Raw genomic sequence first — 246262 nt, forward strand, 5'->3', positions numbered from 1 at the left:
TCTACTGATGGGAGAGATTACACTCATTCCACTAGTTTTTAAAATCCTGTTCACATGCTCTGTGTTAGTTCCTGTTCTCACTTACATTATAGCAGCTATAAACAGTCGTTCCCTCACCTGTCTCTGTGAGACTGTGAAGCATAAACTCCTCTGTCTTGAAGATGCTGGAAAATTTAAAGTTACAGCTTTACCTATGACTGTTACAAAGAGCTGACACTGGAGACTCCTTCCATAAATGTTAAATAAAGTTTCCTTATAGAAAACTTCACCATATCAACAATTATACATGTTTTAAAATCAGTTTATGTAGCACGTCAACCGTACAAGTCTCTGTTACTGTAGAAATAATAACGATTAGAACAAGCACATTTAAAAAATCAATAATGGGGTGGTGTGATTATGCAGTAGTAGTAGTGATTTGCTGCTGCACTAATGTCAAAGCTACTGTTACAGAAATTTAATCATCTTCTGATCAATCAGAATCACAAATTCAGTAGCAATGTGATATAAACATTTATACAGAAGGTGTTTTTTTGTGCTTTCCCCTCAGTGGAGCCCCCTATCATTGCAGAGCCACGTCCCCCGTGTCTGGGCTGCCCTGAGAAGATCGATGTGGAAAGTGAGGACATTGAGGAGTCTCTGAGTTACTCCATCTCCAAAGCCAACATACAGAACAAGCACACGCATCATTTCCTCCTCAAATCTGTTGCCTTGGCCACGAGACAGGCAAGTCTCTTTGAGCACACACCAGAGATAATTAGTGTGCTTGAATACACTATGTATGTATGCATCTGAATATACATCATTCAGTAGTAGTATCATTGCAGTGGTAGTAGTAATAAGTAAATAGTAAAATTAAACAATAGTAATCAGAAGAAGAAGACGAAGAAAATTTTTTAATTAAATTTAAATTGAATTTAGTATGAATAATTTTAAAATAAAACTATATGACTATGACTACTAAAAACAAATTGTATATTAACTATATATGACTAATATTAACATTATTATTATTATTATTATACAGTGATTAATATTAAATTAGAGTTTAATATTAATCATTTATGAATAAAAGTATTGAAAAGTATTAATGTTATGAATATAATTAATACTTATTTATTATTTTATAAAAAAAATCCCATAATGATGTAAATACGTGACCATTTTGAACTTTGAGAAGATAATTGCTTTTTAAAACAAAACCAGAAACAAACAAAAAAGACAGCTTTTATTATAAAAACTAAGGTGATTATAATGTGAGGTGAATATTAGGGCTGTGTGTAGGTGTAGCCATAGCATTAATTACAGTCACACACAAGTCAGTGGAAATTCACTACAAAGATGGAATTGTAATCATGTGTGTGTGTGTGTGTGTGTGTTTCCATGCATACAGGTGATAGCCGGATTCAGATATCGGCTCCAGTTTGACATGCAGAAAAGTAACTGCTCTAAAGAAGACTTTAAGGACATTACTGAGGAGTGCCACCTAGACCCTGCAGAGCCGGTGAGACTCAGAACAAGAACCTTCTCTGTGTTAGCACTACCTGTTCAAGAAACACTTCACATCCTGTCTCAAATCATTTCGAAGTGTTTTACACTGTTGTAATTATGAATCACGTTTTATAAATCTTCCTAATACTGTACATTTGTGAATCATTAGCTTCACTGTTAAAGCATAGAATCACAGCATGAGGGTTTTGGCTGAACAGTGTAACCTGTTGACGGGGTGAGAGAGAGAGAGAGAGAGAGAGAGAGAGAGAGAGAGAGCTGAAGGGGTGGTTTCAGCCAATGACTGTATGTATGGGTGGACGTCATAATAGGGGTTTAAAAATGAAGCCAAATTTCTGCAGCCGTCTAGTGGCTGGACTACAATTTTAACCCCGCCCATTCCCATTTAAGTGAATGGAAAACAAGCCAAACTTATAATTTAAGTTACATCTCCACAAATTATTTTTGTGATTTTCAGTTGACCTTGATACCTCCCCCAATATTCTTTCTTAGGATAAATGCCTTTTATAGGAAGTATCTGATGATAAATAAAAGGGCGTGGTTGATGAGGTGATTGATAGTTTTGGGTTGGGCTAGAAATGAATGTGCACACAATTTTCAACATGGACCTGAACCTCTAACTGAGATTACAGCCCAGCAAACTTAACATCTTTAAAAGAAGATTTACATACATTTACAGTGTTGACAGCTTTGAGAGTTGTACTGCACAGCCATGTCTTGTTCTTCAGTTAATGTTGTAACAGACCCTCCGTGGGGAGTTCTTTGCAGTTTTTCTGGTATGTTTAAACTAACTCATTGTATTGATATTAAAACAAGCAAACTAATGGGAGTGAGTGAAGTGATGGCATAAACCAAGGCAGCTAACACTAAATAAATTTCACTTATTGATCTTATTGACTGTATGACCTTAGCAAACACTTGAAGTAGCTGGTTAAGGTTAGCCAGTCACTCCTTTTTAAATGAACTCCACCAACTGAACGAGCGGAGCAAAACAGAGCACTCTTCTTCCTTGAGATGATTAACTTACTGCAGGTGTCAGAGCTAGATGAAAATCATAGAGAGCAGCAATTCGTCCTCAAAAATAGGTTGTATTGAGTGTAAACGTTGACTGCTGTTTACCAGTATATTTTCAACTAGTACCTTACATTAGCTGCGTATGCTTATAGTACTTTAACATGATAGATTAGCCGATGTCAGCTAAAATGAATATACTCACGCAAATTATATGACTACAGTTTAGCATGTTACATATTAATTAATAATGCTGTACCTACCATTTTGAGATAGTGTTCAATGCACCATCTTAAGTTGCACTTTAGGTAATATCTCACAGCCTGCGTGTTCCCGACGTGAATACGTAGAGTGTCCATCACCAATATGAGCAGATGAGAGGTGGACACACTGTCCGACTGGCCGTAACTACTGCGCGTGCTCTGGCAAACTGAGTCATGATGGTGATCAAAATTTGAGCAAAATTAGGCAAAATGTTGTTCATTCATACAGTCATTGGTTTCAACTACAAACTGTAATAGTAATCTATAAATTCAAAGTAAAAAGTGGGGTATAGTATACTGAAAGTGTGAGAACGCACATAAAATATTCATGCTACAAATCACAAAACTGACTATGGACTTGCTGATTACCCTCCACCAAAAATTTCTCTATATTTCTGATAACTGGAGTGAAGTGAAGTGAACACACTTAAACACAACAGCACATAGAAAACTTTATAAACTTTTATAAACCTTTTTATTTTATAAAGGTTTTCTTTTATAAATCTTTTGTTTTTAAATTATCCCAGTAATTTCCAGTGAATAATAATAATAATAATAATAATAATAATAATACACTTTTCATACATTAAAATGTAACTCAAACTGCTTTCCAAAAAAAAGACAAAAACAAAATAGCATAAGGGAAGAAGCAGAAAATAGGGGAATTAACAATGGAATAGAAATTATAAATATAAATAATAATTCTAAATTTTAAACAAAATTACCATAAATGTCGAATGATACAACAAATAGCAAACTAGAGAAAAGCCAAAGTTAAAAGACAATCTGACATATGAGAAGGTACCCATTTACCCTGAATGTCTGCATCATCACACACTCGCGTCAAAGACAATGTCTGGCACAATAGCATCATTTGTACACGAACAATTTTTTATAAGATAAGTAAGCAAAATATCATGGATTTACTCTCTGCTTGCTAGTAATTTGGACTTTTTAAATAAGACATTTTTTATTTTATTGCTATTTTCATTATATATAACTGTTTTAACATTTAGGCATTCATCAACTGCAACTCGACTGTGGATGTGGCCCCGTGGAGACATGAGCTCCCTGACACTAGCGTGAAATGTGAACCGGGACCTTTACGAACGGTGAGATGATAAGAGCTGTTTTTATGGTCTAATTTTATTAGCGTTTGTGGGTTTTTCCACAAACTGCTTACACATTACACATTTTTATTTTGCACAGATGTACATTCCTCAATAACCAAACCACCTTGGAGTTCACTTTCATTATAAACTTAAAACACTTCACGCAGGCCTGAGCACAAATCTCAGTTAACTCAATTAACTCTCAGGCCAAACTGTGGGTGAGAAAAAAAAGAAACATAAAATTCATTTAGAAATCACTGACTAGGACAAAAATTAAAGGTCGATTGTTATCTCCAGCTACACTTCTGTATTCTCTACAGGAGATAGATAGATAGGTAGAGAGATAGATAGATAGATAGATAGATAGATAGATAGATAGATAGGTAGATAGGTAGATGATAGATAGATAGATAGATAGATAGATAGATAGATAGATAGATAGATAGATAGATAAAAGTATATACATTCAAAAAATGATAGAAATCATATTTATTTAGGTACATAATAATAGTGACAAACAAATAAATCTTTAGCTCCATCTACACTTCAGCATTCTATATTCTCTTCAGGAGATTAAAGAGGTACTAGCTGCGTTTATACTCAAATGTTTTACAATTTTTAAAATGAATTTCTGAAAATTTGACAAAAACATTGCTTTAAGAGCGACAACATTACTGTGGGTGCTACACATAACCAGCACCTTATTAAAATTAATGCTAATTCATCTTTATATGACAACCTCATTTTCTGTTTCTCAAAATGTTGGTTTCAGAGCTTTGTAACACGTAGACGTCCTCCTGGCTGGAGCCCACTGAGGAACATTCACGACTTTCAGGTCAAACCTAAAAAAAAGGAATCATCTGAAGAATCTCACGAAGGCAAAACATCGAGTGGCACTCCTCCAAATAGGCAAAACCCTCAGCCCTCTCAGCCCATAGCTGTGGTGCTCACACCTAGTAATGGCACTTCCTTTAACTGTCCCAGCAAACCATGGAAAGTTTTTGTTGTGCAAATTGTTGGTTCTCGTCCTGCTCCTCCTCCTCCTCGTCCTGATCATAATGACCCAGTGCAGCACGGTTAACTGATAGTGATCTAAAAGATATCAGTTTAGAGTGATCAACGTCCACAGGATCTACATTCAAATCCCTCTTTAATCAAATTTTGAACATAGTATTGCTGACATTTCTATACACAATATTGAATTATTATACTTACATATAAATAAAGAGGAAAATACACAACTTTAATGAACTTGTTTATTTTTAAATGATCAAAACAACAGACTTTAGGATTGTTAGAGAGCCTATGATATCCTATGAGTCGTTATTGCATCAGGGGTGTTGAAAATCTTTTTTTTTTTTTCTGTGAGTCATTCTGACCATCCTGTAATAACTCATAGTCAGAGCTGTCAGGTTTGAAGTTTTTAGACTCATACATCATAAGCTGGCACTTTTCATTGAGTTGGATCATTTGGCTCATTTCACCAATAAGAGTCAACTCTTTCCGCTCCCAAACGACTGATTGCCATTTTTTCTAAACCAGACAAAGTTTATGATATTTCGAATAGTGTGTAGCCAAAGAGGAGCAACTACACATGAAATTGTTTAAGGGAAACTTAAATAACCTTACTTTGAGAAAAAAAATATATTAACAATAAATACGCATCGACAAATACAGTAAGCATCCCTGCATTATAGTTACTGTCCTGCTTCCATGCTTCATGAAGATTTATATATAATTTTTTTAATGGCTCATACACGTGAATCAGCTCATAATGTTCACCTGAAAGATCCAGTTCAAAGAGCCAATTAGTTTGCAAATGGCACATCACTACTTCACTTCAGCATTCTATAAACTTCAGCATTCTATACAGTTCAGTATTCTACACACTTCAGTATTCTATAAACTTCAGTATTCTATAAACTTCAGCATTCTATACAGTTCAGCATTCTATACACTTCAGTGTTCTATAAACTTCAGCATTCTATAAACTTCAGTATTCTATACAGTTCAGTATTCTACACACTTCAGTATTCTATAAACTTCAGTATTCTGTAAACTTCAGTATTCTATAAACTTCAGCATTCTATAAATTTCAGTATTCTATACACTTCAGTATTCTATACATTTCAGCATTCTATAAACTTCAGTATTCTGTAAACTTCAGTATTCTATAAACTTCAGCATTCTATAAATTTCAGTATTCTATACACTTCAGTATTCTATACATTTCAGTATTCTATAAACTTCAGTATTCTGTAAACTTCAGTATTCTATAAACTTCAGCATTCTATAAATTTCAGTATTCTATACACTTCAGTATTCTATACATTTCAGTATTCTATAAACTTCAGTATTCTGTAAACTTCAGTATTCTATAAACTTCAGCATTCTATAAATTTCAGTATTCTACACACTTCAGTATTCTATACATTTCAGTATTCTATACACTTCAGTATTCTGTAAACTTCAGCATTCTATAAACTTCAGTATTCTATAAATTTCAGCATTCTATAAACTTCAGTATTCTATAAACTTCAGTATTCTGTAAACTTCAGTATTCTATAAACTTCAGTATTCTGTAAACTTCAGTATTCTATAAACTTCAGTATTCTATAAACTTCAATATTCTATACAGTTAAGTATTCTGTAAACTTCAGTATTCTATAAACTTCAGCATTCTATAAACTTCAGTATTATGAACACTTCAGTATTGCGTACACTTCATTATTCTATACACTTCAGTACTGCGTACACTTCATTATTCTGTACACATCAGTATTCTGCACATTTTAATATTCTGCAACACTTCAGTATTCCCAACACTTCAGTATTCCCAACACTTCAGTATTCTGTACACTTCAGAGTCCAAGGCACTTCATTATGCTGTACACTTTAGTATTCCAAACACTTCTCACTCTGTCAGTGGAACAAATTCTCCACAAACTCTGAAAAAGTTCCTCTTTCTTTCTCCCACTCTGAGCCTCAGCTCATACACTGACAACTCTCATCATGATCTCTTGAGGAAGAACATGTAGAGAAACCTTAGCCAGCAGTCTCAGAGGCCAGACTGGTACTGTCCTTGACTGAATCTAATGGAGGCTGAGAAAGTACACCAGACCTGCCACTCTCACTCACATCGCTGAGACTGTCTGAGTCTCATAGATAGTACAGACACGATGCTAAATCTTCATCTGATTAATGATTTCATCTGATTTCATGTGATTTAATAATAATAACACAAGGACCTCTCATGAATTAATATTATCAGTGCATAAAAAGCAAAGGGTAATTTATTTTATTATAGAACTATTAATTTTTTTCAGGAACTTTATTTCAATTATTCTTTAAGGTTACTAATTTAATTATTAATTGAATTAATTGCATTAGTTTTATATGTTAGGCCCAACTTACTTACAATTTACAATCTAATTACAAGTTAGCCAAAACTACTGACCTAACTTAATTTTTAGGATTTAAATTATATTTTTTAGCTCCTTAGAATTTTTATTAGTAATAAAATATTGACATTGGGTGCAATAGAAAAAACATGACCTTAATCTGTGATATATGTGAAGTTGCTGAGTTTCCTGTTTATTATGCTGACATCTGTGTGAAGAGACGCTTTGTTTTTGACCCTCAAGCACGTGCTGTGTACCGCCGACATCTGTACACTAGGAAATATATATATATATGACCTGACCACAACACTCATATGTGCTTGTTGAACATCCTTTATTCCAGTTTTGCTGTAATAATAAGCTCCACTCTTCTGGGAAGGCTTTCCACTAGATTTTGGAGTGTGGCTGTGGGGATTTGTGCTCATTCAGCTACAAGAGCATTAGTGAGATCAGGCACTGATGTTGGGTGAGGAGGTCTGGCATTCAGTCGGTGTTCCAGTTCATCCCAAAGGTGTTCAATGGGGTTGAAGTCAGGGCTCTGTGCAGGACACTCAAGTTCTTCCACTCAATGTTCTACAATGCTATTGTTTTTCACTCTATATAGTAAGTATACAGTATAAAGCCTTTTGGTACTGGTTGAAAGTACAAAAAAACTATTCTACATGAAAAATGTCATCATTACTGTTAACATTACTGTGGTTAATTGACAAAAGTATCTAAAACAACAACAATAAAATGATTTCTTCTGGCTGAAGAAGGCACAGTTTTCACAGGTATGGGTACAGCATCTAGGACTAGAGCTTGAACTGGTTTGCACAGCACTCACTACCCCAGTCTGATGTTGCACAGCAAATATTGCACAAACAAGTGCACATATCTGCATCTTATTCAAAATACACTTGTACTGTTTTTGCCACTGATCTTTGTATCCCTTATATTCTTTATATATTTTTACATTTTTCCTTTCCTACCTGTGTAGAAGTAAATTCTGGTTTATGTAAATTCTATTTTTGTCTCGGACAGTCAAAAAAAGCATTTCACTGCACGTTGTACTGTGTATGGTTGTGCATAAAATTTGAATTTGAATTTATTGCAGTGTCGTTTGGGTTTTTAGACAGTGTTAAACACTTTACTACACACTGTAGGTGTTCAGTTAGAGACTAAAGCTCATCTTTTTCAGTGAACAATGTGTGTTAATCATCTGCTAGACTTTATCAGGGTTTCTGAACACAGCACCAAGGTTAACTGGAGACTTTTGCTTAGTGGACTGTTTCTCAAAACAGCAGTGATATGTACACTGATGTACACTGATGTACACAAGCCACTTGTACTTGCACCTCACACGCTACCACATCTGTGTCACTGCTATAATAAGAATAAACCACCACCTAAACCATGACTTCTCAGTGGTGGCCTGTGGTGCTCCCTTTCCTTTTTTCAGTGCGGCGTAGTGCTGACGTACAGCTTGGGGTGCCAGTGTGGTACAGGAGATTGTGTTCCCACCTCAGAGATCCAGGATCCCCAGTTTGATCCTGAACACGAGTTACTGTCTGTGTGGTTTTTCACATGCTCTCTCATGTCATTGCGGGTTTCCTCCAGGTTCTCCGGCTTCCTACTACTGTCCAAAGACATGCTGATAAATGGACTGGCTACACCAAACCACACCTGTGTGTGAATTTGTGTGCATGGTGCCCTGACATGGACTGGCATCCTATCCAGTGTTTATACCAGCTTCATACCCAGTGTTCCTTGGATAGGCTGCCACAGCCACCCTGCCCCCCTGACCAGGATAAAGTGTTTATTCAAGATGAATGAATCAGGGATGCACTCCACTGCCCATGCTAGCCTATCACTGACCAGGATAAAGCGATTACTAGAGATGAACAAATGAATGAATATAAAAATACATCAGTAATGACCACTATATTGTGTGTTATGGTATATTCTGACAGGACTGCCTACTGTTACACAGCTAAGGATGAAGCTAGTTCACCAGCTAACAGGCTGGACAGCTAGCTAACTGGGATTTATGGTATATGCAGAGGCCATTTTATTAGTTCCGTGAGTCAATAAAAGTTCATTGAACAGTTGATTACTCTGCACAGATCATTTCAATGACCTAAAACAACATACTAATCACTTTTCCTTCTTAGTTAATACCGTCCCTTTGGTTGAGGTTGAGAGACAGTTAAACGCTCCCAGCGCGACGTCATGACGTCACGACGCAGTGTCGTCTCACACGCCCTCTTTTTTTAAGCGTTAAGCGTGTTGTGTGTATTTGAGAGAGCGGAGACTCACACATCAGCACCTGTAGCTATAGGTTATATTTATTTCCGTGATTTTTAAACAATTGTATATATATATTTATTTGTTTAGTGGATTTACAGCAAGTTTTCATTAAAATAAAGCCAGCTTAAAAAAAAAAAAAAAAAAAAAAAAAACAATGAGGACTGAAAGCGGATCAGCAGCAGCAGCCGGATTACCACACAGCCTCGGATTATTTAGGATTTTTTACTGCTTTTATTTCATCTTAAATTATTAGCAGGTCATAGATTTTGTTCCAGACTGAGATGTGGATGACTAATGAAGCGGCGGGGCGGCGGTATAACGGGAAATAGCGCATCCGCCATTTATTTGGGGCATTAAACAAGCTCGCGCGGTATATGAGCTTCACCGACCTTTTATTTCAACTTCACTCTGTTTACTGCTGTCCATCCTCTAATTATCTGCTATATTTGCTATTTAATCGTAATTTCAACACCGTTGAAACGCCCTAAAGCATCCAGTAGACTGTTATAAACTATTATAACCTGCATGTCTGTGGCACTGGAATCTCTGACCTCTATTTGTAGCCCAATTAGCTTATATACATTATAATAATAATTAAAAAAAAAAAGGTGTGTGATTATATAATATAATATTACATAGGTAACTTCTTTTAAATGCAAGGGCATACAGATCTAGGAGGCTTACTCTGAAGTTAAATAGCTTAAAGTCTCAATTTCTGGCTTAATAAGAAAAGTTTACATTAACAACCAACACCACATTTAACCTGTAAGAAGTCTACACAGAGATCCAGGTGTGTTAGGAAGCATGGCAGGTGTGTCAGCGGAGGAGCCCATGCCGGGATACTTGCAGCTCTTCTCCACAGCCTGCAGCGTTATGCTGGACGCCTATAGAGACTGTAAAGACTGTGGCGTCAAAATGTCCATACAGACCCTGCTGGACCATGCACACATCACACCTACAGAAATCCTGCTCTTCTTCCTCTGCGTGGTGATGTGGACCAGTCTGAGATGGGCACTGACCTATCACCTGTTTGTGGTACGTTACTGCATGGTCAGGTTTGCTCAGTATGTCTAATGTCCAACGTACAATTATTAATAAAACCTGATCGTGAACTGATAAGTTGTTGTTAGATTAAAGAGATTGCCATTCTGCAGGACCAGATGTGCGCAGACCTATAATGCTGCAATGCTCATTTTACTCTTCCTTATTTTGGATATGTGGCTATAGATATAGACTCTTCTGGCAAGTTATACAATATATCCCAATCTTAAACTTGCATTACTACTACTTATTATTATTGCGGTCATTTCAAACTATCACCTTTACCCAGGTGTTCAGTTCAAGTCAGCTTTACATGGTATAAAACAGTAAATGAAGTCATAAAATCAACAGCTAAGTGAATATGATTACAGTAAAAGAAAGTAAAGATAAAATTTAATGACACATGCAAATAAATAAATAAAGATTACCACTTTTTTTTAATTAATCAAGAAATAATTCTTGTTTCTGGAAGTATGAAATTTAAACACACTCCTTATCAGAACTGGAAAATTCTGATAATTTAGAAGATTTTATGAAAAATATGGCTATACTGATGGCCTAAGTAAGATTCCACCAAATGTTTTATGTTTTCCATTTTCATAGTATAGTTAATGGCCTTTAAAAATGACAATGCAAATGCCAGAAGTCCTGGAAAGGATGTGAAGCATGATGGTGATTCTCTTGGCTTCTTGGTTGCTTCTCTGACTAATCCCTTCTTTACACAGTCACTGATCTTTGGTGGACGGTCTTCTGTAGGCAGTCACTATATGGATGTGCCATATTCTTTCCATTTTTTATATAATGGATTAAATGGCGCTGTGCAAGATGTTCAAAAATTGGGAGTTTTTTTGTTCAGTGTTATAAACTATTGTGTATAGATCCATGTCATCGTAATTGTGTTGTTTTTGGCAGCATCGCTTGTGTTGTTCTCATGGAACACAATTTTTGTCTATTATTAAAATAATCTGGCAGGCAGAACTATCTCTTGCACTGCTCCATCTTGGGAAACATTTGCTGTTTCTTTTGTGATTATATTGTAAACTGTGATCAATGGTTAGGCAGTTATCCTGCTTAATTAGTCTCAGGACATGCATGATGATATGCATAAGTGCACATGCAGCAGAACTTCCTGAATATAGAGCACTGCTTCGTAAACTTTGTAGACCTGCAGACAGAGAGGATCATGGGAGGATGTGGCAGTATCTCAGCCTTTCTCATCCAACCATGACATGCATCTGTGTCATTCATTTGCGGTTTTGCTAGCTCTTTGTTTTCATTAGGATTAAAAAAATCCAAACGCGTATGTTCACTTTCTCAATAAATATTTGAAACGGTTCAGTAATGCTAGCTGGATGTCTAGCACTGCATCTTTATTAAACAGCATCCGAGCTGAAGAGAGTGAGTGATATATGAGATTGTGTTGCAGATAGTGTGTGTGTGTGTGTGTGTGTGGTAGTTCAAGGCTCCTCGGTTTAATGAGTTATCTGAGCACTTTGACCAGTGTCTCAGCGGCTACAGTGATATTTATCACGGCTCATAAAGATCAACAGTTATTGCATTGTCTTTTGTTGTAAGCATCATCTTAGGGAGATATTGCGTACAATATGAACCATTTTACAGGCATCTACATTGCTATGATTGTATAGATTTGTGTGTGTACTGTATACATGCTATAATGTTGCATTAGTAACAGAAATATTTTAACCACTTTGTCCAGTAGTTTGTCAATGTTGACTGTAGTTGAGATGATACTGCGTTAAAAAGCAGCTGCTGATGTGTGTTTGCTTGGTTATTACATTTTTTTATTGTCATTGAACTCTAATGATGTTACACCTGTCTTCTGTTTAAATACAACCAAAGTGCTCTGAACAAAGTGAAATCGGTAATTTAAAAATTCTACTGATATTCTATGTGCAAAAAATATTCTAAAGTAATAGCAATGTTTTAAAAATAATAATAATGTTTAATTTATTTAGCACCTTTCTCATACCCTAGGCTTCTTTACAATTACAAAAAAAAAAAAAAAAAACATCAGACAAACAGATGGATGAAAAATGGACAAGCGGACAAAAACGGAAAAAAAATAAAGTATAAAACAACTTAGGCCGACAAAGAAAAGATGAACAAAAATAACACAGACAAACAAAAAAATAGCAGGTGGCCAAAAAAAAACCACCATGATAAACAAAAAAAAAATCAGATTTACAAAAACAGACACTGAACACAGAAAACCTACTGCAAGTGTTGTGAGCAAGAAATCAAATTCATCTACTGTCATGTGCAGCAGATCTCTGAATCCAGTTTATCATCTATCTTTTTGTGTGGGAGGGTGAGGGACAAAATGTAAACGCTTCTATAAGAAATAGTGGAAAATGTCACATTATATACAGTATAGCTCTCATGTTTTTTTTCTTTTTTTTTGAGAAAGTGGGATTTGGGGGTTGGGCACGCTCGTCTGCGTTATTGTAGTATGTGCATCTCATCTACGAGCACTCGTATAGTGTGCACACTGTTACGTCCACCAAACACAAGTTACGTAGTGTGGGTAGGGCTGCGATTCTGAGGTTTTGAAAGTTGTGCAGTGTTCCTTCAGCCTAAGCACCCTCCTTCCAACTGGAACACATGAGTAGTGACTGTAATTTGGAGAGTCCATGTATTGAAAATTGCAGGTTATTGTATATAATCAATTCTTGGCACATGTCGCTATCTTGCTCTGAGTTTATCTGGGTTTATCCAGTGCTCAGAAAGCTGAAATCAGTTTAGGTGACTCAGGTGTTAAAGGTTTGTATATATTGCCACAACAAATCCACCAAGGTCGATGGCCTTTGGATCACTGCTGTTTTATCATAGATATGTGTCATGAGTCTTGGTATACAAAGGGCAACTAGGGAAAGTGCAAATGTAGTAATCTGGTGGCTCCTAAATGCTCATGCAAACATGAAGCATTCAAGATCATGGGTAAAAAGGTTTTCTGTGTTATGATGGAAACTTGGATTGAATTCGAATGAAGTATTTATATTCTCAGGACGGTTTCATGGAGCCAAGTTGTTTTTAAATAACACACTGAGCTACATAATTTCAGCAATAATGGCACGAGACATTCTCATGTCTGATTGGTCAGAAGGTGTTGAATAGTTTTCTGTAACAACAGCTCTGACAATAGTGCAGCTGAAAATCACAGATTTATATTAATGCGTCCGTTCTAATACGTTATCATTTGTACAGTGCACGCGACACATTAATGGATTTAAAAAAACATGATCAATATATTGTTTATATGGTGAAGTTTTATGTAAGAAGAAATGTGTTTACTTAACATTTATGGAAGGAGTCTCCAATGTTAGTGCTGGGTAACAGTCAGTGGTAAAGCTGTAAATTTTTTTTGTAAGTTAATTAAATTATTAGTTAAATTAATAAAAGCTACCTGTACCTATAAATGGATAAAAAGTACATGCCATTGTTTAATAAATAAAAATTGTAATTGTTGGCGAATTTCTCTGGTGTAAGAGAAATGAAATACTTTGGGACATGATGTTATTGGAAAATAATCATCTTTGGGGTGGTAACACTAACTCCACTTCATCACACCACCCATTTATTGATTATTTTCCCATAACAGCACAACATTTATAGTGCCTAGATATTCAACAGATGGCCAAACATCACTGCTTGGTTTGACTGATAGCCCTTTGCGTTGCCGTCTATTTTTTTGGAACACAACATGGAATTTGCATTGAATTTGTTAGAGTAAAAACTATTTTTTACATTGATTGTTGATCCGTCTGCTGTCTTGTTTCTCCTCTGAGTTTCAGGGAAATTATTTCCAAAGCAGACCCCACTGGGCAAATGTTTACTTCCCTCTTTTAGTGTATTAAAAAAGGGTGCCATTGAGTTTACCAAACACAAACATAAAACAAAACACGAGATGACTTGTAGTAACCTGCGCCATTTAGTGTGAAAGTCCAGCTGTGTGTTTGTATTGATCCGTTGTCATCAGATAGGTGGACTGGTACACTGATACACTGTGATGTGATTTATTGATTATATTTATTGATGTATCTTGTTTTTATACTAATTGTTTATACTAATTGTTGCACTAATTGTAACACTTATTTGAAGGCAAAATATTGAAAACCTTTTATGTTTTTGGCACTTTATTCCTTGTTTGCGGAATTGCATATACAGAAATTGGAAATGGGAGAGGACACGTAGTAACCTTTTACATTTAGTGTGATTGTCGACCCAAGCCCACATTGCTGTGTGTGTACATTCCTGTATCAGTCGTCATTAGTAGGTTGTGGTTTAGTCGTACCTGTGCCTCCTTCAGCAAAATGCAAAATTTTGTCCATTTGCATATTTTTTTCCATCATGGTCACAAGTAAGAACATCGCAATTGTGTGTGATGGCGGGGACACACACAAAGGATCCGATACTCAACATCAATATCAGGGCCAATGCCTGCCTGAAACTCTGGTTTGGTATCAGATTTGACATTTTTTCAAATCCAGATTCAGTATTTTATTCTGTGACAGTGTGTAATGTTGAATGCCATGACACAGGTTTTTGCATGTGGCTACAGCACGCAGAGTGTCGTAAAGCACCCCCACGGTCGTTCCTGTCATGTGTCACAAAACACAGCAATCTTAGCTTTAAAATCAACAGCATTTTAGCAGTTGACTTTGCCCTTGAAACTTGTGGTTCGGTTACATTTTGATTGGTGCTTGAGGAATTCATACAGAATTGGCTTTGGTCTCTTGGGCATGTTACATTCTAGGCAGGTATGTTCTAAAGTGTATTATTGTTTCCAAATTTCATGTTAAAACCTGGCTCTCAAAAGGCCCAAGTTCGAATGCTGACAATGCCACATTATCTTTGGCTGAGAGGATAATTGTCTGGCTTTCATTGCTCCCATCAATCAGAGCAACACTAGCTAATTAGTTAATACTATAGCAAGCATGAGCAGCTCGAAAAGATTCAGTGGCTAGTTTCATGTGTCTTGGAGGAAGCATGGGTTATCCTTTGTCTTCCCAGTTCATAGCTGTGGTTCGAAGGAAGTGGCCAATACTACGATGAAATTAGGAGAAATTTGATTTAAAAAAAAAAAGACAGACAATTACTAAAGGCATGTCCTGAAAAAGGGTTCAGTTGGTGTGTTTACCTCACTCTCTCTTAGAGTCATAGTGGCAGCCATTGCTAAACTGCCATTTTAGCTGAGCTACATGGAAGCAGAGACCACAAACACGAACAGTCAGCCCACTAAATGTTCGGCACATCCTGCCATTACAGTGTTTGATCCTGATTCTTTGAGGCTCATAGAGACATGTGGAATTTTGTAGAGACTGTACTATTTCTTGTGCAGATGTGCTACTCGTACAGTAATCATTTTACCTGAGTTTACAGCAATATTTGGGTTGCTTCTTCTGTCTTACCTTTCACAACTGGTCACAGTGTATTATCAGATGGCTACCTCATCATTGGCTTTTTCAAAATATAAAAACTGAAATGCATTTTTCTTTTGACTTAGCAAGCCACCTTTCCTCAGAGCCACTCTCTCTTTCATCTTCAGTGAAATATATTAGTGGCAAGGTAAGATTTTATGGAAATGGATAGAGGGATAGATTGATCTCTTTATTCATCCTAGAGGGAAATTCACACTGAAACTTCATTCTCAAAAATATCTTTCTAAAGCACTTTTGTGACTGGACTAGTTTTACATAGGGAGGTTGGGTAATGTAGTTTTTACCAATCTCTGGGATTTTAGTGCTGTCCAAATCTGTCATGTCAGTAATTTTTAAGGACCAAATATGTGTCCATCAGTAGAAATAGAATCAGTAGAATAGATCAATAGAGAGAGGTTTTGCACTTTTTCTTCAGGATAAAGACACCCCAGGAAGCTCTTTTCAATTGTATAGTTTAAAATTTGGAACAATACAGTATAAATGATGTTTAAAACACCATGTCTGTGAAGCAATTCTTCTGTTTTTAGGTAAGTTATTGAGTTCTTAGCACAGGTTATAGTCATGTGACCAACTAACGATCAAGCGCATGGCCAGGCTCCCTACCTCTTATAATAAAGATGTATCTCTATGAGGTGTGTGTAGTGTGAAGATTTATAGTGTGATGAGCATGTGTATATCATGGAGACACACCCACCTCTGTGAGTTATACAGAGATCCTGTGTAACTCAGTCATAATTACAACAGACACATGTCTGGAAATCCAATCTAGAAACGATTAGGGGATTTGATCTTTTTGTTTCCTTTTGTTTTTGTTATATATAATATATATTATATTAAAAAAGAAACTTTTGTCCAAAAATTTGGTGATAAATATGTCCTTAATTTTCACCACCAGCTTGTGTGTTTTCAAATGATTGATGTAATACAGTGATATAGTGAAACCGTGATATTCTACATTAACACTCTTAGTGCCCACATGGGAGTAATTATAGATGGTAAGTGACTGAACAAATAAATGAAAGGGAAGGTACACTTCTCTCCTCTATAATTAGTTTTGGCTTTAATTCACATTACCTGGAGTATAAACCTGGAGCCATTGTGCTGTTCACTAAACCATCAGCTCATGTTGCACTGTCTCTGTATTATTAATGACAAACAATGAAACAAAGAAGGCTTTGCCAGATTGCCTCCACTTGCTAACAGGTGTAATGATTGATTCAAATACAAGCTCCAAGTGGTCACTCAGCAGATGTGTTTGAGTCTCTTCTTTGTGATGATGGTGTGCTGCTGGTGAAGATCAGTTTTTGAAACCCAATGCTATGCTTCCCTTTAAACATTTAACCAGTGCAACTTATGACCAGTTTCTCTAAGGTCATACAAGGGATTAGCTCCAGGTTTTGTTGGTGTTTTCTGGAGAGTGTTGGTCTTTTCTGGAGAAAGTTGGTGTAGTTTGGAGACCATTGTTTGCTGGAGATGGTGGTGTTGGTTGGAGCGAGCCTCAGTGTTGGGTGCAGTACATTCATGTTGGCTGGAGAGTGTTGGTGTTGTTTGGAGAACATTGTGGAATTAGAGGGAGAGTGCAACTGTTGCAGAGTGTTGGTGTTGGTTGGAGAGCATCATTGTTTAATGGAGTGTGTTGATGTTTGTTGGAGAACATTTTGGTGTTAGATGGAGAGTGTAGGTTTTGTGTGAAGAGCCTTGGTGTTTACTGGAGAATGTTGGTGTTGGATGGAGAGTGTTGGTGTTTGATGCAAAGCAACAGTGCTGGTGGAAGTGTCTCAGTTTGTTAGAGGGAATTGGTGTTTGATGAAGAGTGTTGGTGTTGGATTGACAGCATCAACATTTGGAGAGCATTGGTGTTTGCTGGGCATTGTTTTTATTGAAGGATTTGATGTTTAATGGATATTTTTCTGTTGGAGAACAGTGACTGTTTCAGGGAAAGCATTGGTATTTGACGAGTATTGTTTTTGATGGAGAGTGTTGTTGTTTGGTTTTGGTATTTGATGGATACTGTTTGTGTAAATCAGATTTACTTTAATGTCAGGATTTATGCATTTTATCTTACTGTGGTCCTTTGATATTTGGGTAGGACTGGGAAGTGTTAGATCTTTATCAGTTCTGGGTTTTTCTCTTTTTCCTGCTATTTAAACTAAAAGGGCAACAAATCATCAGAGGCTCATTTATTCACAGGAAACATTTCAAGCAAACAGATTGCTGTTGAGATTTTGCAGTGACCTATTCTTTTGGCTCAGCCCTTTAAAAGGACAAATGTGTGTATACTGCGAGTTTGATTAAGATGACTTCGATCACATTAAGCTGCATTACGTAACATTTTTAGCATGCTGATCTGTTAGGGTCTGCATGCACCAAGGTTGAGAGAAAACTCATATTGAGGTTGCCTTGGCTGCTGTGGAAACTGTATGTACCTCAGAGGAAATGTCATTTTGGCAGAGAGGAAGTAGAGCAACTACTTTTAGATTTCTGTACACCAGCAGTCATGCTGCATATCTCAACTCAACATACTTCCGGAGATTACGTCTGTGAGAGTTGCATGAAGACGAAACCACCTGTCCTCAGCGGTTTTGTTTTGACTTTCATGTATGAGTTTTTCAGTACTGCAGAAGGAGATATTAAAATTTCATGACAATTTCCATGACTGCAGGAAGAGGATTGCCCACTGCAAAGTGCTGAACTACGGTGATACCGGAGATACATAAACATAAAGTACATAAAATGATAGAACCCTAGGAGGAGGAAGAACTGCTTAGGAAAAGAGAAATAAGATGCATGGTACTATTAAATTAATTCGCAAGTTGAGTTTAGCATGCTAGTGAAACCAGTCTGATGCTTAGAATGAGTCAGTTTAAGTACGCCTCTTTTGTATCGACCAATCACAGGCTTGTTTGCATAACATGTTTGTCCACAGAGTTTTCCCAGCTTCCAAGTGTACGACATGGTGAGCACAAGTCTCTGCATGAGGTCCATGACTGATCTGTGAGGTCTGTGATTGTCATGTTGTTCATGAAAGCCAGTCCTAGACTTTGGACTTACTTGAGGTGTTTCTACCAACTATGGTGTCAGTGCAAAGGCCAATGCCTGAACTTGACATTCGCCATACTTTCCCACTGCAAAAGAGTCACCAAAGTGTCTTTTGTTTAGCTTTTATGATCTGCTGAACTGGTAAGTTTTGCACAGAATACGGGTTGCATTGACTAGTCAACTATTACATTCACTAGTTGTCACTGTGGGGATTTGGCAAAAACAGTGAGGCAGATGGTAAAGCAGGCGGCAAAATGTACTTGATTATTCTGAAAATATTTCAGCTGCTCTCAGCTGCACAAATAAAACAGCATAAAACCAGTGAAAAACTATTTTTGCTTCAACTATGGAAAAGATGACTAGTCTGCTACTTTTTTGAATAACTGGACAACTCAATTCAATTCATTTTTATTTGTATAGCGCTTTTTTACAAAGGTCATTGTCTCAAAGCAGCTTTACACAAACAAAAGTAAAGTGAAGTGTGTGTGTGTGTGACGTCTCTGATGAGCAAGCTGGGCGACGGTGGCAAGGAAAAACTCCCTGAGATGGTGATAGGAAGAAACCTTGAGAGGAACCAGGCTCAACAGAGAACCCATCCTCATATGGGTTTACACTGTAGTGTGCGTGTGTGTGAGTACAATGTGTGTTGGTGTAGTCCATGGAAAACAGCTGAAGCGTTTTCGTGGCAGTATGAAGCATTGCCGGTGGACAGGTCCAGAGTGAAGGGGGGGAGGTCTGGATTACCAGCAGCTCAGGAGTGATGCTCATCTGGTCCAGAGCGTAGGGGGGGTCTGGATCACCGACAACTAGTAAACTTTAGTTAACATCTAGCACAGAATGAGGTCTATAGATGACATCAGACTTTACTATAAATAACCTAGTAGTATAGAACTCTCAGATAGACTGTCTATGCTCAGCAACTGCGATAATAGCGATTAGGCGAGTGTGTATTTATAAGATGGAGCTGGAGTGTAAGGTGAAGAGGAGGAGTATGGGGACTGACTGATGACAGCTGGTCTCTATAAATACTCCCAGCATCATAGGATGCAGGTGGTTCCCCTCAGGATCAGCATTTAGCCCTCTCGCCTATCACACAACAAGAGCCAGCTATTTGAGCCAATTGGAGACACTGCCACTTCAAAGTGGACCATCTCTCAGAGTTATGATTATTTCACTCCTAAATTACAAGAGTGGTGTCATACAATGTCTTGGTGTGGTTTTGTGGTGTCCCGTTTTCCTCTCTGGCCTCTGTTCACCCACACACGACACTAATTGAACAAGGGAAAATGAAATAAAGATAACTTGTAAATAGTTATCATTCATGTGCCTGATTACAATAGCCCTATGTCTGCATGTGTCACTGGGCAGAACAGATAGACTATCACAGAGAGATAAGAACAAAATCTAGCGTTACTTGTAGTGGCACGCACACACACACTTTAACGAAACAACATGTATAACCTTAAAGCTTTCCTATGCAACCTTAAACAAGAAACACATCCATGACTTTTCCATCCTTAATGTGCCCATATGCTACTTCTGAGGTCTGACATTGCAAACAGACCTTACTCATAGCCTGTCAACAAATGTGATGAATATAATTTAACTGCCACTAACTTCTTCAAAGAAAACTATCTAAAAAAAAAATTATTTTTTTCAATACAGTGATGAAAACCTCTTTGTCTCTCCGTGTTTGAATACCATCATCAAAAAAATCTAAAAAGTGGATATGCAAAGATGTACAAATAGCAAATCAGGATTAGAAAATTGGATCCTACAAGATTATGAAACATGCTAAAATTTTAGACAGCACTCATCACACTGTATTAGATCTCACCCTAATTCTATAATGGACTGTGTGATAACACGTGTTCTCCATGTCAGATTATACGATGAAGATCCTCTAACCATCCTGTAACCATCCTCCCAGTGGAGGATTTTAGACGAGCGTTGTAGCAGCACTCACAATCTGAAATTGGGACCAAAAATTTCTCACACTGACACAATTCAAGACCAAAGAATTCTTTTCAGACAGATGACACCATCTCTGGAATTTAACCTCATTTGAAGATTTTTGTTGCTGTTGTTGACTCTTGATCCTCTTTTGATAAACATTAAAACAATTTGGAGATTATTAATTTGACCCAAACAAAGATTTTTTACAGACAGTAACATCTCAAATTGAATATGTTTGTAAAACTGAAAGGAACAAAATTACCATCACAACCTCTAATTGTAAAACACAAAACATCTGCTCTAAATGGCGTACTCCTCTGCATCTTTTCACACTTGGCCAGCAGAAACAATGTCACACTTTTTCAGCAGTTTTTAGCACTTGAAATATGTGACGTGAAACAAGTCTTCTACCTTCCTGTTTTTTTTCCTCCCAGTTCCTTTTCAAAGCAGAAGCACATGAAGATTTACTGAGCACCTCTTACTCCAACGTCCTTTCTGTAATGTGCTGTTAGTAAGTAGTGTCCATGTACAGGAACCTGAGACCAGTTTGCAGTGTCTATGTGACCTTTAACACCTATTAGTCTGTTTGCAGAGTACGAATCAGAATGAGATCAAGTCTTTTGGTTCATTTGCTACTTGATTACTACTCCTTTAATAATTAAAAGTTTGCAGCTCGTAAATATCTTTCCTTCATTGGTCTTAAATATGGAAACAGAAAGGTACAAACCTTTACCAAGTGCAAATAGAAATAAAAAAAATCACAGACACACAGAGTCACTGCTAAATAAATGATTGCAGTTCTATAAATAACTATTTTAAAACATCTTGTGTGTCACATACAGCATTTATTTTCTGTTTGTTGATTTCCACGGCACTATAGCTCTGTTTAGCAGCCCACATCTACAGGAAAAAACACTGCATACCCAACACACGGGGCATGTTTGATTCACTTCCTGCAGGCGAGTTGATTCAGAGTCAGGTTGCTTTCTCAAGAGAGTTCACTCCATAGCAGACCAAGACCGACTTGCTCAGAGGTTCTTGGACCCGAGTGCAGTCGCTGTGTTCTCACCTGTTTAATGACCCATGCCGATGGGGAGAACACACCTAGGTTCCAGACTAAACACTGTGAAAGCGCCCTAATCAGTCCCTCCAGGATTCCGAGATTTTGCTTTTGCCAAGGGCCAAGACGCATCATGTGACGTTATCACAACGTGCATTCAGCCTCTTCGATTCACGTGCGTCAAATGTGAGTACAGCTAAAAGGTCTCATTTTCCAACAAACATGACTGCAAAAGACCCTTCAAAATAATTTCCCTTCAAAAATTGTTAGAAAGGTCTGTTCTCAAGATCCCAAGTCTGTGATTGGTGACAAATACTGTAGGTTTGAACACATTTTCTAATAGCTAATTGCTATTCTATTGAGCAATCTATTTTGTACTTAATACTGTTATATATATATATGTTATATATATATGCCGTCTAGCATGAAATGCTAAGAATCTGCATATTGTCTGTTGTAGCCGTTTGCCCGGTGGTGTCGTCTCCATTCCAAAGATGTGGCGAAGATGCCAGAAAGTGCTTGGAAGCTGGTCTTCTACACGATGTCGTGGTCCTACAGCACCTACCTGCTCTTCTTCTGCAACTACAGCTTCTTTCACAACCCTTCCTCTGTCTTTTACAGTAAGTTAATTCATTTTCTATAACAGCAGCTATAACAGAAAATCACAGGTTTATATATAATGAATGCGCTCATTGTAAAACATTATCGTTTCTATAGTAACAGCTCAGTCACAGGAATCTGTACAGCGGATGTTTCACATGAACAGGTGGTATCACTAACTCTGCTTCATCACACCACCCAGTTGTTGATTATTTTCCTACAAGTGCACCACACAGAGTGTTTTATGCCATATGTGTATACATACACCCAGACAACATCTGCCCTGATAGCATAAGTGAATACAAGAAAAAAATGAGTTCCAGTCACTCTGCAGCAATCAGAGTTAAGTGTGTGAGCATTTACGTGAGCGTTGTGTGTCGTGGTGGGAAAAACTGATTTAGTCTTGATGTTAAAAGCACTCTACTCCTGCTGTTGGCTCGAGAGCTGGAGGAGGATCTGATCGATAAGCATTAGCAGACTTGACGTGTGTAAATACACTAACAGCTTTTTAGACATCCTCAGTGGTCATTCTCATGTGAGGCACTCTCATCTTCCTCACATAACTTTACACAGTCATTAATGATGATAATCTGTGGAGAATTGTCTTTGAAAGCTGAGGTGATTTTGCGTCAGATTCTTCATCTTTAGTCTCTTGTTAGCTGTAGGGCTGAAGTGCAATTGTGGACACCGAAGAAAAGTAAATGTTTCAATGAAAACTAAAATGAAAAATGTTTATTATCAACTTTTTTCCATAACAAATTGATAATATATTAAAAATTCACAAGCTATGACTGAATTCAAAGACGAATAAAAACAAATGACTGTCATTTGAAGTACTGTAGTTGTATGTGTCAGGAACTAAAGTAAGAACCATCATTTTTAAATTTCAATCTCTCATGCCTTCTTGAGAGATACTTTATTTTGAGGAAAAAAACAGATTAAAATATTTAGGTTTTAATTGGCTAAAATTGCTGTTGTCAAATACACATAAAACTAACAGTAAGGATGCATTGATACCATTTTTTCAGACCGAGTACATGGTTTTCTAGTACTCATTAATACCAGTAGTGATACAGAAATGATGAATCTACTTGGTGTTAATCAATCAGGGATGTCATGAAACATATTATTCAGCTCTGTTTATGCTGATTGCTGCTAAGGATGAACTTTGCTAAGTTTTATATTTGACATCTGTAGACCCCCTTGTGTGGGGTGTGGAGGAAGACTTGGAAGGCAGGCAGAATTTTAGTAGAGCACCGGGCTCGCGCACTTTCAAAACACTCCAAAAACAGGACAGCAACAGAAAACGGGTCCGTGCCGAACTTGCAGCTTTCGCTCGGTCAGGTTCAAGTTCTCTGCGGGGTGTGTGGGTATGTGTGTGCATGTCTCGCAAGCTCCGCCAGCTATATTGTATATATCCAGCTATAAACGTTGTTTTACTGTTTTTATAATCGGTAATCTATTAATGCATGAATAATTGATCAATAGACTGGACGAGCGGAATGCAGGTGCCCGTGGACATCGCCATCGCCTACTTGATCCAGGGGAGCTTCTACGGCCACTCCATCTACGCCACGATTTACATGGATGCATGGAGGAAAGACTCCGCCGTCATGCTGTTGCATCACTTCATCACTCTGGCTCTGATTGCATTCTCCTACGCCTTCAGGTCAGGGGAGAACTTAACTTGGAGGAGATAGAGACCACAATTCAATGGTCTATGTCTTTTTTTCACCAATTTCTAAAGTCTAATTAACATAAAAGCAATCAAATCTATAAATAATTTACTGTTGTTGTGTGTGAAGAGCAGAGCTTATCAGCCTTTGGTAGAAAAAAAACACCTTGTTTCATGATTTAATATGATTTAAAAAATAGTTATACTGTGTTTAATTTTGCTTATACTACTAAATTTGTGTATATGAATTTATTTTATCCCACAGCTCTGTTGAATTCTAGATTCTGATTGGTCAGAAGGTGTTGATTAATTTTCTATTACAGCAGCTCTAAAATGATCATTTTTATAGTAACTGCTCAGTCACAGGGACTTGAACAGCAGATGCTCCACGTAAACGATTCAAAAATGTGTAATCTTTGATATAGTAACATTTTCTGTAAGTAGATGTTAATTTAGCATATACATTTACAGGGTCAGCGCTTTGTAACAGTCAGAGTTAAAGCTGTAACTTTAATTTTTCCGACATCTTCAGGACAGAGGGGTTTATACTTTGAGGTTTCTCAGTAACATGCGAACTGCATTTGCTGCTTATTAACTGTGTATAGCTGCTGTAACATAAATGAGAACAGGAACTAACTTGCTTCACAGATGTTCCATATCATTCAATGTAATTGGAAATAGATAAATACAATGTACAGAAATAGAAATTGTAATCGTTGGCAAATTGGTGTGACTTCCTCACCAGGGCAGGGAGGGGGAGCAGTGACGTTCTCAGCTGAGCAAGAGGGCAGAGCGACGTCCTTAGGGGGGCAGGGTGGGGGGTGAAGGGAGGGCAACAGAGAGACCCCCGCTCTGGGCTCGTGCCCTCTCCTCATCCCATCTATCCCACTTAGCCAAGGTGTTATTCCAGTTGGCGAGCCCTTTATCCAGCTGCAGTTGGTACTGGTCGAGGAGAAGGGCCATCTCCTGCCATAGCGCTGCCTGTTCTGCTTCATCCATATTTGGTTGGAGCATTCTGTCATGTGGGGGCCAAGGAGAGTCCAGGGAGGTGGATGCAAATGCAGAACTTCTTTAATGAAAGAAAACAACTGAGAAACAAACAAGGACTGGGAAAGAAAAACTAAAACAAGGGCTAGGCTAATTCTAGGCAAGGCAAGGCAAGGAAAGCTTGAAACTAGAAAACAAAAGCTATACACAGTGCAAACCGTAGCCGTAATCTACCATGCAAGCAGACACAGACATCAGCATAATGCTCCAACAAACAAAGAGGGAAAAGAGTGAGTGACTAATAGGGAAATGCAAAACAGGTGTGCAAAATCAGGAAGGAAATGGAGCAGACAACAAAAGAAGAGATTCAAAAAAGTGAATGAGGGTGTGGTATTGTCCATGGTGGCTGTCACAGTGGTATAAGAGGAAACAGTATGTTGGTAACGGTAACTCCACTTCGTTACACCATTTTAGTGTTGTCTTATTGTTTGTTGTTCCTTTACAGGATTTCCTTTTTTTTTTAACATTTTAGACTTGTGTTATTAATTTGAGATATTTTTGTTCCATTGATAAACCATGGAGGTTGCAAACTTTTGCACTCAGCTGTCTCTCAGACTCTGTACTGCTACACTATAATTTTAGGTTTACTGACATTGGTGTGTTTTGTATCTTCTTTTTCTTCTTAAAGGTATCACAATATCGGGCTCCTCGTGCTGTTCCTCCATGACATTAACGATATTCTGCTGGAGTTCACAAAAATCAACGTTTACTTCAAGGTCCGCGGAGGAAAAAGCTACATGATCAACGATGTCCTGTCCAGCGTGGGCTTTGTGGGCTTTGGCATCACATGGTGAGGACTGCACAAGAAATACACACTCCCTATCTCCCTGTAAAAACAAAGTATAACAGAGGGGTTTAACTAAACATCTGTGAGATATTGATTAGTGTGTCAAAAGTCACAGAATCTAAAATCAGGACATCTGCTCACAGCTTTCAAATACACGACTGCAGGGGAAGTGCAAGGCCAGGGGTGTCCAAACTACAACTATTTGCAGCCCATGACCATTTTTAAATATGGCCATGAGTTATTAAAAAAATAAAATTGTCCCACTATTCACTTTATTCTCACTCTTGCTTGTGATATGAGACTCAGTCAGCAGATGTGGAAAAGAGAACCAAAAACATGATCTGTGTTTAACATATAACTATTGAAAACTATATGAAATGAGCAAAAGACATAGCAACAACACTTCAAAAGATACAACATATGGAAAACTGGGTTACATTTTAATTCCACAATGTTGAAGATAAAACCTGATGCACTTAAATGATTGTACTTTGACCATCTGTCTTTGATTTCTCATGAACAGATGTATTATAAAAATGCTTCACTAACACAGATGTGATACTCTCATAGTAAAATACTGCGTGATGTGGTGGTGTGATGAAGCGAAGTTACCGTTACCACCCTGAAGTTGATTATTTTTCAACAACAGCTGGTCCCTTGGTGTTTTATTCCTCTTATACCACAGCAATTTGCCAACCATGAGAGTACAGTTTACTTAGGAACAATACCTCATACTTTTTCGGTTTATAGTTTATTGTTGTGAGATTTCCACGAAACAAGTTAGTTCCTGTTCTCACTTACTGTATGTTATAGCAGCTTGTCATGTTGCCAAGAAACCACAAAGCATAAACTCCTCTGTCCGAAGATGTTGGAAAGTTGCATTTTTACCTCTGACTGACACTGGAGACTCCTTCCATAAATGTTATATAAATACAGAAATTACAAAAAATGTCACCATGTCAACAAGCACATTAATATAAACCTGTGATTTGCAGCAGCACTATTGTCAGAGGAAATTAATCTATACTTTCTGACCAATCAGAATCCAGAATTCAACAACACTGTGGTGTAAAAGTGCATAAAATACATGACTCTGTAAGATTAGCTTAATGTAATCTCAAACTGAAGACAAATTAATACGTAAGGAGTTTAATTGCGAAAATTTCATTTCATTGGAGAATCCTGCGTACATCATGCTTGTTGCTCTTGTTAAGCATTGCTTTAGTTCTGCTCTCATCTTCTTTCAGACTTTTGTTTTCTTCAGTTTGTTCTCATTTTCTCTTTTCTACGCCCTGCTGAGTTGCTGGTTCTTCATGTAACCCTGTTCTTGTCTCCTCTACAGGTTCTGCTTCCGGCTGTACTGGTTCCCCCTCAAAGTGCTGTACGCCTCCTACATCACCAGCCTGCAGTCCGTCCCCAACATCCCTTTCTACTTTTTCTTCAACACTCTGCTGTTTGCACTGCTGCTTATGAACATCTACTGGTTCCTGGTAAGCCACTGCGGCTCTGAAATAACGCTGGACAAACATTTGCTTCTAAAAATTTTCTAGCTTGTGTTACTTAGCAATACCCTTAAAGTCGCAGGTCATCTGAGAGCAATTTATCGTTAATGCAAAACAAAATTTTACAATGCAAAATAATGAAAAACAAGCTTTCTGAACACACACACCCACACGTGCGTACACACACACACACACGCACACAATCACTCCAATGCATTCTCACGTTTAACCTTCTCTTCACCAACAAATCATAATCACTTTATCATCACACTCAGTGCAGACATATTCGTGATTTGCAAATCTAACACACTAAACTAGCCAGTGTTTATTTTAACCACTGGTTTGAATTTAGTCTGGAATTTGACACAAATAGATTTAACTTCAGTGACTTCAAGTATGCTAGTTTTAGCTAGCTAGTATTATATTACCCTAACAAGACAAACACTACAAAAAGCAGTTTTTCCATGCAGATAAAACTTTTTATCACTAAATAATGTCACTGTAATAGAAATCGTGGTTTTTACCAAACAGTAACGTTCTCCAACTACGAAGTGTTAGCATACACACACACACAGATCAGAGGAGACAGGTCGGGTGTTTAACTAGCAGTATGCGTGACCACAGTGGACCTCAGCATGACGTTCAGTGAGCTTCCACAAACAATATGGCGTAATTGTCTGGTGACATGCACATGTGAGCTGGCCGAACTCCATGGACAGAGACACTACGCCTCCAAGCCTGTGATTGGACATTACAGAGTAGGTGTTCCCAAGCCGATTCTTTCCAAGGTATCTGACTTTGAGGATCGGCAGTCTTTTACCTGTAGCTGTGAAAACTGTCAAAAAATTTGCAGTACTGGAGCAATTGTACACAACGGACAATACGAAACCAAAGAGAATATGCGATCTTTAGAAACTCTCACAGACGTCATCTCAGAATTAATTTTTTCTCACCTCACCTCATATAGTGTATAACATGTGACAGGTCTTAATTTTCAGCTCGCTTTTATTTTAGTAAAATGTCATTACTCAATATTATACACAGCATTTTGTCATATTTTGAGCATTAGGCTGAATTTATTATTTAGTTATCATGTAGTCTCGGTCATGGAAAAAGGTTGATAATGAACATTTTTCAACGTAACCATTTTTCATTTTCGTCAACAACTTCAACACTGCATTTCCAAATAACTGATGAGTTCATTCTTCTTCGTCACTCGAGAAGTCTGTAGATGGCGCAGGCCTACATGCAACTGTTTCCTTCCTTATGTGCATTTTTATCATCAGCGATGTAGTGACTGCAAACTCATACACATATTTTGCATGTGTAGTATGGAGCGTGATTGTGGAACTGTAATAGGCTGAAAAACTCTGAGAAACTCCATTTTGATGAGTGAAAGGAAAAGATGGAAATTAATAGGAAAGTTTATAATTACATATACATGACCTTATACCATTGAATGTAAAATAAAAAAAATAGCCTTAAAGATAAACAAAACATGGAGATGTATACTTCAAGGATAACTATTTTACAAAAACGTTAAATCATTTTTCATTTTACAATTGCATTGATCAGGTTTAAACTTTTACCAGAAAAAGTTGTGTACATTTGATTTTCTTTTTTCCTTCCTGAACATTTCCTTTAAGGTCACATGACAATCATTAAGATCCAAAGGCTTGAATTTGTGTAAAGTGAGGAATTTCTCAGAACTGATAAAACTCCTGAGAAAGAGTGATGCTGTTTTCAAGATTAAAAAAACAATCCCAGTCACCATGACTGATTACTCAGAGACGATTTACTGACCTGAATGAGTGAAAATCTTTATATGCACATTATAGATAAAGCTTTTTTTATAGACTTCTTCATTACTGATGCCTGGATGCACACATTATTCAAATGATTCAGTCACTTTGATTCAAACAGCGGGACCGAGCTGTGCCTCGACACTCACTGTGTTCTTTAATGAAATGTTCCTGTGGTGAGGAGAGAGATGAGACAGATCATTCACCAAACTCACCCCCACTTGCGTGTGCTGTGCAGTTCATTGTGCAGATGGTGGTGAAGGTTCTGACCGGGCAGTTGAAAGGGATCAATGACGTACGTGAGTATGAAGAAAACGAGGTCCAGGAATCAATCAAGGCTGAGAGGCATGACTCAGGAAATCAGCGCTCCGGAGAAGGGTGAGTGGGGAAAACAGTGATTTCTCAGTAATTTTGTTTCAGGAGATGTGTGGGTGAGTTAGGGTTAAGGTTAGGGTTTGGGTTTGTTTGTGTATGTTTTTGCTCTGTTCTCAGAATGCCTGAACACATGATTAGCTCTTTATTACCTGAATCAAGTGTACACGAGTATACTGGAATAGCACACAAATATGGAATATAAGGGAACATCCTGCAGGTCTTTTCCACTAACAGTATGCTAGTGCATAATGTGGAACCTTTCCATGCTTGTTTGGGGGTTTGGGGCAGTGTCATAACTCGGGTTATTTTCAAGGCCGTGCCTCCTTTACTGGGACTGATAACAACAGGGGCCACGCCTTGTTCACTAGGAGTGATAGACACAGAAGCCACACCCCCTTTACTGGGACTGACACATAGAGACCACACCTCCTTCAGGGGACAGACAGACACAGAGGCCATGCCTCTTCAATGGAGCAGTCAAACACAGAAACCATGCCCCCTTCAAAGGGACTGACATCAACAGGGGCCATGCCTCCTTCACTGGAACTGATAGACACAGAAGCCACACCTCCTTTACTGGGACTGACAGAGGCCATGCCTCCTTCACTGGAACTGACACACATAGAGGCCACATCTCCTTCACAGGGTCTGATAGAGCCTCATAGAGTCTAATGATATGGTCACACAGGGTCTGCCTGAGTCTGACATGGTGTCATAAATTCTGATGGAGTCTAATATGATCTGACTGTGTCTGACCTGCAGAACACACAGATAGGAACAAACTGCTGACTTGCACGTAGCTGGCGTGGGGCCCAGCCTTATCTCTCTCACTTTCAATCGAAATGATACACCAAAGACATTCACCTCATCCTCAACTCTCTCTCTCTCTCTCTCTCTCTCTCTCTCTCTCTCTCTAGGAATCACATGCAGAATGGAATCAGCAAGAAGCACCAATAACAGCCTCAGTACTATCCCCTGCTGGCCCTCTACAGCAATTGCAAGGAACAAAAAAGGGCAGTTTGACTCTGGCACTCCGTTTGTACTACAGGAACAAAAAAAATCCCTGCTAGTTTTAGACTGTAATCTGTTTTTTTGTCCTTATTTTAATAAAACTGTGAATATTATTTAGGGGATTTGTGTTTAAATCTCGCAAAAACGGGTAGAAGTGAAGGAAAAGTTTTATCGTTGTGTATGTGTAAGTTGTTAATACCAACATGGGGCTGTTTAGTTTAAGCTGAGTCACCCTGTAATTATTTAATTTAATTATTTGTTCAGCTCTGTTTTTCTTTAAGTGTACAAAAATGAGATTCAAACAGTATTTCCTCTTACTCAAAGTTGCTAACGTAAAACTTAATGGACGCCAGTTATCACTGTACAAAGTCAACCAGATCACTTAATGTACAACTCTGATGCGCCACTCAGGAGCCTTTTGACTGTTTTTGATTCAGATTCATGCTCTTGCATTAAATCAGCTGCCTTTATAGCAATTTCCACTGATTTGTAATCCTGAGAACTTTCCCATGGCCCTTCTTCTTGGAAAGCCTGTAGGTTTGAAATTGAGTCCTTACACAAGTATTCCTCAATGCATTGCTATGAATTCAATACCTCATTTGCTTTTATAGAAGGGACCTTTCATCATGACGTGTTTATACGCTGTAATAGATCTCAACCAGAAAACAGTCTACACAAGACGAGTGTTTACTAGATACACCATAAAAGCCTTATGGTTTTTTTTTTTTTTCATATATAGCCTCGCTTATAATAAATAAATGTGTTTTCAAAACCTAACCCGATCTCTGAAGAGCCCAAGTCTGTCCACATTAGTGGTTTTTGTTTAGCTAGTTTTTACTCTCATTCCCGCCAGCTCCTGCAGTTATTTTTATTTGCACATGCATGTTGTTGAACACAGTAAATACGTCATAGAGGGCCAGGCGAGGACCCAGTACAGTATCATGGGTTTTTCTGACAGACAGACAGACAGACAGACAGAGAGAGAGGGAGGGAGGGAGAGAGAGAGAGAGAGAGAGAGAGACCCCAGTACACTCTAATGTTAATGAACATAGCTTTTATTGTCCAGTCAGCTTTCCGCAGGATTCCATGTCTTGTTTTGTTCCTGCTGTAAAGGGGTGCACACTTCCTGCCTCAGGTGTGTACACTGACTGCATTTCTTCCAGGACAGTAGTTCACCACTGATTTTGCCATTTTTTCCTTAAAGTTTTTTGACAGTTATTGCTTTCTGAACAATTAAGAGAATTAAACTCTGGGCTCCCAACACTGGACATGTTGCCTGAGTGTGTGTGTGTGAAGTGACAGTGATTTATTACACAGACTCCATGACATGCAGATTATAATTACAGCAAACCCAAGACCTCCTAAAACAACCACACAGGTTCAAAAGGAATGTATTTCTGCACAGGTTCTCTATTTTCCAGTGTTTAAAGGTGATAAATGTGCCAAAGGACAACCTGATGTACACCAAGTTTAGTAGATCCCTTTACACCACTTCGCTGTTGAATTCTGGATTCTGATTGGTCAGATGGTATTGATTAATTTTCTATAACAGCAGCTCTGACAGTAGCGCAGGTTGATATTAATGCACTCATTCTAATGTTATCAGAAGATGTTTATTGAGCATGTATAGAAGGAGTCTCTAGACTCTTATACCATTGCTGTGGTATGAGAGGAATAAAACATTTCAGGACATGCTGCTATAGGAAAATATTCAACTTTGGGGTGGTAACAGTAACTCCACTTCACATGCAGTGTGTTAATCATGATATAGCCCTTATCAGTGGCAGTGTGTGACCACAACACTGCTGTTAGCTGGGTGGGGATTTTTCTTTGGGAGATTGTTTCTCAATCCAGCAGTGTGTGATTGTAAACCTATAAAAATGTCACACACTGAAACCTCTGTGCATTGTTTTGTAATACAGTACATGTTCAACATTGCGCTGTACCAGATAACAGAAAATTGTACTGGTTTTATTGTTGGTTAGCAAAATACCTGAATGGAGAAAGAGGAGGACTTTGATAAATTATTGGAAAGGTTTCCTTGGACCACATATTTTGGGAAATAAACTTGAAAATTTTCAGTCTAATAATGAATACAGGCTATTTTTTAAAACTTGAATCTGTTTTAGCGAAAAACAGCATCACAGACATATTTCAACAAAACACTTTATTCCTTGACCTGTCTTCAATCTTTCTTTATTTTACTTTTGCTGCAAGAGTCAAAGTTTTCATACACAGGCTCACAAACAGCTGACAAAACCTTAGATCTCAGCGAAACGAAGGAAACCGTGTAAAATCAGTGCAAGGTGAAGCTTCATAATTTGCTTCCATAAATAACAGCAGAAAGACCTGAAGCAGGGAAAAAAGTGTCTCGCTCTCGCTGAAGGATGTGAACAAGTGACTCTGGCTCTGGTGCGGAGTGGAAAGAGGGAGAAGAAGGAAGAGGTATATTGTGTTCATTTCGTTCAGCAGACTGTTATGGCTGTCCAAAGTGGTGGATGTATGAAATCTGATGGAAAGCTAAAGGGATGAAGTTATTAATAAGGAAATCAATACTCGGGTTCTTTAATATCACATAACTTAATATTTTTACTCTGGAGGATGGATGGATGATTTTGCTGAGTGACAGGTTTCCCTGAGTTAACAAGGGCAGAGCCTAGGTTAAATCCAACCAGCCATTTGCAAAAGCTTATTCACATGACATCATGTTTACATCATGTTACCTTAGATAGCTTGCTAGCTTAACTGAACTCGCTAAGCTATTTATAACCGTCATTTTTTCCACCACACCAATTGCTAGAGGGCATGTCTTGTCTTTAGTTTACTCACAGTTGCCATGGTTTCACTGGTAGCAGCAGGTTAATGGGATTTCTACTCAAGCTAGCTATAGAACAAATATAAAACCACCTATTTGACTACAAATCAGTTGTTTTTCTGAATAAAAATGTGGTGTAAAATGCTTGTATGTATTAGTGTTGTGTGTACTACTGTCTACTAGTGAAAGAATAAACCTAAAACATTTGACTTTTAATGATTCCTGACAGCTATTTTCCATTTTTGTAAAATGTGTAAAAGTTTGATGGACCGAAAACATTAAACAGGTAGCAGCAGAGCGAGACTCATGAGCTGTGAGTTGGAACAAATGTGGGGGGAAGAAAAAAGAAAAAGACAAAAAAAAAAAAAAAAAAAAAAACACATGGAAAATGTTTCACAGTTGTGGCGGAAAAAGAAACACATAACCCTCCTTACTCCTATTGGTAGGCGCCAAATTGCTTTACTTCTCATTTGCATAAAATAAAAGAACTTTGTTCAGCTTTGCCATGTCGCCTGTCCCGCCCATTTCACCTCCTTAACGGTTACTTTGATTTTAACTGGAAATCAGCAATTCTCATTCAAAATGAATGACTTCCGTTCGCTTAGGCATGTCATGTTGCCGCAAGTGTGAGTTCAGGGTTAGCACCGATTTGTGCCAAAGAAGTAAAATGAAAACTAAGAGGTGATCACATGACCAAGTTTGCTGTTTCCCTGATCAAATTTAACCTAGGTGTCCCTCGGTCCATAAGGGCGGAGCTTCACTCGGCAAAATCAGGACGTGTGAGGATGACTACGTCCATCAATCTGTATTAACTAATGCTAAAGAAAGTCTGGACTAAAATGAGGCGTCACATCTGAACAGTTTCCAAACTGACTAGCTTTCTCCATCTAGCTAACACTTTAAGCTGCGATTTGGCCCATTTTGGCTTTAGCTGCCTGAGAAGACGACTCACTGTTGCTTGGCAGAGATCTCACTAGCTTCAGACTGAGGCAGAGGGGAGTGAGGCAGTGTTGGACAGAAAGGAAGACCGTAAAAAAGCTGTCCCTGGACTGAGGAGGACAAGCAGGCAAACGCACACACAAAAACATGACAAGGAAAATGATGTTCCATTACCTTAAAAAAAAAAAAAAAGAGAGAGAGAGAGAAGAGAAGAGAAGAAACATGTCAGAGAGGGGGGAAAAAAAAAACAAACAAAAAAAAACAAATACACTCTTGGCTCCATGGTGGGACTGCAGGAGTCCCTCATATTGCAGGGATGAAGAGAGCTGGAGCGGGGTTAATGCTGCTTGACTCGTGGTGCCGTGACCCGGCGAAGAACACTGTACAAAATGCCAAAATGCTGCAAGCACAAAGCACAAGAAGATTAGTACAGCACTTTAGGTGTTCCAAACTACACTATCTGTTCAAACAATATCTCTTCATAAACATCATTTTCATTTTCATTTTCACACAGACATCGTGTTACCCATAATGCACTGCAAGAGAAATGCAGTTCATAATTGTACCATAAATCAAAACATAAATCAAAGTAAACCATTTTATTTTTATCCATAGTCTTATTCTCTGACAGTCTGTACATGTCTCTGGACACAAGCTTCAGAATCTTTAAAAGTTGCAATCTGATTGGTTCTCAATATTTCGGTGTATGTGCACATACACGCACCGGGCTCAAAAAAGGAAGAACTTAAGAGCTTTGAGAAAAGTCTTTCAGTCAACAGCTCAAACTTCTATCATGTAATTACTGTAAATCAAGTCTGATTGTTGATTAATTTTCTATAACAGCAGGTCTGACAGTAGTGCAGCTGCATGGGTTTATACATCATTAATGAGCTCATTCTAATACATTATCATTGCTATAGTAACAGGTAATTTACAGGGACATGAATGGTGGACGCTAAAAAGACCTTTATTAAACATTTATGGAAGGAGTCTCCAGTGTCAGCACTTTGTAACAGTCAGAGGTAAAGCTGTAACTATGTTTTCTGACACCTTTGGACAAAGGAGTTTATGCTTTGCCATTTCTCAGTAACATGACAAGCTGCATTTCTTTGTCTTATTAACTTAAAGAGAGAAAAAAGAGAGACTGGTGAGGGAGCAGTTTGTTTTATGGACATTCCACAACCTTAAATGTAACTATAAACGGATAAAAAAAAAAGTATATGATGATGTTTTATAAATTAAAAATTGTTGTTAAATTGCTGTGGTAAGAGGTAAGAGGAATAAAACACTTCAGGATATGACATTATAGGAAAATAATCAATTTCGTGTCAGGTCACACCACACCATCCAGTCACTGACGTGTTTTATTTTTTTTCCCCCTCACCTGGACAGCCAAGTACACGATGCCGAGATATGCAGCAATGCACAGCGCCAGCAGGAGGTCAAAGATGGCTGGTTTTACTCTGAAAGAATTTTGGAAAGAAGGTGGTGTGATGTTAATTACAACCATACATACACTTCAGTCAGAAGGCTGCCATCAAGGTAGACAATGTTTATTACTCCTGAGGTGAAAGCAGCATCACATGTATCCTCTGTGTATCTGACTAAACTGTCACTTTGAGGAGTACATTTACAATTTTATGTGAATTATCTGTCTTGTAACTAACACAAATCTCTGTTTTACAACTACAGAAGTACTACGGCAAATCATAAGCTAGCATAACCCTACACTCACACTAGCAAGCAACAAAGCAACAGACAAGCATTCATTTTCTATGCACCTTCCTGACATTTGAATTCTATGCATATTAGATATGATGCTGTAAAGAGACAAATCCAAACAATTGTCTTGAATGATTCCTCAGACCAATTCTATGGCGCGTGTGGGCCGAAGTTTCTTCAGTTCCCTGCACACAACTTTTGTTCCTACATGCAGTTAGTTCCCATTTACTGTCTAATGTGCAAAAATAGAAGAAAAACATATAACATCCTTTAACTCTCATTAAATGTGTATAGAGAGTGAGCTTGCTTTGCTAATCAAATCTGAGAATACAGTTTGTACAAAGCAGAGCACCTAACATAAATCAAACTGATTTCACACTGATTAGTGCGTTATTTAGTTACCTCACTGGCTTTAGAAGTGACATATACTGTATATTTTTACGTTATTAAATTAACATAATAAACAATATTTTATATATTAATAAATTTATTTATTTATGGATTACATGTTTCTCATCAGAACTTAAGGACATAAAACACTGGACAGGTCACACCCAAGAGACAAATTACGAGTGTCTTGTGTGAATGCAGAATACAACCTAGTTAGTTAGCTACCTAGCTATGTTATTCAACGGAAAGTGTTCTAGTTATGTTTAGCACCAGAAAAAATGGCTACCGCTAGAATATATTCATCAAGTATTAAAAAAAAAAAAAAAAAAAAAAAAAAAAAAAACAAATTTCACATGTATTGAGAGAAACTTTATGATGTATGATGACACTAAAAATCTCAAAACCTGATGCGTTTTTAGTTTAAATGCCATCGAGACCTTCTACAGATGTGTCTTTGGTGTTGGATATTCACCTGTATGCATTCATCGTCTGTTTCAGCTGATCGTAGAAGACAAACTCAGGATCCCTAGGTGACAATGTTTGAGAAAATAAAATGTAGAACATTTGTGTGAACCAATGAGAGTTATACACACACACAGACACACACACGACTGTGTGGCATCATGTCGAGCTGCTCATGTTAAAAGTACCTCTTGTCAGCTTTGACAAAATGCCTCTTGACGTCTTTGAGGTAGCGGCCGAGATAATACTCCAGGGTGCTGACCACGCTGCTGTCTTTATCCACCAGCTGGGCGGCTCGAGGCTGAGTGCTCAACCAGTCGACCAGAGAGAGCAGCTGATCCTCCTGCACCTGCTAATTACAGCATGTTGATGTGATGTGGTGAACCACAATGCATGTTTCCCAGCTGAATCACCAGTAAACGAATCTTCATCCGCCTACTGCATTAGTGTAAATACATAGCGGCTGCTGGGAAATGAAACCTAGCTCTCCAAATTACCATGGGCTATCACTGGAATTTCTTCAGGATAAACAAACCTCAGCTACAAAATCTGACATACAAAGAAAAACTTTAATCCACAAGTACAAAGACTTTGTAGAAAACTGGTATAAGAGCAAGGACTGATGGAAATAAGCAGTTCCAGATGGATGTTTTGTTCTTGTTGGTGTCTTGTCAAGATCATTACTTTGAGGTGGGTGGGGCTAGCAGCACTTGTTCTTGATGATTGTTTACACAGTGAGACATCTCACACACAAAAAAAAACAAAAAAATACTACGTCTGAAATCTTGGCATTCTTACAGACTCAGATCTTACCGAGTTTTATACCACACGACTGGAACCAACGCCCTGAAAATGTCAGATGTGCTCTAACTTGAACTATTTTTAAAACTGGGTTAAAACGTCTGTTTTTTTTGTGCCTTGCATTGAGCACGTGGCATCACTAATGATGCCACGTTTTCTTTTCCGATACTGAAACCTTCGAGTATGAGCTGATATCCATCTGATAATCACTTCTTTAAAAACTAGTAAGCCTTAAAATATTAAAAAATACAAAAAAAATTATACACAAGTACAAACATGACTTAATTTGTGTACCAGTTTATCTTTTCTGCCTCTCCTTAATTTCATCACAATAAGAATTTTTATTATTCTTCTTGTGATTGTCGACTAAATATAAAATAAGTAACTAGAACTAAACCTAGAGTAAAACCTAGAACCAGAAAGCTCTTCTGGCTGGTTCTTGCTTTTATTGCTGTGTGGTGAAACAACTACATCAAATTGCAAACCAGACTCTCTTTGCTAGAGGAGATAGGAGAGGAGCCATGAGTCATGCACTTACCATCTGCTCTGTGAAGATCTCCAGATCTCCATTAGTGCCCTGTGGGATTCACATGATGCTGTTAGTCCAGTGTTCACTTTACTTTACCTTCATCCACACAGTCTGATATAAATCGCCGATAAATACACTGACTTCAGCCTACTACGTTAATGTGCATTACAACACAGCTCTGTTGAATTCTGGATTCTGATTGGTCAGATGTTGATTACATTTCTAGAACAGCAGCTCTGACAGTAGTGCAGGTGCAAATCAAAGGTGGTTTATATTATTTTGCTCATTCTAGAATGACATTTCTATAGTAACAGCTCATTTACAGGGATGGTAGACGCTCCATATAAACAGATTTAAAAATCATTGATATGGTGAAGTTTTCTGTAAGGAAACGTTTATAATATTTATGGAAGGAGTCTCCAGTGTCAACACTTTGTAACAGTCAGAGGTAAAGCTGTAACTTTTCTGGCATCTTCTGTGTTTTATTCCTTACTTGATACTAGAGGTCTGGGATCTGATCAGAATACGCAAACAATACACAAAATACTCACCCAGACGTTGTTTATTTATAAAAAAAATTACTGCAGTGTGATTTATATTGTAGTTTGAACAATTAGACGTTATGTGGATTCCATGTATGCAGTGTACAGTATATTGTCATATACTGTCATCTTCTTTAAAGTATATTTTGAGACATCAAATAACCAGCCTTCAGTATTTCTAATGACACGTGAACTTCTCAGTCACATACCTGCTGTAATTTGTTAAGAAAATATAGTCAAGAAATCTTTAAACACTTTCCTCACCTTGTCAGTCAGGTTGTAAATGACTCGTGCTAGAGCCTCTGCGATCAGTTTAGTGTTTCTACTGAGCTTCTTCAGGTCCACATGAGTCCTAGACACACACAAACACCCCACATTAGCTCATTACACAGGGAAACAGATGGATCAACGGGATGACAGACAGACTTCACTGACCGCATGTCCATGATGGAGTTGCGCATGGAGCTGCGGTGACTCTCCAGGTGCGAGAGCGTGAAGGCAGGGAGGCGACGGATCCCGAAGCGCTCGTGCTCCCACGCCAGGGTGTCATCAGCCAGGTTGATCTTCTTATGCACCATGGAGAATTTCAGCTCCGGGTACTGCTGAGATACAACCTGACAAGAGAAAGCATAGACAGTGATCAGCTGTGATCTCAATGTAGAGGATGATAATTGGACATTGTTTTAGATTAAAATCAAATGTACACAATGTTCCCCTTGCATATGGTCTTTAGTTTTGCATAGAGATACGAGACTAATGTAGCTTGACTCTGCATGACACACTGTTAGTTATAAAAATGAACAAAAAGACATCACAGAGCTAAAAATAAGTGTCCCAACACTGTCAACACAAAATTCCTAGCAGGCAGAGACAACGAACAGAATTTCACCATAAAAATCATAGCATATGTCAGTGGACAAGACAGCTTTTTAAAAAATAAATAAATAAATAAATTTAAAAAAAAAAAAAAAAAAAAAAAATGTCCACCAAGCTTTTTTTTTTTTTTTTTTTTTTTTCTCTCAATGACCAAAAGAGACCACAGTTCTAGTATTCTATCAGTTCAGAAGGTTTGTGAAGGTGAAGGTAACCGCTCCCACAAGTGCGCCTCTTTTGTGTCCTTTTGCCCTCTACACGATGTTTACACCTTTCTGCGTTTTGAGTAGGAGCTCCAGAATTCAACACCAGAGCACGCTAGTATGAGTTACTCAAAATACACCAAACGAGCAGTCTTCTTATTCTTTTCAGTAAAACAAGAGATTAACATATGATTCTGGAATTACTGTGTGCAGTACACCTGAAATGGTAGAAATGTTTGTTTTCCTGTCTTTTTTTCCTAGCTATCAGTTCTGGCGATTAAATCATTTATCGCTTTTCAAGTCTAGTTCAATCTAAACTAAAAAGAACTTTCAATGATGAATCATCAATGTAACTGCCGTGTAACCCAATAACAGGCCTTGTTGGTATCTTAAAACAAATACACAACTCAATAAATAAATAAATAAATAAATAAATAAATAAATTTCTATAAGACTATATGACAATATTAACATATGAATAGAAGAGGACATGGCATCACATTATGCAAAAATGCAAATGACAAAGATGAAATTGCAGGTTAATTTATGTAGGATTTATTAATTTATTTATTTTAGCACTTCAGCTGTGTGTGTGTGTGTGTGTGTGTGTGTGTGTGTGTGTGCGCGCTTTACCGTTTGCAGTTCTCGGAGCAGTGCATGCTGAGGCGTGCCTTCTTTGGGAGGTTTAGACACATGCAGGTAAAGACTGTCCCCGTTCCCAAGTGTGTCCAAACACAAGACAAACGCCACGTTATCCTGCAGGAGACTGGACTCTAACAGAGATATTTTATAAAAAAAAAAAAAAAAAAAAAAAAAGGCACATTCCACAACATTAAACATAACTATAAACAGATAAGAAGTACTGTGTGTCATTCTTTAATAAATAAAAATATTACATAATCATTGCCAAATTGCTGTGGTATAAAAGCAATAAAAAATTTGTGCCATGCTGTTACACTCTGTCATTGACTATTTTCCTATAACAGAACGACACAGTGTTTTATTCCTTAAATGTAGTACATGTGTACTCACCTGTGTGGTCCAAATTATCCTCTAGCCACCGTTTAGTGCCCTGATAGTTAAACTTCCCTCCTCCAGACAGGAAAAACAGCAGGTTATACCTACAGGAACAAGAAAGCCTGCTTACACATGAGAATGTGAAGGAATATTTCAGATTGTCTTTCATTTCCTAAAGACATGACATTGATTGAGTGGATTTTTCTACCCAGCGTGAGTCCGTTTGTGAGAGTAGAGTCTGGAGAAGAGTCGCGCCAGCTCCAGGAGCACAGCCACGCCACTGCCGTTGGAGTCAGCACCGTACGCCAACCACTAACATCACACACACACACAGTCACACATAACGATCAGAAAAATAAGCATTATGTATATTACATACAGTACTGAGTGGAAAACTCCACCATGAAAACCATCAAATATGTTTAGACTGAAATATATGCAATGTGTTTAGGTACAAAAATTGGGCTTGCCCTTTTTTAATAAATCAAATGTGTCATTTAAAAATATCAACGAAATAAGAAAGTATTTAAATGGAAAGCTGACTGGGCTGCTGACAATCAGCATCTTGTTATTATGCAGTTTTAATTTCACAGTTAAACTCCACTGGTTATTGTCTTATTCAGTCTAAATCTGTTTTATGAAACAAGCAGCTCATTAATGTTGCCAAAGCATTTTTTTTAAAGTAATCTATCACATTACTGAGAATATCACCATAAGATAACAAAACATAACTCCTCACCGGAGCCACTCCAAAAGAGTCGTAGTGAGCCACAAGGACGATTGTGGGCAGATCTTCTCCTCCTGCTCCTGCTAACTTACCCTGAAAACCATGAACAACAGCAAGACAAGCATTGTAATGATGGCATATGATTATCCACCGATTACTGAACAGATAAACAAACCAGGCTGACCCCATATTAAGTTGAAAAATGATATTAGAGATATTAGTCCTACTAAAGGCTCTAGGATTGAGCAAGGCCTAATTTCACCACCAATATGGAAGATCAACCTTCTGGTCCCATATACAGCTAAAGAAGACAGCTCACCTCAAGGCTGGTGATGGCCCAATCACTCACAGCTTTACTCTGAGCTCCACTCGTGACCATCTGGAATCCGTTTGCAGTGGCGGAGTGCAGCAGCACTGGAGAAAATAAATAAATAAATAAAATGATTAAAATTCGTACCAGAAACAAAGACCAAACTGTGGAACTTCCGGCTTAGCGAGAGAGAGAGAGAGAGAGAGAGAGAGAGAGAGAGAGAGTGTGTGTGTGTGTGTGTGTAACTGAGAAAAATGCATGGAGGAAAAAGAAGACAATGAAGAAAAAAGAAAAGAAAAGAAAGACAAAGAAGAGGAAGAGAAAAAAAGAAGAAAAGGCATGAAAAAGGAGAAGAACAGGAAGATGAAGCAAAGGAAAGGGAAAATGAGGGAAAAAAAGAAGAGGGAGAAAAGCAGAGGAAGGCAAAGATGAGGAAGAAAAAGAAGAAGAAGAGGAAGACAAAGATGAGGAACAGATAGACAAAGAAGAGAAAGATAAAGAAGAGGAAGAGAAAAAAAGAAGAGAAGTGAAAGAGGAATAGAAAAAAGTGAAAGAAGAAGAGGCAAGGAGAAGAAGAAGAAGAGAAAGAAGAGGAAGGAGAAGAATTAGAACGAGTGCATTAATATAAACCTGTTATGTGCAGTTGCACTACTCTCAGAGCTGCTACAGAAAATTAATCAACACTTTCTGACCAATCAGAGTCTAGAATTTAACAGCGCTGCAAGCTGGATGACGTGACGTACCTTCGGCCGCGGAGGAGGAGCCCTGTGAGGCGGAGGAGACCTGCGTCTGGGTGTAAATCGACAGCAGCTCATCATCCTCCAGAGCAAAGTAAACGGGAACGATGGTCTCTGTGGCCATCAGCTCCGGCTCCAGCTCCATGAACTGCTACAGTAAAAACACACACACACACACACACACACACAACATAAATGTAAATGAGTAATGTTACTCGTTAAGTCTCTGAACACAGATGAGGTGGGGTGGATTCTGAGCTCTTACTTGCACAATGTCCTGGGGCATTGTGGACATGTTCTTGGGGAGGATGATGACGACAGCCCCAGCAGATTGCCGGAGAGCCTTCTGGTATTTCTCGTAGGAGAAATCAGCCAGTCGCATCATCACACAGCGACGGCTTAGCACCTCTGCCTCCACCGTACGGGCTTCAGTGTTCAAAATCGCATTCCTCGATCCTGCAAACACATGTCAGGCCAGTGAGAAAATCCCAACTAATAACAACTACTACATTATGATTACATAGTCACCTGCAAAATTATTGGCCCCCTTAACAAACACGCGCCAAAAAAAAAATTTCACAACGCTGCGTCTCTTCCTGCAAAGTCGAACCAGGTTAAAGACATTTCTAGAGTGTCTTGGACCTTCTTCAGAACATGCAGAACATTTTAAACTGCTTTTCACTTCAGACCACAGGGTTTCAACAGGGTTCAAATCCAGAGACACTGTGCCACAAACACCGCACCCATTTCAGACGCGTGTATGGAGTCTTTATCTTTTCAATGATCCTTTACGATCAAGGGTTAACCTTCTGGCAGAGGCAACCAGGTTTCCAGTTAAAATATTCTGGGACTTTGCTAAATTCATGATGCCATTAATCTTTCCTAAAGCCCCCATTTCTCCACATTTTTACCAAATACGCATAATGCTCTCAACAACCATCTGTTTTTGTGTGTTTATATGGAACATGTTAGAAAATGAGTGGAATATACAAAACATCTGATGTTTTGTAAACGGACTGCAATTTATTTACATGTATTTTAATGGTATTAATGGGTGTCAGTTAGTTCAATAATTTTCATAAACAAAAAGTTGAATATAATTATTTTTGTATGGTCAGTTGAAGGGTGCCAATATTTATGTATCGCACTGTACTGTATCTCTCTATGGTTGTATAGGACAGTGTATGTATTTAACGTTACAAGGACAACATTAGATCAATGCCTTTTCCGTTTTTTAGCCAGTTGTGGGCTTATTTTTAATATTTTAATTAAATATTGTCTCAATGCTAGTCAGCTACCAGCAGCTAACAGCTACTAGCTAGCATAGCTAGCATTTAAAATAACAAGCTGGCGGACTTGTGTGTAGTGTATTTGCGAGTGGACGACCCCCACACACAGTGACCAAACCTATCACACCTGCGTTCCTTATCATTTTTAAATAAAGTAAACTAAAATGAAAGTGTTAAGCAGTGCTAGGAGGAGGTGTGTACCGTAGTTCTGTCCCTGTAGGTCATACTGCTGCATGCGGTACACCGTGAATTCATGCGCCGCTTCAGCTGGGAGCGGAGACACCAGGATCAACACTGCCGGCAAAAACACGATAATCGTCAGCGGAAAGGACGATTTCAGCATGTTATCAAACACCTCACTCGCCTCCTCGAACATGATGGAAAAAATTCCTGAAACCCGCTTTAGGAGAAACCAGGAACAATGAATGAAATCTGTAACAAAGTGACAGCTCTGTGCTCCAGCGCTATACGGTCTGCCTGAAGGACCCGGGATTTTTATTCCGGCAATTTCTCCGGACACCTAAACTGCGCTCCAGTACTGTCTTCCAATAGTGTTTACACAACCTCGTGCTGTTACAGGAAAATAATCCCACAGTGGGGTGGTATGATGAAGCACAACTCTAAGTTTTTTCTTCTTCTTCTTATATCACAGGTATTTAACAACGATTCGTACTTTTAACCGTTTATAGTTACATTTAATGCTGTGGAACTTCCAAACAAGTTAGTTCCTGTTCTCACTTAAGTTATAGCAGCTATAAACAGTCGTCCCCTCACTGGCTTCTCTTTTTCTCTGTCTAAGACAAAAAGCTAACTAAGCTTGTCATGTTAGAACCCACAAAGCATAAACTCCTCTGTCCTGAAGATGACCGGAAAACTTAAAGTTACAGCTTCTGACTGTTACAAAGTGCTGACACTGGAGACTCCTTCCATAAATGTTCAATGAAAGTCACCATATCAACACTTACACACATATTTAAATTTGTTTATGTGAAGCATCTGCCCTGCAATGAGCTGTTACTACAGAAATGAGAACACATCAGAATGAGAGCATTAATATACCACTGTGATTTGCCTTGTAGCAGGAACTACTGTGTAACTACAGTTATAGACATTTAATCAACACCCATGCCATTCGACTACCTGCTGATAGGGGTGCAGTGAGAATTAGCCCTCACTTCATCTTTACCTAAATAGAGAGCAGTTTGTCCAGCTCTCTCAGCACCAGAATCACTACACACATCACAAATATTTCAGTATAAACATTTACTCTGTTTCAGGGTGAAGTTTCCTTTAAAATGGGGCCAGGAATCAACTAAGAGGAAATAATAAGGGGGAAAAAAGTCCAAATGGGGGCTTGAACTCTGCTGGAACACAGGTTTGGCCATCAAATATGAGCTTTTCTTTAGGTTCTACCAGCTTTCACCACCAGAGGGAAGTAAGTGATTATAAATAGCTCACTATGTCTTACTCATCATGTCTATACAGTCTTATTCTTCACTACTGAGTCACCAGTGAGATGAGAAATAGTCATAAACATAGTCATTTGTTTATATGTACTAGCAGTATGGTGTAACAGATCTTCACAAGTGTTAATATAACTCCTACACTGTGAAATAAATAGTCGCATTAGTGAATAAATGCTATTAGATGTGTGCTCTTAACAATGGCTTTATTCTCTTCCTCCGTCAGAGAGGTAATGGACAGATAAATAGATTAATATATCTATAAATATATTGACGAGAAAGAAAGAAGCCAATCAAGTGTATACATTAACCAAGCAAAAAGCACTTAGTGAAATATATCATTGTGTATGCAGTGGGCATGGTCATGTACTGCTAATGGACTAAAGTTCCATCATATCTGAAATTTATGTGACAGCAAATTGTATGTCAGGAATTTGGAAATTATTACAATTATTATATATATTACAATGTTTAAGATTTTAAAAGTGTAGTTTTACAAAAAAAAAATTACACAGTCGAGTCGGTCACAAATGGCATTTTCTTCTTAATTTTGCATTGAACCTACAAAGAAAATGTGTTAGAATGTAATCACACACTCACCTAAAACAATATTTGGGTCATTAACATCATTTTACATGTTACAAAATAAAATAGCACATTTATATATATATATATATATATATAGGTGGTTTGATGAAGCAGAGTTACTGTTACCACCCTGAAGTGCTTTGTTCTTCTTATACCACAGCAATTTGCCAATTATCTCAGTTAGTTTTTATTCATTTACTGTTACTTTGAATGTTGTGGAATGTCCATGAAACAAGTTAGTTCCCGTTCTCACTTACATTATAACAGCTATAAACAGTATCTGCCTCACTGATTCTTGAAGTTAACAAGGCATAAAATGTAGCTTGTGATGTTACCAAGAAACTGCGAAGTCATAAACTCCTCTGTCCTGAAGATGTCTGAAAACTTAAAGTTACAGCTTTACCTCTGTCTGTTACAAAACACTGACACTGGAGACTCCTTCCACAAATGGAAGGAAACATATTTGTCCTTACAGAAAAACTTCACCAAATCAACAATTACCCCCATTTTTTAAATCCGTTTATGTGGAGCATCTGCCGTACAAGTCCCTGTGAATGAGCTGTTACTACAGAAACAATAAAGTATTACTTCTGTCAGAGCTGCTGTTACAGAAAATTAATACACATCCGGACCAGTCAGAGCTGAGAATTCACAGCTCTGTGGTATAAACATAAATAGCTTATACAGTATATGGTCTATGGAAGATTTGATATAGCTAAATTGTTAGCTATAAGTTTCCTAATGCACAGTGCAAAATTAAAACAGGAAACTGAGTAGAGTGTCTTTTTGGCCAAGTATTCCTTTAAAACTTTAGTTATGAATCTTTTAAAAACACTTTATTAGAAAGTTTATTTAATCAGTTTTGTATGCTTCCTGTTTTACTTCCTGGTTTTCTCCTGCCACGCCCCATTTGTTGCTAGCACCTGTTTCCTGTTTCCTAAATCTTGTTAGCCTCATTACCATCACGTTAACGTGTGTATGCAGACAATTTAGTTAGTATGTGTTCTTTGGGAAGTCTCATGTGTTTCATGGTTCCTTGTTTTTCTAATTTCTTGGTTATTTTTAGATTGTTTTGGCATCTGGTTTTAGCTAAGATGACTGTATACAACAGGGCCTTTATTGTGGATTATGAAAACTGCAATGGTTTAATTGCCATACTTCTCTAACATTCATCCATTCATATAGCATTTTACACACTGTACTATCACACCTTATCCAAGTATGATTTAACCAAATTTTAAGGTTTTAAAACTAGACACTCCTCCATATACGCACTAAATTCACGCTCCACTTCTTGTCTCGATTGTTGTTTCAGATGACATCAAACCTGGGTCGGTTGACGGAGCCATGTGCACAGAGTGTGTCCTGCTTCCTGACTACTCTTTCACATCTATTTCCTCTGTGCACAGAACAACATGCTGTCCATTAGCACAGGAGATCAGTTTCATCACATCAGGTTTAGAAATCTCCAGAATGTCAGCATAAGAGGGCTCGCTGATGGCCTCCTGACTTCCCTGTCTTACAGAGATGAATAGGAGTGCAGGAACATTACCTAAGTGAGTTTTTTTTAGCCACTACTTTCGAGAAAGTGTTTCAAAATTGAAAGTAGAATGAGGAAAAAATGCTTTAAGTACAAACTAAGAAAAAAAGTTTAAACAGGTGGATAGCATTATTTAAAACTACACATCATTCTTAGTGATATAGTAAATGTACAGGTCAACAATATCTTTAGTAGGAAAATAATCAACAAGTTACTGTTACCACTCAAAAGCTGATTATTTTCCAATAACAGCACAGCCAAAACTGTTTTATTCCTCTTATACAACAGCAAGATGCCAGTGAAAGTTTTATTAATTAAGGAACAGCACATCATACTTTTTATCCATTTATAGTTACATTTAATGTTGTGGAACATCTCTGAAACAAGTTAGTTCCTGTTCTCACTTAAGTTATAGCAGCTATAAACAGTCGTCCCCTCACCAGCCTCTCTTTTTGCTCCCTCTTGAAGTTAATAAGATGCAGCTTGTCAAGTTACAGAGAAACCGCAAAGTGTAAACTCCTCTGTCCCGAAGATTTCGGAAAACTTAAAATTACAGCTTTAGCTCTGACTCCTTCCATAAATGTTAAATAAATGTCTCCTTAGCTGTTACTACAGATGTTTTATAATGTATTAGAACAAGCATATTCATTATAAATAAAACTGTGATTTGCAGATGCACTATTGTCAGAGCTGCTCTTATAGAAAATTACTCAACACCTTCTGACCAATTGTAAATTCAACAGCGCTGGTAAAATACAAAAATGTTATGTAATTTTTTTTTCTTACTTCTCTGTTGTGTCATAAAGTTGTTTACAGAAAAGTTTTCAAATATATTATTCAGAAATTAAATGTCAACTTAAAAAATGTCAGCTTAATAACTATTAAAAATATTACTTAAGTAGAATGTATAAGTAGCAAATGTCTGTACACTATATTCATATTTTCACAAACTGTTAATGTCTGTTCTTATGATTTTTAATGTTTTTATCATTTGTAAGTTTTGACACATTTGTTATGTGTAAGCTATTTTTATTTATTTTATATATATTTTTATTTGATTTCCACCTAGACTACAAACAATCATCAACCTCTGACTGATGATTTGTACTTGATGCAAATGTACTCTATCTTTTTATTTATTTATTTATTTATTAAATTTCTTGCTTTTTTTTCTTATATAGGGCATCACAGCAGCTCCTTTACTCCTCTTAAAACACGGTCTGCAAAGCGGGGTGTGTGTGTGTGCATGTGTGTGTGATGCATGTGGACGGATTGGCTGCCTGCCAAAATGATCTCCAGCAGTAGCCCTGTGTTTCCCGGAGAGGTTCTGGATTTACTGCGGCCCTGGACTGGAAAAGGGTTTACGGAAAGAGAATGAATGATTCATCTGCTTCTGGGCAAACAGCTGCTGTTTACGTATCACATGTTAAGACACAGAGCTCATCTTTTATCCATAAACATTATCCTTGGAGTTAATTTGCTATTATTATTGGATTTGTTTACAATTTTTATCTACACAGAGAACTGGATTGAGATGGATGTGGGGTGATTCTCATGTCATAAAGTCAGAACAGTTAACTTGTAGACGCCGAGTGATACGCTTCTTGGTGCTCCAATTCCAAGTCGTAATCCCAGCCAACAATTTTAGGTAACCAAATTTTTTTTTCAGTTTAAAGAATGTTTGTAAATGTTCATACAATGTGTGATTTGGAGCATTTTGTGAGCAACCATTTAATAACATTTTACTGTATTAATTTTTTTACCATCACTATAATTTATGTCTGAACCATAATTAGTTTTTTTTTATTATTATTCTATATTGTTGTTTTATTGCACAACAAATACTCTACAGTCTTGCACAACAAATACCCTACACAAATCTATACAGTTATATTCATGACAACTTTCTAATGTTGTCAAGGTTTTTTCTTTTTTTAACATTGTTGTTGAATTTGTCATTGTACTGTCATAGTATTGATTGATTTTCTATAACAGCAGGTCTGGCAGTAGTGTAGCTACAAATCACGTTTATATTAATGTACTCGTTCTTGTATGTTACCGTTTCTATAATAACAGCTCATTCCCAGATACATGTATGGCAGATGCGCCACATAAACAGATTACAGAAATTGTGTGTAATTGGTGATTTGGTGAAGTTTTCTGTGAGGAGACTTTTACTTAACGCTTATGGAAGGAGTCTTCAGTGTCAGTGCTTTGGAACAGTCAGAGGTAAAGCTATAACTTTAAGTTTTCCAAAATCGTCAGGACACAGAAGTTTATGCTTTGCCGTTTCTCTGTAACATGACAAGCTGAATTTTTTTGTCTTGCTATAATGTAAGTGTTAACAGGAACTAACATGTTCTGTAGACAGTAAAACAGCTATAAATGGATAAAAAGTATAAGGTGCTGTTATTTAATGAATAATAAATTGCAATGGTTGGGAAATTAATTTGTTATAAGATTAATAAAACACTTTGGGATGTGCTGTTTTTGGAAAATAATCAACTTCAGAGTAGAAACAGTAACTCCATTTCATCCCACCACCTCGTGGTTGATTATTTTCCTATAGCAGCATGCTAAGGAGCTCACACTAATCACAAAGCAGCCATCAAACATTACAATCTCAGAAGTCACAATAAAAGCAATATTTTACTGTAGAGGTAAATGAGTCAGCTTCAACCTGTTCAAATAAACATGCACCACTGTTTAAATTGAGTGCATCGACATTTAACTTTTGTATTCGCTTCCAGGATCATTCGTGTACTTCCAGGTTTTGTGTGTCAGGAGTGACGGAACATTGGCACCATAAAAACCCAAACTTGTTCTCACGCACAGAGAGCACAGGGCGAGCGATTGACTCAGACGACGATAAACACAAACAAATTGCAGCGGGTCAGAAATATGCAGCGTGGGCCTGGCAGACAGTGAGCTCGGTGAAAAGGCAAAGGAGTGAAAGTAATTAAACTCCCACAGCGAAGTGTGTGACTGACTGGTGAAAAGAAAGAGCCCATTCACATCAGCAGGCCAGGAGTAGGAAGTATGCTCTGGGTGACTGGCTCATTAACGTGAATCTCCCTCAAGGGCCGCTTAAGGTCAGCGTTAGGCTCCTGCTCATTACGCTCTCTGTATCCACAGCCAAGACCTGTTATTTCAAAATCAGTACAATTTTGTCGAATTGGAGTTCTCAAATAATATGATGAGGTTGCCTCATTTCACAAAGCACACTCTTGTATTCTTGTTGAAATTTGGGTTAGCGGTTGATGCTAAGTGTAATGACAGTGTAATTGTAATGATACAAAGTCTTTTCTTAGTCATTTCTGAGGTAAATGTTGAAATTCCTGACTGTTTTCTCATGTTTTTACCGTCATTATGCCTTTATCGACTTAACAACAATATGCTAAACAGTTAAATTAGACTCAGTCTTTAGCTATTATACGCGTAGCTCCTACGTTTGCTGTTGCTTAGCAACCACATTCTCACAACTTTAATCACTTGAATGGTGAGTGTATCGTGTGTTGTCGAAAGAAGTTCCATTTGAACTCCCCATAAGTCTGTTTTTATTATTAAAAGCATTAGAGATGGAGCGAGGCATTAGTCATTAGGAGACAATTAAAGCTGCCTGTAGCACAGAGCTTTCAAATTCTGGCTTCTGATCAGTCAGAAGGTGTTGATTAATTTTCTATAGCAGCAGCTCTGACAGTAGTACAGGTTTATATTAATGCGCTCATTCTAATAGGTTATCATTTCTAGCGTAACAGTTCATTCACAGGGACTTGTACAGCAGATGCACCTGATTAGCAGATTAACAAAAACCATGTGCAATCACTGGTATAAGTTTTCTGTCAGGAGACATTTGTTTTTATATATTTATTTTAAAGAGAGAAAAAAGTGAGGCTGATGAGGGAACAACACAACATTAAATGTATAATTTTACTATACTTATAGTATAAGCTAGTATACACTTATAGAATAAAAATACTTATCTTACATATAATGTACTATGAAAGGATAAAACGTACAATGAGTCATTCTTTAATAAATAAGAAATAGTAATTCTGTGGTATTTTTGCATTAATCTTTTATAAGTGATTGAAGAAATGTGATTGAATGATAGCACTGTGATTCTCGAAGAAATGTGCAACACAAGTCTGTGAATGCCCCTTAATGAAAAACAACTCTCTAATTTCCCCCATTGTCTGGTTTTGCTCTGCCGTGTTGTAAAATCTCCAGTGAACAGCGAAGAAGATAATCGGCTGCAGCCTTCCATGCTCTGGAGATTTGCCTGAGTCTCGGAAAGAGTTTACATCAGGTCAGACTGCTCCACTGTGGCCGCTTAACTCCTGCCTTACAGCCTTGATTTGTCCCAAAAAACGAATTGTCAGATTTTACACTCAGGCTTGTGACGGCTTCCGTAGCTTTAGTTAACTGTATATAACTTAAATGGCCACTGGCGTAAAATATTCTTGGATGGTAATAAGCTAGTTATTAAGGCCCGATGAGCTGCAGTGAGTGTGTTAGGACAGGATTAAAATGTTACTTGGTGGACCAAGAGGGAGTTTAACACTCAGCAGAGACACTTTTCTCATCGATGCTGCTTCCATCAAGAAAGCTGAATCATAAACACTGGAATGGCTTTTATTTTATTTTTTTTACTACATTTATTTCTGCTGAATCAATCATACACCCATCTGCACGTTCTTATCATTCAGTATCACGAATACAATTTAATTTAATTTCTTTTAATATTTAAAATCAGGAACTTGCCATGCCACAAAATCATTTTTCCTCATTTTGATGTTTGATGTGAACATTAAATGAAGTTCTTGATCAATATCTGCATGATTTATAGATTGAACTTCTAAATGTCAGAACTTTTTATTTTTTTAACTGAAATCATTGCTAAGACCATTGAAACCCTACAATTGCCTCATAGCCTGAGGAACATCCTCTCTGAGCTACTATAAGTCATCGAATCCAGAGATTTATTTAGTGCACCACTGGGACACTCTCTCCTCATTAACCCTGCAGCAACATCAGGCTTAATCCTCCCATGTAGATCCAAAACACTATCCGCTAGACTGGGCCCGATGTAGGTCTGACAAACTGAGGAAGTATTTATGCAGGAATGATGCCAGCATCAGGGATCTAGACTTTAACCTGTTACCCTGAAATCTGTGTGAACTGGAAATGAAGCAACCATACAGCTACTGACAGAGAAGCAGCCCACATCGACTCAACTCCTTCTTTCCATGTGTGTTTCCATTGAGATTTGGATAATAACATAAGTGAGAACAGGAACTAGCTTGATTCGCAGGTGCTCAATAACATTAAACATAACTATAAATAGATAAAAAGTATGCCATTGTTTAATAGTTTAAAGTAATAATCACTGACAAATAATCAACTTTGGTGTGGTAATAGTAACTCTGCTTCTTCATACCACTCTCTCGTTGCTTATTTTGCTGTAAAAACACAACACTGATTCCTTAATTCCTGTTTTCAGGGAAAACAGCATTTTCGTTACATTCTTTGGAGAATCAGTCAGTCAGAGATATATGTTTATATACAACTTTCTGCAGATGGTATGATCTATTTGTTCCCAGTTTTATCCTCCGTTGCTGCCTATGATAAATGACCTGAGCCAATAACATGGTGTCTCGGAAAGTGGTGATGAATTGCCTTACATCAAGCCCCACTGATGTGCTGGCAGGCTGGAGGTGAACTCAAACTCAGAGGCAGCAGTCAGACTCACGGCCAAAAGCAACAAAGTGCATTAACACAGCTTGCTTCGGGGAGTTCCTGAGCATCCCCAGCCTGGATCTCCATGGGCTAGGGTGATTTAGGATAATTCTGAGTGAACTGGGGTTTATTAAAGTAAAACCACCCACTCCTGTGACTTTTTCATCCCGATCCACCCCTCTACTCTGAGATACATCTGTTTGCCCATTTGTCTTCAAATATAGTGTTTTTCATTAAATCTTCCTTTTCTGCCCTCTCCAGGGTTGCCAAGTCTCAGCAATATTTCCTTCTAAATTTCCGACTAATAATAAAACCACACAGAAGACCTGAAAGTAGCACAGAAAGTCCAGCCATTGGGAAAGGGAGACACATTTTTCTTCTTTTTCTCAGTCATTGCACTAGAAATTTTGTCACTATGATGTGCATGCCTTTTTGATTCATAGTATCTGCAATACACCTTTTTATCATTGTCTGATATAGCAGTTAACCACTCCATAATCCCAATTTCCATTGCACAAACTTTGCGATATATATCCAGAAGTGAAAAGAAATGGTTTTGTACACCATAGATGCTGTCTGCACTTCACTTTCTCTTTGTCTGCCATAGCCTGTGTTTGCAGAAATTGATTAGATTTAATTCCAATTATTTGCTTTAAAACAAGATTTTGGTATTTTTAAACTAGTCCAAAAAAACGCCAACCACGGACTCGCTTTCTCCGTCAGCAACACTGTTCTAAAACTAGCCCAATTTGGTGAAAAAAAAAAAAACATGACCCTGGCAACTTTGGAGCTCTCTAGCTTTCCCTGGTCTGATGACCTGCCTTCAGCTAAATAATTTACATATTGCATGTGGTTGGATAAACTGCAACCAAGGATCTGCTGCAGTATTTTTCAAGTGCTCTGTGAAACACGATTCTGGGTCTGGATCTGGGCCGCAGTCCACCAGCTGATGACTTGTGATTTAGGATGTTCTACAGTTCCATGAACTACTACTGATAATTTTGTGTGATCTGGGGTTTCATAGACTTGAGCCTAATTTGAAGTTTTGCCGGCTTGCGATCTGTAGGGTGACCTTATGTCTGATTTGGGGTAATGAAGAGTGATCTGAGGGTCTACAGATTAGGGGGATCTGGAGTGATTTTGGGTGATTTGGGGTAAACTGGGGCTTCTCTGTAGTAGGGTTATCTGAGGTGCTATGGATTAGAAAGCTTGTGGGTGATCTGAAGAGTTCTGGGATTCCTGGTGTGATTTAGAATGCTCAGAGTTTTTTCAAGCCTGCAGTGATCAGAGCTGATTTGGGCTGATCTGTTTCATCCGGTTTGATTTGGGGTGATCTGGAGGTTTTGAACCCTGGGGTGATCCGGGCTGATTTGGTCTTGGACTTCGTTCATTTGGGATGGGTGGTGTTACGAAGCCGTCTGTGCTCTGTGTCAGTCAGTCTTTGATGTGGTGAGGAAGAGTGGCAACCAGATGTGAAACTCCATCTGAGGTCCAAAGCCAAGTGCTCAAGATGTGAAAATATAGAATGTTTATGAATATTCTACTATACCTTCCAATATTAAATTACATTTTACCACAGTGCTGTTGAATTCTCTATTTGGATTTGTCAGAAGATTTTGATTAATTTTCTATAACAGCAGCTCTGGCAGCAGTTCAATTGTAAATCGCATGTTTATATTAATGCACTCGTTCTAATACATCGTCGTTTCTTTAGCTCTTCACTGAGACTTGTACAGTTTGTAATCATTGATATAGTGAGGTTTTCTGTAAAGAGACATTTATTCAACATTTATTCAACATTTATGGAAGTACATTGTAACAGTCAGTAAGTTTTCTGACACGTTAAAGTCTTCGGTTTTTTAGTCTAGGTTTTTTTAAAAGTAACCAGTCAAATATATTACAGCCAACTTATAGCAAATACATGAGGGTTCAGACTTCAGGCATTTAGGAGATTTTAATGAAATGAGACACAAAAACATTTGGACAGTATTACTTTGTTTGCTTCATCATTTTCTTCCAGTATTTCCTTCTGTACAAGGCAGCAATGACCATCAGGGCCAAAACATAACTCATCAAAAATATTTTCACTTACATCAGATCCTGCCTCTGAATCATGACACAGGCTGTTATCCTGTTAAAGTTGTGAATTAGAGGATAAAAGGCTCTTTTTGGGCTGCTAAACTGGGTCTGTGAACAGAGCAAGCCTGACTGGTGCTGGGTGTGGGCAGAAAACCTGGGCATCAGCCACATAGCACACAGGCCTCCAGTGGGCACGGCATGGTGTGTGTGCGTGTGCGTGTAGCTATGAATGTGTGTTTGGATGGTAGGCATTTTGCCGAGCAGCGCAACAGGCATGGCATCCCAAAACCACAGTCCACACTGAAAGAGACTGGCACCTGGGATGGAAAAATGATCATCGATTGGCACTCAGGAAACAAGCCCACTATGAGAATTTATAAAACCTCTACACTTTTCTGATGAGGAACAGACAAGATCCCATTCATTAAAAAAAATAATCACTCTGGTTAATTTCTCTGAGCTTTGCAGTTCAGTTGATATTATTATTAAATAATTTATATTAATTAGCTAGGGACACATTTTCATAATATAATATAAACGTTCTGCATAGATACAAAAGCATGTCTTGGTAAAATGTACTGTATTATGATTGCTAATGCAGCCTCTGCTTAGTTCGACATATTTTTTCTGCCTTTACATAAAAGGGAACATTATACAGCTTACATGTCATCACCATTTCCCAGATTGTAGTTTACTGGGGTCTAAAGTTTGCTTCTTTCTTTAGCTAGTTCTAATAAACTTTCTAATCTGGGTCACCAAATGTATTTAGAATTAGTACTAAATGAAAAAGTGCCTTGTGAACAGTGATTGAACTGAAATATACTCAATATTTCAAGAGCTAGTTTCTGTTTCCACTAGGATGCAAAATAGAGCAATAAACTCACAGTCATAGACCCAGCTACTGAAAATATGTGCTAACCATTAGCAAGCTAACCATCTTTTCCTAATATATCTTCCCAAAATAACTAATTTAGCAGCTGATGAATATTTATGCATCACAACTTTTAAGTTTGTAAATAATTTTGAAATCTATATTGATCCCCCCCCTCCCCCCAACACACACACACACACACACACACACACACACACACACACACACACACTTCGATATTATGGGCTGTTTTGTGTAGATTCATGATATAAAATACAGTTAAGTCCATTTCAGTTCCAGACTTTAACACCACAAAATGTGGAAAAGTTCAAGGGGGTGTATATTTATGCAATGCGCTGGTCCAGCATACTTGACGTTAGACTAAGGCACATTATAAGTGCATTATAATCTACCTCAAAATTATTCTCAAGTCTGTATAAAGAGGTCAGGGCTTCTCAACCATTTTGGCCACTGACTCCATTTTATGGGGCCAAAATTCTCACTCTCATCGCATCTAATGAGAGGACTGGGCTTGTGCATCACACTGCAACGTGTCAAAGATTAGGACATGTTATTGCTATATTTGGTGTAAAATGGGTTTTACACAGTTGAAAGCATACATCTCATCTCTGTTGTTACATCTAACCTAGATCACTGCTTTGGTTTTGCTACACACAAGCGCACTGACATCCTGCAACCTATAAATAAGTGCTAACAAATGTTTGGGCTCATCAGATTAGTCAGGTCCACACATGTCATTTTGCATACAGTTTTCATGCATGTAAAGCCCATTTTACACCAGAAGCATAGCAAATATCATGCGGAAATATCTATAAATATTATAAACACATATTAGCACTGTATATGGTCACATATAGTGGGTTAATCTATTGTACTTTTTAGTGTTTCTAGCTAGAAATTTTATTACTATTAAATATATGTAAACTGTCCTGTGACCCCCATCTGCATGTCAGGCGTTGATATCAATGTCAAGGTTTATACCTTATGGACAAAAAAATGGACAAAAGGACATCTCCAAGCTAACAAAAAGGTCACATCTCAAAGCTGAATGACTTTCTTCCTTTTATTTATTATAACAAATTATATAATAAATTATTAATTAATAATAAATTAAAGAATAAATGGTGTTCCTCAACCAAATGAGGCAAATGTGTGATAATTTAACATTTCGCATGCAGCTTGAGTAATGCTAAGCTGGTAGCTATGAATGTCTATTGATTGTTAGCTACTTTCGCAAAACCTAAAAAGGCCTGCTTCAGATACCGTTTATGTGAAGTGTATTATGCACATTTCATTAAAACATGAGCATGCAGAAAGTGCGTAAATAGTTTGTAGGCCTACTAATGGAGTGTGTATATGTGTGTGTGTGTGGGGGGGGTGTGTGTGCTATTTTTCTCTGGTTAATGTGATTGTCGTGAGTAAGAGGAGGCATCTGGAGCAGGAAGATGCTAAAGAAGGATGAACACACACATGATTTTGTACATATTGTGTTTTTGATTAGTTTAAGTCAAGTTATATTACCATGCTGTAACAGCTTGTGAAGAAAAGCACCACACCCAAGAGAGAGAGAGAGAGAGAGAGAGAGAGAGAGAGAGAGAGAGAGAGAGAGAGAGAACAAAACAAAAAGAGAAGGAATAAAAGTTATAGAGAGACAGACAGGGAGAAACAATAAAAGAGAGCATGAGACAGGGAGATGGAATAAGAGAGAAAGAAGGAATAAAAGAGTTAGAGATCAGAAATCACAGTGAGACAAAGAGAGCCAGACTGAGAGAGAGAGAGAGAGAGAGAGAGAGAGAGTGGTAGTCCCAACAGACCTGGAACAGACTCTGCCTCTCTCAGTCTCTCTCACCCTCTCTCTCCCTCTCTGTCTCTCATACTCTCTCTCACTTTCCCTCTCTCTCTCTGCTTCTCTCCCTCTGCCTCTCTCCCTCTCCCTCTCTCTCAGTCTCTCTCAGTCTCAGCCTCTCTCCCAGTCTCTCTCTCCCCCTCTCTCCCTCTCTCTCAGTCTCTCTCACACACACTCTCCCTCTCTCTCTCTCTATCTCTCTCTGCCTCGCGCGCACAGTAGGGTGGTGGTGGGTGGACACGCGTGTTGTTTTTGCTGCGCGTGAACTTCACCTTCAAACTTTTACGACACGCTGACTTCACTGCTGCTTTTTGTTTGTTTTTGTTGACGGAAGAAATGAAAAAAAAAAACATCTAAAAGAAACGGAACGGCTCGAGGAACTCATCGTTGCTGCCGTTATCATTTATCAGGAAGCGCGCGCGCTGCTGTTTGGTCGCCAAATATCCTAATATCAACTCTACGGTAATCTCTCTCTCTCTCTCTCTCTCTCTCTCTCTCTCTCTCTGTAAGCCATAAAGAAAGCTTTTAATTGTTTTATTTTGTGGAGCAGAAAATCATTTGTATGTAATTGTTAACCTGAAGCAGTTGGTCTTGAACTCTCTCATATTGTACAGTGTATGTAGAATGTATAGAAAATGGTGGATGAGGATGTGGTGCTTTATTACTCAGTAGGCTGGAGAGAGGTCCTATTTATCCCTGATCTTTAGCCACAAAGGAATACTTCTGGGGAAAAAATACCAATCTACCCAAGTTCCCTCCTACCCCAAACATAGGCTGGGGAAGCCAAGCCATGCCTGGTGCCTGATGTTTGCTTTTCTAGTTTTGCACTAGACCTATGAGGACAACATCGCTATCAAGTAAATCATTCATTCATCCTCATTAACCACTTTATCTTAGCTCGTCTAAAATATTCTACCTGCATCCGCACAGCCAGCATGGTGGCACACCAGGTAGCGTTGCTGCTTCACAGCTCTGGAATCCCCTGTTCGATCCTGACATTGGGTTACTGTCCGTGTGGACTTTCGCATGTTCTCCCAGTGTGCATGTGGGTCTCCTCCGGGTTCTCCGGTTTCCTCCCATCTCCCAAAAACATGTAGGTAGGTGTATTGGCTATGCTGAATTGCCCCTAGGTGTGAATGTGTGTGCATGGCGCCTGATGGACTGGCGTCCCATTTGAGTCAGTTCTCTCACCTTGCACCCAGTGTTCCTGGGATAAGCTCCGGATCCACCGCAACCCTGACCAGGATAAAGTGCTTACTGAAGATGAGTGAATGACATATTTCATGTTTCATAGTGCTTTTCTCCTTTAAGTTAAGGTTGTAAATATATCTACTTTGGCATCTTCTCAACAGGGAAGTATTTATTCATTTAAGTATTAAAAGTAATAAAGGGAGTAAAAGTAAGCTGCATTCAGAATATAAAGTTTAAAATAAACCTTTGACGACGGAAACCATCCTTACTCAGACATGATGAAAAAGTAGGTCAGTATAAAGTTGTTCAGAAGCTCCAACTTAAAATAGTGATGTGAAGGACATACTTGTGAAACTTTAATTCTGATAGCACATGAAGTCAGCACGAATCAGAGAGTGCTAGCTATAGAGATGGGTAACATCCAAAATGTGTAAAAGTGTTAGCTAGTTAGCTTTGTTTGGGGATAAACATATACTTGGCTAGATAATACTGTTATAAAATGCTCTACTATGAGCGTTTATAATGAGCTAATATCATTCGAAATAAATTTGCTCAGTGCGATAAAGCTATAGGTTTTATTTTTCAAATAAGCAGGATGGACTAGCAGGATGGCTTGCAAGCTAGCTGGGATATACAGAATAAGCACCAATGAGGCATTATTAATATCGGTAGTAAGCTATTTTTAAAAAATCCACCAAATTTTAACATCTTCATAAAGATTTCTCATGTATTCAAGTCTGCTGTATCTTATCTGAGCATGCTAGATAACTAGTAAGATTCGTGTTAGCTGTGTTTGGATCTTTAGCTCTAATTAATGCATCTCTAATTAATAGATTTATTAGAACAGTGTTCCTTTATGCTGTATTTGTGGTCTGACTGAACAAGACCAACTTGCTGAGTCTTGTTTGCTTCTAATGTTCTTATAAAGTTGGGTGGTGTTTGCTTAGAATGTAGCTTATGTTGAATTGAATGTAGAATCTCAAAAAATATAATTCACATGTAAATTTTCCCTCCCTTTTTCGGAGAGTATAATCTAACACACACAAGCAGCACTCATAAAGAAGCACTCTTTAACAGGCCAGACCGGCACATTTTACTTTTACGACCAGGCAGTAAACAAGTCGACACCAAAGCTTCGCTGTGTGCGATTAATTCAAGCTCACACATGCACAGAAAGAGAGCATGCCGGCCCTGAGCAATCCGTTTACAGCGTGTGCACACTCAGACAAGGCACCAAGGGTTCGTTACATTCTTTTAGCAAGTTTCGTTCATTCAGTATATTATTTGATTTGATCATGTCTTCCAAAGCAGTATGTCAGACACTATTTGGCAAGTGTGGACATGATGACAGTGAACATGAAGGGACTATAAGGTTATATATCTATATTACGATTACACACCCTGTGAATGAGCTGTTACTATAGAAATGATCACGCATTAGAACAAGCCCATTAATTATCTATAAACTTCTGATTTGAAGCTGCATTTTTTTGTCTTATTAACTTCATTAGAGAGAAAAAACAGACACTGGTGAGGGAACGATTGTTTATAGCTGCTATAACGTAAGTGAGAACAGGAACTAACTTGTTTTCATGGCATTAAATGTAACTAAAAAGGATAAAACATACAGCATGTTCTTTAGTTAATAAAAGATTGCTGGTGTATAAGAGGAATAAAACACTTCAGGATGTGCTGTTAAGAGTGTATTGTGTCGGGACAGATCTAAATCTTGTCATAGTGAATTGTCCTCTGCTTTAAATGTAACGTTCATACATCACTTGAAGCTCGTGTATTAGCTGAGCATCATCTCAGCAGGAGGAATCCACACCCCTTCCAGCTCACTCTGATAGCCACTCAGGACAGAGACCGTAACGTTTTAATGCTGTGCTGAAGGGACATGTGTAGGAGTGAGAGCTGACATTTCAAACACAGATCACTTTGCCTACGCTGATCTCATGTCTAAAGACATGAGACTGGAGTATTATCCCCAGCTCGTCTCTCGTGACCTTTTACTGCATGATGGTCCAGTGGAGCTCAGCTCCTCAGAGCAAGTCGCTGTTTCTTTGCCTAGTGCTCTGGTCTTCCCCTAACACACTTACTCACTCTTCTTTTTATTTGTTTATTTAACCAGAACATGTTGTCTTTAACAGTAAGTGATAATGACTGCATAGTGGCTACACACAACGCATTGCTCCACTCACAAAGTAGCTTAAATTCTTCTATACTTATGCATGTTGTAAATATACATTCGATGCCTATTGGATGCTGTCAGACTGTATTTAGGTTTTGTATTTATTTATTGTATTAGGTCAGAAATTATTTAGCTTGTATTGTGCACACTGTCTTACCATTTCTGTCAGTGCTCTCTTAAATTCTAGTATAGTGTGAAAAATGCCGGCTGGCAGGGGTGAAACTTAGGGAAATTTTTTTAATTTGAGTTTCCTTCCCCAAAAATTAATGCCTGAAATTAAATAAAAATAAATATTAATAAATAAATTAATTCAGTTAATAATAATAACAATAATAATAATAATAATAATGACAATAAAAGCTAAAACTGAATTAATTTATTTATTAATATTTATTTTATTTAATATCAGTTAAAGTATAGAGTATATAAATAGAATTTCTCTAAACTTAAGATAACAAATAATAGGAAAAAGAGAACATTATTAAAAACATGGCAAAAAAGGACTAAAGATATATCAGAAAATAAAATATGTAATATATAAATAAACATATTTTAGAAAACTTAAATAGAGAATTAATACAAACATGACTAAAATAAATAAAGCCAATACTGAAACTAAAGTTTAGAATAAATAAATAAATAAATAAAAATCTCTAAATTTAATAGACACGTAGAAAAGGTTTAAACTGAAACTGAAAATACATATAAAATGCTTAAAACGGCCCATCAAAATTTAAAATGTATTTTTTTAAAGAAAAAATATTTATAAATGACTAATCTTTCAGTATCAAAGAGATGTCGTAATAAGAATTCATAAAAAGCTTTCATAAGTATAATAATTCATTATTCAAAAAAAATTAGAACTTTCATTTGGATAACTATAATAATTTGAGAATCCGCTTGTGGAGATGTGGTCTACGCTTTTCACGTGACAGGATATGTACCATGTGTGGTGTGTGTAGAAAACCTGAGAGATGGAAAATGTGCTGTAATAAGTCATGTTGACGTGGAGTTATCAGAGAGAATCAGACAGTTGAGCAGACAGCACGTCATAATCGAGCCATTATGGAGACCAGTGCGAGGGTGGTGCAGGAATGTTCCAGTGGAGGATGGTAACAATAACACAGAACATTGTTCACTTGTCATTGGATTGAAATGTTGCATATTCCTGTTCTCTCTTCTTTTACAGTATTTTTGTAATCATTCAGACCTGTCGTGTGTAGTGATGTACCGGCTGAGGAACGGACATTACACACAGATTTACACTTCAGAGGAGTGAGAATGGTGGAGAAACGTTTAGCATCATCAGGCTCTAAAATAAGAATCTGGGAACATATTTGTTTGGTAGCTGTTCACACTGCAAACGGTCCGAGTCTTTTTCAAACAGGACAAAAACTCAGTGATTGTGGAGTGAACATGTGTGTCTACTAGAGCTGGGCGACTGACCATATAATATCAATTTCATGATCAATTATGCCATAATACACTTTTCTGATATATTGTGATATGTTTTATTAAATGTTTAAAATGAGTTTTTTTCATAATTTCCAACTGACTGGAAGCAGCTTATTTTTTTACATTGTAAAATGTTTTTGTTAAATATTTTTTATTTATTTTTTAATAAATAAATTTTTTTGTACATTTATTAAAAATTTGCTTATTAATATACTGTATATACTGTTTATCTTTGAGAATCATGATATGATATTTTTGTCATATCACCCAGCCCTAGTGTCTACATCTGCTGTTTAATCCCCACCCATTTTTTATTTTTTTTTTCATTTACTTCATATGCGTTAAGAAAATAAGAAAATTCATATTGAGGCACGCATAATTGCATTCCAGCTTTAGGTCCATCAAGTTCATGCATGTCATTTTTCTGAGATGATTTATGGTTCATGGATATCACAGAAGCTAAATGCTGCTCCGTTTAAATTTTTTTCCAAAAAGTCATTTTTTGTGTAGTTTTAGTAGTTTCTATCATTTATTTATTTTTTTTTAAGAAATATTTAAATTTATTCATTTGATTTTTATATACTGTCTTTTCATTTTTAAATGTTAGGCATTTTAAAGGGCAGATTGGAAGTTGGAGTGCTGTCGCTGTGTCTAATCTTTAAAGAGGAAGCTTAAATTAAGCATATTTGGGTATTATGATACTTCACCTCATCTTAGCATTTGTTTACTTAAATTTGTATTCAGATAAAGCATATTTAAGCAATATCAAGAGCAAGAGTGCTGTATTCTGCTGTACTTATATTCAGCACGACAGCAAGGTTGTGACTGTGATATTGCTTTTATAGATCATTTTTATAAACAAGAAATTAATATCGAGTAACTGACATTTCAGACACAATATGGCCAAATATTTTGTTTATTTCGCTCCGTCAATAGAAATACAGCTGGATATAGCGTTGCGTGTTGCCATGCCAACACGCAGACAGACTGACAGCCCATAATAAGTGTAGTAACGGTTTCAGTATAACAGACTATTGCTAGAATTGGATTTTTTTGTAGTGAACACAGACAAGTGGAGTGATACAAACACTGAAATATAAATAAATATCAGCAATCTTGGAACGCAGCTTGTCCATACAAATTAGTGGACCAGAACTAACTGTTGCGTAATATTGTTTCTGTAATGTGCAGAAGCAATGTGCTGGTTTATTAAAATAGATAAAAATGAACTTTACTGTCCTCTTATTTAACTGCCTACTATCACGCAGCAGTGAACGTCTTGCTCTAATACATTATCGTTTCTATAGCAACAGCTCATTCACATGGACTTGTATGCTGGTTGTAAATGGATTACGATGTAAAACCATTGATATGGTGATGTTTTTTATAAGGAGATGTTTATTTACCATTTATAGAAGGAGTCTCCAGTGTCAGCGCTTTGTAACAGTTAGAGGTAAAGCTGCAACTTTAAGTTCTCTGACATTTTCAGGACAGAGGAGTTTACACTTTTTCGCAGTTTCTCAGTACCATTACAAGCTGCGTTTTTATGTCTCATTAACTTAAAAAAAAGAGAGGCTGGTGGATGATAAGGGGGTGTCTATTTATAGCTGCTATAATGTATTCGAGAACAGGAACTAACTTGCTATATGGACATACGTTAAATGCATCCACAACATTAAATGTAACTATAAACTGATAAAAAGTATGATGGCATTTCGTAATTAAAAAAAATGTAATAATTAGGATATAGCTGTGGTATAAGAGGAATACATCTCTTCAAGACATGCTGTTTTAGGAAAATAATCAACTCCGGGATGGTAACAGTAACTCCACTTCATCACACCACCCTGTTGTTGATAATTTTCCTATAACAGCACAACACAGTGTGTATGGTTCCTTTGTGTAGTTATAGATTTTCATTTGTTAACAATATAAAACCCATGAATCCAGCCATACTGTATGGCCAAGAGCAGCTTTGGGTGAACATTTCTTGGATTTAGTGGAACTCTTCTTTCTCTCCCCACAGGGCAAATTGAGGCTCTGAGGAGCGTGTGGTGTGCAGCTGGTGGAAGCACTGTGATGGCGGCTATGCTGTGGTGGAGAGGGTTCCTGGCACCGTGATTTGGTGGACAAACAGAAGTAAAAAAATCACATTGCCAGGGATTTCCACTCCTGCACGGCTCGCGTGATGTTCAACATCTGCTATAACTGCACACAGGCGAACTTTCCAGCTGAGATCATTTCACCTTATAGCTGTAGAAGGAAGACTGAAAAAAAAAAAAACATGAAAGGAGTCAGTGGGTTCATGTTGCTGTATATACAACTTTGACATAACTTGGACAAATTGCTGACATTAGCTAATCGTGAGGGTTGCCTTTGATGCTGTGCAAGTTTTTGCATGTTGTGGCGGTGCCTCTAAATGAAAAGGTGTTCTGTCATTGTATTTGCAATCTCTGTGGAACCCAGATCATTTAAGCACAGTTTCTTCAGTATGTTTTCCAAACTCAGTAACACAAGCAGTGAATCACGTCTTTGGAAATATCTCATATAAGGGGAACTCCTTTTCTCTTGTGCTAACATGCTAGTCTAGCAAATCACCTTGACTTTTAATGATCAGCTAGAGTTAATTTCTTAAGGTTTTTGTGATTCGTACGACTATCAACTGCTTTTTCGCCTCATGTGCCGTCTCATCACTTGCTCGCGGCGCAGAGCTTAGCTAATTGGTGAGCATTGATCCATTAAATATACTGTTCACAGTGGCTAAGTTCAGCGTCTGCAGTGAGAAAGCTAACAGGAAGTTGCAAAGCTCTCCTGGATTTCAACCAGTCACTGTGGTGATGCGTAAAAGAGCCTAACGGATGGGATAATGAATGAAAGGACTGATTTGATCTGCCAGGTAGGCATAGAAGTGTTTGCTCTAAATGTCAAACCAGTTACGGCTTGGCGGTTTTCAGTTAACGCTCCCTCGAAAGCCATTTTGGCTCTAAATAATAGAGTTGATTTACATCTCAATCCTGCCCTCATATCTGGAGTAGGCATCAGGTCAGACTACTGTTAGAGTGGAGATTAATGTCAAATTGGGAAGTTCACATTTCACATTTCAGCTACTCAAACATGTCCAACACACTTTATTTCTCAGTTGTACAATTCATGTGTAGCTGTTATTGTATGTAATAATGATATCTCTTCTCTTGTTGGGATTAAAGAAACAGAAATGAAATTTAAACAGTTTCCCTCTGATAAAAAAAAAAAAAAAACAGTCGATCATCCAAGATATGCTTGGAGTCTGTTCCAAACATTTTGCTTCTTTAGTTTTGCACTGGAGCTTCGAGGCTGTTAATATAGATATGTATGAATTTATTCGTGAATCATTTGCAGGAGTGTTTCCTCCAGAAATATGGTGTTCGTGAAAATCCAGTTAGTTGGAAAAACTTTTCTTTTCTGAGTTTGTGTAAATTTACATATAAGGAAACTCACTAATGTGAACCTCGATTGTTTAGTTTTAAATCTTATAATTGTCGATGACTTACTGCAATTTTATATATAGATTATTCTGTCAAGTTTAAATCACTTATTTATTTCAATTACACACCAATTTAATGAACATTTTGAAACTCAGTCAAAATGTTCATATTCATATTCATATTCATGACTTGAAAGAAAGCAAAAATAAGATAAATAAAACTAGATGTTCAATTAGGACAAAAGTAATGGCGCTCTATAAAAGGCAGAAGAAGTAGTGTGTGTCTACGAGAGCTGACATGCTGCAGTGGCAGAGCTGCATTACTGGAAGAGTTAGCACACGCCATGCTTTAGTCATCATTTTGCCATTTTCAGATCTCTGTGAGCTTTGCCTTTTATGCAAATTTGTGGGCGTCGGTAAATGCTGTGAATGCAATTAGCAGTTCATGGTTGATTCACGTTTATCAGCAAGTGCACGCGAGTGCAAATAAAATCAGCTAAAATTTTGTAAGTCTAGCAGGAAGTTTTACTTTGGATTGGCCTATGAAAACATTCACTCACAATGAGTTACATTATCTGGTGGACTGCAGTCCGGATGCAGATGCAGTAAAGTCATTCAGCAGGCCAAACAGTACTGGAGAAAAAAAAGTACTATAGCAACGTATGAAAAAAAAGTGTCCGTAGTTCAGCAACTCCTCTGTTGTGGTTTATCCAATCATGTGCATTTATGTAAATTATTTAGCTGAAGGCAGCTCATCAGACCAGTTTGTTATCTGATTCAAGTTCAGAATTGAAGTGTCTTATCTGTTCAGTGTATGGCTTCAGTCAAAAGTGCTAATGTGAAACTCCACTACAAAACAAAATTTAACTACTTTGAATTACTTATAGCCATAAACTAATCACGAATCATTAAAAGATCTTTATCTCTAGTCACTTGTCCGGATCTTAGTAATTAATACATGTTGTGGAACTGGACCTTTATAAATTGTGTACATTTCAGTATACGTTTCATTTCAGTGCAGTCATCATTGAGGGGTTCATGAAGATGAGGAAACTACATATAATGTTTAAAAAGAGTGAGAAATGCAGGGCAAAATGAGGTAGATTGCTCAGAGGGCCAAGGCCTCCGGTGCCTGCTGAGCTGGTATCAGTGTGTCCACAAAGAGCTGGCTCAGCTCAGCAGGAACAGGAGTCCTGCCGCATCCACCATCCACTCCTCTCTCTCTTCTCATACTGTCTGGGAATACAGAATTATATGGCTTTGATGAAATATGAACTCCATTGGATATGCAAGGTTGGGGTAAATTTGCTGCATCTCTAATAAGTGCTGTATCTGTTTATATTCATTATTCCACCACAACCGAGGCCACTGAATCAGTCAGTCATCAGTCACATCTGGCTCTTGAAATGTGTGACTTTTTACCTCTTAACCTATTTCTGCCTGCTTTTCTTGTACCTACAGAAAAAAAACACCCTGTGGTGTTCCTGGGCGTTACGGACAGTCAGGGTGAATTATGGCCAGCTCCTTATTTTAGGGCCTCTTTGTCACCTCCATTTACGAGTGAATAATGGTCGTCATATATCTCAGGTGCACCATAGATCTCGCCTCGTTACACCGTTTTTGCACGCAGGAGTCTAACTTTAGCTTTCATCCTTTTCATGTCTGGAAGGTGCAGTTGCTATAAGAGCAGGGTGAGATTTACAGCTGCCTGTGAAAGAAGAGCCTCGAGGTGTCAATCGGCTATCGGCTTTCACGATGAAAACTCCATCACTCGTGATTCTGTGTGATAAACATTCAGTCCTCTTGAACACTGCATGGCTTCTAATATTGGAGTTCTCTTTTACACGAAATGCTTTGAGGCTAATGTGCAAGGCTAATAAAGCCAACAAATAATGGAAGTCTATCCTGTGCAAAAAATCGTTTCTGTTCTTCAGACTGTGCTTGAGTTCTTGATTCTGATCAGAAGGACAGCAGTAAAGTTGCAAATCAAGGGGTTATATTAATGAACTCATTCTAATAAGTTAACATTTCTATAGTAACAGAGGCATTTATTCAACATTTATGGAAGGAGTCTCCAGTGTCAGCACTTTGTAAAAATCAAAGGTAAAGAGATAACTTTAAGTTTTCTGACATCTTCAAGACAGAGGAGTTTACACATTGCATTTTCTTGGTAACATGACAAGCTAAATTTTTTTGTCTTATTAACTTCAAGAGAGAAAAAGAGAGAATGAGAAAAGAGGCTGGTGAAGGAAAGACTGTTTATAGTTGCTATAACGTATGTGAGAACAGAAACTACTTGTTTAACTAATATTAAAATGTAACAGATAAAAATTATGACGTGTTATTCTTTAAGAAATAAAAAAAATTGTAATTGTTGGTAAATTGCTCTGGTATAAGGGGAATAGAACACTTTGCAATAAGCTGTTATAGGAAAATAATCAACTTCAGGATGGTAACTCCACTTCATCACACCACAATAATCGTTGTTGTAGTTTGTATTTTGCTATAACAACACCTTCCTCATCAAATTCCATTACACTGCTTGTCCAATCAAGACAGCTGCCTTTATAACGTTATAGTATTCAGCTGCACAGTGAAGTTTGGTTTATGTGTATAGACATAAACACACACTAACCTCATCAGGAAGTCTGTGTGACATCAATGAGGTCCAGGGTGTGGTTTCATCCAAGACTTACATTACGTGTTAGCATTACATTACATTAGCTTTGTAGCTCTCATGCAAAACTCAGAATTAAATGTTAGAAAAAATGTCATGGCTGCTTGGGGAAAAGGGGAAGTGTAAATTTCATTTTTAACACATTTGATTTCCCAATCATCTTGAAAACAGTCTCTTGTAAACATTAGTGTAATGGAGGATGATTATGGCTAATCGGTTTAAGTGTTCTATAAATTATAGAACATCTGCTCTCCACACAGAGCACAAGCGAGAGAGCATCTTTCTATCTGGGTCGTATTACCAAGCGTGTTACAAAGCAATTACAAAAATTAGCCTCTTTTATTATTTAACATTCTTTAATGAAGTTTCATGATCTAAACAGCCACACAGAGTGATCCAGAGTGTGTACAGAGGGTGTTCCTCGGTGTGTGGGGCGACAGGGTTTCCTGAGATGAAAGCAACAGCCTCTTATTTCAATTTCATAGCCACATCTTAGCCCTTTTATCCTCACCTCAGACACTGACAGCTGGATTTTTTTTATGTTGTTTGATATTCATTTAGTTGTTTCCGTTCTGTGTGTGTGTGTGTGTGTGGGTGGGTGTGATGGGGTTTATAATTGGATTGAGTTGTGCAAGACCAGCTGTGTGAGAAAGCAAAAAAGCAGCATGAAAAAAAAAAAAAGCCACTGCATTGAGGATGCACAGATCATCCCAGGGTGCAGCCTGAATAAACTACTCACAGGCCACTTTATTAGGAACACCTGTACACATGCTCATTCATGAGATTATGCAGTCAGCTAATGATGTGGCAGCAGCACAAAGCATAAAATCATGCAGATACACGTCAAGAGTTTCAGTTAATGTTCACATCAAACAAGAGTTTACACAGAATGGTACAAAAAACAAAAAAGCTCAGTGGTGGGAAATGCCTTGTTGATGTGAAAGGTCAGAAGAGAATGGTCAGACTTGTTCGAGCTAACAGGAAAGCTACTATAACTCAATATACTCTGGATATTGGATACCATGGATACTCTTTATATCCATGGTGAGGAGAATAGAATCTCAGAACGCACAACACATCGCACCTTAGGGCGACTTAGCTACAACAGCAGAAGGCCACATCAGGTTCCACTCCTTTCAGCCAAGAACAAGAATCTGAGGCTATAGTGGGCACAGACTCACCCAAACAGCTGAAAACAGGAAAAACACCACCTGTGGGTTCTGAGAAACTTTTCTACTAGCCACGGTTGTAAAGAGTGGTTATTTCAGTTACCACAGCCTTCCTGTCAGCTCAAAGCAAAGTGACCATTTCCATGTGACCTCTCCCATAAACAATGCGTTTCCATCTGCAGAAGTACCACTTGACTTTTATTACTTGTTAGCTACAGTAATATATTCTCAGCCTCTTAAACTAAAGCAGCAAATGTCAGACAACAAACATGTCTTGGATGCTATGAGGAAAACTGTCATTTTTTTTTTGTTGTTGAAGCATTCCTTTAATGCACCACAAAATTATTAATATGTTCAGTAAAAGAATTTCACGTGTGCAGTAAATATGGACAATGTCTGATGACTGAATAAAAGTATAAATTGGATATTATGACTCCCGTGGAATCTCTCTCTCTCTCTCTCTCTCTCTCCTTCTCTCTCTCTCTCTCTCTGTCTCTCTCTCTCTCTGTTTTCTTTCCAGAATGTATTTTGCAATAAAAGATTCTCGACCATTAAGCACAGCTACTCATAATTTTCCTCCTCAAATTTTGGTGACATTTTGGTGACATACATTGTAATTGACCTAATATTATCCCACAGTGCTGTTGAAATCTAGATTCTGATTGGTCAGAAAGGTTTTCGTTAATGTTCTATAAGAGCAGCTCTGACAGTAGTGCAGCAGAGTTATATTAATGTGCTTGTTCTATTACATTATCATTTCTTTAGTGACATCTCGTTCACAGGGACTTGTATGGTGGATGCTCAACTAAAACATATTTTTTTAAACATATTTTAAAATAGCTTTCTGTGAGGAGTCTCCAGTGTTAGCCCTTTGTAACAAGTTTCAAGTTTGTTTGCAAAATGTCAGTGACAATTGTACATTGAAATCGTGAGGCTCAGATACAGCCTGCAATATATATATATATATATATATATATATATATATATATTATATATAATATATATATACTATATATACTATATATATATATATACTATAGATTATTTACAAAGACTATATATACAAAATCTGCAGAATATATGGATATGTATGGTATGGGTGCCTAGATAGTATAGATAGTATGTAAGTAAAGTGCAGATCTTAACTGTAAACACTGGAATAAGTTTACAGTATGTGAACAAGTGTGCAAAATATAATAAATGAAATAGTAGCTGTGTGCAGTTGTAGTCTCTGAGCAGTCCTCTACAGACAGAGGAGAGTATGGAAAGCAGATGAAACAGCAGTACAAAGTGGCATTTTAAATTTTTTAAAAATTACAATTAATTGAGATGCAGTAGTATGTTTACTATGTAATAAATATGTACAATATATCAATATATATATATATATACACAAAGACAGAGGCAGAGGTAAAGCTGCAACTTTACGTTTTCAGAGGAGAACACAGAGTTTATGCTTTCTGATTTCTCGGTAACATGACAAGCTGCTTTTTTGTCTTATTAACTTCAAGAGAGAGAAAAAAGAGAGACTACTGAGGGAGCAACTGTTGATAGCTGCTATAATGTAAGTGAGAACAGGAACTAACTTGTTTCACGGACTATAAACAGATAAAAAGTATGACGTGGCATTTTTTAGTAAATAAAAATTGTAACCCATGGGAAATTGCTTAGGGATAAAACACTTGTATGTGCTGTTATGTGAAAATACTTCAGTGTGGTTACTGTAACTCCACACCACTGATTATTTTCCCATAACAGCACACCCCAAAGTGTGTTTAATTATGATTATATTAATGCACTCTTCTGTATGAGTCTCATTCCAGTGAAACTGAAGACAAGTTCCTCCTGTGCCCTTTAACTTTAATGTATGCAAATCAGAAGGACATGTTGCGACTTCATCTCTTTTACAGATGTGAAGTCACTATTAGGCAAGTCAGCATGCTGTGGCATCACACAGGAAAGTCAGCTTTAGGGCAGGAACTGAAGGTTCAGTATAACACACATTACGAAACACACCTTACTGAACGGTAATTTGGAAGCATGCTGTAACCAGAACTTTTGCATCACAGCGTCAGAGTTTGAGTAAGAATGTGATCCAGACCAAATCCTGATAATTCGATAATTTGAATTTGTTTGGTTTGGGCTTTGTCAAAGTGACTGAATCATCAGGGTTTGGTCTTGAGCATGCCATAAAATCATTAGATAAAGGATTGGATTAAAAAAAATGCAAGGGTGGAATTTCGTCATTGAATTAAACATCTCTTAATCTTATTCAATGAAATATAATTCTCAGCTGCACCCTGTAACTGACGCACAGAAACACACCCAGCAGGTGGAGACTTAGCAGTAGCGTGGCTTCATGTGTACTCAGGTGCTGGAATGTGTTCAGAGGTTTACACACACACACACACACACACACACTCACACACCTGTCTGCTGAACACCCAGAGGCCAGGCGCCTTGCCATAATTATCAGAGAAGCTCAAGTAACCTTTGCACGCTACAAACATGAAATTTTCACATCTTTGCTAGAGGAGAGAAAAGATGATGGGTATGTTTTACTGCAGTGAGTTAACCTTTGACATTTCAGCTGCAGTGCTGTTATTGATTAAATAATAATACACCACGAATCTAGAAGATGTTGATTAATTCCCTATAACAGCATGACTCTGACAGTAGTCCTGGCTGTATTTCAAAACACAGGTTTATTTATAATTAATGCACTCATTCTTGTATAGTAGACTCTCCACATAATCTTTGATATGGTGAAGTCTTCTGTAAGGACACATTTATTTAGCATTTATGGAAGGAGTCTCCAGTGTCAGCGCTTTGTAACAGTCAGAGTTAAACTTCGCAGTTTCTCAGTAACACCGCAAGCTGCATTTTTCTTTTTTTTTTTGGCTTACTAACTTCAAATGAGAGAAAAAAAGAGAGGCTGGTGAGGGAACGACTGTTTATTTAGAAATAACTTAAGTGAGAACAGGAACAGTAACTATAAATGGATAAAAAGTATGACATATCATTCTTTAATAACTAAAAACATTTAATCATTGGTAAATTGTTGTCATACAATAGGAGTAAAACACTTCAGGATGCTGTGTTAAAGGAAAGTTATCAACTTTGTGGTGTTAACAGTATCTCCACTTATAGTAATTCACGCTATAGATGTTATTACTTGCTAATACTCCAGTGTGCTATGAACACTAATCACAGGCTAACCTGTAATAATGACAGTAATATGCAATAATAACAATAGTATGGTAATGTATATAACCATGATGAGGTCATCAGTCATCTTAAAATGAACAGCATGGCAAAAGTAAGTGCACCCAGACAGACATAAATTCAGACTGGCAGAGCTGTGGTTGTTTTTTGCATTCATCCATCATTCATCGCTGATGTGCTGAGCATCAACCTGTTGGAAATAAAAATAAAACACAGTGTTATTTCAGGTTATGGTGCATTTACGCAGATTGATGGCTGCTGACGCCAAGCTCAAACACCTGCCCCTCTTGCTGTTCTGTTCACTAATGATCCTTCAAACTGCTCCTGACATTTGATACATAATCTGGAAACTTGGCAGGCACACGGTTACAAATCTTGCACACTGTTCTCCCATTTGTAAATGTTATGTCTGCTACAGACTGCAGGTCAAATGAGCCTCATGTGGAAACATGCTCCTGAATTCAGATCAAATATTCAACCATCTCACACCGAGTGAAGAAATATGAGGAGAATTAAAGGCAGCGGTCCCCAAACTAGGGTTTCATGACCCCATGTGGATTTGTTTGTTTCACAAATGGGGTCGTGAGAGAATCTCACAATCTCTTCTTTAGTTTTATTCATTTAATGTAGAAATTAATATTATTATTATCACTCTAACTATGAGGATAGATTTCGTGTGCTACTGTTCTGTGTTCAAACAAGCAACATTTAAATTAAGAGTGTGCTATATTAGTCTTTTGAGCTCTCCTGAAACACTGCACAAATTTCTCCATCCATCTAAGTCCTTTAATTCCTCCACTAATAAGATCAAGTGACTCTGACTCAGAGTTATCGAATCCGAATCCTAAATTATTCAATCTGGAATTAAACTAACGTAAAAGAAAATTCGTAATGTTCATTATAAAGGAATGCTCATTATATGGGAATAGTATTATAGTATACTATATTATAGTATAATACCTTATTGCCCTCGACACCTTCTGACCAATCATAATCCAGAATTCCACAGCACTTACTGCTTTAACAGCTTCCTAAATGGTAAGATCACAAGTGAACACTTTATAGAAGATTTCTCAGTGTTTAAAAATGTACTGTTGAAGATAAAATATTTTCCAAAAGAACATTTTAAAAAATGACAGCAAGTGACTCATATCTACTCATGTAGGAGCAACAGTAATACACTTCCTAACCTTTATGCACAGGTTTTCACATACATACATGAAACTTTATGAAATATCTATGCAATGCTTATGAATGTGTCATGAAGGTCTAATGTACGTAGTCTTCAAATACAGTGCTACTGATTGGTTTATAAGGCAATACTATACTGAAGTATTAATTATAAAGTCGCAGTATGGTGCTGATATGAGCCAAAAAAAAAAAAATGGTGGATTGGATATCAGAGAAAACATACTGCATCAGATACCAGCTCAAATGGCAAAGACTGGAATAGTAAGCACCTATCATTTAATATAATAATATATAATATATAATAATATATTATATAATATAATAATATAATAAGCACCTCTAATGTAATATAATGTAATATATAATGTAATAATATATTATATAATAATATAATAAGCACCTATAACAGGAAGTGTCTACAAGTCGCCCTCTTGTGGCCAATTGGTGTAAGTGACATCATCTCCCCAGAGTTGCGATTAAAAACGGACAACTTTAATTATCACTAAATATTTCTCTTTATTTCAGATATAGAGCTCTTATATTACATTACAGCAGAAAAGTGCAAACATTTCATAATAATAAGGTACATGTACAAAAATATTCAGCATTCAGTTACATAATTTTCTCCTGCAAAGTTTCTGTATGCATTCAAAGCCTTTTGGTGAGTATAAGTCATAAAACATACATTTCATTTATATGAGTTTAAGATATGAAACATAATTTGCATTTTTTTAAAGGTTTTTGTATGGTTTCCATTTCTTTTTTTTTAAAACCCTTTTTTAACTGCAAAATATGAAAAAAATGTTATATTTTATTAATTTTTTTAAAAATTTTAAATATTTTTTTAAATAATGATAATTTCTTATTAAATGCTTTTGTACATTTAATAATAATAATAATAATAATAATAATAATAATAATAATAATAGTACAAAAGTATTTTTTTAGATTTTTATTACTTTTTTGTTTTGCTTTCTTTTTTTTATTAATTAAAAATATATTACTCAAAGTACTTTCACAATTCAAGAAATAACAAAATAAAAAAAAAATGCACAAAAGTTGTCTGCTAACACACATGTGCTTGTTCCTGAGAGACCAAAAATTCACAGATTAAATGTAAAATGATGATTTAAAAAACATTCTCATAGTTTCAAGAAAAATGTGTGTGTGTGTGTGTGTGAGCGTGTACGTGTACGTGTACGTGTGTGTGTGTGTGTGTGTGTGTGGGTGTGTGGGTTCAGGTGTAGGTGTGTGACTCCCTTGTGGTTTATGTGTGAAACTTGTGGTTTAAATGCTTGACGCAGACAGGCAGGAGGTAGTGGAGCTCAGCCTGGTCTTCTTGCCACTCCTTTCCTGGCTCTGTGGGCTCGTGCTCAGGTTCCGCACCTTGTTGAAGCTGTTGCGCAGGCTGCTGTGGCGGCTCACTGATGTGCTGGACGTCTCCTTGGACGAGAAGTTCTCCGGGTGGCAGATGCAGCACAGGAGGCTGCTGATGGCCTTGCGCAGTTCCTGGCTGCCCAGTGAGTAGATGAGCGGGTTGACGGCTGAGTTGAGGACGGCTAGCGCGATGACCCACTGTGGGCTGAAGAGGGCGTTGCAGAGACGCGAGTAACAGTAATAATCTACCAAAAGCAGGATGAATAATGGGCCCCAGCACAGCATGAACGCGCCCACGATGGAGATCACAGCCTTGAGGAGTCGGATGGACCGCTTTCTGCTCTTCACTGAGCTCGTCACCGTGTTCCTGCGGACGTGCCAGTAGATGGCGAAATATAGGCCGCCGATGGTCAGGAGGATGATGAAGAAAATGACCAGCGCAAACAGGATGTAGGTCTTGGAGTACAGCGGCAGGAGAGTCGAGCAGCCTCTTAGGTCACACACACAGTTCCATCCAAACAGTGGCAGGAAGCCGATGATGAGCGCCATGACCCAGCACAACACCACCATGATATAGATCCGATATGTCTTCCTGTTCCTGTTCTCAGACTCCGTCTTCAACATGGTGGCATAGCGCTCCACGGCGATCAGCAGCAAACTGAACACGGAGGCGGCCAACGCCACAAACAGGAGTCCTTCACGCAGGAGCCAGAGGAGTGGGCTGAGCTGCAGAGTGCGCCCTCCCGACATGCAGATGTTCACCACATAGGCTGCACCTGTGAGCAGATCGCTGAGCGCAATGTTGGCAATGCAGATGTTCAGCCAGCGGTGGCACATGCGCACGCGGAACAGAACAGCCAGCAGCACCAGCAGGTTCTCCAAAATGATCAGGACGCTGATGCAGAGGAGGACCGCTGAACCTGTGCTGATGCTGCTCTTGTTTGATGCTCTGTTCTGCAGTCTCCCGGTGTAGTTATAATGCTGCAGGATGATGCTGCCGTTGCTCCGGCTGTACAAGTCTGGGCAGGACGCTGAGGAGCTGAGCGTGTGCATGAATTCCATGATTGAAAATGGGTTTGGTTTTAAGAGGTTTGGTTCGAATCTCACTGAGAAGACTCTTTTGTCTTTCGTCAGGCAATCAAACTCCCTCTCCTGCTGGTTCTGCAGCTCTTACAGCCTCCTGATAGGGGAGAATTATTAGTTTAATTGGTACATAAATACCTATGGTGTAAATCTGGAGTTATTTTGACGAAAAAAATTTTGATGAATTACACACACAGTCAGAAAGAAAGTTGCCTTTACATTCACAAATTGGTCCTAAAAGTTCCAATAATGTTTCTTATGTAAGAAGAAAATCATTCAGTGTTGTGCTGTTATAGGAAAATAATCAACAACAGGCCGGTGTGATGAAATAACTGTTACCACCGTGAAGTTGATTATTTTCCTAGAACAGCATGTCTGAAAGTGTTTTAAATATATTTGCATGGATTTAGAAAAGACATTTATTTTTGGAAAAGATGAAAGACGTGTCCTTGATAACTTAAAATCCTGTTTTTTTGTAAGTATTCATTTTTTGCTCACCAACCAGTGAGTGCAGTGACACAACACTGGCATGCTTTCACAGAGCATTTAAATATCTGTGCTTTCACTACTACGCTTGTGGTTATAGGTGGGGTTTCCTTTACTGGCCGTTTAAAAAGCCTTGCGTGTGTTTTGCAGAGCGTAGCACTGTCAGCATTTAAATGCCTTGGCTAATTCTGAAAAAATAACAATCTTGCAGAAATATGACGCATTAAATATACTATACAGTGCATTTAATACTAATTATGATACAGTGGGGTTCAAGAAATAAAATGCAATAAAAATAAAATAGATCCCATCAGAATCTTATAAAAAAATCATATTTCAATAAATTCACTGAGTTTATTCGTTAGACTTGTGTTAAACTTAATAACTTAAGTCACACATTGTCTTTTATCTGCTTTGTATCGTGCATTAAAAACAAAAAAGCACAAGTCATATGCAAATAAAAGGATGAAAGAAGGTTACTCAGAAAAAAATTCACAATAATTGAAACAATTTCCTATTTTTTTAAATAGCATTATTAACATTAATATTACTGTACTTTTTTTTTACATTTATTTTAGTTCCAGCACTTTTTTTTATTGCTATTCTCAATGCAATATGCCTTACCTCATGTAAGTGATGCTGAAGTATGTGCAGCCATCCATCCTCTGAGAGCTCATCCTCTACGCACAGCTATAACGAGGAAGGAAGCTTACTGTCGCACATTTTGACACACCCAGTGGAGAAAGGGCTCATGAACTAAACGTGTTTTTCACACATTGTTTTTAAAATAGGCTTTCAGAGTTGTGACATCTTCCAGGCAAAAATGCACATCTCACGTATCACACTCATTGTGTGGACACTGTGTGTGTCATCATGCCGTGCTATTCCATGGCACAACGTTAATAAATCAATAAATGTATAATAAAAAATATATAATGCAAATATATAGAATGATTTATTTATTATATTACTTATTTATAGAAGTCTAAAAACCGAAGAGGACTGTTCATCACAATCCATTTACCAATACAAATCCCAAACATTTCATTCGAATCCATTCTTTTTGTACAAATAACATAAAAAAACAATTGCAACCAATTTATCGAGATTTTCTTTTTGATTGCTAGCCATTTTTTTCCAGCAGAAGTTTGTGCAATCACAGCTCACACATGTTGTTGCAATAAAGCACAAAAAAAATCGTCAAATAGTGCCCTACATTATGCCACTGATCTTACAACAGCTGAATCTTGGCCAAAAAAAAAGGTTACCCAACAATTCGCAGAAGCGACTCAGCAAACAGGAACTCCTGATGGTCTGTGTGGTGGCCTCCTCCCTTATTTTCTCACTTCACCTCATCCAGCTGTGAGCAAAAAAAAAATTCTACTAAAACTTGTCAGACTCATACAGGCCTCTGTGAGTGTCTAATTTTACACATCATCTACATTTTCACTGTCAACTTCACAAGTTCACTGCTCCAGAGAAGAGAAGAGAAGAGATGAGATGAGATGAGATGAGAGAACATGAGAGAAGAGATGAGATGAGATGAGATGAGATGAGAGAACATGAGAGAAGAGAAGAGAAGAAAAGAAAAGCAAAGAGAAGAGGAGAAGAGATGGGATGAGAAGAGAAGAGAAGAGAAGAGAAGAGAAGAAAAGCAAAGCAAAGAGATGAGAAGAGAAGAGAAGAAAAGAAAAGAAAAGCAAAGAGAAGAGAAGAGAAGAGAAGAGATGGGATTACAAGAGAAGAGAAGCAAGGAGAAGAGATGGGATGAGAAAAGAAGAGAAGAGAAGAGAAGAGAAGAGAAGAGAAGAGAAGAGAAGAGATGAGAGAAGAGAAGAGAAGAGAGCATCACTTGTGAAAATCAAACAGATTTATTATAGTTTAATGACCTATATTTCATACTGAATGAATCCTATAAACCTAAACTGAATGTTAGATATATGTTCCCCATTCCTGTTTTTTTTTTTTAGTAAAATAAAATGTTATTTTTTTACTTGATACCATAAACCATCTCTCAAGCTGAAAAAACAGGACGACTTCTGAGCATACCACATCCTTCTGAGTTACACCCTTAACAGTCACCTTCACTCTGGGTAACAATCAAACTAAATGTGAGAGGAAAACACATCAGGGTGTGAAACGCCCTGTTACCTCAGCACTCACAACAACGTCAGAGTAATCCGACCTTGTGTTTACATGATTCTTAACGGGAAATTTCCCTATAAGCTTTTGATCTTTTTTTTGCATCTTTTATCATGTTGTGGGTTGTTTTACTGACTATTACTAGTAAAATTTAAAATTATGAAATCACATAAAAGCTTTACTCAGCAGGATTAAATCCCGCCTGGCTGAACAGTTTAGGGTTAAAGCTCTGCTAGTGCTGGGATTTGAACACTCAACCTTGCAGTCACAAGTGCACAACAACATACACCTTGTAGCCAGGTCTGGTATGTTTTGCTACAGCTAAGAACCACCTACTTTCACAGAAATTTCACATTTTCCTGCAGCACGTCAACAAACACGCAAGATTATTTCATCATCACTGAGTTTCATACAAAACACTTTAAAAAATATTTTGGAGATTTCTGCCTCTAGACCAAATGTAAACAAGCAACACATTCTTGCACAATATTTGCATTTGTACAATAATATTCTTGATTTTTGGTTCTAATCATTAATATTTTTTTTCCTGACATTTTCACCTACACATTAGGCCAGAGGTTTGCAAACCAGGGGTGGCTTGATTTACAAATGGGGAGAGAGAAACTCACAATCTACTCTTTTGTTTTATGCATTTATTTTACAAATGAAAATTATGAATATGGGAATACTAAATTAAGAGTGTGCATGCTGTTTTTTGACTTTTTTTTTACTATCCTGACGCATTGCACTAGCACTCTGACTCTTCCTCTGACTCAGTGGAAGAAGTCAAAAAACAAAAATATGACGAAACCTTCATTGAATATGTATTCACAAGTGCTAAATTATAAATCTGCATTAAAAAAAAGTAGGGTACTCAAGGCTTGCAGAAAATTCATAATGTAGTCATTTCCACCACTGTAACAAAATTTAAAAACTCACAGACTCATTGGCTGCACTCCACAGGCTTTGAGACCCACTGAGGCCTGTGAATTCCTCACAGCATTATTCACACCGTGTCAGCTAACATAGCTCTCATGTTTGCCCTTTCGCAGATTCGCCACTTAGCGATGAGAATTCCAGCTCTTTTCAGTGAGTCAGATCATCTGGCTCAGCTCGACAAGAAGAGTCGACTCTATTAGCTCCCAGATGACTCATCGCTATTATTTTCTCTAAACAGGAAAATGTTTGAGATACTTTGATCAGTGATTAGCCACAGAAGAACCACCATGGCTGAAATTGTTCCAAGAAATCTTACGCTGTTATAATTAACAAAAAAAGTTGCATTTTATAAAATCTATTTTTGATTCATGTTCAATAAACACTTTATTTGTCACATATACATTACAGCACAGAAAAATATTCCAGCTTGTAAGGAAGCTGGGGTCAGAGCGCAGGGTCAGCCACGATATGGCACCTCTGAAAGCTTTGCTCAAGGGCCCAAAAGTGGCAGCTTGGCAATGCTGGGGCTTGCAAGTCCAAACTTCTGATCAGTAACCCAGAGCTTTAACCCAACAGCCTGGTCAGGGTGGCACTGTATCCGGAGCTTATACCATGAACACTGGGTGTGAGGCAGGAATACATTTCAGGTGGGACACCAGTCCATCGCGGGGCACCACACACACACACCTAGGTGCAATTTAGCACAGCCAATCCAACCACTGGCACATTCTTAACAGTGGGAGGAAACCAGAGAACCCAGAGGAAACCTAGCTCAAGCAGACATGAGAGAATATGCTAACCCTGTACAGACAGTAACCCGAGCTCAGACATGAACCAGGGACCCTTGAACTGTGATGTGGTGATGCTACCCACTGTACCACTTTAAAAAAAAATCTCTTTTAAAGCAGCAATGCGCTACCAATATGCATTGACAAATACAGTACGCATTATTTTCATTTATCCAAATGATTGTTTTCCTCATCCATTTCTTCAAACAGATACTGAAGAAAGCTTTCCATGGAAGTATTTTTGGTTAAATTATATTGCAAGTGGAACTGCGGTACTTCTACAAAAAAGAAAACAAAAGTTTTTCATACATGCGAGTTGGCTCACAACGTTCATCTGTAAGAGCTGTTTGCGAATAAGACTCGTTTGCAAATGACAAAGCACTAATACAGACCAACAAATATGATATGCAATTAATTTCCCCATTCTGGATTTTAATTAAAGACAAGTTCTTCATCTTGTTAGTTTCTGTTAAGGATTAGAGTGCCTAGTGTGCTAAGCTAGCACATTGTTATGCTAATCTAAACAGACAGTTCTTTTTAACTTACTATATTTTATTCATTTGTATATTAGTCTGGCTAAATTGATTTGGCATTTACTCACTGTATGTATTAGGTGTTTATATTTTTCCACACGTTTGGCATTAGATAGCAAACTCTCTTTCTGCTAGTCATGTGTCGTTTGCAAACAAGTCACCTCTTCGAACCGACTTTCATATACAAGTCTTTTTTTAACATCTGAGAATGAAGAGTTCAGTGATGAGAATGTTCAAAGTGTGAGAAATTCCAAGAGTAATGATTTAAAAAAAGGGAAAAAAGAAAAAGAAAAAAAGATTTAAAAAAAAGGGAAAAACCCTAATACATGTGCACCTAAATGAGTTGAGACAAAAAGCTGGCTACTTTGCACTAACGCTATGTTCACAAGCTTTTCAGGAACCAAAACTCACATCCAAGACATCACATTTAACTTTGGTTACCACCCTGTTGTGACTAACAAGGGGTTTTCGTATGCAAACTACACTAAGAGTGGGACTAGAAATCCTAGCTCCCCCTGAGAAAAGCTTATAAAACACGTGTTCCAGGGCAGATGTCAGAATCTAAACTCCTGACTCATACAGGGATTTCACCCTGACTTCATGCTTCGCACATTTTAAACATCTACACACACACTATTGCTGATGTCAACACACTCCTGCAATACTACTAGAGTTTTTGGTGTGAGATTTTGGTCCTTTGTCTCTTTTTGCTTCATCTGTCTACTTTATTATTCTTAGGTGATCAAAGCTAATGATTGTGTATTTGTTTGTGTGTTTGTTTGTTTGTTTAATAGAGATATGTCTTTCTTTCTCTTTTTTAATCAGGAGTGTTTGATATAAGATTAAAATGCAAATTAACATGGTTTGAGGTGTCAAGTGATAAGAAAGGCCTAAAAACGGCGAGGTGTGCTGTTATAGGAAAATAATAAAACATGCAGTGCTGTGCTGCTCCAAAGTTTTCCATTTTTCAATGACATGTAATATGTATATTTGAGATTCACGTCCAGTTTTATGTTTATTTCCTGTTACAACCACGCCTCCTCCATCAACGTGCGAGACCCCACGCTGGCGTTCCAGCCACCCCCCTTTTTCCTCTCGGAAAGCTGAGTTTAGATGTGGTCTTCTTAAGGTTCAACATGTTGTGCATCCTGAGATGCTTTTCTGCTCACCACAATTGTACAGAGCAGTTATTTGAGTTCCCATAGCTTTCCTGTCAGCTCAAAGCAGTCTGGCCGTTCTCCTCTGACCTCTCTCATCAACAAGGCATTTCAGCCTGCAGAACTGCCACTCAGTGGATGATTTTTGTTTTTCGCAGCATTCTGTGTAAATTCAAGAGACTGTTGTGTCCCAGGAGATCAGCGGTTTCTGAAATACTCACACCAATCCATCTGGCACCAACAACCATGCCACGGTCAAAGTCACTGAGATAACACTTTTTCTTCATTCTGATGTTTGATGTGAACATTAACTGAAGCTCTCGACCTGTAACTGTGTGATTTTATGCTTTGTGCTGCTGCCACATGATTGGCTTAGTAGATAACTGTATGAATGTGCAGGTGTACAGGTGTTCCTAGTAAAGTGGGTGGTGAGTGTGCATTTCAGCATACAGTTTGATGTGATGCCTATTGGTAGTCCTAAGCTTGCATTACTAGCAACGAGCGCCACCCTGTGTATGTGGGTGTGTGTGTGTGTGTGTGTGTGTGAGGACAGCTCAGCCTTTTAAACATGGAGGATGTAGTTACATAAACCCACACACAGATGTCAGGGTAGATTCATCGTCCAGTTTCTATCACAGGTCTTCAGTCTGACTCAAATGACTAATGAGTGTATCTGTGTAACAAGTGTCAGGTTTTCTTATTCAGATCTGAATTCATTGCTACAGTCCTGAATGGCTTTTAATGGATACCTGAAATTAACAAGGGAGTATCATCTGAAACATAGATTCACAGAGAATCGAGACAGCATTGTGCTCTTTGGAAAGCAAATGTACAGAGTGTATTTTCTCTAATAAGTTATTAGTTTATCATTGTTACTGGTGGTCTTGTGGCTGCACACTCAGAAATAACAGTACCTAACTGTACTTCATCTTGTCTCGAGGGTGCATCTTTTGTGTGTTTCTTTCACTTGGAAACTTGAATGTAGTGTAAGGTGAGGTACCTTTAAAGATTTACTCTAAAAGCTAATTAAAAGCACACCACATGCACATTCCCAGGTAAAACTGCATATTAAAGGTACGAAAGACATCCCCTTAATGGAACCACCCCAGCTACAAGAAAAAGTACAGTTTACCTTTTAAAGGTACATTTATATCAGGCATGTTATAGCTGGAATGATCATGGGGAGTGCATTTTTGCATTTCTGCCATATATTTTGTCCCTTGGGGCAGGACATATCACATTTCTGAGCATAAAATAGGAGACAGTGAATGGGAGACCACAGTTACAAAAGCTCTCTGTTATTTGAAATTATATCAGGAAACAGATAGGTGACAATGTAACATCCTGGGTAATATAACTGATAAAAATCCATAATAAACATCCATATACTGTATATACGTATATTTATACACGCACACACACACACTACATATATATATATATATATATATATATATATATATATATATATATATATATATATATATATATATATATATATATTTATATATATATGTATATATATTGTATGGCCTCTATATTTCTGCACTCAAAGTCTTCTGTAGAGGTTGTTGGTGATGTCACTGACTGTTGTTTTTGTCTTTTTTCTTCCCAGCTCTCACATTTTTTCTGTCATCAACTGCTGTTGTTTTCCAACCTGTTCAGTGTCTGGTTGTTACTACACCAGTGGTTTCTTTCTTTTTCACGACATACCAAATTGTTGTACTGGCTATGCTTAATGCTTGTGCAATGGCTCTGATTGATTTTTACCTCTTTTCTCAGCTTCAAAATGGCTTGCTTTTCTCTCATAGACAGCTCTCTGCTCTCAGAGCTATTAATTGTTTAAACAATCAATCTAACACGGCACACCTGGGCAGATATAATGGGACGATAAATTAGATAACTGTAAGTCGCTCTGGATAAGGGCGTCTGCCAAATGTAAATGTAAATACTTTTGACCACTTGAAAAATGGGTGGATTCAAACAAAAGATGCCATATTCTAAGTTGTTGAACACATCTAAATGTATATATCAGAAAATGAAAGCTGAAATTATGATCTATCTTCTCATATTCATCCTTTGATCTCAAACCCAAGTGTATTCAGTGTATAGCAAAAACAAAAGAATTGGCCATGCTGTTCCAATACTTTCAGAGGGGACTATATATGGAAAATATATGGAAAAAAAAATTTATAAAATAAATTTAATAAAATCCATAAAATAAAATAAAATTTATAAAATCCAAAATAAAAACAGTAAAGAAAATGTAATTTATACATTGTTTTCCACAAAAAGATAGTACATTCTGGAAAACACAATTTAAAATTCCAAAATAAAGACAGTATATAAAAATTTGTCTTTTATACACTGTTTTTCCCAGAATATGTTTCTTTAAAAGGTAAAAATAGTCTGGGAAATACAGTTCATAAAATCCAAAATAGCAACAAATATTTTAATTAAATTATTCTAAAAATATGTTATAATAAATAAAAAATTACATGTCATATGTATATTTGAGATTCACGTCCAGTTTTCCGTTAATTTCCTGTTACGTCCACGCCTCCTCCATCCTCGCGGGGGCGCGCACGCAGCGCGCGAGACCCGACGGTGGCGTTCCAGCCAACCCCCTTTCCTCCTCAGAAAGCGCGAGACTGGAACGCGCTCATCATCTGGGGCTTGAGAACCCGGAGGAAGTGCGCGCGACACATCAGCGCGAGCCGAGTTTAAAAGTGATTTTAACGGCTGCTTACTTTATTTCTTAACTCGGATGTGTGAGGAAACAGTTAGCCGTGTGCGACTGGAACGAGAAAAAGTAACGACTCGTTAAAATTTTCTGCTGTTTTGTGAATGCAGGGTAGATTTTTTTTCGGGATAAGACATGGAAGACCAAGGTGAGGAACGCTAGCTAAGTTGGTTAGCTGGTCCGCTAACATTTAACGATATACATATATGTTTTAGGTTATTGGTTTGGCATTAAAGCTGAAAAACACTTCAACTGGAATTAAGTCTCTTTGCTGCTAGGACTGTATATATATCTTAATACATATTTCTGGGGATATATTTGATCATTCATGTGTCGCTTTAAAAAGTAGGTAACCACACAAGGTAAGTTAAATGTGTTTTTTTTCTTTTTTTTTTTTAAACCATATTGTGATTTTGTTGAACTTTGTAACCTTTAGCTATGTAGCTGATGTTAACTAAAAGTTAGCAGTGTTTGCATGAAGTGTTGAAAAGTCGAGCCTTTGTATGCTCCATTGTAACATGTAGCATAGCTGTTAGCTAGGCGGCTAACTATTAGCTATCATTTGTTATAGAAATGACTTAACGTTATGTCATTGGTGAGGAAATGGCAGCTCACTGTCACAAACCGAGCCAACTGAAACTGGACTGTAAACTTTACTCAGTGAAACAACAAAAGCCTTTTTTTTTTTTTTTTTTGAAACATCTCACACTGACAGTGTGTGCCATTTTTTATTTGTCTGCTAACGGCCTTTTTTCTTTTTAGCAACTTCATTTTTAGGACAGAAAAGAGTAAAGTTAGTGTGCTTTAATGTTCAGGAATAGTTTTCACTTTTAACCTTTTGTTATATGTCTTTTTCCTTTTGTAAAGATGGGACGATATGATAAATAATATCGCGATGCAAATCATTAGTCTAAATCAAATAAAAAGGTTGGTATAAAAATAAATGTAACCATTCTGACAGGATTGTTAGGGAAGCTACTTTGAGATGTAATGTGTCAAACTATTTGTGAATTAAAATAACTGAACTAAAGCCAAGCTGCCCTTTTGTTAAGTAATTAGAAGGGATGGAAACCTCAGGCTTCTGAAGTACTGTATAGCATTTTTAATCATGCAGTTAAATGTAGGATTTTTTTCTGCTATTGTTGTGGATTTTGGCATTCGGATTACTGTGGCATTAGGATTAAACATACAGGACTCAATTTGTTGGGGCTTTGCTAATTGGGGAAATAATCTTGCGGAATCTTAACTTGTGCCGAATATTTATATTGTCGGTACACTTTTTATTCCGTGTAGAAAAATCCAATAAAGAAATTAAAAAATAAAAAACCGGGCTCTGCAAAAACTGCAAATTTAGTTAATCATGCATCCTCTCCTCTCGTCTCTTTTCGTCTCGTCTTGTCTTGTCTCGTCTCCTCTTGTCTCGTCTCCTCTTCTCTCCTCTCCACCTTTATGCTAGGCCTCAAATCTTGCGTGCTACATTTATGAGTAATAAGTGAGCCATGGAAAAACCAAATCATCAAAAAGAAGGAAAAAAAGGAAACCAGAAGAAATGCAGACATGTCAGATGCCATTAGGGTTTTATATTTTCCTTTCACATCCACAATTAGTTTATGCTTCTACCAGCGAGAGCCCTTTAAAAAAGACTAAACTTGAGTTTAGTTCAGTGACAAATAAACTTCAGCAAATTAGCATAGAATGGAAATGATATTGTGTCATGTTAATATGTTTGGGCACATTGTTTTCATTTTTAAATTTTTTTTTTTTAAAGCTGCAATCCACACGTTACTGCATGAAACATGTCCTAGTACCGTATTATGATATAAGCTAACACTTCACGATCTCGGTATTATAAGGTTCAGTCTAGCGTATTGTTAAAGAGTTAAACACATAAATCCCATTGCTGTGGGATATTTTATTCTCACATGGTGTTGTTTTTCATTTTCAATATATACTTTTAGATTAAAAAAAAAGCCCTGTCTCCAAACTCACATAGTCTCAGTCAGAGTCAGCTTGGCACTCTAAGGCTCTGTCTGCTAGCCAATCATCGTCCTGGGTGAATATGCAATATAGAAGGCCATGGCCAGTCAGTAATCCCGTTCTGTGTGCATGTTGATAGAAGAGAGCGGACTCAAAGCCTCAATATTTTTAGCTATAGATGTTTTACATATGTTTTATAAGATTAATGAAAGTCTATATAATTTAGGATAGATCTGCTTTATTACTGGTTGTATGATGTCTAAACATTCTGACATGTTAAAAGTCTTCTTTGCAGTGGAAAGTTAACAGCAGGAAATATTTCCAACCTTAGTTAGCAATGTACTTTCTAAATTGATCTTTGCAGGCTCCCAGAGGTTTTTAAGATACATCCTCTTTTGCTTACTTACAGTTTATTACATATTTATTGAGATTCAGGGATTGTATAATAAGAAGCAGTTACTTAGGGCCTTGTAAATTAAACGGATTCTTTCAAGAATGCTTTCACATGAAAAAGGTGGGCTGCGACCCCTCGACTTTCTCAAACGTACACAAGACAAGCATAGTCACCCGTTGTTTGCTAGTATGAGTGCATGTTCATGTTAGCTATGTCACTATTTCGGATTTCCTTATCACACCACGCCGCCCACTCTTCATGTGAACCTTTGCTGACCTCTCCGTGGCATATTAGTGAAGCATAATCAATCATATTAGTTCCCATACAGCCAGGCTTGTATTCATCTTCTCAGAGCTGACTTATGACATCAGAAGTCATGACCTTTCCATACCAGTAGAATTACGAGATTGAACAGTGACGTGTTTACACATTTCCTAGTTTTGACTGGCTACCTTTTATATGGTAGTTTTGGAGATACTTAACTCCCTGGAGCACTATTTGGCATATTTTTTTAAAAATGAGATTTCAGACCCAGCCCAAGTAAGGGCAACACTGGAGCTGATCCCCATGACCCGAGCTGGAAATGATGATGGATTTTCATGAGACAGTGACAGGAAATTGCTAATTCACTGTAACACACTTAAAGCCACAGCCTACGTGGTAAACTCTACACTGACTGGAATATATGAACGTCTTGAGCTGTGTATGAACATAATGCTCAGTGGACTCTACGCAAAAGCCTTTTGTTGAGAAAGGGAAGTGGGAGTACTGGTTGATTAGTGTGATGAATTGGAATAAAAATGTCTTCATTGACTTGATGACTTCATACAAGATATATTAAAAATATGTTTATGTATGCCAAGAAAGTTGTTGCTTGCGGCCAATCACTGTATAATCCACACGTTTCATGAGTTTTGAAAAGACACACATTTGTTTCTGGTTGCTACTTTTGTGGCACAAAAACATAAGGTGATATTTGACTTGTGAATTTACCACGGGCTTGTGAGCTAATAGGAATAAAGTGGGCTGGATTGTGGTTTTTTTTGTTTGGTAGAAAATGGAGGAGCTGTTTATTAAGTAGCAATCAAACCATACTTTTCTCTTGTTATTTTCTTTCTGGAAAAAAATGAACTGTCTCATCCACTGACACACTAGGAATTTCCGTGGTTAAATTACGTTTTGTTTTTTTTTCCCCTCTGCCTGCTACGATTTTCTTGTTGGCATCTCTGATGATGCATATCAAAACTGAAGATATTAGTTTGCTCCTAAAAAGAAGTAGGCCACAGATCCCAAGAGATGTTGCAGACCTTGTAAAATGTGCAGAATGTCTATTTAGAACCTAAAGCACAGTGTGAGGTGTGTGTGCATGTGTGTGTGGTGAAGAGAAGCCTTTAATCCAGCCTTTAATGCCGCGATGCAGTTTGACACGGATGTTGAAGGGTGTGTCCTTTATAGGGAGAAGAAAACGCCGCTTTCAGTCGTGTACCAAATAACCAATAGAGTCATGTGCATTACAGGTGATGCACTCATGGTTTAGTGGAAACGTATATAAACTATGTTAAGTGAAAACTCGAGTGTTCAAAGTGAACTCACCCAGGATGGCATTCTCTAGGTCTGATGGCATCTCTGTTCCTCCAGAGCCAAGTTTTAAAAATAACCATAATTACAGTGTATATAAGAGAAAAGTGGGTCTGGTCGGTTGGGAATGGTCCTATATTCTCTCTCTCTCTGTGCTGTTTCCACTTTGTCGTACACTTTTTGTCATACTTTGTTTTCCACTTTTTTCAACAAGTCTGGGCTGTGGAATATCTTAGTCATGAAGTTTTCAAGGTTGAGCCAATTCCTCAATTTATAGCGAAACAGATTTGGTTGATTTTGTGTGAAATAAACTTCCGCAACACCACTTGTTTCATTTGAGAGTTTCAAGTGCAACACTGAGATCGAAATGAAGTGCATATGTGCATAATGCTGTATACACATGCTTTTGTTGACTTGCATTTTTTCTGGGCTCAATGCGATACGTTTGGTGAAGTGTGAATGCTGCTTTCAAGCCCCAGAGCAGTCCAGAGCACCGATCTCTGGTCCTCTTGAAAATGGTGATCAGGGGTTCACTTCTACTAAACACTGGTGCATATCAGATGTGGAAGCTATCCGCACTAGGTGCCCAACGCCGAGTAACGTGATTGGTGCAACTTGTCATGCTACTTCCTGTTTCTACTTCCTTGATGGTGGGGAAAGGGCTGATGTAGTCAGGGCTGTAATTAGCTCACTTTTGTAGTGAAAGTGCTTGCACTCAGAGGATCATGAAAAACGGCTAAAAATAATGTTGTTCAAGAACAGCTCCTCATTTGCCAGTATTCCTGCACATTTAAAAAGCGCTCTGCTCTTCACCACTTGATTGTCGGTACCAATGTAAAACATAGTAGGACCCCCGTATCCACAGGGGATAGGTTACAAGCTCCTCAGTGGATGCCTGAAACCGCGGATAGTAGCAAACACTGTATGTAAAACGGCTGAGTAGCGTATACAGCGTGGATACGCTGGACAAAGGGATGATTAACATCCTGGGTGGGACTGCATGAGATTTCATCACGTTACTCAGAGCGGCGCACAATTTAAATTATGAATGTTTGCTGAATTTCTGGAATTTTCTGTTTAATTTTTTCAAACTGTGGTTGAGTGAAACCACAGTGACTGAAACAGCCGAAATGGGGCTTTTGCTGTAATTTAAAAAAATGATGACCCTGGTGTCCACCATTTTGTAAATATTCATTCACAGAAGTGATTTATGGAATTGTGCATTGTTGATTCACAGTTTGGAAGCAAACTGTGTAATGTGTAAGAAAACATGCGATTATGAGTGCAGACCTGTGTATTCAGACCAAGTGTGAAAACATGCTAGATTGAGTGCATCAGTTCATTTTGATCATGCCTTTGGTCAAAGCTAGTCATTCCTGCCTACAACTTTATTATGACCTAGCAGATTTCACATCATACATTTCCAGGCTGTAAGGCAGAAATCTTTTTTTAGACTACCCAAGTGAGTCTGATTGAAATTCTTGCAGTGAGAAATGTCTCCTGTAGGCCAAACTCCAAGAGGTTCTCTCTCTTTCCCCCTCACTATGCAACACAATTTCTGCCAAGAGTGAAAATCCCAGCAATCTGCTTTTCCTTTTATTTATTTATGACGCATTGGAAGCTGTTCTCAGACCACTGTCTCATTTTCAGAGACCCATACCAGATCCAATTAACAAGCAAATACTATTAGTACAGACAAGATTAAATAAAAAGGTCTTTAATCGAGAGCACTTATGTCTGAATACATTGGGTACATTTGCCTAATTGACACCAGAATTAAATGAACTAAATTTCTAAGTTTTATCCAAGTGGCAAAAGACTGGTTCCCTGGAATGTTTGCTGTATTCATTTACACCACAGCTCTGTTAAATTCTCAAATCTGATTGGTCAGATGTTGTTTAAGTTTCTATAAAAGCAGCTCTGACAGTAGTCCAGCTGCAAATCACAGGTTTATATTAACGTGCTCATTCTAATACGCGATCGTTTATATAGTAACAGCTCATTCACATGGCGGATGCCCCATATATTGATTAAACCATATATAATCATTGATATGGTGATGTTTTCTGTAAGGAGATGTTTGTTTAACGTTTATGGAAGGAGTCTCCAGTGTCAGCGGTTTTAACAGTCGGAGGTAAAGCCGTAACTAAGTTTTCAAACATCTTTAGTTTACGCTTTTTGCAGTTTCTCGGTAACATGACAAGCTGCATTTTTATGAGAGAGAGAAAACAGGCATCATTTTACCAGCAGTGTTTTATTCTTTACTTTGTTAGTAGAGAAGATAACCATAAGTGCAGATTGTCTAGGAACGCTAAAGAAAGGCATGCAGTGGTGACCAAGTGGCTAGAGAAGGCCAGCTCAGCTTCCTGTGTAATTCATTGTGCGAGCGGTGATAAAACACTGGATCTAAAGGTTTTAGGGTTGATGGATCATTGCTACGTTGTGCCTGATGACTGACCCCTACACCATGATTCATCACAAACAACTTTTGTCAGCCTTCCAGTCAGACAAACGGTCGTGTGTTTAGGCCTTGGAAAACATTCTGTCACTCTTTAGTTGATTATTGGTGGTGAGTGGTTCAGTAGCAGTGAGTGGCACTCATGTCCGTGTCCTCACTGTAAACTCAGACGCTGAGCTCATACAGGAAGCAGGGTGTGTGTGTGTGTGTGAGAGAGAGAGAGATAGAGTGAGTGATTTTGTAGACAATGGTTTAAGTGCTACAGACATTGTTAAATGCTTCATCTTCAATACATCTGAGCTCATTCACTCTAACTCTGTTGTTAGCTTTGTTCACATGTGTTGCTGTGCTATTTCAGTAAATAACTTTGTATTTTAAAAGCTCTTTCTTTCAAGCTCTTGCTGTATTTGTCCTATAGTTGGTAATGTCTGTGTCTTCACAGCGATAGTCATCAGACGTTTGAATCCCAGAACAATCATTGCTGACCCCTTAAGTGTGGACCCTTAACCCTCAACATTTTATTTCTATGCTTCACTCTTCTACCTTTAGCTAGAAGAGGCTGGCAAATCAATAAATAAATGTTCACTGCAGGAGAGATAGAGATAAGAACATGACCTTAGCTTTAAGCTTTTTTAAAAATTCTAAAAGTTAACTTCTGTTTCATTCCGGCTTTATCATCATGTCCACTTTTCTAATCTGAGTATTAGATTGAGAAAATATTTTAGCATTGATGCTTTTTAATTACTTCTGGGATCGTAGACCCAAGGCTATACAAGGCATACTTCAAGGCCGAATATCTACTGTATGAGAATTCGTCACCCACTTGCTAACAGGGAGTAACAAAAGAAATTGGGTGAGTGATTATGGGATAATGACTGGTAAGAAAAGTTCAGCTTGTTTCAACTTTATGCAAATTACAAGAGGCAGCCAAGTGGTAGACAACTTTTTCCACTGTCCGTAAACAAATGTGTCTGTTTGCAGCATGTTTTGAGTTCAGAGTTTCGACTCTGTATCTATAGATGAGAACACTTTTTTCAGTAGCACATCTGTGTGGGAATGTGCGTCATTGGATGCTACTGTAAATAGACAAAAAAAAAAGGAATATTTTAATTTCATAAGTTTATTACAATAGCCAGAAGATAATTTATATGAAATCCACAATTTCATGATTCATTTACATCCCGCCTTCTAGACAGACACGCCCCTATAGCAGCAAGGCGTTGGAGAAGGGAGCGGAGGGAAGTTCACGCTGCGACTAGTGGACATTTAGCCTAACTATAAACTAAAGTTTGAGGATAATTCTATACGAGCACATATGACATCTAAAGTAGTTTCTGATGTAGCGCATCGTATTTGCGCACTCAGCAAAAAGTTATCGGTGAATGTTTCAGCTATCAGATGTGGTGTGCTCTCCTTGAATCACATGTAAAAGATATCCTAGTTTGGCTAGTGTCTTCATTTTCTCTCCACGTGTTTAACCATGAAATGACTAATGTAATAAGCGGGAGAGTTATATGATGAGTTTTTGTGCTGCTTTTGATGGAGCATTGACCTCGTACATGTTTCAGATTTTTTCATGGGGGTGTTTTAACTTCACACAAATGGTCTGTCTTTGGCGTATGTCTTCATTCACTTTAAAAATATCAGTCTGATATATTGGCAGGTGATTGATACATGACAGACACTCCAGATGTCAAGGGTTTGTATGATATTAGTACTGCAAAGGATAATATCACACCAAAGAGGTTTTGAGTTCAGTTTCCAGGATTACCAGAGCCTGAGCTCTTAAGCAAGATCCTTAACTTTAAACTGCTTAACCTGCCACTTAGATTAGATTCTGTCTCACTTGTACACTACTTTGAATAAAAGTACCTCCCAAAAAAGAAGAAACAGAAAAGATGTAACTCATCGGCATCTCATCTGTGGATCTTCCACAGTATAAAGTGTTTTGCAAACTTTATACTGTGCTTTTTCTTGATATTGTGACTAGAAAGGGAGTGAGAATGAGAAGCTGTGATCTTGACCTGTAGTACTCTATGACAGAAATATGTTGTCTCGCAGGCATTGCACAGTTTTGGTTCTCAGAATGCAGAAATTAAGGAAGAGGGAGACTTTTAGCCTAGATTTTTTTTAAAATCTTCATAAGACCTGCTGTGTCCATTTCTGCTTTATAGTCCTGTCTGAAAACAAACAGTACATATCTAATCATACGAAAAGTAATAAAGAAATAAACAAAATGGCAGACTCTCCCAGGCAGAACATTTTCCAGTTTGTCTTTCAGCATCTGCCTTTATGTTGTAGGCGCCCCTGAGGCTGAGTTCAGAACGGCAAAGTTAAGTCAGAAAGGCGAGGCCACTCCGTGACGTGAGATTCCATTTGGATATGCCAACTAATCCCAGAGCTCTGCATTTTCAGGCAGAGGCAGCAGAATCAACAGCAACAGTTCATCATGCTCTGATTAATGACTGGAGCTGTAATGTTCTCGGTTTAAAATAGCAAAGAAAGTATCCTGAAACTTGGGAGACTTAATGGAGCGATGTTAACCCACTTGGATAAAGTAGGACAAAGTTTCCTGCACACTCTCTGCAACGTGACTGCATGGTCAGAAGTTAATTATGGTCCTCTTTATTTCATCCTTCGTCGCATCCAAGTGAATTATAGCATCTCACTATACTTAATACTTTCAAGATGTGTTTAGGGCACCGCAGTACACACTCCTGCATGATGCAGTGGCATGTGTTCCAGCTTATGTGACCTAGTTACAGCACTTTAAAGAGCCCCTGAAATAAAAAATGGTGGTTTAGAGCTTTTTGTTTCTGTCCCTTAGTGTTCTAGACTCCAACAATTTACTATACGATAGTACATCCAGAAAAAATACAAAAATAGTTTTGGAGATATTATAGTTTGTCACTTCTGGGAGCAGGATTACAATGTTTGATGGCTTATGCTGTACTAGTTTTGTGTTTGTCCAATTAAATGCTCTCTAGTACGTGTATATGTCCTGCCCCTGGGTGCATGTCTTGCTCTACTATAGCTGCTTGTTAGCAGTAAACACATTTATCGGTCTGTTTTTAGCTCTGCGTCTTTCTGCACAATATTCCCTTTTCCAACTGTTAGAGTTTGTGTGAGTTGGGATTTATGTCTAGGATATTGTCCTGGTTAAAGTGGACAGATCTGGGTGAAGGCGGCAGTGAGAAATCTTCTACGGCTGTTCTCTATATTTATCCAGTTCACTAAGCTAGCTTATTGTGGCCACCTGACCATCAAACCCGTATGTGCCCATTCCCAAACCATTGGCATAACACAGAGCTGGTCCGTGTTAAACCATTTCATGTGGACTTTAAAGATTTGAGCATGTCTTAAAGTTGATCGCAGTATTAAAAAGTTAATTTAAAAATGGACTTAAATCTGCATGCATTGTTTGTCTAGCTAAAGGCGATAAGGAATTGGCAAAGTTTTAGTATGGCCCTTAAAAGTAATTTGTCAATAGGTGAAATTTCACTCCCACCTCTCTCTGATATTCAGTAAACTTGTACTAACTGGATGTGTAGTGATAATTTAGAGTTGGATATATATTCTGCGGTTACAGATTTCTACTTTTTTAGAACATGTCTGCAGTCAAGGTCCAACTTTCCTTGTAAAGTTTCCTTGACATGCTTGTTGCTCGTTGCTCACACTGTGTCACATTGTGAATATTAATGAGAACTGGATGCGAGTGACCTCGTCGATTTTTATGCTGGAGGATTTGGGATGTGGAAACTAGCCAAGGGGTTCTGGTTCTGTAGCCAAGGCACAAACCAAAAGCATATATATTTATTTGTCAGACATGAAGATTTTTTTTTCTTCTGAAGAGTGTTTGGTTGTGATTGGAGCAGTTTGCATGCAGCTGACTGTAATATTCAGGCTGGATTGACTCAAAACGTACACGCAGCTTGTAGTGATTTAATGAAACCCAAAACGCCAGTGAGATCTGACCAAAGGCAATGAGGTTAGTGTTCCAATAGCATGGTCAACTTAGAGCTGAAACAGTGAAGAGGAAGCAAACATTGACCAGAGATTGGAATTAAGCATTTATGTTATATCACTGTTTCATTAATTAATAGTACAGTTATAAATACAAAAGTATTTACAGTTAGCTGTGTGGTGAATAATTATCTTTCTCTAATGTACCCAACATTTCAGGAATAATTATGTTACCTTTACACTTTTATATCTTTGCTTTTTTTGAGTCGACCAGCAACAAATGCTGTTTGTGTGCATCCTGTAATCAGAGGTCTGGTTACTTTCTCTAATGGAGTAAAACTTTTTAGGTAGCTAAAGCCGAACCACATGTGTCCCAGCAGGAGACCTCGGCACAGCACGTCTCCAGCCCGATGTTTTAAACGACCAGCAGTGTTTTATTGAGCTCAGCCAAGACTGGTGTCAAATTCTCACAAGAGAGTGGTTTGCGTGACGTGATACTCAATCATCCCAGTAGCGCCATCCAGACCTCTTTCTCTGGTTTTGTTTGCTTTCTCTTTGTCTGAGAAAATCAGTTGCCACAGGAAAAAAAAGCGCAGCTGAACAAAACAGTTTTCAGAAGTTTTCAGAATGCAGTTCAAATACTGCAACATATATGAAAATAAAAACCTTTTCCACTGGAAAGAAGACATACATACTGCTATAGTTTTTTTTTTTTTGTTGTTGTTTTTTCCGTGCACTGTTTTCCTTCTCTTTTCTGACCCTTCCATCTGCTAAAAGACTTACTGGCTTTAAATTGAGGTGATCTTTAAACAAAAGCTTTATTTCCACCCACGCATTCCTACATGGAGACAGCCTTTTCATTCAGAACAACTCTGCATCTGGCCTCCATAACGACTCCATGGCTGAATTACCTCGGGACGTGTTTTTTTTTTTTTTTTTTTTTCCCCTTCTCGTTCCTTCTTTCTTGTTCTGTTCTTCCAGGACGGCGCGCCAGGAGCGCACGGCCAACTACACACAGATCCAGCCTCTGAGGGAGGGCTGAGTGATGCTTGTGTTATCTCTGGCTGTATGGCAAAAGAAGAGCTGGTAGAAAAGCTGTTAAAATCACTGAGTGTTCTTCTCTCCAGCCTACGGACAGGAAAGAGACAAAATATGCAATGGCTGACTTTAGAAGAGACAGGGAGATAGCGAGACAGACAGACAGACAGTGAGAGAGACACACAGAGACATAGGAGAGAGAGAGGCAGTAAGGCAGGGATAGAGACAGATGGAGAGAGACACGGACAGACAGATAGAGAGATAGCAAGAAAGAAAGACAGACGGAGATAGCAAGAGAGGTAGGCTGAAAGAGCGACAGAGACGCAGTGAGAGCGACAGAGACGCAGTGAGAGCGACAGAGACGCAGTGAGAGCGACAGAGACGCAGTGAGAGCGACAGAGACGCAGTGAGAGCGACAGAGACGCAGTGAGAGCGACTGCAAGAGAGAGAGTCAGAGAGCGAGAAAGAGAGACCGGGAAAGCGGTGGCGTGAGAGAGAGCAAAAGCAAGAGACGGAAGCCAACAGCAAGACAGATATGTCTCTCAACAAGTGACAAGACAAGTGAATGAGAGAAAGAGAGACAGACAGACAGACACAAACAGGTAGAGAGAGCAGGTAGAGAGAGAGACAGGCCTGAGTCGCTAGTTTGCTAATAATGGTTTTGGTGGTTCAGTGCTGACTCTGTACTTGAGATTATAGCTTCTGTGAATTCTCTCTCATCTTCCACTTACTGTCAGTAGAAACCCACACTTAATCCTGTGACCGAAGATCACATGACACAGCTGGAGTAAACATCAGTGTTGAGATGTTGTGATTATCTCAAGCACTTCCTCGGTTTGTAGTTAGATTATGATGCTTTCGCACTGGTTTGGTTTGGTTTCACACTGCACCTAATCTTTAATGTCTTTATCTAAATTGTTGCAGATGACATGTGATAAAGGTCAGTTCTGTCCTTCAAGCTCATGTCCAGATGCCTTCCACAGCTTTAGAAATGTATTTTCATGTTGTGGTTGTCAGTGAAGAGGAAAGAGTTAAGCAGGCAGAGCTAAAGCAGACCAGCTTGCAACTGAGCAAAAGGTTTTTTTTTTTTTTTTTTTTTTTGTGGTAGCTTTTTTCTTTGTGCTTTAGTTTTACTGATTTGGGGAGTCAAGCAGAAAAGTTAAGGATATGCTTTGTTTTTAAAATACCACTTTCGTTTAATAAATGCAACTGGTACAGATTTATAAGAATAAAGTTGTGTTTTGAACTTGTAAGGGAGGAAACTGCGGGGGGAAAAGGTTTATAAGTACCATCATTAAAAAAAAAAAGGTATGGAGGAGCTTTGTACAAAACTCCGCATTATGTATGCAGTGAGGGAGCTTTTCAGTTTCGTGCATGTAGTGAGGAGGTTCATCTGTCCAATCGGTGGAATTTCAAATGCAGAATAATTTCTCAGCGTTGCTTTTGATTAGCCATGCAGCTATTACTATTGCTGCTGTTGCTACTAAGGGTAATGGCAAAATGCGCTAGTCTAAATCAGTGGTGAAGAGGGCAACGAGTTTTCGCATTTTCCTCTGCAGCAGGCTGAATTTTCACTGTTGATGGCCGCCACAAAATTTCATATTGAAGAATATCACTGATAGAGGATGTTTCTACCATCGTGTATTTTATTGGCTTTTTTTGTACCAAAAATGAGTTGTGGTTTGAGTATGCTTAAAACTTTAAGCCCTGGATCAGAATGTCATTTCCTGAAACTATCAGGCCTTTACCACTATAACCAGCATGAAAGCACCATTCATATTCTCAAGGCTTTCCAGAGTAAGTTCATTTGGCTCAGTATGTGTGTGTGCGCCAAGATTTAGCGTTTGCTCTGCTTTCTCTCCCCAGAAAGTGCACACGTTCTCAAGTTTACAGCTGAAACCAAAGAACAGCGCTTTGTTTAATTTCAGTCGACATGGAAATGGAACTCTGTCACAATTGAATCCAGTAACTGATTGATCTCGTAACTTTTATTTATACTCCTCAGAGCCTCTCAGTGCATTTACTTAAATAGTGCAATATTTATAAAATGACTGAAATTTCTTAGCCAGTTTATTGCAGAAGCTAGTTATTTTTCTGACAGCTAATTAACTGCAAGTTTTTGCTTTAGCTGTGACGAAACAACCATGAATCATCTACAGCCCTTGCGGATGAAAGTGTTAAAATTCAAGATGAGATTAAGATGAGAGCAGTTACTTATACCGCCTTTCAAGTTTTCTGTAACATCTGTTTAATGTTTATGGAGGGAGTCTCCAGTGTCAGAGGTGAAGCTATAACTTCTAACACTGGAGAGTCTTCAGGACAGAGGAGCTTACGCTTTGTGTGTGTGAGTTTTGTTTTGTTTTGTTTCGTTTGACATCAAAGTCTGCTTTATTGTCAATTCTGCCACATGTTCAGCACATACAGAGAATTGAAATTATGTTATTCTCAGACCCTAGGTGCATACAGATAACACACACACGCAAAAAAAATCAAGGGATGTCATCAAGGAGGGAAATAATGAAACATTATAATGCAACATGAAATATAACTGTAAATGGATAAAGATTATTTGTAGTTTTTGGCAAATATTGTAGTATTCAAAATACCATACTATGTGTTTGTATGTTGTGATATTTAGTATAACTGATTAATTAGCACATACACTATGTGGACACCTGACCATCATACCCGTATGTGCTTGTTGAACATCCCATTCCAGATGTAGTCTCTATTGCTGTTATAAAAGCCTCCACTAGGCTCGACAGGCTTTCCACTAGATTTTGGAGCATGGCTGAGGGGATTTGTGCTCATTCAGCCACAAGAGCATTCATGGTGACTGACAGGCACTGATGTCAGATGAGGCCCAACACAACAGAACGTGCTGTTATACAAAAATAATATGACCCACACAACACCCTTTTTAACAGTTTATATTTAGATTTACTGTTGTGGAATGGCTGCAAGACAAGTTATTTCCTGTTCTCACATACGTTATAGCATCTATAAACAGTCATTCTCTCACCAGCCTCTCTTTTTTTTCTCTCTTGAAGTCAAAAAACAAAAAAGAAAACTGCAACGTGTGAACAGCTCTGTCCTGAAGATGAACTTGGTTACAACTTTAACTCTGACAGTTACAAAGCGCTGACACTGGAGACTCCTTTAAACATCTCCTCACAAAAAAAAAAATCCGACCATGTCAAAGATTACGCATTTTTAAATCCATTTATGTGGCGTATCCTCCGGTACAAGTCCGTGTGAATGAGCTGTTACTATAGAAACAATAATGAACGTAATGGAACTGTCATCAGAGCCATGCAGTTATATAAAATTAATGAACACCTTCTGTCCAATCAGATTAGAGAATTAAACCACTGCGATCGAAGGTAGAATATTGACCACACTGTTTTGCTGGCATGTTTGTTAGTAAATGTATATATTTTGATGTATTTAGTGCATCATAGAAATGTCTTTATGTATCTTTACATATTTATTGCTCTTTTTTTTTTTTTTTTTTTTTTGGTCATGTTGCTCATCAAGCGCGATCTTTCAATTTTTTTTCCTCTGCAGTGAGTTGATGTTAGGTTAGATGCACACTCTCTTTTTTTTTCTGATCTGCCATACACGCTAACTTTGCATTCAGTTCTCTAGATGCAGACTGAAGCTCGGCTTGTTTGTATGAGGTGAAACTGGACTCTTTGGAAGCCTCTTTTGTTCAGAGCAGCAGTTGAACACGGAGTGCCAGTCAGTTATATATTTTAGTTATTTTGTTTTTCATGGTGCGCTTAATGAGGTGCATCAAAAGCGAGGATAAACAAGTGTTCTGCAGAGACATCTGCAAAGTGAGCATGTTGTAATGTGCTTGACGGGGAAGTGGGTTTTTTCGAAAGAAGGTCCTGGTTAAATTGCTTGGGGTAACATTACCACAGCTATTTGTATGTAATTAGTTTCATAGAATAGCATACAGTGTCACAGAGATGTTTAACATTTATGGAAGGAGTCTTCAGTGTCAGTGATTGTAAAAGTCAGCGCTTTAAGTTTTCTGACATCTTTAGTACAGTATTTTTGCAGTTTCTCAGTAACATGAGAAGCTGTTTTTTTTGTTTTTTTTAAGAGAGAGATAAAAGATAGGATAGGATGATAGAACTGCTATAACATAAGTGACACTTGTTTTCACATCATTAAATGTAACTATAAATGTATGGCATGTTATTCTTAAATAACAATTATAATTGTTGGCAAATTGAGGAGTAAAACAATCTATAGGAAAATAATCAACTTCCAGGTGGTAACAGTAATCCTGTTTTGCGTCAAGCCTTATCACACCACCCGTTGTTTTATATTCCTTAATGAACACAGTGCAATAACAGTGGCATCATAAGTTTATGGCGTTCCACAGTGTGTGCGATGTTGCCAGTTAAAATCAAATCCTGTGTGCGATATTGCTTAGCTTCACATCTGCTGCAATACAGATTATACGATTAATGTCTTCTTATGATAATCTTCCAATGCCGTGTTGGTCCAGTTGGTGAATTTTAATACAGACGTCTTGGCAGCATTCAGATTCCAAAATTTTGGAACCCGTCTGTCGGCCTTCTTTATTTGCTTAGGTGCCAAATTGTCTGCTAGTGAGCACCTAATCCTTATAAACTTTTTAATCGATTTTACTTCAAGACACTAAATACGTCTTTTCTGGGTATGTGGAAAATTATGATTTATTTTTGACCAAACTTTCATCTTAAAACAAATCCAAAAATTGTCTCATAAACCATGCTAAAAATATTTGTGATGTAAAAATTTAATCGACACTTTCGGCTGTGCTCTTAGATATATAGATCCGACGATAACTAGCATTGTACTTAAAGTTTTTAATGGTTTTTTATGCTATTTTCTTGTTAGCGATTAATGATATTGCTATATCATCAGTCATGCTTTTCTAACAGCAAGCGGATTTCGTATCTGCACATTTCTCCTGCACTCTTTTGTTTCTACTTGTCAGCTCTGTTATGTAGAAAGGGATACGGTTGCTATGCCGATGTTGACCCTAATGACGTAACAGCTTTGTGGCTTTGCCTTGTGTATTTATAGATATGCAGCGTGTCACTGGTGTGGATGAGAAGGCTGATTCACAGCAGCATCTTTCCTGCAGCTGTATGACTAGTTTCCTGTTTGCTCTGCACCCATATTATGAAAATGTGTGAGGGGGAAAATGCAGCACATCCATAATTAGGGCTTGTGTAGGGTGCACATATAGCGCCGACAGAAGTCTTGCGTGTCATCGTACATCTTTTGATCAGATCAGTGTGAGAAAATGGAGAGTGTAAACAAGGCCTGGTAATAAATCTAGGTCTGTCACTGGTTTTGCTAGCTGTGTGAAAACATAAAGGAGATAGTAAATAAAATATATAAAAAGATTACAGGGTGGAAAAATTAAAAAGTGCATTATAGAATGCTTTCACACCATATTTCCTACATAATTGTTCTAATTTTAGCTCTTATTTAAGATGGCCACTTAGCATGCAGGAATGATTTTTAAAAGCATTGATGGAAAATTTTTTTTGTGCTTCAAGGTGTAGTAATGCTCGATGCTGTTATTCGCATTGCTCGTTCCAATTCCCACTCCCTGCTGCACTACACATAATGCCCTGAGGCGCTATCTGGCCTAAGGTAAAACGTTTTTTTGCTAGGCGGATTAATTAGCATGCAAAGCCAACAAACACTCCTTTCAGAATCAAGAACACACAGGTATGTGTAAACATTGACGAAAACAAATACCAGTGCAAATCCATAGTGTAATCTCTCCTGCTGGCACACCACAGTAACCTCATGGTTAAACATATTGAGAGAAAATAAACACGCCAGCCAGATTCCAATAATATCTTTTACGTGTGACAACAGAACAGTGTAGCTCATAGCTGAAATGTTTAACAGTCAGGTTGTGAACACAGTATGCGGCATTAGAAACTTTGATGGAAGAGAATATTAATCGTAAACTTCTGTTTCACTCAGTCTGTATTAATGCACTGAATTAGCCAACTATGTTATTGTATTATGTTAGCTACCATTTAAGCCTCAATTAGATCTCTGAGCAGCCAAAACATAGGAATGGGCAGCACACTGGCACTTTCACTTGCTAAAGGATTTCACGTTTGTCCACCGCTGAAACGTATTTAAAAAAGTTTTCTTTCTCACCATAGTCTTCTAGCTGACCAGCCCTTGTAGCATGTATACCTCACCTGTCTGAAAAGTGTTTGAGTCGAAACTTTTTGGTAATTTATAAATCAGTATCAACACTATAAATTCTCTGTGTGATGGTCACATTCTATTAGCAGCATTTCAAATATACTGCGGCCATCTAATATTATTTTAGTGTTTTGGGGACTGTTTGGAGACCATTGCAGTTTTATAGTCTGCTAGGAATGAAGAACATAGAACATAAGAACATAGAACCTTAAAATTTGGCATTGTTTTTAAGAATTGTAGGGACATGTTGTCTTTAGTGCTCAGTAGAATTTTTTTTTTTTTGGTCTTTATTTACTTGAACAGAATTTTGATGTACACATTATGGGATATTATGCCTAGTCGCTAGGTGAGGTTGTTCCTTTGTTTGCCTGAAATATGAAATTTGTTAACTTGTAGAAGCATGTATAGTGCAAAAAAAGCCTTGGGGGATCCTAAATGTCAGGGCTGTCCTCCCATTCATAATTTCCAAATATGACAAAATAGCAGCTGCCTTCTAGTTATGAAAGGTTAGCAGTGTTAATATTTCTAAAACTTACAGAACAACAGATTTTGGTGTCGTGCTTTGACAAGTTTGTGATTGTCCAGACATGTAGCTATGACGGGGGCAAACTAAATTTCCATCATGTAAAGATTGCTGCTGTGCTGCTGTGTTTTCCAAACTCATGCATGTTCAAGCATGTTGAAGTTTCAGCTAAATAATGCACTGATTCCTTATTAAGATGTATTTTCTTTTGTTCAGGTGCTAGATGGTGAGTGGGAAGGCTGTGCGTAATGCTGAAACGACTCAACCAGAGTCAGAATGAGTGTCACAGATGGCGAGGGCACAGCTAGCCAAGATGGCCGGGCCTATGTTCTTCAAATTTACCCCCGCCTCTCCTTGGAGACGGCACCATGCTGCATGGTCAGAGTGCGCAAGGAGGCAACGGCGGCCACTGTCATTCAGGATGCAGCCGTCACCCTGGGCCTGGATGCCGCCAAGCGCTATGTATTGGCTGAGGTGAAGGAGAGCGGAGGGGAGGAGTGGGTCCTGGAGGCCACGGATCTGCCAGTGCACAGGGTCTTGCTGTGGCCCAGGAAAGCTCAGGAGGAGCACGCGCAGAGCGAGGGGTTCTACTTCATACTGCAGGAACGCAATCACGATGGCACCATCTGCTATGCTCATCTTCCTACTGTCGGTAGAGAGCAGGACGCTCAGCACCTGGTCGCCCGAGGCTTCCTGCCTCCCCGTCACGGGGACTTCAACGACCTGTGCAACCTTCCCATCCTCAATGAGGACACTATCCTGGCCAACCTGCGCAGCCGTTTCCAGATGAAGAAGATCTACACTTATGCTGGAAGCATCCTTGTTGCCATCAACCCTTTCAAGTTCCTTCCCATCTACAATCCCAAGTATGTCAAGATGTATGAGAACCATCAGCTGGGCAAATTGGAGCCTCACATTTTCGCCATTGCAGACGTCTCATACTACACTATGCTGCGCAAGAGGATCAACCAGTGCATTGTTATATCTGGGGAGAGCGGCTCAGGCAAAACACAAAGCACTAACTTCCTGATCCACTGCCTGACTGCTCTGAGTCAAAAAGGATACGCCAGTGGGGTGGAGAGGACCATCCTGGGAGCGGGGCCTGTCCTGGAGGTAGGATTGAGTCTATTTTGAAATGATTCCAACCTGTAAATCTGTCCAAATCTGTTTTTTTGCTCGGTTCTAGATCCAAACACCTGCTAAGACAGCCTCTAGGTATATTGTGAACAGGTACAGACAAAAATCTGTGCTCAGAGACCCTGAATATTAAATTTGGCATCCCTTATTTATTATTTATTTATGTACATTAGTATCATTGTCCAAGACCAAACTTTTAATAGTGAGTGCTCTGGATTATGTAGCAAAAATTCATTAGCTAGCCCACAAGGCAGGTAAAATGCTACATTTAACTTAACTCAAAAAAGTTTTAACATTTTCGAAGTCCATGTATTCAGGCTACAAAATGGGAAACACCGCTGCCTCCACGTTCGTCTTTTTTTTTTAAAATTATTTATTTATTTATTTATTTATTTCTGTGATTATTGATTAATGTAAAGCAAATACTTGTATATACAGCATAAATCAATTAAAAAAAAAAAAAGAAGTGCTACTACTTTTGTTTACTGTTGATGTTTTGAGCAGCCATATTTGATTTGACTTGACATCATTATGCTAAACTCGTGATATAATAACATATAGTTAGCTAGTTATTTGTGTTTATACAGATTATTGACTTCTTACAATGTTTCTCACATCTTGTTTGCACCTCCACAAGAAGTCAGCAAGTTGTGTTCTGCTCTCACATTACACGTAAAAGATATTATTTGAGTTGATAAACAGTAGATTTTTTTTCCACTAGGTAAGTATCAATAAAAAACCAGTAGCTCAGACATATCTGTTTTTTGTTGCCAAGTTGTCCACCCTGAGAGATATTTGGAATCTTGTACTGCATTATTATTTCTAATTCTTGAAATAGAAATGATCTCAACTTTTCACATGCTGCTGGTTTGTCTGGATGTGGATCTGGATCTGTTTTGGCCCTGCAAGGCTGCACTTGCCTTTTGTCTGCCTCCGTATATTGATTTGGAAAAAAAGGATTGAATTTGATACTCGGCAACGGCAGGCAGCAGGCGCTGTATATTTAGCATTGTTAAGTGCAAATTATAGTCCGTCAGAGCCTTAATCTAATTGTAAAGACAGGGTGAATTACAACTTTATTAGATTGTGCGTCTGTTGCTGCATGTGTAACGGCTTTGCTTTGTATCGCTGTGATTAGTGATTGTCGAATGATCATCCATTCAGCTCAAAACACGTCATATCCATAACCGTCATGACCTTGCACTCTGTTCTTGTTGTGTTTGTTAGACATGAGAGTTTTCCATATGGTACTCACTCGTATGGCTGCTTTTCCATGCAGCCCAGACTGGGTATGAAAACGCACGGTGCAGTTTGCCCTGCTGAATTTGCTTTACCTTTTGGAAGTAAATAAGACTCATGTACAACACTTTTTTAGATGTCAAAATATTTTTTGAGCTACACTGATGCTTGCATCTATCATCTTCTGTATAATCAAGCACCAATGTATTAAAGTTCCATGTAATGCCAGTTTATTGTAAATTGCAGCATGTTTGATGCCACATAAATCTCTGTAACTGAGTTTTTAAACTTTTCACATGAGTTTAACACTTTTAAAATTTATTTCATTGAGGTTGAGCCAATCTCTCTTTCAGCTTGTGACAGCAATGTAAGAGATTACATTGTTAATCTCTAAAATCGTTCTCAAAAATATAGCTATATGAAGGAAGAACTTTTAGGGGATTTGAACTTTTTTACTTTTGATTGTTGTTCTGTATACATGGATGTGCAGAGAGACTTTGTAATAAAATATTCCTTTCATTTTCAGTGTGTTTAAATGATAGATACAGTGAAACTATGGTGTTTTTGAATACAGTGAAACTATGGTGTTTTTTTTTAATTTCTAACCCTAGACTGGAGAATCTGGGTACAAATTGGTCAAAAGCTATCAACAGTTTGAAAGTTGCAATTCAAAGTAGGAACGGCTGCTCGATTCGCTTCAGCTCGAGTTTCTCTTTTCGCTCTTTCGCAATATACCACAGAGCATAGTTCCTTTTTAGAATATCCATGTGAAAGAAGACGCTGATTGTGAGATCCCCTTTGAAGCATCACTCTGTTTGTGGTTTAAGCAGAACTAGACGCCCTTTTCCCTTCTGTCAGCACGGTCATCGTCTCTTTACAGGCTCTGCTTTGGCTTGCTACTTCCTCCTTGCTTGTGGTTGCAGGAAAGGCCCACGAAACCGTTCAGTAGAAACAGAACCAGCTTGCATATTTAAATGCACAGGCAGCTCCAGTCCAAAATGAAATCATGTTTTTGGCTGCTCTGAATGTGAAATGGCACAAAGCCGTGAGAGATTTCCACATTAAGAAAAGTCTTCCACATCATGAAATGGCTGCCGCTGTAATATGCTGTGTATTTCAGACATTTACAAAGTGACTCAATTACAGAGTTACATCATATTTTTTGATTCCTCCTGAATTGTAGTAAACTTTATGCACTCCAGGCCTTTGCACATTTTATCCATTGCACATCTCTGAACACTGAAATCTAATTACAGCTAAGGAATATTGCTTCATGTCTGTGCTTAATCACATTTAAAAAGGTCTGCTTGCATGTGCTCTGCATATAAGCAGTGTGTGTTTTGACTCATGATAGGCTAGAAGAGTTGAATTTGGAACTAAAAGGCCTAATCTTCAGGACACAATGGAAATATTTGGGAACATGAGGGGACGTGATGTCAGTCTCTGTTTGCAGCGTTAATAAACAAACTATTTAGAAAACTTTTTTTTTCCTGCTTCAGCACAGAATCAGGTTGCAGACATAGCAGTTACAAAACAAGGCTGTACATGCAGTGACCTGCAGGAACGAGCCGGTTTAGAGACTTTTTTTTAAAAAAAAAAAAAAAGCATTTTTTTTGATAAGCATTCAGCTAGGCATCACAGTTTTCATGATATCTGTTAATAGTCTATAAATTAGCATTAGACAAGTACTACACCATGGAGTGACAGTGAGAGGGTTCAGTTATTCAGCTGCATGCACTACTGACGGACACAACAGCAGGGTTGAATTCTGGACTCTGATTGGTCAGAAGATGTTGATTAATGTTCTATAACAAAAGTTCTGACAGCAGTGCAGCTGCAAATCACATGTTTATATGAATGCACTGGTTTCTAGAAACAGATTTATATTATTAGACAGAAGTTATTTAAACATTCATTGCTACGATGAGGTTTTCTGGAAGATGTTTATTTAACATTTATAGAAGGAGTCTCCAGCATCAGCGCTTTGTAACAGTCTGAGGTAAAGCTGTAACTTTAAGTTTTCTGACATCTTCAGGACAGAGGAGTTTAAGCTTTTTCATGGTTTTTCAGTAGTATTCAGTAGTTTTTTTATCTTATTAACTTAGAGAGAGAAAAACGAGAGTCTAGTGAGGGAACAACTGTTTATAGCTGCTATGACGCAAGTAAGAACAGGAACTAACTTGTTTCATTAAATGTAACTATAAATGGATAATAAGTATGATGTTTTGTTTCTTAAGAAATAATAAAATGTAATGGCGGTCAAGTCGCTGTGGTTTAAGAGGAATAAAACACCTCGTGATGTGCTGTTATAGGAAAATAATCAACTTAAAGGTGGTATCAGGAACTCCACTTCATCACACCACCACATATTTAAGCATTATATAAACTATGGTTTATTCCATTTCTAAGAGTATAGAACCACAGTCAGCTGTTGTCAAAGCACTGAAATCTGCAATGGCGCTAAAGGAGCACTAAAGTCAGTTTATATAAAGAATATTTGAATCTTTCTGTAACCCATCTCTTCCTCTCTGTCCTTAATGACCTTCTGTTGTAGCGCACTAATCGAGCTAATGACTGCCAAGTCCACAGCCAATCAGAGCTGTGTGGCCATCTGGCTGGGCCTCAAAGCAAACCTTTGTTAAAGGTCAAATCTTGGCAGTTTATTTAAACGAGACATATCAGAGCGCAATCGGATTATCTTTCAAATTTTCTTGTTATTGGTGGAAACTGAACATCTCGAATCTTAGGACTGCGAGCAATCAGTAATAAGTTGATTTTGGCTTAAGGAACTATTTCATTTTAAATCCCTCTTTCTGCATCCATACAGTTATTATGAAGTCTTATTCATTTGTACAGTATTTATAGCTGTGAGATGAAAATCAGTCTTCATTAGGTCGCTGGTCTGATTGTTGCTGCTGCAGGTTTTAGGAATCTTTCCAGGTAAAAAAAAAAGAGCCACCCACAGATCCCAAAGCAGTGTACAGACAAGTTAGACAGGTTCCTATGTATTCAGTATGTATCTGTTAAAAGTCTGCTTTTAGCATGGTCTCTACATGCATTACACAACTGTCTAGAGCAGAATAACTTCCAGTCATTTCAACATAGCAGTAGCTTTTTTCCTTTCTGTCAGAGCACATAAATATACTTTTGTTACATTTTACATGCAACAGTTTTTCATGACAATTATATAAAAATATATAACCGATTTTTGTGACCTGCTTCTGCAGTGCCTCTCAAATAAATGGATCATAGTGAGCTTATAAATTGTAGAGTAGTGCTTTTTATTTTTCACCACAGCCCGACGTTTAATGCAGACAGAAACTTCCTACAGTTCGGGGTCTGATCCGACAGGAAGCAGAACTCTTTTGTGCAACAGGAAGTGGTAGCTGCTATTCATCTCTCCTTAATGGCTCAAAGACGCATTGTTCCTCAGGAAGTCCCCAGAATTGGACTTTTTTTATTTGTGTGTGGTGTTTTTGTTTTTTTTTTTTCTCCCTCCAAGCCATTGTAATATCTATGGGTTTCCACTATATTTGGTCGTGTGTAAGGCACGACCCTTATTATGTGGCCACGTGTGAGAATATGCAAAACACAGATGTCACTGTAGGCTTTTCCTTGTATTTGTAGGCAAATTCAGCACACAAAGATGAAGCAGCTGTGGGTCATGCAGACATTTTTCCATTTCCGGCAATCCAGAAAGGAGGAAAAAAGAAAATCTTCAACTAGTCATCTAGTTTTTGCTTGATAGTATGATGGGTGCTTCCCAGATTTATGTCCCAGTCAAGCTGTTTTTTTTTTTTCCTCTAAATTGAAGGAGAGAAAGAAAAGAGAGGCTGGTGAGGGAACAACTGTTTGTAGCTGTTATAATGTAAATCAGAGCAGAAACTAACTTGTTTCACAGACTTTACACAGTATTACATGGATAAAAAGTATGATGTGCTGTTCTATAATTAATTTTAAAAATTGTAATCGTTGGCAAGTTGCTCGGGTTTAGAAGGAATAAAACACTTGTGGCTTTGCTGTTAAAGGAAACTGATCAATTTTGGAGTTGTAACAGTAACTCCACTTCATCACACCACCCCTTTGTTGAAATATTTTTTTATAACAGCATGATAGAGTGTTTTATTCCTTACTTGTTTGATCGACCCGGCATAGGGCATCCAAGAAAACATGAAGTAGAATCTTGATAAGTAGATATGTAGAGCTGTTTTTAATTCAGCTACAATTAGCAGTTGATTTGCCAGTATTTTTTGAGCCAAAAAAATATTAATGGGGGAAAAAAAGCTGAAAACGGTATGAAAGGCTATGTCTATAGATACGTTAGCATGTTCGTCTCTGAGCAGCGCTTCTCGCTTTGTCTTTCACCTTAATCATTCTGTAACCACAATGTCTGCTCATCTGTTTCTTTGAGCATAGGTGATGAACCTTTTCTGTGAAAACATAAAAAGAAAAACAACCCTTTTCCTTTTGTCTGAGTGTGTATCGTTTTGGCTGCGTCATGTACATGCAAAAGAATATGAAGGTGTCATGAGAGAGTTTCACATGCTAAACTGCTCTTTACTAAATGCCAGACTTGTATAATATTTATTTTTGGATACTGAAACTGTACTCTATTCTAAGCCTGTTTGCACTATCTAGTTGACTAAGCTTACAGCCCTGTTAGTAGTACCAGTTTAATTAGCGCCTGTAGGCAGTAAGACTAATTGACTGTGTTCATCACTGAAGCATTGACCTCAGAGCTAATGTTGGGGAATTTCTAGAAGAGAAAGAAGTCACACAGGCTGCTTCAGATTGGCGGAGACGAGATTGCGATTGTGACCGAACTTCAAGGCTGAATATAAAAGGAGCTATAGTTAACGATCATGTGAATTCCTCATAGTGTTATTTGCCGGCAAGACAGCTCTCCTCTTATTGCTTCTATTTGATAATAGGATCTTTGTTACTGCGTGTCACATTGTATTTGTGGATAGCTGAAGTGGCTTTCCAAGTGGGGACATGAAGTCTGTTTGTAGTTTTGGATTATACCCCAAACTGGCCTTTCTTTAGGCCTCAGCAGTCAGTTGTTCCACTTTTATATAGAGCCAGTAATAAGTTTAACTTGTTGCATGTTTCCAAAGCAACAGGCTGTTTAAGAGAGATAACCACAGAAGTAAGGCAAGCAAGTACAGGGGGGAAAAAAGACACAGGCATGCATGTTTGGATGTAAAGGTTAAATTTTCATTTAACATTTCCAGGTTCTGGTTAATTAAGGAGAACTATAGCTAGTAAAGTTCCAAGACAGAATCAAAGACCTATTATTTATTCTGCACTACTGAAATCAAGCTTTTTTTACTCTTTGTATTTATTTTTTGCCTCCTCATTTCTGTGGGTGTTGGGAAATGAAGACGAGGCATTCCCTTTCAGGTAACTGTAGCCATTTCCTCATACCCCTTTGTCTTACAGACAATCACATCCACTGTGCTAGGACATGTTAGAATCTGAATAAATTCTCTCTGCTGCATTCAGAAGTCTGACGGGACCTATTTATGTGTCAGACTGCTGGCAAAATTTACACAAAATGTAAATGAGGAATTGAATTCCAGCATTCACAAGCTTAGAATCATAAACTCATGTAGATAAACTTTAGTCAACACTTTACATAGCTGCAAATGGATATACATATCTTTTGGAAATATAGGATTATAAGCTGTTTTGCTGGCATGAGCCCCCCGCCCCCCCTTTTGGTCACCTGACAAATTCCATCCCATCATACAACAGTTACAGACCAGTCAGGGTAAAGGCTAAAACATGCTTCCCTCAAGACATGTGATACCAACCAAGTGCATCTTTCGAACTGACGCTCATGCAGGGTAACATACTTGGAGGAAAGCACTATTCACCTTCTTCTGCGTACATGAACTCACAGACTCATGTGATAGGCTAGTGTCACTGTGATTGACAGGGGGAGAGAGAGAGAGAGAGCGAGCATATGCCCCTCCCTCCCAGAGAGCATGCCAGTTTTGCTCCCTTGGCTCCTGGCCACGGAAGGCTGTAGCATCACTGGGATTCAAACTCCTGATCTCCTGACAATGGGCCGGGACAACCAGGGAAGCTGTCCTAGGCCCAGGCCAGTTGAGAGGCCCAGGAGGGTTTAGTAGTCCGCTGACGAGCAGCACTTCAAAAAAAAAATGCAGTTGTTTGGTTTCACCAAGTGATCGGAGCAGCGAATTAGTTTTGTACCAAATCTTTAAAATTGTTGACATTAAGGAATAAATAAAATAACATAATTAGTGTTAAATAATTTATATTTGCTATAAAATTGTAATCAAACTCATCAAATTTTTCACATTTTCAAAGTGGGGAAGTGCAGCATGAAGCTCACATTCACAAGCTTGACATCAGTGAGACGGTTTATAATAAAAAAAAAAAAAAAAAATCAGTATTCAGAAGTTTACTATACATATTACAGCTGTTGCTCATGTGCATTTAAAGCCTGAACCTGTACACATTTGAGACGTAGAATATCTTTTATTTGCTCCAAGAAACAGGTTGAGTGCATGGAATTTTAATCAGTGTATATATGGCCTCTCCTCAAAATGGCTGCCTGAAAAACAACCACATTCCCATTCTGGCCAGTGTTTGGAACACTAGCAGCCCTATTTGGGATGCACCCGGATCACTTTGTCCTTTTTGCTTTTAGTTTCCTGTGCTCGGTAAACACTGAGCACTATTCATGCCTTTAACCCCGCTGGCTGAGGCTGGCATTAACCAGGGGAGTTCTGGAGAGCTGAATGCCTCGTTAATCACACCCTGACTCGATGTCACTGCCTGTCTCTCTCTCACACACACACACACACACACACACACACACACACACACACAAATAGGGCTCCGTGAGCCCCTCCGGCATATTCTGTCTCTACCTCCAGCCTCACATAGCCAAGGAAGTGGATGCAAGCTTGGCCTCTGCATCCCCCGTGTCAACAAAACACAATTTAAAATTATACCAGAAACTAAATTGCCAACATGTGGCAATCGGTCTAATTCTAGTTCCAATTCTGTTGTTTATCTTATTTTGATCACTGGGTCTGAATTTACTTTGAGGCCTTTTGTAAAACTCTGGCTGGTGCATAAGCATGAACCTCAATAGCAGTCGGCTTTTAAACAGTGGCCTAGCATGCCTGTATGCCATCATGCCAAACAGTTCTTTAAGTTTAGTCTTTTGAATTCATCAAATTTTATTACCTTTTTTAAAATTAGGTTTTATTGCTGACGTGTTGTTTATTCATTAATAACACACTAATGCAAAAGTTAATTTAGCAGAAAAATGCAGAAAAATAATAAACCAGATAAAATCTTGTGTGAAGCTCCATATCTGCTCTTTCTTACTAGCATGGATGCTTATCTTTGCGGTTTATTTTTAAGGTCGCAATTTTCTTCACTCTGTAGCTTTGACTAGCTTTCAATGTTAATGTTGTGTTCAAGGTTACATTTCAAATTTTTTCTGACAGATCTATTCTGTCAGGTGTGTTATGTGTTTGTGGAAATCTTGAATGTTATTGGTCAGATGGTCAGAAAGTGTTGTTTAATTTTCTGTGACAGCAGCTCTGACAGTAGTGGAGTTGCAAATCACAAATTCGTTCCAAGACGTTACGGTTTCTATAGTAACAGCTCATTCACAGTGACCTGAACAGAGTACCCTCCACCTAAACAGATCTAAAAAAAAAAAAAAAAGTGTGTGATCGCTGGTATGGTTGAAGTTTTGTGTATGGAGAAATGTGTTTATTTAACATTTACGGAAGGAGTGTCTGGTGTAACTTTCTGACATCTTCAGGACATCATCTGTTTTTTTTTTTTTCTTTTTTTTTTTTTTCTCCTTCTTCTTTCTGGTCTAATTAACTTTGAGAGAAAAATGCACAATGTTTTTTCTTTACCTGTGTGCTAAATTTGTCATATTTTTATGCAACTGATTCAGTGCCTAACATCTTGTATGTGGACACACCACACAATATTTGCACTAAATCTGCTGTTAGGTTCTGCATAACTTAGTAATGGAAATTTGCAAATAATCACTTCAGGTACTGAGGGGATGTTTGTATCAGATATCACCTGATACTGAGGACTGTGTTCTTAAAAAAAAAAAAAAAAAAAAAAAAAAAAATTCTGACAGAAATGAGAACAGGCTTATTTTCTTAGAAGTATGAACCACTCCTTTTTCTCACACACCCTTTCATCTGTTTGTTTAGGCATTCGGCAACGCAAAGACAGCCCACAACAACAACTCCAGCCGCTTTGGGAAGTTCATACAAGTCAACTACCTGGAGAGCGGAGTGGTCCGGGGGTGAGTTTGTCGCATCTGTTTTGCGTATTGTGTTCAGATGTGTGAAGTCATTAGCAGCACATCCACTCGTGTTAATTAAGCAGTCTGTCTAATTCTTCAGCATTGGTGTATTCGAGCCAGATGTGTTCGATCAAGGTCAGAACTAAACTCTACAGGGTGACCCACGACGCATAAAGCAGAGCAGCATGGGAACGAGGGCTTTGAAGAGCTTTTGTGGTTATTATGCACGTCAGAGCAAAATCATGTGTCATTTCCTCTCTCAACCATCAGAGATTGTGCATGACTAGAAATAAGGAACTGTTCTAGACTCGGGCAATGGTGATGGTTCCGCTTAGGTTAAACCACCCATGCTGTGTTTTCTTGCTGATAATGTTCGTATGATAACAGCAGTGTTCTGATCATGACAATATCAGGACAATAACAGCATCTTCTACTCAAGAATGTGAGAGTTTCTAAATCACCAGCTCCTTTAGAGTTTAAACCTGAGTCGACTCTTAGAAAGATCCTGTTACACACAGAATGGGTGATTAGGTTCGTGTGCAGTAGTAGGTTTCATTAATCTCTTAATATCTTTATAACTGTTATAACCACAGTTAATAGTTAATGGTGTAAGATGCATTGTAATAGCTGCACTGTTTCTAATTTTCAAACAATTTATGTCATTAATAAGACATTATACACAGTGATATAATTATTCATGGAGAGGCATTACACCAGTAACAGCTTTTGTTTTAATTAATAGCATATACAGTGTCTTATTTCTTACAATATATAGATATAGAGCACTAAATTTACAACAGTTGTAAAGTGTTGATTTTTTTCCATCCATTTGTTAATTTAAACAATTGTGTGACTAGGTTTCTTTTAATGTAGGATATTGCTGCTTTTATATCCTGCCGGAAATATCGTATTTATGAGGTGTGTGCACTGGAATGCCAACACAATGTCACAAATTAGGCAAAATATACTTTGTCATTGATAGAGAAATAAAACAAAACAAAAACATTTTCTCATGCTGTCCATTTTTTTTCTTCATGCGGTCCCTTTTTTTGTGACCAAAACCACTCAGTTGCACACCATGTCGTAATCACAATTCATACATAGGAACTTCCAGGGAGGATTTGACGATAGCATAACACAATTGACCAGTACGTTTAAAAGTTCAGCTATGTTCATGTTTGGGAATGCTGGTGTCTTCCTATGATTCGCATGAAAAATCAATAAATGAACAGCTGTAGCTTGGTTAACCATCACATGGCACAAGGCTGCCTCTAATGATAACTTAGTCGATTTATAAGATACCAACAAGCAATTTTTTAGAGGTGAACTCACAAAACCATGTTGATGTATAACCATTACATTGGAAGCGTTTGCCAAAGTCAACAGAACTGCTCATTCTTTACAGTTGTTAGTGGTTTCTTTTTGGGTCTGCATAACAGCTTTCTTTTTTGGGCTTTCTGCTACTGCGCTCTCGTTTTTTCCATTGCAACAGCGACGGTGATAATTAAACACACTTGCATGGAGTTAGACAGAGATTAGATCCAGTGTAGCCTCGCAGCAAGCTGCTTTTATTGCAAAAGGAAAAACGGGTCACACTGGTGCATCGGGTGCTTTTGTCTCATTTCTGAGTCTTTGTCAAAAAGTCTCAGTTGGACAATACGCGCAGCTGGCGCTGTGTGCGGCACACGTGCTCAGCGCGAAACAAAAGCAGGGCTGTACCAGAGCGAGTACGGCAACCAAGGAGGCTCAATAAACCCCATAACAAAGCTGGCAGCTTGAGGATGCTTTCACGCACTTCATTGTTCTTTGGCTGAATGCAGCCCCATGCAGTCATCCCCACTCCATTGATGAGCACTCAGTAAGTCTGTTGCTTTTGTAATAGCCTGAGACAATGTTTTTTTTTTTTTTTTTTTTTTTTTTTCCTCTTTCCCTCGCTACATTATGCTGTTTGGTGGTCACTTATTGATCCCTTCTGAGGCTTGTGGATCTCTAAATACGAATTACAACCATGTCAAATGTTTTCTTGTTTTTTCTTATATGGGAACAAACCGTGAACAGAGAAGCGGAGTTCAGTGGTCATCTGTGCACTTAAATAATCAGTGTAGCTCTTTATTTCAGTTCTCTGTGTTAGAATAGTGCTGCTCTGGACCACATGGTCACATCACTTCAACTTGAGAGTCTTTGTTTGGTTTGCAGTATTGTTCAGGCCATCTGCCTCCACTGTGCCATTGACCAAAGCCTCTCACACCCTTGACTTCTATTGACAATTGATAGCCAGCAGGCCTGATTCATAATCAATCACCACATGCAGCGAAGAAGACAAGGAAAATGTAAATCAGTGGTTCTCTGCTTTTGTAGGGCGGTGGTCGAGAAGTACCTGCTGGAGAAATCCCGCTTGGTGTCCAGAGAAAAGAATGAAAGGTAAAAAAAAAAAAAAAAAAATGCCTGTATTCATACCATTAATCTTTTATATAATTTAGCTTCAGAGGCATGTGTTTTTTTTTTGGGTTTTTTTTGGTTTTTTATTTTTAAAAATACCCAGTATCATTCTAGGTATTTTCCCTGGACTCGTTTTTTTTTTTTTTTTTTTTTTTAAAGCAGCCATCTGTATCAGTGATGAGCTAATTATAGAATGCGAGATCTAGGGGAGATTGGAGATTGGAGAGTGTGGTAAAACAACTCCTGATGGGTGTAATATAAACACAGCTGGTTAAATTGGAGCATGAATGTGCTTATCTCGCTCTCTTAACTGCGATTTTGTCTCACACATAGAAACTACCATGTGTTTTATTACCTGCTGGTGGGGGCGTCTGTGGAGGAACGCAAGGAGTACAAGCTCCTACAGCCGGAGAACTACAACTACCTCAAGCAGGTGAGCGCAAGTTAAAATGGGCTTTATAGTCTTTATTAGTGTAAAGTGATGCACTATGCAGTGATGCTGTACTTCTAATGCTGTGTATTAGAGAATCATTTGTAAGTGCATTAGGGTTGTCTGAGATGAGGAACGGGTCTCAGGAGATCTTTACCACCCGTTAGCTAGATCACAGCAATGCAAACATCCAGCACTGTCGTGTTATACTGACTGTTTAAAATAAAAATAAGCAATATTATCAATATTCATGCTGTAGAAACAATGGTGGTAACTGTGGTAACTCTTGTGCTGCAGTACGCGCTCTGTATCATCGGTGAAAATCCAAGCTTTGTTAAAGTTCTAACTGTCACAGAGTGTAGAAGTGAAAAGATGATTGGATTAACAACCATCATGTGACCATATACAGTGATAATACATGTCTATGATATTTACAAATAGTTGCACATTATATTTACTAAACCAGTGCAAACATTTTTGTTTGTTTTGAGAAATCTTGAGCTCTACGGGATGAGTTCTAGCTGGTTCTCTCATACCAGTGTGGGATTTCAGGGCTAATGCGTGCTTCCTGTAAAGGCAGTGTCCACATCCTGGCTGTTTGTGTTTGTCTTTTTAATGATCAGCTAGCATAAACAAGAGAAAGTGCAAGGCCATCCCTCTGAACCAGAGAGCTGGCTAAGCATCACTGTGTCCTCATCAGAATTCAAATTTATAATCTCCTGTTACCTTTTTACTTGATTGGCCAGTGTAGTTTTCCTAATCCTACTCTTAAAGAAAGTCAGTATGGATTTTTACAAATAAAATAAAATACACGCTAGACCACAGTTAGCGAACTTCTTGTAATTTTATTTTCTTATTTCCAATAGCAAAACTTTACCATAGAGGATGCAGACGACCTTCGGCATGACTTTGAGCGCCTGCAGCAGGCCATGGAGATGGTGGGCTTCCTGCCTGCCACCAAGAAACAGTGAGTATAATAATCTTGTAATAGACACTTCATCATTTCAACTATCCCTGACTGCAGAACCAAAAGTCCAGGGGTGAAGTTGGTTCTGATCCAGCTCCTCATGCCTGGGCCGAATCTAACGAAAATTCCAGAGGGTGGAGACTTTTGGTTCTGTAGCTAAGACCATCAGGGTCATCTGGGATAAAGACAACACAAAAAGAAATCTGCAGGATGACATTCTGAGGCATGCACTTAATTTATATTATGTCTCTGAACGATGGAATAATTTGTGCTGCCCAGTAAGTGTAAAAGTGTCCCGAAGTGTAATCCAGCCTGGTTGGAAAATGAGACATCATTCAGTGATGATCATGCCCAGTGCACTCCTTCAAAACAAATGTAGTGAATTTATTTTAAAACCGCTGTATGAACCCTGTAACAAGTACAGATAGTCATGTCCCAGTGTTCAGTTACATTGTGAAGTTTTTAAGAGTACAGGAAGTCCCACTGTGTCCTAAACCACAGGCTTAGTGACGTCCCTGTAGACCTGGATATGGTTTGAATTGGAGCTTGTTAGCTGCATTAACTGTGTAGGTCCAGTGCCAAACTAGAGAAGGCCATTCTGGACATCAAGTATGTCTTGGCATTTGGGCTGAGTGGAAAACTTCCTTTAAGTTTATTTGCTCTAAGCTTTCCATCAAAAGTAAACAATTGACTGTGGAGCTGAGCAGCACTGAGTCACTGCATTTAGTAGCTCATACAGCTTGTTGCTCACACCCTGCACATGTTGATTCATAGTTTATGTTGGCTAAAGAGGAAGTATATAGAAGTATATATCTAAGCCAGTGTGAATTATGTAAGGAAAAAAACACTCAGCGTTGTGCTGTTATAGGAAAATAATCAACAACAGGGTGATGTGAGGAAGCAGAGCTTTTGTTCCTAATGTAACCGCACGTCTTGAAGTGATCTATTCCTCTTATACCACAGCAATTTGCCAACGATTAGAATTGTTTGTTTTTTTTATTTATTCAAGAATGAAATGTGCTTTTTTTTTTTTATCTCTTTATAAATACATTTAGGTGGTTCCTGTTCTCACTTGCATTATTAGCAGCTACAAATTCTCTTTATCTTGAAGTTAATAAGACAAAAATGCAGCTTGTCATTTTACAGAGAACCAGCGAAGTATAAACTCCTCTGTCTTGATGTCAGAAACTGTAGTTACAGCTTTACTTGTGACTGTTACAAAGCACGGACACTGGAGACTCCTTCCAAAAATGTTAAACATCTCTTACCAATAACTTAACCATATCAACTGCTACACGGTTGTTTTTTTTTTTTGTTTTTTTTTTAGTTTAGTTTAGTTTAATTTTTTAGTGTACATAGAGCATCCACCGTACAAGTACCTGTGAATGAGCTATTATTGTAATAACACCAATGTATAATAAACAGAGCACTAAACCTGTGATTTCCAGTTGCACTTCTGACAGAGCTGCTGTTATAGAAATTTAATCAACAACTTCTGACCAGTTATGTAATTTTTTTTTATTGAATCTTTCAGGATATTCTCTGTGCTGTCAGCGATTTTGTACCTGGGCAACGTCACCTACAGCAAGAAAGCCACAGGCAGGGACGAGGGACTGGACGTGGGACCACCTGAGGTGCTCGCTAACCTCTCAGAACTTCTCAAGGTAACTGAGTGATTGCAGTGACGCAATTTTAAAATGAAGTTTAAATTTGAATAGGATTAAGCAGAAGTATGTAATCATGATCACAGTGTTACTTCTTATAACAATGTTGTCCAAACAAAGTATTGTGTTATGTCCACAAAGAAACAACCTTTTTTGTTTAAATGTTTAATTTCTTGTTTTTTTTTTTGTCTTGATGCACTCCAATAGTTTATATCCAACTAAATAAATTTGAGGAAGTACTGAATAGGAGTATTTGTACGTGTATGTGTTTTGCAGGTCAAAGAAGAGCTGCTAGTCGAGGCGCTCACAAAGAGGAAAACGGTTACAGTCAATGATAAGCTGATCCTTCCCTATAGCCACAGTGAGGTACAGCAGGCCATGTCTTCAATATCACGCACTATTCATGTTTGCAAAGCCACTTGAGTGATAGACTTCATTTCCTCCCTGCTTTCTGACCCCCCACAAAAATTCAAAGCCAGATTAGCCACCTTGAGTGAGATATTCAGAGTGAACTGCATGACTGAAAACTTTCACAGATTAATAGCTAACAGTTTGTTTTTTCTCCTCCTCAGGCGATCACAGCACGGGACTCCATGGCTAAGTCTCTGTACAGTGCCCTGTTTGACTGGATTGTCCTGCGCATCAATCATGCGCTGCTCAATAAGAAGGACATGGAGGAGTCTGTTCCGGTGAGGAGATATTACACTGTTCTCCATCAGACTTTTTCACATTATTGTTTCATGCCTTTACCTTTTTTCAGTTTCTTAAGTTAATTAAATGACTCACTATAACTAGGGCTATCACAGTAACTGTAATGACGTAAAAGCTTGGTGTGTTTTCTGGTCATTCAAAAAAGTAAATGAGATATTGTAGATACAACAGTATTGTTTGAGCTGTAAAACTGCAGCGTTTGTTAAAGTTGAAACTGTATGCTTTGAAAACTATTATATACATTTAATTTAACATGTGGCAAATAAAATATTAAAAAAAAAAAACAAAAAAAAAACAATAGATACACTTGCATACCTGCTCATTCCTGCAATTATCCAGTTGCCCAAACGTGGCAGTGGTGCCATGCATAAAGGCATGCAGATACAGGTCAAGAGCTTCTGTTAATGTTCATGTCAAATACATTAAAATGGTCAGAGAGCATATATAGATCCTTATACTGGCCTTTATTCCTAGCCTAAAGATATTTTTCAGCAGTGTTTAGATTTGGAGCCAGTTTAAGAATGTGTGTGTGTGTGTGTGTGTGTGTGTGTGTGTGTGTGTGTCAAAGCATAAACACAATTTTAGTCCAAATTTAATTTTTTCTTCTGTTTTTTTTGTCTACATGTATATGTAGCTTTGTAACCCTCACACAACACAAACAGATGGTTAAAAACCTAATCAGGGATCTTTAAGACCAAGAATATCTAGCTAAAGTTATTTGGAATATAAATGCGAATACTTCACCGTTGATGGACTGATTAGGAGTATTCAATTCCATTCGGTTCAATTTTATTTATATAGCGCTTTTAACAGTGGACATTATTACAGAGCAGCTTTGCAGAATATGAAAATTTTGGATATAAATTTTTAATTTATAATTTTATTTAGTAGTTAGTACTACTAGAAATTTGTATCCCAGTAGACGTGATTTGCCCCACGGTTGGAAAGTTGGAAAAATGACTGAAAAAAAATGGTTCAACTAAAAATAAAAGTAGTACTATTACTAATAATAATAATACTGAGATAGAAGGGTAATTTTGAGTGTTATTGTAATTAAAATATCAAATCAGCACTAATAATTATTCAGAATTTCTCAGTGTACATTGATATTTCTTGCAGTCAGAGGACTTCAGTATGCTGGCGAATTCTTGCTCATACATTTGAACCTATTCACTTATATCTATTTTCCGCTCGCAGTGTTTGTCCATAGGCGTTCTGGACATATTTGGCTTTGAAGACTTTGAGACCAACAGCTTTGAGCAGTTCTGCATCAACTACGCTAATGAACAGCTGCAGTATTACTTTAACCAGCACATCTTCACGCTGGAGCAGGTCAGACCACACGTTGTCCATTAACACCAACACTTGGGTGTGGTTTTGGTTTTCTGCATTGCTTGTAGTTGAGCTCTGTTCCTTGTATGACAAGTCTGGTATATTCGTATTTGTGTGGCGTTTTGCATGTGCAGGAGGAGTATCAGGCTGAGGGTATCACGTGGCACAACATTGACTACACTGATAATGTGGGCTGCATTCACCTCATCAGCAAGAAGCCTACCGGTCTCCTCTATTTACTGGATGAGGAGAGCAAGTAAGACTGGAACATTAAACCACCGTCTCTGTCTTGCTTGTTCAGGGGTGAACAAATACGAATAGATAAAAAAATAATAGCCTGGACACGAAATCTTGTCCCAGGTGCCTGGGCTACTAGTTTGTTCATCCCTGTTATTAACATGCACTCTGTGCTATAAACTGTACATACAAGCCATGTTGCATGCTTCTTACTTTAGAAGCAAATATTTTTTCTATGCATTTCTCATTTGTATGTCTATTTTTTGTCTCTGCAGTTTTCCCCATGCCACAGATATAACCTTGCTGGCCAAATTTAAGCAACAGCATGAGAGAAACCACTACTTTGTGGCCACGCCTGTGATGGAGCCAGCCTTCGTCATCCGCCATTTTGCTGGGAAGGTCAAGTACCAGATCAAGGTAACATCCACAACTATATAGCCTTCAAAATGTCTGGCACTTGTATGCCATTCAGTGTTTCTGTAATTGTGAACATCTTTCCTTCTTAGACAATATATATATATATATATATATATATATATATATATATATATATATATATATATATATATATATATATATTAGTGATTCAATACCATAGAATTTAGTTGTTTTGATGGAACATGCGTGCATACAGTATAACAAATGTAATAATAATAATAATAATGTTGGTAATAAAAAAAAGTTCCACTACAGAGCTGTTGAATTCTGGATTCTGATTGGTCTGAAGGTGTTCATTATTTTTCTATAACAGCAGTTCTGACAGTAGTGCAGCGGCAAATCACAGGTTTATATTAATGAGCTCATTCTAATAGGTTATCTGTTATCTTTTCTATAGTAACAGCTCATTCACAGGAACTTGTACAGTAGATGCACCATATAAACGGATTAAATATGTATGTAATCGCTGATATGATGAAGTTTTCTATAAGGAGATACTGGTGTACCATTTATGGAAGGAGTTTACACTTTGCGGATTCTCTGTAACATGACAAGCTGCTTTTTTTTTTTTTTTTTTTTTCTTGTTAACTTCAAGAGAGAGAAAAAAAGAGAGGCTGGTAAGGGAACGATAAGTGGTAACTTTTCAGCTGACATCCCACAACATTCAGTGTAACTATGAATGGATAAAAATTATGACATGCCATTCATTATAAATAAATTAATAATTGTAATTGTTGGCAAAATTTCTTGGTATAAGAGGAATAAAATACTTTGAGTCATGCTGTTATAGAGAAGTAATCAACTTCAGGTGGTAACAGTAACTTATTATTTTCTTTCAACACCAGGCCCCTATGTATTTTATTTCTTGGATAAAGTAGTCAATATTTTCCAGCTGTTGTGCTCATCTACTTGTTGCACCAACTCGTACGTTTGAATCTTGGCAGGATTTCCGGGAGAAGAACACAGACCACATGCGGCCGGACATCGTGGCCCTGTTGCGCAGCAGCGATCGGGCCTACGTGCGCCAGCTGATCGGGATGGACCCAGTGGCCATGTTCCGCTGGGGCATCCTCCGTGCTGCCATCCGTGCCCTTGCTGCCTTCAACGAAGCCGGACGCCGATGGGCTGCCAAAACGTCTGGTACGTCCTGTAGAGTTTAGCTTTTTAAGATCAGAAGCAGATTAGTGCGAAAAATCTGAGGTTTATTTTTAGCCTGCACGTGAAAGAGTGTGGTGTGTGACGCACGTCTGGATTTGAGGCGATTAAACGCACAGACTGAGAACAAAATAAACAGAAGGAGGTATTGTTTGAGTCAGGAATTCAGCAAGTCTTGAATTTGTTTCAACAGAAATCAAATGTTTCTGTGCATGTGGTATAAATTTGTGTGTGTCTGCGTGTGTTTCCATGCAGGTGTGGTTAGACCCGTTTCAAGAGTTCCACTGGGAGAGCTGCAGAGGTCCAACACGCCCATCGAGAGGATGTATCGGTAAGGCTTAGACTAAGATTATCTGTGGCTATAGGGGAGAGAAAGAGAAAGCAGGAAGTGCAGTGAGGAACTTGATCTCTTCCTGTCCTTTGCCTTTGTGTGTGGTGGTCATGTGACTTGTCTCACCTCCCGGAGGCGCACTACAGGCAGGTTCTCACAAGTCTACCCGTTCGTACCACACGTTTTTTTCCCCCACTCACACATACTTTACATTTTAATTTGCGATGGCAAACCGATGATGTTAAGATTCTATGTATTGTTTATTGCCTTCAACATACCTTTGTGCTTTTCCTGGTGTTTCCCCATCTATGACTCTTTTTTTTTTTTTCTTCATTCTGTGGGTGAGAAGAAAAAGTTGTTCACAGATCAGCCTCTCTGAGTCCATTCTGTGATAAGTGATTGCCTGTGTGCTGTTTCTCCTTTACAGCCGAGCCTCTATGCTCGATTTCTCCTTTGATCTCTCAGAGGAGCGCCCCCTAGAGGCTTTTGAGGACATCTTTGCTAGTTATGAGAGTAAAAAGTAAGTGGAGGAGAGAGCACAGCTGGGGGTCTGGCAGGAGGAGCTGGTTGCAGTGGGCAGGGCTGGGACATGGAGGTTATGAGCTCATGCTGTAGAAAGTGAGCTATTTGTGTTAATCTCACTCAGGATTTCAGTGAAGCTTAATCTATCTTTACTACAGATGCACCAAATATATTCTGTCGAATGAATAATAATGCTAAATACTTTGCCCGAATAAGGTTTGCTCTTTTCGTTGTTATTGATGATGTGTACAGACCGCTAGAGCTCAGGGCCAGAGAAATTCTCCACCATGTCAGAGCACAAGCCTCTGAGTGCACAGCTACATATAAGAGTAAAACGCATTCATGTGTAAACTTAAAGCTGCTGTGTGGTTTTGTATCTATAAGAGATCACAATGCTGCTGTTAATTGGAATGACAGTGAACAAGTGCAGGCATTTTAAGAATAAGTTTTTTTTTTTTGACAAAACTACAAGTTTTCTGCTTGCTTTGGTGACAAAATAGGCAGAAGAGCATAGGAACACAGTGGTCATGCTGTTGTAGGAAAATGAGCAATGACAGAGTGGTATAACGAAGCAGAGGTACTGTTACCACCCCAAAGTTGATTATTTTTCTACAGCATGCCTTTGAGTGTCTTATTCCTTTTATACCTCTTAAACAACCTGTTCTCACTTATGTTACAGCAGCTATAAAGAGTCATTCCCTCACCCGCCTCTCTTTTTTTCCTCTCTTTCTTGAAGTTAATGCATGCTCTGTTAATGAGCATGCCAGTATCCCGATGTAGTTTGTCGATTAGTAAACTGAATTCATGATGTATATCGCAATGCACGTTTTTAGTCTTAGTCTTAATTCAGATGTGAGATAGGAATGAGTTAAAAGCTCTGAATTATAAGACAGGTCTCTTTTATTTCATTAGTCAAGCCAATATTAGTGAATAAAAATCAGGCTAGTGATTTATCAACGTGATGTCCCATAGCCTCTTCTGCCAGCACATCCTGTTTGACCTCCTGAGCTGTGTGGTAGGTTTTATAAGTGCATGGACCACACGGAGGCAATCAATCAGCACCAGTTAACACCAGTATCATGAGAGTTGCACCTGCATGGACTTCCTCACGTCACTGTTTTTCCTCTGCACTCACAATGGCATGGTTTTGTAACAGCACTACCATGCTCCTGTTTAAGAGCCCTGGGTTTGGCATTGTGGTTGCAGATGAGAATCACAGGCAAGCAGGACACGATGGCGAGCCCTCATGGCACCGTCGTGGTTATGATTAGAGTTCAAGCTGCCTGTGGTACTCCATCTGCTACCATGCTGTGTGTTTGTGTGAGAGAGTGTGTGAGATGTAATATGTAGACTGTGTGCCCTTTGGTGTCTTTGGTGGAGGAACCTTTCCTTTCCAGAGGTGCATAATTAACTGTTGGGTTTCTGTCCTTTTTACCACATCCTACCTCATTCCGTCTACATCTTCCCCTCTCTAAATGTGAATCAGCGATATGCACGCCCAAATTATCAGCTCCATTAAGGACTTGCAGTTGGATGGCGAAGACCCACGTAAGCTGCTTCAGTCCTGGGGTCGCCTGCGCTTCCCACGCCACCTTCTTCAGTGAGTCGTTCCAGAGAGAAACCGTAACTGTTGACCCCTGACCCCCAGCCTGCTGTCCCCAGCGTCATACCTTGTAGCAAATGACATTCTTTTCTTGGCTAAGCGTAGAGTTGACTTCACTTGTAAAAGTCAGATTTATAGTGAACGCTCCTGAACTCGTGCTGCTTTAATAGACCTTCCTAACATGTTCAGCACTAATTTGTGCCTGGCTGCTCCAGGTAAAAGAATGCAGTGTTTACGAGCCTTGAGCTAAGCTTCATTAGGCTCTCCTGAACTGTTTTTGCCTGCTGTGCTTGTTTATGTTCTAACTTACAAATACATCCCCCTCCCTCTTTTAGAAATGTGACATAAATGCTAGGCTCAGTTGCTGACCTGCTGCATGATCTAGCTAAATCTAGCTAAACCTATTATTGTCTAAAGCAGGGGTTCTTGAACTTTTTTTTTTTTTTTTTTTTTTAACTCATATAACTGTAAAATAAATTCCATGGACACCTCTCAGAACAGAGTTATTTCATTAGTGTAATTTAAATGTGTACAGTATTATTTTGGCTTTTTATTGGAACCATTAAGCTTTATGTCCATGAACATTTGACCCACATGTTGGTGGGTGAGTTTTGAGCAGGTTTTGGTTAATTTCTCAGTGGTTATCAAACATACACAGATACAGTGAGGGGAAATAAGTTTTTGGACACTTCTGTTTTTGTTATTTAATATACTTCCAGTGCATATATCCACTTCAAATTTACATGCATAAAGTCTTTTGATTTTCTACTTATAAATATGAACAAAAAAGTATTTATTCATAAGCATAAAAATACGTTTAAAAATTGAAATTGATATAGAAAAAGGGATTCTGACGCCACAAATTAATATTAGTACTTTGTTACAAAGCCATTGTTGGCAATTACAAGGAGTATTTACCTTTTTTTTGCAGCATTGTGGTTCAGTGTTGGCCCTTTCCTCTTGACAAATCATTTTAAATTCTCCAAGGCTATGAGAGTCCCTCTGATGGACTCAGTTTCAAAATCCTCCATAATTTTTTAATGGGATTCAAGTCAAGTGATTATTCAAGGCCATGCAAGACCTCACTGAATTTCCCCTCACTGTAGTGAATAACTTCACTCTGTATTCTAGTGTCATTTTATTATTTATGTCAAAAAGTTTTAAGTAACTCAGATAGCAACCAAACTGTGGCCCAAAAATACACATTAATAGTGAGTTGTTAAACCCCTAATAGTTGAAATAGTGGAGTCACAGCAACACGAATCCTCATTCATTACAGGCAAGCATTTTTTTAAAAATGAGGCAGCAAAATATTACCACATTTGTCTTCAAGAGAAAGGAGATGAGCCGACATTTTCTCTTCTCATTCCTTTATCATTCTCCTCTTCTCTTTCACTCTGCATTAAATGCCTCCTTTAATCCCCCTCACCAGTGCATGACTCACAATAACAACGTACTAACCCCCTCAGCCCCGTCCCACCACACGCTCAACTTCGCTATTCCTCCTTTACAGGAAGAACAAGAACACCAAGCACAAGCAGCTGATTCCGAAGGTAAACTCGCATCGCTCCTCGTCTTTTTTACATTCATACAGTTCTGTTTCTGTTGAGGGTGAATCGATTTGTGTGAAAGTTTTGGCGGCATTGTTGTTGTTGTGTCCATTGCTCTGCGTCTGACCATGCGCATGTTGTACAGAATATGCTGGACTCACGCTCACTGAAGTTCATAGTTGGCCTTCATGACCGCACCACCAAGTCTCTGCTTCACCTGCACAAGAAGAAGCGGCCCCCGAGTATCAGTGCTCAGTTCCAGGTACAGCTCCTCCCATCTGACATGCACCAGCATACAGCAACAAATACAACAGCATACATGGTAACGGTGTATATGTGTGGCGGTCTGCCAAAGTCCATTGGCTCATACCCAAATTCAATAATGTCTTCCACGCTCCTGTGCCATCTTAAAAACAGAGAAGAGCATGCACTTACTCTGTACGGAAATTTTAAATTGCACCAACAAAGCAGAAGTGAGTGAAAGCGATTATTTCCCCACGATGTTACAGTGAACAGAGATCATCGAAATTGGAATGAAATCTTTAAATGCAAATTTCTCTTCTTTTTCACTGTTGGGAGTCTTTAAAATGTTTAAAATATTTCAGTTTTCCAAACTATAAAGTCAAAAATGTCATAATTCGACCATGTGAAAGATTTTGTCAGGTCACCACATATAGAAGCTAGCAAGACAAAACAAGCTAGCCTCTACATTCTTGAATCTCTTCCATTTATTATTAACAGTTCTGACAAAAAAACGATGCTGTGTGTATGAATTTAAGCTGAACTTTAGGTCAATCTTTATGTGTTTTATGTAACAATGCTGAAAAAAGGATGCCCAACTGAGGGACCAAAAACAGAATTGAGCAATAAGGCTTATGTTTTCTCCGGTAGACTTCTCTCAGTAAGCTGCTGGAAACTCTGGCGAAGGCCGAACCCTTCTTCATCCGCTGTCTGCGCTCAAATGCTGAAAAGGTGCTGCATCCTTCATTCTTAGACACACTCTCACACGAAGCTTATTGTGGAGATAGGTAGATACCTAGATAAACACTCTAAGCTGTACTTATTTGGAAATGCTGGCTTGTTCTGCTGATTGAGCTCTCAGTGTGCATATCTGGTAATACTAATAGAAGCTAATATTAATACTTTTAAATTTATTTTGTAAAACTGGCATTATATTACTACAACCCTGACTCCAGTGAGGCAACATAAGTGCACTTTCACACCGAGTCAGAATGATACTTCTAGGATGCTGTTTGGTTTGGTTCAATTTCACACTGCGCATGATTAAGTAAAGTAAAAAAGCAAATGGCACATGCAGGGCTGAAGACATCCTTATAAAACTCTTTTATTTATTGGTCACAAATACAGAGATGGAAAAACATGAACAAACCTCTGCTGAGTGTGAGCAGAAATTCTGTAAATTCTGTCTGTAAATAAATGATTCAGTTAATTATATAAATAACATTCTTGTGTCGCAGCCAGCATTTATTTTCTCTTTATGTTTATTCAAATCTCCAAAACACATGGCATTTCTGCAGCACTACAGCTCTGCCCTTTAGCTCAGTTTAGCAGCTCATATCTACAAACCCAAATTGCATGGCATGTAGAGTCAAATCGAGATGGTGTGCCAGCAAACAGGAAGTGTCAGGAAACTCCTCCTGTTGATGCCAAGTCAGCTCAAAAGCAATAAATGTACCAGGAAAACATACACCAGACATAACTATAAGTAATAACTAGTGATTTTTAAAAATTATAACTTTGCCATGCTAAATATGTGTCTCATCCTGGTTTTTGCCTGAAAGAAATTCTAATAATGTATTAACGGTTGTGTGAGCAGAAGGAGATGTGTTTTGATGAGGCACTGATCCTGCAGCAGCTACGTTATACAGGCATGCTGGAGACAGTGCGCATCAGGAGGTCAGGATACGGCGCCAAATACACCTTCCAGGTAGACTGTAACATACTCCATGCCATTTTAATGCTTTTTAATATGATGTAATTTTTTTTTGTAAACATTGATATTTGCATTTACAGAAACTTGTGTGAGTGTATATAGACTGTATTATACAGCATATACTTCTAGTAAACAAAGTGTTCCTGCCACAGGAGTTCATTGAGCAGTTTCGTGTGTTGCTGCCAAAAGATGCATCTTCTCCAAAAGAAATCTTGACTCTGCTGAAGAATATTGACCTCGACCCCAAGACGTACCAAATCGGCAAAACTAAGGTTAGCTTCCTGTCTGTCCTCTATCATCAGGCTGTTCAGAAACGAGACAAAGCGTGCGAGACAAAGTTCACCAGGAAACCTTTGACTCAAGACTTTCTGTTCATTAATAATACTGGATCATAAGGTTTGAAAAAGATCCCACTTTATGGCAAAAAAGTAATATTGTCCCAATAACCACTTTGCTTACACTGTGTGGTCCTGCACTGTAGAACTGGGCGATATGAAGATATAATATCAATAATGTAATATTATGTCACTAAAGTTTTGAGATATCATGAATATTGTGTTTATTACCTTTGGTTTTTTTTTTTAAGGGTTTTTTAAATAATTTCAAACTGATTGGAAGCAGCTGATCAGATGTTTCAGATGTTTTTATTTATTTATTTTTTACTTGATCTTTAAAATTGTTTTTAGTATCAAACAGGTTTTTTATTGCAGCACTACTGAATTACTGGGAATTCGTGAGCAAACGTATATACTGCGATGCATATCATGTATCATAGCTGTGATCATTTTGTTACATTACCAACCCTTACTGCACTTTTTTGTGAGCTTCTGCTTCTCTGATTTTCTAGGTGTATCTCAAAGAGTTGGAAAGGCAAAAACTTCTGGACACTCTCCACAAAGATGTCATGCGCAAAATCGTTTTCCTGCAGCGCTGGTTCCGAGCTAAAATGCAGAGGAGGGAGTTCCTTCAGATGAGACAGGCAGCCATCTTTCTTCAGGTAAATTCACCTCAGCAATGCATATACTGTATATTGCAACATGAAAAGTGTGTATCTGTGTTTAAGTGTGTGTATTTGGGTGTAGCGCTCATGGCGTGACTACCGCGAGAGACAATGTCGAGCAGCAGCTCTGATTCAGGCAGCATGGCGAGGATTCAAACAGAGAGCCGAATACCAGAGCCGGCGAGCCTCTGTAACCAAAATCCAGGCTCTGGTCCGAGGACAGTCCGCTCGAAGAAGGTGATATGATAGATAAAGTTTACATTGTAAGCACTTAGGGATAGTTATGTCCTTTTTAGTTTACCTGAGTGTGTTTTCTTAGGTACAATTCTCTTAAGGAAGAGAAGAGGAAGAGAGAAGAGGAAGAAGCTCGACGGAGGAAGGAGGAGGAGGAAGAGGCAGCCAGGCAAGCCCAGGAGGCAGCAGAGGTGGCCCGAAAAGCACAAGAGGCCGAGAAGGCAGCCAGACAAGAGAGAGAGGCAGCTGAGGCTGCCAGGAGGGCACAAGAGGAAGCAAAGAGACAAAGAGATGCCGAAGAGGCAGCTAGAAGAGAGAAGGAGGCAGAGGAGGTGGCAACAAAGCTCTCCGAACAGAAAGCAAAGAAGGAAGCGCCAGATAAGCAACTTAATAATCAGGCAGTCATAGACATGAGAAGACAGAATGATGGCAGTGATTTGATGCAGAACTCTAAGGAAAAGGAAAGCCAGCAGACTGAGGCTGGTCCTCAGCATGAAGCAGAGCTCCCAGCTATTCAAGTAACACATGAGCACGATAAGAGTTTGGTTGTTTTAGAGAAGCGCATTGAAGACATGGGAGCTGTCCAAGAAGCTAACAAAAACTCTAATATTGCATTACCAGGAAAAAGTAGTCAGAATACAGCCATTGCTGACCCTACAACTACTGTTACTGCCCTCCCTAAAACTTCCCCCAGTGTTTCTGCAGAAGAAGATGTAAAAAGCCCTCAAACTGGCAGCCACACGACCAACACCATTCATGCTGATCCAGGCCAGTCCAGAGCTCCACCAATGGGGAAACTTCCTGCCTCCCGGAGTCAGGAAAAGAGGGAGCTGAGGAGGCAGCGTGGTTTAGAACACAGCCAGAGGGAGAGCGTGCGTGCAGCTGCAGCAGGCAAAGATCAGAGCTGCAAAGAACTCGACCACTACACCTTCATATCCCAGAAGCGCGAGAAGCCTAAGAAAGAGGCTGAAGATGAAGAAGAGAAGGTAAAGAAAGGAGCTGTGACCAGTCCAATCAGGCCCTCGACTTTACCCCTGGAGGTGCCAGCGTCTGACGAGCCCAAACAGACTCCAAGGACCAAGGACGTGCCAAGTCATGGAAAGAGCAACACCCAGCCTGAGATCACGTTGAAAGAGCCCGGACGCCAGGAGGATAAGAGGACTCACATGTTAAAGTATGGCTTATTACACAGTGCACTGTTTTTCTATGCTTCGTCTTAAAGGAACAGTTCAACCAAAAGTAAAATGTGTGGTGTGTAGTGTAGTGATTTACCTTATGTTCATGCTAACAAAGCGACATACATCCATGACACGGCACCACAATTTAAGCAACATTGAATTGAGAGTTTCTCAATTCTATGCAAGTTAGGTATGATGCTTGTAAAGTGACAAATCTTAACTTAAATCTTAGCTCAAATGATTATGCTGAGGAACTAGAGGATATAATCATTCATTACCTGTTAGCTACTTTAGCCTCACAGCAAAACGCAAACTTAGAAATGGAATTTTTTATTTTTCGTCTGTGTTTTGCAGGACCTCCCGGTCATTAGATGATGTGTCAGAGTTTAAGACCTCGGAAGTCTCAACAGTTTTGCAGGTAGAGTGCTCACAAGTGCTTCCTTTTTTTTCCCATCTGAGAAACATCACCTGCTCAGATTAAACCAAGCTTTCTGGCTCACTCAGGGCAACGTGCGTTGTCGGAAGTGTCCCAGACGCAGACATCGACTAGACTTTGTACGTAACTGCTTGAACGTTAAAAGTGCAGAAATGGAGGATGTGGAGTTCTGGACGTTCTCTCACACAATCCCTGTACAGGTCACGTATCTTTACTCCGAGTCATTCGGAAGCTGCTTGGGGAGAGTGGATGAGAGCTCTGTGAATCAGTTACACGGCCTGCCGTCTGTGCTTTTCTATTCAATGAGAAATCAAAGCATGCCTGCTGTTAGGGGTTTCATAGACTAGTCATCTAACCGATTCACTAACTACATTCAGGCTGCTTGTCTGGAAGTATTTCATTCTTGAAGTTAATCTACAGTCAACTGCACATTCTGTATGGCTGTACTTGGAAAAGCTCTGTTTTTATTTTCTTTTGTTTTAGTGCAATGTTATCACTTTCACACCCCTTTCTTGAAGGTGTGTGCGCGTTTTTATTCCCACTCCTGCCTGCTCCTGAATGCGAAAAAATCTTAGTGTACATCTCTGGGCGAGATGGCTCATTTTTTTTTCTACTAGCAACAGTAAAAAAAAAAAAAAAACAGTGAAGTATAAGCACTACTTAATAATAATAATAAGCAGCTCCTCATTTTTTAAGTGATCGAACAGACCACAGTCTTGTTCACTTTGTTTCTATTGGCTCACAGGAACGAAGTTCACTGACGAGAAGCAAATGCAAATCTTTTACGTCCCGTGTCCTGTGTCACCTTCAGTGAATTGGCTTGTCTGTCCAGTGAATTTTACTTCTTTTTACTAGATTTTGCCTAGTTAAAAAAAAAAAAAAAAAAAATTATATTCAACTCATAAAAAGGATTAGTCATGCAACCCCTACCTGCTGTAGCAGAGCAAAATGGAGCTCAAGTCTTACTGTGTTTGAGGAAACATGCTGCCTTTATCAGGAATTTGTCCAATTTATAGTTATCCCAAAAAAGATGCAGGTTGCTAATTGGTTGCCAGGTGAGCTTTTGATGTTTTGTGGTTTTTCGTTAATCATATGTGTGATTTAATCTTGAGCTTTATTAGTTATTCACTGATCATCATACTGAAATCTATAAGCAGCCATTTTGATTATCAGAGCCCTAAGCCCATATAAAAACCCTTAAACAGGATGACACTCAGAAATGTTATTATGATCCTGACAATTACAATCTAACCTATTTAATATTCTTTTTTCTACTTAATAAAGAATAACTGTCAAGAATATGTGATGTGCATATTAAAAGAATAATTTTGCATACCACTGATATCTAGTTTGATGTCACTTTATTAACATAAAGCTCTTTTAACAAGTGGCTGACATCTGTTTATATTAATGTGACAAATATCTTGAGAATAATTCCTTCTCTGAGCAGTTACTATAATAGTTACATTGTCACGGTGTCTAAAAAGTGGTGGGTGTGGACAAAAACTTAAGCCCAGTCTTGGTGCATACACTGAGGTTTTACCCTCAAATTCTTTTACAGCATGAGACAAGGCTTCGTTTCTGTCTTAAAAATGCAAATCTAGACAATGTTCTAATTGTCATCCTAACATTATTAAACTAATGTTCTTTTAGGTGTGCAGTCTGTGGAATAAAGGCAGTTTCTAATCAGGGTGGAGGTGCTAACTGCTTTTCCAAATTGTAAATGCATTGTGCCTTTGATTGTAGGATTTGTCACATCGCATCTCAAGAAACAGTGCTATAAGTGTTTGAGATTTTTTCTGTATCCCTTTACAGCCCCTGCCTCATGTTGTGGAGAGTCCACATGGAGGAAGAGCGAGCAGCATGAAAAGGTCACCGCAGGACGATGGCCCCCACGCCCATCCTCACACTCCAGAGAGGTGCGACTTGAAAATCAGACTCGTTATTCTACAGAAATAGATGTAACAGTACAATTAATTCCTGTAGTATCACGTTTAAGCAGGAACCAAAACTTTCCAATCAATAAATCAGTGGCTGATCAGTTTCTGTTCCAGTTTGGTGGTACCAAAGATTATGGTACTTCACACAGTTGAAAAGTGTCTTAACAGGCATTTAACAGGCATTTACAGGTGCATCTCAATAAATTAGAATGTCATGGAAAAGTTCATTTATTTCAGTAATTCAACTCAAATAGTGAAACTTGTGTATTATATAAATTCAGTGCACACAGACTGAAGTAGTTTAAGTCTTTGGTTCTTTTAATTGTGATGATTTTGGCTCACATTTAAAAAAAAAACCACCAATTCACTATCTCAAAAAAATTAGAATATGGTGACATGCCAATCAGCTAATCAACTCAAAACACCTGCAAAGGTTTCCTGAGCCTTCAAAATGGTCTCTCAGTTTGGTTCACTAGGCTACACAATCATGGGGAAGACTGCTGATCTGAAAGTTGTCCAGAAGACAATCATTGACACCCTTCACAAGGAGGGTAAGCCACAAACATTCATTGCCAAAGAAGCTGGCTGTTCACAGAGTGCTGTATCCAAGCATGTTAACAGAAAGTTGAGTGGAAGAAAAAGATGCACAACCAACCGAGAGAACTGCAGCCTTGAGAGGCTTGTCAGGCAAAATCGATTCAAGAATTTGGGTGAACTTCACAAGGAATGGACTGAGGCTGGGGTCAAGGCATCAAGAGCCTCCACACACAGACGTGTCAAGGAATTTGGCTGCAGTTGTCATATTCCTCTTGTTAAGCCACTCCTGCACCACAGACAACGTCAGAGGCGTCTTACCTGGGCTAAGGAGAAGAAGAACTGGACTGTTGCCCAGTGGTCCAAAGTCCTCTTTTCAGATGAGAGCAAGTTTTGTATTTCATTTGGAAACCAAGGTCCTAGAGTCTGGAGGAATGGTGGAGAAGTTCATAGCCCAAGTTGCTTGAAGTCCAGTGTTAAGTTTCCACAGTCTGTGATGATTTGGGGTGCAATGTCATCTGCTGGTGTTGGTCCAATGTGTTTTTTTTGAAAATCGAAGTCACTGCACCTGTTTACCAAGAAATTTTAGAGCACTTCATGCTTCCTTCTGCTGACCAGCTTTTTAAAGATGCTGATTTCATTTTCCAGCAAGATTTGGCACCTGCCCACACTGCCAAAAGCACCAAAAGTTGGTTAAATGACCATGGTGTTGGTGTGCTTGACTGGCCAGCAAACTCACCAGACCTGAACCCCATAGAGAATCTATGGGGTATTGTCAAGAGGAAAATGAGAAACAAGAGACCAAAAAATGCAGATGAGCTGAAGTCCACTGTCAAAGAAACCTGGGCTTCCATACCACCTCAGCAGTGCCACAGACTGATCACCTCCATGCCACGCCGAATTGAGGCAGTAATTAAAGCAAAAGGAGCCCCTACCAAGTATTGAGTACATATAAATGAACATACTTTCCAGAAGCCCAACAATTCACTAAAAATGTTTTTTTGTATTGGTCTTATGAAGTATTCTAATTTTTTTGAGATAGTGAATTGGTGGGTTTTTGTTAAATGTGAGCCAAAATCATCACAATTAAAAGAACCAAAGACTTAAACTACTTCAATCTGTGTGCATTGAATTTATATAATACACGAGTTTCACTATTTGAGTTGAAATAAATGAACTTTTCCACGACATTCTAATTTATTGAGATGCACTTGTATGTTTCCATATTGTTTTGTGAAACAGTGTTGATGAGCAGGAATGTTGGACAGGCTGTTTCACTTTAGCAAGGTCTGGAGATGAATTCAACTGATAACATGCAGAAAACCAAAGTACGTTAGAGAATGAACTTTAAAACACCCTCCAAGCATGAGCGTGAAATAAACATTCCTATGCCCTATCCTGTTGAAGCGAATAGTTCACTTCTTAGCTCTGTCCTTGTGTGAGCCGTCATTGCTGTCAAACTCTTATCGCACAGGAAACCTGAGTCATCTGGCTCATGGGAAAACACCAGCCCTGCCTCAGCTTATCTGACCTGCTCATGAGTCCAACATGAATTTTTCACTCCCTTATATAGCTGCTATGGGAATAGGGAGATTCCTTTAATTCTTCACATCATCAAGTACTTGGAATAGAAAGACGTTTTTATAAGGGTTCATACCTCAACTGAGATTTTGGCCTGGCACTGCCAGACTCCATGTTTAATCATATTTGAAGTTGCGTGGGATGTTAATGTTGCGCGAGAACAAAAACCTTGCATAAAGCAGTTCAAAATCAAGAACTATTTATGTGGTAGGCCAGTGTGATGAAGTGGAGTTACTGTTACCATCCTGAAGTTGATTATTTTCGTCCCAATGTATTTTATTCCTCTTACAAGGCAATCTGTCAACATTTTTTATTTATTAAAGAACTCATCAGTCCTGAAGATGTCAGAAATTTACAGCTGGACAGTCTGTTAAATTATAATGTTAAATAAACATCATAAAGAAAACATACATAAACAATAATACACTTAAAAGTGTGCACTGTACAAGTCCCTGCTAATGAGCTGTTACTATAGAAACGATAATGTATCAAAACAAGCACATTGACATAAACCTGTGATTTGCAGCTGTTAAATGTTCTCTCTGCTGTTTGTTATAGATCAACAGGCTTCTTCAGGAAGATCCTGAAGAAACGTCCTCATAAAGAGGCTCAGACTCCAGAAGACGGAGACCTGACAATGGCAGCTGCTTTGAGTGAAAAAGAGTGCTCCCAGTGTAACTTGCTTTTTTTAATATGAAAATCTTGAAAAGAGTTTTATGATTTCTTTAACTGCAGTGTGATGTTTTATTCATCTGGAGTCATTAAGACAAGGACAAATTTCCATTTGTGAACCATGTAGAATTGTTTTTCTCTCTGTCTTACACACACAGCCATCACATCTTCACGCACACAGCATTCAGAGCATCCCAGTGGGCGTCTGAGTCGAAACCCCACTATTAAGATCAGCCGTGCCACGCGGGTCACAGAGCAATGGAACGCCTCGCTGGACAGAGAGATCACCAATGCCAACGAGCTCCAGCACCTCGACGAGTTTCTGGGAAATCAGGTCTCGTAACCAACACGGATTACAGACCATAATGCATCAAACAAAGATTCAAGGAAAACGTTTTAGTGCTAAATGCTTTATTTTTATTTATTTCTCTGTGGTACAGGTGAATGACCTGCGCTCGAGAGGAAAGCAGCTGTCGGCGGCAGAGCACATCTTTATCACAGCCACCATGCAGTTCAGAGAGAACATCAAAAGCATGTATTCTCTCTCAGTAAGTGCCCACAGCAGCCCTCAGAGTTTACTGCAGGTGTCCCTGTTCTAGTTTTGTTGTTGATTAGGGTGTTTCTGTTTAAATAAATAAATAAATAATGGGAGCTGTTAGACATCTTGGTGGTCTAGTTTATCTTTTACTAATGACTGGATTGGTTTTAGAGATGAAAGTAAAAATTAATGAATCCATCAGTATTTCATCTCACAACAAATGGCACCACGTTGCATAGTTTGTTTATGCCACAGGTAGAAGAAACACTTGTAAGCCAGTGCAGGTTGGTTGACCAAACAGCACTAAACAACAGTTTGTCTGAGTTTAAATTCTTTCCCTAGTCTGCTGAAAGCCTTAAAAAATGGTGTGCCTGTGAATATGGTGTCACACAGTGTTCTTAACTGTTAGATTGTAGACTTACAGATTTACAGATGACACTTTTCTCCCTTTTCTCCTGCAGAAGCCTCACATTGGATATAAGGGGCTGATGAGGAGCTACCAGAACAAGGTGATCAGTTTAGCCAGTGAGCAGCAGAAGGGCGAGGTGCAGCTCGTTGTCAATCTGTTCCAGTCTGTGCTCGATGGGTTTATTAGAGGAGAGATCAAAAGAGAGGAGGCTGAACCGGTGAAGGTAAAAGCAAAAAAAACAAAAAAAACAAAAAGAGACAAACTCTGCACAGCACTTCTCATTCTTTTAAAATACATTATGCTGTGTAGCAGTGTCTGCTGAATTTCTTTTGTTTAATGTAAGTACAAATCAGGAGTAGCGGCTTTAAAACTTTTTTTTTTTTTTTTTATATGTCTCAGGCTCCAAAAGGTCGTAAAAAGAGGCGAAAAAAAGACAAGAACGTAAGTGATGCTACGTACACTTACTTCACACACGTTCACCACCCTGTCATAACCCTTTCTTGGGAAAAACATAGAGACTAAATCACTCCTATACCTCCATGCTGTTCATGTTTAGACGGAGAGTCCACTGGACCATGTGTTCAACAACTTCCAGGTGAACATAATGCAGTCATGTGACCAGTGCTCTTCCTACATCTGGGTGATGGAGAAAGCCTACATGTGCAGCTGTGAGTATGTGGCCTGCGTGTGCATTATCAGCTACCATTAACTTTAATGTTAAACTGGTCATTTCTTATCAAAATCTAATGTTATAGAGGCTTAGGTCTAAAAATTGTGGCTATATTATTATAAATTTCTCAAATTTTACTGTTCATGGCATTGCTAATAGTAGTGTCAAAGACAGGAGGACTTTCCCATTTTAGTTTTAATGCAATTACACCTGAGTGTTTGTATTGCAGATTGCAAGCTGGTTTGCCACAAGAAGTGTCTGACCAAAATCGTCACAGATTGTAATACTTACTGCTCAAAAAAGGTATGACTTACAGTACGACCACAGTAACTCAATCGCCAGTGTTAGTTAAAAGTATGTTTGAGAAAGCGTACAGAGGAGTATATGCTTTGTGGTTTCTCTGTAAAAAGGCAAGATGCATTTTTTTGTTTTGTTAACTTCAAGAGAGGGGGAAAAAAAAAAGCTGGTGAGGGAACAATTCTTTTTAGCTGCTTTAATGTATGTGAGAATAGGAATTAACTTGTTTTTTGGACATTCCCCAACATTAAATGTTAATGAATTAAAAAAGCTGGCCAATTGCTGTGGTATCAGAGGGAAAAAACACTTGCTGTTCTATTATAATAATCAAATTCGGTATGGTAACAGTAATTCTGCTTCATCACACTACCCCATTGTTGATAATTTTACAATTACAGCACCACACAGAGTGTTTTATTCCTTTACGTGCTATCTTCAGTGTTCTGTTCTGTTTCTGCACGGCTGGTCCAGAGTGAAGAGGACTCCGGTTCTCAGCACTTTGGTGTGCGTGTTTGCCGCTTGGTCAGTGATAAGGCCCCGGTCCCCATGGTTCTGGAGCTGCTGCTGGAACATGTGGAGATGAACGGCCTCTATACTGAGGGCATCTACAGGAAGTCCGGCTCAGCCAACCGCATGAAGGAGCTTCGGCAACATCTGGAAGCTGGTAAGACTATAAGCATCAATGTGTGTGTCTAGACTTGTTTTACAAACTGTAGCATATATCATCATTACTATAATGAGGCAGGGATTTTCATTTCTCATTTTATTATGTCCAAACTTCCACAGTGCAACATAAGTAGCAGTAAAAGTAAAAAATTCTGGTGTGAGAAGCTTCTTAGGATCAGAATATTCAGAATAAAAGTGCATATTTTTTTGCGTACATGTGGTGTTTTGCTACAGCTATAAGCGTGTGTGTGTGTGTTTGCAGATCCTAATTCAGTGTGTTTGGAGGACTACCCCATTCACACTGTAACTGGTTTGGTGAAACAGTGGCTGAGGGAGCTCCCTGAACCCCTAATGACGTTTAATCACTATAATGACTTCCTCCATGCAGTAGGTGAGTTTTAAAGCACCTCCAATATAGACTTTGGCCCAAATTTTCTTTTTGTTGTAGTACAACATACCTCAGGCATGCAAGTAAGGCTTGTGGAACAATTATTGTGTTTGGAACTAGTATGTACATAAATATATTGAATTTGTGGTTTTGTGATGAGCTAGTATTACATGTTGTCTGGTGCCATGATAGAATGTTTATATAAACAATGGTCAGTTTTTTTTTAATCCACAGTCCAAGGATGATGTATAACTACTGAAACGTTTTCTGTACTTCTGATCGCTCAATCATTCTGTCTTACTTTGTCTTCTATAAGTGTTTGCTTCCCTGTATTTCACTAAATGTTGTTACCTGTTTTTGTCAGAATTACCTGAAAAGCAGGAACAGCTTCAGGCCATCTACAGGGTTATAGAGGCGCTCCCTACAGCCCACTACCAGACTCTGGAGAGACTCATTTTCCACCTAGTCAGGCAAGCACTCCATCATCGTTTTATATTATTATTTTAAAAAATTACCTCAGGATTAATTCATTAAACCAGTGTTTCTTAATCCTGGTCCTTGAGTACCCCTGCCCTTCATTCATCTATCTATCTGTCTGTCTGTCTGTCTTGCTTTTTGTTTTTGTTTTTTAATTTACCTAGCATTCCCAGTTCAGGAATGTTGTTTAGGTTAAGAATTGATTCAGAAGTGATACTACTCCAGAAGCAGGGTTTAGGAACACTTTAAAAACACATTAAAAACATGTTCAATATGTGTATTTTTTTTTTTTTCTTTTTCCACTTGAATTACTGAGAAGAACTGAATATTAGCATCATCCAAAAGTAGAATAATTCCAGATATTCCAAAACTAACTGCATTTACCTTTCTCAGTAACATGACAAGCTGCTTTTATTCTCTTATTAACTTAGAGAGAATAAAAGGAGAAGCTGGTGAGGGAATTGACTGTTTATAGCTGCTATAACATAAGTAAGAACAGGAACGTTCCACAACATTAAATGTAACTATAAATAGATAAAAAGTATATGTCTTTTTAAGAAAAGGACATATACTTTTTATCTATTTATAGATACAATAAAGATAAATAAAACACTTGCTGCAACAGGAAAAATCCAGTTTGGGTGGTACCAATAACTCGGTTTCATCACACCATCCCATAGTTGATTATTTTCCTGTAAGAGCACAACATGGAGGGTTTTAGTCTGTATTTATTGCATGTGATGTAAAAGCGCTTGCAGTAATAAGCTATTTTTTTCCTTCAGGGTGTCGAGGGAGGAGAAGAGTAACCGGATGACCCCGAACTCCCTAGCCATTGTTTTTGCCCCTTGCATCCTTCGTGGTCCTGACAGTGCTGACCCACTTCTCAGCATGAAAGATGTCGCCAAGACGACCACGTATGTGTCACTATCTCTCTCTGGCTGTCTCTCTGTATACATTTCTCAGACCAAAGATGACTGAGAAGGATAATATTAGGGATGAGTTTTTGATGAGTATGTATTCATTGTGCAGGTGCATAGAAATGCTGGTGTGTTTGTGTGTCTGTGTGTGTGTTGTGCTGCACAGTTGTGTAGAGATGCTGATTAATGAGCAGATGAAGCGGTACATTGAAAGGCTGGAGGAGATTGAGCAGCTGGAGTATGCTGAAACGCTGGCGAAGAACCAGCTCAAGCTGAAGAGAAGCAACACGGTGAGAGCAGAGAGGACACACACACACACACACAAATACAGACAGACACAACTGCTGTATTTCTGTCTTTTACCCTGTGGCTCATTCTGTCCATCTCTGGGTGTGTTTGCTTCTGTCTGGTGTCTTCTCTCTTCTGCTGCTTCTGTGTCACACTCATTGGGCACTCAGTCTGTCCGTTTCTTTCTCTGTTCAAATGTTTGTCTCTCTATCCTTTAGTCTCACTCCCTTTTGCTGTCTGTCTCTCTTTCTTCTGTTGTCTTTCAGGATGTTTCTGTCTCTTGTCAGTCTCTCTCTTTCTCTCTGTTTCTTTCTGTCTCCCACTCAATTTCTGTCTCGTTCTGTGTATCTGTCTTGTTATATCTCTTTTTCTGTCTTGGTCTCTCTCTCTCTCTCTGTCTCTCTCTCTCTCTCTCGTATTTGTGTGTAGCTGTGAGTATTTCTCTGTCAGTTTGTGACGCATTCTCTCTGCTTCTGTGTCGGTTTCTGTAGAGCTGGCCTTTACCTCTAAGGTTTACCTCTCCTTATAAGGGAGTAGCGGTATGTATGTTCAACTGGAGTCCCATATACTCACTCACAGTGTGTGTATATGTGAGTCTGCATGTAGTGCAGATGCTCACACACACTAACTATTTCCCACTTGCTGCATGTGTGTGTGTATGTATGGTACTCTTCTGCATGTGGTTTTGGATAATGGGTTGTCTTCATGGCACTGCATGATTTCTCATTTCATGATTCATGTATAATTTTTTTGTCACATGATATTCTTAACATTGTCTTGCTTTCATTCTTAGTGGAAATTTCTCTACTGAGAATGAAGATAGTAGTTGTATTCAAACCTGGACATTCCCCGTTCCTTGTTTTTGTCCACTAACAATTTCAGCTCCACTGCATGGGTCATACGCCTTGCACTATCTATCCTTTTCATTTACTAACTGGAATGGAGTGGTCTCTGTGAATATTGTGACTTGGTTGTTGTAAGAAATGATCTCTCTTCCCAATGTATAGTAGCACAGGTGTCACACAGCCTACAGTAACTACTATTCAAATTTTTTCGCAATAGACCGGAATTGTCTAGAATTTACAGCAGATCCAAAGCATAGTGTAGCGACTACCTGGAATCCGTATGAACCACAAGCTTCAACTCTCATGTCAGAGAGCTGAAACACTGGTTAAAATCAATCTGCTGTGTTTGGTGCAAGTCAAACTAGTGTCTAAAAGCGATTCAGAAATATTTCAGGAATTGGCCTTTTAGAGTGATTCACTGATTTGCTCCAAATCCCTAAATCATCTGGTACAGAGCCATATAAATTTGTTGAAAAAAGATGGAGTGTGAAGAGACATGGGAGAATAAGGACATGTATCCTCTTCTGAGTCTGTGTGAGTTTTTAAATCTGTTTTTTCACTCACTGTCCACTTTATTAGGAACACCTGTACACCTGCACATTCATGCAGTTATCTAATCAGCCGATCATGTGGCAGCAGGGCAGTTCAAATAATCATGCAGATACAGGTTAAGAGCTTCAGTTAATGGTCACGTCAAACATCAGAATGAAGAAAAAGTGTGATCTGTGTGACTTTAACCATAGCATGTTGGTGGTTGTTGGTGCCTGATTGGCTGGTTTGAGTCTTTCATAAACTGCTGATCTTCTGGGAATTTCTCCTGGGAGTTTTTAGAGTTTACACAGAATGGTGCGAAAACAAAAACAAAAAAACCTGTGAGTGGAGGGTCTGCAGGCTGAAACACCTTGTTGATGAGAGAGATCAGAGGAGAATGATCAAACTGGTCTGAGCTGACAGGAAGTCTATAGTAACTCAAATAAGCACTCTTTACAACTGCGGTGAGCAGAAAAGCATCTCAGAACGCACAATGCATCAAACCTTAAGGTAGATGGGCTACAACAGCAGAAGACCACATCAGGTTCCACTACTGTCAGCCAAGAACAAGAATCTGAGGCTATCATGGGCACAGACTCACCCAAACCTTTTTTTTTTTTTTTTTTTTTGAATATAAAATCTTCAACTTTCCAGTTTGGGTGTGGAGTGGAACCCAATGTGGTCTTCTGCTGTTGGAGCCCACCCATTGCAAGGTTCAATGTTTTGTGCATGCTGAGTTGCTTTTCTGCTCAAAAGAGTAAAGAGTGTTGTAAAGAGTGATTATTTGAGTTACTATATCCTTCCTGGCAGCTCGAACCAGTCTGGCCATTTTCCTCTGACCTTTCCTTTCAATAAGGCGTTTCTACCCCGAGAACTGTCGCTCAAAGTTTTTTGTTTATGAAATACTCAGACCAGCACTTCTGAACATCCATGCCATGATCACAGTCACAATCTGATATTTGATGTGAACAATAACTGAAGCTCTTGACCTGTATCTGCATGATTTTTTGCATTGCGCTGCTCCCAGATGATTAACTGATTTGCTAACTGCAAGAACATGCAGGTATATAGGTGTTCCTAATAAAGTGGACAGTGTGTGTGTGTGTGTAATGTATAAATTTTACAGTTGAATAGTTTCCTTTTTTATTTCCCTGGAATAATTTATTGTACTTCAGAGTACAATATTTGGTTATTGTTGTTAATCAATAGAATAAATAATAATGTGCTATGTTGTTAAAAAATGAATTCTCACCAGGCTTCCATTAGTTTATGGCCCTTCAGAAACTCGCAAACGTTGATGTGGCTTCAGACCCCTGCTGTGAAGAAACTGAAAGTTGGTTAATATTACAAAAACCTTTAGGAATTGTTCCTGTTGAAACGTAGAGATAAATGTATTTTCATTCTGCTGATTATCCAGTAATGACATATAAAGGCACTTTTACCTATTACTGCTTTGTGTTTACTGGCTTGTTCTGATAATGTTCTGACAGATTACAAACTTTACAGGCTTTCAGAAATTATTTCCAGGTTGTTTTTAGAAGCACTGCTGATGGAGCTGAAAGTGCAAGGCTGAACTAAAATGACCTGGGTTAGTGCTTTGGTGTCACCTTGGAAACGGCTGCGAATTTAGAACTAACACTGTGTGTGTGTGTGTGTGTGTGTGTGTGTGTGTGTGTGTGTGTGTGTGTGTGTGTGTGTGTGTGTGGGCTCCAGGTGAAGGAGAAACCTTCTGACCTGCGTGCTGTTCCTGAGAATGAACCACTTGACTCAGACACAGAGGCTGAGAGGAATTTGGTGGAGCGAATCAAGTCCATCAAACAGGAAAAGTAGGATTAAACACAACTCTGACTCTCTCACTATCTCTTTGTCTCTCTCTCTCTCTTGTTTCAGTCTCTCTCTGTCTCTTTCTCTCACTGTTGTCTCCTCTCTCTCTCTCTCTCTCTCTCTCTCTCTCTGTCTCTCTCACACACACAATGTCACATTCATGAATGCAAAGTTAATGATGCCGGGAAGTCAGTGGAACTTTGTGGAGAACAGGTTTTTGTACATTCAGCATTTAGTCAGTCAGCAGGTTCACACAAAGGTTCTGATCTTCATTTGCCTTTATTTTGATGAATGCAGTATGCTAACTGTGTGTGTGTGTGTGTGTGTGTGTGTGTGTGTGTGTGTGTGTGTGTGTGTGTGTGTTTCACAGAGAGGACCTGGTCTGCAGGCTGCCAGATATGGAGCAGCCGGGTTCAGATCAGGAGAATCTGGACTCGGAGGCCTCGGCTAGCTCAGAGAGTCTGTTAGATGACCGGACCCCCAGTTTGGACATGGAAGGTCAGTATTAAGGTACAGACACACTGTCTTTTTATTCTCTGGATTTTGTCATGGCGTGACAAGTCACCGTGTCATTTATGGTGCAGGTGTGGAGAGGCCGCTGCTGGTGCCGTTAAAGAGAGTGGCAGTGCCAGCTGCTCTCTAGCAGGTTGTGATCAAACCAAATGCGTGTGTTTGGGTGTGTGTGGGTTTGGATCTGTTATGGATGCATGTGTATATTGTTAGGGGTTGGTTGTTGTACTGGCATGAGAGAGCATGGTACTGAGGTCTGTAGATAAATTAACTTAAAATTGTGTATGTTGGGGCTGTCAGTATATGTTTTAGTACTTGACTACATGCAAATAGTACACATTCAAATGTTGAAGATCCCATGTTTTACTTTTATTCAATTAACCAAATGTTTCCTAAACTTTTTGGCCGAATAACTGGGTTGTCTGACACATCTACTTTGTTTCCAACAGTTTACTGTTATTGCATTCGTTCTTTTTCCTGAAAAGAGTACCGAATCACAAATACCGTTTGCTATATAAAGTTGATTTTTATATAGCAGCGTGTCTAGAAGTGTTTTATTCCTCTTTTACCACAGCACTTTGCCAGCAGTTGCCATTTTTATTTATTAAAGTATGACATTGTACTTTTTATCCGTTTATAGTTATATTTAATGTTGTACAGCATTCGTGAAACAAGTTATTTCCTGTTCTCACTTACGTTATAGCAGCTATTATAGTCATTCCCGTACCAGCCTCTCTTTTTTCCTCTCTCTTGAAGTTAATAAGACAAAAACCAGACTTGTCATGTTACCGAGAAAAGTGTAAACTCCTCTGTCCTGAACATGTCAGAAAATTTAGTTACAGCTTTAACTTTGGCTGACACTGGCAAATTCCATGTGTTAATGTGGCAGCGGGAGTGTGGGGCAAGCTTCGCCAGCCATGAGACTTTCTGTCTCGAGGCAGTTACTGAAAGCACAAAAAACTCACACAAGTAGGCTGGCAGTAATTAGACACAGATGAGAATCATCATGCATTACGTGCCGGATCAACCCACCTCTTCTCTAACCACAGCCCCAGTTAAATAAACGCCTCCTTACAGAAACCGTCACCATGTCGACAATTACACACGGGTTTAATGAGTTTATCTGGAGTGTCCGCCCTGTGTATGAGCTGTTGCTATAGAAACGCTAACATATTTGAATGAGCACATTAATATAAACCTGTGATTTGCAGCTGCACTATTGTCAGAGCTGCCGTTATAGAAGAAAAATCATCACCTTCTGACCAATCGGGATCCAGAATCCAACAGCGCTCTGGTGTTATGATGTTCACAGGAGCCATTTTAGATTCGGCCGAATTGTATCGGAAAGCTTGAGTTAAAAAAGAAATGTATTATGTGCAAAACGTAAATCTGATACTTTACCGTGCATGATAAGTTTATAGCATGGCCTCATCATGACACAATTTTCTGTGGTTTATGTGATATTATATGTAGCGCTACTGTTAATGCTCAATCTGTCTGTCCCTGTCCTTTTGAATACTAAATACTTCAAGTAATTAAAATTAGGGTGTGTTTGTGTTTGCTTTGATTCTCCTTATCTGCTACTTCAGGCATTTCTTCAGCTGGGTGTTTTTGTGTAAAATGCAATCTGTACAGTGCATGGGGTCTCCAGTAGGTCTGATAATAACTGCATGAGTAGTTGCATGATGGCATAGTTTTATTTTGTTGCAGAGAGGTGGCGGGGGTTCCTTCTCCTACCTAAACTAATTTATTATGTCACTTCTGTCCAGGTAGAATGACAGCCGTACTGCAAACCCATAAACCTAAACCCTCTAACTCATCCTCGTTACCCCAGTTGACTTCATCAGGAAGTAAGAGCTCCTCCTGTCCCTCCTCCAGAAACCAGCTCCAGCGCCGGTATCCCATCATCCCCTGCACGCTGCGCCTTCCCCCTGGAGTTTTCACACTCGTACAGAGACGGCCACGGCCTGGACGCCGCAAAGACAGTATCCAGTCACTCTTCATCGGCTCTGGGACTGAATTAGATGCCTTGTCTTCTTCGTCTTCCTCCTCTATCCCGCAGGACCTCCTTGTCTCCTCCAGACGCTTCTCAGACCCTGACATTGCTCATATTCAAGATGGTGTTTGATTTACGCCTTTTGTAACGGTTCAGCCAGGATGACTGATCCTGCTCACCAAGCACTTTTTTCCCTCATTATTATTAATTTAGAATTTTTAATAGACTTTAAGTGTAAATTTGTGGTGCAGCCTCATGGGTGCTATCATGAACCTAAATTCTACGCTTCATATATATATTTTTTTTATTTTATGGACAAAAAGCATGACGTTGCACCTTTCTATTTCTTTTTTTCTTTTTTTTTCTTTTTTTTTTTTTTTTAAACAGTTTTTAATTGTGCCTTTGGTTTCTTGTCAGTGTATAGTCATGTTTGTACTGTTTCTCCTGAGAAAAGTATGAGGGCAAGGACATTTTTGGAAATGACCTCACACTTTAAACGCTTAAAAAAAAAAAAAAAAATACAAACTCCAGACACTTTCATGCTCATTTTCCACCAACACATTGCTGGTGCAGATTCTGAGGACCAACAAACCTTTTTTTTTTTTTTTTTTTTTTTTTTTTTTAGGAAGTTTATAGCAGTCAAACTTTTAGCAGGTATCTTCATTTTCTTTTCAGCTCTGAGAGTATGTTACCATTCAGAGCTGAATTCTTAATAAAATATACACAGCACACGAGAGAGAGAGAGAGAGAGTGAGCGGAGAATGTATGTACATGTATGGATTACTTTTAGCTATTTATTCTCAGTGTACAGTTGCGCAGTTTGGTGTGCTTCTTGGCAAAACAGTTGATCCTGATCCCAACAGGGTTGCTGATTTTATGGTTGCAATATTAATTTTTACAGTTCTTGCAATTTGGTTAGTGGTTTTAATGGTATGTAAATAACTTAATCACCGTTTTCTTGCATCCAGATAAATTCCTGCTGTCTTGATATGCTGGAAACGGTTCAACATTAATCACCACGCACCATGTTGGTGGAAAAGCTCTTTTTGTAGACTTCGCAGTCTCTTTGGGTGTTGTCTAATGGATCATTTTAATTGTACAGAGAATCAGAAAACAGCATGAGCCACATTCCATCTGATGGAAGGGACCCAGATGAAGCAACATGAAACCTTTCTGTACTTGCATCAGCTTTTTTCAGACAATTAACCATAACCTGGATCTTGTAGTAAACAATAGGACACTGCGCTTGAGGTCTGTGGGAACGTCTGAGAAGAATCTTGTGTACTGTGTTTACTAATAATGTCATGTGTTCAACCTTCTGGTGTGTGTTGTGCCATGTGGAAGTGTAGCGAATGAGAAAGAATGGATGATGATGATGATGATGATTACAGTTCAAAAGTCTTGTTTGCTTTTTTTTTTTTTTTTTGCTGTATTTGTACTCAAGTGGCGATTGTTTCTTTCTGCTGTACTGCATCTAAAGGACAGATCAAACAAATTATTTTCTTACAATACACTTTGTACTTGGCTGCAGATGTGCCTGATTTTCATTCTTGAAAGGTCTTGGATCAGACCAGTGTGGTGTTTGTTTGTTGGTTTGTTTGTTTGTGTGTTTGTTTTTGTTTTTTTCTGCAGGGTTATCTCAGGATAAACGTGGACTGAGAGGAGGTCTGATGCTCATCATCTGTATGGAATTTGCACTCATGCACTAATGGAATAGAAACAGTGAGGGGTTTAAAGAGTTCCATGACGGCATATGGACCCAAGATGGAATTAGTGTGCAGCTTAGGAAAAATTCCCAAAAGCTCATTTTATCCATCCTTATAAACTTCCAACATGACCTTTTATAGAGTAATTAAGTTTTAACCAGTGAGTTCACTGTGGTTTAAGTAAGCAGCTACTGATTTCACCTCATTTTGTGAGTTCACCTCATGAGAATGATGAAATTTATTTTATTACAATTCCATTAATTATGACAATGCCAAAACAGATACTTTGGCGATTTTGGTGGCTAAATGTTTCAGTATTTAACGTATTTGTTTTAAAATTAAAAACTAAATTCTACAAGAATTGCAGAAGTCAGAGCGTCTCAATAGTTAATTAAAATCCTGCCACAGGGCTGTTGAATTCTGGAGTCTGATTGGTCAGAATTCTTGGTTTCTGATTGGTGATTAGAGTGCAGATGCAAATCATTTTAGTTTGTTAATACGCTCCTTGTAATACGTTATTGTTTTCACAGTATGGCAGACGCCCCACATGACCTAAGGCTAATAATAAACATATTAAAAAGTTTGTAGATATTATTGTGAAGTTTTCTGTAAGGAGATGTTTATTTAATATTTATGTAAGGAGTCTCCAGTGTCAGCAATTTTATAGCAGTCAAAGGTAAAGCTGCAACTCTTTTCTGACATCTTCAGGACAGGAGTTTACACTTTGTGGTTTCTCAGTAACATTACAAGCTGTAGTTTTTTTTTTTTGTTTGTTTGTTTTTGTTTTTTTTTAACTTGGAAAGAGAAAAAAGAGGCTGGTGAGGGAATGAGTGTTTATAGCTGCTGTAACATAAGTGATAATGGAAACTAACATTTTTTGTGGGTGTTCTACATCATTAAAAATAATTTAAAACAGGATTAAAAGCATGAAGTTATTATGTAATAAATTTTTTAAAAATCATTGTAATCATGAAATTCGGTATCTTTGGCAAATTGTAGAATAAGAGGAATAAATAATTTCAGGACATGCAGTTTTAGAAAATAATCAAATTTAGAGTGATGACTAACTCCATCACACCACCTTGTTGTTGATTATTTTCCTACAGCACAGCACACACACACAAAAACCCACTACTCTCTTGGGCCTGGGGGCTCACACTCCTGAGTGGAGAAATAAGTTATCACTTTAGTGACAAATGTAGTGATCAGTGCTCCCAAAGCTAAGAAGGGGGTAAAATCAGCTGTTGGTTTTTAAATTAGTAACTATTTAAGCTGTAAAAATTAATTGTGAATAAATTGACATTTTGGATGAGTTCTTGTTTTTTCCTCACTTCATTGCTGCCACAAACAGAGATATCATTAATGTGGTGTCTGAAGTGCCTCACCACTGGGAAGAGAAAATTCTTTATTATGACGGAATGAAGATACTCGACAAATTGATCAGCTGCTCTTTGTTTCCACAATAAATCTATACTGCCATCTACTGGTCACAGCGCAGAATTCAGGTTTCCCCATCACTGTTCAGTATGTCTGATATTTTCTAATTGGTTCACTCACATGTAAGGCTTTGCTCTGTCTTGTGGCTTCCACAAGCACTTACTATTGATTCACTATAAAATACTAGTGATGTCTTAAATCAGATCTCCTGATTTCATGCTTCTCAGGCCTCCAGTTTCTCTAAATAAAACCTGATGCTCAGTCTCAGTTAAAGGGGGAAAGGGTGTCTCTTCTGGATACACATATGTGTAAAATAGAAACCCGGAAAACAGTTTTCAGTAGTTTGCAGAATTATATAAAGTAGAAAATGTCAAGGTTTGACCTTGTGAAAGTTTTTTTTCAGGCCATCACACAAATAAAACTGATCTGTTCTTAATCCATAAAATAAATAGAGCGCCAGCATAAAGTCCACTTGATAAATAATGCCATTTTCTGAGAGTACTCTCTGTATCCTCAGTACATTTGTAACACGGACCAAATTGTTTGGATTTTAATACTAAATATTTATTTGTAACATCATGTAGTTTTTTTAACACTGTATTTTAAAAAGTTAAATAAACTCGCACCACGTTTTTAAACGTGAAAAGGTTGATTTGCTAGCACGTATTTGCTAACCTAAACACAGTACTTTACAGCTGTAATGTTCAGCATGCTTTACAGTTTGTTTAAAGAAAAAGCTTTAAAAAAGTAATCATTTTAAAGTAATATTGTAAATCAGTTTTAAATATGATAAAAAAATAACCTTGCTTTAGTGGAACTCGTATGTGGGAAAAGTTTTTTTTTTATGATTTACAAAAAGATGACAAGTTACAAATAGCAGAAAAAAGGAACAATGACAGAAATGGAATCTATAAACAGATTCAAACATGCATAAAATACAATTATCTAACATTCATAATAACATGTATTATTGTGTATTTATCTAAAATCGCTAATTAGTGAAGCAAAATCTATTAAGAAAACCAGTTTGGGGATCATTGTGTAAAACTTGCGCTGTAAAAAACGACTCGCCTCTGAAACCACTCTCGCTTCAATATTACGTCATATTCCTGCGACCTCCGGTTGTCTGTTTCCAATATGGCCGCGTCCAGGTTAGAAATCAATTTTATCAGGTTGTTATCGCGTTGTGAAGCTATTGCTTCCGAAAAAAGAGGAGAGACGGAATGGAGGCTGGAGAAGGTAAAATGAATTAAACGTCTCTGCTGTAAAAGTTGTAGTTGTCGCTGTTTTTTAACGTTATGTAGAGTTCATTTGCGTGCTTGAGTTTTTCCAGCCTGTCTAACAGCCACGTCGGCTAGCAGGAGGATCACAGCCCGGGCTCAGAGCCGGTTATTACACACTAAACTGCCGTTATTTCACCTGCACGAACATCTGTTTAATTAGTCCAAGTCAGTCCACACCAGGCTAGGCTAAAAATCCATTTTTAACTATTATTTGTTGATTTATTGTATGAGTAATTCCACTTTGCTCTTGTACATGACAGTGCATTGCTCATGATTTTAGCAGCAGATACAGAAGTACCTTTAGCTGTAAAATCTGTGTGAAATGTTCTATATAAATAGTTACAATAATAATTAGTCTAAGATAATTTGTCTAATGTAACTAGCCTTGATAAAATGAGGAAATTTAAGTCCTAGCTAGTTTTCCAGCTGGTATTTTCTCAGGAAGAATAATGATAGCTAAACAACTCAGAGTTATTATTTAGTGGGTAAATCCCAATAGTGCACTAGATAGGGTGCAGTAGGTGTTCATTCATACCCTATCTAGTGCCCTTATGGAGGGAGTTTAGATCTTTAGTATGCTTAAATCCGGTTTAGACTGTGTGATTTCAGCATTCTTTTGAGGTTATTGCTTGTCACACTGTACGAGATCCCAATAAAATCTCGGTCGAATGTATAATGGACAGTACGATTAGATTATATGATGAAGGTCGTGTAATGCACAGGTTTCCAGCTCCCTGTTCTGTATATTGTAGTGTTTTCTTTGCTTCCCCTACACATTCACTTCAACTCAGGAAGTGCTGATAAGTAGCTGATTAGATGAATCGTGTGTTGAGAGCAGAGAAAACACTAAATTGTGCAGGGCCAGAGTTGGGAAGCTGTGCTCTAATGATAGAAAGATGATTGACAGTTAAGTTTTATACCAGTCCCTGAGGGGAAGTGGTGCCTGATCTCTTATCTGTCCATTCCAGATTTTTTTTTTTTCAGCTCAGCTCTCTGCATGAGTGAGGTGCTGCCTTATTTGTTAGTTGTTTTGGATAAATAAATGTTAATGCATGTTTGAGACTTTGGTCTGCCTCCAGTGCTCATGCTTATTGGTTGTTAGCTGTGATGTCTGTATGGTGGATAATTCCAAATATCTTCATGTTGTTCAAGTACGTGGGTGCCTTGGAGGACATGCTGGTGGCATTGAGAAAGAGTCCAGGGTATGACAGCATACATCTTTCTCATACTTTTGAATACTTCTTAGGTATTTTTCTTAGATCTGTATGCATATATGCATATATATATATATATATATATATATAATCCATATGTGAATATACTGATTTGATTTGGTGTAATTTGTTTATCATTTTAGCAAACCCACTGCTGAGATCCTGACAGACTACACACGTAAAGTCGACTTCCTCAAAGGTCTTATAGAGGCTGAGAAGCTGGTCAGTGTGACGTTCCATATCTAATTTTCACCCACATCATGTAAGAACAGTTTACGCTCAATTTCACTCCTCTTGTCCTTGTGCAGCCGTCACCTTCGGAGAAAGCTTTAGCCAATCAGCTCCTGGCGCCGGGTCGCACACCCACCATCTCCAGCGAGAGGATGTCGGCCACCAAGACAGTGCACATGCAGAGTAAAGCACGGTGCACAGGGGAGATGCGCTCCGAGCTCTTCAGCTCTGTAAGCTGCTTATTCTAATCTGCAGTGCCTTGCATAATTATTCTCTCCACCAAAATCCAGCCCCAACCACAGCTTTGGACATTTGTGAAGCATGATGGTGGTAGCATCATGCTGATTCGTGTGTCTGTGACTAATCTTCTCTTTACCTGATTTCTGACTTTTAGTGGACGGTCTCCTCAAGGCAGAATCACTGTATGGTTGTGCTGTATTCTTTTCATTTTTCAATGGATTTAATGTCACTCTGCAGGACGTTCAAAGTTTGATTGATATTAATTCTTGATTCGATACTTTTGCAGAACTTTGACCCAGGCTTGGTTTGATAACTCATTGGTCTTCATGATGCTGTTTGTTTTGGTATTTTCTCTAACACACTCTGGGTTCTTCTAGGACCAGGTGTTTTGGTATATTGAGACCACGTTACACTTAAATTGCACACAGGTCGACTCCACTGAACTAATTACATTACTTCTGATGGCAGCTGGTTGCACCACAACTAATTTAGGGCTTTCACAGTAACCGGAAGTGAGTACGTATGCGATCACAAATGTTGTGTTTTTTTAATTCGTAAATAGTTTGACAGACGATATTGATTTTTTTCCCCCGCATTTGGCTATTTAAGATGAATGGATGGATGGATGAATTAATGATTTAATGATTTCATCCCCGAGGGGAAATATGGGATCCAGGAATCTATTGGTGACATATAATCCCAGTTTAGTCCATTTCACTTCCAGGTTGTAACATTACAAAATGTGGGAAAAGTTCAAAGAGTGAATACTTATGCACAGTTCTGTAAAATACGCTGAATGTCTTAATATAGAAAGCTTCATTGTCTTATTAATCTGTGGTGAAAAACTGCTTATGAACTTCTGTTTCTTTCTTTTACAGGCTGCCTCAAGTGCAGGTATGTTTCATTCTGTCCTTTCGATCAGAAACTGATTGGTGGAGAGAGAGAGAGAGAGAGAGAGAGAGAGACTGTCATTGCTTGAATTTACTGTGACAATAGTTTTTGTTTTCCTTCATCAGGTGCTGAGACAGAGCTGAGACATAGGAGGTGAGATACTCACATCATCTCCATATATCATACAGTCTCATTCTTTCGCTCTCTTTCTTTCTTTCTCAGTTATTTCTCTCTTTTATTTGCAAAAAAGTGCTTGATGTCACTCTGTGCTTCTTGTAGCCACTTCCTGTAAGATTAAAACACCGTGTGAACGCAGCCTTAGAAACGAACTAAAAACCCCCGAAATGATGATTAATTTCTGGTTTCAGTTTTAAACACAAGGTTTCAGCTTGAGCTCTCGTTTAGTGTAATGGAAAATTATGTCTTGGAGAAAGAAAGCGAGTGTCTGTTCTAAAGACGTAACACAGTGTACAGTGTGTAGTTACTCACTCCTGAAATGACAGAAACGGAGCTGTAGCTCTACACTTCTCATTCTGTATCTAAAACTACTGTATCTAAAATGACACTGTATAAAATCTCAACAGTTTCTAATAGAAATTTAAAAAAGCTAATGATAAAACTGAGTGAAAACTAAACTGAAGTTCAAGTGACCATTAAATCCAAACTAATTAAAAGGCTCCACGTCCATCTTGTGTCATTGTCACCCAGCCGCAGTGTCCCAGTGGACGAGTGTGAGAGCGCGGCCGAGCTGGACGCTGTACTGCAGCACCACCACAGTCTGCAGGAGAAGCTGGCTGAGGACATGCTGAACCTCGCACGCAACCTGAAGAACAACACACTCGCTGCACAGAACATCATCAAACAGGACAACCAGGTCTCACATCCACACACACTTAGGAGTGTTTTTTACTCAAATAACACAGTGGAGAGTTTGAACATGAGTTGAAACTGCCAGCCAATCAGAAACAAGCATTTTATATTATTTATTTCGTTCTTTCATAAAAAAATATAATCAGACAGCTTTAAATATTGTCTTGCGTCTTATTAAACTTGACTGACTTTCAGCTTAAGTTATCCAGTTAACTGAGAAATCCTGATGTCTGATTGGCTGTTCCAAGTTCCTTGAAGTACGCTCAGCTGTGACACATCACAATAATTGAATTCTGTATTAATGCAGAAGGCTTTAAACCAATAAAACCCATTACACTTAAACCATCATTAAATCCATGCAATACTCTAATCTTTGATCATTATATTGCTGAGAAACCAGAGCTTACTGTTACTGTTAACAGACAACATTATGGCAGAAGAACCATTTATTGTGAATATTATTAAATTCAATTAATATTTGATTGATTTATTTGAATTAATATTCAAATAATTCAATAAATTGAATTATTGATGAACACCCTTACCTGGGATAAAATCTCTGTAACGCACACCGTGTCGTGGCTTATTGCTTTAAAGTTTACAGAAAAGGAGGCTGTAAGACAGTGTAGCTACATACAGATTATGTTTCAGCCCTGCGCTGGATATTTTACTGTGTTAATTCAATTCAGTTCAATTCGATTTTATTTGTATAGCGCTTTTAACAATGAACATTGTCTCAAAGCAGCTTTACAGAACATAAGAAACAAAAAGCATGCAAACAGAAACAAAAACATGCAAACAGTCCTAGATGTTAGACAGAATTATCCCTAGTGAGCAAGCCTGAGGCGACTGAGGCGACTGTGGCAAGGAAAAACTCTCTTAGATGATATCAGGAAGAAACCTTGAGAGGAACCAGACTCAAAAGGGAACCCATCCTCATCTGGGTGACACTGGAGAGTGTGATATGAACAATGTCCTTTCTGTATTTATTTATAGTCATGTAGGTTGTTGTCTTCCTCAAAGTCCTCAAAGTCCACATAGGGTTGGCAGCATTGCTTTGAACACCCAAATCCTCACGAGGCAGAAACCGGCTGGAGCAGGTCCATCTCTGGATGCCTCAGGATCCTCATAGGGTTGGCCTCCTCTACTGGAGCTGGCACAATCTCTATGTGCCTCGGGGATGGGTAGAAGAAGGGAAACAAGTGGAAAAGGAATTAGCATAGCTGCTGTTCAAATATTAGTAAGCCCTAAGTCATAATTTGCAATTAATAAGCTGACTGCTTGCAGGAAAACATTATGGATGGGACAACAGTTGACTTTTTTTTTTCTTTTTTTTTTTTTTTTTTTAAGAAAAAAAATTATGATGACAGCTTATTACCATAAAGTGCACTGTTTGGCTTTGGCCACCAGGGGGCAGTGGTGTGTTGCAGGACGAGCTGCAGGCTGTTACTTGCGTATTCTCATCATTTGTTAATAACCATTATTCTAAGACTGAGTGTTAAGATTGGGTTTAAAATGACACACTAGCAGCATGTTGTAGCAGCATCACTGTATTTCTGATACATTTATATTGGCATGTGTTATTTTTAAAATCATTAAATGCACATTGTGTGAACTGCAAGTCTACATCAACCCACACTCCACTCAGATGATGTCCTATAACATATAACTTATAATAACACCATTTAAACATAAACAGGCTCATACAGTGGCAGAATAAATCTGTATTAAAATTTTAAAATGCAAAAAAATCAAATCAAATGAGAATCTTATCATCATCATCATCTGGCTGACTCATGTATAGTTTAGTCTTTAAACCTTGGTTTGATGCTTTGGGTGGATTTCTCATATTGTCAGGCAGTTTTCATGGTGTTGGTTTCATACTGAGCATGTGCTGTAGCCTTCACCTTTCTGTAGCTGTTGTGACAGAGCTAGGTATGACTATGAGATATGTTTTGTCATGTTATGCAGGCTTTAACTACGTCCTTTGCGTTTGTTCCAGACTCTGAGTCAGTCCATGCGGCAGGCAGATCTGAACTTCGAGAAGCTGAAGACTGAATCGGAGCGACTGGAGCAACATGCAAAGAAATCCGTCAACTGGTTCCTCTGGCTGATGCTCATATTAGTCTCATTCACCTTCATCAGTATGATCCTGTTCATCCGCCTCTTTCCCAGACTCAGGTGATGTGACCTGACTCAAATGGCGGCTTTAACACACACACACACACACACACACACACACACACACACACACACACACACGGACCTGTGTTTTGATTATGCAAACCCCACTGAAGGCCTGGACGTGACTCGAAAAGATCCTGTGCAGCTTGTACCAGTGAACATGGCCACTGTTCCTGCATTAACACTAATCCCAGTTCTTTATATTTATCTGCTTCATTAACTCCTGTATAATATTAAAACATCCTCATAATCATCCTGTTATCTGCAGTCTTCCAGTGTCACACTTCGTCTGCAGTCTAGAACCTGCTGAGTGCTCCACATGAACCCTGACGTTCTCTCGAATAAAGATTTTAGTGTTTTTTTTGCTGATTGTAGAATTCTGGGCATGTCTTTGTTGGGACAGATGGACATGGACATGTCTTTCAGCAATCAGCAGACAGACCTCACTGACTCCACGTACTGTTAGCGCTGTGGTACGCCACCTATACCAAGTTTTGGTTCTATTTCCCTAAATATAAATAAGCTAGTCAGTTTATATAAACCACTGCAACTCCGGCCATGGTAAAGCACTTCCTCAAGATACATGAATGTGGTAAAAAATGTGTCAAATATTATCACACAAGCATCCAGGAGGCTCTCATGTAAGTGAAAGTGACTTTCTTTGCTTCGTATCTGATTGTATATTCACCCTACGTTCACAGTAGCAAGCAGCAAGGCACATGCAATCGTTCATTTTGTATGTATGTACGCAACACAGAGTCGAGATTTCAACAACAAGCAACATCTGAATCGATTCACTCAATTCTATTCAAATTAGCACCGATGCTGTGAAGTGACAAATCAAAACAATTACCTTGAAGGATTCCTCAGACCAGTTCTACGACATGTGTGCGCTGACGTTTCTTCAGTTCCCTGATCGCAATTTTAGTTCCTACCTGTAGTGTGTTCTCACAAAAAATATAAGAAAAACTTATAACCACAGTTTCATCTAATCCTGTCATATACGACGTCTCGTTAAATGCGTATAGAGACATTACAAAGAAAAATAAAGCTTGGAAGGAAGTGGCAGAGATCGCTGGAGCGTCTGGTGAGCGTATAGAGCTAGTGCAGTTTTGCTAATCTGTTTTACTCTCTTGTAGTTTTGCTTGCTTTGCCAATCTAATCTGAGGATTAATCTAGTACAAAGCCGAGCACATAACATGTAAATCAAAAACAACTGATTAGTGTGTTATTTAATTTGTGTTAAACTAGTTAGCTTTAGAAGGTATATGTAGCTACTACCATTCCTCATCTCATCTCGGGACAGGCCTCAGCTACAAAGAACAAAAAGCAAAACCACCAAATTGTTGCGTGCTAGTGTGAACAGCCGCCTATATTCTAACATATCAGTTAAAAAAAAAAAGAGCATGCTATGGCTGACGTTTAAAGATTTTTTTGTGGTTTTTTTTGTGTTTTTAAATCCATCAAAATGTTTTCCAATTCAGCCGAAGTTTATGTGAATGTGTGTATTGTCCTCATGGATGATCTGCTCTGTGTTTTATGTTTTAAAATTTTGTGATATTGTCTTATTATTGTGGCCTCAGTGAGGTTTGAACTGACTTGCTGAAAAAGCACTGTGTCCTAATCTAAAGGTCCACTCTTGCCTTTGAGGTCCAGCAGGCTTGTTGGGACTCGCCTGAGCCAGAGAGCTGCATTCTGAGTCACAGCGGGAAGCTCTTCTGATCCTCTTTCATACACATGACTCGGTGAAGCCCAACAAACCTTCTGTACTCTAACAGAAACATGCCTGATTTGTGCATTCTGTTAAGTAAAGGAAAAATCAAATCTCCATTGAACCTGAAGCTGTGTACATCCACTCTCAGGAATACACACCAAGGTCAGGAGCAGAGTCTTAGCATCATTTGTTCAAATTTAACTATCCTCGTATCCATAGTCTCCTATCCTTTTTTTCTCTCCAAATTCCAGAGATTGAAATACAAATTAGAAAAAATTAATATGAACATGCATTTGCAGTTGGATTTCCCTCATGCATAAGGGAAACATTGAAATACGTGAAACATTCAAATTCGGTTAAAGAAAAAAAAAAAGAAAGAAAAAAAAAAAGATGTTTCTTTCCAAGTCCCGCCCACAGCATTTGATTGACAGTGCTACCTTGTTGACAGGAAACGCAAATGAGATTGTGTAAAGATGAGAGACTGCAATATTCAAAGAAACGATTGCAATTACATTTTCAGTACTGCAAAATCACACCTGTTAAGACGTTGAGAATAAAATGTGTGAAATGCAAATATTTTGTACCTGAACTTGAATTATATCTCAAATTGTGCACTAAAGGAAATCCAGATGCAAATACATGTTTAAATGAGCTTTTTATTAGAAGAGCTGGAGTTTGAATAAAGTCCAGAAAATGTTGCCATATTCAATATCTGTGTATGTAAAACAGCTTAAAAAGGTTTATTTTAATTGAATGAATGAATAAATAATAAGAGTGAAGACTGGTCTGCCTCTTTTATCTTTCTGGAGTTGGTTCATACGCAAAACTGCTCGTCATTAATCAATGCGCTGCCACGAGAGTTTCTTGACCCCCTGTAGCTGTGTATTGTTGTGCAGCCTGATTGGTTCAGGGCAGGTCAGGGTTTTAATTTCTCCCACACTGACTCTCTCGCCTCTGAAAGCTCTCAGCAGGGCGTCGGAGGCTGAAAACACCAGCAGGTGCAGCTCTGTTCCAGGAAACGGCTCGGGAACACAACTGATTAAGATACGCCGAGGGCAAAAAAAACACAATAGGCACCGAACACCGCAGGCCACATCAGGGCCACCGCGCTTCTCGTGTTTTTTTGCGTCAGACAGAGAAGATAACACTTTGATACAGTAACTGTTTTTAACCTTTTCACTCGTTTTGTTCGTGGGGGTGAAAGATGTTATTAGTTATCGTTGACAGTTTGGAGTTTAGCGTTCTCACAAACTGAGACTGAGCCTGATATAAAGTGATAATGCTGTCTGGAGCTGAACATAGCTTAATGGCCTCCAAGGTCAGTTTTATCGTCATATCCGTATCCTTGAGATTCCTGCGAATGGAATGCTGAAGGTTGAAAAATAACTACTGACAAATAACGTCAAATACTCCAGGCTTCTTGTGGCAATTTTCTTCCAGTTACCTTAAAAAACAAAAGCAGAAAGGTTTTGCTTTTTTCCACTCTGTATCCCAGCTATATATGTGTAATATGTAAGGAATAAAACACTCCCATGTCATGCTGTTAAAGGAAAATAAGCAAAGACGGGGTGGGGTGGGGTGATGAAGTGGAGTTACTGTTCCCATCCTGAAAAATTAAAGTTACAGTTTCATCTCTGTCTATTACAAAGAGACTCCTTCCATAAATGTTAAATAAACACATTTCTCCTTACTTTCTCCTTCTCCTTATTATTCTTTGTTTATATAGAGGGTCCGCCTTACAAGTCCCTGATTTAGGCATTGCTATAGAAATGATAAACGTATTAGAACGAGTGCATTAATATAAACCTGTCATTAGTGTTACAGCTGGAACTATTGTCAGAACTGCAGTTATAGAAAATTAATGCACTCCTCCTGACCAGTCAGATTTGTGAATGGAGCAGAATTGTGGTACAATAATATAAAGATGTAATGTAATGATTATGTATGGTGCAGGAGTGTCCAATCTTATTCGCCAGGGCCAGTGTGGGTGCAGGTTTTCATTCCAATCAAGCAGGTACTTAGTGATATGAAGATGTTAATCCCAGATGATGACATTCAAGCAAAGAGGAATGAACTTATCTACAGTGCGACTGCATTAAGATCCTTCTGGAACATTTTAACCTGGAATAACTGCAATATTAATTGTGTAAACACAGGAATGACAACATGAGGCGGCTACGTAATCCCTGCTTTGTAAACATGGTCATGCGCAGGTCATCAAGCGGAGGGAAGGATTTTATCCTCATAACAGATACAAAAATAAACAATTTAAATGTATCATTAAAGCTATAACACAGGTCTTTAAAGTGCAATCGTGTACTTTAAATAAGTTGTACATCACATACTGTAGGTCCTTCATGAGAGGTACAGAACATATAAGTACCCTTTTTCCCTCTGAGACTCTATGATCACTGTGTGCCTGTGATCCGAACCTTGCTTTGGGTATCTGCATACGTCTAAATGACTAATGTGAGCTGCTCAGTCTCAGATGATTTCCACATGATTGGAGATCCATACACGTCCCACTGTGATTACATCATCAAACGGTCACTTTGACCCCACAGGCTGACGTACTGGACTGTGCTTTTAGTTCTAATTTAACTCATATTAGTCTTTTAATTAGAATGAAGCAAGAAAAAATATATGTGAATATGAGGGCAATTACATGCACATTTAGCAATGAGTGCACCTTCACTTTTAATAATGTTGGGGTTGAATTCAGAGCTGTTGAATTCTTGATTCTGATTGATCAGAAGGGGTTGATTAATTTTCTAGAACAGCAGCTCTGACAGTAGTGCAGCTGCACATCACAGGTTTATATTAATGCGCTCATTCTAATACGTTATCGTTTCTATAGGAATGATATGGTTACTATAGAATAGTAAAGTTTTGTTACAAGTCAACATCCCCAGTGTTGGTGCTTTGTAACAGTCAGGTAACCATTACAACATGGAAAAGTCTTCAGGACAGACGAGTTTACACTTTGCATTTATTTGTAACATGACAAACTGGTTGATGAGGGAATGACTGTTACTGCAGTTTATAGACATTAACATTAAACATTTAACAACATTAAATGTAACTATAAATGGATAAGCAAGTTCATTCATTAAAAATTGTAATTGTTGGCAAATCGGTGCATTATAAGATGAACAAAATAATTCAAGACATGTATTTACTTATTACTGATAAATACTAAAAATAAAAAATGTTCTTATTTAGGGTTTAGAAGGTTTAGAAGGGTTAAAATGAAGGCAGATTTTTTTCACTCACAGCATTGTCATTTTATCCAAAAATATGGATTTTATCCAAAAATATGGAACCAGTTACTGTGAGGATGTGTGGAAGTACTTCAGACTCAATGCTAAATGCAGAACCATGTTTTGCTTTGGAAATCTCACATTTCCCTAGATAACAATGATATTCAGTACAACACACTGATGCGAAAGAATCATACCGTGGAATCTGGCGAGTTTACTGAAGATACTGACTACAGATTACAGAAACCGATATACAAACCTGCGACTCAACTAGTGATGTTGGAAACATTTCAAAAATGATAAAGCGTCAGTCTCAGGAATCAGTCGATGCTCATCTCTAATCTACATCTGCAGATGAGTTAATAAAATAAATAATCATGTTTTCAACCTGGACACAAGGAAGAGGAAACCAAATGTACACAGTATGTTCTTTTTTGTCTTACTTATAAGATTTTTCCAATTTTAAAATTCTTTCTTCAGTGTAAACTCTTTTTCCTGTGATTCCATCAGTTTCCAGCACACCTCATTATTTATTATTATTTATTATTGTATGTTAAGCCATCAGTGTTTTATGCTTAAATTATTTTACAGATGTTGCTCTTAGAAGAATTAATTCTGGCTCCTGAGTAGCCCAGCGGAAAAGCATTTGTCCTGTCATCGGGAACCTGCAAGTTTGAGGAGTCTAGAGAGAAAACTGGCCATACTCTCTCTCCCCTGTCAATCACAGTGACACTAGTCAATTGTGGGGGTATGTGAGCTCATGCGTGGACCTATTATTAATTTTGTTTAGTAACACAGAAACTCTTAGGAACCCTTATTGCTCCAGGTTTTAACACAGAACAGGTTTAAAGTCTTCTCTAAAAATCAGTCTAATACCCAAGCTGTTGAGCAGCTTGGTCTCTGGTATCAGCTGATACTCATCTCTGATATGAAATCAACATTTAAAGATGAGCTACTCAATAAATAAATAAATCTCTTGGGTACTGTGTCAGAAATGGAAAAAAAAAGTGATCTGTGCGTTTCTTAGATAAATAGAAGTGCAGTCTCTCATCATTGTTTCTGACAACTAATCACTGATCACCATCGCTCCCAACAACCAATCACTGATCACCATCGCTCCCAATCACTGATCACCATCGCTCCCAACAACCAATCACTGATCACTGATCACCATCGCTCCCAACAACCAATCACTGATCACTGATCACCATCGCTCCCAAAAACCAATCACTGATTACCATTGTTCTCAGTGACCAATCACCAATCACTAATCACCTTTGTCTGAGGACAACCAGTCATTGCTCACTGTTGTTCCCAATGACCAATCACTGATCACCTTGTTTGCAACAACCAATCACTTATCACTGTTGTTCCTGACAACCAATCACACAGCACCATTGTTCCCAAAGACCAATCACTGATCACTGTTTCCAATGACCAATTGCATGCATGCTATAAGTGGATGTGTTTTCCACACACCTCTGTACTCAACTCAAGGTGTGTGAGTACATTAGTAAATTCCGCAGGATCAGTGTGTGTGTGTGTGTGTGTGTGTGTGTGTGTGTGTGTGTGTGTGCGCGTGGGTGTTTTAATAGCTCTTTGGTTCGGCTGACCTTTCATCTGTTTGTTTTCTTTTGGTCACTGTGTTTGTGTGTGTGCACTGAGCAAAGTATCAGAATGTGTAAGGTGTGGTCATTAGTCACCTGTAACGTCAGCCTTTTTCATCTGTGAAACATTGCCAAGGTAAAGAATATGGACTGAGAAACTACTTCATGCTGGGACATTTAACCACATTACACCTGCTGACTATTAAAGAAACAGTTTAGCCAAAACTGCAACGTACACAATTTCCTGTTGCCCAAATTCAATCAAAGCAGTGTTTAGTTTTGCACTGGAGCTACGAGTAAAAGCATCTTACACCTCGAAAGATGTGTGGCTTAGTGACACCATATATACACAAAATTTCATTAAACACCAGGAAATCTGTGTTAAAAGTAAAATATACACATCTTATTAGACCTACATTCTCATCTGAATCACTTTTACATCCAAAATTCCTTCTTCAAACATTAGGCAATGCCCCCTACCTGAGTCTGACACCAAAACTCATGCTGATGAGGAAGAAAGTAATTTTACGCTGCACATTTTTCCCCTGCGACGTCCGTGTGTGCATGTTTATAGATAACAGTGCGTCATCCAGAGTCAGAAACAACATCAGCAAGATTTAGTTCTACTGGTGGCTGTGAGTTTCTGTTACTGGTTAGGAACATTAGAATTGAGTGTAAAATTAAAGATACTTCAAACAGCAAACATGTCTCAGCTGATTTTGTATTCAAATGTGTAGTTTATCTCTTGTGGAGCTACACATAGATGTAGCATCTTCACTGACTTCATGATAATGAACCTGCTTACTTTGCTTGTGAACTTGCTTACTGGTTTAAATGACACATTAAATATTTCAGCTAAAGGTACCTGATTTGTTAGCAAATGTTTTTAACTAAAAAGCTTAGTTTTGAAGTCATTAGAATTTAATGTCTGTAGAATTGTGGATTCTGATTGGGTGGTAGGTGTTGATTAATTTTTTATAACAGCAGCTCTGACAGTAGTGCAGCTGCAAATCACATTAATTTATTAATGCACATGTTCTAATACATTATTGTTTCTATAGTAACAGCTCATTCACGGGGACTTGATGCTTCACATAAACTAATTAAAAATGTGTGTAACGGTTCATATGGTGAAAGGAGAAATGTGTTTATTTAACATTCATGGAAGGAGTCTCCAGTGTCAAAGCTTTGTAACAGTCAGAGGTGAAGCTGTAATTTTAAGTTTTCTGACATGTTCATGACAGAGGAGTTTATGCTTAGCAGTTTCTCAGTAACACCACAAACTGTGTTTTTTTTTTTTGTCTTATTAAATTCAAGAGAGAGAGAGAGAGAGAGAGAGAGAAAAGAGAGGCTGATAAGGGAACAACTGTTTATAGCTGCTATAGGAACAGGAACTAACTTGTTTCTGTTGTTGACGATGCACAAGATTAAATGTAACTAATAATAGTTTAAAGTATGACGAGTCGTTCTTTAATAAATTAAAACTTGCAATCATTGACAAATTGCTATGGTATAATAAAACACTTTGGGTTGTGCTGTTATAGGAAAATAATCAGCTGTGGTGTGGTAGCAGTAACTCCACTCCATCACACCACCCACAGCACACCCCCAAATCTTTAATTCCTTACATCAGAGAGAAAGAGCATTAGCTGTTTCTTGTGGAGAAAAATATTACAGCAATAACCTTATAAATCAGAAACAGCTTTGAAATATACTTTTTTGGTTCCAATTTTTTTTTATCACTTTAACAATGTGTTACATTACAACTGTTGACCGAAGTGCTGTACAATTAAAGCAAATTAAAAAAGGACACAAAACAATGCTAGTAAGAATACTACATTTACACCGATTAAGAAGCTGAAAAACAAAGAGGTGTGTTTTGAGACATGATTTAAAAACTTCAGGAGTTGGTGAAGACTTAATGTCAAGTGGCTGCTGTTAGTTATGGAAGCTCGTTTCTGGCAGATAGAAAAGAGAAAATATTGCATAATATATTTTTGCTCTATCTTTGGCAGCAGCAGCAGCAGGAGGAGGAGGAGGAGGAGGTTAAAATCCCGATCCGCGCGCGGCTGATTCGGAATCCGTGTTTTGGCGCGCGCCGCAGATCGACCCGAGCTGACTTGTTTACTGCTGGAAGGGACACACGGAGAGAGACAGGAGTCCATATGAGACACAGCGACCAATTTTACCCACTTTTTTGTCTACTTTCAAGTTGACTGACGCGTCCATTTCAGGTGTCTGTAAGGGAAACCGGTGTGTTTGTCGGCGCGGGTCGGTTTCAGGTGTCGTGAGGCTGGAAGACTCTCAGTAAGACGCTCACACGTCCAACACTAAGCGCTCCATTTTGGCTCGGAAAAAAAAACCACAGCATAGACGGATTCCCAGCCCCTGGGTGAATGTGACTCGTTTTGAAACGTTCGGAAACCCGTGTGTGAGGGTGTTGGAGAGGAAAACGTGTGCGTATCTCAAACCCTACCTGGAGAATTAAAGACCAACTTGTGTTTGTGGAGGAGCAAAATACTGCAAGTGCGTGAAACTGCACGAGCTGGGGATTAACGCCGATTTATCCTGGAACATCCACAAGCTGGGTCAATAATTAATTGGGATATTTACATAACGGAAAAAATCGTCTGTCTTATTAATAAACACAAACTTGTCTGAGGTCAGTAGGATCGGCGTGTTTTTGAGCAGTAGTGCAGACTCTAACTGGAATTTCTCGGAGGAACCTGCAGGCCTAGTAAACACATGTCAGATTTGTCTGGGCTCAACCCACTACCTGGATTTTTGCTGTGTGTTTTTGAGAAGGATGTCCGCGTAACCCGCTGAAATGAAGCTGTGCATCCGTGTGCCTTTGTGCAGGAGCTCGAGCTCGCGCCGTGTGATCGCAGAGTGCAGTGTAGCGCACGAGCAGAAGGCGGAATAGGTGCACGCGCTGAGGTGAACTCGCTCTCAAGCACCACGCTGGACTTGTGCTCTGTGTCTGAGCCGCAGTGCCTCAACTTTTCCCAACTTCTCACTGGACTGTCTTCATTTTTGTTTTCTTCTTGATAATTGTTGTTCTGTTGTAAAGCTTTGAAGGCACTACAAATCGGATTTAAGGATTTTTTTCTCCCAGAAAAGTAAGAAGAAAGGCGTTTGAAGGCACAATGCGCCCGGACTCGGTCCTGGCTGTTTTCCTCACTTTTATCAGCCTCTTGTGGCATTCTGGATGTTTAAATGCTGAAAGTGAGTATAAAACCTGCATTTCTCACACAACACGCTTTGGTATAGTGTACTGTTTGTGAGCAAGTCGATGTAAGGAGTTTGTTTACAGCACAAGGCGCAGGCTCAGCACACGGAGAGCCAGTGTTTTGGTGCGCTTGCAGCATTGTGTACATTTGGCTGAGGTTCAGTTTTACATCTTGTGTTTCATCAGGAATCTAACTGACTGTTCATTCCTTACTGACACACAAAAGCATGTACTTGGATCTAATCTGGCTTTCCGCCCGAGCTCGGGTCCTCGCTGTGTCCCTGAGGCCTGGCTGATCCAGCAGCCTGAAGGCCAGATTAGCTCTTCTTCTCCTCCTCCTCGCTGGACTCGGCTAGTCGGAACCGGAAGTAGTGGCGGGCCTTTTCCGCCTCGAATTCCAGACGATACAGCAATGCCGCACATCGCTGTTGCGTCTGCCATGATTTTTGTTTTTTAAAAACACTATTTGTTTGCTAGCGAATCACAGCCACACAGTAAGAATGAACGGCGAGAAAAAGGAAAAACAGTGCCGCAGCTCCGTCCCAAAGCACGTAATTCCACACTAAATAGTACGCACGCGACCGCAGATTACACCAGGTTACCATAGTTACCGCAGTATTTTGATGATACTGCTGTTCAGTACACTGTTTAATGCGGAAGCGGGGATTAAAATAGACATTCACGCAAATATCAGTATAAAGTGCAAGTAATATTGATATTCATTTCTATACGAGTTCGCAAATAATTTATTCAGAAATGAGCAACAGAAGTTATTTTTTTAGTCGAATGAATTTATCGAAAACTATTTCGCCTACTGCAACAATAAATTGATTATTGATGTAATTTTTTTTTTTTTTTTTTTTTAAACTTGTTAAATTTAGTGTAGGTAGATAGTGCGCTTCCAGTAACGGCTGTTTTGAGGAGCGGGCGGTGTGGGCGGAGCTTGTTTAACAGACGAGTAACCGTTGCCATCGCAACCATCACCATGCACAATTACAAAAATATTTTTACATTTTCATCTGTTTTAAATCTCTCCATGTTGAATTATATAACATTTGGAAAGCTTGGGGAATTTTTTTAATCGTTAAAATAATAAGAAGGCACATTTATAAAATTTTCACCCATTTTCAAGACACCATAGGTCTTAAATCTAGACACTGACACTTCTTTTGATCTGTGAGACTATGCAAATCAGTGTTTAATAATGTTTAATTTAAACAGGTTATGTTTCTTTTTAATAAAAGTAAATATGAACAAGCTTTAAGGATGAGCTACCTGGCCTTAACCTTATAAAAGCGTTTAAATTGATTTGGAAAAGGGTGGTGCAGTGGTGCAGTGGATAAACAGCCGTAATCAGTTTCCTGGTTCGATCCTGAGCTCTGTTACTGTTTGTGGAGTTTTCCGTGTTCTCCCTGTGTCTGTGTGCGTTTCTTCTGGGTTCTCTGGTTTCCTTCCACCTCCCAAAAACATGCCGGTGGGTGGATTGTATAAGATAAATTGCCCCTAGGTGTGAATGAGTGTGTGAATGTGTGTATGTGGTGGTCTGCAGTGGACTGGTGTCTTGTCCAGGGTGTACTCCCGTTTCACACTCAGTGTTTCGAGGATAGACTCCAGATGCATGGATCCAACTTTGGTGTCCATTGAAATGTTCTCATATTTGAAGTTTCTTTGAAATTATTTCACAATACACTTTTTTGAGATGTTCAAAAAATATCGTATCACAATATCTTTTAATGCCTCTTTAAAAAAAAAAAAAAACATTACAAGCTCTAGAAGCAGCTTTTTAAAATGGTAAAACTTTTCAGTGTTATTTTTCTAGAAATTAAATAAGGGTATCAAACTCATTTTATAGGTTTTTTTAACATGAAAAACTGCCAGCAGTTTGTTTGGCAACATTTTTGAGAAATTTTAGAAATTACAAAACAGCTCTGACTCGTCGAGGCATGGACTCCACAAGAGCTCTGAAGGTGTGCTGTGGTATCTGGCACCGAGACGTTAGCGGCAGATCCTTTAAGTCCTGTAAGTTCTGAGGTGGGACCTCCATGAATCTGACTTGTTTGTACAGCACATCCCACAGATACTTGATCAGATTGAGTTCTGGGGGATTTGGCGGCCAAGTCAACACCTTGAACTCTTTGTCATGTTCCTCAAACCATTCCTGAACAATGTTTGCAGTGTAGCAAGGTGCATTATCCTGCTGAAGGAGGCCACTGCCATTAGGGAATACCGTTGCCATGAAAGGGTGTACACGGTCTGCAGCAATGTTTAGGTAGGTGGTACGTGTCACATGAATGCCAAGACCCAAGGTTTCCCAGCAGAACATTGCCCAGAGCATCACACTGCCTCCACCGGCTTCCCATAGTGCATCCTGGTGCCATCTCTTCCCCAGGTAAGTGACACACACGCACCCGACCATCCACATGATGTAAAAGTAAATGTGATTCATCAGACCAGGCCATTTTCTTCCTTTACTCCATGGTTCAATTCTGATGCTCACATGGTCATTGAAGGTTCTTTCGGTGAAGGACAGGGGTCAGCATGGGCACTCTGACAGGTCTGCAGCCTCACAGCCCCATACGCAGCAAGCTAATAATAATGCGCTCTGCCACACTGCAAACATTGTTCAGGAATGGTTTGAGGAACATGACACAGAGCTCAAGGTGTTGACTTGGCTTCCAAATTCCCCAGAACTCAATCTGATCGAGTATCTGTGGGATGTGCTGGACAAACAAGTCCGATCCATGGAGACCCCAACTCACAACTTACAGGACTTAAAGGATCTGCCGCTAACATCTTGGTGCCAGATACCACAGCACACCTTCAGAGGTCTTGTGGAGTCCATGGCTCAACGGGTCAGAGCTGTTTTGGTGGCACAAGGGGGACCTAAAACAATATTAGGCAGGTGGTTTTAATGTTATGGCTGATCCGTGTGTGTATCTATCTATCTATCTACATATATATATATATATATATATATATATATATATCTCAACAACATCTCAAATGTGTCATATGTATATGTACTAAAGTGTGAGTTAGAAAGTTTTAGTTGGACAAAAGATTCAGTGTGTCCTTTATCTCCGTCTGCTCCTGCCTTTGCTGTCTCATGTTCATGCTCCTCTGGCGCTCTGCTCTTTGGAAAGGTATTTCTCCCAGAATGCATTGCGTGTGGAATGTCTTTGAAGTGGCCCACCCTGTAGGTTCCCTCGCTGCCGAAGGGGGGGCTGGAAGTCGAGTTTCTGTCTGGCTCCTATTCCTGACCTTTTTTCCTTCTTCTTCCAGGTTGCAGGGCTGAACATATGCTGTTTAGTACGTGTGAGTGCTGTATGCACTAGGTGCTTTTTTTTTTTAGGCTGTTGATTGCAATCGTTTTGTTTTTGAACATTAAGTGAAATGAAAAAAAAAGCAGAAACAGGAAGTCTTATTTAAGATGTGTCATAATAATCTGTTTTGCAATACAGTGTGCAGTGAATCATGGGCATGTCATCACTCTTCATCTGTTGCATTTTGAACTAGGCTACCTAGGTAGGTAGCATTTTTAACTACTGCTTGTGCTTGTGAGACAAATGCTGTTCCACTCGGAAGGCACCATAACGAGAGCAATTCTCATCACAGATTTAAATTCAAAACTTTTTTTCAGATTTGAAGGTAACATTGCATATATACTTCTCTGAGAAAGCAATCACATAGATTTAAAAACATGGCAGCCCCAGAAATGACCTTTAGAATAATGTTAAGCCTTCTTTACAGAGGATACTATGGAAGCCCATTTTCACCAGGTAGAAAAGAAAAATTACATCTTGTTTGACGCAGCAGTTATCTTAAAATTCTGCCTTGTGATCTCAAACTTCTGCCTCACTATCTCAACCTTCTGACTTATGTCAACATTCTGATTATCTCACATGTCTGACTTATTATACTGAAACCTTTATTATTTTTTCAAAAGTCTGATTTATCATAAACCTCTGACTTTTTAATCTCACAATTCTGACTTAGTTTTTTAATTGAAAAATATTGATTTTTTTTATTAAATAAAAATTTTCAGGTAATAAGATAAAAACATTGGCAATAAATAAATAAATGATGCAGTTTCTTCCTTTTCTACCTGGTTGAAGTGGGTTTCCATAGAGTATAGACAACCATATGTTAAATACTTAACGTGTAAAAATGGGGGCAGAAAAGAAAAGCATAAAATCCTTTTAAATAGGAAAATCTAATTTTGGCTTTAAATTCGTTTACTATTAAGTTTTAATATTGGCTTTTTAATATTGTTTGTTTAATGATCTATATTGTCCTTTGTTGTCAAAATTAGAAAAGATGCCCATATATAGTATAAAACTGAATACCTAAGACGGATAAGTTTAATCGTCAAAACAGTGAAAATGACACGCATATAAAATTAGCATCAGAGTACTACAGCAGCAGCAATGGGAATAAAAGACAGTAGCTGGTTAGGATCAGCATTTATTTCTGTTTCATAAGAAGCTTAAATAATCCATCATGTAACTGAAGCTTAGAAAACCTGTCGTATAATTGTTACAACATGCATAACAACTTTTTAATGCCATAATTCTAACAAGTTTCCCTGAGCGAGAGCTGACTGAACCGCTGAGCTTTATTATGTAGTCTTATAGCACTACTGTTTATTTTGTTCTCTCTTTCTCTACCATTCATTCGTTTTACGATCTTGTTTGTTGGGCTGTGCTCGTTTAAAGTGCACTCCAAAGTGCACTCGCTCCATTTTTTTTTTTCTTTTGAACTGAACAACCGTAGGTGGCTTTTGAACCCTGAAATAAAGGCTGCATTTCATTTCACCTGAGCAGAAACGTTTATATAATGGAACAATATTTCAGTTCCATTATATATTATTAGTGTGTGTTTATATATAATCTGGCAGCAACACAATGTAAAAAATCAGACAGATACTAATGTTCACATCAAACATCAGAATGAAGAAAAAGTGTGATCTCTGTGACTTTGACCATGGCATGGTTGTTGGTGCCAGATGGGCTGGTTTGAGTATTTCAGAAACTGCTGATCTCTTGGGATTTTCACACACAGCAGTCTCTAAAGTTTAGAATGATGTGAAAGCAGAATGTTGTGAAAAGCAAAAAATACCCTGTGAGCGACAGTTCTGTGGGTGGGTACGCCTTGTTGATAAGAGAGGTCAGAGGAAAATGGCCAAATTGGTTTCAGGTGCCAGAAAAGATATAGTAACTCATATAATCACTCTTTACAACTGTAGTGAGCAGAAAAGCATCTCAGAATGCACAACACATCAAACCTTGAATTGGATGAGCTACAACAGCAGAAGACCACATTGGGTTCTACTTCTGTCAGCCAAGAACAAGAATCTGAGGCTATAATGGGCACAGGCTCATCGAAACTGGGCAGTTGAAGTTTTGAAAAAAAAATCATCTGGTCTTTTTCCAGTCTTCAGCTGTCCAGTTTGGGTGGCGTCTGTGCTGGTTATCTTGGTTGATTGGATACATGCATGAATATGCAGGTGTATTGGTGTTCCTAATGTGGACAGTGAGAATATGTGTATCATACATTTTTCATATAAATAAATCTTTAATCAAAATAGCCGTTTGAAGGACTGGCGTCCCTTCCAGAGTACATTTCTGTATCCTGTCCAGTGTTGTCCAGTGCCAAAGCAGTTCCTGCGTCGCAGCCGCAAAAGTTCTACTCCGTGTGGTATAAATGAGAACTTATTTGAATGAGTGCATTAAGTTAAGCCCCTGATTTGTCTTGTAGCTGAACTGCTGTCAGACCTACAAGATCACTGTTGAATTCTCAAATCTGAAGGTATTGATTAATTTTTTTTGGAACAGTACGGCTCTGGCAGTAGTTCCGGCTGTAATTAAGTGATAGGTTTATACTAATGTACTCATTCACAGGAATTGCATGGAAGACTCTTCACATAATCTAAGAATAATAAATATTATAGCAAAGAATATATATCGGTATAATTGCTGATATGATGACGTTTTTTGTTAGGAGACTCTTATTTAACATTTCTGGAAGGAGTCACCAGTGTCAGCGCTTTGTAACAATAAGTTTTCTGCAACGAGAAAGTGTTCATGTTTTCTGCAGACAAGGTGTGTGTTTTTTTTTTTTGTTTTTTTTTTGGCTTATAAATTTGGAGAGAAAAAAAAACGAGAGGCTGGTGAGGGAACGACTATTTATAGCTGCTATAAGGTAAGTGAGAATAGGAACTAACTTGTCTACCAGATTTTCCACAACATCAAATGTAACTATAAACAGTGTAATAAAAAATTTTAATTACTGGCAAATTGCTGTAGTATAAAAGGAACAAATCACTGCAGGACATGACTTTAGGGTGGTGTGATAAGCTGAATTACTGTTACCACCTCAGTGTAGATTATTTTCCAATAACAGCAAGTTCCAAAATGTTTTATTCCTTACTTAATCAACATCTATTGACCAGTCAGAATTGAGAGTTCAGCAGTGTTGTGATGTAATATCAATTTATTTTACATGCTGTATTAAGATCTTACTAGCCAGCAAATGGCACATGGAGATTTAAAAACAAGTACCATGAAATCAGCTTTCAGAAATTCATAACATTTGACTTTGAGTACAGCGTTTGCTTTTTAAAACATTTAGCTGTCAGACCTCTTATTATAGAGCTGCTTGATCTAAGATCTGATGTTGGTGTAAGTGTAGCCGCTCCCTGCGCCAGTATTGAACTCATGCCATGACAATTTGATCCGATGAGCTTGTTGCTGTTTGTAGCTGTAGGTGTCTATGATCTCATGCTTTAGCAACCCTGTTGAGCCATGCTTGTGTTTCTGGTGGCTTGGTTACAGTATCTGATGGGTTAAATGTATTTTAAGAAAGTGCTATATCACTGGAATATGGAAGAGGCATGACTACTTGCCTTGCGTTCCAATACTGTTTTAACACGCCCTTGTTGACTTTCTCTCACAACTCGGAAATATGAGTGGTTTGTTATATAATACTCTGCAATACTCAACATGATATTGTTGTCACGGACACTTCAAAAATAACATCCCTGCGTTAATAGCATGTTTGGGCAACATTTCTGTTCTTGATATGAGTTCCCGGTCTGATTTGGAATGAGTAAGAGGACAGACCTTAAAAAAAGGTGATTTAATTCTGGGCAAATTTAAAGCTAGTATTGGATGTATCAGTTTGAGGAGGGCAATAAAGTCCTAAAAACATGGTGGAGAGAACAGCTGTTTCCAGTTAAAAAAAGCAGGTCTCAATTGCCATACTTAATTTACGGTTAAAATGCTGCTGAAAAAGTATAGCTATAAAAATGCGTGTTCATTTAAAAAACAAAACAAAAAAAATTATTGTGAGAATATCATATACAGCAACCGATTTTACAACATTAGCTAAGCTAGCCCTCAGTACAGTACCAGTAGCGATCTGAAATAACATAGCTAGGTAAGTCTAGCAAGCTAGCTAATGTGAGGGGAAATCATTTTATTTTTCAATTAAACCCAGTAGGCAGATACACTAGCAGGTTTATTAGCTAGCTAATATGATATAAGCAAGCAAATATCATAAACAATGTTAAGCACTTGTGAGGCTCCCAGTTTAGAGGACATGATTGCCTTTGAATTTTGTACAGTCATACTGGGTTGCTAATGAGCTAGCATTCTGTTTTTCTCAGAAATCCAGTCAGGTTAGCTCATGTTAGCTAGTCGGCTAGCAGCAGTAGTGAGGATTATAAGCATTCATGAATGTGAAATAGAATTCCTGTCAGATTAGCACATATTAGATAGTTGAGTAGCATTAGAATACAAATTAAAAATCATATCAGAAATCCTATCGGGTTAGCTCGTGTTAGACACCTAGCTTGCAGTAACATTGAGGATTATTAACTAGTTGGATAGCATTAGCAGAGATGACTGAGTATTTATGACTATGGATTAAAAATCCTCTCACAATTCCTGTTTGGTTAGCTCATGTTAGCAAAATGGCCACCATTAGCAGGCGGGAGGAATATGATAGGAATATGGAAGGTTTGTAAAGGCATGAATTTGACATAAATATCCCAACAGGTTAGCTCATAATGATTATAAGCACTTAAGAATGTGAATTAAAAAATCCTCTCAGAAAAACTGTAAGGTTATCTCAAGTTAGCCAGCTTGCTTGCGTTAACATTAGGGAGTATTAGCTAGTTGCCTAGCATTAGCAGTGATGACTTTGACTTAAACATCCTCTCAGAAATCCTGTCAGATTACCTCATGTTAGCCAGTTAGTTAGCATTGGCAGCAAGGATTTTATAATTATGAATATGACAAAAAACCTGTCAGGTTAGCTCATGTTCGCCAGTTAGTTAGCATTAGCTGTGAGGATTTTATAAGCATGAATATTACCAAAAAAACCTGTCAGGTTAGTTCATGTTTGCCAGTTAGTTAGCATTAGCAGTGAGGATTTTATAAGCATGAATATTACCAAAAAAAACCTGTCAGGTTAGTTCATGTTAGCTAGTTGATGAGTGAGGATTCTGAGCATTTATGACTATGGATTAGCAATCCTTTTCGAAAGCCTGTCAAGTTAGCTGGTGTTAGATGGCTAGTTTGCATTAGCGTGGATCATTATAAGCATGAACATGTCATCAAAAACCTGTCAGATTAGCTCATTTTAGCTAGTTGGTGAGAGTTAGCAGTGAGGAATAGAAGATTTTGTGAATATGACACAAACATTCTCTCAGAATTCATATAAGGTTAGCTCATATTAGCCAGCTGGCTAGCACTAGCAGTGAGTCTTATTTCTGAACATGACTTAAAATTTGTCGCAGAAGTCCTGTCAGGTCCTGTACTGTCAGTGAAGATTATGAACATTTTGCCTATTACTTTACACGATTTTTAAGAACATTCAGATCAGGTAAGATAGTTTGCTAGAATTAGCAGGGAATGTTATAAACTTTTATTACTATGAAATCCTCTTGGAGCCAGGTTAGGACATATTAGCTATCAGACTAACACAATCAGTGAAAATGTGAGATATATGAATTGCACTGTATTCCTTCTTTCTACTTGAATGTACTTAATTAAAAAAAAAACTTTAGACGTAAATATTGCTGAATGTTCAATTTAATACTTGAGTTTGGTTCCAAACAAAGCATTTATTATTTTTGCGCTATAATACCTAGGATGTTTAAGAAGCAAAGGTAAGAGCAAAAACACAGTGGTGGTACAAAATGGAGCACCTCAAATGACCTGCGTTTATTTGGACTCTGTATTTAGTTGTGGAGAAAGCTTAAAAGCTGCAGTTGTGAATCACCCCAGGTGTTGAATTTTTTTTTTTCTTTTTCTTTTCACATCAAGTGTATTTTATATTGTAATATGAGACACACAAGAGCTTCTTTCTTGTATGAAAGGAGAGAAAAGTGGTCACTGAATACAAACTCTTTTCAGCTGAAGTGCAGGACCATAAAAGTTTCTGATATTGCCTTATTCTCGCTGTAAACCTTTCAGCAGCACTAAGGCTATGTCAATAATCACTTTTACTTTTGTGAGTAAAAGAAATGAGTTTTTCCCCTCAGGTAGAGGACATGATACTTCAACTTGGCAATATGAAAGCACTCCTGCTATTGTTGGATTGCATTAACAGTGTACTTTGGTGAAGAATCACATTCACACGATGTACTCTTTACTGCAGATGTAGTTGATCAGCCAAGACAAGTCTGTGTCACCCAGACTCTTCTTTTCTGCAACAGAACCTTCATTTTCTTTTCTTCAAACTACATTCTTAGGCTATATAACTAAAATAGTGTAAAATAGGAGGTTTGTATTTACACAGTTTTGTTATGCTGTTATGGTGGAGTGATTAGTTACCGATTACAATATGTTGTTTATTAATTTACAACACATCATGTTTTTATCCATTTATAATTACATTTAATGTTGTGGAACATCCGTGAAACAATTTAGTTCATGCTCTCACTTACATTGTAGCAGCAATAAGCAGTCATTCCCTCACCATCTGCAAAGCGTAATTTTGTTTCCCATGTTGGAAAACCTGCTGACTGTTACTAAGTGCTGACACTGGAGACTCTTTTAGAAAAGGTTTTTCTTTGTTAAATTACAACAGAAGCGCATTATTATTAGCTTGTTTTCGGAAGCTGCAGTAATGTCAGAGCTTCTGCTATAGAAAAACAGTCAACACCTTTTGACCAGTCAGAATTCAGAACTGCACATGCTGTGGTATAAAATGCTTTAATGTATGTAAAACTGTTAGGCTGTTAAAATGAGTAGCCAAAATAGAAAAAGAACAGGGACTAGTTAGCACATGATAACATCTATGCATTTAGCCAATGGCAAGGGTGTAATTTTATTAGCTTTGACAAGTGTCTATTACGTTTAGCCATCACTTTTATGGAGAAGACGCTACTTAATGACACTGACATCATCCTCTGACCTAACGTATGCATCAGATATCCTTTTCTTAAGTGCTAATGTTTGATTAAAGGTTTATTAGAGTTTATTTTACGTAATGATCTTTAAGAAACCTAAAAAGGAAAAGATGGCGTGGGATTTTATCATAACTTTGTGGTCCTGTAGTCGGCTAGCTAGTCACTCTTTTTAAACCTACATCACTCCGTGATAAAACTGATGCTCACAATACAGGATAGATAATACAGGTCACTCTGTAACGAAGAATATAACTGTAAAAAATAATCGAAGTCTTGTTGGAATATATTCTGTGTGTTCTGGCATTCAGGATGTTTTCTAAAATATTTAAGAAGACTAAATAGACCATAAACCTTCCTATGCACATGGAAGCCTGAGAAATGACTTGTGTAGGATGGAAATGTTTGATATTTCTGCATTTAAGGGTTTGTAATGTGGACTTGAAATACAGGCTACACTCCCACCTTCGTTTGAGGGTGCGTGTGTGTGTGTGTGTGTGTGTGTAAGGAAGAAAAGGCTTGAGGAAAAAAGAACTTGGGAATGAGAGTGAACTCACTCACCTGTTTCTAAACGAGAGCCAATCTAAGAGTTACAGACACACAATCTCTCTAACACTCGCACTTTGTGCTGGTGCACGTTCAGGGATCCAGAGAACCTTTGTAAGAAATGGCCAGCATTTCACTGTTTTAAGAACCAAACTGTTATGGGGGAAAAAAAGGGTAAAGGGTTTATGGGTTATATGGGTTATATTTCTGAATCTCCACTCTGAAAATATTTGTGATGTGTTTAGTGATTCTGGTGCTGATTTGTTGGTTGGTGCTGTATTTTCATTAGTTCCATAACATAGGTAATAGAGTTCATTGTTAGCTCCTAAAAACAAAAGGCCAAGCGCTTCTTTTCTCACTCACCATTTTCCAGCGATATTCAAAAGTCATATTAATGAGAAATCCAGTGCAGAAGGAGTGGAGCCTGAACTGACTGTTGGAGCAAACACTGGACTCAGAGCTGCAGAATGCAATGCAGCTATACAAAGCTGAGTGAGGGCGTGTGGCCAAAACCTACTCAGCTAGTTAGTGATGTACGAGATGACAAGCATGATGGCTTAGATAAATATTTTGAACCATATCAGTTTGAGGAAGTGAGAGATCTGGAAATAGTGAACGATTAAAGCTCTGCTGCACTGGTTGTCACACCAAATTTGTATAATTTGATTAAATTTATTTTTTTTTTTTACTTTCCTATCACTGTGACATTGCTTGCACTATTCACCACTGACTTACACTGATATAAGTTTGCAATATCTTAAACCAGAACAAATAGTATATTTTATGGCACAAATATGAATGGTTTTGATTTTTTTTTTTATATGGTGCAACTTCACAGAGCTACTGGAAATAATTGTGTGTGAGAAAGAGAGTGTGTGTGTGTTTTCCTGCTACAGCAGACGCTGTAGCTGCATGGCTCGCATTCAGAAGCAATTTTCAGAAACGAGTCAAAATACCACAGTATGCCAACTGCTGAAGCCACAGCTCGCGCCAGTCCGGGAAACGTGCCAGGGGGAAACATAACAGAGATTAATACACACTGAATATAACAATGCTTTACTACAGAGGAATGCAGTTGCTCTACAACTACACACCATTTCCAGCGCTATACAGGTCAATAAGTATTTGGACAGTGGTACAGTTTTTATAATTTTGCCTCTGTACACCACCACAAGTGAAGTGTAGACTTTCAGCTTTAAGTCAAGGGATTTAACAAAAACATTGTATTAACCGTTTAAAAATTACAGCCATTTTTTACAGAGTCCCTCCATTTTCCCAGGCTCAAAAATAATTGGACAGTTGACGGATAAGCAGTTTTATGGCCAGGTGTGGCCTGTATCTTCCTTATTTCATGACAAATTAAGGAGATAAAAGGTCTGCAGTTGATTCCAGGTGTTGAATTTGCATTTGGTAGCTGTTCATCGGAACTCTCACTGTACAGTCAAAAAAGGTGTAGATGCAAGTGAAGGAGGCCATCATTAAGCTAAAAAAACAAAACAGACCTATCAGAGAGATAGCAGAAACTTTAGGAGTGGCCAAATCAACAATTTGGTGCATTCTTTAGAAAGAAAAAAAAAAAAAAGGAATGCACTGGCGAGCTCAGCAACACCAAAAGGCCTGGAAGACCACGGGAGACAACTAAAGTGGCTGATCGCAAAATTCTTTCCTTGGTGAAGAAAAACCCCTTCACAACATCTAGCCAAGTCAAGAACACTCTTGAGGAAGTAGGCATATCATTGTCAAAGTCTAATATCAAAAGATGCCTTCATGAATGTAAAACACAGAGGGTTTACCTCAAGATGCGAACCACTGGTAACACTCAAGAACAGAGAGGCCAGATTAGACTTTGCTAGAAAAAATCTAAAAAAGCCTGCCCAGTTCTGGAACAAGATTCTTTGGACAGATGAAACCAAGATTAACTTATCCCAGAATGATTGAAAGAGTCACGTCATCTGTCAAACACGGTGGAGGCAGTGTTATGGCATGGGCATGTATGGCTGCTAATGGAACTGGGTCACTGATGTTTATTGATAATGTGACCGCTGATAGAAGTAGCAGGAGTTCTGAAGTGTGTAGAGCTATACTTTCTGCTCGGATTCAGTCAAATGCTGCAAAACTGATAGGACAGTGCTTCACAGTACAGATGGACAATGACCCAAAATACTGCAAAAGAGCTTCTTAAAGCAAAGAAATGGAACGTTCTTAAATGGCCGAGTCAGTCACCTGCCCTCAACCCAGTTGAGCATGCTTTTCACTTACTGAAGACAAAACTGAAGGCAGAAAGACCTACAAACAAGCAGCAATTGAAGGTGACTGCAGTAAAGCTTGGAAAAGCATCTCAAGGGAGGAAACTCAGCATTTGGTGATGTCCATGGGTTCCAGACTTCAGGCAAAGGATTTGCATCCAAGTATTACAAATAATTCTAATATTTATGATTGTTAGTTTTTCTGATTACTTTTGAGCCTGTGAAAATGGAAGGACTCTGTTAAAAAAAAAAAAAAAAAAAAAAAAAAATTGGCTGTAATTCCTAAACGGTTAAACCCCTTGAATTAAAGCTGAAAGTCTACACTTCAATCACATCTTCACATCTGCTGCATTTCAGATCCACTGGCAAAACTACAAATATTGTAAACACTGGAGTTTCACACGCAGCATACTGTGTGTTCCTATAGCATATAAATACTGTGACTGGAGGAGTGTAAACCCAGGAAGAGGTCAGTAGGAAATAGTATAATTGTATAGAATCAGTAAAACAAACAGATTTCATGTAATTCAATTAAAGAACAGTGTACTGCTATTCCTCCCTGCTTTTAAACTAGCAAACATCAAGTCACTTGTGTCTCGTGTGAGCGTGTAGCGACTGCTACTGTTGTCGCTTATGGGCGTGGCCTGTCCAGCGTTCTTTTAAGTTCCACTCAGAAACGGTATGGTACTGGATCTGACTGAACACAGTGAAACCATAACCCTAATGTGAAAGTGACATTTGTGCTAGCTATAAGGGAATTGGTTTGTTCTTATTTTTTAGATAAGTAGAATTTCTCAAATTGTTATATTTATAAAAGCTACATATAGTTAAATTCTGTAATCCTTTGATCTCTGTTTTGATTATTGTTTGTCAGCGTCCTCCCTTCGAGTTCTTTGGCCTTGCTTCGATAAGGACGTCCGAAATGGAAAAACCAACAGTGCTGTGGGTGGATATTTTTTTCACCATTTTGATGACTAAAAAGGTGACACAATTTAGGGGAAATATTGCATAAGCTTCTGGTCTTGGCATGTTTAAAGTGATACTTCCTGGTGCTGATTGTCACTTCCCTTTTACACACTGAGTGTTAGAATATCAGACTTAATACTCACTGCTCTGTTACCATCCAAACATTATACACAGTTTAAACCTAATTTCTTACATGTTTAAATGCCATGGTAAATTATTTGGGTTTGGGATTTGGGTTTTAGCCAACTCAGGAAGTCTGGATAACTGCAATAAAAACATGACAAGTATTTCCCCCAAAACTGTGAATAATAATATAATGTGATATAATAATGAGGCATGAAATCCAAACCAGGTTATATGGTTATAGTTTGGCACACGTCAAAACCACTGTGATTATCAAATAAAATAATATAAAATATAATAAATATATAAAATTAAAATGATTATTAACCATTATACTGCACAATATTATTATCATTATTTTTTTTTTTTCGACCTGAATTTACACTGCCTAACTATCACTTTTTATTCAATAAATGTTTATTATTTGGTATTTTCTTAACCACAGACACAGAGCCATTCCTCACAAACATAATATTTTTAAATTGCAGAATCAGATGAGATTATTTTACACAACTTGGCTTGTCATAATCCTGACAATCAGCCCTTTCTTTGACAATAAAAAAAATTAATGCTTAATTAATAAGTAAATATATCATGTTAACTTTCTGTATTGGACAATCAGATTATTATAATCCCTCAACATTAGATGTAACAGTAAAAGGATAAAAAGTATGATATCAATAAATTTAATAAATAATACATTTAAAAATTATCATTAAATTGCTATGGTGTAAGAAGAGTAAAGCATATTAGTTTCAGTTGTTTATTCTTTTCCTTGAACAGCACGACACGGAGTGATTTATTCTTTAGTTATCTTGCACTTTCTTATTGCCACTTCTCTGTTGGTCCTCATCACATCGCTTTGTAACACTGTGTTAAAAACAAGCTGTCTTGCAAATGCTAAACACTTCATGTTTCACCTTCTTTACAACCGTGATAGATTTATGTACGCGGGTTTCTCCACCTGGCTTGGTTGTGAACTATGAAGAAAATTCACAGAATAGTCAGTGTAGAATAGCGTAGTGCCGCGGTGCCTCGGGGCTTCAGCAGCTGCTTTTAGAAAAGAACTTCAGCAATGTGGAGCTCAAAACTGCAAACCTGACTACTTTAGAGACCATTTAAAACAGACAGATTTAAAAAAAAAAAAAAAAAAAGCTGGATCATCTAATGTCAGATTTCAATTTTGTAGAAATATTCATGCAAGTTTTACTGAACAGAGTCGACCAAGTCCTGCTAGACCTTTGAGAGCAAGTTTCTCTAATAGTTTCAATATTATTTGAATTTTTAGAGTATTTCCTCATGCAAACGCAATAACATCTACATTAGAATGTTTACTGCGAAGGTAGATGTGAGGTTGAAGCGGTGCTTGAAAGACGTACTTGAAATCAAAGCTCATTCAAACAGCTAGTCTATTTCACATGTTTCTAAGTCTTAAAAATAAAAGATTCTGTCTGTGGTTGTCCTTTGGAGAAGACGAAAGAAAACACAAGAGAAAGGACAAGAAAACGGGTGCATGAGAGTTGATAGACTAACGACAAGTTCAACCTTGTCTGAGAGTTATATTGCAAAGGGTTATATTGAATATCTCTGGAAACTGACGCTGTAATAAGCACATTGCCTTTTGTCACATGTCACGTGAGGGCTCATCTTATTGGTGCGCTTTGAAAAGTTACCGTAAACTGGGTCGGATTTGAATTCGAATGACCTGTTAGCACAGCGCCAAGGTGAACAAATCTAAAGCACCGACTCGAAGCGTTTTTAACACTTTTTAAGCCGTCGCTAAATTTGTTGGCTAAATGACTCTTGTTGTTTGTTGCTAAAAAACATACAAACAAAAAACTTAGTAGGTTTTTTTTTTCCCAAAATATGAACAAATTGGTAATTTAAACAACAATGATGTTGATCAGCATAAAGCCTGTACTGAAGATAAATGAATGCTGTAAATGTTTTATGCAGCGCAGCATGAAGTTTCATATCTGAAACATAAGCTCTCGAGATGTTTCATCGGAATCCTGATCTACTACTTTAGTGCCGTTTGTGCTGGTAATAAATTTGTGGGCGGAGCTCCGTCCTCCTTTTCTCGGGTACCTTGCAGCTGTGGATGTGTTTTTATTGGCGTACTTCCTGTTTATTTTCCATAGTGAAAGTGATTTGTCAGTATGTCACATTGCTGCAGTTATGATATTGATTATTTTTTTTAACACTTGTTATCCGTAATTGCGTGATTAGCGCACACGTGTTAGCGTACTTCCACACCTGATTCTATGCATGCTTGCGGTTTGTTTGAGGCTGTGGATGTTATAGGATAGGGAGCGCACACTACGTGCGATCTTGCTTTATGACCAGGTGATTTATGTCGAGCCGTTAGCCGCAGTGCCGACGCAGTTGTAGTGTAACTTGTAGTGTTTTTCCTTCTGTAAAACAGATTACAGCAAAAAAAAAGAAAAAAAAAACCTGGTGACGGTGTACATCAGAGTCCTGATGTTTACTCAACTTTATTTAACTTTGAGTCGTAATCAGTGTTTAAAGTCATAGTTCACTTTTTCAGCTGAGCTGTGAGTCGCAGCAAACAAAAGCACAAATCACGCGGCTGTGTAATTCACGACCCATCTCAGTGGCTTGAATTGCTCTTCTTAGTTTCAGATTAATAGAAATGTCAGGCAGGGTTTTTAAAATACACAGCTGGGTTTCTTTTAGTGTTCCCTCTATTAACACTCTGCACATTCCTAGCTATTTTAATGCAGCGTTCACATGTTAACAGTTTAGAAATGCGACACAAGTGTCATGTAAACATTGGCCTTGGTGATTTGGAGTTGCAGTTTCAGTGTAAAAATCACAAATTATGAAAAAAGAACAGCTGTGTTAAGTTTGCCTGCAAAGGGGGTAAATAAAGAAGGATAGAAAGGTGATCTTTATTATTTATTATGACTATTTGTAGTAATAAATATAATGAGTGAACATTTAAATAGGTGACTCTATCAAAAGTGTAATGGGGTTCATCTGTAATACATTTGCATTGTACATATACAGGCACACACACACGTGCGTAAGACATTCGAAAGATCAGGATTAATGAATCTGCTTTATCTAGGCTGTATTATGTGATGTAGGAACAGAACGATCAGGAATCACTCTGAGTAAAGAAAATACTGTCTGCTGAATGAACACAATAAGTAATGACCAGCTTTGTGTTGTGTAAAGTGATAACACCGACCGCTCGGTGTGTTTGTTTAGCAGCAATATGTGTACGTGGAGGAAACGGCATGTGAGAGTCAGGGGTTAATCGACCATGTCTCTCTCTCTCTCTCTCTCTCGCTTTTTTTGCTCTCTCTCTCGCTTTCTTGCTCTCTTTTTCTCGTTCTTTCTCTGTGTGTTTCCTGTTTTTTTTCCCTGAGGAGTGTGTGTGTGTGTGTGTGTGTGTGTACAGTGATGCGTTCTGTGTTCTGTCAATAAATCAGCACTGACGGCTGACCGGCAGATTTCTGCACTGATGGCAGACTCACAGTAGTCGATCGTTATGGCAGAACCACACACAGTGCACTTTGTGTGTGTGTGTGTGTTGTGTCACAGTAATGGTAAGATATTACAAGTCAATATAAATCACAACTAATCTTCAAGTATTTGTATTTTCCATTTATATATGCGTATGAGGCTTCATCTAATTAAATATGCACACATTTGCATAATTAATAAAATAAAAAATCTAGACTCTGACTGTAAACTCAAAAAAAAAAAAAATTTACAGAACATTTGTTATTGTTTAACAATAAAAATTCAACAATTATCAATATTTTGGGAAAACAAAATAAACAAATAATAATAATAATAATAATAATAATAATAATAATAATTATTATTATTATTATTATTTATATAATTATTTTATTATTATTATTGTGATCATTTGTAATAATAAAAATAATTAGAAATGAAAAATATACATAGGAGACTCTTTACAAAACAGTAAAGAGGTTGGTGTTACAGGTGCGTAGCGGCGTGCTCACACACACATGCATGAAGCATTGAGACTCGGCTGATGTGTAGGTGTGATAAGGAGACGAGTCCCAGGTGCTAAACTTCTGTGTGTGTGTGTGTGTGTGTGTGTGTGTGTGTGTGTGTGTGTGTGTGTGTGTGTGTGTGTGTTTAGTGACAGCGATTCCAAGACATGTTCGTTACAGAAGCTTTGCTCTACTCAGCATAAAAAAAAAAAAAAAAAAAAGAGAAGCAGCTTGTCATGTTACTGAGAAACTCCAAAGCGTAAACTCCTCTGTCCTGCAGATGTCGGACGACTTAGTTACAGCTTTACTGCTGGCACTGGAGACTTCTTCCATAAATATTAAATAAATGTCTCCTTACAGAAAACTTATGATTTTTTAAAAATCTGTTTATGTGAAGTGTTCGCCTTACAAGTCACTGTGATTGAGCTGTTGCTATAAAAACGTAACGTATTAGAAAGGCACATTAATATAAACCTGTGATTTGCAGCTGCACTACTGTCAGAGCTGCAGTTCTAGAAAATTAATCAACACCTTCTGACCAGTCAGAATGTAGAATTTAACAACGCTGTGGTGTAAATGTACAGATTAGAGCATTAAAGCACTACATGCGTGAAATGATTCTTAAGGAGTACAGGGAAGGAAATAGCAGTGTGAAATGCTGAGACACAAGGACAGAAATACAGAAAAAGAGGCATAGAGGAGAGAAAATGAGTGTGTGTGAGAGTAAAGGAGATGGAAAGAGCGAGACAGAAAGTGCGCTTTGGATAATGAAGAACATTAAATAAAATTTCCTTCCCAGAATGCCTCAATGCCTGTTCGTTAGCCAGTGCATACTTTTAAGAGCTTTTCACTCAGATATATTTGCTTTGTGTTAGTGAGGATCATCACAAAACAGTGCATCTATCTATCTATCTATCTATCTATCTATCTATCTCTATTTATTTATTTATTTTTTATATTATATTCTGTTTTTGTTTATTTTGTAGATTATTTTCTGGTTTATATGATTTGTTTGTTTTAAATCCTAAATACGCAGGAGGTCCCACAGAGGTGTGTTTTAGGGCAGCTGCTGTTTTTGTTGTATACTTTTAGCTCTTAGCTGTGAGTCGTACTCCCAGATATTCAAAGCAGCTCTCACACAGCCCCTTTTTAAAAAAAAAAAAAAAAAAAAAAAAAAAGGGAAGAAGGTGTTAAATTGTGTAATGTGTACTGACACACACGTGCACACACACTACACACTTTAAATGTTGTAACAGCCCTGCAGCACAAAATTCAATTTGCAAAATCCAGTCCTCTGTGCAACTCTAACTAACATTGTAAAGGAAGCTACTTAAAGCAGCTCTCTGTGAGAGATATCATAAATGAAGAGGGTGTTAGGTTGCAGACCTGTTGTACTACACACACGCACACATATACACACACACTTTAAATCTTGAAGCAGCCCAGGAAAATATGCAAAAATGTCCTCCATAAAATATAGTAGATCAGCCAAGAAGGTTTGAACTTCTTTCTTCACTGGAGCCATGATGCTATTGAAGCTAATAAGTATGGGAAGATTATACACTCATGTCTGTCATTGTGCATGTTTAAAATTGTCACACAATCTCCTCAAATTCCTTTGTGTAGCCATTTGGGATCTCGAACAGATGTGCAAAGGTTAAAAACTCCGCACCAGCATCAAACATAGCTAGGGGGTGTGGCCTAAAGGTGGAATTGGATGTTAAAGGTGATTTTCTCCAGTAAATTCCTCATGATTGTGTAATTTTGTGTCGCAAAAAAATTGCATTTGAGAAAACTGCAGTTTAAATATTAGCGCTATTCTGACTTAGGAATTTACTCGAAAAATGCCATTTGCAGCTGCACTACTGTCAGATTTGCTGTTATAGAAAATTAATCAACACCTTCTGACCAATCAGGATCCAGAATACAACCACGCCGTAGTATAAAAGATTTTGCATATTAGGTTTCCGTCGAAGTAAAAGGAGTTTATATTATGCAATGCAAATAATCATGTGAACTCGTCATCGATGGCTATCAGTATGTTGTGTGTTCACACACATTTCTGACATGATGTAAGTGTTAAAGGGATGAAACGCATCTGTTTTGCCTTTGCCTCGCACGCTCACACCGGCTACTTTTTGTGGTTTTATGGCTGAATTATTTAAATACATCCAGCTCAATTTAACACTCATTTACGTGTGTTTACCGTGATGTAGATCAGTTCCTAAAGCAATAACCTCTCTGAAAGAGCTCTGATTTCTCCAAAATCTGTCATCATCGCCTCCTCCTCATCAGCTTGATAGATTAGATTTGGGGAAAACCACCGCAGTGTGTTCTAACACAGTGATTTCTAAAATAATTACTTGTTTGAATTAGCATTAAGATATTAAAATATTAAATCATATTATCTCTCCGATACACAGCATGTATAACAGTATACAGGTTGCTAACAAAACAACAGCAAAATAATTTACATTTCAAGCAGAATGTGAAAACTTTTAGTTGGATGATACTTTTATTTAATGTCCACAAAAATCATTTATATAAATAATGAATAAATGCAGTACAAAATGTGTAACATGTTACAGTTTTAAGGATTCAATACAAAAATGCAACATTTTTCAACTTTAAGGATTTACGAAAATAGTTTTTAAATCATTTTGTTATTTTAAAAACTTAGTACAAAAACATTAATGTTTTAGAATTTTAAGGATTCTGTACAAACTTTTAACACATTGCAATTTTAAAGAGCAAGTAAAAAAAGTTAACATTTTACAATATTTAAGTATAAAATTAACATCTTACAACTTTTAAAATTTTGTTAAAGGTAACATTTTACAACTTTGAAGATTCACTGCATTTTTTTGTATCATTTTACTTACAGATTTCGTACACAAAGTAAAAACGTTAACAGTTTACAATTTTAAAGATTCAGACCAAAATGTTAACATTTTACTTTATAGACTTTATAGATTCAGAACATAATTTTTGCATCTCAACAGTTTGACATCTAATCAGATCACAGTTTGTAACTGTTCTTAAAATACTGACTATACTTGCGATATCTCAGAAAAGTGTATAATTTATTGTGATGTCTGTATTATATCGTATTGAATTTCTCCTGGCTAACGTTAGCTACCTCACTAGAAGGCTTGGCTAGCTACTTGGTCAACGAGCTATTGCTGTAGAGGTAACAATGTTTGCTAAACTACTTAGTTTGAAAACATTAGCACTAAGTTGCGCTAATGCTGTAAATCGGTAGGTCAGTAATCGATGGATCGAGCCAAAGAAATGGGAAGACAGGGCTAGTGGAACTGTCATGTGATCATGTTTGGGATTGTCTTGTTGGGTTTAAATTTGGATCCATGATTAATGTATGGAGTATTTATTGGCTCCATCGCAAACTACAGGACTTCTTTTTGAAACTTCAGAAACTGACCTTTCTCTTCTTCTCTCCTTCTTCAGTCTGCTCCAGCAAAGACATCCGGAACGATGTGACCAACCTTCGCTCTCTAGAGAACTGCACAGTGATCGAGGGTCACCTGAAGATCCTGCTCATGTTCAAGACCCGAGCTGAGGACTTCCGTGGCCTGAGCTTCCCCAAGCTGGTGATGATCACCGACTACCTGCTGCTGTTCCGCGTCTACGGCCTGGAGAGCCTGAGGGACCTCTTTCCCAACCTCGCTGTCATCCGCGGCAACAACCTGTTCTTTAACTACGCCTTGGTGATCTTTGAGATGCTGCAGCTGAAGGAGGTGGGGCTTCACGGTCTGATGAACATAACCCGCGGAGCCGTGCGCATGGAGAAGAACCCCGACCTCTGCTACCTCTCCACCCTCGACTGGTCCAAGATCCTTGACTCGGTGGAGGACAACTACATTGTGGCGAACAAAAACGAGCGAGAGTGCGGCGACATCTGTCCCGGAACCATCACTGGAAAGATCACGTGTGTCCAGACCACCATCAACGGCAATTTTGGAGAACGCTGCTGGAACCAGGATCACTGCCAGAGGAGTGAGTGTTTCCCTTTCATTTTTATTTTAGATTTTATCACTCTCTTACTGAGGTTCATTTAGGCTTTCAGGACTAATTTAACTAGATTTCTTTATATTTATAGTTATATATATTCATATCCAATCAAAAACAACATCCTACTTTTAAACTGGCTTTGCACTGTATAATTTTTGTCCTGAGACAGAAATTGCGCATCATAAAAAAGTAATTATTTGTTAGTGAGGTGAGAGCGGTGGTCTGAGAACGCAAAATGTGATGGATGATTTGGTGCCATTGCGACCAAAGATGGCCGATGGAAAAAGTTGTGTCGGTGTGAGAAATTTTTTGATGAAAATCTTAGAGTTTGAAGCGCTACTACAGCACTTGTTAAAAATTCACCAGTAGGAGGGATGATGCGCCCCTCACGGGACAGCTTCACATACGCTAGTGATGATGGAGAAACATAAATGAAACATGCTAATGGACAGAAAGAAGTTGTATTACCTCAGGCGCACTTTGAAGAATATTTGTGTGACCCGAGTTCTGGGTCACTCTGATCGATGATGTAAGCAGAGGGTTGTCATTTTTTTAAAATCGCCAGTCAATCTTCATCATATGATAAGACATATGATCTCCCCCCTCCCCCATAAATAAAATAAAATAAAAAATAAGTGGACGAGGTGTTCCGGTGCTTTAGTTTTCCTTCAAGAGAGTGGATATCCGATTCGATCCGATTCGTCCTTCACACTGCGTCATGTGTTCAGGTGAAGAGGTGTGTACACGTGATGATAAAAGCCATGTGCCGTTTCTGGAGGATGATGCAATGGCAGGAGCGGAGTGGATTCGGGTGATGGCTTTAAACACACACTCCTGTTACAGGAGCCGAGAGAGAGAGAGAGAGAGAGAGAGACGTTGTGAGAGGGAGGGAGGGGGAGAGAGAGAGTGCTGAAAGATTACTCTCCAGGATGGCTGTGGTTACATTCAAACTGAAATATTTGAGTGCCTTTCTGCTTTGAAACAACTTGAGTGTGTGGAAAAGTGGAGAGATGATGATTAGAGATGAAGTGCTCGAGCCCACAGGCAGCTGAACTCTAATACACAGCGAAAACCAGCAGAAATGAAAATAGAACTCTACTGAAACCACTAATATACATGAAGAACCACATATAAACGTTAATAACCCTTAATAACCACTGACACATTAATAACCACTAATAACAATTAATTAACATTTAATAACAACTAAAACATTATTAACCACTAATATACATTAATAACCACACACAAACATTACTAACCCTTAATAACCGCTAATAATAATTAATAACCATTAATAACCATTACTAAGCAGTAATAAGCATTAAGACACATTAATACACATTAATAACTACTAATAACCACTTTTAACAACAAATAAACATTAATAACTATTCATAACCATTCATAAACATTAATAACCACTGATGGCACAAGTTCACAGCAGTGTACATTTTATATATAGTAAAATGTTTTTACTGTATAAATAGTAAAAAAAATCTTTGATATACAACGTTTCTTTCTTTCTTTCTTTTTCTGTCATCTTGCTTCTTCTTATTGTATTTATTGCTTAATTTTGTGTCTTTTTTTTTGTAAAAATGTTTTCTTTTTTATTTGTTTGTTTGTTTCTTTATTTTTTTCTTTCTCGCTCTTTTCCATTTTTTTTCTCTTCTTTTTTCTTCTTGCTTATTTTTGCTGTATTTTGTCTGCTTTAATTTCCTTTATTTTCTCTCCTTCACTATGTGGTGAAAACAGAACTCGTGTCTCTGATTGAAGTTGTTTCCTCTGTTTCCCGGCATCGAGAGTGAGAGAAACACCACACACACACACACACACACACACACACACACACACACACACACAGTTGAGCTTGTGGTTAAATAGTGATATTTCTCCTTGGGCACAGCATGCTCTCGCACTCAGTGTTACGCAGTCGATGCTTTTCAGGGTCAAAGTTCATCGTTACGCTTCTGTGGTTGTAACCGTTTCTCCCTCTGCCCTCAGAATGGTGGTGCATTCCTCACAACGGACTTCAGATCAGATAAACAATAAAGTAGTTTATTTAAACCATTTCCAACAAAGTGCGTGCGTGCGTGTGTGTGTGTTTTTGAATACCTTGTTCTGATCTAAGATCACAGCTGTCAGATCTAAGTGAGCAGATTATTGAGTTTGTCGCTAAAAGAGTCGAACGTGTCGCATCGCAGCACAGAATTGAAGATAATCTTTAAAGCTGCGAGACGGTGCAAGCCTCCACGCTGTACAGAGAAAGCTCAACTTTATTTCTCTCCTCACTCTTTCATGCTTTTCTTGCTTTTGTGAATTCTTTTTAAATTATTTTTCTTTTTCATGCTTTTCGAAGTGGCTGTTCTTTCTTTCTTGCTTGCTTTCCTTATTTATTTTTTTCTTGCACTCATTCCTTTTTTTCTTTCTTCTTTTTTTTAATTTTCTTTTTTTGGTCTCTTTCTTTCTTTTATTTTTTATTTTCTCTTGCTTTTTGTTTGAAAAAATTAGCTTTTTTCTATTTCCTGTGCTTGTTTATGTGAATATTTATTTATTTATTGTTTTTTTACTTGCTTAATTTGCATTCTTTCTGTTTTTTCTCCTTTCCTTTCCTTTTCCTTTCCTCTTCCTTTCCTCTTCCTTTCTTTCTGCTGTTTTTACTTACTTAATTTGCACCCTCTTTTTGATTCTCTTGCTTTTAATGTTTAAAAACTCTGGATTTTTATTTGCTTTTATTTTTTCATTTTTTATTTTCTTTCTCTCTATCTTTTTGCTTTGTTTTTTTTTTCAAATTTCTCATTTTATATTCTGTCCTTTATCACTTCTTCTTTTTTTTTTTTTTGTACAAAAACTTTTTTTGTTCTTTTTATTTGTTTCTGCATCTTTCTTTTTCTTTCTTAATTGTTTTTTCATTCTGGCTTTCTTGTTTTGTTTTGTTTTTTGTTTGAGCCCTAATTCTTTCTTTTAGAGGTCGTTGTTAACTGAAGAGGTGGAGGGGAGAAAAAACTGAAAGCATTCCTAACCCAGTTCCCAGTAACTAACACACACACACACACACACACACACACACACACACACACACACACAAACGCTTTTTAGGGTGGGGTTTTCTCCTCCACTCCCACTTCCAGGGAAAGTGCCCTGACGAGGGCAGATAAGGACCTCGATTGCCCTTTCCTTTTGCTATGCTAACGTGTTAGCACCTCTTGCTACCTTTAACTCAGTCCCTGTGTGTGTGTGTGTGTGTGTGTGTGTGTGTGTGTGTGCGCGCGTTTGTGTGTCCTTTATTTCAGGCTAGTGTAAGTTAATCAAGGCCACTGCATGCGTGCGTGCGTACGTGCGTGTGTCCTTTATTTCAGGCTAGTGTAAGTTAATCAAGGCCATGGTGTGTGTGTGTGTGTGTGTGTGTGTGTGTGTGAGAGACATTAATCTCTCAGGCATGACCACCTATGGCATGTTATTGCCTCGGCCGTTCTAAGTGCCGTTAGCTCAGCGTTCAGGGAACTTGGCTGCGACTCAAGACGTCATGAGTTTAATACCAGCTGCTGTAATGCCACGCTGTCCTTGAGCTAGGGCGCTTGATCCACACTTCCTCCAGAGGGAGCACCCTTCTGTCTTCCAGCACTCATTTTATACGACACGCCGCGTATTTCCAGTGTCACGTCCATTATAGTGTATGCTAAAGCTAAACATTACTAATCTACTTCACTAATGCTAAGCAATGCTAATTTACTTCAGCTTTATTTTTATTTCTGTTCATGCCACAGCGCTGCTGAAATCAGGCTTATGAAGGTGTTGATTACTTTTCTGTAACAGCAGCTCTGACAGAAGTGCAACTGGTGTATGTGCCAGATCTAATACGTTAGTGTTTCTATGGTAACAGCTCATTCACAGCAGGCGCGCCACGTAAACGGATATTTAGTTGATGGTAAAGAGCTTTTTGACAGTCAGAGGTAAAGCCTTGCGTGTATTCTCTGCTAATCACGGGTGAGACTAGCATCGATTCTAGCAGCTAACATTATCAACTAGGCAGCAAGTCAGATGTTCACTAATAGGAAATGTTGGTTATTTACAGGATCTTTTACTCCTTAATAGTGGATTGGATATCGGAGAAAACATATCGGATCCTTTAACAAATGGCAAATGATTGGATTTGGAAAAGAAATGTATTTTTGTAACCGGAAAGTTTACATATAAAGAGACATGACTGTTTTTTTATCTTTTGTTAGGATTGATTTTATTCTATTTATATGTTATTACATTTATTATATTTACAGCGTGAATGATTTTGTGTGAAAGAGTATAACTGTGAAGTGCTTCAGTATAAAAATCTTTAAGCATTTTAAGCTTAGTAGTTTTTAGCTGAAACAGTATTGGACGGGGATCAGTATCGGCTGACACTCAGAGTCTCAGTATTGGAAAAGAAAAAGTGGTATCATGCCGTCTCTGTTTATTAGCGAACTGTGTAGCGTTAGTCACGCATACGACCAGACAGAATGAGTGATGTAGTTGCTTCTTTAGATAAGTAATAAAAGTTAGTTTTCAAATAAAAACGTGACGTTAACATAATTTTATCGCTTAAAAACATTTATTTTGTATAACTCGTAGCCACTTCTAACTTTTCTGTAAGTGCATTTTCTGGCTTCCACTTGAGTAGAATATAGTTAGTGAAGTGATGTGTAGCCAAGTATGGTGACCCGTACTCATCCAAGTGCACACACACAGTAGTGAACACACCCACACCCACACCATGAACACACACCCGGAGCAGTGGGCAGCCTTTTTTGCAGTTTGGGGGTTCGGTGCCTTGCTCAAGGGTCTCACCTCAGTCGTGGTATTGAGGGTGGGAGAGAGCGCTGGTCATTCACTCCCCCCACCTACAATCCCCCCGGCCCTGAGACTCGAACCCACAACCTTCAGGTTCAGCTTCAGGTTACAAGTCCGAGACTCTAACCATTAGGCCACGACTGCATATCTCTCAGTACTTTTCCACGTCTGGAGTACGGGTGTCATTACTTTTGCTCATTATGCAAATCTACAATGTCGGTTAGTCCAGCAGAGCAGAAGAGCCTTTTATTCATCACTCGGAGAAGAGTGGTGATCTTTGTTTCCTCTACAGACACGCTCCGAGCGGTGTGTTGTCCTCTCGTCGTAATGGGAGATAAATTAAAGTCCATTTCTGCGTCTGCGTCCGTTAATCAGGTGTTTAGAGATAAAACACGGGAGACACGAGAGATGATCATCTGAGGGAAAATAACTTGCCATGTTCTCACTGTGATTTTCTCTCTTTCTGTTTCTTCTCTTATTATTTATTTATTTATTTATTTACCTCTTTACTTGTTTGTTTACTTAATATATACTTGTGTTTATTATTTACTTGTTTGTTTGGATTTTTGTTTACTTACCTACCTACTGGTTAATTGTTTGTTTACTTGTTAATTTGTGTATTTATTTATTTGCTTGTTCATTTGCTGACTTACTTGGGTTTTTGTTTATTTATTTCCATACCTACTTACTTATCTATTTTATCTATTGTTTACCTACGTATTTGTTTATTTATTTACTTGTTTTTGTTTGTTTGTGTACTTCATTACATAATTACTGATTATTTATTTATTTATGTACTCATTATTATCTTTTTTGTTTGTTTACTTACATGTTTTTTTGTTTACTTACTTATTTATTTACTTGTTTATTTATTGCCAGGATTATTTCTTGTGATTATTTATTAGGAGGTTTTCTTCTATTTTTAAGGGAACTAACTGCTGGTAGGAGCTAAAGTTGTGAGCAGGGAAGTGACGAAACCTCTGACCACACACACTGTAGGATTGGTTTGAGGAATCATTCGTGCCAATCATTTGTATTTGTCACTTCTTTAGAGTTGTTACCTAATTTGCATAGAAGTGAGAAAATCTTAATTCAGATGTCGCTTTGTTGCTACAATCACAGCTCCATGTTGTGCACATACGCTGAAAATGAACGCTCACTTTGTTATTTGCTAGCATGAACGTATGGTTGGTCTCTGTGTGTGTATCACTGTGCATCATACAGTGTAACCAACATATCGACACACGCATGGGGTCTTCATCTCTGTGTACTAGAATGAGGAAGTGTGTGTGGTGGGTTTGTGTTTGTGTACACGTCAGATGAAGTTTGTGTGTGCTGTACAGGAAGTGATGTATGTGTGTCCTGGAGTACGGCATTGAGGGAGAAAAATAAAGACACAAATTAAAGCTCTTAGATCACATTACGTGTGTGTGTGTGTGTGTGTGTGTGTGTGTGTGTGTGTGTGTCACGTGTGCTGTGTATCAGAGAGCTGACCTGGATCTGAATACCACTCAGAAGCCAGTGTAGAGTGAATTGGATTAGGGGTGTGTGTATGTGTGTGTGTGTATGTGTGTGTGTGTATGTGTGTGTGTGTGTGTGTGTGTGTTGTGCTACAGCAGGCTCCATTCATTAGCGTAACAGGAAGCCCTGAGGGATCCGGAGACCTCGTTATCAATGACTGCGCTTTTAAAAGGCGTATTTACATAACACCAACACACATCATTCTCTCTCTCTCTCACTCACTCACACACACACACACACACACAGAGTGTGTTTTCTTTCTTCTCTCGCAGTCGCACATACAGTTGTCTGTAAAACACTACACAACTCAGTCACATGATGTTTCTGTTGCGGTCGCCATATTTGAATTTCCGGGTGCGCTACACAAAGCGAATGTAATTAGAGGTGAAAGATGACTCACACGACTCACCTTTTTAACAAGAGAATAAAATAGACTGCGTTCCTTATGGACTTCCCCTGAACTGTTCCATCAGGAGCAGAAAAACTGTCACTGGAGGGAGGGGAAGTCCGTGTCAGCTAACTGACAAACTTCTACTAATATCAGCAGTACTTGCTGCTGATATAAACCTCCCAGTTTTCCCTTAATGTAGTTAGCTAGCTAACATAGCTACAAGGCAGCATGACAGGATTCTGCTGCTTGCTGAGGATGTATTGTGTGTAGTGATTAGCCGTCGTTTAGCAGTGTAAATGAAAATAATATCACAGACACAATAACACTGACGCACTCTCTCCTCTGTTCGGTCCTTAAAAAGGCAGCCATTAAACAGTGTGACGTCACACGAATCGCAAAGGTGAAATCGTGACAGACTGAAAACGAAATAGCACGTCAAAAGCAAGAGGTAGAGATTAAGAGTTTTGTGTTGTGAATTGTTTTTTTCTTGAATTTGAAGTCAGGTCTATAACATGTTTGTTTCGCTGTAGTAATAAAACATCAAAATATGACTGTAACCATGGAATTACCTGAAACTTGAAGAAAGCTCCACCCACTTAACAGTCATGCCTCATATCCCTAAAAAGCTGTTGAAGGTTGCTAAGTTGCAGGTAATGTAGTGGCTGTGAGTAGTGGTTCACCAGTGTGGGTTTTTCAGTGGCTGATGTCGATGCTGATATTTACAGAGTTCGGGCCGATGGGCGATTTCTCACCCCCCTAAGCCAGCCCCGCCCCCAAGTAAAATAGAACAATATAACAGTAAACGTATGCTTAAATTGTGAACATTTATTTTGCATATTCACTGAACACTTGAAAGAAAAAGAAGAAACACTTGTTGAATGAATTGAATGATTATGGTTGACTATGCAGAGCGCATGCCCATGTGACCAGTGCGTGCAAAACTAGTAACTGCAGATTAAATTTAGATCAGTTTAAGTTAAATTCAGTCTTTACATGGATGAAATGTTTCCTCTTTGAGAGTAGCAATGAAAATTGCAAAGATTGCTAGATTTTGTCTCCTACAAAACAGTGCATGTTTATTAATCGGCCATGCTTGCAGCCTGATTGGCTAATTACCTTGCTTCATATCGGCCTAATTAATTGGCCGGGCCAATCAAATGGTCGATCAGTAGTTTTGAGTAGACAAAAACATTTTTCTATTGAATGTCAACATTTGTGACCTATGCCTTCATGTACATTCAGTGGAGTGGCTCATTGGAGATTCTGTCATTTTCAACTTCTGTGTGTTTGAGCTACAAGCTTTTAGTAGCCACAAGCTAGCCAGCTAACTGTGCTGAGTAATGTGTGTTTACCTCCTTAAACAGTGACCTCTGTAGTCAATGTTACAGATTTAATGATCAAACGAAGATATACAAGCAGGTACTTGGATATACAGTATAACACATTACTTAAGTAAAGAAGTAATACTTTGGGTACTGCTTATGCTGTGAGCAGCCATGTTGACTTGATCACTTGCTGAACTCGGAGCTGAGGAGACCATCTCGAATTTACGAGTCGGAATTCTGAGTTGAAAGGACGTTTTCTTTGTTTTTTCTAATCCGGAATTTTTGACTTACAGGTTTTATTGCAATGCAGCAATATCAGTACAGTTTGAGCAGTTTGAACAGACATGTTATAGATTGATTTTTGGATGAATATATGCAAATCATCCAAAAATCTGAAAATAATTCCTCTGACAAATTGACAGTGTCTTGCCTTCAGTACTTTTAGATATTGTATACACTTACAGACATGTTTGACTTGTAGCAAGTCAAAAATGATTCAAAAGCAACATTAATGTCAGTAGAAATCTATTAGATTTTAGCCCTAATGTTGAATATTTGTAAGAAATTTGTAAAATGTGGTAAAAGTTCACACACTAGTTTAAAGATATAATGTATTAAATTTTGGCAAGTTGTTTAATGCAAATAGTGTAATGAAAGAGTAAACATTGAAACATTAGAGTAAACATCGGCTGCATGCATGTAAAATCAGCCACGTCCCCTGAGGCAAATATTTATTCCTCTAAACTCACTGATCACTAGTCACTACTCATCATGATTGATTCTCATTTTTCCCATCTTTACCACTATCAGTTTATTCATAGCAGTTATCAGAATAAACCAGTGGATTCGATTTAGGAGGATGTGTTTAAACACGGGAATGTTCGTGTGCACCGTGTGGGATCGTTTCGTCCTCTTTTAGCCGCAGCGAGTGCTCTGTCCTTATTAAGAGCTCCAGCTCAAGCCAAACACAGCCGTATATCAGAGCTCACACTGCTGACCTCAAAATAATACCAGCAAGCTTAGAACAGGAGTGCAGATGGAGTGCACACGGCTGGATCTGGACACAGCCTGAAATGGCCTTCTGTTAAAGCTGCTTTAGCATGGGGCTTTTGGATTCCTATTATTCTTATTACTACTAATAATACGAATACTAATAATAAAACTGTATTTGTATAGCAACAACCAAAACTATATCCTAAACAAGTTCACTTAAAAAGACTATTTAAGTTCACTGATCTGGGGTATTCAAGGTATTTTAAAGTACAAATAACAATGTTGGAACTCATTTATCAGTCATTTAGTAAAGCGGTGTGTGAATGTTTGCACCAAACTGAACCAGATTTTCCTGTCGGATTTATACGTCGATGTGATTTTCTTCATACTCGTGTGCACCAGATCTTCCAGTAATGCAGCTCACCCACTGCAGAATGTCAGCTACCATAGACACACACTAATGCTTCCTCCTTTTATAGGGCGCCATTACTTTTGTCCTGATTGGACGGCAAGTATTTGTTTGAATTTATTGATTTCTTTTGGATGGCTTTCTTTCTTTCTTTAGTCCTTAATATGAAAAATTGGTTTAAATTATCACAGTAACTCATCGCCAGCTGTACATTTTGAAGCCGATCAGTCACATTTCACATTAGTGAGTCTCCTTATACAGAAATCTACACACACTCAGGAGCACCACGTAGGATATGCACGTTGTTCCCAAATAACTGGATTTTCATGGTATTTCTTGTGTAAATGCTCCTGCAAGTGATTTATGAATAAATTCCTTCGTATCTAGCAGGATAAATGAGGCCTGCTTTAATATAGTGTAGCCATGGCAACGATTGTAAATAACATTTTGGGATAAACGTAGATTATGTCCACACTTAGAAAATAAGTTTCCGCATAAAAAGAAACAGGATTTAGCCTTTAAGCTCAGTGCTTGTTTAGAAGTGTGCTTGTCTAGAACCGAGCAATCTTTGGCATCAGGAGCTGGGGGCGGAGTCATTTTATTGCCATGACAATGAGTGAGCGAAACTAACATAGACAAAGATTTTGCCAGATAATATTCACGTCATGATGGTTGACTGGCAAAATCGGAGACTAGTTGTAAACAGATTTAAACATAGTTACTTATTGAAGACAAACTTATAATAGTTGATATTTTAGAGATGTTTATTTAGCATCTATGGAAGGAGTCTCCAGTGTCAGCACTAACAAGCTGTAACTTTGTGTTTTCTGACATCTTCAGGACAGAGAAGCTTACTCCTCACGTTGGTATTTTTGTGTTATTTACTTAAAAGGGAAAAAAGAGAGACTGGAGGGAATCACTGTTTATAGCTGCTCTAATCTAAGTGATAAATTGTTTCATGGACATTGTAATAGGTGGGGAATTGCTGTGGTATAAGAGGAATAAAACACTTCAGGACATGCTGTTATAGGAAAATCATGATTTTTGGAGTGTTAACAGTAACTCCACTTCATCACATTTTGTTCTTAACATATTATAACCTATAATTGGCAGGACATGTCATTATTATGTCATCATAAGCAATGATTATTAGCACTGCAGGGCATGATGGGAATTTGTTTTTAGCCATTTGAGTAGTCCCAGTTGAGTGTCAAGCTTTATTTTCCCAAGCATCAAGTGTATTAATAACACAGGACACACAGTTTGGCTGCTAGGCAATAGGACAGCAGGCCAAGTGTGTGTGTGTCTCTGTTTGTGTATGTGTCTCTGTTTGTCGGTGTGTGAGTGTCTGTTTGCGTGTGTCACCGTTGGGCAGTTGGAATGTGTGTGATGGATGTGTGTGTGTAGAGGAAACGGTGGCGCCGTGTTCGTGGCCTTCCTGACGTGAACAGCATGACCTTCCCGATTGTTTCCTGCATTTGTGTGGCCACTTCCTGTTCCATGTTCCTGAATGGCCTTCTGGGACAGAAGACAAGTGTGTGAGACTCTGAGTTTCGAGGGAAACAACAAACGTGTATCTGTAAGGTCTACCTACAATGGAATAGTCTGAAAGACCCTGTATAACCTATAAAATGAAATTGGCCAACAGTTTTAGCATAAATAACTTCTATTTGTTGTTGAGTGACTGTGCTGTTCTCTGTCGAACCATACTTCACTCCACGAATATTAATTAAACCCGGGAATTTGGGGGGAAAAAATTACCCTTACTCTTATTTACCCTTACTGTACTGTAACTCTGAATCACCTGGATCAGTTTGGTGTCTGTTGTTATTGGTTTTTTTGGTTTTTTTGTTTGTTTGTTTTTGTTTTTTTTTTTTTATTCCCTTGTAGTTTCACATGATAGAAGTTTATAATTGTTTATAATGCTTTTTTTAAAGAAGTTTATAATGCTTTTTTAGTCTTTGGCCTGAGGTGGTAATTAAAGAAAAAAAAAAAAAAACAAAAACCTGAATTTGTTTAAAATATTTTTGTTTGCTTCTAGTCCATAGAACTGTCCAATAGACATGAATTATATTACTCTTCGACCTGATAGCAAGGAATAAAAGTGTGGCGCCATTGAAAAAGGAAAATAATCAACAATCTGGTGTAATGAAGTGGAGTTACTGTTATTACCCTGAAGTTAATTATTTTCCTAGAACAGCACATCCCCAGTGTTTTACTTAGTTCCTGTTTGCACTTACGTTATAACAGCTATAAACAGTTGTTCCTTCACCTGCCTCTGTTTTTACTCTCTCTCCTGAAGTTAATAAGACAAAAAAGGAGCTTGTCATGTTTCAGTGAAACTGCAAAGTGTAAACTCCTCTGTCCTGAAGATGTCAAAAACAGCTTTAACTCCGACGTTACAAAGCGCTGACACTGGAGACTCTATAAATGTTAAATCAACACATTTTTTCCTCAGAGAGAACTTTACCAGATCAACGACTTGTTTAATCGATTTGAGTGGCGTACAAGTCCCTGTGAATGAGCTTTTACCATACAAGTGATCACGTATTAGAATTAACTAAATACAAATGTGTGATTTGCAGCTGCACTACTTTCAGATAGAGAAAATTATTCAACACTTTCTGACTAATCAGAATCCAGAATTCAGCAGTGCTGTGGTGTAAACAGAATTATAATGAAGCTTTTTTCCTGATTTTAATGTCAGCACATGCCATTATTCCATCTCACCTGTAAATCTCCTTGTGCATGTTTTATTGCATCCGACTGAGTAGCTGTTGTGATCTTTGGCAGTGTAAGAAACCTGGAGAGTGTGTGTGTGTGTGTGTTTGCAGCTGTGAGGAGTCACCTTGCACGAGCTGTTGGGAATTCCCCTCTTAAATGAGCCATGTTTGGGGAAGCGGAGGCCTAGAGCCTGCTGCTCCGCCATATTCTCTCTGGCATGTGATTCAGACTGAATAACACACACACACACACACACACACACACACACACACACACACACCGTTCTCCATCTCTGCAGCCCGAAAGTGAGTGTTTTTGGCTCAGCAATACACATACACATTCCAGCTATTTGAGCTCCAGGTCACAATCCGAATGCAAACACTATTTCTTTTTAGGGATTTAAAAATATTTTTAGAGCTCTTGACGCTTGGTGTCAAAGAGTTCGGTGAGGAGTATTTCAGGGTCGTCATATCTCGTAAAAATAACCACTCCAGCTGTGATTATCGGCATCGTGTCGTACTGCTTCGTCCCGGACGCTCGGGCTATTTAAGGAGCGGAGCCGCGGATGCGTTTGGTTTGGGAGAGAAGATGCCGCTGCGCTTTGGCCTCATTATGCATGGAATGTGACCCGCAGATGCACGCTCTTATTTTCAGTTACGGACTTTTAGCAGTACAGCAGACAACAGTTGCACTGCTGTAAATTAATAAAAATAAAAAATTTAAAATACTCTTATTTGGAACGCTTTAGATAATTCTTGCAATGAAATTGTCAGTGTAGGTTTTTTTACGGTATATAAAAAGCTTTTACATCTCAGCTAAAGTGTAAAGGATTTATAAAATAATTTTTTGTGGAACAATATTTCCATGAAATGTTTCTGTGTGATAAAATACTTGTCATCTTACTTTTGCGCTCTCTTGAAGTTAATACGCCAAAAAAAAAAAAAAAAAAAACAGAATTAGTCCTGAAGATGTCTGGAAAGTTACAGTCTTACTTCTGACACCGGAGACTCCTTCCATTAGTGTTAAATAAATGTCTCCTTAGAGAAATCTTTGTCAGTGATTAATTTTTTTATTTAAAACCTGTTTATGTGGAGTGTTGCTGTAGAAACAATAACATACTAGAACGAGTGCATTAATATAAGCCTGTGATTTGCAGCTGCACTGCTGTCACAGCTGCTGTTCTAGAAAATTAATCAACACCTTCTGACCAATCATTATTGTTCTCCATACAGTAAAGCTAATTTAATGGAAAATGAACAAAAAAATCTTTGTGGATAAATGAGAGTGATGCGGTTAGATTTCTTAATTTCGTATGAATAAAGTCATTAGAAAAGCTGCGAATGATAACCCCGCCCCAATCATATGCCTTTGTAAATTGTCATATATCCAGAAATAAGTGTTAGCGGTGCTTAATATGGAAGAACAATACATGGCAGTTTTTTGTTTTTTTTTGGTGTGTAAGTGGTTTTAATTTAGAACCTGTACTGTGATTAAGACACTAAACCCAATTTTTTACTTTAATTCAGAAGGCAGAATTAGGAAGACATTGTTATTCAAAATATTAAAATATAAATATTCTAAATATTTTTTAAAAATAGCGGTTTTTCGGTTTAAAAATTAAAATGTTTGGTTTTGCTCAGTGCTTTCATGCACTTTGTCACTGTATGTTTTTTATTTCATTTTCTGGCTCCATTTATGACAATCAACAACAGAATTGTTTTCCCCCGACATCACACACTGCAATTAGGCTTCCATTTTAACGAACAATTCAATCCAAAAAATCCACTCAGCGGCCATCTTTCTATCATTCCTGTGCAGTTATTTTTTTCTTTAGTCCTGCAAGACCAGGCTCATATTTTCTTAAATGGATAGAGACTCGTACACCAGAAACAGTTTGACAGAATGGCTGTTTTGAAGTGATGTTAAAATCAGACAAAAATGGCATAAGTAATGTGAAATATTTGATGGAAATAACACATAAAATGTTTAGGTTGCTCTGCCTACTGCTCATGAACATTTCTGCGTAACTATCAAAGCAAAGCTCCATATATCTGCACATGCATCAGATTTTTTCCTTAACATCTTTACCAACAAGGCGATTGGCTCCTGTTTATTTTTATTTATTCTTTTTTTCTGAGGGGCGGGATTTGTGTAATACAGCCGTTTGTTGGATGGGTTTGTTGTCATCTCTTTTTTTTCCTTAATTTTTCTCTCACTTGCTTAAGTAAAGCATACAACTCAGTAGAAATCCATTAAAATCCCACTTTCTGTACACTGTAAACGTAACGTCACACGCAGATTGTGACTTAATTTATTACGATATCAATATTATATCCTCATATCATCGTGTCCTAAGCAATTTCATTACCCCATACATTTATTAATAATAAAAAAAAGACAAGAAATGGGAAACACTTGAATGAATTAATGAATTCATGAATTGTCCACTGGTTTATATATAAATCTATTGAATATTTGAACCCTGTCCATGTAAAAGTTGGTTAAGATGAGTAGATTTGTGTGTAAATCTCATTCCTTCTGTCTTTCCCTCTGTCCTCTCGCTCTTGTCCGTGATGTGGTATGCAGACAGACTGGAATTTTTTTGGGCCTCCAAATGATAGACCAAACATGTCATCCCTGGCTTGGGTTACAGGAAAAAAGATGGCCGCCTCGTGCATAGGGATGCAGTGTGTGTGCGCGTGTGCGGACTCTCTGACCTCGCTGTGTGTTACCATGTGTCGCTTCTGTACTGCACTGCAGTTGAACTTATCAAAGCAGCCAGTTCACTATGTGTTCTCACACACACACACACACACACACACACACACACACACACACGGCTCACAGATCCACTCTATACTTGGCTCCTCACATTCCACATCTGCTGTTTCCATTCCTCCCTCGTCCTGCACGTGCACACGTCGCCTTTCTCTCTTTTTCATGGCTTCCCTGGTTTTCTCTCCTTCTCAAGGACCGCCATTTATCATGGTCACGGAATCAGCCATGCTGACTAGCATGCTAGCACTGGCCTGAGAAAATGCATCTTTGCCAGGTGTCTGTCGGTTTTAGACCAAAAAAAGTATGCTTGCGTATTTTTCCACAGCTCGTGGTTCGGAAACTTGACACTGATTCATGGCATAGGTATTTGCTGGTCGTAGCGACATGCCGAGTGTTAGCCACCCTCGCTAATATTTAACATGCCTGTCTGCCCTCACGTGATGCCATTGTTTGAACTTCGGTAGACATGGCTAGTGAACTGTCTTTACTTTGTGTCTGAACCACTGATAGAGCTACAAATATACACTCTCCAGACATTTTTTTTCTTCTCTCCAGCTGGTGTAAAGTGAACGGAATGGACAGAACACCGTATTACGATCCTATTGGTCCACGTTGTGAATAAGCCTGGTGGAGCCATAATGTTCAGGGTTAAAGATGGAAGGGGTGTTATTTAGATGAAAAGGGTTTCTGTTGAGCTCTTATCTCAGCATCTCAGCAACTGCAATAAACAGTTTGAGGATTGATCTGGGGCTTGCATTATGGCCCGGTCAAGATCACTCTAAGCCTTAGCAAACAAAACATTATAAAAGCTACAGCATCCAGTACTGTTTTGACAGCGTCTGCGTTACTTATTCTGATTCTTCTGTGCACGCGCTGTGGATGCATGTTACCTAAATTCCATCTCCAACTGAAATCTCAAACATGATCCCCCTCCCTGAGCAGAGCTGCGCTCCTCATCTCAGCGGGAGGAACCCGGCCCCTGGTGACGGCAGAGCATGGAATCTGGCACGGATCTGAGAAAGGAAGAGGAAATCCAAAGATTTACGGTGCATTCTGCTTTATTTGTAACCCCGGTTGCTGAGGCAACAAACGGAGCCCGTCTCAGTATCGCGCCAGGGAGATTTTAGCCCCAGTTTGACCTCGGTGTCCAGACAGGGTGAGATGGTGGACAGAGATAGTGGTCAAGGTCGCGCCCAACACTAAAACAGCAACACCAAACAGTGCTGTCCGACTCGAGCAGCTACACTTTGTCATAAACCACATGGATATTGCTTGTTTACTTACTTGGACTGCGCCTGAACCAAATGGATACCGGCTGTTTGAGGAAAGCAAGACATCTCCAACTATGTGCCAGTCATGCGCTTCATGATCTTTTGGCCTTATTTGTAATGGTCTAGTAGCGTTAAATCAATGTTTCTTCATTTGTCGGAACTGATGGACTTCAGAATTTCTGTCCAAATCCGATCTAAACCACCAAATCCAGTGGACAAGGGTCTTCAGGAGCATTTAAATGAATAACAGACATCATTACATCATTGTGTCATTTCACATAATCGCTAGTGTCGCTTGCTTCTTGTCCAAAGAATGTTTGAGAAATCCTTTTTCCTTCTGTAAAATGAGCGGGTATATATAATCATGTCCAAATTAACATGTTGGCAAAGATTGCATTATGTCCTGTGGGAAAAGATGTTTTTCTTCAGTATAAAGACATTCCAGGAGGCACTCACTCTTTTCATCTTATGGAGAAACCAAAAGGCAACCACTTCCAAATTTAAAGCAATAAAATATAAACTATGTTAAAAGGGTGTGTCAGAGAAGTGATGCTATATACATGGTATGGTCTAATGATTGAGCGTGATGGTACCCCTACAACAAGCACTTATAATAAGGCCAAACGTTGTATTAAAATCAGGTGTGTGTGTGTGTGTGTTACATGTGGAGTTTTTAGTGAGCATGCGTACAGCTCTATAAATTATACAGAGTTTGCTTATTTCGTGTGAATTGGTCATAATAATGACATACGTCCTCCTATAATGTTAGTTAACACACATATGTCCAGAAATCTCGAACAAGAATTAGGGCACTTGATCTTTATATATATATATATATATATATATATATATATTTCTTTGATTTTCACCACCAGCCTGTGGGTGTGTGTGTTTTTAAACGGTTGATTAATACTATGAAACAGTGAAAGCGTGATGTATTTAGACTAGGTTATCTTCATTGTCATAGAGCAGTAGCTCCAATTCCCACATAGTTCAGTGTTTGATTCAGTTAAGAGGTTTTGTCTGATCTTCCGCATGGTTGGACGTTGCCTCCTTCATGTTTACGTCTCGTAGCGCGTCAGCTGATCCCTCGTTCCTCAGTGCTGTAGGTCTCCTGCTCTGTTAATCTTTAACACTTCAGCTGCTCGCTCTTGTCCGTATGTGCCCTCATCTATGGGATCAAAGCTTTCTGAGAGTCCAGATCCTCAATCTGACATTTATTGCTCCTCCTACCGCTCGGCTAATTATCCTCTTCACGTCGTCTCTTATTAAAACAAATATATTAATTAGCATGTTTTTGAAGGCATGCGTTAAATGGCCACTACAGTCAGTAGCGCTGTGTGTGTGTGTGTGTGTGTGTGTGTGTGTGTGTGTGTGTGTGTGTGTGTGTGTGTGTGTGTGCGCGTGCGTATCGCCAGCCAGACTAATACATTATCTTTATTTTTTCTGTAGAAGAAAGATGACCGGCGGCGTGAGCCTCGGTTTAATGATGCATGAGCTCTGAGCTCTAATGTGTGGACATTACGGGTATTTATTGAGTCATTAAACGGAGAAATGCAGTAGCTTGTGATGAACGTGCCTCACTCGCAGTGTATTCAGAGGGATTTTTTTTGCTATGGTGCATGCAGCTGGCTGTGCAAGGGGAAAAACAAACCAACAGAGAATGTTCCGGCTCTCTCTGATTAACAGAGAACAGAAAGCGTCTTGTGCTGATACTGTGGCACTCGTTTCATTTCCAACTGTTGCACTTCACAGGATTTTTTAACAACAAATAAATAGCAATATTTCTGCAGCAACTTTTAACTTAGAATTGCTTTAGGAATCAGCAGCAAAAAAGCAAAGAGCTGTTGTAGATCCACTGAGGAACCAGTTCATATTCTCAAAATTGTGACTCCTTTAGAGATGCTTTCAGGACAGAAATTGGACTTTTTTAGGGTGTTCATATTTTCAGTTAAAGCGTGTAGGGAATGTAGTGTACCTTTAAAATTAATTTAAGGAACATGATTGGACTTTAATGACCACTCTTTACACAGTAGATCATTTTTCCCTGAGGTTGGAGAAAATAAATATCTATAGTGTGACGGTTTTTATAACATTTTATGTGAAATCAGATTTTCTGCTGTATAAACGTAAACTGTAAATAAAAGATAGAATTAAAGATAATCCATCTGTGGTTAAAAAAAATAAATAAATCTGTTGTAGCTAGTCGGGTAGCAAGACACTGACTCTTACACAGCTCTGAAACTGGAGACTCCTTCCATAAGTGAAGGGGGGCATTATGTTTTCAGGTGGTCCGTCTGTCCGGCTGAGATTCTTGTTAGTGCAGTATCTCAAGGACATATGGTTGAGTGTTTGTAGGATTTATAGAGAAAAACATACTACAGGGTCAAGGTCAGATGTCTGATAGTTTTTCTTCAATAGTTTCCTTCATTTTTGAAGTTTTAAGAGCTTATTTTGCCAGTGATAAATAATTTTAAGGCTATTTTTTTTGGCAAATTTACAAGTTAGTAACAAGAATTGGTGGCAGAGGCATCACTGTTGTTCTGTGTCTTTAAATAACAATTAGATTATCTGTAACATCTGCCATCCAAGTCCCTGTGTATGAGTTATTATAAAAATGATAATGCATCAGAATGAGCGCATTAATACAAATCTTTGATCGGTATATCGAGCTTCTGTTCTTGAATCGATTAATCAACACCTTCTGACTAGTCAGATTGGAGAATTCAACAGCAGTGTGAAGTAATGATGAAAAATCAAGCAATAAATTAATTAAAAGCTGTCACTTTCACTCAGGCTTGATGTTGTGATTTATCATATTGAAACACATTGCAGTATATTTAGCTTATCGTTATCGTGAGTCCTTTGAAATAGATCCGAGCCCCTGAGTTTCGCTCGGAATGAGGACACCTAGGTGAGCAGCATTTTTGGGCTGTGTTTCATGTGTCCTTCCCATAACTCTGTTCACCAAACACCAAACAAGAGTTCTATAAACGTTAGCAAACGCAATTCTCCAGCTGAAGAGCAATGTTTAACAGCTTAGTATTTTTCCAATCCAGCGTCTCAATATCATAACCCATGTCGTGATATGAAAATGTGATCGTGCATGTCTGTGCTGTGTTTATGGATAAGAGAAGCCCTTTAACAAGATTTTTTTTTTAATCATGCTAGTTTGAAACGGAAGTCAGAGCGGCACCTTTTTGCCCTTCAGCTACTACTCTGTAGTTATCTAGAATGACTCATTCTCTCCACTGGCCTTGCGTACACACATATACACACACACACACACACACACACACCTAGCAGGTGGCACAATTATTGTCTGACTTTATGAGTTTCTTGCATTAAGGGGTCTATACAGTGATCCCTAGTGCCCTCAAGGACACTTCTGCTGAGACAGCAAGAGACGCATGTGAGACGTGTGCAATATGAACACATCGCTCTGTGTAGCCTCTAGATTACATAGAATTGATTTATTGGTATTTTTGAAGTTTGTCAGTCATTAACGAAAAGGTAAATGATTAGCAGTGTGTCAGTATGCAAGTTAGAAGGCCTATTGGCGATCATTGTTTATACTGATATGATGTCAGCAATGTCCACTTGTCCTCCTTGGTAAATCTCCGGAATCTTACACTGCATATTTTTTTAATGTATTTATTTTACTAATACCTTCGGTTAAAGTTTGAGGATTTGGTCAGTTTGATAGCATGTTTTTCAGTTGGTTTACTCAGTTTGGATGATATGGTCAGTGTTGGTGATTGGTTAGCATTGATACTTTGGTCAGTGTTGGAGGTTTGGGTTTGAGTTGGTTAGTTTCATGGCATTGCCAGTCAGGGTCAGCATTGGTGGTTAAGGTCATATTTGGTTTGTTTCATCATTGGTCTGGGTCATGATGTTGATAGTTTAGGTCATTTTTGGAGGTTTGGGATGGAGTTTGGCTTGTTTCAGCTTTGGTCCGGGTCATCGGTGCTGGTTCGGGTCAGCATTGCTTGTTTGGGTCATCGTTGCTGGTTTCGTTCGGCGTTGCTGGTTTGGGTCAATGTTGCTGGTTTCATTTGGTGCTGCTGGTGTGGGTCAGCGTTGGTGGGTTTGGGTCAGCGTTGGTGGGTTTGGGTCAGCGTTGATGGGTTTGGGTCAGCGTTGATGGGTTTGGTTAATGTTGGCAGTGTGTGGTAAATTTTGGTGTTTATTGTTTTGGGATTTATTTTGACAATCATTGTTTTGCCATTTTGGCCAGTGTTGAGTTTTTGTTTAACGTAAGCATGTGGTAAGTGTTGCAGTAGTCCCTTTCCTGAGCTGTGTGTGTAGCGTGTTGCTGAAGAGGCTAGCATGCTTAGTGTTGTGTGTTGAATATGAAACAGCTCTGTATCTGCAGTGCAGCCATTACGCTGCTGCAGGGTCAAACTCACACACACAACAGTTTGTTCCTGACTGCCTGCATCCTTCCCCTGCATTCAGCACCCACAATCGCTTCCTGAATCGATGCATTCTTTCTTTCTTTTGACCTTTAAACATGTATTTTATGGTTTCATGTCTTTCACTGTTGGGAAAATGGACTTGCCATAGTTATCCCTGTAGCCTGGTTTTAGTCTGTTCTGTGTTCAGCGTGATTGAAAATAGCACAAAAGCACAGAAAATACAGGTCAGTTTTAAACTTTCTCTATTTGTATATATAATGAGATAATCACTCATTCAGGCTCATGAGACCTGAAAGCGCACTTTTGGCTTATGACGAGCTCTTTAATATTGAAGTTATTGAGTACATGGATTATGTTTTTTGCTTTTTTTTTTATTTTTAATTTGTCCATGTATGGCTTTACTGTAGATTTAGAAGTTAAGCCATTTTAAATCCTTGTATTGGTTTTCGTAACAAAGAGGTGCTTAAGGATCATTTTACCCACACACTGCTAATGTTGAATGAAACGCATCCAAATAAGGCTACGCTAACTGCTTCCCACTAGCATTTACACCTTAACAATCTTGTACAAACATGATGGTGGGCCGAGGCCCAGTGTTTCAAAATACCAGGATAAGGAGGACCTAAGACACAAGTGCCTATTAAATCTCTATTTATAGCTCTGAATTCTCTTAGTCTTTATTGCCATCATGGTTCTCATGACTAATCTGCAGCTTTTTGAGCTCTGTGATATATTATTACAGTTTATTTGACATCGGTTTGTATGTAATAATTTTACTGCCCTGGAATAAGAGACCATTTTATCTAAAAATGCAGCAGAACTATCAGAAATGTGAGCTAGCTTTATAATAAACAAGCTAACCTTTCTGAAACAAACGAAAGAGTGGTATCTTTCAAACTAGTTTTCCAGTTAATTCTTAAGGTGAAACAATATGAAATAGTGGAAAACAGGAAGAATACAGAATAAAATGAATTATGTTTGAAAACGTAGTACAATTCTGTTTGGTTTTCGCATGTTGCATGCAGGTAACATGCTAACTTTCCCTGCAGGACAAGTGACGGAATAAATCAATATCAGTCCATATGTTCCATAACGGCCTTTGTCTGAGATGGAAAAAAACCTGAAATCTTACAGCTGTGCAGAATTAGCTTAGTGAATTGAACCGACAGGAAACAAAGCACAGGAAGTGTGTTTGAAGTCTCGAACATGGATCATTGATGGTAGATCGTCTGTATAGAATCAGCGTAACTTAAATGAAGATACAGTGTTTAGGGCACAGTTGAGAAGACGATAGCGGCATCTGTAACGGATGAGGAAATGCAGACCGTCTCCAAAGGTAGAGAACATGAGGGAATCAGAGGCAGTCGATGCCACGAGATGCCAGAAATTATCGGCTGAAATCGCGGATGAAGGTGAACAGGAACCTGCAGAGTCTTCCTGATGACCTGTAAGAGACAGAAAAGAGGAAAAAAATCAATGCACACGGTGCCGCACCCTGAACTATCATTACTTATACACTTATACGTCAGCTATACCCTGGGGATGATAGCATGACCTTATCGCATGTCTGACTTTCTTATGGAGTGCACCAAAGGGAAATTAAAGATATTTTTATTTATTATTAATGTTAAAGTATGAAGAAATGAACCATATAGGCCATGAGGTTGGTCATTTCAGGGTGGAGAGAAAGTGCTTATCTAAAATAACTTGTCTGTAATTGAGCCATTTAACTTTAGCACAAAAATGATATCTATCTATCTATCGAGATATATATATATATATATATATATGTGTATATATATGTGTGTGTGTGTGTGTGTGTGTGTAATATATATATATATACACATACACAAATAAAACTATGTATAATTAACAAACTGTATGACAGTGATTGGTACTAGTAGTTGGTACTATTATTGTTTACTAGGGCTGGGTGATATCAATCTAATATACATATGATAAATTATGTCACTGTATGCTTTTCTGAGATATGGATATCATGATATCTATTTTAATTGCAAACTGACTGGAAGCAGCTTAATCATTAAATATTTTTTACCAATAAAAATGTTACTTTTTTTAATACGTTTGATCAGCCGTCAATGCTCAGTTCAGTTACAGTGGTTTTTAGTCATACGAAATATTTTCTTAGACATAATAGATGTGTAGTTAAATTACTGTCAAGGATTTAATTTTGGATGATTTAAATGTCTGTCGGAAAACGTGTTTTCTTTAAATCTGTTTTGTATCCTGTATGAACCTTAACAACCTGCTGTCTGACTTCGAAACCGAACAACAAACTTCTTAGCTTCCCTTCTCCATGCTGCTGAGCAGAAACATGAACGGAGACTTTTATTTCAATTTTATAATGAGCTTAGTTACAGCCAAGAACTCGTTAGGTTTATTTACAGCCTTGACTTCAGTATTGCTTGACTTCAGTATTTCAGTAATTCAGCCCAAAACAAACCACTGAGTAAAAGCTAATGCTAGCAATCGCAGCTGCAGCCCACTCGTAACCAGCTTCCGGTATTTTCCACAGTGATGCCATGACGTGTACACGCCACACATTGCGTATTTCTGACCACGCCCCCCTCTTTTCACCCCTCAGAGCCAGAGGAGATACTGTCGTCAATCGACAATATTTAGGGTACATGACAGGATGATGGAAAATTACAGACAATCTCACAAGTCTAGTATAGAAATTGCCTCCTAACACATGAACTTGGTATAAATTTAAGATTAGTTTAATTCTGGAGAATAACGCGACATCTATATTTGATCAGAAACTACAGTGAGCTTTTTCGCTAATGCGAAATGTGCGACTTGCCTCAAGCTTCTTAATAGCAAACCCTAAAGTTTAAAGTAACAAGCAAAACAGTTTTCAAACCCAAATTTTCACTTTTTCATTGTCTCTTGTGTTATGCACATTTTAAGCTAACAGTAATTTAGCTTGAGGTTGTTTCAGGATTAATTCTCGCTGAGCTAATTTTGCACATATATAGATATTTTCTTTATTTGGAGTTTTATAGGTCATAGATTCTACATAGATCGTTCATTAGATGTTGAAAGCTCTTAAATGAGCTACACATCGTTTATAGGTCCTTTAGTCGCAGTTTAAACAACCTATTAAAAACACTCACACACACACACACACACACACACACACACACACACACACACACACACACACACACACACGTCCCCAAGGGCAAGGTTGAGTATGAGTCATGTCTTTAGCAGCTGCTGTGAGTTAAGTAGCCTAAATGCTAACATAGGTGACTCACCTCGCCTGTGAGGTATTTGTCTATTTTTTCATTACCTTTTATCAGAGATGTCTTTTTTTCTTCAGTTAAATTGACCTGGCCATGTTGTTTTTGTAAATGCGCTTTATTAATAAAGTGGACTGAACTCGGCTCAGCTCGACAGGAATCTATGACTCGGTCGCTGTCGGAACATCCTGATTGACTACGATGCCGTGTTTGTTCCCTGTTTGCTGATATCTAATCAGGTTTTTGAGCTCAAGTCTGATTGACCCTCATTTGCCTGAGTGAAGCGGATGACGGTGATGTTAGACCTTTGCCCGGGGCTTGGAGTGCAGGAAGGAGGAAAACATGACATATAGAACACGACACATTTCACTAACAAATATTTTAATAAGCAGGAAGAAATGTCTCACCTTGGTTTATCAGTTTTCAGAAGACAAAGATTACTCTCTATCATGCTTTGATTGGCTGATAGACAGGCAACTGAGTGTTTGTCTTGTGTGTAGGATTAGCTCATTTAAAATGAAAAACAGTGTATTTACTCAGCATTTATTTTATCTAAAGTGAATGAGAAGTGAGGCGTTTAGATTTGTGCAGCTCCTCATAACTCGTAACATTTCAGCCACTCTTGTTGCTTGTGCACAAATTGTGTAATGATTAAGAAGTGTAGGTCTGTGTAGTCTTATTTAGTTGTGTGTAGTCTCATGTAGCTCTGTGTTGTTTAAGTAGCACCATGGTCCTGGAGGAGTGTTGTTTCGTTTCACTGTGTACTATACCAGATGTATACGGCTGAACTGACAATAAAGCCACTTCAACTTGAAATCAACTTGTAATCATTTATTCATCCTTTTATTCAGTTCAAATCCCCTCTATGTGAAGGCATGCCGCAATATTTGGCAAATTTGTGCGCATTAAAAAAGACCAAAAAAAAAATCTATTTTCTCTTTGCTTCCATCATAACTAATATAGAAGTCAAATCTGACTTTTTGAAGTTCAAGAAATACAAGTAAGATTAGCATTATAATAAATGTGATAACGGTTTTATACTTGCAGTAAACAATTTCATTCACAAATTCATATTATATACCAGTAAACAGGTCAACTCACAAACTAGTATGATATTCCATTAATTCCAGTCTTTAAATTTGATTGGTCAAGCGGCGTTCCAAGAGTGCTTATATTTAGTATAACCGTACTGGGACATTTCACTTTGTATCACTCCACATATATACCAATAAACAGGCTAACTGTTAAACTAGCAGTGAAGTAAACAGGCTAAACTCATGAACTAGGGTTATAGTAAAGAAGGTAAGTTATAGTAAATGTCTAACCCACAAACTTGTGGGATAGAACACATGCCAAATCATCAAATAATGCTACATACAGTAAAAAGCCTGCCTCAGTAGCTTTCATCAGTTTACAAAATAGCCCAGTAAGCAGGCTAACTGATATACTAGCACTGTTCTAAATAAGGAAACTCACAATATTTTCATTCATTCATCTTCAGGAAACAGGCTAACTCACAAACTAGCATTACAGCAGTTTATTGTTGCTTTAATGAAGAAGCAATTACCGGTTCTTTTGCTAACAGTGTAAACAATGTAAACTTTGTTGGTGAGTAAAACCCAGTGCCTACATGAGCATTTACCCATGATGCACTTTGACTAAACAGCCCCAAGCTGGAAGCGTGTGAAAAGCCATTACAGAAACAGTTCAGTAAAGTACACAACATGTCTGCTTTAACGACACACATTTCAGTCGTCCTGTTTGAAGAGTGCTGTTTGGAAAATCGTAGATCATTTATGGATGTGTCGTAGATGATCGGGGATTAAAGGAACTGTCTGAAGTCTTTATGTGTTTTAAGTGGATAATGAAACACTCTTGGTGTTCCAGAAAAAAAAAAAAGACTACGAGATTAGCATAGTTTTGAGGAAGAGTCTTTTACAGTTCTGGTGAATCACCTCACCACCGATTCCACTTCAGAAGAGTCACAGGTGATTGTTCATACACAAAGCACGAGGGGGAAGGGGAGGAGTCCAGTTCAGCGTGATGGCTTTGTTTCTACTCGCTTTTTCATTGCTATATTCAAACAGTGCTGGATTTGTCTTTCAGGGTGACTTCTGGAATAAAATATCATCTGTCTGATGAAAGTTATGATGAAAGTGACTCTTTATGCAGATTGGTATTCCTATAAACACAGTGATAAAAGCATGAAAATAAATAAATAAATAAATATATTTTCATGCTTTATTTTCATATATATATATATGTATTTGTATGTATATATATATGTATTTGTATATATATATATATATATATATATATACACAAGTATATATATACAAGACTGTAGTAAACAGACTAACCCACAAACTAGCATTATAGTAAATATACTAACTCACACATTAGCATGGTGGTAAACATGCTAACTGAAGTAAATAGCCTAACTCTAATTAGCTTTATAGTTAGCAGTTTAACAGAGTGGCGGGATAGTAGATTATCAACACATCTGAGGAAAATGTTGACGTTTCGGATGTTTCTGTGTCTTTTGCTTGCTCACTGTGTCTTGACTTTCAGTAGAAATGATTAGTTAATGCTTAGGTACTAGCTATATTTTAACAGATTATTAAGCTCAGTCTCTCGCTAGCATAAATTCCACTGAGGGGTTAATAAAGGTTTATAGCAGGGGTGAATTACAGTTACTGTAAATGTGTGTTACTTTTGTTGTGTGTGTGTGTGTGTGTGTGTGTGTGTGTTAGACACAGAGAGAGAGAGAGAGAGAGAGAGAGAGACACTCCCACAACCTGTCCAAGCAGGCCTATGGTTCATTCCTGTGTTGTGCATTCTCAGGCTACACACATATACATATACACACACACACACACACACACACACACAAACACATTTTAATACAGAACATACTAACCTTCCCGTTTATTCCACACATAAGTGGCATGTGTCATTAAAGGTTGCGCGTATGTGAGTGTGAGTGTGTGTGAGTGTGTGTGTGTGTGTGTGTGTGTGTGTGTGTGTGTGTGTGTGTTGGGGGGTTAGTAATTCTCACTCAGGTGGTGACAGGTTGTTCCATGCTTTGGCATGGATGTTGACCATGTCGTTTTGATATCGACATTGCAGCTTTGTGTTGTGTTACACTGTGTGACTATGTGAAATATACCGGTTATTCACTGTCACCCTGTCTCATGTCACGTCAGCGTTTTTGTAATTACAGCTGGCAGATCACTACAGACTGGTTCGAGAGCAAACAGCACTTAGCAGTGTGAAGTCTAACAATTCTTCTTTTGGTTTATGGGCAATTTACATCCTGTACGTTGGATTGGTGGCCTCTTCATAACATTCATAACATATAATTAGCTGTACTCCTACTCTGGTCAAATATTGCGCAGATTTCTTCATTGTGTTCTTATATTCTGTTATATAATCCTGTACGGCAATGTGCGCTACACACTGAGGAACATTTATCCAAAAATCTGAAGAGTTAGCGAGAAACAGGTTAGTGGAATTAGTAAATGAGAGAGTTGACCAACTTGGTTGAGAGAGGGGGCGTGGCTGGGGGGGGGGCGTGGCTGAGAGGGGTGTGGCTGAGAGGGGTGTGGTTGTCAGCAGGAGATTCTGGAAGCTCTTGAACTATGTGTGTAAACTCCTCTGTCTTGAAAACTGAAGCTAGATAGTAAGTAACATGTCATCAGGTTAATTATGCATTTAAAATTATGCATTTTTTTTCTTTCTCTCTTTTCATTGTGGGTAGTTGGCGAGTTGGAAATGTACATAACACTGCTTTTTTAGCTACTTTGAATGAACAAATTACATTAGCAAAGCTAGTCTGACGGCTTCCTCTCTTCCTCTGAGCTAATTTACCTTCAGCCAAATGACTGTCCCAGTTCTCCAGGGTTTAAATCTCTAAGTCCAGTAATGTCCCCTGTCCATCTGTCAGTTCCACAAGTTTTGTAATGTTTAAAATACTCCAAAAAATAAGTGCTCTTTTTTTAAAAAATAACAAGAAACAACAAAAATGTGTGACTATTTCTTAAGAAATTAACAAAATTGATATCTTTCATGTCTTTTCAGAAGAAGGTGAATTTATATATGCATATATACTCAATAAAAATATATATTTAAAAAAAAATCTGTTTAATAGATTCATGGCTATATTATATTTATTAATTTATTCCCTTATTATTTATTTATTTGTTTGCTTGTTTATTTTTTAACATTATTACTATCTATACTATCTATATGTACTGGAGCATAAAATGTCATCACTGTACAAAAAAAAAATGTTAATCTTTTTCTGAAATTTAAATAATTTAACACTAAAATGTAGGAGGTAAATTAACAGTAACAAATTTTTAATCAGTTGCATCCAGTCTGAGTTAGAAACTGTTATTTAATCAAAAATTAAATTTTTAATTGAAAATGAAATTGTTTAACGCTGAAATGTAGGGGGGAGAAAAGAAAGAAAGAAAAAAGTACCATATTACAATTTTATTTTATTAATTTTATCTGATTTGCTGTGTCCATTGTTAGTTGTTGGTCAATGAGTTGGTGATTATTCTTTAAAAAAAAATAAAAATTATGAATGAGTTTATTTAGTATGAACCCACCCATTTTTCAAGTGATAAAAAATATTGGAACTTGTGACTGACAGGTGTTTCCCAAGGTGTGCCTTCTTAGATTTACTAAAAACAGTTAATATTTCTGAATATCTGCTCTTGGTTCGAGCCCTGGGTTTCGCCTGTATTTTTGAAAAACAAAAGCAGTTGATGACAGAAACACTGAGAATTGTGAAAAAAAAACAAACAAAAACAACAGTCAGTGACAACACCAACAACCTCCACAGGGCAGGGGTGAAGGTATCACAATCCACCGTTCGAAGAAGAGAGCAGAAATATAGAGGCCATACCAAAGGTGCAAAGCACTCTTCAGCAGTAAGAATCAGAAGGCTAGATTGGAGTTTGCAAAGAAATACAGAGATGCACCACAAAAGTTCTGGAATCCAGATTTACGTATACCAAAGTGACGGAAAGTCCAAAGTGTGGCGAAAAAAGGATCTGCTCATGATCCAAAGCATACAGGCTCATAGGTCAAGCGCGGTGGAGGTAGTGTCATGGCTTGGGCTTGCATGGCTGCTTCTGGAATGGGCTCACTAATCTTTACTGATGATGTAACTCATGATGGTAGCAGCAGAATGAATTCGGAAGTCTACAGAAACATCCTGTCTGCCAATTTACAGAGAAATGCATCCAATATAATTAGGAGCAAGACAATGACCCAAAAAAGTTTAAAACTGGCCAAGTCAATCACCAGATCTTAACCCAATTGAGCAGCATTTCACCTCCTGAAGAGGAGACTGAAGGGAGAGACCCCCCAAAACAAACAACAGCTGCAGTACAAGCTGGGAAAAGTATCTCAAAAGAAGAATATAACAGTTTGGTGATGTGACTGGGTTGCCAGCTTGATGCAGTTATTGCAAGCGAGGGATATGCAACCAAATATTAAGCGTTATTTTCTCTACTTGAAATCCTGTTCCTAGTCTGTAGTATAGTCTGTTCCTAGACTTTTGCTCAAAGAATTTTGTGGTGCCATGTTCTAAGTGTTTCACACATCTAGATATAATTATCAGGAAATGAAAGTTGAAATTCTGATCCTTTTTTTATTATTATTATTATCTCAAATCCAAATGTCTTCAGTGTATAGCAAAAACAGCAGAACTGGAGAATTGGTCTTGCTGTGTTCCACTACTTTTGGAGGGGACACTGTGTGTGTTTGTGGGTGTGTGGATGAGCTGCGTAATTTATAGTAAAACTCAATGTTTTGAAAGTGTGATCGTAAATTAATTAGCCAAGCATGCGTGCGTAAGAGGGCGTGTGTGTGTGTGTGTGTGTGTGTGTGTGTGTGTGTGTGTGTGTGTGTGTGTGTGGGCTTCTGTTGATGTGACTTGCCTCTGAGATCAAGTCATGTTTATTGTTCACACAGTTAAAGGGCCGGGTTATGTTCCCAAGCCGGAAGCACAGTTCCCCTGCGCCCTACATCCGTGTGACAGAGACAATGTAAACACAGCCGATTTAATCGAGAGGGAAACACAAACGTGGAGCATGAATAGAAGTGCGAAGCCTCACTAAGTGCAGATACGTGTCGCCCTGCTCGGGAGGGGGCTGTGTGGGTGTGTGTGGGTGTGTGTGTGTGTGTGTGTGGGAGGGGATGGGGGATGGGGGGGGTGTAACGCTATATAAGCAATATAAGGCACATGAATACTGCTATAGCCCTGTTATGGCTTTGTCTCCACTCAGACATTTGTTCCTGTTGCATGCAGAGAGGTGCATTTGGGTGTGTGTATGTGTTTGTATGTCTGTGTGTGTGTGTGTGTGTGTGTGTGTGATATCAGCGTGTGAGGGGTTAATGAGGGGCGGATCTCTCTCAGCACTAGAAGAGGCCATTGAATGGCTGCCTTCCACGGACAGCAAATACATTGGTTAAGGGTGAGGGCGGATCTCGGGCTGCACCAAAACTCCGGAGAGGAATTTTCCAGAATTGTGTGTGTGTATGTGTGTGTGTATGTGTGTGTGTATGTGTGTGTGTATGTGTGTGTGTGTGTGTGTGAGCTCTGCTGTGTGAAAAAGGGCGAAAGAGAGCGAGAGAGATGTTTGCTTGCTGCATTCACAGGATCGGTTTAGACATTTATGTGAGAAGTGTGAAGGTTTTATGTAATTGAGAGGAAGTGGATTATTTCAGAACAGGATAAATAGCTGAACAATAATAATAAAAGTGTAGGAGAGGAAAATAAATGCTCGTGCAACAAGAAGACAAAGCTCAAAATAACTTTTGAGTTATTACAAAAATAAGACACAAAATTAAAAAGTTTTCAAAAAAAAAAAAGTCAAATTTGTATTGACATAAGGAAAGAGTCTTTAAAAAAAAAAAAAACACCAAAAACATTTAACCAATAGCAGTCACTTAATTTCCTTTATAACCTCTAAAATCTCAAGAAGTTTGACAGACGATGAACTTTTGGTCACATGCAACATAAACATTAATTATGTCCCTATAATCATATTTAGTGCTATTTTACACAACAGTTAATTCCAGTCCATTAATTTGATCAGTCGAACAGCGTTCCAAGAGTGCTTATATTCAGTATAACCACACTGGGACTTTTCACTGTGTATCACTCTTCTGGTCTCTGTTCGCCACCTAAAATTCCACTTCCTAGTTCAAAATGGTTACTACAGGAGAGTTAGCGCCATCATCAGCAGATACGGCAAACTATACATTATTCATGAATATAACTTTTGACTTAAAATATGAAAGCTCGCCAGATGAAATGTTGCGGTTATTAGCTACGGCACTCAGCCTGTGGCTTCATGCCTACACAGAATCACAGCCATGCCGATATTCAGTATAACCGCACTCTTGCTTCTGCGATATTGCTTAAATATTAATATGTAATATAATTTAATGATAATTAAATATCATGTATATTACATTTGGGACATACCAATCAATAATAAACATTAAACACCTGGGCAAATTTTTGATACACAGTTAGAGACTTTATCAAAATATAATTATTAATTAAAATATAATTTAACGTTTTTTCCTGTCAAAAGTAAATCATATGCAGAAGTCAGCATTAACAGTTGCTCAGTTGCTCTTGGCCATTAGCACTCATCTAATAACTGCAAACAACTGACCCACAGTTCAATCTTTTTATTTTCAATTATTTATAAATTGTAATAAATCACAGAAAACAAATAAGCCACAGTTCTTTTTTTAATGTGTAATAAATCCAAGGAAATTAATCAAAGCTCTAGGGTTTTAGGAAAAAAAATATATATATATTTTTATTTTTATATATATATATGACCAAGTCTTATGAAGGGTTAAGTCTTTTTCCCCCATGTTCGTTTTTTTGACCACTCCTCCCCTCCACTCTTCTGCTGTCCAGTTGTCCAATCAGGACAAACTTTATCCGTCTTGAACTCCTTCACCTCTGTCCCTCTTTTCAGACAGGCGGAGCTCCAGGCTGCGAAAAACCGAAGGGGGTTTGTGTTGTTTTGTTCCATTGGGGCCCCCTAGTGTCACATGACGCAGGGTTCTTACAGGACACTAATGAAGTCCGGCAGATTTAACGCTGATGTCACACTGCAGACAAAAACACTCGCAGTCCAAAGGCTGAAAAATCCTGCGAGTGTGCTGAACTCTCTCTCCATCTGCCTCTCTCTCTCTCGCTCTCGCTCTCTCTCGCTCTGTGTCTCCCTCTGTCTCTGTCTGTCTCTGTCTCTCTTTCTTTCTGTCTCTGCCTCTGTCTGTTCCTCCATCATTTTTGGAAATCTTTCAAAAACAACTGAATCACAGTCCTCCCATATTTTTTGAAGTGTATTTTAATATTGTAATAACTCCAAGGAAAAGACTGAATAACAGTTCCACATTCATTTATTTATTTGTTTGTTTGTTTGTTTATTGTGTTGTTGTTTAAATACTGTAATAAATCTCATGAAAAAAAAACAAACTGCATTCCTAATATTGTAAATATTGTAATAAATCCCAGGAAGCAACCAGATCAGTTTTACCTTTTTTTAAAATATTGTAATAATTTTTGCATTAAACACTGTTGATTTGGAACTAAAGGCAGGAGTTAATTGAAGTTGTGAGTAATAGTAATGATAATAATAATAATAATAATAATAATAATAATAATGAGGTTGTATTTTCTCTCTCCTCAGTTTGTCCTGCTGCGTGTAAACATCATGCTTGCACCTCGTCCAATCAGTGCTGCCATGATCAGTGTCTGGGCGGGTGCTCGGAGGTGGGCAGTGCCAGGGCGTGTGTGGCGTGTCGTCACTTCCTGCATGGAGACACATGCGTGGAGAAATGTCCTCCCGGTTACTACACCTTTAAAGGGTGGCGCTGCGTCTCCTTCCAGTTCTGTCAGGATCTTCACAACCACTGCAAACAGACGAAGAGCAAAGACTGTCACCAGTACGTCATCCACGACGGAGCATGTATCCCAGAATGCCCTTCAGGATACACCATCATGGACTCCATGTGAGTAACACTTTTATTTACACAGGCTATAAATCAGTCCTGAACCACATGAGAACTCTCCCCAGTGAGCACTTCATAGTTCCTGTACAAGTTCCTGAACCTTACAACAAGCAAAACTGTCACTGTGAATAAAAGGCTGAATTATCCTTATAATTATATATATAATATATAATATATATAATTATATCTTCAAATGTTGAAAAAAAATGTTCAGTTGGCTCTTTCTTTTTTCTTCCATCGTTTCACTCTATTGCTCATTTTTTCAATCTTTTGCTCATTTTCTTTCTTTTGTTCCTTCACTCTATTTTTTACTTTCAATCTCTCTCTCTCTCTGTCTGCCTTTCCTTTGTCTGTTTGATCATTTGTCTTTCATTCTTTCTTCTGTTCTTTGGCTCATTCACTCTTTTGCTGTGTTTTTCATTAATTTGCTCTTTTGCTCTTTCTTTTTTTCTGTTCTTTCTTTCCTTCTTCCTTTCTTTCTTTCTTTCTTTGCTTCTTTCATGCAGTGTGTACATTTTAGTGACTTGATTGGATTTCTCTCTTCCCAGGATTCGGAAATTGGTAATTTAGTTGTTTTTCTGCTGCAGCCACCTTCGCCTGGCGTTCACTAATAAGCCCTCACCACACACACACACACACACACACACACACACACACACACACACTCTTACACTCTTACTTTTTTTTCCCGATGTTGTTTTCCATGGGTAGACACGGTAAACATTTTTTTGGTTCATTTGTTACTTTCTTTTGAGTTTTTTTAAAGATTGACACTTTACTATATTTACTCAAACATACAAATCGTATTTTTTTTTCTATTTTGGTTTTCGTCTTGTATTCATCTAATTTTGGCATTAGCAGAATTTTAAAAATTTTTTGACATTATACAACACCCAAAATTTGATTATTTTATAATAACAGAAAGTTCTGAAGTGTTTCATTCCTTTTATTCCACAGTGATTTGCCAACAATTACAAATTTTAATTTATTAAAGAATGATGTCATACTTTTAACTATTTATAGTGACGTTTATTGCTATGGAAACAAGGTAGTTCCTGTTCTCACTCACGTTATAGTAGCTATAAACGGTTCCCTCATCAGCCTCTCTTTTAGCTCTCTTAAAGTGAATAAGAAAAAAAAACACAGTTGGAGAAACCACACGCCACACAATCGAAGTTCGCACACATCACGTGTAAACTCCTCTGTCCTGAGGATGTCAGAAAACATACAGACTCCTATAACCGTTAAACCGTGTTTTTTGTGTTTTATCTCTGTCCCAGGTTAAACTGCACTCTGTGCGCTGGTCTCTGTCCTAAGCTGTGTACCGGAGTGCAGACGATCGACTCGGTGACAGCGGCTCAGGCTTTGCGCGGTTGCACCGTCCTCAACGGCAGCCTCATCATAAAGATCCGCGGTGGCAGTAAGTGCCATTGACAAGATTTCTTTTTTCCAGGAAATGGAGTGTGACAATAAACACACTGTTTGTCTGATACAAGATAGATACATCATAAGTCTCTGAACTTTAGTCTGACGTGAGATCTGTCTGAATGGATGTGGTGCAACCAAGAATTAAACACATTTCTTTTTACTATTATAAAAAAAAAAGAATGCAATTTCTTCCATGTGGCTGTGCAATAGCCAAGAATAAATGTGGAATTAAGAGTGTTGAAGTGGTTCCTCTGTCTCTCAGATAACATTGCAGCAGAGCTGGAGGCCAACCTTGGTCAACTGGAGGAGATCACAGGAAACCTGACCATCCGCAGGGCTTACGCGCTCGTCTCGCTGTCCTTCCTCCGGAAACTCCGCCTCATTCGCGGGGAGGGTCTGGAAAACGGGTATGGCCTCACTGACATCAGCACACTCGCTCATGAGCTCCCTATTCCATAACTTATGTAAGAAACTTGACAGTGTTGTAAGAAAGTAATCTCTCTGACAGGGTGGTCTGATATGACCTGATGCTAAGTTGATTATTTTGCCAGAATAGAATTTTTTTCTCCTCTTATACCGCATCAATTTGCCACCGATTACAATATGCATTTATTATTTATTTATTAAAGAACAGGTCATACTTTTTTATCCATTTATAGTTAAGTTTAACTAACTAGCTGCCGTTATCATAAAAAATTTATCAATATATCTTTGTAGCTAGCAACCCTAGAGGCATAGTGAGCATATATAGGGAACAGGAAGGCTTTTGGGTTTTTGCCCACCACCTGGTGATCTGACGATCTCTGTTACCACAGAAACAGCCATAAATAAGGATAGCGTCAAAAAAACAGTTGGTTTCCAAAAAAAAAAAAGTTGCATTTTGGGTTTACTGTATGTACTCAGTAAAATGATGTGCTTTTTTAATTTTAGCAATTTTATTTGCACAATTTTGGCATTAATATTTGTTAGTGGCTTGACACCACTGTGAAGTTGTTGATTTTCCTGTAACAGCAAGTACCTAAAAGTTTTAGTCCTCTTATACCACACTTATAACACTGATTTTAGTAATCAAATACATATCTGAATAATTAAATAATTCACCATTTAGCAATAATTTAGTTTTGCGTTGCCTTTTTTTTTGGTTGTTTTTGCAGGAACTACTCATTTTACGCGCTGGATAATCAGAACTTGCGTCAGCTCTGGGACTGGTCCAAACACAACCTGACCATCCAGCAGGGCCGCATGTTCTTCCACTACAACCCCAAACTCTGCCTGTCTGAGATCCAAAAGATGGAGGAAGTGACGGGGACCAAAGCACGACAAATCAAGAACGACATCGGACCTCGCACCAATGGGGATCAGGCCTCCTGTAAGATGCTCGCATCTTTCCCCTGTTTATCATGTTTAACATAACCCCTGAGACACAGTGAGCATCAGAAAGCAGTAATGTTTATATGCACTTAACCCAAAAGCGTTTTCTGAAATCACTGTCGATCCACCAAGCAGTTAATCCATACTCTGTTATTACTCTTCATTAAGCAACAGACGATAAACCTTGAGATTATTTTCACATGAAAAGTATTAACTTGCTTAATATTATTCAGGTTGCTTTTTATCGATTTATTTTATTTTAATAAGGCGATTTCCCTTTTCAGCTATATAATAGCTATTAATAGATATTGCTTGGTTTATGTAATTTATTTGATATGCACGTTGGGTCCCTGGAGGATTAGTGGTTAGGCCTCGGGGCTCTCACCGCCATGGCCCGGGTTCGATTCCCGGCCAGGGAGCCTACCCCAGCCACTGGGGTTACACACGACAGTGCACTCCCACTGCCAGTCTAAAGCCCGGATAAAACCTGGGAGGGTTGCGTCAGGAAGGGCATCCAGCGTAAAAACTGTGCCAAATCAAATATGCAGACCAATGATCCGCTCTGGCGCCCCCTAACGGGAACAGCTGAAAGAACAACAGCATTTGATATGCACGTTTATTTAAAAATAAAATAATTTTATTAAAAGTATATATTATGAAGTATACACATTTTAACTATTTTTAATTTTTTACATACATGTTTGTCTCAATGTATTATATAAAATGATAACTTACAATGTTATATATACTAAACAACAGTATTGATTAACTGATTATTTACTATATTGGTCATTATACAGTCGGTCTCAGTTTTTACAGATTTACAGAAAATAAAAATGCTGATGGAATTTTTTATTGTGCAAAAAAAAAATAAATTTAAATAAATAAATAAAGTGGACCTTTATATTTGACAGTTAGGACTGTGTGATGTGACTCCACCTTTCTCACCACTGATTTTGTGTCTCTCAGGTGAAAACCAGCTTCTGAATTTTACCAGCATCCGCACGATGGCCAAACATATACTGATCACGTGGGAGCCATTTTGGCCTCGTGACTTCAGAGACCTGCTGGGCTTCATGGTGCTTTATAAAGAAGCGTGAGTGTCATACGGGGGTTCACATGTAACACACTACAGCACCCAGTGTGTGTGTGTGTGTGTGTAACTGTTTATTAGAACAGAGCAGAGCGGCCTAACTCTCTCTCTCTCTCTTTCACTCTCTCTCTCTGTCTCACTGTTTGTCTCTCTGTCTGTCTCGCTCTCACTGTCTCTCTCTTTTTCTCTCTATTTGTCTCACTGTCTCTGTCTCACTCATTGTCTCTCACGGTTTGTCTTTTGTTCTATTTCTCTCTCTCTCTCTCTCTCTCTCTCTCTCTCTCTCTCTCTCTCTCTGTTTCTGTCTCTCCAGTCCGTATCAGAACGTGACTGAGTACGATGGGCAGGATGCTTGCGGTTCTAACAGTTGGGTGATCACGGACGTGGAGCCGCCGGAGAGGACATCAGACACGAAGCGCGACCCCGGCTGTCTCCTGATGCAGCTGAAGCCGTGGACGCAGTACGCCATCATGGTGAAAACGCAGCTGTCTGTCTCTGACGAGCAGCAGGTCCAAGGAGCCAAGAGCAAAATCATCTATGTCCGCACCAGCGCCAGCCGTCAGTGCCTTTTTTAATTAACTAAAAATGTTACTGAAAAATTTTAATTAAAAAGAGAATAGTATGATTAACAAAATTGAACAAAAACATGATTAACAAAAATTAAAGTTCTCAACTCATATAACAAAAAAGTTGTTTTCAGGCTTTCAGTCTTAATTTCAGTCTTCTTATTTAAGAATTAATTATGTAATTTATTTTTTATTTTATATTTAAATTAGGATGGTAAAACTGTAGTCAAATCTTATCATTTTTTAAGTTAAAATATTAAATATAAAAATATATATTTAAATTTGTGGGGGAGGACTGAAGGCAAATCTTGCCTTTTTTTTTTTTTATTAAAAAGTACATTTTTATAAAATGTAAAATGTTTTTTATTTTTTTGAGGAAGTTAAAACAATTTTGCTGTTTTTTTTTTCTAAATTTTAGTGAGGATGAGACTGAAGTCAGTAAAAATAAAACAAAAAAAAAATCAAGTAAAAAAGAAGAAAAGGACTGCACTCATCTTGCCTTTTTTTTTTTTTTTTTTTTTTTTAAAAAGAGTTTTAAGATTTTTTTAAAATATAAAAGTGTTTTTTTTTTCTTTTACTTTTTCTAAATGAAATAAGTAAATTAAGTAATGAAGAAAATGTGTGTGTGTTTCAGGACCCTCTGTGCCTCTGGACCCCATCTCCTCTTCTAACTCTTCGTCTCAGATCATTCTGAAGTGGAAACCTCCCACAGAGCCTAACGGGAACATCACACACTACCGTGTGTCCTACCAGAAACAAGGGGAGGACAGCGAGCTCTACAAATTTGACTACTGCCAGAAAGGTCTGAGCCTCGCTTTGTCTTTCTGAGAAGCTGTAAAACATTGTCAGAGCTGCACATTACTGAACTGCCTTTCTTCTCCTTCATGGTGTCATGGCAGCATTGAAGAGTTGTCCTGGTTGTTTTTCCCCTGCAGGAATGAAGCTGCCGTCCCGCACTCCCACAAACCCCAGCCCGGACGTCAATCTGAAGTGGAATCAGACTGAGGATCAGAGTCAGAACGTGAAGTGCTGCAGCTGCCCCAAAACCGAGACGCAGCTGAAGAAGGAGGCCGAGGAGCGCGAGTTCCGCAAGACCTTCGAGAACTACATCCACAACGAGGTCTTCGAACCCAAGTAAGAACTCAAACTAATGAGAGGGGGTCAAGACTGATCAACTCGAATCAGACCGACTTGAATCACACTGACGCAAATCACTAATCATCTCTCAGTGTTTCACAATATAAACATGCATTTATTCACATACAAGGTTTCTGTTGAAGGATGCCAAGCCACTTGCACTAGGACTGGGACTGACACACACACACACACATGAAGGCCACACCTCTTTCAGTGGAACTGAAATACACAGAGGCAACACCTTTTTCACTGGGAAAGGGACTGACACACACACACACACACACACACACAGAGAGACCATGCCTTCTTCACTGGGACTCACACACACACACACACACACACACACACACACACACACACACTGAGGCCATGCCTCGTTCACTGGGACTGACACACACACACAGAGGCCATGCCTCTTTCACTGGAAGTGACACACACACACACACTGAGGCCATGCCTCGTTCACTGGGACTGACACACACACACAGAGGCCATGCCTCTTTCACTGGAACTGACACACACACACACACACACACATACACACACACACACACACACACACTGAGGCCACGCCTCGTTCACTGGAACTGACACGCACAGACACACACACAGAGGCCATACCTATTTCACTGGGACACACACGCGCACACACACACACCGAGGCCATGCCTCCTTCACTGCGACTGACACACGCGCACACACACACCGAGGCAATGCCTCCTTCACTAGGACTGACAACTCACTTCCTCTCTCTGTGTCTGTCTTTAGATCGCACCGTCGTCGCCGCTCAGTGGGAGTGGCTAACTCCACTCTCTCCTCCACCCTGACCCCGCCCCCTCATCTTGCCAATGGTTCCTCCCCTACTCCGAAGCCAGAGGAGAAGTTGGTGCTGAAGGTCATTGGTAAAGAATCGGTAGTCATCTCAAACCTGCATCACTTCACCAGCTACCAGATCGAGATCCAGGCGTGTAACCACCCAGAGGACCTGGATTTCTGCAGCGTGGCCACCTTCGTCAGTGCCCGCACCATGCCCGAGGGTAACTTCATAACCATTAAATAGCATTTGCCATGTTACTTGTTATTTGCAATATTATTCCATGTAAGTCTACATGGAATAATATTGTGTTCTTCATATCAAACTAGATGTGCTAAATTAGTTAGCTGTCTTATTAGCTAACCTTATTCCAAAAAAATCAGTACAGTTTGCAAAATTATTAACAAATTTTAAAAATGGAAAGATTGTAATTGTATAAGTATTCACCATATTCACTGTAAAACTCCTAAATTAGTTCTTTTGAAAAGAGATGTGACTACAGCATCAAATCTTTAGCATGATAATGAAGAATTACATCATCACATTTTGTCAGTAGCTGATTTTATGACTGTATAAAACAGAGCAGTGTTTATTGCTCTATTTTGCCCCCGAGTGGGATAACAGAGACTAGCGCTTTTTTAATATTTCAATTCAATTACATACACAAGATTATTTTAATTTAGAGCATTTCATTTAGAAATTCATTTGGTGAACCAGATAAGCTAGATATCAGGCTGGTTCTGGTCCGCGGACCATGTGCGTGACACCCCTGTTGTACGATGTCTTGAACGTCGGGCTTCTGTTTGCTGTTCTTCTGTAGTCAAAGCAGACAACATTTTGGGCCGTGTGACTCATGAGATCCTCCCTGAAGAACCCGAGTTTGTGTACATCAAATGGCAAGAGCCCAAATCCCCAAACGGCTTGATCATCCTGTATGAGGTCAACTACCATCGGCTATCTGATAATGAGGTCAGTGCAGTACAACACACACAGCAGCCTGCAACGCGCACACACAGCCTGCAACACACACACACACACACACACACACAGCAGCCTGCAACACACACACACACACACACACACACAGAGCAGCCTGCCCCACACACACACACACACACACACACACACACACACACACACACACACACACACACAGAGAGAGCAGCCTGCCCCCCCCCACACACACACACACAGCAGCCTGCAACACACACACACACACACACACAGAGAGAGCAGCCTGCCCCCACACACACACACACACACACACACACACACACACACACACAGAGCAGCCTGCCCCCCCACACACACACACACACAGCAGCCTGCAACACACACACACACACACACACACACACACAGAGAGAGCAGCCTGCCCCACACACACACACACACACACACACACACACACACACACACACACACAGAGCAGCCTGCCCCCCCACACACACACACACACACACAGCAGCCTGCAACACACACACACACACACACACACACACAGAGAGAGCAGCCTGCCCCCACACACACACACACACACACACACAGCAGCCTGCAACGCACACACACACACACACACACAGAGCAGCCTGCAACACACACATAGCAGCCGGCCACACACACACACACACACACACACACACACACACACACACACACACACACACACAGTAGCCTGCAACACACACACACACACACACACAGAGCAGCCTGCCCCACACACACACACACACACACACACACACACACACACACACACACACACACAGAGCAGCCTGACCCACACACACACACACACACACACACACAGAGCAGCCTGACCCACACACACACACACAGCAACCTGCCCCACACACACACACACACACACACACACACACAGCAGCCTGCAACGCACGCACACACACACGCACACACACACAGCAGCCTGCAACACACACACAGCAGCCTGCCACACACACACACACACACACAGCAGCCTGCAACACACACACAGCAGCCTGCCACACACACACAGAGCAGCCTGCCCCACACACACACAGCAGCCTGCAGCACATGCATGCGCGCACGCGCACACACAGGCAGCAGTCTGCAACACACATTTATTAAATGTTATATGTATATCACTTTATCTCTCTCTGTTTCTCTCTCTCTGTGTCTTTCTCCCCCTCTTCTCTCTCTCTCTCTCGCTCTCTCTCTCTCCCCCCCCCTCTCTCTCTATGTCTCTCTCTCAGGAGCTGCATCACTGTGTATCGAGGATCAGTTATGAGAAGAACGGAGGCTGTAAATTGAGAGTTGGACATCCTGGGAATTACAGTGTCCGAATCCGAGCCACTTCACTGGCAGGAAACGGATCCTGGACCGAGTCAGTTTACTTCTTCGTGCCGGACAGTAAGATTTCATTGAGTCACATGTGCATTCTACCCAGGATTTCCTTTATTCAACACACACACACACACAGCCAGAAATGAATAATTTGTCATTTATTAAAAAACTAAGCTGATTAATATTATTGCAACTACATTCATATCAGTCGTGAATTCATAGCGTCTCTAAACTCTCGTGTCCTCTTCAGACTACATGAATGTGAAGATCATCATCGGGCCGGTGATTCTGCTCATCATCTCGCTCTTGGTTGGAAGCGCTGTCTGTTTTGTACTCAGGAAGAAGTACGTACATCATATACACACCACTGATTTCTTCACACTCTGATGTTTAGATATTCATCACTGACTATTTAAACACTTTGTGTCTCTGCAGGCAAACTGAAGGACCCACGGGCCCCTTAATCGCCTCATCTAACCCAGAGTACATCAGTGCAAACGATGGTGAGAGTCGACATCAGTCATATTAATATTATAGAATTTATATATAACTGTCAGGGTCAATCAAGGAGAAACTAAAAAAAGGAAAAGTGGAAAAAGTGGAAAAAAATAATCTGTATTATTATTTTATACATCCAGTGTAGCAGGATTGAAATTTATACAAATTTATATATATTGCTAAAATAATACAACTAAATTAATAACTCTGTTTTTATATATATATATATATATATATATATATATATATATATATATATATATATACACACACACACACACACATACTATGCATTTTGGCTCAAATTTGTTGAATGGTTAAACAAAAGAGGCAGTAGCTCAGTCCCTATGATGTTTATTGTGTGTCTCATGTGCAGTGTACATTCCTGATGACTGGGAGGTGGCACGTGAGAAGATCACACTCCTGCGCGAGCTTGGTCAGGGCTCCTTCGGCATGGTGTATGAGGGCATCGCTAAAGATATTGTCAAAGGAGAGTCGGAGACACGAGTGGCCGTCAAAACTGTTAACGAATCTGCAAGTCTGCGTGAGAGGATTGAGTTCCTCAACGAAGCCTCGGTCATGAAGGCGTTCAGCTGCCACCATGTGGTGAGTGTGATTTAAACACAGCGCTGAAAATTCACGTCATTTGAGTTTCATTAATTTGAGATGATATTACTTGTATCTAATGTTATAAAGTTTGTGTGTGTTTAATATGAGACATGCAGAAGCTCAGCTGCAAAAACATGACTGACAGAAATAAAAAAAGAAAGCAATCATTCATTACTGAACTGACATAATTAATCTAAAATTACTAATTTGTTATCTAGTTTATGGATTGGACTTGTTTGTTCAGCACATCCCACAGACACTCGTTTGGATTGAGATCTGGGGAATTTGGAGGCCAAGTCAATACCTTGTCAGCTTTTCAACTCTTTGTCATGTTCCTCAAACCATTCCTGAACAATGTTTGCAGTGTAGCAGGGTGCATTATCCTGCTGAAAGAGGCCACTGCCATTAGGGAATACTATTGCCATGAAGGGGTGTACACGGTCTGCAGCAATGTTTAGGTAGGTGGTACGTGTCAAAATAACATTCACACTAGTGCCAGGACCCCAAGTTTCCCAGCAGAACATTGCCCAGAGCATCATACTGCCTCCACCGGCTTCCCATAGTGGATCCTGGTGCCATCTCTTCCCCAGGTAAGCGACGCACACGCACCCGTCTGTCCACATGATGTAAAAGAAAACATGATTCATCAGACCAGGCCACCTTCTTCCTTTACTCCATGGTCCAGTTCTGATGCTCACGTGTCCATTGTAGGCACTTTCGGTGAAGGACAGGGGTCAGCATGGGCACTCTGACCGGTCTGCAGCCTCACAGCCCCATACGCAGCAAGCCGCGGTGCACTCTGTGTTCTGACACCTTTCTATCAAAGCAAGCATTAACTTTTTCTGTACTACAGTAGCCCCTCTGGGGGATTGGACCAGGCGAGCTAGCCTTCACTCCCAACACACACACTCCTGTCGCTGGTTCACTGGTTGTCTTTTCTTGCTCCACTTTTGGTAAGTACTAACCACTACATAATGGAAACACCCCACAAGACCTGCTGTTTTGGACATGGTCTGATCCAGGCTTCTAGCCACCACAATTTGGCCCATGTCAAGTCTCTCAGATCCTTATGCTTGCCCATTTTTCCTGCTTCAAACACATCAATATCGGGAACTGACTGTTCGCTTGCTGCCTAATATATCCCACCCCTTGAGAGGTGCCATCGTAACGAGATGATCGATGTTATTCACTTCACCAGTCTGTGGTTTTAATGTTATGGCTTATCAGTGTAAATACAGAGATTAAACCACCTGATACAGAATGTGAAGTCAGGCAGTTTAATACCAAAAAAAATTATGATGAACAGGAAGCACCAACCTGCAGCCTGAGATGTTTTTGCAGGTGGCTGCCACTAGACTGTGCTGTAGCTCTTCCATAAACACAGCTTACACAAGATGTAGCTGAGCATTAAGCCTTTCTTTGTGAGTGTATAATTAAAGCTTTGTTTATTATGACTCGTGTATGGGATCATAAATCTCTTGTGTAACCAAAAATGAAAAAAAAGGACACTTTGGGTGTCTCTGCATTCAAAAAAAAAAAAAAAAAAAAAAAAAAAAAAAGTTTATTTCTAGATGTAATAAGGATTTATTTACACTGTGCGTGTGTGTGTGTAGGTGCGTCTGCTGGGTGTTGTATCAAAAGGACAGCCAACGTTGGTGGTGATGGAACTGATGACACACGGAGATCTGAAGAGTTACCTGCGCTGCCTCAGACCTGATGCTGAGGTACACACACATACATACACTTACAAACAGAAACACACATGAACACATAAATGCAAACATACATGAAACTAACATGCAAATGCACAGAAATGTACAAACACAAATGCACACACACACAGAAGCATAAACACACATGCAAACACATGCATGCACAAATAGAAACACACACTCACAGGTGCACACAGGTGTACAGAAAGAAACACATACTTACACATGCACAACCTCTATTATGTATGCATATTACACACACACATTCCCTTTCATGGTGACCGGGATGCTGGATCTGTACCCACTGTCCCAAATAATGATAAAGAATTCTCACTGAGTGTGATTTATATTCCTTACTCTTTTGAAATCTGTGTGTGTGTTTTTTCGGTTCCTGTGTGCAGAATAATCCCGGCCGTCGTCCTCCCACGCTCAGTGACATGATCCAAATGGCTGCAGAGATCGCAGACGGTATGGCCTACCTCAACGCAAAGAAGTTTGTGCACAGAGACCTCGCCGCTCGCAACTGCATGGTGGCCGAGGACCTCACTGTGAAGATAGGAGGTACAGCAGAGAAAATCATTAGTGTGACATTAGCGTTATATTAAACAGGCTAACTCCAACTAGCGTTATCGTAAACAAGCTAACTCAAAAGCTAGCATTGTAATAAAAATGCTTTAACCTGGCCTGCTATTTTCTGCAGATTTCGGAATGACCCGGGACATTTATGAGACGGATTATTATCGTAAAGGAGGGAAAGGCCTGCTGCCTGTCAGATGGATGGCTCCTGAATCACTGAAGGACGGAGTGTTCACTGCTCACTCAGACTGTTGGTGTGTTTTTTCACAAGAGTTATGAACAATTTTCATAAAAAATATATATATATATATATATTGACAGCCTGCAGTACCACTGCCTAGGCTGTGAAATACAGGTTAAAAACCAAATATTAAAACTGATAAGAAATGATGCATTTATATACTGCTTTCTCTCTGTGTGTGTGTGTGTGTGTGTGTGTGTGTGTTTTGTGCAGGTCATTTGGTGTGGTGCTATGGGAGATCAGTACGTTAGCCGAGCAGCCATATCAGGGCCTCTCCAATGAGCAGGTGCTCAAATTCGTCATGGATGGAGGATATCTGGATCGGCCGGAGAACTGTGCTGAGAGGATGTAGGTTCAAAAAAAACCCCACAAACTCTGATCCGAGCTCCTCCCATCAAACACCAACAAACACTGATCCAAGCTCCTCCCATCAAACACCAACAAACACTGATCCAACTCCTCCCATCAAACACCAACAAACTCTGATCCAAGCTCCTCCCATCAAACACCAACAAACACCGATCCAAGCTCCTCCCATCAAACACCAGCAAACACTGATCCAAGCTCCCCCCATCAAACACTGATCCAAGCTCCCCCCATCAAACACTGATCCAAGCTCCCCCCATCAAACACTGATCCAAGCTCCTCCCATCAAACACCAACAAACACTGATCCAAGCTCCTCCCATCAAACACTAACAAACACTGATCCAAGCTCCTCCCATCAAACACCAGCAAACACTGATCCAAGCTCCTCCCATCAAACACTGATCCAAGCTCCTCCCATCAAACACTGATCCAAGCTCCCCCCATCAAACACTGATCCAAGCTCCTCCCATCAAACACCAACAAACACTGATCCAAGCTCCTCCCATCAAACACTAACAAACACTGATCCAAGCTCCTCCCATCAAACACTAACAAACACTGATCCAAGCTCCTCCCATCAAACACCAACAAACACTGATCCAAGCTCCTCCCATCAAACACCAACAAACACTGATCCAAGCTCCCCCCATCAAACACTAACAAACACTGATCCAAGCTCCTCCCATCAAACACCAACAAACACTGATCCAAGCTCCTCCCATCAAACACTGATCCAAGCTCCCCCCATCAAACACTGATCCAAGCTCCTCCCATCAAACACCAACAAACACTGATCCAAGCTCCTCCCATCAAACACCAACAAACACTGATCCAAGCTCCTCCCATCAAACACCAGCAAACACTGATCCAAGCTCCTCCCATCAAACACCAGCAAACACTGATCCAAGCTCCTCCCATCAAACACCAACAAACACTGATCCAAGCTCCCCCCATCAAACACTGATCCCAGCTCCTCCCATCAAACACCAACAAACACTGATCCAAGCTCCTCCCATCAAACACCAACAAACACTGATCCAAGCTCCTCCCATCAAACACTGATCCAAGCTCCCCCCATCAAACACTAACACTGATCCAAGCTCCTCCCATCAAACACCAACAAACACCTATCCAAGCTCCTCCCATCAAACACTGATCCAAGCTCCTCCCATCAAACACCAACAAACACTGATCCAAGCTCCTCCCATCAAACACCAACAAACACAATCAATATTTTTGGTGTGTGATTTTATGTGATCACTTTCTCTTAGGCACAACCTGATGCAGATGTGCTGGCAGTACAACCCGAAGATGCGTCCCACCTTCACTGAGATTATTGAGATGCTGAAGGATGACCTCCATCCATCGTTCCAGGAGCTCTCATTCTTCTATAGCGAGGAGAACAAACCTCCCGAAAGTGAGGAGTTCGACATGGACTTTGAGAACATGGAGAGCATCCCGCTGGACCCATCCTCATACAACCAGAGGGAGGAAGGGAGCTTCAGCCGAGACAGCGGCCCCTACGACGAGCACGTGCCCTACACGCACATGAACGGGGGCAAGAAAAATGGCCGAATTCTCTCGCTGCCTCGCTCCAGCCCTTCATAACATTTCCTCATCGCGCTGCTCTGTTTTTCTTTATCTGTTTGTGTTTCTTAGTTTTTAATTGTAATATTTTTTCAGAGGCCCTTAAAACAGATCTCAGGTCTTTTTTTTTCCTTATTTTTGGACTTCTTTCCTGCTGTGGCGATGTGGTTGCAAAAGTCTTTTCTCCAGATTCATCCAAATCGCAGTTTGCTTACATCTCCTTTTATTTTGCCAAGTTTCCTGGTCGATGGAGAAATAATTAAAAAACTGTGAATATGAACCTCTGAAAACCAGAAGGCTGCTTCAGCTAAACCTCTTTTCCCACTCAGCCTTTATTTTTCTTGTTTTTTAAAAAAATAATTTTCCGATTTTCAGATCGTGGCCTTTAATGAGTGGCCTACAAAACAAAGAGAACATCCAGTTCCTCTGAACAATGACTTTGAAGACTGTATCAGAGGACTTATGTACGAGGGACGACACAGACTATTCTAAGAACAAACATCGTCTTCACGCAAAGGAGGATTTTACTTCTGGTGGATCCTTGATCCTTTTCGCCGATCCACTCTGGTGTTTGGTGAATGCGTTTTTAATTTATTGGCTTTTTCTTCCTCCTCTTTCTTAGTTTTTGCTCGTATCCTTTTTTATGACTGAAGGATATTTAAAACAGTTAAGGATTGGACAGGGGCGTTTCCTCAAGACTGACCAAAAAGCTGCTGCTTTGATATCTATTGGGTATAAATATATAATATATACAATATATAGAATATTGATGGGATGTCAATATTATATATAATAGAGGCAACATTGAAAATTTTGTACATAGTTCGTTTTTTTTATGTCTTCACCAGATATATTTTTCAATAATGGTGTCTTTTTATTTAAAACATTCACTCTCTCATTAAACAGAATCACACACTACTCAACACTCACACAGGAAAATACTTGTAATTAGTAACATAGCATGTAGGGGGCGCTAATTAAAGCAGGACAGACAGTGAGACCTCAGATTTTTAAAAGATGTAACCCCGTTTTTTAACCAATATCTGTTTGTGTTATTGGTTCATTTTTGACTCTCTGTGTTTTAGGGTTTAGCTTAATATTCAGTTTATGACGGAAAGTAACTTCAGGGTTTTAACAATACTTACAAAAAGTCTCTGAAAGAAATCACAAAAAGTTTTCTGTCAAACACTGCTGTGTTGAATATTCAAAAAAAAAAAAAAAAAAAAAAAACAGCAACAAGATGGCAGCATCGTAAGAGCACTACATCCAAAATCGCTTAATAGTCCGCCACCCGAGGTACACAATGCTTTAGAATACACTGCTAACTAGCTAAACCTTTAGCAGTCGAGCTACTAGCCACTGTGACAAAAGCCACGCCCCAAACAGTACACCATCGTAGGGTACACAATATTATCAATACATGTTAGATCATTGTTTATTATGTTCACTTTATTCATACACCAGCTTATTACCTCAGACAACATTTTTTAAGGTTTAGATGTCAAACATAGGTACTGAATCGTAATAATGACGCTATCCTGGTGTGGGAACGTCTCTGAGGACTGTGTGTTGGTCATGAGGATGGATGTTAAAGCATGAGGTTTGGTTAAATCATTCAGCAGACATCAAGCAGTGAGCTTCCCAGATTTCTCAATTTAACCAAGATGTCACATAGAGTGTGGGAAAAATTTGTTGAAGATGTTTTGGTTTGTCCTTCTTGTGCAGAAATAGAGGAAGTATGGAGGACATTAGAATAAGTGGCATCACCTCACCATGGTTCCAGTTATCCCTGAATTTGGACAGAGACTAGATGCTTGAGAAAAGACTGCTTTTTGTTTTAAGTCACCGGATGTTGTAAAGCTGTGTTCAGAAGATTTTAGAAATGCATTTATATAGTTTGTGTTGGACATGTCTTTATTTGTGCTGGTTAAGTAGGTGATACAGGATTGATACACGTAAAGGAATGGCTAACGTGGTAGATAATAACTGGATCCTAGCAGGATATAAAACTATGGTTTAGCATTACTGTTCATCCTCCTAAATTCCATAAATGCCAACATGGCTAAGAGAAACTAATAGAGTATCTAGAAGTTAGACCGACTTTTGGCTTTTGTGCCCTTCTAACTTCCACCAGTGGTAATGTGGCTAACAAAGCATTAAGCTAGCAGAGCATTAAGCCCAGATATAAGAATGACTGAACTTGTAACTTGCAGAAATGCTAAAATATGATAATTGAAACTAGCAGCTTTATTAAATGCTACCATAACTAACAATTAGCAGAGCATTAAACTCTGAAGTCAGAATTAACATTACTACTGATAGTCATCAACAAATAAATTAAAAAATGTTAGCAATCTGATGCTAGTGTTAACATCATTGATTGAAATGTAGGCTTTTCTATCTTGCAGAATCGATAACGGAAGCTAGCAGAGCATAAATCCCAAAGTCAGAATTAGCATTACAGTTGGTATTCATGTAATAGTAACTTCCAGAACTGCTAACGTGGCTAACAGACACTAGGAGAGCATTAAACCCTGAAGTTAGCATTACCGTCCGCTTTCATTAACTTTCACAAATGCTAAGCTTAGCCGAGGTGTTAAGAATGCAGATTTTCTGATATTTTATGATATTTCTAACCTTCTCAGTCTACAATAATGTAATATGTTCATAAGAAATCATATAAACTCCTCACAGCTTTCTATAGCCTATTATCATGAAGGTGTGTGGAATTTTCTTAAACAAGATGACATATCTCTGATGTTTGACACATATTTATTTTATTATATCCAACCCAGGGTACATCTTAGTTCAGATAAATAGAGAGAAGCAGGTATTATTGCTGAACAGGCAGACTCTGTTCAGTAATGCTAAGTTGAGAAATTACTATATTTTTAATAGTTTGGACACAGTCTACCTCAGTAATTTACAGAATATAGTCAAGCGGAGGACGTTTTCTCTCTCTTTCTCTCTACAATGTCTGTTAGTCAGCTAACGACATTAAGGTGAAGTTCGATGATCGTCTGCCACCGCAACTAGAGTTCCTATCTTTTATTATTAAGATTAATTTATCTGTTTGTTTTTTTTTCCAGGGGAAATGATTGTTTCAAATGATCACATCACAGTGTATTTCATAGATAAAGCCACTGAAATGGGACCTAATTGAAATGTAAAAAGTTCTATTCCCACCAGGACACGTCAGAGTTCATCTTAAATCATTCTGTGGTTTTTCGCGTTTGGTATTTCAAATAACCTGTTACTGTAAGACAGGGTCTCTAGAAGAGAGTACACTTTAGATTGAGCGCCCCCTTTTGAAGTTTAGTCTGTAGTGTATATGTGATTACCACTGATAATCATTTCAATACGTTTCTCTGCACTGAATAAAGAACAGAAAATTAGTTTACTCCAGACTCACTTATAATGGAAGTCTGGAGTAGCAAAGAAAGCTAACTGCACTAGGTACGTACACTCACCAGGGGCACCAATGATCTCTGCTACTTCCTTCCAAGTTTAAATTCTTTTTTTTTTTTTTTAGTTGTAATGTCTCTATACATGTTTACTGAGAGGTTGTACATGTTTAATGACAGGATTAGATGAAATCACGGTTACAAGTTTTTCTTAAATTTTTCCAAAATGGGAACTAATTGCAGGTAGGAACTAAAGTTGTGAGCGGGGAACTGAATAAACATCGGACCACACGCAGAATACGATTGGTCTGAGGAATCATTCGAGCCAAGTGATTTCTCACTTTACAGCATCATCCCCAATTTGCAAAGAATTGAGTCTCACTTGTTGCTGAAATCATGGCTGCATGTTGCGCTCCTTTGTCACTTCTTTGTTTGAACGTAGGATAAGGGTAGGTTTTGTCCGTCAAGGACCATTTTTGCAAACTATATTTTTGTAGAACACATTTAAATAGTACATGTTCAGTCAAAGTTGTTTTAAATGAAGCTCTAAATGGTTCCTCTAAATGGGACTATTTATTCAGAGAAGCAGAAAGCTGAAAGTGTAAAGTTACCAGAAGTACTTTTTAGTTTATTACTGTCACACTGGAGTTTAATAAAACTCCATGAGCAGCACTTGGGTGAGACTGTCTTATATGTCCATGACATCCTGACACCTTTACTGTTCCAGTGTAGCGGCTGTAGTTTGCTTTACATAGCCACACATTGAGTTTATTTATTTATATTCTATTAGAAGTGAATTTGGAATAAAGATTTCTGATCTTTTTTCAGTGAATGGAAATGTTTAGAAAATTCTTGTCTGTGGTAATCACACCTACGCTATAGATGTGGTGGATAGAGATTATGTTGAAAAGAGCTGGAGTTTTCCTTTCATTTTGTGAAATAAGGAGAATTTACATTCAGTGTAACAACCTCAAACAATACCAGTCATTTTATTCACACATCAAACTTTAAAAAAAAAAAAAAAAACAAACAAAAAAAAAAACCTGTCACAGGACAAACACACACAGAAATCCAGCATAAGCTTTTTACGCTCTTGGTTTGTTCTGCTCATGTCAAATTATTTCTCTTGTTTCAACACACTTGTCATGTCATGATGAAAATAGTTCCCTTTCTTGCGTGAACTGAATGTGTTTCCTGTTAAATGTTTTTGTCTGTTGTTTCATCAATGTATTTTTCCTTACTGTGAAAATGAAATTTGGGGGAGATGGACGCTACACGCCTCCCCTTGTGCATGGGTTAGCTCTTCTAGGACAATCCTGTGTGCCAAAAATGTTTTCATGTTTTATTTTTCTTTAAACAAATCTCGGCTTAAGATGAATTCTCAGGAAGGCTCGAGCATGGGAGGCTCAGCTCGCTCCCTCAGCCTCTTGATCATGCTAGAAATTAGTTGTGCTCTTTTTAGTTTTTTCTGGCGGATTCTAGCGACACAAGTGAAGAGCGTACGTGGCGCGTTGTGTAGCCTAAAGGCCGTTACCCACAGTGCCTTGCACAGACTTCAAACCAAACCCAGCCATCAGACTCCCCTGGACTTGGAGCGTTCCTCTCAGACGGAGAGAAGAGCCTTGTTTGGGACACTTCCTGGAGTATTACCCACATCAATGGGGTTTTTAAATGCATAGTCTGAGATAAAGGCGAACTTTTAATGGGTTAAACGTTTTGGTTTTTTGTTTGTTTTTTTTTTTTTCCCTGCTTCTGCTTGGCTCAATATTACTGTATGGGTATATGTGAATGATGTTCTTGTTTTGGTTTTTTTTCCTTTTTTCCCTTGTGTTTTGTTTTTAAAGCTGAACTTGTCTCTGCTTGGAATTGCTGTGGCTCTTATCTTTAACGCAGCAAAGCGAACGATCATTTTCCCATAAACTTTCACTCGGTCCCTCATTCATCCCCGGAATAAGATCCTAGTGCGGAAGAAAAAAGGGATAGAAGAGTATGCTAAGTAGTAATTGCAACTATTTATAGAAAACATGATGAAAAATAAGTCATACTGTAGATAGCAGCAGGTTCCCCGCAAACACACAGCACTTAATTTTAAGTTTAGGAGTTTTTTTTTTTTTTTTTTTTTTTTTTTTTTTTTTAAAAGAAAGCAAGCTGACAGTGTGACAGGCTGCAGACAAGGCATTGTATGTATTTTATTGTTGAAAAACAAAAAAAGAAAAAAAAAGAAAAAAGTATTACATTATTAGAGATGTTCATTTCTATTTTTTTAGCCAAAAACCAGGGAGGGGCAAAAATTCAAACTACTTTTCTGACTGTAAACTTTTTTGCTATTCTTGTACATTATGAAATGAAATTTGCATTAACAGTGTATATAGTCTTTTTTGAGAGGAAAAAAAGGAAAAAGCGGGACATCCTTTTGGTCACCGCAGTCTGGACGTTTCTCATTTTCGTGTACAGCCGCTTGTTTACCATCCATGAAATCATCGCTATCTGTTTCTGAGAGTTTTATATCGCAGATCTCACCTTTGTATGTACGTATGTTTTTGTGCTTTGTATGATATGAAATTCTCTCTGTGGTGAGATTTGAAAGTTGAACAAGATTGATGGAGGTTCTTTAAGGTCATATTTGACCTAAAATTTTTAATATGTTTAAACAATAAAGCAATGGTTCAGTGCAAAAAATTAAAATTTATACCAAATTGAAATTCACTGCTGAAGTTTAAGAGGCAGACGGAAATAACAAGTAATAAATTTCACCCAAAATATTTAGTGTAGACTATAAACGTGATCTAAACCTTGTGTAGCAGAACACTGGAATATTAATGCGGCAGCCATCTTTTGTTTTTAGCGTAATTTAATATCGCGTCACCCCTTAGGCCCCGCCCACTAAATTTTAAAGATGTACCAGAAAGCTGTCAAGTAACACAGATGATTTAAGTTCCACATTAAAATTAATTGTCTAAATGCAGACAATTGCATATTTTTTGACACGATAAATATTTTTCATGATAAATATTATGTATCATGATCGTTATGTTTGCTAACAATTGCCAGGAAATCAGTAGTACAGTACTCCAAACATTTTTTAAAACTTCTGTTTAGCAAAATAAATAAATAAATAAAAACGACACGGAAAAGGAGGCAATAAACTGGGGAAAAAAGTGAACTTTAACACAAGATTAGCTACTTATTACTTTAAGCAACAGTTAAGTGTTGATACACTCAGAAAAGTTTACTGTGAGGATAAATAAATGCTCATGTTATTAACATTATATTGTCATAGCACCCAACTTTGCACTGCTGTTGCCCCTGTTTTATAAGATTTAGGTATAAATGAGATTATAGAGCTTATCAATATCATCTGAAATGAGTATATGATCTAAAATCTGGGCTTGTATTGATTGAAAACATTTTGGGTGAGACTTTCATTACTTGTTAGCTCATTTAGACTCCTAGCTCCAGGGAAAAAAAATAATAAAGAAGCAAACGTTTAGGCTAATTTAGAATTCCTAGATCTCAAACACAGATTTTTAAATCATGATTTAAATCAAAATCATAATTTCACCTCACCATTGTCTCGCCATCACCATTTCATCAGCCGCCTTCTCCTTTTTTCCCGTGACGTATGGGACGGTATTTGGTGACGTCACCCACACACACACACACACACACACACAACCACAAAACGAATCCTCAGTCGTGCCATCAACCTTGTATTACTCACACACTCCTGTGTGTGTATGTGTGTATATAAAACCACAGTCACAAGCTCCATGACAAAAAAGCAACTGTATTGGATCAAAATGTGCCATGATTAGCCGAAAGTCCCGCTTTATTACTTTTTTTTGTTGTTGTTGTTTTTTTCCTCAAGGAGAGCCAAGCAGTGATATGTACAGAAAAATGTTATGTTGAATGATATGAAAATAAATCTTGCTGTGTGTAAATTATTCAACAATTAACTGTTTATATAAAAGATTATGAATAAAAACTTATTGGAGAAAAATTGTCTTTGCATTTGTGCACTGTTTTCCAGCAGATCCAGATCCAGGGCTGTAGCTATTATGGCCAGTGCCACTCTCAGATTCCTGCTTTGGCAAAGTAAAAATACACACCAAAAATAGAAATGCCATTTGAGAGTAATATTGGATATGTAAAGAATAAAACACTCTGCATCACCCTGTTACAGTACAATAATCAACAACAGTGTGGAGTTACTGTTAGCACCCTGAAGTGAATCGTTTTTCTATAACATCCTGAAGTGTTTTCTTCCTCTTTTACCTCAGCAATCTTCCAACTATTACAATTTTTAATTTATTGAAGACTGACACTTTTTTTTTTATCCATTTATAGTTAGATTTAATGTTGTGGAATGTCAACAAAACAAATTAGTTCCTGTCCTCACTTACGTTATAGCAGCTATAAACAGTCTTTCCCTCACCAGCCTCTCTTTTAATTCTCTCTCTTGAAGTTAACAAAAAAAATACACAGTCATGTTACCAAGAAGCCACAATGTGTAAATTCCTCTGTCCTGAAGATGTCGGAAAATACTTACTTACATCTTTACCTCTGACTGTTAAAAAGTGCTGACACTGGAGCCTCCTTCTACAGATGTTGAATAAATGTCTCTTTATAGAAAACTTGACCATATCAACTATTTTTTTATGCGTTTATTTGCTGCATCCTCTGTACAAGTCACTGTGAAAGAGCTGTTACACACACACACACACAAACACACACACACACACACACACCCCCTTTTCTCCGTAATTTAGTCTTGGCCAATTCCTACCCATGTATGCATGAACTCACAGAGCATGCCAATTTCACTCTCTTGGACTGCTGGCCATGGATGGGATTTGAGATCGCAAACCCTGGACAATAGGAAATCTTTTCTGCTGATCCATTCAAGAGGCCCAAATGAGTTGTTACTATAGAAACAATAGAGACAAAATTAACATAATACCGTATGTAACATATTAGAA

The 246262-nt window shown here is 38.5% G+C and overlaps 7 protein-coding genes and 1 long non-coding RNA gene across 22 annotated transcripts in view; 6 read left to right on the forward strand and 2 right to left on the reverse strand.

Annotated features, from left to right (window-relative positions):
• Positions 1-5142, forward strand: part of kng1 (kininogen 1) — a 6708-nt gene extending 1566 nt beyond the window's left edge. The window contains exons 4-7 of the mRNA XM_026930472.3: positions 551-726; positions 1394-1504; positions 3800-3895; positions 4668-5142. Coding sequence (XP_026786273.1) covers positions 551-726; positions 1394-1504; positions 3800-3895; positions 4668-4976 — 692 coding nt within the window. The 3' untranslated portion in view covers positions 4977-5142. The remainder of the gene's footprint in view (positions 1-550; positions 727-1393; positions 1505-3799; positions 3896-4667) is intronic.
• A 4409-nt stretch (positions 5143-9551) lies between these two features.
• Positions 9552-32207, forward strand: cers1 (ceramide synthase 1). The gene is made up of 7 exons (XM_026930473.3): positions 9552-10620; positions 22601-22760; positions 24229-24409; positions 26091-26252; positions 27592-27739; positions 29792-29931; positions 30846-32207. The coding sequence occupies exons 1-7, from the start codon at positions 10390-10392 to the stop codon at positions 30883-30885; spliced, it is 1062 nt and encodes a 353-aa protein (XP_026786274.1). The 5' UTR covers positions 9552-10389; the 3' UTR covers positions 30886-32207.
• An 884-nt stretch (positions 32208-33091) lies between these two features.
• ncln (nicalin) lies at positions 33092-44778 on the reverse strand. 2 transcript variants are annotated; one of them, XM_034308561.2, is made up of 15 exons: positions 44497-44778; positions 43272-43462; positions 43013-43157; positions 42279-42373; positions 41972-42052; positions 41441-41544; positions 41248-41336; positions 40849-40988; positions 39575-39753; positions 39404-39491; positions 38607-38645; positions 37456-37616; positions 37278-37331; positions 36078-36156; positions 33092-35093 (listed from the first exon to the last, which is right to left on the reverse strand). In XM_034308561.2, the coding sequence occupies exons 1-15, from the start codon at positions 44669-44671 to the stop codon at positions 35031-35033; spliced, it is 1683 nt and encodes a 560-aa protein (XP_034164452.1). In that variant the 5' UTR covers positions 44672-44778; the 3' UTR covers positions 33092-35030. The 2 variants fall into 2 exon arrangements, with proteins under 2 accessions (XP_034164452.1, XP_026786267.1); XM_026930466.3 differs by having other exon boundaries at positions 37456-37619.
• Positions 44779-58371: 13593 nt separating this feature from the next.
• On the forward strand, positions 58372-68640 carry LOC113536506 (uncharacterized). The gene is made up of 2 exons (XR_003403684.3): positions 58372-58904; positions 65306-68640. It is a non-coding gene; the product is annotated as an uncharacterized LOC113536506 (long non-coding RNA).
• A 6863-nt stretch (positions 68641-75503) lies between these two features.
• Positions 75504-78733, reverse strand: s1pr4 (sphingosine-1-phosphate receptor 4). Its single transcript, XM_026930469.3, has 2 exons — positions 78575-78733; positions 75504-77561 (listed from the first exon to the last, which is right to left on the reverse strand). The coding sequence occupies exon 2, from the start codon at positions 77441-77443 to the stop codon at positions 76292-76294; it is 1152 nt and encodes a 383-aa protein (XP_026786270.1). The 5' UTR covers positions 77444-77561; positions 78575-78733; the 3' UTR covers positions 75504-76291.
• A 7423-nt stretch (positions 78734-86156) lies between these two features.
• On the forward strand, positions 86157-149913 carry LOC113536486 (unconventional myosin-IXb). Of its 14 annotated transcripts, none has more exons than XM_053238137.1 (44): positions 86157-86400; positions 104640-105536; positions 115025-115119; positions 117478-117540; positions 117892-117991; positions 118855-118955; positions 120490-120619; positions 120896-120985; positions 121192-121308; positions 122528-122662; positions 122797-122918; positions 123175-123316; positions 124282-124477; positions 124748-124823; positions 125251-125343; positions 126832-126945; positions 128462-128501; positions 128644-128760; positions 129390-129470; positions 130336-130446; positions 130605-130724; positions 131300-131449; positions 131535-131689; positions 131772-132860; positions 133219-133282; positions 133369-133500; positions 135116-135219; positions 137914-138029; positions 138186-138361; positions 138468-138575; positions 139027-139197; positions 139374-139415; positions 139531-139642; positions 139874-139947; positions 140413-140605; positions 140870-140998; positions 141360-141465; positions 142255-142386; positions 142556-142679; positions 143169-143216; positions 145767-145879; positions 146248-146375; positions 146462-146553; positions 148161-148291. In XM_053238137.1, exons 2-43 carry the CDS (start codon positions 104700-104702, stop codon positions 146518-146520), a joined length of 6405 nt encoding a protein of 2134 aa, XP_053094112.1. In that variant the 5' UTR covers positions 86157-86400; positions 104640-104699; the 3' UTR covers positions 146521-146553; positions 148161-148291. The 14 variants fall into 14 exon arrangements, with proteins under 14 accessions (XP_053094112.1, XP_053094115.1, XP_053094106.1 ...); XM_053238136.1 differs by having other exon boundaries at positions 86158-86400; positions 146462-146523; positions 148161-148299; XM_053238135.1 differs by having other exon boundaries at positions 86158-86400; positions 146462-146523; positions 148157-148297.
• A 2699-nt stretch (positions 149914-152612) lies between these two features.
• On the forward strand, positions 152613-160932 carry use1 (unconventional SNARE in the ER 1 homolog (S. cerevisiae)). The gene is made up of 8 exons (XM_026930476.3): positions 152613-152765; positions 153962-154011; positions 154167-154245; positions 154332-154484; positions 155373-155388; positions 155511-155538; positions 156094-156259; positions 158258-160932. The coding sequence occupies exons 1-8, from the start codon at positions 152664-152666 to the stop codon at positions 158438-158440; spliced, it is 777 nt and encodes a 258-aa protein (XP_026786277.1). The 5' UTR covers positions 152613-152663; the 3' UTR covers positions 158441-160932.
• A 6171-nt stretch (positions 160933-167103) lies between these two features.
• insrb (insulin receptor b) lies at positions 167104-243411 on the forward strand. Its single transcript, XM_026930452.3, has 21 exons — positions 167104-168245; positions 190008-190556; positions 223233-223554; positions 224835-224974; positions 225245-225389; positions 226137-226351; positions 227323-227449; positions 227760-228004; positions 228647-228814; positions 228948-229146; positions 229918-230186; positions 230784-230932; positions 232198-232354; positions 232539-232632; positions 232724-232791; positions 233163-233392; positions 235009-235119; positions 235509-235668; positions 235808-235937; positions 236138-236272; positions 237564-243411. The coding sequence occupies exons 1-21, from the start codon at positions 168167-168169 to the stop codon at positions 237898-237900; spliced, it is 4029 nt and encodes a 1342-aa protein (XP_026786253.3). The 5' UTR covers positions 167104-168166; the 3' UTR covers positions 237901-243411.
• The last annotated feature ends 2851 nt before the right edge of the window (positions 243412-246262 follow it).

This window comes from Pangasianodon hypophthalmus, chromosome 11 (genome assembly GCF_027358585.1).
Source record: "Pangasianodon hypophthalmus isolate fPanHyp1 chromosome 11, fPanHyp1.pri, whole genome shotgun sequence".
Lineage (NCBI taxonomy): Eukaryota > Metazoa > Chordata > Actinopteri > Siluriformes > Pangasiidae > Pangasianodon > Pangasianodon hypophthalmus.

Coding starts and splice junctions, on each gene's coding strand:
- s1pr4 (XM_026930469.3), bottom strand. CDS start 77,443: ATGGAATTCATGCACACGCTCAGCTCCTCAGCGTCCTGCCCAGACTTG.
- insrb (XM_026930452.3), top strand. CDS start 168,167: ATGCGCCCGGACTCGGTCCTGGCTGTTTTCCTCACTTTTATCAGCCTC. Junction 226,352..227,322: donor CAATGGGGATCAGGCCTCCT/GTAAGATGCTCG, acceptor TGTGTCTCTCAG/GTGAAAACCAGCTTCTGAAT. Junction 232,792..233,162: donor GTACATCAGTGCAAACGATG/GTGAGAGTCGAC, acceptor TCTCATGTGCAG/TGTACATTCCTGATGACTGG.
- LOC113536486 (XM_053238129.1), top strand. CDS start 104,700: ATGAGTGTCACAGATGGCGAGGGCACAGCTAGCCAAGATGGCCGGGCC. Junction 128,761..129,389: donor GTATCAGTGCTCAGTTCCAG/GTACAGCTCCTC, acceptor TTTCTCCGGTAG/ACTTCTCTCAGTAAGCTGCT. Junction 145,880..146,247: donor AAGTCCATCAAACAGGAAAA/GTAGGATTAAAC, acceptor TGTGTTTCACAG/AGAGGACCTGGTCTGCAGGC.
- ncln (XM_026930466.3), bottom strand. CDS start 44,671: ATGTTCGAGGAGGCGAGTGAGGTGTTTGATAACATGCTGAAATCGTCC. Junction 38,646..39,403: donor TTTACAACCTGACTGACAAG/GTGAGGAAAGTG, acceptor TGAATCCCACAG/GGCACTAATGGAGATCTGGA. Junction 37,620..38,606: donor AGATCTTCACAGAGCAGATG/GTAAGTGCATGA, acceptor TGCTGTAATTAG/CAGGTGCAGGAGGATCAGCT.
- use1 (XM_026930476.3), top strand. CDS start 152,664: ATGGCCGCGTCCAGGTTAGAAATCAATTTTATCAGGTTGTTATCGCGT. Junction 152,766..153,961: donor CGGAATGGAGGCTGGAGAAG/GTAAAATGAATT, acceptor ATGTTGTTCAAG/TACGTGGGTGCCTTGGAGGA. Junction 154,246..154,331: donor TTATAGAGGCTGAGAAGCTG/GTCAGTGTGACG, acceptor GTCCTTGTGCAG/CCGTCACCTTCGGAGAAAGC.
- cers1 (XM_026930473.3), top strand. CDS start 10,390: ATGGCAGGTGTGTCAGCGGAGGAGCCCATGCCGGGATACTTGCAGCTC. Junction 10,621..22,600: donor TGACCTATCACCTGTTTGTG/GTACGTTACTGC, acceptor TGTCTGTTGTAG/CCGTTTGCCCGGTGGTGTCG. Junction 27,740..29,791: donor TGAACATCTACTGGTTCCTG/GTAAGCCACTGC, acceptor TGTGCTGTGCAG/TTCATTGTGCAGATGGTGGT.